The 268,839-nt window shown below is 37.3% G+C and overlaps 1 protein-coding gene across 1 annotated transcript; it reads right to left on the reverse strand.

The window, feature by feature from the left end:
- Positions 1–48,107: 48,107 nt before the first annotated feature.
- Positions 48,108–242,053, reverse strand: LOC116911503 (contactin-associated protein like 5-2-like). Its single transcript, XM_032915490.1, has 3 exons — positions 241,556–242,053; positions 79,344–79,448; positions 48,108–48,354 (listed from the first exon to the last, which is right to left on the reverse strand). The coding sequence occupies exons 1-3, from the start codon at positions 241,635–241,637 to the stop codon at positions 48,134–48,136; spliced, it is 408 nt and encodes a 135-aa protein (XP_032771381.1). The 5' UTR covers positions 241,638–242,053; the 3' UTR covers positions 48,108–48,133.
- Between the last annotated feature and the right edge of the window lie 26,786 nt (positions 242,054–268,839).

Genomic DNA, 268,839 nt, shown 5'->3' on the forward strand with positions numbered 1-268,839 from the left:
CAGCCTTAGTCCCTGGTGATATGATAGGATGCATCAGATTTTTTCTATTGTCTTGCATCTGTTGTGGCCTGTTTTGTGGTAGATTATATAGTCAATTTAGAGAAGGTAATATGAGGTGCTGAGAAGAAGGTATATTTTTTGTTTTAGGATAAAATGTTCTATAAATGTCTGTTGAATCCATTTAGTTCATAACTTCTTTTAGTTTCTCAATGTCTCTCTTTAGTTTCTCTTTCCATGATCTCTCCTATGATGAGAGTGAGGTGTTGAAATCTACTACTATTATTGTATGAGGTCCAATGGGTTCTTTGAGCTTTAGTAAGGTTACTTTTATGAATGTAGGTGTTATTGAATTTGGAGCATAGATATTTAGGACTGAGAGTTCATATTGGTATCTTTTCCTTTGTCGAATATGAAGTGTCTTTCTTTAACTTTTTTGATAACATTTGGTTGAAAGTTGATTTTATTTGATATTAAAATGACTACTCCAGATTGTTTCTTCGGACCATTTGCATGGAAAAAATTTTTTTTCTTGACTTTTACTCTGAGGTAATGGGTGGGTTTTCTGTATGCAGTAAAAAGGTGGGTTTTCTTTATGTATTCAGTATCTTAGTCAAAGTCTTTTTATTGGGGAATTGATTCCATTGATGTTAAAAAATATTAAGAAACAGTTATTGTTGTTTTCTGTTATTTTTGTTGTTAGAGGTGTTATTATATTTGTGTGTCTCTCTTCTTTCAGTAATCTCTTTGCAAGGAGATTACTTTATTGCTTTTTCTAGGGTGTCTTGGAGTTTTCATCTATTATCTTTTGTAGGGCTGGATTTATAGAAAGATATTTTGTAAATTTGTTCTTGTCATGGAATAGCTTGGTTTCCTCATCTATGTTAATTGAGAGTTTTGCTGGATATAGTAGCTTAGGTTGGCACTTGTGTTCTCCTATGGTCTGTATGATATCTGCCCAGGATCTTCTGGCTTTTATGGACTCTGGTGAGATGCCTGGTGCAATTCTCATAGGTCTGCCTTTGTATTTTACTTGACTTTTTCCCTTAATGCTTTTAATATTCTTTCTTTCTTTTGTGCATTTGGTGTTTTGTCTGTTATGTGATGGGAGGAATTTCATTTCTTGTCCAATCTATTTTTAGTTCTGTAGGCTTCTTGTACGTTTATGGGCATCTCTTCTTTAGGTTAGGGAAGTTTTCTTCTATAATTTTGTTGAAGATATTTACTGGCCCTTTATGTTGGGAGTCTTCACTCTTTTAGATACCTATTATCCTTAGGTTTCATCTTCTCACTTTGTCCTGGATTTCCTGGATGTTTTGGGCTAGGAGTTTTTGTGTTTTACACTTTCTTTGACAGTTGTGTCAATGTTTTCTATGGAATCTTATGCCCCTGAGATTCTGACTTCTATCTCTTGTATTCTGTTGGTGATGCTTACATCTATGACTCCTGATCTCTTTCCTTGGTTTTCTATCTCCAGGGTCATCTCCCTTTGTGCTTTCTTTATTGTTTCTATTTCCATTTCTAAATCTTGGATGGTTTTGTTCAATTCCTTAACCTGTTTGGTTTTCATATAATTCATGCAATTCTTTAAGTAATTTTTGTGTTTCCTCTTTAAGGGCTTCTATTTGTTTGTGTGTGTTGTCCTGTATTTATGTCCTTCTTAAAGTCCCCCATTATCATCTTAATAAGATGTGATTTTAAAATCAAATTTTGTTTTTACCGGTTTGTTTGGATATCTAGTAATTGCTTTGGTTGGAGAATTAGGCTCTGATAATGCAAATTAGTGTTGGGTTCTATTGCTTAGATTCCCAAGTTTGCCTCTTGCTAAGAAGTTGTCTCTGGTGTTAGCTTGTCTTGTTGTTTCTGACAGTGGCTTGACTCTCCTGTAGCCCTCTGTGTCAGCACTCCTGTAGACCTGTTTTCTTCCAGCCTGATCTGGGAAGAGAGAGCTCCTCCTAGTTTTGTGTGACCTCAAGCTTCCAGGAGGCTCTCTTGGCACAGAAGATTTGGTCTTATCTCTGCTCTCAGGTGGGTAGGTGCTCCTGGTTAAAGGCTTTCAGCTCTCAGTGAAGGCAGAAACATGAAGGGTCCTGCCCCTAACTGCTCCTTGAGTCCGTTGCCCAGAGGGTACAAATGGCACTAGGGGGTTTCCTCTTGTATCTGGAATGTGGACAGAAAGTAGTTGTCTCCTCTGTGTTTTCAGGATTGTTTGTACTTCTGAGGATCCGGCTCTCTCTCCCAAGAGATTTGGGTGCAGGGAACTGTTGGACAGGTTTAGTACAGTTCTGGGTGCACACAGAAACCAGCAGGTTCCTGCTGCTGACTGCTTCTATATTCCTGTATCCAGAGGCACTATGCAGTTTCCTCTTGGGCCAGGAATGTGAGCTGAAGTAGGCAAAAATGGTCGTTTCCTCTGAGGTCTCAGGATTGTCTGCACTTCTAGGAACCCTTCCCTTTATAACTTTAAAAGTGTGGCGCATGAAAAGGGGAGGGAAGTAGGTGTGGTAGAAAGCTGTCAACATTTCACTTTTCCCTGTTTGATCACTTTGCAGAAATTTTTCTGGCCTCAATTCACATGAAACCTCTGAAATGATACCTTTGTTGTGTGGCTGTGGATCTTTTTTTTTTCTTTTCCATCTTTATTAAATTGGGTATTTCTTATTTACATTTCAAATGTTATTCCCTTCCTGGTTTCCAGACCAACATCCCCCTAACCTCTCTCTCTCCCCTTCTACATGGCTGTTCCCCTCGCCCTCATCCCCCTCGTTATCACCCTTCCACCAAGAACCCAGTTGCTGTGGATCTTGTGATGCCCACATAGTGCTAAATTACACAGGAGCTCAACAACTGTGCTTCTAGTTATTAAGTGTTTCATTCCTGGTGTTAAAATAAAAGTGCTGTTCTAAAAGCTGTTTTTAACCTTTCCTTAGCCTATAGTTTCAGTTAGATAAATAGCTTAATGACTAGCTGCAAAGTGGTCATAGAAAGGTCTAGACAAAGACAGAGAAAGGCCAGGGGACAGCAAGTCTGTCTTTATATTAAGCAGTTGTTCTGTGGCAAAGAGGGCCTCAGTTTCATTCTTTAAAAATTGTTAAATAACTATGTGAAATTGTTATGTTTCTTTTAAATAATGAAGATTTTAAATTTAAAAATATTTTTATTCATGCTAATTGCAAACAATACTAGCTTTTATATTACATTCTCACAAATGTATTTAATGTATTTCAAGTACCTGATTACTGTCTCATCTTTTCCCCACTTCCAATTTCTCAGAAGTATATTATCAATTTTTTACGAATATATAAGTTACAAGTATTGAATCCAATAACACTGTTCTGAAATAAGGAACATAGTCCTTTACTTTGTCTCCTCCTCTTTCCCTTTCTCCTCTCCCTCTTCCTCTTCTTTGTCATTCTGGCATTATATGAAGGATGACAAATGCTAGACAAGTGACCATTAGGTCATATCCTTTATCCCATGCTCCTTTTAGAATTCTAGAAGCAGAATAAAAAGGGGAAGATGAATCAAAGGCAAAGCATTTCCACAGGGTTGGAGTCTCCAAAGAGAAGTCATCCAATATCCAGAGAACAACATCTGAATACAATAGAAAAAGCAACCAGAATCTGATATTCTCTTCTCCTTTTGGAATTATGATCATACATTTCACCAGAACTTCAGCAAATATTCTCTAAAAAATAAAAAGCTGTACAAATTCTATGGAACTTCTAACAGTGGTCACAAAGAAAGAGGTTTAGACATGTGAGACAAACTGGGAGATTAAGGTTGAAACTAGGACTTAAGACAACATAAAATAATAAATATATCCACAGGAGCCATTGTATTTTCAGTAATATTATACATGAATGTTTAAACTGTACATTTGGATATCTTAAAGAAAATGCTAATAAGCTTTAAAAGTGTAGGATGCTGATTAATACACATTTTCATCTGGTAAGCAATAAGTAATGTTTATGTAAAGGGATGAATGAAGGTAAGAATACATATGTAGGGAGGAAGAGATTATGGTAGGTAAATTCCTAAGTCCATCATATTCCACTTGTATGGTGGCATTACACCAGTCCTCCAAAGTAAGGATGTAGATCCCTCTATCCACCCTATGAAATGTTTTTTTGATAGCCCTAGGAAACTTCTGATCTTTCTGAGATTCACAAGCTTCTTTCCCAAAGTTATTTGAACAGTAACAATTGCTAGGGAAACAAGACTCTTCAAGATTGCAGCAGGTAAATGTAAGGATGCATCTTTTGTGGGTTGGCACTCATGTTTGGTTGCCTGTACAGTGCTTCATCTGTTTGTGAGTTAGTCAAGATCCTGCAATTTCTCTCATTCATACTCCTCTAGAAAACAACAATAATGTCACTAGTTCATTAACTTCAAATTGGGTAGAATAGTTTTGTTTCTTTGTTCTTTTTGTTGTTATTGGTTTTTTTTTTTTTGTATTGTTTAATTTTTGATCTGTTACTGATGCCCTACCTGCAGTAAGGAGATGGTGTTTACATTTTCTCGGGAAACACAACATAGTACCCACTATTCTTGCATACTCTCACTGCCCTATCCGTAGCCAAGTATGAATAGACTAATCTATGAATAGCACATTAAGAATTCAATAGTCTTGCAGGCATAATCCCCTAACTCACTTTCACTAAGGCAATGAGGAATTCATTTCTCTTGTATTTAATACAAAAGGAGAAGTAAATGTGCCCATACAACGAGGTTCTTGATAAGCATCAAATTATTGTCCCTGACCCTTAACATTAGGTTCAGAACGTTATTTCTAGCCAATGACCCCTCCATTTATTACATGAGATGAAAGCATTGTAACTAGCTGCTCTGTTTTCGGGAACATTGATGAATTTCGCACAAGAATGCATGGTGCTTCCTTGAAAAACTATGTGACTGGAACTTTTCTAGTTTATTTAAGACTTTCTAAGACTTGGCCACCCAATTAAGAAAACAACACATTTCTTATGGTTTTGTTTTTGTTTCTTGTTTGTTTGTTTAGGCAATGGGCAGTTATGGACAGGCTCAGAGAGGAAAAGTTGACATTCCTGGACTAGAAATCACATCTGGAGTTGAACTATCACCTATCAAATTGAAATATTCCATATTAAAGTTTCATCAAGACTCAGGAAGGAAATGAAATTTACAAGATTCATGAAATTAATAAAGATTACAATGCTCATGCACTCCTGAAATGGGGTTAAAAGGACCAAGATTATGTGAACAGCAAACAGTTGCTGAAGGAAGAAAGTCTCAGGTCATCACAAGGTGTGCACCAACACAGTATGTTCAAGTCATGCATACAACTACACAACTTTGGCTTCTGTGGGTCATCACTAAGAGTTAGATGGACTTTGCAGTGATTGAGTTTCCATTGAGTCATCCCTGCTGCTATACTTGTCTTCAGTAAGTTTCTTGGAAAACAGTCAAAATTACTAAGTTCATAAATCCAGATGACAGCAGATGCTGGTGAGGATGTGCAGAAAGAGGAATACTCCCCCATTGTTAGTGGGATTACAGACAAGTACAACCAGTCTGGAAACCAGTCTGGAGGTTTCTCAGAAAATTGAACGTAGTACTACCTGAGGACCCAGCTATACCACTCCTGTACATATACACAAAAGATGCTCCAACATAAAACAAGGACACATACTCCACTATGTTCATAGTGGCCTTATTTATAAAAGTCAGAAGCTGGAAAGAACCCAGATGTCTTTCAACCAAGAAATGGATACAGAAAATATGGTACATTTACACAATGGATATATTAAAAACTTAGCTATTAAAAACAATGACCACATGAAGCTCTTAGGCAGATGGATGGAACTAGAAAATATCATCCTCCGTGAGGTAACACAATTACAAATGGACAGACAGGATATGCACTTATTTATAAGTGTCTATAAGCCCAAAATCTTAGAATACCCAATACACAGTTTGCAGACTACATGAAGCTCAAGAAGAAGGAAGACCAAAGTGTGGATGCTTCAGTCTTTCTTTGAAAGGGGGAACAAAATACTCACAGGAGAAAATGCATAGACCAAGTGTAGAGCAGAGATTTAAGGAAAGGCCATCTAGAGACTGCCCCACCTGAAAATCCATCCCACATACTATTGTGGATGCTAAGAAATGCATGATGACAGGAGCCTGATTTTGCCTGTCTCTTAAGAAGCTCTGCCAGAGCTTTACTGACACAGACAACAATGCTCACAATTAACCATTTGACTGAGAACAGGGTCTCCAATGGAGGAGTTAGAAAAGGACTTAAGTAGCTATAGGGGTTTGCAATCGCCTAGAAGGAAGAACAATATGAATCAACCAGACACTCCAGAGCTCCCAGGGACTAAACCACCAACCAAAAGGTACATAGGAGTAGCCCATGGCTCCAGTCACATATGTAGCAAAGGATGGCTGTGTTGGCCAAAAATGGGATGAGAGGCCCGTGTTCCTGTGAAGGTTCGATGCTCCAGTTTAAGGAAGCCATAGAGGGGAGCTGGGAGGAAGTTGGTGGGTGGTTAGAAGAGCACCCTCATAGAAGCTGGGTGAGGGAGAATGGGATAGGTTGTTTCTGGAGGAAAAATCAAGAAAGTGGATAACATTTGAAATATAAATAAAGAAAATACCCAATTTAAAAAAAGGGGGGATGGCTTCCTGTTCTCCCTGCCACAACAACCACCAAAACCTGCTACTGTCAAGCTAAGGACAACCTCCCTGCTGGGACAATCCGGAGCTGCTTCCTTTTCTCTACTCCAGGGCTAGATGCTTTCTTCAGCAGCAGCAGACCCCCAAACCAGCTCCAGGGTTCCAAACCTATCAGACTGCACTTCTTATGAGCTAGTCTGGCATAAGTATCAGAAAGCAACTTGAAATTCTTTCTTAAATAAGGTGTTAGGAAAAGATTGATTCTCATGATTACTGAGGTTATGTCTGGCCTCCTCATGTGTACTATGACAGGCAAATGAACCATATATCCGTACAATATACAATATATTACATTCAATTTAAAAGTCCATTATGCACAATCTCTCCCACTGAGGACAGACAAAGCAGTCCAATTTGAAAGAGATCCAAAGGCAGGCAACAGAGTCTGAGTCAGAGACAACCCGGATTGCAGTTGGTAAACAAATATAAAATCCGAGCTGCAATCTGGTTCATATATGTAGGGGGCCTAGGTCCAGTGCATGCACGCTGTTTTTTGTTTGTTTGTTTGTTTGTTTGTTGTTTTGTTTTGTTTTTGTTTTTGTTTTTCCTGGTCAGTTTCTGGGAGTTAGTACGGACCCAGGTGGTTAGTTTGCTCCGTATGCCTTCTTGTGCTGTCCTTGACCCTCAACACATGCAACCAACCCCTGAGTGTGTGAGCTCACATGCACACACAAACACAAACACAAACACACACACACACATACACACACACACACACACACACACACACACACACTTCACAAAACTCCAGAGTTCCATATATTGTTTAGCAGTGTGTCTCTACATCTGTTTATATCAGCTGCTACTTAATCCTGATGAGACTTGATGTATCAGAGTGATTTGTTATTGGGGGTGAGGGGTTGGGGTGAGTCCATTTCTGTGAATAGGAGTGAAAACTGGAATGGGAGCAGGATGGTGGGAGGGTGGGTATGGGAGGAAAGGAGGGAGTGCTACCATCAGGATATAAAGTAAATTAATAAATTAATATTTAAAAAAATCACTATTAGTTAACCAAAATGATGAAATGACTTAAGACTGTACTAGTAGTGTGCACAGTTCGGTAGTAGAATTTGCAACCTGACCTTGTAAGAAAAAAAAATGAGAAATAGATAATGAGGGAGGAATTTTTTCTTTCACCTCTTATTCATTTCAAGTTCCTGCTATATCATTTACCTATCATTTAATAAAATAACCTTTGAAATTAGGAGACTATAGTAACATTCTAATACTATATGTGAGGCACTAAGGATAACAAGTCAATACTCACTGAGCAATCACTGTGCGATTGGCATTGCTTTGCTTCTATTGAGCACTAGCTCTTATTAATAAAGATCTAGTGTAGATCTAATACTCCTACATCATTCCTTTTTCTTTCTCTTTAGCTAGAAAATTTAAATGACTATTTTATGGCTAAAGAACTAGCAAGTATTATAGCAGACATAATTACTATTCTGAGTTAGTACTGCCATTTGAAGAACAAATTCAAGAGCTAAGATTTTGAGGGAAATTAAAGAACTGAATAGTCTTTGTTGTCATGTTCCAAATTCATGTTTATAATAACATTAATCATAACAATAAAATAGTATATGGTGTTGATTTCACAAATCCGTTAAGGTTTTTAGATACTATGTGTGAAGTACTGAATGTTGTAACAAAACACTTGACAAAAGCACCTTAAAGAAAAAATAGGGTTCATTTTGGCTGACAGTTTGAGGTTACAGTCCATCATGATGTAGAAGCCATGGCAGCAGGAGCATGAACAGCAGCTGACTAAAATGTGTTCATACTCTGAAAGCAATGAGTGGTAGGATTGATGGGAATCTTACTGTCTCACTTTTGTTAGGTCAAGACCCAGCCCATGGGATGTGTCAATCACATTTAGAATAGGTCTTTACCTCATTTATCCAGGTCTTCAAGGTTCTTGTAGACATATTCAGAGGTTTGTCTCTTAGATTATTGTAGATTCTATTGAGTTGACTACTATTGTTATACACATCCTACAGTACATTATTTAAGAATTACAAAATTTCATTAAGGTATATAGCTATATGTAATTTTACAGACAATGGAACAGACTCAGGCACTTGAAGAAATTAATTAACACACAGCCAAATAATTTTCTGGAAACTATTAAAATTTAACTGAATTTACTAACCCATTTTACTATGTTTGCATTGGTGAAGCTAGACTCACATTACTTTGACTCTATAATTCTAAAGTGAAGTATTCTCTCTGTGTCTTCCATGCCTTCCTCCAAGAAGATGGGGGAGAGACCGGATGGCTTCTGTATTTCCTTTTCTCTACACATACACTGGGTGAGTGTCTGGGTGTGTATATACATATAAATATATGTATGTACCCCAGTTCCTATAAAAAGAGCACTTCAATCCACTTTCATAAAATAGTTAAGAGTAGAGTTGAGTACCAAAAAATAGCTTTTTCATAAGCCAAAAACAACCCATTATATCTGAATTAAAGAAGATAAATGAAAACAGGAAGTGCAAATCAGAGATTGGGAAAACTAAAATGTTTCAGAAATAAGCTTTGTGGCTGCTTAATTTTTGATGATGACTATCAATAATGATATCTAAAATGTAAAGGACAAGAAAATTGTATATGTGGCAGAGAGCCATAGTTAAAACCTACAAATAGTCATTTCTGAAGTATAAAACTATTACTTAAAAACATGTATAAAATCAATTGTAAAAAAAAAACAATGAAAAGTAAATGGTTCTACTTTTTGTATGTGGTGTGTGTGTGTGTGTGTGTGTCTGTGTGTTTTGTGTGTGTGTGTGCGTATGTATGTATGTATGTATGTATGTACATGTCTGTGCATGTGGCATGTGGATGCAGACATGTGTACTGTGACTATGTGCATCACTGTGCAAATAATTTTTTTTTTTTTCCGGAGCTGGGGACCGAACCCAGGGCCTTGCGCTTCCTAGGCAAGCGCTCTACCACTGAGCTAAATCCCCAACCCCCACTGTGCAAATAATTATGAATGTAGGCATATGTTCAGATGACTATTTGGGGATGTGTGTGTGAAGGTGACTATGTGCATGTGTGTGCAGGTGACTGTATATATAGGTAACTATGTGTAGAGGCCAACCATTGTTCTCTACCTTATGTTATGAGTTGAAGTATCTCACAGAACCTGAAGCTCACCTTTTTACTGAGGTAAGCTTCAGAGATCCTGTTCTATCCACTTACTCAGAACTGGGATTACATAAAGCTGTTGTACCTGGAGCTTCATTCATTCGTTCATTCTAATATGGATAATTGAGAACTAACATTAGCTTCTCAGGTTTAACAGAGAAGGACTTTTGAACTGAACCCTCTCTCTTGCCCTTAAACCTTGACTTCCAATGCTATTTTAAAGTTCAAAACATATTTTCAGGCAGGTCACTGTTAGAATTCTCTGACTATACCTCCTTTGAATTCTATAAGTTGTGCATGCAGTTAAGTGATGTGTTTTATAAACCCTGCCTTCACCATGTACTATAGCAAATCTTGATTGTGAAGTTGACAATTGGGAAGAGACAATCTCTACTGAGGGATTGCCTCCATCACAGTGGCCTGTGTCATATATGTGGGGCATTTTCTTAATTGATAACTGATATAAGAACAAATAACCAAATATGGGTGTTGCCATGCTCTGAGCAAATGGGCCTGGGATGTATAAGGAAAATGGCAGAGCAGAAGTTAGAGCAAGCAAGCCAAGAAGCAACTTTCCTCCATGATCTCTACTTTAGCCCCTACTTCCAGATATCCTGCCATAAATTTCTCAGCTTCATTCAAAGATGTATAGTTGCCTGGACAACAAATAAATACTTTCTCTTCTCATGTTGATTTTGGTCAGTGCTTTACCATAGCAACAGAAAGTAAACTGCAATACCATGTCACATCTCTGTCTTTGACCTTCTCTTTCTAGTTGCTGAGTTATCACATTCACAGGTCCCTTGGCAAGTGTCTGACATTCTTAATTTGGTTTGCAGAAGGTGAGATGTGTTCTTTCCTATGATATAAGTCTTTCTTCTCTTGTGAAATCTACTATATTTCTATTCTAATTTTGTTGTGTGCTTCTATTAGACACACATGTAAATAGTACTTGCTCAGAATACTGTCTTGTTTCATTGAATCTATTCCCATTTTCATCTTACCTATACTTTCTATGGTAGTGATTTTGAACTGTTCTGGGAACCTAATACTCAATAATTATATGTGGGCAATAGCATAGGTGCAAGGTCACTGGTCATAGGAACAATACCTTTGTTAGACATAAAAATACAACTTTTACTATCCAGAGCTGAGATATTTGAAGACTCTAAAAATAATACCTGTACCTCTGCTCAGAAATAAAAGGGGGCAGTTTCTGGGTCAAAATTCCTAAGCAGGAACCTGATTTGAAATGTAGATATTGTGTCACTTATGCCCATATTCTAATAGTGAGAAAATTGCTCTTCTCACAGACATTTTTGTTTCAATAACAATGCTTTGTTTATAAAACATTTTATGTGCAGAACTTCATCAAATTTACAAATACAATTGTTTCCCAATCATACATACACAAGCATTCATATCCTCTCCTTTAATGTTTGGACAGACAAGACGTGCCCTTGAGAGCTTGGTATTTCCAGTGTATGTGAAGTTAGGCATAAGATATTTAATTTTCTGGTCAAGTTAACTGGATCTAGATAAACCTTCTGACCTGCCTCTCAGTTTCTTGATTGTGTTAATCAAGATGGAAAGACTCTCCCTAAGTGTGGGTGACACCATGCAACAGAGTTCACCTTTTCCTACTACCTGACTACACGTAAAATGAGACAACCCAGTTCATGATCCTGATTCCATGCACTCTCCACCAAGAAAAACTACATTAACAAACTGTAAACCACAGAAAACTTTTTTTCTTTATTTGACTCTGTCTAATATTTTCTTGGAGTAATAAGAACATTGAAGAATATAGAATATACATAGTCAGCTGCACTGTCTCTTCCAAGGAACTTGAGAATATAGTCTGAGGTGGTGTTACTATAATGTTACTATAGGATGATCTAATATTGGATTTTGAAAAATTATTTACAGGTAGATTACTTATACTTCTAGATCATTTGTAAGCATGAGAACTCTTCTAATTCTTATCCTAGTCTTTCTTTGGTAGCACCAATAAAAAGGGACTCAGTAGGCTCCCAAACCCCGTGGGAGAGAGAGCTCACCACAGAGACAGGTGGGCACTCCTGAGACTGCAGAGCAGAAGAGACCACCAACATTGCCCACACCTGCCCACATCCCTGGCCCAAGAGGAAACTGTATACGGCCTCTGGGTTCCCTTGGATAAGGGCACAGGTGCAGGAAATCCGCTGCATCTGAGACACCCCCAGAACCTGAAGGGACCAACCGGATAAACAGTTCTCTGCACCCAAATCCCGTGGGAGGGAGAGCTAAACCTTCAGAGAGGCAGACACGCCTGGGAAACCAGAAAAGTCCACACTCGGCCCAAATCTATAACTCCGGAGGAAAACACAAAACGCCATCTGGAACCCTGGTACACGGAAGCTCCCGGAAAGGGCGGTGCAGATCTTCCTTGTGGCCGCCACTGAGAGCTCTAAGCAACACCCCATGAGCAAACTTGAGCCTCGGGACAGCAGGTAAGACCAACTTTTCTGCTCCAAGCGACCTGCCTGGTGAACTCAACACACAGGCCCACAGGAACAGCTGAAGACTGTAGATAAGAAAAACTACACGCCCGAAAGCAGAACACTCTGTCCCCATAACTGATTGAAAGAAAACAGGAAAACAGGTCTAGAGCACTCCTGACTCACAGGCTTATAGTACAGTCTAGCCACTGTCAGAAATAGCAAAACAAAGTAACACTAGAGATAATCTGATGGCGAGAGGCAAGTGCAAGAACCCAAGCAACAGAAACCAAGACTACATGGAATCATTGGAGCCCAATTCTCCCACAAAAGCAAACACGGAATATCCAAACACACCAGAAAAGCAAGATCTAGTTTCAAAATCATATTTGATCATGATGCTGGAGGACTTCAAGAAAGACATGAAGAACTCCCTTAGAGAAACACAGAAAAACATAAATAAGCAAGTAGAAGCCTATAGAGAGGAAACACAAAAATCCCAGAAAGAATTCCAGGAAAACACAATCAAACAACTGAAGGAATTAAAAATGGAAATAGAAGCAATCAAGAAAGAACACATGGAAACAACCCTGGATATAGAAAACCAAAGGAAGAGACAAGGAGCCGTAGATACAAGCATCACCAACAGAATACAAGAGATAGAAGAGAGAATCTCAAGAGCAGAAGATTCCAAAGAAATCATCGACTCAACAGTCAAAGATAATGTGAAGCGGAAAAAGCTACTTGTCCAAAACATACAGGAAATCCAGGACTCAATGAGAAGATCAAACCTAAGGATAATAGGTATAGAAGAGAGTGAAGACTCCCAGCTCAAAGGACCAGTAAATATCTTCAACAAAATCATAGAAGAAAACTTCCCTAACCTAAAAAAAGAGATACCCATAGGCATACAAGAAGCCTACAGAACTCCAAATAGATTGGACCAGAAAAGAAACACCTCCCATCACATAATAGTCAAAACAGAAAACGCACAAAATAAAGAAAGAATATTAAAAGCAGTAAGGGAAAAAGGTCAAGTAACATATAAAGGCAGACCTATCAGAATCACACCAGACTTTTGCCAGAGACTATGAAAGCCAGAAGATCCTGGACAGATGTCATACAAACCCTAAGAGAACACAAATGCCAGACCAGGTTACTCTATCCTCCAAAACTCTCAATTAACATAGATGGAGAAACCAAGATATTCCATGACAAAACCAAATTTACACAATATCGTTCTACAAATCCAGCACTACAAAGGATAATAAATGGTAAAGCCGAACATAAGGAGGCAAGCTATACCCTAGAAAAAGCAAGAAACTAATCGTCTTGGCAACAAAACAAAGAGAAGAAAAGCACACAAACATAACCTCACATCCAAATATAAATATAACAGGAAGCAATAATCACTATTCCTTAATATCTCTCAACATCAATGGTCTCAACTCCCCAAGAAAAAGACATAGATTAACAAACTCGATACGCAATGATGACCCTGCATTCTGCTGCCTACAGGAAACATACCTCAGAGACAAAGAGACACTAAAGAGGCTGGAAATCAACTTTCCAAGCAAATGGTCAGAAGAAGCAAGCTGGAGTAGCCATTCTAATATCAGATAAAATCAATTTTCAACTAAAAGTCATCAAAAAAGATAAGGAAGGTCACTTCATATTCATCAAAGGAAAAATCCACCAAGATGAACTCTCAATCCTAAATATCTATGCCCCAAATACAAGGGCACCTACATACGTAAAAGAAACCTTACTAAAGCTCAAAACACACACTGCACCTCACACAATAGTAGTAGGAGATTTCACCACCCCACTCTCATCAATGGACAGATCATGGAAACAGAAATTAAACAGAGATGTAGACAAACTAAGAGAAGTCATGAACCAAATGGACTTAACAGATATTTATAGAACATTCTTTCCTAAAGCAAAAGGATATACCTTCTTCTCAGCTCCTCATTGTACTTTCTCCAAAATTGACCATATAATTGGTCAAAAACGGGCCACAACAGGTACAGAAAGATAGAAATAATCTCATGTGTGCTATGAGATGACCATGGCCTAAAACTGGTCTTCAATAACAATAAGGGAAGAACGCCCACATATATGTGGATGTTGAACAATGCTCTACTCAATGATAACCTGGTCAAGGAAGAAATAAAGAAATCAATTAAAGACTTCTTAGAATTTAATGAAAATGAAGGTACAACATACCCAAACTAATGGGACACAATGAAAGCTGTGCTAAGAGGAAAACTCATAGCTCTGAGTGCCTGTAGAAAGAAAGAGTGGAGAGCATATGTCACCAGCTAGACAGCACACCTAAAAGCTCTAGAACAAAAAGAAGCAAATACACCCAGGAGGAGTAGAAGACAGGAAATAATCAAACTCAGAGCTGCAATCAGCCAAGTAAAAACAAAAAGGACCATAGAAAGAATCAACACAACAAAAAGTTGGTTCTTGGAGAAAATCAACAAGATAGATAAACCCTTAGCCAGACAAACGAGGGGACACAGAGAGTGTTTCCAAATTAACAAAATCAGAAATGAAAAGGGAGACATAACTACAGATTCAAAGGTAATTCAAAAAATCATCAGATCTTACTACAAAAGCCTATATTCAACAAAACTTGAAAATCTGCAGGAAATGGACAAATTCCTAGACAGGTACCAGGTACCGAAGTTAAATCAGGAACAGATAAACCAGTTAAACAACCCCATAATTCCTAAGGAAATAGAAGCAGTCATTGAAGGTCTCCCAACCAAAAGGAGCCCAGGTCCAGACAGGATTAGTGCAGAATTTATCAGACCTTCATAGAAGACCCTCATACCAATACTATCCAAACTATTCCACAAAATTGAAACAGATGGAGCACTACCCGATTCCTTCTATGAAGCCACAATTACTCTTATACCTAAAACCACAAAAGACCCAACAAAGAAAGAGAACTTCAGACCAATTTCCCCTATGAACATCGACGCAAAAATACTCAATAAAATTCTTGCAAACCGAATCCAAGAGCACATCAAAACAATCATCCACCATGATCAAGTAGGCTTCATCCCAGGCATGCAGGGAAGGTTTAATATATGGAAAACCATCAATGTGATCCATTATATAAACAAACTGAAAGAACAAAACCACATGATCATTTTACTAGATACTGAGAACGCATTTGACAAAATTCAACACCCCTTCATGATAAAAGTCCTGGAAAGAAAAGGAATTCAAGGCCCATACCTAAACATAGTAAAAGTCATATACAGCAAACCAGTTGCTAACATTAAACTAAATGGAGAGAGACTTGAAGCAATCCCACTAAAATCAGGGACTAAACAAGGCTGCCCACTCTCCCCTACTTATTCAATATAGTTCTTGAAGTTCTAGCCAGAGCAATCAGACAACAAAAAGGAAATCAAGGGATACAGATTGGTAAAGAAGTCAAAATATCACTATTTGCAGATGATCTGATAGTATATTTAAGTGATCCCAAAAGTTCCACCAGAGAACTACTAAAGCTGATAAACAACTTCAGCAAAGTGGCTGGGTATAAAATTAACTCAAATAAATCAGTAGCCTTCCTCTACACAAAAGAGAAACAAGCCGAGAAAGAAACTAGGGAAACGACACCCTTCATAATAGACCCAAATAATATAAAGTGCCTCGGTGTGACTTTAACTAAGCAAGTAAAAGATCTGTACAATAAGAACTTCAAGACTCTGAAGAAAGAAATTGAAGAAGACCTCAGAAGATGGAAAGATCTCCCATGCTCATGGATTGGCAGGATCAATATAGTAAACATGGCCATTTTACCAAAAGCGATCTACAGATTCAATGCAATCCCCATCAAAATACCAATCCAATTCCTCAAAGAGTTAGACAGAACAATTTGCAAATTCATCTGGAATAACAAAAAACCTAGGATAGCTAAAGCTATTCTCAACAATAAAAGGACTTCAGGGGGAATCACTATCCCTGAACTCAAGCAGTATTACAGAGCAATAGTGATAAAAATTGCATGGTATTGGTACAGAGACAGACAGATAGACCAATGGAACAGAATTGAAGACCCAGAAATGAACCCACACACCTATGGGCACCTGATTTTTGACAAAGGAACCAAAACCATTCAATGGAAAAAAGATAGCATTTTCAGCAAATGGTGCTGGTTCAACTGGAGGTCAACATGTAGAAGAATGCAGATCAATCCATGCTTATCACCCTGTACAAAGCTTAAGTCCAAGTGGATATAGGACCTCCACATCAAACCAGATACACTCAAACTAATAGAAGAAAAACTAGGGCAGCATCTTGAACACATGGGCAAACACCAATGGCTTATGCTCTAAGATCAAGAATCGACAAATGGGATCTCATAAAACTGCAAAGCTTCTGTAAGGCAAAGGACACTGTGGTTAGGACAAAACGGCAACCTACAGATTGGGAAAAGATCTTTACAAATCCTACAACAGATAGAGGCCTTATATCCAAAATATACAAAGAACTCAAGAAGTTAGACTGGAGGGAGACAAATAACCCTATTAAAAAATGGGGTTCAGAAGTAAACAAAAATTCACAGCTGAGGAATGCCAAATGGCTGAGAAACTCCTAAAGAAATGTTCAACATCTTTAGTCATAGGGAAATGCAAATCAAAACAACCCCGAGATTTCACCTCACACCAGTGAGAATGGATAAGATCAAAAACTCAGGTGACAACAAATGCTGGCGAGGATGTGGAGAAAGAGGAACACTCCTCCATTGTTTTGGGATTGCAGACTATTAAAACCATTCTGGAAATCAGTCTGGAGGTTCCTCAGAAAATTGGTCATTGAACTACCTGAGGATCCAGCTATACCTCTCTTGGGCATATACCCACAAGATGCCCCAACATATAAAAAAGACACGTGCTCCACTATGTTCATAGCAGCCTTATTTATAATAGCCAGAAGCTGGAAAGAACCCAGATGCCCTTCAAGAGAGGAATGGATACAGAAAATGTGGTACATCTATACAATGGAATATTACTCAGCTATCAAAAACAATGACTTTATGAAATTCGTAGGCAAATGGTTGGAACTGGAAAATATTATCCTGAGTGAGGTAACCCAATCACAGAAAAACACATGTGGTATGCACTCACTGATAAGTGACTATTAGCCCAAATGCTTGAATTACCCTAGATGCATACAACACATGAAACTCAAGACAGATGATCAAAATGTGAATGCTTCACTCCTTTAAAAGGGGGAACATGAATATTCTTGGCAGGGAATAGAGAGGCAAAGATTAAAACAGAGACAGAAGGAACACCCATTCTGATCCTGCCCCACATGTGGCCCATACCTATACAGCCACCCAATTAGACAAGATGGATGAAGCAAAGAAGTGCAGGCTGACAGGAGCCGGATGTAAATCTCTCCTGAGAGACAGAGCCAGAATACAGCAAATACAGAGGCGAATGCCAGCAGCAAACCACTGAACTGAGAATAGGACCCCCGTTGAAGGAATCAGAGAAAGAACTGGAAGAGCTTGAAGGGGCTCGAGACCCATTATGAACAACAATGCCAAGCAACTAGAGCTTCCAGGGACTAAGCCACTACCTAAAGACTATACATGGACTGACCCTGGACTCTGATCTCATAGGTAGCAATGAATATCCTAGTAAGATCACCAGTGGAAGGGGAAGCCCTTGGTCCTGCTAAGTCTGAACCCCCAGTGAATGTGATCGTTGGGGGGAGGACGGCAATGGGGGGAGGATGGGGAGGGGAACACCCATAAAGAAGGGGAGGGGGAGGGGTTAGGGGGATGTTTGCCTGGAAACCGGGAAAGGGAATAACATTCGAAATGTAAATAAAAAATAGTCAAGTTAATAAAAAAATAAAATAAAATAAAATAAAAAGGGACTCAGTAGCCAGAAAATGTGTCCTCAATAATGTGCATGTTTCAAGCTTTGGATAGTGCCTGATCAGGTAAAGTGCTTGCCATAGAGGTATAGAAATCAGTTTGGATTCAAAAAGCATGGATAAAAGCAGGATGGATGAGGCAGTCTATCTTTAATCCCTATATCCAAGAGACAGAAATAATGGATCACCACACCAAGTTTGCTCTTAAAATTAGCTACAGACAGAAACTCTGTAACTTAGAGTGATAAAAGAAGATATCTTATGCCAACTACACATATGTGACTGTGCATATACAAACACACCACAAACACATACACACACACACACACACACACACACACACACACACACACACACACACCTGTATTTCCAATGAGATAAAGTGTTTTTGCTCTCACCTTTCTCTAACTTGCAGGCTTGAGCTGCTAAATATAATTACTTCTGTTCCTGTGCGTGTTGTCAGTTTGAGTTTTGCCTAGAATAAACAGGTAACCTCCAGCCAGGTTCAATTTTCCAACCAACTCATCTTCTGGCAGCCACATCTCTCTTTTGTTCAACTTACATTTACTTTCTCAGTCAGTGTACAAGACCTCCCTCTCTTACCACATTCTGCACTCAGAGGACAGGCAAGAAAAATCTCTCTCACAGGAGCTTACCTTGACCTCTATTTCCTGTTGACTGAGAAGCAAAGAAGCCCAGAGCTCATATCACTCACTGTGATATTTCTAGAGGGGAATCAGCAGGGTTCTACATGTTTTATCTTAACCTCAACTATCAGATAAATTATTCAGGATGCTCCGAAGTCCCAATTCATGGAGATCCCAAAGAAATAAGCCAGGCTCAGTTCACAGGGTTTTCATGATGGCAGCAGGACCCCCAAAGGATCCGTCTCTAGAAATCTTTTATTACGTACCTTTGAAAAGATTCCTTAACAGACTAGTCATCCACTATAGTGAATTAATTTTTCTTATGTTTTTGCTTAAAACACTAAGAATTCAGCCAGAAACAGTGGATGGGGCAGTAAGTTTCAAATTCAAGGTCTTAGTTAGCATTCCATTCCCTTTAGCTCTCTTCTGATGGTGGTATGCCTCCTCCAGTCCTTCAGATTCCAAGAGAATATGTTATGTACTCTTTTTCTTGATCATCTTCCTCACATCCTAATATGTTGTGCTTTACAGGTGATGAGACTACTTGTGACATATCCTCACCATTTCTCCATTCTACCTGTTACATGAGTATTTTTCTTTCTTCTGTATATGACATGGTCACCATATTAGAGCAGACAATGCCTTGGTCAAATAATCCAGACAACCAATGTAATTGCCATGTCTACAATCATCGATCTACTGGTATTCCTTTATTAAAAGAGGACATGACAAGAGCACACTGTTTGGTGCCCAACAATTATTCTTTCTGCCTTCACTCAACTGCAAGTAATTTTGAGAAATGCTAGAGAATAAAAGAATTTAAAGTTTAACTGAAATGCAACTTCATGATGCTACTTCTTAGAGATCATCATTCATGATTAGGGGAGCTTGAACCTGTAAGTAACTTCTACGTACTCTTAGTAAGCCCAAAGCTAAGTTAAAGTTTGATGGAATCATACTTTGTCTGTCATTGGTTCCTCATCTGATTTAAACTCTTATTTGTGTTTCCCAGGAAAAAAATTAAGACATCTTTAGTCTGCATCATTTTTAAATGTCTAGACCTGAGTGTTGCATGATGAATATTCCTGACCATCTCCTAAGGACTATGCCTGAAAAGCATAAACATCATGGGCACTTATGGGATAAATGCAGGAGCAACAGGCGGGGTATTTGGAAATGTGTGTCAGGTACTGGAAGAAGAGTATCAATACACAAACAAAATGTGTTCTGATTGGGTCCCGAACCCCTGTGGTATGAAAGCATACTTGTGAACAAGGAAGGAAAGATAAAAAAAATTATACATATTATTTCAGTTTTTAAAATATAATTTACAACTTTTACATAAATTAGCATATGGTATATGGACCTTTATTTATAATTTCATCTTTCATGTGTATGTGTTATGTGTTTTGTATGTGTATGTGTATGTGAATGTGTGTGCTTATGTTTATGTACCATGTAAATTCATATGTGGAAGCTAAAGGCGACTAACATTTGGTTCCTTGATCGCTGATTGCTCTAAACATTAGTTTTAGGACATGACCTCTATGGTGGTTAAATATGAATGGCCAACGGAGTGGCACTGTTAGGAGATGTGAATTTGTTGGAGAAGGATTGTCATTGTAAGGGTGAAATTTGAGGCCCTCCTCCTTAACTATCTGGAAGTCAGTCTTCTGTTTGTTTTCAAGACAAGATGTTAAACTCTCAGATCTTTCTCCAGCACCATGTCTTCCTGGACACTGCCATGCTTTCTGCCTTGATGACAATGGATGGAACTCTGAACTTCTAAGTTAGCCCTCATTAATTGTTGTCCTGAACATGAGTTGCCTTTGTCCTGGTCTTTTCATGGGAACCCTTTCTAAAACAGGACTTTATTGAATATGTAACTCATTGACTCTACTAGACTGGATGTCAATGAACTCCAGGTGTCTGCTTTTCACTGCCTCCCACCCCTGGTGTTAGAGATGCATACTGTCATGCCCAATTTCATGAGCTATAGGAAAGATATCTCCATGCCCTAATAATGTCATTCCTTTTTGTAACATGTGATAGCAGCCTACTTACAACACTGTGGTGACTGGACACATGAATACATTATGTAAACATCAATTGTGTCTACTTAACACACCTATCATTTCAAATGTTCATGGTAAAATCATTTAACAAATTTTATGTGCTGGCCATGTTGGAGTATACTAAATTATTATTAACTTCAATTGCCTTGGAATATACTAGATCACCAAAACTTATTCCTCTCTGTTCCAGTTTCATACCTGTTAATCCATATTAACAGGCCACCCTAATTCTTCCCAGCCTCTGTTGAGTACTCTTCTACTGTACATGTAGAAAAGACTTTTATTGCCTTCCATAGACATAGACATTACAGTATTTGTCTTTCTATGTCTAACTTAGTTCTCATAAAACAGTGCCTTCCAAGTTGATTCCAGTTGTCCTCTAATAAAAATTGTGACAATGCCCTGTCTCCATGATGCTAGGAGAATATGACCACCCTATGTCCACTGGATCATACTTCTTAGTCAATGTCAAACACATCCTTAAAATCACATCTACAATGTGAAGATAGTAATACAAGTCAATTTGGGGCTGGGATGACACCTAAGTCAGCAAAGTGCTTCCCACATATGAAAGAGGACTTGAGTTTTATCCTAAGGCCCTTGAAGATTTTTTGAATTCTACCATAGGAAAGTTGAGATATGCATATCTCTGGAGCTCACTAATCAGCCTCCTTGGTAAGTCCCTGGTGAGATCTCACTAGACAGGATGGATGGAAGGGTACCTGAGTGTACTAGTAACCTACATATTCACAAGCATGCACACACACACACACACACACACACACACACACACACACACAGATCCTCACACTGATATGAACCTAAGAGAGAGTACACAGAAATCTACACACACATACCTATGCTCACATCCATACACATACACAAAAACACTGTTCAATAGCTATTTCAGGCACTTAATTCCATACAATCTGCATCAAGATCATAAGAAAAATCAGTCATAAAGTTCACAATCATTCATTATATTCATAGTTGATCTTAGAAGGTAGAAAAGATATTATTATTATTATTATTATTATTATTATTATTATTATTATTATCTCACAACAGTTGAGTTTAATAATGCTGATGATTCTGTATACTTCTTCCAGGTTGTTTCCTATGTCTTGGGGATATAAGAGGCAAAGGAAGGTAGGGAGTATGTGTGACACTAACATCTATGAATGATATGGCCATTGCATTTTTCAACTCGTGGTAGCTATGATTACCTGCAAAAAATTTATGAAATATCTGGGCCTCAATATCCTCTCATAGAGGAAAATCTAACTCAGCTGTACTACCTTTTAGGAACTATAGGCAGCTAGTAGTTAAAGGGGAGTAAAAGACATTTTCTTTAGTGAAATAGCCACTGGCAAGGTTCACATGTTCCTGTAATAACCCCTCGTCCATGCTCCAGTAAGTAACTCTCATGATACTCTTTGGGTCATTCTCTAGAAACAAAGGACATGAAAATGTTCATGGTATCATTTGGGACATGAAAGGAGATCGGCTGAAGTGAGTGTAATTAGGAAGGCTAAGAGGCGCATGAATATGGTCTAAATATACATAAATTTATGAAAATTAAACCCACAATTTCAACCTTTCACACATAACTATATGGATGTGTGTGTGTGTGTGTGTGTGTGTGTGTGTGTGTATGTATGTGTGTGTCCCTATTGCAAATGTGGATGTGGATGCCAAAGCAGGACACCAAGTATCCTGTTCTGTCATTCTATCCCTTATTTCATTGAAACTGGTTCTCTCACAGAACATGGGACTGGTCTGGCAGTAAACAAGAAGAACTCTAACCATCCTGTTGTTTTCACCTGCAACAGCTCTGTGTGGCCATATCCGGATGTTATGAATTCTAGTATTTGAACTCAGATAAACATATACAGTGCACACTTGCTTCCCGAGCCAGCTTAGCAGATATGCATGTAATTTTATGTTCTTCTAAATAAGAGTCATTTTCCTAATGTTTCAAAGCAAAACCAGTGTGGATGGTTACAAAACACCATCATGTTCTTGACTTTGCCAGTATATATTTATCTAAAGACAGAGAACTTAGGCTTATATGGGAGTCACATCCCAATGTCCTGCATGAATGCTCAGGACTTTACACTTCTGAGTGTGTTTAACACTGCTGGAACCCTACTCTGAAGACCTGACTTTGAGACACATGGCAGATTATTATCCATGCTACATACCTCTCCGTGTGCACCAAGCAAACACCCTGAAGAAAGGGTTTTCAGAGTGTGAGTCAGCCCTTTAAACCACGTATTTTAAAGTATGAGAAGCAAGGTTATGTTGTTTTCTCTCTATTCATAGGCTTTCTGCTTTTTCTTCTTTAAAACAGTCTGCTTGATAGAAACATTCTCCCTCAAATTCTCCCAAGCTGTTTTCTTATATTCAGGACATTTTATATTTATCCAAAGATGCATATTTGAAAAATATAAATTCCTCATTAGATATTTATGATGTATAAAAATGCAAGTATTTTTCCTAGAAAAACATGCCATGAATTTTATTTATTACTGTGTCAAAAGCATTTCCCTTAATTTAATTCAAATTGTTAACAGAAATAGAAATTGAATCCCTAAAGTCTGACATATGTGGCCATCTTGTGCAATGTGCATATTTATACCTTAAAATTAAATGGCATACAAGCAGAAGCGTTATGCCCCCCAGAGCCTTCGAAGCTTTAATAATTCTGCCACCATCCATGGGATTGTTAGTCACAGGAGACTGTTTACTTGATTACTTGTCTATAAGGAGAACTACTTTTAGAGTAAGAATTAATCACCGTGGCCCCAAATATGAGAATTTGGCTGTTTTAGTTTTTAAATGTCCATACTACAAATTCTTGTCAGTCTTTACCCAAAGCTCAGTGAAGTGCCCACTTTATTCAGGACTCAGTTTTCCCCTTACCTAATATGCTTCTGGGATAGTGTTGTGGATCATCTTGACTAGCAGTTAAGAGAAATGCCTCTGGGTGAGTCTGTGAAAGTAAGTGCAGGAAGAAATAACTGAAGAGGGCAAGTCCTTTTTCCATAGTAGGCAGCAACTTCGTGGAAACAAATATATGGAGTAGGGAAAAGCTGCAGCTTCTGTCTCTGTAGCTTCATAGTTTGCAGGGAAGTGCAGCCACCACATGCTGTGGTATCTGCTGCTCTGCTCCACTAACATAGAAGTCTATCACTTGTAGTTTTCTCCTGAGGATCAAAGACTGTCTAGGAGTCCTCCAGACCCCCAGCAGGAGACTAGGAATGCTGCAGTATCTAGCCTTGCAGAGTAGCAGATATTTGGTTCTCAACCTTTCCAGCCTGTCTCAGGTTATTTTTAAAAGGCTTGGCTGTTAGCAGGCAAGGCAATCGAATGAATTCCCTATGTTTTAGATATTCAATCTTTAGGTATTGCTCCTCTAGAGAATCTTAACAAGTGAGCATTAATCAGTCCTCACTCTTCCCCCTGTTGCATGCATCTTCCATGCAGGAACAAAAGATGCATTAAACTTATGAATCTTAAAATAGAGTTTTATCATAAAAACTCTGTATCTCTGTGAGAGAGATACAGAGACAGAGAGACAGAGACAGAGAGACAGACAGAGATAAACAAAGACAGAGAGAGAGAGAGAGAGAATATGCCTACTTCCTAATGCTAATGAGGACAGTAAACAATTTTAAAGCATTCACGTCATGTCATGAATCTACCTTTGGTGTTATGAATCAATTTCATGCTTAAACTGGCAAATATGCATGAGGTTTCTATTCTAGAGAGGGGTGTTGTTTTGTAAAAAGAACAGGACACTATCTCTCCACTGTCCAGGAAGCAGCACACCAAAGACAAATCTATGCTTGTCAGCAGAATCCTAAATGCCTGGAGAGTCTGAGTTTGATGGCTTCCCATTATCTGGCCATGAATACCCAGGTATTAATATACAGAGAGTAAAAGAGGATATAAACTTCACAGTGCAGGAATTAAAGAAGAACAGACCATCAATCAAAGGCAACAGGAACAGGTCGTGTCAAGAGAAACTTTCACTAAAAATTCTCCTCTTCTGCTGAGGTGTCTACGGGACATCAATTTGTCCTACAGAAAGCTAGGGTCAAATGCAGTAAAGAAAATGAGATTTTTATGCATCAGAATGCCATGCATAAATCATTCTAAGGAGCTGCCAGACCTTTTTTTATAATACATAAGGTAAAATTTAACTTCTTCCAGAGACCTAGGCTTTGAACACCAGACTGAGATTTCTGAGATATCCATCCTTGAAGACTAATCATTTAGCAACTTCTCAGTCTTTATGCTATAAAACAGCTAGTGTTGGACAACTCACTTGCAACCCTTAAAGCAATCTAATAATCCTTCTTGCAATACACATTCCCTTGGAGGCTGTAGACTCCTCCTGGGATAAGTGGAAATAAAATAATCCCACTTTAAGGTTTTCGTGTTTCTCTGCCCCAGCAATACCCAGTGCATCATCATTTCTTCATGACTTTTTGCCCCATAGCTTTAAGCTTCTATCTTTATGAAGCATGCAGTATTTCCTTGCACTTTCTGTGAGTCTCTGTGTCTGATATACCCCAAAGAGGAGAAGTTGGGAATCCTATTCTTACTCAAGCCAACCAACAAGTCAGTTATTCCATGCTTATCAGTGGGGGGAGATACAGAACCCCTGCTATAGAAGGGATATAGAGACACTTTCAAACCAATGAAGATAGGAAGGGGAGGTCACTAAGTAGGGCACCACAATAGCACCAAAGAAACACAACCCCTGTTAAAGTGTGTGGTCTCCTCAGGTCTACCAATAGTCTATTGAATTGCCAATAAGTTTAGTTTTGGTTATACTATGTTATTCTACCTTTTAGTCTGTAGATTATGGCAGCAAGGAATCCATCTGTGAGCTGTTATCAATTCTGTCAGTTCTGTTCCTTTAGGAAACCCTGACTCTGACAGGCAAAGTTAAGCAGGTTGCTCAAAATTATACAGCTATGAATGCTGGGTACTTGATTGAGGCCCAGAGTGGTGTCTCATATATATCAGCTATGTGGTAGGAGTGGCAAGATAGCTAGCTATATAGCACAAAGCTGAAGTTACACATTTTGCCTCATCGTTTCATTGACCCAAAAATCCCCCAAAGCAACAATTCTTTCTAGGATTCTCATGATACAAATGTAAAAGTGAATGCTTATTAATTGTGTTTAGTCTTGCTAGGGCTATAGAAGCAGAAGTCAAGATCCCAGGCACCCAGTCCAACCAACTACCACCTAGATAATCCAGGGTGGCCACACACCCTGTTCAAATACCAGTGTCCTGTAATGCTTCCTTTACCATGAGCTTGTTGCATAGACTGTATCACAAAACCTTGCCAGAAGGTCTCTTTTTCTTTCTTTCTAATTTGCAATCATCTTTCTCAGGTATGTTTTTCCCTGTACATTCATTCTTGCCTCTCACAATGCTTTCACAAGACACTGGGCAAAGATTCTTGTTCATTAAATTTTTCATCTTTTCAATAAATTATTAGTGGTGGAAGAATGGTATTCAAGTGGCAGTTTAACTAGGTGAGCTCAAGGGATGGTTATATCATTAATTAAGCCAGTGAGAGAGTCAGGACCACCATCATCACAATGTGCAGAAAAGTTTTGCCATTCACTCAGACTTTAATAGAAGCAGAAGATGAAAAGCATTGATGAACTTCATTGAAAAGACAATATTCTTACGTAAGACATTCCATATGCCAAAGGCATACACAGTAGGGGCTTTAGTAAAGAACACTTTATTAAATGTGTCCTTTTGTACCTAAGAGATAGGAAAATACTTTTTTTTGGACCTATGTGGGATGCTCTAAGGTGTTTATTATAGTCTTTAAGCAAATTTTACCTTTTCCAAAAAGTAATGATTCATGCCTCTGACTAAAAATTCTTAAAGAAAAGTTTCTATCTTTAGGAAAAACACTGGGCAGGAGGTTTGGGGGTATTAGAAGAGTCATCTTATGTTGTGGTCCTGACAAGAATGAGGATATTTTAGAGCTGTTGTACCTTTCCTTAGTCTATCATACTATTGAAGTGATGGAACCCTAATAATTGACATTTGCCCTGAAATGTCGTGTTGGTACAGGAAAAAGGCTGGAATTCTTATCTTCCAAGGCAGAAAAGACAAAAATGGATCAGTAATAGTTGTGACATTTTATCCAGGAATCATTTCTTTTGCTCTTTTTAAAAACCTGAACCCCATCTCAAAACCTACAGATAGAATTTGAGGAAAACATAAGAGGATTCATGTCCAGTGTTTGCACACTGAATAAATCATGTCTTTTTTCAATAAATAGTAAAGGGATGCTGAAACTCCTGGCTGTGCAAGGTGCTGAGAATAAGTGATGGATTAGTCCTTCATCCTATTTTGATTTAAGCAAGGTACTTATTAAATCCCTCTCCAAAGCTCAAGGAGCATTTCTGAGGACATATCAGAAAGAATCTAAGAACGTGCAAAACTCAGGATGTCCTCCTTCTTAATACCTGAGTGGCATTCCTGTGTTTAAATGAACCACATTTTCTGTATCCATTCTTCTTTCATGGGACCTCTGGGTTGTTTCCAGCTTCTGTCTATCACAAATAAGGCCATGATGAACTTAGTGGAACACATGCTCCTGTGGTATGATGGGGCATCTTTTGGGTATATTCCCAAGAGTGGTATTGCTGGGTCTTTAGGTAGATTTATTTCAATTTTCTGTGAAAACTCCAAATTAATTTCCAGAGTGTTTGTACCATTTTACATTCCCACTAACAATGGAGGACTGTTCCTTTTTCCACATCCTGGCCAATATGTGTTGTCATCAGAGGTTTTGGTCTTTACCATTCTGATTGCTATTTTGTCCGCAAATGGATGGAACTAGAAAATCTCATCCTGAGCGAGGTAGTTAGATCCAAAAGGACATGCATGGTATGTACTTATTAATAGGTGGATATTAGCCAAAAATACCCAAGAATACCCAAGTTATGGTCCACAGAATTATAAAAGGTCAACAAGCTAAATGGCCAACAGTCCCATTTGGGAGGGAGAAAAAAGCAACCATAGGGGGTAGGAAGGGACCTGGGAGGACAATGGGAAGGGGCAGGGGGGCATGATTTAGTATTGGGTGGAGTAAAAGAACTGAAGTCATGAGGGCCAGCAGAAAGAATGGAAACAAGAAACGTCAGGAGAAAGGACGTTGGGAGGACAGTCCAGAATATACCAGAGATCAGGGAGGTGAGAGACTTTCAGAACTCAAAGAGAAGAACCCTGGATCAAATACCCTACAGTGGGGAGAGGGAACTTATAGAGCCTAACTTCAGCAGAAAGACAGTGTATCAAGTGAGGGATGGGGTTGCTATCCTAAGGTCAAAACTCTGACACATAATATTCCTGTCTGAAAGAACAACAGAGATGAAAATGGAGAAGAGTTAGAGGAACAGAAGGTTCAGCAACAGGCTCAAACTGCAATCCAGCTCAAGGGGAGGACCAAGGCCTGACACTATTACTGAGAGAGCACTCACTAAATGGGATCTATCATGATTGCCCTCTGAAAGACCCAACAAGTAGCTGAAAGAGTCAGATGTAGATATTTGCACCGGACCAATGAACAAAAGCTGCTGACCCCTGGAGTTGAATTAGGGAAAAGCTGGAGGAAGCTGAGGAGGAGGATGACCCCATCAGTATCAATTATCCTGGATTCCCCAAGATCTCTCAGACTACTGGATCACCAACCAAATAGCATATATCAGCTGATATGAGGCACCCAACACATATACAGCAGAGAACTGCAGGGTCTGGGTTCAGTCAGAGACATTGTACCTAACCCTCAAGAGACTGGAGGCCCCAGGAAGTTTAGAGGTCTGGTGGGGTGGGTGGGATGAGGACATCCTTGTAGAGACATTGATGCCGGGGAGGAGTTATAGGATATGGGTGAACTGGGAGGAAAATAAAATCCAGACTATAAAAATAATTAATTTATATAATAATAATAATAATAATAATAATAATAATAATAATAATAATAATAGAATATAAGGGTCACATATCTTTTGGACAAGACATAGCAATTGCAATCATGAACTCAACAGTTGTGGATGTCTATACTTTTTTCCCTAAAGTGCCTCTAAACTCAGGCATGGAGGAAGTAGGGACCTATGGGACTCTACTCCTCACAGATGAACTATGTACAACTTATAGATTCAGGAAGTTGGAAAATTTTTGCCTTTAGTTATGTATATACCAAGACCACACCAGGCTCCAATGGACATATCCAGTTCAGTGGTAATATAGAGAATCCTGGTTAAATTACATCATTCACAAAACACTACCAAAAGTTATAACTGTGGAGAAGTTGAATGTAATATAGTGGATTCCTTTGAAGTTTGCATTGTGATTGTAGACTTAGAAACCCATATCATCATGGAGTTTTGCATAGCAACCAGAGACTAAACTTTGCTATTGCCCAATATGTAGATACTCCAGTATGATTATTTACTTTGGAAGTACTTCATATTCATTCAGTGTTGAGAGGAGACAGGTATCCTGTAACTAAGAGAGCCAATGACTGATGAGAGTATTCTCTTACATGTACCCAATGTCTCTGCCGAACTACTGCATTGTAATGTGCAGACACCAACACTCATAATCAGGATTTCACAAGTAATATTTCCAACCTAAACATTACTGTTTCTGAAACTCTGTCTCTTTGTTTATTTTAAAGAGCATATTCCATTATCAATATATGATTTTGCTAATCCTTGCAAATTGTTTTCTATGTACTAATTAATGAAGGCTTCTCTCTTCTTTCCCTTAGCATCTAGAGGCTGCCTTTTCTACTCTAGCTCATTCATCATCCATACCTCATAACTGTAGCCACCCAGCAGAGCTGTCATATGATCCTCATTGATGTAGGTATTTCCTTCATGTCAGGCTAATTACTTAGGTCACTCCTGACATTTTGCTGTTCCTATGAATACTGTGGTATGTGAGGACAGACTTAATGAGCTCTGTGGCAAAGATAAGCCCCAGCAAATTAATCAACTGAATAGCTTTCAAGTCAAATTTATAGTGATGTCAATGTCATTTTAGAAAACATTTCAGCTATTTCACTGAAGAATAAGGAAACCAGGGAAAATATTCAGCAAATATTTATCAGTCACTTCTGAGATACACATGTAGAGATGTAGAGATAGAGGTGCGCTCAGGCTGGTCTATCTTTACCAAAATCACCCTGTTCAATTTCATGGACAAGAACTACCCACCCATGAAACAGTAGAAGAGATTGTAGAAAAATATTAGAAGTAATCTTTCAGCCCTACAAGGTGACCCAAAAGAAAGAAGCACACATGGGTAAGAAGACAATTCTACTTTAAGTAACTGAATCATGACAAGTATGGCTGACTACATTTGAACAACACCTGTAAAACAAAATTTTCCAGGGATGGGGATGAGTGTCGAGGACCACATAGGAGCTGATGATGTGTTCTAGAGATGGTGTTATCATGGCATCACTAAAGAGGGAGGAGAAGCATGATTGATAGCAATTTTGCAGTAACAAGAGCATCACACTTCATGACCTGGAGGACCTGTGATGTCACTGAGTTAGACAAGTTAATTTTGAAGCAAATGCATGCATATTTGAGGCTGTGTACGTGCGTGCCAGGGATCAGTTGTTGTACTTGAGCACAGTTTTAATTGACATTGCTTTGTCATGTAGACTGGACTTGCTGGTCAGTGGTTAGTTACCTGTCTTCTGTAGAAGTCCAAGTTATATGAGGTTTATAGCAAAGAACAAGAGCTACAGAAGTATATTAGATTTTTGAGGTGTCAAAGCAAACTCTCCCTAACTAGGTTGTTTATAAAACCAAGAATATGTCATAATTCTGGAGATCAGAACTTCACAAATTAGATTGATATAGGACTTTATGTTTTCTAATAGTCCCAGGGGGGCATTTTTCCTAGTTTTCTCCCAGCTTTGTTTGCCTCCAAATATATCAAATCAGCCCCATTCTCTTTTTGTCTATGACTCACTGCATCTACATATTTCCTATCCTTTTCTTTGTAAGTATCAAAACTGCCAAATGTGTGGACCCTAGAGATCAAACTTGGCTGTGATTCTTTAAGTGCTGTCTACCTTGACATTGTTTGTTGAGACAAAGTCTCTTCCTTTGTCAGGTATTCACTGTGTTGGCTAACCTGGGTGGCCAGTGAGCTATAGGGATCCACGTGTTATATCCCCATCCCCGGGTTTTAAAGGCATAGCACCAAAAAAAAAAAAAAAAAAAAAAAAAAAAAAAAGAAAGAAAGAAAGAAAAAAAAACATCATTTGCTTGTGTTATGAGGATTGAACTCAGATCTTCAAAGCACTTATCTACACAGCATCTACCAGCCCAACCTCTACTTTTGATAATGACAGCAGTCTCCTAATTTAGAGACTCTTGTTATTCTAGAAAGAGTTTACATGAAGATACAACAGCAAATAAGCTGTTTACAAAAAGGTCATATTTTGAGAGTCTAGGGGCCCATGAGTTTGTGGGGAAAATTTCCAGCTAATCACAATAAGCTTATTTATATCTAAGATAATTAGTGACCAAAAACCATGATTTAACTTATAGTATCCACTACTAACTCCACTGCATGGAAGAGTTTATTTCTGTCTTTTAAAACCTTTTTCTCATGTGTGTTTGTGTGTGTTTGTGTGTGTCTCTGTGTGTATATGCATGCATATCTGTACATATACATTCATGTGTATACTTGTATATGTGTGGTATGTGTGGGTATATTTATCTGTATATGAATATTTATATGTGTGTATGTGTATATGTATTTATGCAATCATTTGTGTTTATGTGCATGTAATCGTATGACTGTGAAAGTCAGAGCACATCCTTCAGTGCTGATTTTCTCCTTCTATGCAGTTTATCACAGGGTCTCCCTGTGTATGTCAGAATAAGTGGTTCACAAACTTCTGGAAATCCCTGTTTCTCTGACCACCACTGTAGGATGGCTAGGATTAAGATGTTTATATAGGTTCTGTCCTCAAACACAGGACCTGAAATTCTTCTGTTAAGTAACTAACTATGATGTTACTATCTCCCTAGCTCATTGTTCTCAAACTCTTACACTTGAGTAAACTCTTATTTCCTTGATAGTTTTGTCATACATACGTACTGAGATAGGTAAGAACTCTGTTTTCTTATGTTTATAAAACACCTGTAAAAATGCCTGAGAAAATAGGGTTGACATGGTTATAACATATCTAACTCTGAGACCACATAAATACCCAAAGATCTGAAACATACACTAACATGGATAACACATAAGCAAAGTTTTTTTTTAACATATTAAATCAGTATTTATTGCTCTTGCAAAGACATTATTGAACATCAAAACGGTTATTGACTGGAGGAAAATATTCATAACATAAGCAAAGAGCTGAAATGAGAAAGAGGGGGGGATAGTAGGACTGAAATGTTATAAAGAATAAAACTGGAAAAGCTGGACAGGGTGTTTGGGGGGGTTGTAAAGGGAATGTACTACTAAGGGAAATGCAAGAAAGATAAAATAAATCTTCTCTTGCATGCATAAGCAAAGTTTTAACCATGAGTACCACTTTCCTTTATCTGAAAGTTTAAATTTTGAAATCTGAGCAATAATCTCTTGAATTACTATAAAGATGAGGACCAATATCAACTAATATCATCAAATTTTCTCTAGTCATGAACATTCCAAGAGAGCTGCTTTCCTTAATTTATCTTCTTTGTTCACTGTACTTTATAACATCTATACCGGCACTGTTCACATAACCTATTACCAAGACTTTATAAGTGAATACAGTTGTGTGTGTGTGTGTGTGTGTGTGTGTGTGTGTGTGTGTGTGTGTGTGTGTGTGTAGGGAACCTTCCTCAGTAGCTGTCTACATTAGTTTATGGGACAGTGTCACTCTGCACCTAGAGCTTACTCGCTTGCCTAGACTGGTTAGCTAGTAAGCACCAGGGATTCCCCTCTCTAGGCTTCCTTGGTGCTTGCATTACAGAGATAGACCCTAAGGTAGAGCCCTTTTATTTAGCTGATGGGAATTCAAACTCACATCCTCATTTTGTGTGATAAATATTTTGCTGACTGAGCTATCTGGCCATCCCTTAAAGCTTTTATTGTTTTTGTTTTTCTTTTGCTTTGTTTTGTTTGTTTTTATGATGATAATGACAAGTGGATCTCCTTTCATAAGAATTGGTACCTAGCTCTTATTTTATTTAGAAAATACACCAAACTGTAATCCTATTCAGACAAATCATTAAGGTCTTCAATGCAATTTCTTGTTTTCACCAAACTGATGACATTGTTTACTTCTAGGCAGTTAACAGGAAGTAAATATATTTCTCACTAGTAAATTCTGTGATTTTTTTTATAATATTTAGCTGCTCATTATTAAAATGATAGGTTTTCTTGCTGAACAAATGAGCTAACACAGCCAAATTAAAAGTAAAAGGCAGGTTTACTTGGGAGCAGGTTCCTGGGCAAATTCACCAGTTTCAGGGTGTGAAATTAGAATTAGTTGTAAACAGACTGTTGTGTGGGAGTGTCTTATAGACTGTGGTGGTGGGTGAGGGAAGGGGGATGTGACTTCCTGTGAGGGCAATGTGTCTTGGAATGTGAGGCCTGCTGGACTGGGCCCTTTTCTGCTCCTGGGGCTCAGAGTGGGTGGGGTTGGAGGGAGAGGGAGAAAATTGAACATACTGGGCCATGTGGGAGAGTGAGGAAGGCAAGCTAGGGACTCCAAGTGAACAGAATATAAATGGCATATCATTAATTTTTCAAATTCATCAACCATTGCAAAACTGCTGTGAATTTGCCTAATGTTCAACCTGAAAGACTCAAAGTGGGCTAGAAAATGTATAAGCCAATAAGGAACAAGATCAACCAGAGAATATAGATGACTTACTTCACTTCCCATGTAATAGTTTTTTCCTAACTGTCTGAAGAGATTGTTTCCAGTCTCAGCTAATTGAGCCAATATTCTTGTTAATTCCTTAAGGTCTCCTTCCCCATGTGCATGGTGTTCCCTTTTTTAGGGTCCTCGATTTGCTGAATATGAGTCCTTGATTTTCATTTGAAGAATGATATCTCAGACTCAAATAGTATGCAAAAGCAAAAAGCAATTTATTCTACAGCATGGTGGGGGTTTGACCATTTACCAAGATGTTGACACCCATCCAAGCCCAAAGACCTAATTTAAAACACATTAGGGGAATTCTAGGGAGGATTAGGTGACTTTTTTCTTAATTAGTTGGCTAGATCTCTAAGGACATACCAGAACCATTGCTAGTTGCAGTGGGATTAGAAAATGTTGCTGGGGAAGCCTAAAACTGTTGCTGACTCATTGCACTTGCCTCAGCTTCTGATTTGCTGCCTGAGGCTTGGGAAACAGAGATTTAGGCCTAGGCTCCTGAACTGTCTGTTTGAATCCTGTCATGGAGTCAGCCTGTCTCAAACCTGTCACCATGAATAACACTGTATTTTCTTAAAACATTTCTTCTAGATAGTGTTTTCATTTTCTGAGAGGAGTTTAGAGAATTTCTGTTAGGAGACTGAGAGTGTAGCTCAGTTGGCAGCATGTACTAAATACTGCGCTTAAACCCATCACTGTACAAGCTCAGTGTTATGGTACATGACTAAAATACTAACGTTGTAGAAGGCAGAATCAGAATTTCAATGTCATTCTAGACCATATAGCAACTTTGAGGTCAACTTGAGAGATGAGAATCAATTTTATATTCTGTTTAGAATTTATCTAAGCAGAGAATCAAATTGCAAAACAAGCTTACACCTATCGAAAGCAGTCAAAAAGTGACCATTTTGAGGTTTTGAACAGCTACTTAAGCAGCTGGAAAATGAATGCACAGTATCTGTTGTTAATTACCTTATAAGTAGAGGAAAGAAACTTGTATGTGATTCTTCTGGTTCTATGCCTCCAAGAGAGATTAACAGTTTAGCTTCAGCGAAGGCCCAGCTGTTATATTAAAGGTACATTGGGTTGTTTTTTTACCTTGGAGCCAATTTAAACAAAATACCAGTAGCTTGCAATCAGATGCTAAATTTCTGTTTTACCTGAGCTGCATTATTTTGCTTCTAGACCCACTTGCATCTGCTAAGAGATAATTTACTAACTTTTTGTATCCATTCCTCAGAATAGGAGGTAATTTCTCCTTTCTGAAACAAACTGAGGAGGGGTTTAGTCAACAATCCATGGGCTATGGGACCTCAGTTCCTTCTCATACGACCAAGTAGTTCCTTTTTCTTGAGAATCTACAAACACTACTGTCCTCTGAGAATATACCCAGGGATGTCAACTTGTGATTGTATGGTTGTTTGGGTGTGCCTGTAAGGAAAAGGGACAACTTCAGATGCCACATCTCAGACATTATCTACCTGGTTTATCCAGGCACAGCTCTCACTGCCCTGGGAATCTGAAAGGACACCATCATTGTGCCTCAGGGATCCACTGGGCTTTCTCTCTAGTGCTGTGATTACCAGTAAGCAATACCACACACGAGGTCTTTTTAATGTGGTTTCTAAGGACAGAGCAGAGATCCACATGCTTCAAAGCCAGCACTTCACTGACTTCATCACCCTGGTTAAGCACTGAGATTTTCAAGGCACTCTTAGCATTTTAAATTCGAGGGAAGAAAGGTGACTTTAGGGATTCAAACAATGTTAAAATACTAGTACTTAAATATTGCTGATTTGAACATTTTCATAAGGGGTGATGGGAAACCTATTAAGAACAGCCCAGTGAGTCTGATGTGGGCTTCATAAATGTCTGTCAGATGAAGGCTCTATCACCCAAGTCATGAAGTTCTGCTCAAAATGACGAGATTTCCACATAGCAATCAGTGTTCAAATACAGATTTGCCTAAATCCAGAGCTCAGGTCCTAAATTGGAGCACAAAGAGGAGCTCTGCTAAGCACTTCCAAATTTCCACACAAAATGATGCAAATGAAACAGTGTCATTTTGCTCTAGTCTCAGGGTTCAATCCTCCTCTCAGTCTTATCTGAATCCCAGGGCCAGATACAGGCTACAGAGGCACTTCATCTACTGTTGGAGAACCAAAGACAACTCAAGTGGTACACAATGAATTCAGAGTCTGTGGACCATCCTTATCAGTATCCATTCTAACAAACATCCTGATAAGTACTGCCTAGTAATTTCTAAAACATGCCCATTTATTTTCTGTTTCCCTTGTCTTGTGTAATTCAGGAAGGCATACAAGTCTTTAAACAAGAAAATTATGACAAAGTCCTCTGTATGTCCCTTCACCTGGGGTCAGAAAGTTTAGATACAGAGAAAGGGTTAGACCTATCTCCAAGAACTGGAATTGTTGCATTTTCTTCTGAAGCGAAGAAACTGGATGGTGAGCAGGCGCCGCTTGGGTTAACCAATTGCCTGTGTAGTGGCAGAGCCAAGGTGTGAAACTGGGTATCTCTTCTGTAAGTTTTAGCCCTGTTGGCCACTCTCCAGTTAAGCTTGTGACTGACACCAGGAGCTTATTGCCTTGCTTTTCTTTTTCCCTCTTCCCTTTTGGCAATGGAGAACCCACAGTCCCATACATCCTGAACAAGTTCTCTACAATTGTAAGGGTCTCTGGTTCACCGAAGAATGATACCTAGTTCTCAAATAGTATGTAAATGCAGAGTATTATATTCTGCAGAAGTTCAGCATGCTGGGGTCCCTCATTATCAAGATAGAGAAATCCACGTGATCTTGCAGGCCTGATTTAAAGCACATCAGAATTAGGGAATTCTTGGGTAGGTGACCTCTATGTTAATCTGTTTGGTCCAGCTCTATGGACACATTCCACTACTGGAGTGTGGGTGCTGGGAATTTGCTCAGGAGGTCTGGGAATTATTACTGGGTAAGTAGCTAAGGAAGTCTGGAAACTGCTGCTGACCCATTCATTGTCCTTGCTTCTGGCCAGGTGGCTGGGACATTCTGTTACCTAGGTTTGAAGGCTAGACCCTGAGGCTTTTTCTATGCATAATTGACTTGCCTGGGATTGCCTAGACTTGCTCTGTATTTAAGCCTAGTATCCTTACCTGCCAATTTGAAGTCTGTCATAGAAGCAGGCTAGACTCCTCACAACTATAACTGAGCTACAGCCCATTCTTTACTGCCTGTTCTCTACATGGGGACCATCTGTCTCCCCTGTGCTTTCAGATGAGTTTACAAGAACACTCAGCACAAACATCACTCGGGAAGGTACCTAGTACATATTGCTAATATACTTGATTCTAAATGGCTTGAACAGAAGAAATGGGGAGAGGGAAATGGCCAATCAAAACCAAATGAACAAAGCCTACTTGTATGTGGGGTAAAAGTTTGGTTGGTAAACTGTTTCCCTAAAGGCATAAGGACCTGAATTCATTCCCCAGAATCCATTTTACAAAATCAGGATATTAGTGGTGCATGCTTGAAAAGGCTGATTTCTAGGGCTTACTTTCAAATTGACCCAGTTTAATGAGCACCAGACCCATAAAAGATCTATCCTCAAAATAATTAAGATGGGAAACACCTGAAAGAGAATAGTGAAGTTGTCCTCTGCCCTGCCTACTTCCATGCATCAGCACACAGACATTTGTTGGATGGCGGGCTGTCCATCCTGGTTCCTGGTATCCTGGTTCCTGGTCTGGATAAGATTGAAGCTCCAGTGGCCCTAAGGGATGGTAGGTGGTTCCCTAAACTCCCAGAAGTTCAGGCTCCTCTCTTGTAGCTACAGACCTCTACAGGTTTAGTCACAGAGAAGCAGGGCCACTCCCTCCCATATGTAGGTGAGGTATTCGCAAACTCTCAGACCAAAGCAATAGGAAACACCTGCTGTCAGACCCTGACCCACCTCAAAACTGTATATACAAAATCTATCCAGAGGATTAAAGGCGTGCAAGAATTATTCCATCACCTGAGAGCTTCTGTCATAAGAGCTGTAACACTGCTGCTTGGAGAAGAGATCTTCTCTCCTGAAACCGCTGGCAGATGCTCCCATGCACCGCTTGCCAACTGGCCAGCCTCCTACTGGCTCAGCCCAGCCTGACATCTTGGAGCAACTGAAGCAGTAGCAACAGCAGTGGAGGTGGAGATGGAGGTAGAGCAGCACCAGCAGTGGAGATGGCAGAGGCAGTTCTCCCTCCCTGCCAGAGAGTTCTGTCTACTTCACCTGAACCCGCACACCTAGCTGGGCCAGAGATCTGCACCTACCTGGACCAGATATCTCTGTGGAAAGCCTCCAATACACAGGCCCACAGGCATGTATCCACAGTTACAGGAAATTAAATTTAAAGACTTGCAGCCTGTCATGTATTTTCTGTGATTCATTCACAGACTAGCCAGGATACAAACTTATTACCATATGTTTCATCTGGAAAAGAATTAATTCAGGAAGCTTTCAAATCTTTTGCTGACTGTTGTAGTCATTTTTAAGAACTTATTTATTATGCATACAGAGTTCTGCCTGCACGTATGCCTGCACACCAGAAGAGAGCACCAGATGTAATTATAGATGAGCCACCATGTATTTTTCTGGGAACTGAACAGGAAACATATAGGACAGCAGACATTGTTCTTAACCTCTGAGCCATCTCTTAGTTTTAATATTTATGTCTTCTGAAGAGTCATATGATTGGGCTCTTGGATCCTAGCTGGTGGTGCTGTTTGGGAAGATTGAGAACTGGGAAGATTGAGAAATAGTATGATTGAGAAATAGTGTGATTCAGAATTGAGGTGATTAAGAATTGTGAAGATTCCTCATCACTTCCTGGGAGGAAGTGATGTGTGTGTGTGTGTGTGTGTGTGTGTGTGTGTGTGTGTGTGTGTGTGTGTGTGTTGAGAGAATCTATCAACTCTTGCTTAAATACTAGGGTCACACTCTGAAAGAAGAATATTTTCACTCATATCTGTACATTTAAATATAGCCATCTGGAAGACTTCAAGTTACTGAAGGAATGGTCTATAAACAGTCGCATGGATTTTACAAGTTTTAAAGAACTTCAAGCTTTCAGTTCTGTGACTCTATTTATAAAATCTCTACAGTGTCACTTGAAGTAAGATTTTGCATGTTCTTCCAAGATAATTTTGCTTTTTCATTACACAGAACTGACAAAGCCTTTTATTGAGCTGTCATCTAATTGTTTAAGAAATTATTAAGTGACAAATCAATCCCAAAAGAAAACACTGACAAGCTGGCATATTAGTTGGATGAAAGAGGTGCATATAAGAATATGCCTGAACTGTGACTAGAATATACAGCAGGGAAAGAAAAGCAAAACACAAGAACACTGAGACTTATTGATCAAGTGTTTTCTGGTTTGGGGAAAAGGAAGCACTAATTGGCAGAGTGCTTGGTCTTCACACAAGTATTCCTGGAGGTACAGTCACTTGTATGTGTACAACCGCATTAGCGATGCAGTCTTAGTGTTTGCAGTTGTGGAAGGGGCACCCAGATCTGACCTTTAAGTTTATCAAGTACAGAGTCCTTGTTATCTCGTCATTAAGCTGGTTTGGGCTAAAATTCTTATACACTATATGCATTTCCCCCGTACATGTACAAACATCTTTGTTTCTTGGCTTGGAAGTATGTGTGAACATGTATGTGTGGGCACATATACCCTAGTACATATTTGCAAAGTCCAGAAAAAGGCAAAAGATACTCTGCTCTGACAGTCTCTGACTTATTCTATTGAGAAGGGTTTCTGACTAGTCCTTGAGCTACCTGGCAGCCTGAAAGTTCAGTGGTCTTTTCATCTCAGTCCTTCATAGCTTTGGGTGTACAAATGTATGGAGCCACACCTGGTATTTGAACTCAGATCTTAATGCTAGTGCAGCAAGTACTCTTGCACTTTTTACATCATGTAGCCATGTGATGCTTATGTGTGTACCTTCTGTTCTCATAAGCATACAGCACTCACAGAGATGCAATGCACATCACAGAATCAGCTACTTTAGAGTAAGTGCATGCCTAGGAGCTTATGCACTCAATACTTCCATGTCCATCTCAGGTAGATCTTCAGTCAGCACAGATGATTAGCCTGCTAAGTCCTTATCCCTTCTAGATACTCAGTTTACCATTCTTTTAATAGACATTTGGCCCTCTGTCATTGCAACTTGTAATAAAAGAAGAAAAATGACGAAAAATGTAACTAAATATTTATTAAGTCAAAATTGGCCCTCTGTCATTGCAACTTGTAATAAAAGAAGAAAAATGACGAAAAATGTAACTAAATATTTATTAAGTCAAAATTGCTCCTAGGGAAAAGGTACCATAGGCTTGAACTACTGATAAACCTAAAACATGAATCTCCCCAGCATCACGCAGAGCTTTTCAGTGCCCTTCCCATGCATTTTTCTGCCGCTCATGGAAGAAAGCCACATCCTCCTTTTCAAATAAGCTAATCTATTGTGTCACACATGCTTGATACCCTAAAATATAATCAAACAAAAAGAGAGAGAGAGAAAGAGAGAGAGAGAGAGAGAGAGAGAGAGAGAGAGAGAGAGAGAGAGATATCCAGGGTTCTTTGATAACTCTAGCACAGTTCTAAAAGGCCATTATGATGTGTGTATAAAAAGATAAAGAGAGGGGGGATTATGTTCTATGGAGTTGTTGTGAGGTATGGGAAAAGGGGTGCCTTGGGGGGCTCATGATGAGATATCCCTTCCCCCTGAGGGATCAGCTAAAAAACTGTATATTATAGAATAGAATAGAGTTTATTCAGTGCATGGGGAGGAGGGCAGAGAGAGACAGACAGAGAGAGAGAGAGAGAGAGAGAGAGAGAGAGAGAGAGAGAGAATAAGGAGGAGGAGGAGGAGGAGGAGGAGGAGGAGGGAGCAAAGGGAAGGGACTGCAGGGAAGGGAAGGGAAGGGAAGGGAAGGGAGGAGAAAAGAAGAGAGAAGGGAAGGGAAGGGAAGAGAAGGGAAGGGAAGGGAGAGGAAAAGATTAGAGGGGCAAAAGCCAGCCATGAGTATGTGAAGAGAGAGGGAGGAAGGTAATGGGAAGACAGAAAACAAGAGAGTGAGGAGGGGATAAGCAGATCCTTTTATAGTGTCAGGCATACTTGACTGTTTCCAGCTAACTGTCAGGGTGGAGCATAGACAGAATGCTAACTCCTTGTTTTAAACTTTTGTTGTATTCATGTTTTGTCTCTATGCTTGTGTGTGTGTCATGTGTGTGTGTGTGTGTGTGTGTGTGTGTGTGTGTGTGTGTGTGTGTGTGTGTGTGTGTGTGTGTGTAATTAAGTGCAATGTCTCTAAAGGCCATAGATATGAGATCCACCAGAGCTTGACTTATAGGTAGATGTGACCCTACATACATGCATGAGGAGAACTGAATTGAACTCAGGTCTGTGGGTTGTTAACTGATGAGCTTTCTTTTCATCTTTGGGGACTTCTCTGTGATACCTTCAAAGGAAATAAATTAGCTATTACCTTCGTCTGTAGGCTATAGTTCAGTTTCTAATACACTCTTGGGTTACAAATGAAATAATTATTTTCAATGAAAGTTGGGAATGCTAAACACATGTTGTGGGCCTATTTGGTGTTTTCCTGTAATTTGAACAGTGTTCAAAGTATTTTGATACTCTCAGAAAGAGGGAAATATTTTCTCCCGGTGATCCAGTACAACTGAGCATAGACAAGAAACAAATCAGCTCTGTACTCTGCATATAGCCTATTGGGTGAATCCTCATGTATTCTTACTCTATATCCATCAACTTTGCATTATCCCTCTTTGCTTGCAGCTCACACTGAGTCAACAACAACAAAACTCTCTTTAACAGTTCATGCCTTCTGGTTTTTATATTACATTCTCTCCTTAGCACAGACTGCTATTGTGATAATGAGCTTAATAATCTTATTGAGATAAATTTCCTTTGAAGTTCTTTTCTTTTCTTAAAAGCCAGGGAGAGTCTTTGTTTCCAGGAGCCCTTTGCAGGCCTGGAAACTTTCCATTTGACTACAGGCCAAGTAGACACCTGGGGCTTTGCATTTTGGCCTAGTGTTCTTTTCTTTAGGAGTCAGCAACTCCCCCAGGTTCTGCTATAGCACCTCTGTCTGCTGAAAGGCTTTTGAACCAATTGTCTTTAATGAGCTTGCTTGGGTAACAGCCCATAACCCAAGGAGAGATTACCTGTCTCACTGTGCTTTCAGTTTCAAAAGGTGCTGACATCTTGTTCATTCTTTTAAATACAAAGCTCAAATTAAAGAAACTGACAGTCTGTGTCAACTGGGTACCCTATCCAAGTGATTGCCAAACACTGGCTTTAGCTCTGGTCAAAGCTCATCAAGTACATGAATCCACTTACGGTTTATACAGAGCTTCATAAAGTGAGGGCTTGACCAGCTGCCTTACATTTTTCTTTTCAGAAATGTAAATTCTTAACCACATCTGACCTATTAGATCAGATATTCTTCAAGCAGGGCTTAGTACACTGTGCCTTAACAAGCCCTGTGGGGCATTTTGAGGCATGCTCAGTTTTGAAAATCCATTTTACAGGTCATATGAGGTCAGCATCCTCATTACACTTGCTTTGCAAGGGAGAGAGCTAACCTTCCTAGAGATTTAGTTATCTACCAAAGCCACAGATTATTTTAAACTTCAAAACAGAGACAAAATATATAGAGAAAACAACAGTTTAAAGATGAAATACAAATTACATATATAGCAGTAAATTCTCAGTAATGTTGGTAGAGATTGCTTGATTTGTAAAGTGCTTAGTATACAAAATAAGGATCTGAATCCAAGAAAAAATTTGGTTGCAAGAGTGTGCCTTTATAATCCAAGCACTGGACAGGTTGAGACAAGTGGATTCCTAGGGTCTGCCTGTTAACCAGCAGAGCCTAATTCAAGGGATCCAGGCTACTGACAAAATCTGTCTCCAAAAATTTGAAGTTTGGTCTCCACATCAACATACACACACACACACACACACACACACACAGAGAGAGAGAGAGAGAGAGAGAGAGAGAGAGAGAGAGAGAGAGAGAGAACTCAGTAAAGAAGAGGCAATTAAAAAGAACTCACTCTCTCAGACACTATACTTAATACAATTCAGAAAATGTAAAGAGGCAGAAAAATGTTAAAATTGTAATATTAACTCTGACTTCTATTCCAAGAAGGAAGTCTTCAGAACATAATTGATTTATATATATTAAAAATGCTATTATGATTTGAACTTCCTAGTAAACTTGGAGTACTTTGACAGAAAGATTAGTTTCAGAGCAGTAGATTTAGAAGAATTAATTTTAAACAGATCATCCTGATCCTTTGATATCAACTACTGGATCATATTCAACTATAAATGCAAATATGGTAGGGACTACAGTTATGTGCTCTTTCAAAGACAATGTCCATAGGAATATTTTGAAGACTACTTGCTGACTCCCTGTTCAAGGAATGTGTTTAAATACCACCTTTTTACACAGGAAGATGTGGGAAAGCAGTAGAATCCCAAATGGCTAGAACCAATGCAGGCAAGTACCCTGAAACAACACAGTAATTTCTCACATTAAGAAAATTAAACACATGGACAATAATCAGGAAGTTTTAGGGCTAACTATAAAGCCAGAGGGCTAGAGAGAAACCTTCTGAGGTTAGGGTAATCACCAGCTGTTGAATTGGCCACTTATTTCTCCCTTTGCAGCATTGTTCCTTCTCTATATGGCCATGAAGGCCTATGACTGTGGATGCATGCTTTAGACTTTCATAAGCAAACTACAAGATTTTGCAGTGTGTCTACTTGTATACCCAGGGCGGTCAGTGACTAAGGCAAGGGGATCACTGGGACTTGATGGCTGCAAATCTAGGTCCAGTTTTACTGAGAGGATCTATCTCAAAGGACTAAGTCAGAAAGTGACAGAACAGAACACAAAACATCTGCCTTTATTTTCAGAATACACAGATGTGTGTATCATATACACACATCCAAATAACAATACAGGTCATGATACAGAGGAGCTGTGCTTTTAGGCTCTTATTGAGTCTGTGCATACAAGAAAGGAAGAGATTGTATTTTTAAGCCTTGATCAAGTAGCCTAGTACTAGGAATCTAATGAGATTTTAAAAGATATATGTTGGTAGTAATAAGCTTCTTTCTCTCAAATTGTTTTCTAAAATTGGTGAACTTAAAATAGTATATCAAACAATGATCAATACTCTGAATATGCTAGGGAAAATTGGCAGAATAAATGTGTATAAATCAAGAAGGTAGGGGAGCATCTCCCAGAAAATATCGTAGCTGCTCAAGTATGAAATTGGGAAACTGATGACTGAAAATGCAAAGTATTGTTTCAATTAACCTCTGAGTAACAAAGTGCTGTATAACCAATGTAAGCCCCATGTGTACAAATGGATTTCAGAAAAGGACAGAAATCTCTGAGAATCAGACGACACTGGTTGATGGATGTGTTGGTAAAAGCCAGTATGATCTTTGTGAAAGCAAAATACAAAATGAGTCTGAAGAAGATGCAAGATAGAGGAAAGTGAGAGGCTTGTGTATCTGTGAATTTCCTGGCAGCCATGACAAATTACCAGAGAGGAAGTAATGTAAAGGAAGAACATTTACTTTGGGTCACACTGAAATTCCCCATGGGTACATGAATAGGAGGCCATTCTTCACTCTGTATCTGCTGTCAGAAAGCAGAGTGGGAACACAGATTAAGCATCTCTGTGTCCTCCACATCTTTACAAAAAAAACATAAAACACTTAATTCCAGAATTTTCCAAGGAGGCTTGAGTTTTCACTTTGATTTAGCTGAGCATTGTATTATGAAAATATTGGTGGAATGTACATTATTTGGTATATCTGTTATTTAAAAACCATTACACACAGAAACACATCAAACTTCACCCCTCTGCAAATGACCAAGTGAGTCATAGGTTCTAACTGTTAGGAGAGATTTTGCCTGCTATGCCTCAGGCCTTGTTTTTCATCTCCAGCAATACAAAAAGCAGGGTTAAAGAGAAGGGTCAGCATGGCCAGTGCTTGCTTCACAAGCATGAAGATCAAAGGTTTAATCCTTAGAACAACAACAAAAAAATTGAGAGGGTATGGCATTCTGTCTGTAAGCTCATTGCTCAAGATAAAGAAACTCCTTAGAGCAAGCTGACTAGCTACTATAATTTAAGGATGAGCTCTGAGAGCAGTGATAGAGTATGCCTCAAAGTATAAGGCAGAGAACAGAAACATCAAAAAAGATAGCTCAACACCAACTGTGGGACTCTGTACATAAGAGTATACATGTACATATATAGGAATGAGAAGGGGGAATTTGAACTCATGCGTTAGTCCACATTCATGTTAATAGTCATGTACACACATTCTTATGTGTTACACATATAATAAAAAAAGAATTTGTTAAAAGACCAAGGCAAAATATGTTCAAGAATTTCTATGCTGCTGTTAGGCATCATCCTGCATATATTTAAAGGAAGAGTAAATCAAGAAAAGAAAGAAGAGAAGAGAAGAGAAGAGAAGAGAAGAGAAGAGAAGAGGAGAGGAGAGGAGAGGAGAGGAGAGGAGAGGAGAGGAGAGGAGAGGAGAAGTGAAGAGAAGAGAAGAGAAGAGAAGAGAAGAGAAGAGAAGAGAAGAGAAGAGAAGAGATGGTGCTATACAATTTTAACACTCTTTCTGTGTAATCAAAAACAGGTGACCTCGTGGGCTCTATGTCTAGCAGTCTAGCCAAATCAGTAAGTTCCAGGTTTAATTAGAATACTTTACTCGGAAAAGAAAATGTATAGACTTAGTGAAACAAACCATAATTCACAATCAAGTGTGCTTAGAAGGAAACCTAATTTTAAGTAATGTGCTAATGGTCCCTGGTCAACTTTAGTGTGGTTGAGGTTTGATGGGCTAGCCTTGCAACAGACCCTGCCTATCCTGCAATAATAGGAACCTTGGTGATGCCACAGATTTTTTTCTAAAGACCTGAAAATTAGTACAGTATGTGGAGGCTATGTTTGTTCTACATAGATGTAAAGTTCTGTTTTGTTCCTACCTTGAATGAACAAAAAAAAAGTGTGGGGGGGACTCAAATATACTACCTCAGCAAGATTTAGAGTTTTTGTGCACTGTCCCCAAACATAGAGAGAGTTAGCCTGAGGCCTAGGGTAGGCTGAGAGAAGGCCACTTTGATCTGAAGATTATGAAACTTGGATCTTTTTTTTAAACATAAGTCAAGACTGCAACTCAGTCTGAAAACAACCACTTGTGAGGGAAAACTTCAGAGAAAGTAAATAACCCCACATCCATTTTTGCCTTTAAAGTCAACATAAAAATTTTATATCATTCCCTAGGCAGAGGACTACTTATTTTTCACTACACACTCAACAGCAAAGCAAGCACCAATTCTGTAAATATTAATGTGGACTTCAATATTGAGAAACAAAGTAGAAGAGCCTTCAAAGAGTATTTTGAAAATGAAAGACCATGCCTAGTGAGAATATTGCCGCTGACATCGTAAGTGTCCCAACTGAAGATGACAACACTCATATTCAGTATTCCCTGTTTGCTAACTAACTGGAATGCTTAGCTTACTCCTGATCCCAATTAGAGATCTTCAGCAAATATCACTGCAGCTAAAACATATTCTTTTCAGCAAGGTTGGGCTAATACTGAAAGGTGTTGTATCTGAAGTTAAAGCTGCATCAAAGGAAGTTGTGAGAGATAAATACTGCTATGCATCTCAGTGTATTCACATTTTTATGTTTAGAGATGTTTATGATTTTTTTCCTAAACTAAAAACAGTATTTGTTTACATGTTATTTTATCAAAGCATTAACATTCTTTCTTTCTTTCTTTCTTTTTTGGGGGGAGCGATATATACATATACGTTCTTGTATGTATGCATGTTCACACAGGTGTGTCCTGATGCATGGATGCCCGTGATTGACATGAGGAGTGTTTTTCCTCTATCACTCATTATCAACGTAGGCAGTGTCTATTGTCTTTTTGTCTAATCTTGCTAGCCTAATTGCTGTGGGAAACTTTAAGAATGTCATCACATCTTCCTGGCTTTTTGACTGGTTCCTAGGATCTGTTCTCCAGTTTTTGTTCTTTGAGGGTTATCACTGTACCTGCTGAGCCATCTTACCAAGCCCAAAGCTCCTAACAACATTTGCTTACACAAGGTTCACAAATGTGGGGCTGAAACAGGGAAGAAATTTCTGTTTTATAACTTAGAGTAGCTATATTACTTGAAAAGTGACAATTACGCCAGCCAGTGCCAAGAGCCAGGATAAATCTAAGTATTGTCATATATATTTGAATGTTTTTAGAACTTTGAATGTGGCTATTTAGCACACTCAGACTAAAGTAGATTCCTTAGGCATAATCCTTATACCTAGCAATTTTGGACAAGTGACATAGTTGAATTATTTAGGCAAGTTATGCAAAGTGCCTGATACACACACACACACACACACACACACACACACACACAAACACACACACACACACACACACACACACACATCTTCAGCCAACATGATGGTGAATGTTGTCAATTTGACAAAATCTAGAGTCAGCTGAGAGATGAGTATCTGAGCATGTCTGCAGAGAACTTTCTTGATTGTGCTAGTTTAAATGGGAACACTTGTCCACTGTTGATGACAGCATTCCCTGGCTAAGATCTTGGACTAGGTAATAGTGAAGAGAGTGAGTTGAACACTAGCATAACAGTCATTGCTCTTTCCGATTATGGATGGCCTGTGATCAGCCACTTCAATCTCCCACAGATGTGAATTCCCTGCCTTTGTTGGCAGAATTTTACCACAGAACAATGGGCAAAAGAAAGAGAGCCAATGACACAATCTTATTGGAAAGCATATTTTTGTTACCATGCTTTGTATTTTTATAGATGACATAACCTATTCTGTGTGTAAAACCATTGAAATTTCAAGAAAGGCAGTAACACACCAAACTCTCTACAGCTGTTAGTCCAATTCCCCTTGAAATAGAGCAACAAATGAAACTGCCTAGATGTGATCTCATTATTTCTGAATAGGTACAAGAGAGTGATTAGGCCCCAAAGTCTGGTTACAGTAAGATGGCAGAGACACGCACTGGTTAGAATTAGCAAATTTCATTTTTCTTCATTGGAAGAGAAAGGTGTTGCCTACCCATATGCTGTTTTCTTGCTTGTACTGTTGCCAGTTGTGCCCTGTGTCACTAAACATCAGGTGATAGCTTGTCACCCAGTCAGCGCTTCCATATCTCCCCTGTGTAGCCACTGCTGTAATCTCTACTCTGCTTCCCAGGTCCAACTGTAGCCACTGATGGGCACTGGAATCTGCTGGGGACCAACCGCCAGTTCCTGCAATAAAAGAGAGACTTGTAATAATGCCATAGGAAGTCACTATTTCTTATGTAGAAGATAAATGGAACTATGTTCAATTAAGGCATAGTTTCTGCTTCTGAATTTAAACTTTTAATATTTTCTGATCCAATTTTCTAACTTGTATCCAGAGTACCAGGTCAGGGAAAGGACAGAGTTAATGGAGCCAACTTCCTTCTCCCTTCTGCCCTTCTGTCATTCTTCTCTCTTTAGCTCTGGTTTTTCTTTTTCTGTCCAATTCTATACTATGAACCTACTAGGAGACTCATATCTCAGTGTGGATACAAAGCTGAAAGAAGGCATTCATTGAGCCTTCCATGGATATCATTAATTATTTTAAACTTTATTCTTCATGAGGGGAACACTTGGTAAAAGTGGGGGGAGTTTCAAAGAAAGCCTGTAAGGAGCCTTCATAGGAGAAAGACAGAAGTTACAGTGCTGGCACAGGAGACAGAATGTACTAGAAGGTACTCAGCAAGGCCTTTCTAAGACAGAAACAGTAAAGCTGAAACCTAAGGTCAGGGTAGCCATGCCTAGAAAGGTGGGAAGCAGAGAGTTCAGTAATCATCCATGTGCAGGGAACAGAAGAAATACATATATATATTTGTGTGTGTGTGTGTGTGTGTGTGTGTGTGTGTGTGTGTGTATAGCTGCAATAATGAGGAAGTCTGGCACATTTAATGTATATTCCAGTATACTCACAAGGACTTTGCAGCAGCTGCTTGGCTCCTAGATTATTTATAAAATTTGAACTTTGTAAATAATCAATATTCATTCTCTTGGAATTGGAAAACCCATGCCTTATGTTTTTGTCTCCAGTATATACTTTTTTAAATCAATATATACTTTTAATGACTGCTTAATGCTTAAATATGCTGAAACCTAGGGTGAGAGATGTTGCACTATCTTATGAGACACACTGATGTGTGGTGAAAATCAACCATCTTGCTGACCCCATTGCTGAGAACTGGAGGGAAAAGTGCTACTAAATATAGAGTTTTACCATTTTCTTAAACTTGTATGTTCATTCTCTGATGCTCTAGTTTACCTCTCACCAAATGGAAGAGAATTTACTCAGACCTCAGTTTGGTAACTCAAGGACTTTCTATTTCTGGTCTCCACTGAACATTCACTCAGACCCAGCTTAGTAGGTCAGGGACACTCTACATTCTCGTTCCCACTGCAAAGTCTCTCAGTGTATTGGACTACATATATTGATACCAGAACTGGGAAAAAGAAGGCAGAAATTATTCTGATCATAAAACTTGTAAGATATGGGGATTCTCTTCCAGCATCAATTTGCCTGTAGTATTATTGCTTGATAAGATCTTTTTTATTTCCCACAACAAAATAAGATTTGAAGCAGAGACAGAGAAAGGCCTATGAATGCAATCTACTTTGAATTATGTTCTGCTTAGTGGTCAGTGTGCCATAAACAAGCTAGGGGCTATGTTATGCTGATACTCTTGACTCTTGTTCTAGTATGAGGTATGCACATGTATATGTGTAGGTAGTATTTGTGTGGGGAGGGGTAATGAATTTTCTTTTCTTTCTTGCTTGCTTTCTTTTTCCTTTTATAGTATTACAGTTATAACTACAGGACCAAGTTCTCAAGAATAAAGCTATAAGTAAACTTCTAGTTATGTCTTTCCCCCCTGATTTCCCATTCCTATGACATATACAGGAAACAAGGTCTAGATCATGCTGCAAGGATTGCTGGGGAAAACATTGGATGTTTGCACTATCACTTGGAGGAAAGCTCCTGTATCCTTGTTAGGCTGAACCAATCCAGAGTGGGGATAAGAATCAATACTTTTTGTGATTCAGCTATTGTATACTGGAATTTACTGTGTTCATTCTGTTTTTACTCTCTGCACAATTGCCTATGAAAAAAATAACATCCATCTCTTGGTTTAGTGAAAAGAAGAAATGCAGAAAGTTTAAAAAACTATACAACCAGGATTCAAATACAGTTAAGAAAAATGTAGCTCCTTGAGATTATTTTGAAACAGGAAATATTGTGGATAATCCCCAGAAGATCTTAGGCTGAGGAGATATCTCAGTGAAAATGATTTGTTCCCAAGCCTGACTCCCTGACTCAAATCCCCAGAACCACATGGCAGAAAGAGGGGACTAATTTCAGTAAGTTGTTTCACATGCAACACACACACAAACACCACCACCACCCACAACAACAGAAACAAAAACAAAAAATGTAAAAACAAAGAATGTTGAAGGAATAAATAGTAGAAGCCATAGAAAAGGAATTGGAGGGGAGGGAAAATGAGGAGGCTTGATCAAAATACATTATATGCACCCATGTATTTCTCAAGAAATAATTGCGAGAAACCAATTTAATAAACGTTAATAGTCATGGGAGAAAGCATTCGAGTCTCCTGACACATTAGCCTCAGAAATACATACTTGCTGTTACTACTATCGCTACTACTCACCACGCCTAAAAGTCCCAACAACTACTCCTGCCTCTCTGATAATTCCTTAGAACTGAAAGAGGTACAGATACTACTTTCCTAGGAAAATGCAAGCTAATTCTAGAAGCATCCATCATGCACAATCTCTATTATAGCTCATTTCAGAGCCTTCACTGATTTTAAAAAGTAAAAAATGCAAAGTGGTTTTGAACACTGTCACCTCAACAATACTAAAACTTGATAGGAAATGGACATATGTATTGTGGATATAGTTTATTGCTTATATTATGTTAATCAGGTTCCTGAAATTACATGGATATTTGCAACATCTGAATATAGGATGCTGAGTATCTCTGGGCCCAGTTTGGTTTGACTAATAAATAAATTTGCCAGCTGCTAATGACTGGGCAGAGAGACAGAGAGGGGACTTTTAGGATTCCTTGGCAAGAAATGCAGAAGGAGAAGACAGAATACTGGGGAAGGAGAATCACCAGTCTGAGAATTATAAGACAGAGAGACAGAGAGACTGCCATCATGTACAAGTCTGGGATAAGGCTCCAGGGTGGTTGCAGGCTTGAGTATGGGGTGGCTAAGATGGAATATAGGTTTTAATAAGTAATAATTCAGGAATATCAGAGGCGAGAGTATGTTAGTTGTGGGGATGATTGGGAGTAGCCCTGCCATTGAACTGCTTAGGGAATATTAAAAGTAAGGCCGTGTGTGTGTGTGTGTGTGTGTGTGTGTGTGTGTGTGTGTGTGTGTGAGTCAAGTATCCACAACATTAGTGTGATAATGAGGAAGATGTGCTGCGTGCTGCTGCCAACAGGCTGGTAGAGTGGATTAATCTACTTCAGCTACATGTATGATGGTATTTTTTTTTTCTGAATAGATTAAAAACAGGTTGATTTGTAGGCTTGTGTTTCTTCCATGGAGTCCTTTAGTATATCTGTGTAATAAATGGCCATATAAAATAAATAATACACTTTTATAGACAGAATATTATAGGACTTTGGCCTTTTTAAGTGAAGTTCACTAGTTTTAAAAATTCCTCATAATTTGATTTTATTTGCCAGTAGTACCCATGGACACTTGTTAATGTTTTAGAATGTTTCTTTTTTACAGTTTTTTTTTCTTAGCTTTTAAGTGCTTACCATGAAGAGCCAGTCCCTGCCTGATTATTTCCTAGGCTTCTTCCCCTGCTGTTGAAGATGCCTTTTGTCACATATTACATCTAATAGAAAGACATTCATAGTTTACATGATTGGCGTGGCAAATATATTTTTTTATTAGCTAGACATAAATATGCTTTGGAAAATGATGAGGACAACCTGAAGATATGTACAGTCTTTTTATGACAAACTGTATGCTTACCCAGTCCTGCTTAATAATGTCAAAATTTATCATAAACACATGGAGGCATAAAGTCAAAAGTACCAACTGAGGCTGTGTTGTCCATAGCCATGACTGATGTCTCCATGATTTCTAAAAATAAAGGACTATCATCAATCCTACAGATTATGCATAAAAGAATTTTAAAAAATTTAAATGCTAAAAAAGTTTGTTTTTCTGACATTTATTCATTTATCTATTTATTTGGTGTGTGTGTGTGTGTGTGTGTGTGTGTGTGTGTTTGTGTTTGTGTTTGAGTCTGTCTGTCCATCTTTGGACATTTATGTGCCAATAAGTGCATGTAAATATCGGGAAGCAATTTGTGAAATTTGATTTTCTTCTTCTGTAGTATGATTCCTAGGATTTAAATCAAGGAATTAGCCTTGAAAAAAGGTACTTTTACCTGCTGACCCATCTTGCAAATGAAAAAAAAAAAGATATTACCTTAGGTATGTAACAACATCAGAATTCAGCCATAGTTTTTCATAAGACCAGGGACGATTTTAAAATTATGTCAGATATGGTTTCTAACACCCTATAACCCTGTTAACAGCACACTGCGGGGTTGACATTATTTATTCTTTCTTTTAGACGAGATCCCAAGTAGTCCAGGCTGACCTCAAATTCCTTATGTAGCAAAAGATGATATTGAACTATTAATCCCCTATTTACATCTCCATAGTGTTTGGATCACAGGTTAGTGCCACGCTGCCTGATTTTACATAATGTTGGGAATCTAACCAGGGTCTTGTGCATATTAGCTAATTACAAATTAGCAATATATGAGTACCATCTCTACTAGACAGCTAACTTCAGGTTTTTGGTTTTTTTGTTTGTTTGTTTGTTTTTTTGTTTTGTTTTTGTTTTGTTTTTGATTTCAGAAAATTTGGTGCATAGAGGTCAGGTTCAGTACCAAGTTCTGGTCCCAAGGTTAGATTAGTAGAGGGTCTACGAATTGTGCTGAGATCCAGTGCCAGGGACATCATGTAGCTTATCCAGCCACATGTGTCCTATAGTTGACCAATCAGAGGATTCTAGTCCAGACAACCTTAATCCAGAGCCAGAGTTCTATACTCCGAACCACTCTCAGTCACCCTCTTTCACTCATCATTCTTGTTCCCATCTTAATCATAACTCCACATTCTCTGCTGTATTTCTGTAAATTTTAGGGAAATTAGCAATTGCATTTCATTTAAAAACATTACGTATAATATTCGCATGTGCATGTTTTTGTATGTGGGTAGTTGGGAGTATCCCATGGTAGCAATGTGTAGGTCAGAAGCCTGTTATGAGAGTTGATTCTATTCCCCCACCATGTAGATCATGTGGATTGCACTTAGGTGCTCCAGCTTGGCAGCAAGTACCTTTACCTACTGATTTATCCACAAATTCCTAGAAAGGCTATCAATACACCAAAGAATAAGCTGAGCCTAGAACCAATGTAGAGGATGTAACTAGAGATCTTAAATCTGCTTTTCTGACTTAAGGATTATAACCAGATTCCTTGTAGCCCATGTAGGTTTTAGCAGTGAGCAAAAATCTTCAGCATGTACAAACCTATTGCCTATAATATTTAAATAAAACAGACTTTGTCTTCCCACCTTGATAAACCTCTCTCTTAGCCTTCTTTGCCATCATGCTGATAGCTAGCCTGAATGAATGCTGGGGTAGATTCTGATTTCAAACCAGAATAACTCAGGGGAATGCCTTTTGTTCCTTGTGTTAGATTTTTCCTTCTATTATCCTCTGCAGGGCTGAATTACTGGAAAGTTATTGTTTAAATTTGGTTTTGTCTTACAATACATTGATTTCTCCATCTAGGGTAATTGCGCACTTTGCTGGGTGTAGTAGCTTGAGCTGGCATTTTTCTTCTCTTAGGCTCTATATGGCATCTGCCAAAGATCTTCTGGCTTTCAGAGTCTCTGTTAAGAAGTCTAGTGTAATTCTGATAGGTCTGCCTTTACATGTTTCTTGACCCCTTTTCCCTTACTGCTTTCAATATTCTTTGAAAGAATACTGGTGTTTAAATTATTTTATGATGGCAGGAATTTCTTTTCTGCTCCCATCTGTTTGGTATTCTGTAGGCTTCTTGTAGGTTTATGTGCATCTTTTTCTTTAAGTTAAGGAAGTTTTCTTCCATAACTTTGTAGAAGTTGTTTGTTAGACCTTGAGTTGGGAATCTTCCCTCTCTTCTATACCTATTGTTCTTAAGTTCAGTCTTTCATTTTGTCCTGGATTTCTTGAATATTTAGAGTTAAGAGCATTTGGAGATTTTATTTCCTTAACTGCTGTGTTGGTGTCTTCTATGGTAGCTTCTGTGGCTGATAATCTCTCTTCTATCTCTTCTAATATGTTCTGTGACTCCTTTTCTGTTTTCTAGGTTCTCCTTCTCCAAGGCTGTCTCCCCTTGTGTTTTCTGTAAGATTTTTATTCCCATATTTAGATCTTGGATGGCTTTGTTCAATTTTTTCACCTGTTTGAATCATTCAAATATTTCACTAATTCTTCCAATGTGGACCCTCTTCTCAGTTCGATGGTTGGCTACAAGCAAGCATTCACCTCTGTATTTGCTATGCTCTTGAAGTTGCTCTCAGGAGACAGCTATATCAGGCTCCTGTCAGCATGCACTTATTGGCATCAGCAATATTGTCTGGGTTTGGTGGCTTATGTATATGGGTTAGATCCCCAGGTGGAACAAACTCTGAATGGCAATTCTTCCAGATCCAAATTTTTCTCCATATTTCCTCCTATGAATATTTTTGTTTCCCCTTTATAAGACATATTGAAGCATCAACAATTTGTTCATCCTGCTTCTTCAGCTTCATGTAGTCTATGTATTGTATCTTGGGTAATCTGAGCTTTTAGAATAAGACCAACTTATCAGTGAGTGCATATCATGTGTACTTTTTTGTGATTGTGTTACCTCAGAATAATATTTTCTAGTTCCATCCATTTGCCTATGAATTTCATGAAATCATTATTTTTGATAACTGAGTAGTACAACATTGTGTAGCTGTAACACATTATCTGTATCCATTCCTCTTTTGAAGGGCATCTGGGTTCTTTCCAGCTTCTGGCTATTATAAATAAGGCTGCTATGAACATGGTGAAGCATGTGTCTTTCTTATACATAGAAGCATTATTTGGGTATATCCCTAGGAGTGGTATAGCTGGGTTCTCAAGTAGTACTATGTTGAATTGTCTGAGGAACCTCTAGACTGGTTTCCAGAGTGGTCATAGCAGCTTGCAATCCCACCAACAATGGAAGAGTATTCCTCTTTCTCCACATTCTTGCCAGCATCTCTTGTTACCTCAGTTTTTGATCTTAGACATTCTGACTGGTTTGAGGTGATATCTCAGGGTTGTTTAGACTTACATTTCCCTAATGACTAAGGATGTTGAACATTTCTTTAGGTAATTCTCAGCCATCCAATATTCCTCAATTGAGAATTCTTTGTATAGTTCTGTACTCCAATTTTTAATAGGGTGTTTGAGTCTCTGGAGTTTAACTTGTTGATTCTTTGTATATATTAAATATTAGCACTCTATTGGATGTAGGATTGGTAAAGATCCTTCCCCAATATGTTGGTTGCCATTTTGCACTAATGACAGTGTCCTTTGCCTTACAGAAGCTTTGCAATTTTATGAGGTCTCCTTTGTCACTTCTTTATCTTAGAGCATAAGCCTTTGATTTTCTGTTCAGGAAATTTTCCCCAGTGCCCATGTGTTCAAGGCTCTTCCCCACTGTTTCTTCTATTACTTTGAGTGTATCCGGTTTTATGTTGAGGTACTTGATCCACTTGGACTTGAGTTTTGTACAGGGCAATAAGAATGGATCAAATTGCATTCTTCTACATAATTACCTCCAGTTGAACCAGCACCATTTGTTAAAAAATGGTATCTTTTTTCCCCTTGGAGGTTTTAGCCTCTTAGTCAAAATTCAAGTGAACATAGGTGTGTGAGTTAATTTCTGTGTCTTCAGTTGTATTCCATTTGTCTACTTGGCAGTCTCTGTATCTATACCATATAGTTTTTTTTTTCACTATTGCTCTGTATAATACAGCTTGACATCAGGGATGGTGGTTCTCCCTGATGTTCTTTTATTGCTGAGGATAGTTTTTGCTATTCTGGGTTTTTTGTATTCCAAATGATTTTACAAGTTGTTCTTTCTAACTCTATGAAATATTGAGATGGAATTTTGATGGGGATTGCATTGAATCTGTAGATTGCTCTTGGCAAGATGGCCTTTTTACATTAATCATGCCAATCCATGAGCATGGAAGATCTTTCCATCTTTTAAGATCTTCCTCAATTTCTTTCTTCAGAGACTTGAAATTCTTATCACTTGCTTGGTTACAGTCACAACAAATTATTTTACTTTATTTTTGACTATTGTGAAGGGTGTCCTTTCCCTAATTTCTTTTTTAGACTGCTTATCCTTTGAGTATAGGATGGCTACTTATTTGTTTGAGTTAATTTTATATCCAGCCACTTTGCTGAGGTTGTTTCTCAGGCTTAGTAGTCCTCTGGTGGAACTTTGGTTGTCACTTGAGTATATTACCATATCATCTGCAAATAGTCATATTTTAACTTTTTCCTTTCCAACTTGTATCCCTATGACCTCCTTTTGTTGTCTGATTGCTCTAACTAGGAGTGCAAGTACTATATTGAATAGGTGGAGAGAGAGTGGGCAGCCTTGTTTAGTCCTTGACTTTAGTGGGTTTCTCTCCATTTAGTTTAATGTTGGCTACTGGTTTGCTGTATATTGCTTTCACTAAGTATAGGTATGGGCTTTGATTTCCTGATCTTTCCATGAGTTTTAACATGAAGGGGTGTTGAATTTAGTCAAATGCTTTCTCAAGATCTAATGAGATAAACATGTGGGTTATTTTTTCCTTTGAGTTTATTTATACAGTAGGTTACGTTGGTGGATTTCTGTATATAGAACCATCCCTTCATCCCTGGGATGAACCCTACTTGATCAGGAGGGGTCATCATTTTGATGTGTTCTTGGATTTGGTATGTGAGAATCAGATTGAGTATTTTTACATAAATACTCGTAAGGGAAATTGTCTGATGTTCTCTTTTTTTTGTTGGGTCTTTGTGAGGTTTAGGGGCAAGTGTAATTGTGGCTTCAAAGAATGAATTAGGTAAGGTTAATTCTGTTGCTGTTTTGAGGAATAATTTGGACAATATTGATAATAGGCTTTTTAAGAAGGTCTGATAGAATTCTTTTTTTTTAAAGTTTTTTTTTCCTTTTTTCTTTTTTTCCAGAGCTGGGGACTGAACCCAGGGGGTCTGATAGAATTCTGCACTAAACCCATCTGGTCATGGGATTTTTTTGATTGGGAAACTTTTAATAACTAATTCTATTTCTTTAGAAGTCATGGGATTATTCAGATGGTTTATCTGATCCTGATTTAACTTTGGTATCTGGTATCTGATTAGACAATTGTCAATTTCCTCAAGATTTTACAGTTTTGTTGAATATGGGCTTGTGAAGTAGGATTTGATGATTTTTTTAATTTCCTGAGATTCTGTTGTTATGTCCCCCTTTTTATTTATGATTTTGTTTATTTGGATACTCTCTCTGTTCACTCTGGCTAAGGGTTTATCTATTTTGTTGATTTTCTCAAAGAACCTCCAGGTTCCTGCTTGAATCCCTGCCCTAAATTCCCTCAAAGATAAAAGTGACTTAAAAGTGTAAGACAAAGAAAAATTTTCTGCTCTAAGTTGCTTCTGATAAGTGTTTTATCAAAGCATCAGAAAACACACCTAAACATTAAGACTATCTGATTCAGCTACATTGGCCATGTAACAGCTCAATACAACTTTTCTCTACCTTCACAGTACTGGAATTTCAGACATATACATTTAGGCCTTGGTTTAGAAATATTTAATGCCAATCCAGGGTATCTACCACATCATTTTCTCATTGCTTATCAAATAAAAGTCACATGCAGTCTTCATATTTACAGTAAGCCTTCATCAACACAAGAGATTGGCAGATATCTATCTTCTATATTATTATGCCTATCTCCTAGCCAACAATTCCACTATATAATTTTCCATATTTTGTTTGTGGTACTCTTAACTCCAGTTAGCCAACCCTTCTGGCCATATTAGTCACCTAACCCATGGTAGCTTTCTCCTTTCTACACCTTCTTCTTCCTGTGGCTGTTTTCCTCTGACCACAAGTCCTGGAACCCTAAACCCAACCTATGTCTCTTCTGCCTTGATATTGGCTGTTAGCATCATTATTTACCTACCTGAAAGAACTTGGGGCAAGGTCATTTAGTGTCACTTGAGTCTACATGTGGACTCTCTCATCTCTGGGCCAGCCAACTCTAGCTCTTGCATGATGCCAAGCATCCTAACAGAAGTATCCACGGTTCTACAATAAGCACTTTAAAACTTAGCTATTCTACCAACTCTTGAGTATTTTTTAATCCCTAAAATGAATCTTATAATTAATAGGTTTTAAGGACCCATGTCTCTCTACATATCACACAGAAGTCTATGAAAAGCAAACACTTTTCCAAGAATGAAGGAGGGGCTAGCCGGGAGAAAAGATGTAGCCAGAGTTATGACACAATTGGTGGCCCTGTAAGCCAAGATTCAAAATTGTTTTATCGACAGATCTACTAAGTTATTAAAACACAGTAATATGTAAACAGAGAGAACTAAGAACTGGTAAGATGACTCATTCAGTACAGATATCATTTGCCTTGCAAACATAAAACCAAAGTTCAAACACACGCACCCATATTAACATGCAGAGAATAATGGTGCATAGCTGCTTTCCTAGTTATGGGAAGGAGAAGTAAAGTAGATCACTGGGGCTGAGACTCACTGGCAAGCCACATTGGCAAGTTTCAGAAATTTCAGACCATTGCGTAAGCTGTAACCAAATATTATTATTATTGTTGCTGTTGATCTTATTCTTGTTCCTGTACTTGTTGTTGCTTTTATTGTTGCAACTACTACTAATAATAACAACAATAACAATAATAATAATTAGGGGTAGTAGTAAGGTGGATAGAGTCTGAAAATTATACATGATATTTTTCTTTCACACACACACATACACACAAACACACATACTTTATATTCATGAGAGACTCCTCTATGAATATTATACTGCATCAAATGTTTAAGAGCAGTAACATGTTCACATATACCTGCATATAAAACATTCATCAGGGCACTAGATACTAGCTCTTCTTTGTCAAACACTCTCACCTATAAGAAACAGCGTCTGTGCTGAGCAGTGACCTTAGAGGCTGGAACACAGTTGGATGAAACATACAAACACTTCTTGTGGTGCCAGGCTGGATAGTATAATAGAATGCTACAGGTGAATGTCATTCATTTACCACAGTTCCAGTTTAAGGGCTAACAAGGTCCAAGAGAAAAACTAAATAGTAACTTCAACAAATATTCAATGCGATTTTTAAAAAAGACTAGAATTCTAAAGGATAGGGCTAGACAGATGTCTCAGTTACTGCTCTTCTGGAGGATTCAAGGTTCCTAGAACCTATATCAGGCAGCTAACAACTGTCTGTAAATCCAGGATCATGGTATCTTATTTCCTATTCTGGCTTCTGAAAATAAATGGAACAGACACACACTGATATATGTATATAATTTTAAAACATTTTTAGGGAATCCTGGGGTGGTGATGAATGAGACCAATTTGCAAAGATAAGCAAAGGAATTCATCATAGGAGACTCTTGGAGAGGAGGGACATCTTCATGTCTGAATCAGACCCAGTTGTATTCAGGAAATATGTGACACTGGAGCAATATCAGTAGAATACTTTTGGGTATATTCTGATAAGTTCTCATCTATGAAACAAAGTCCTCAGTGCTAATAATTAATTTGTACATGACACCAAGAGACTAGTGAAGGTGAATAAAAGTGAGGAAAGGCATCCCTTTCTTATGGAGTCCTGGATCTGAGAATAAAAATGAGAGGTCACTTCTGCCATCACAGGGGCTCTGCATCCACAGTCATCACTGCATAGTGGAAAGAAGCTGAGGGTTTTGAGGACTGATGCTGACATGAAATAATTAAGGGGTAGATGAGGGTGACAAAAGAGGAAAATACGTAACCTTGGTATGGAGGTTTCCTGTTCTTTGACTCTGGGTATTCCCTGAATAATGGTAGGGTTGTTTCCAAGCTGTAAGTATATCAAATCTGTGTACTGTTTGTTGTCTTAGCTATGATGTCCTTCACTGAATACTTTCTGTCGAGTTTTGACTAGTCAGCTATTGCCACCAACAGCAGCCTCTTTCCTGTAGCTGCTGGCAAGAAACATATTTCAAGTCTATATGTGATTCTTTAACCCTTTAACAGCATCTCCAGGTATCAGGACTCAGAAGCTTGGCCAGCATTCAAATTCAAGTCTCAGTTCCAGCAGAGTATTTATACGGTCAAGTTACTGGACCTTGGGACATCAGAGAGCTGATGGTAATTAATGAGTACCTTTAATATCTGACCCTCCAGCCCACTTCTACAACATACTAAGAGCTGTGTGTTTATTACCTATAATGCAAGAACCTTCACTCCTGTTGCATAGGAAGCTTTAACATCATGGCTGCAGACTGTGCTGTGGAATATGGAGGAACCACATCATCAGAACTTTCCTCTTTCAACTGAAATCTGTAAGAAAGGTGTCTGGTTTGCACATGGGCCTGGAGAACAATGACATATGTTCAAGTTTGCAAAGAAAACACCTTACCAAAGTAGCTATTTACTAAACACAATACTCAAGAGCTGTATTATAAGTCACAATAAGACATTTCTGAACTTACAGAAGTTTCTGTCAAAAGCACTTGTATCCTGACCAGATACTTAGCTTGGTTTTAATTTGATAAATGAACATGCTAATTGAAATCTATTGCTCAGGCTTGGGGAATCTTTCAGTGGATTCTAGTTAATTCATTATTTCTTATTTGCTTTATTTATAATTATTAACTTCTGTATATAAGTAAAATAGTTTAGCCAATTTAACATTAGAGTAAGACAGTATTTCTTGTTTCGGGCATATACAATAAAAATAATTCAAGCAATAACTATCTTTGGAAGGAAAATGGAGATGTTAAATCTTATTCATTTGAAAGGACATCTTGTTGATATTACAATATAAATCTTTTAGTTCATTATCAACATGTTTTTAACTTGGTTTTACATAGCACATAGAAACTGGTTTCTTGTGTGATTTATTTAAAAAGACAGTGCCCAATGTAAGTCTTCTTTTTTACTTAAAAGGGATACATTTTACTTTTGGTACTTGGAAAAAATAATTTCTCTTCTGCTATGTAGATACGATGTTGAGGAATTTGAAGTAAGCCCACTGAGTAGAGCATTTACTGTACATGTTTCTTTAATTTACTTTGATTCCCACAATACTCTTTTAATGAGCAGGGAGTGTTGATGCAAATTTTAATCTCAGAGCAGGAGAGGTAGAGATAGGGGAAAAAAAAGTTATGATTTGAGTTTTAGTCTAGTAAGAGACCCTACCTTAAATAATAAGGTGTCCAATTAGGAGTAAATTCAAAGTTGTTTTGTGGCCTGCAAATGCATATACATGTATTTCAATATACACACAAACACATAGAGGAAGACACACACCATGGAAAGATCTGTAAACTTTGTTATGAACTAAGGGCTTCAATGGACATTTTAGCTTTGTAAAGTTAGTGGCAAGAAGACAGGGGTGCTGATCTCATCTATTTGCCTACTTGGCCTCATTGCTTTGAGTACTTGGTTTGATATACTGGAAAAACTAAAACCAAAACAAAAAAAAAATCTCTCACAGACATAAATATCACTCATGACCAAAACCACAGCTACCTGTACCCAAATCCTGTGGGAGAAAGAGCTGAACTCCCAGAAGTGTATACAATCCTGAAACCTCAGGGGAGAACACCACTTCTGCTTACATTCCTGACGCAAGAGGAGCCTGCATGGTGGCCTTTGGATACAGGAATACAGGAACAGTCTGCTGCCGGTTTCTGTCTGTGGCTGGAACTGAACTGAACCTGTCCCACAGCTCCCTGCACTCAAATCCCATGGGGGAAAGAACTGAACTCCCAGAAGTACAGACATTCCTGAGACCTCAAAGGAGACCACCAGTTCTGCCCACTTCTGCTCACCTTCCTGGCAGAAGAGGAAACTGCATAGTGCCTCTAGATTCAGGAATATAGGATCAGTCAGCATCAGGAACCTGCTGGTTTTTTGGCTGCACCTGGAACTGAACTGAATAAGTCTAACAGCTCCCTGCACCCAAATCCCATGGGAGAGAGAGCTGAACCCTCAGAAGTGCAAACCCTCCTGAGGACTTAGAGGAGACTTTCTGCCCACATTCCTGACCCAAGGGAAAACCCTGTAGTGTCATCTGTGCCCTCTGAGCACAGGGAATTAGGAGCAGTCAGGGGCAGTAGCTTTTGGGTTTCTACCTGCTCATAGAGCTAAAAGCCAGTCAACAGAAGCACCTACACACCTAAGAGCAGAAATAAGACCAAATCTTTTGTTCCAGCAACCCATCTGGAACTTTAGGTCACACAAACCTAGGAGCAGCTCTCTGTTTCCAGATTCGACTGAAAGAAGACATGTCTATAGGAGTGATGACACACAGGCAACAGGAGGGTCAAGACAGTGTCAGAGACAGCAAGACAAGTTAACACCAGAGGCAACTTGATGGTGAGAAACAAGTACAGGAACTTAAGCAAGAGAAACCAAGTCTACTTGGCATCATCAGAGTCCAGTTCTCCCACTAAAGCAAATACTGGATATCCAAACACAATGGAAAAGCATGATTTGGATTTAAAATCACATCTTATAATGATGATAGAAGACTTTTAAGAAGGATATAAATAACTCCCTTAAAGCAATACATGAGAAAACAAGTAAATAAGTAGAAGCCCTTAAAGAGGAAAGGCAAAAATCCTTTAAATAATTACAGGAAATCAAAACCAAACAAGGAAAGGAATTGAAAAAAACATCCAAAATTTAAAAATGAAAATAGAAAAAGTAAAAATAAAAGCACAAAGGGAGACGACTCTGGCTATAGAAAACCTAGGAAAGAGATAACGATTCATAGACTCAAGCATCACCAACAGAATATGTGAGATAGCAGAGAGAATCTTAGGGGCACAAGATATCATGGAAAATATCAATGCAACCATCAAAGATATTGTAAATCGCAAAAAGCCCCTAACTCAAAACATCCAGGAAATCCAGGACACAATAAGAAGATCAAGCCTAATGATAATAGGTATAGAAGAGTGAAGACTCCCAAATTAAAGGGCCACTAAATATCTTCAACAAAATTATAGAAGAAAACTTCCCTAACCTAAAGAAAGAGATGCCCATAGAAATACAAGAAGTCTACAGAATTCCAAACAGATTGGGATAGAAGAGAAATTCCTCCCGTCACATAATAGTCAACACTCCAAATGCACAAAACAAAGAAAGAATATTAAAAGTAGTAAGGGAAAAAGGTAAAGTAACATATAAATGCAGACCTATCAGAATTACATGAGACTTCTCACCAGAGACAATGAAAGCCAGAAATTCCTGTGCAGATGTCATACAGACCCTATGAGAACACAAAAGACATCCCAGGCTACTATATCCAGAAAAACTCTCAATTAACATACATTGAAAAACCAAGATATCCCATGACAAAACACAACTTACACAACATCTTTCTACAAAACCAGCCCTACAAAAGATAATAAATGGAAAACTCTAACACAGGGTGGAAACTACAACCGTGGAAAAGCAAGAAAGTAATATCCTTGGAGCAAAACCAAGAGAAGGGAAACACACATACATAATATCACCTCTAATGACAACAACAAGAACAACAACAAGGAAACAACAATCACTTTTCCTTAATATCTCTTAACATTAATAGACTTAATTCCCCAATAAAAAGACATAGACTAACAGACTGGATATGTAAAGAGGACCCAGCATTTTGCTGCATTCAAGAAACACACCTCAGAGACAAAGACAGATACTACCTCAGAGTAAAAGGCTGGAAAACTATTTTCCAAACAAATGGCCCGAAGAAACAAGCTGGAGTAAACACTCTAATATCGATGAACTTTCAATCCTAAATATCTATCCTCCAAATACCACGGCACCTACGTTCATAAAAGAAACATTATTAATTTCAAAGTACATGTTGACCTCACACAATAATGGTAGGAGATTTCAACACCCCACTCTCATCAACGGACAGATAATAGAAACAGAAACTAAACTGAGACATAGAGAAACTAACAGAAGTTATGAACCAAATAGAGTTAACAGATATTTATAGATCATTTTATCCTAAAACAAAAGAATATACCTTCTCAGCACCTCATGGTACCTTCTGCAAAATTGAACATATAATTATTAACAAAGCAGGCCTCAACGGATACAATAAGAATGAAATAATCCCATGCATCCTATCAGACTGCTGGTCTTCAATAACATCAAAAATGTCAGAAAGCACCCAAAATACATGGAAGTTGAACAATGCTCTACTCAATGATAACTTGGTCAAGTAAGAAATAAAGTGAAGACTTTTTAGATTGTAATGAAAATGAAGGCACAGCATAACCAAACTTATGGGACACAATTAAAGCAGTTCTAAGGAAAAACAAAAACAAAAACAAAAACTCATAGCTGTGAGTGCCTCCAAAAGAAACAGGATAAAGCATAACTTAGCAGTTTCATAGCACACCTAAAAGCTCTAGAACAAAAAGAAGCAAATACACCCAAGAGGAGTAGAAGGCAGGAAATAATCAAGTTTATGGCTGAAACCAACTAAGTATAAAACAGAAAGGACTATACAAAAAAGTCAAGAAAACTAGGAGTTGACTCTTTGAGAAAATCAACAAGACAGAAAAACCCTTAGCCAGACTAACCAGAGAGCACAGAGAGTATATTCAAATTAACAAAATCAGAAATGAAAGGGAAACATAAAAACAGAATCAGAGGAAATTCAAAAATTCATCAGATCCTGCTACAAAAGCCCATATTCAACAAAAGTTAATCAAAGTTAAATCAGGAAAAAGTAAACCATCTAAATAATCCCATACTTCCTAAAGAAATATGAGCAGTTATTAAAAGCCTCCCAACCAAAAACATTCAAGGACCAGATGGGTTTAGTGCAGAATTCTATTAGACCTTCATAGAAGACCTCATGCCAATTCTGTCCAAACTATTCCACAAAACAGAAACAGTAGGTGCACTACCCAATTCCTTCTATGAAGCCACAAGTATGCTTATATCTATACCACACAAAGACCCAACAAAGAAGGAGAACATCAGACCAATTTTCCTCATGAATATCGAAGCAAAAATATTCAATAAAATTCTCACAAGCCAAATCCAAGAAGGCATCAAAATGATCATCCATCATGACCTAGTAGGCTTCATCCTAGGGTTGCAGAGATGCTTTAATGTATGGAAATCATTAACATAATGCACTTTATAAACAAACCAAAAGGAAAAAAGAAACACATAATCATCCATTATATACTAAGAAAGCATTTGACAATATTCAATACCCCTTCCTGATAAAAGTCCTGGAAAGATCAAAAATTCAAGGCCTTTATCTAAAAATATTAAAACCAATATTCAGCAAACCAGTAGCCAACTTTAAACTAAATGGAGAGAAACTTGAAACAATCCCACTAAAAGTAGGAACTAGAAAAGGCTGTCCATTTTCTCCCTACTTATTCAGTTTAGTACTCAAAGTCCTACACAGAGCAATCAGAAAAAAAAAAGGAGATCAAAGGGATACAAATTAGAAAGGAAGAAATCAAAATATCATAATTTGCAGATGGTAGGATAGTGTACTTAAGTGACTCCAAAAATACCACCAGAGAACTACTCAGCCTGATAAACAACTTTAGCAATGTGGCTGGGTAAAAAATTAACTCAAGGAAATCAGTAGCCTTCCTCTACTCAAAGTATAAACAGGCCGAGAAAGAAATTAGGGAAATCACTTTCTTCACAATAGTACCAGATATCATAAAATACCTCAGTGTGACTCTAACCAAGCAAGTGAAAGATCTGTACGACAAGAACTTCAAGTCTCTGAAGAAAGAAACTGAAGCAGATCTCAGAAGATGGAAAAAAGCTTCCATGCTCGTGGATTGGAAGAATTAATATTGTAAAAATGGCCATTTTGCTAAAAGCAATCTACAGATTCAATGTAATCCCCATCAAAACTCCAACTCAATTCTTCATAGAGATAGAAAAAACAATTTGCAAATTCATTTGGAATAGCAAAAAACCCAGAATAGTAAAAACTATCCTCAACAATAAAAGAAGGTCTGGGGGAATAACCGTCCTTGACCTCAAGCAGTATTACAGAGCAAGAGTGATAAAAATTGTATGGTGCTGGTACAGAGACTGTCAGGTAGAGCAGTGGACTAGAAATGAAGACCCAGAAATGAACCCATACACTTATAGTCACTTGAAGTTTGACAAAGGAGCTATTACCATCCAATGGAAAAAAAGATAGCATTTTCAACAAATGATGCTAGTTCATTTGGCTGTCACGGTGTAGAAGAATGTAAATCGATCCATTCTAATAGTTCTGCACAAAGCTTAAGTCCAAGTGAATCAAGAACCTCTACATCAAACCAGATACACTCAAACTAATTGAAGAAGAAGTGGTGAAGAGTCTCAATCACATGGGCACAGGAGAAAATTTCCTGAACAAAACACCAGTGCCTTATGCTCTAAAATCAAGAATAGATAAATGGGATCTCTTAAAACTCCAATGCATATGTAAGGCAAAGAACACTGTCATTAGGACAAAAGGGCAACCAACAACTTGGGAAAAGATCTTTACCAATCCTACTTCTGATAGAGGGCTTATATCCAAAATTTACAATGAACTCAGTAATTTAGACTCCAGAGAGCCAGATAACCCTATTAAAAATGGGATACCCCATCAAAACAACAATGCCAACCAACCAGAGCTCCCAGAGACTAATCCACTACCCAAATTTTATTCATGGACTGACCCGTGGCTCCAGCTGCATATGTAGTAGAAGAGGTCCCTGTCGGGCACCAATGAATGGAGAAGCCCTTGGTCCTACCAAGACTGGACCTCCGCCCCCCCCCGGGTATAGAGGAATGTCTGATGTGGCAAGAACAGGGGATTTTTTGGCACGGGTACACCCTTATAAAAAAAGGGGAAGGTGATAGGATAGAGGATTTATGTCCAGGAAAATGTGAAAGGCAATAACATTTGAAATGAAAATCTTAAAAAATCCAATAAAAAAGAAAAAAGAAAAAATAGCATTCAAATAGGTTTAAGGTATATCTCAGCCTAGAATAATTGACTAGCATGCATGAAACCCTAGGTTCTTGTCCCTGGATGATAAACACACACACACACACAGAGTGGTGTGGGTGCAGGTACATATATGACAATATCGCCAAAGCAATGCTTATTATAACAAATTATTCAGTTCCAACTGTGAGGTACATGACTAATACTAATACAAGGTGTTCTGTGCTCTCCAGTAGAGGGAAGTAAGGACTTATTTTACAGTGCAGAGTGTTTAAGAGGCACAAGGCTCGTTGTTTTCTTTCTGATCATGACAAATATTAAACCACAGACCTCTAAGAAAACAAAAGTGTTTAGTAATCGTGTTCTTTTCTTTCTTTTAATCAACATAAGTAGCCCTAACTGCTTACAAACCTCAGACTGTTGACATACTGTATATATATATATATATATGACTGCTTAAAAATTTTCTCAGATCTGGGGATTCTGTTTTGGTCTGTAATCCTGGCTCTCAGAGACCGATACAGGAGAATAGTCATGAAATCAAGGCTAGCCTGAGCTATAGAGTAAAAACATGTGTCAAAGTGACAAAGAAAGGAAGAAAAGGAGGAGTTAGGAAAAGAAAAGAAAAGAAAAGAGAAAAAGAGTAAGAAAATAGAAATTGAGAGGAGAAACAACAGTAAGAATTATTTAAGAATACTGATTTTATTCTAAAAAAGAGAGGGCTAAAGTTCCTTGATCAGAAAATCTCAGTCAATTTCAAAATTTCCCAAGCTCATTTATCACTTAAATCTATGGTGAATAACACATAGCAGTAAAATTTGAAGACACAGATATTTCAGAAGTATTCTAGAATAGTGTATCCCTCTCTGGAATAAATAAAAGCATTATGAATCTATTGATCCAGCAGATCAGGAGAATGTAAGAACATGATGTATGAATCTAGCTGCTGCTTGAGTCACAGTATCTTTAGCTGCCTTCTTTTCTCTCAGATACCCACAAGCATACTACTAAAACATTGCATGTGAGTTCCTAGGTAACTGACATCCAGATGCTGAGATCTCTCCTCTGCAGAAGTGAGTTTATGTGTAAAGTGGGTATTGGTGACCACACATTGTGATTCTACCTTGGAACTGGAGATCCTGTCTGCATGCAGGTTTGGGCTGTGAAATCTCTTTCTTCCTAAGAGAGTTAGGAGAGACCTCCATGTCACTATATAGGTCTCAGTTATTCTTCAGAGTCTTTCCATTGCTGATGTCTATTTGTCTATCTGTCCACATTAATAACCTCTAATTGTGACAAAGATTCATCCCACTATTCCTCTTGAAGCCCCATTCCTCAAGGGGTGCACTTGTTTCCACTGATGAGAACAACAATATGAGGCCACAAAAGGAAGAAAAAAAAATATATAATGTGCCTGTTCTACTTTGGGGAAGCTAGAAGAGAAAAACAGTAAGGTACTGATGAAAGTAAACCCTAGAGAGATGAATGTTAGAAGAGGAAATGGGTTGGCGAATTTCTACTAATATGATTTACATCATTGTTTTTTGTTTGTACGTTTTTGAGACAGGATCTTTAGCTATCCTCAAATTGTCTGTGTTACTGGTCATGACTTAGAACTTCTGATCCTCTAATTTCTACCTCCATTTTATGTGCTAGAATTATAGTCATAGTAACATATTTCATTTATTCATTGCTGGGAAATGGATCCTACCCTGTCTGCATGTTATGAGCCTTTTACCAACTGAACTACATCCCCAGGTCTGAAACTATTTAAAACACATTAAATAGAAATCACATAGCAGCAATCAGTTTATATGGGAGCCTGGAGCTTTCATTTAGCAAGCAGACCATTATAGGGTCCTCAGTACTCTTACTTCACATATGAGGCAACCACAATAATTTACTCTGATTCACAAATTCTTTCCAATCCCATCCCTTCACAGTAAAATGGTTCAAAATTAAAAGCAACTTCTAAAGTCCTCCATGGGTGACTAGTATTGCCTGAGAAAAACGGTGTGTGTGTGTGTGTGTGTGTGTGTGTGTGTGTGTGTGTGTGTGTGTGTGTGTGTGTATGTGTCTGTGTGTGTGGTGATATGTGTGAGCTATATTGTAATCTGGTTTTGTGTGGGTGGTATAATGTGTGTATATGCGTGTGTATGGTCTGTGTGGAATTTCTGGTGTGTGTGAGTGAGTGTGGGGTAGTATGGTCTATTATTTATCCAGTGTCTGGTGTGTATGTGTTTCATAATATGTGGTGTATAGTATTGTGTGTTTGTGTGTGTATGTGTGTGCATGTGTGTATGTTTGTGTATTCTGTGCCAAAAAAAAGATTCAAGAACTCTCTAATACATTCATATAAAATAATCAAAATCTTCATTTAAACAAAATTGTCACAGCACAGGTATATGATCTGAAATTCTAAATATCCACATCTTAATAATATGTATTTAAGTGAGGAAGAAGACTTAAAACTTCAAGTGATAATCTTAAGGATTATTACTTATAAACTGTTTCATTAGAAAGAGAGCCATGAATATTCTTCCTCTTATGGATAGTAAGAGCTGTATGATCACCTTGTTTCTAATTGCACAGGGAAACTTAAATTCTTCCCCTAATTGTCAAGATCTAAGCCACATATGGACAGTTTAATCTTTGCCCAGCAGCTCCTGAATTTCCTATTGCCAGTGTTTGTGAAAGCCCAGATGAATTAATCTTTCCATTTAAATCTTTCTTGTCACAATCACATCACATCTGACACACAGTGATCCTTCCTAAGCCTTAATTACATAAAATGACTTGGCTGTCTAAGTTAATGGCCACTGGCATCTGCTTAGTGTAGTTTCCAGGTAATTTCAGAAGGGATTAATGCTCTTTCTTGCTTTTCATTTTCCTTGTGTGAAATTAAACAGAGGTTTGAGGGGCAATGGAAGAGAAGGAACATAATCCATTTGCTAAATCCCCTTCACTGATGAGATAGCAATACTGAGAGCTTAAGGGAGACTTTAACAACCTAGTCCTCAATTCCTGGACTGGAATTCTGGGTCTTGATTTACACAACAGCTGCAGTAGTGGTACTGTTTTTACTTTACTTTACTTTTATGCTTTAAGAAATGATTTTGTCACCAATGGAACACATTACACTTATATTGCTTGGGTTTTGATCACAGCCTTCCTGGATTTTCCCTCTCATTTTGGACAAACATTGTATGCTAGTATACATTTATATATTTACCTGCTGTATACCTTCTTCCTGCATGTAGTCAGACTTGAATATATTCAATGGTGCTGTTATATGTTGGAAGAAAAATATTTTACACCTGTTCAGTACCTAGTAAATTTTATGTGGTTCCAAGGAGATTCAAGTATTTTAAATTAATGCCCAAAATTTACATAAAAATTACTCCTCCATTTACAATGGTTTAGCAGGTTGAGTGCAAGAATATACCTTGTTGAATACAACACTGAATTAAAATTTCCTTCTTTAATATAAGAGGAAGGCTTAGGATTCTCAAGAAGTAAGCAAAACTCACATGTCTCTAAAGTTCCAGAAAACTCCAATATTTACAAGGCCCCTCTCAGATGTTATACCAAAATAATCATTTGGAGAGAGAAGACTTTGAAATCAGCTGAGCTGTCTGGGGGATAAAGCTGGACTTTTCAGTGCTTCACTGCTAATGAATCATCCATGTTGCTGTATGTAGCTTCTTAGTCACAGTTCTGAAAGTTACCTGAATACACTCAATGGTTAATTGCATTAGACTTGAGTGGAGTCCTTGATTGGGATGTCATAAGTGCAAAGTCTGGAATTAACAGATTTTTTACATATAATTCCAGAAAATGCCAGTGACCAGTAACCACTGAGCGCCTCTATGACTACAGAACAGAATTTCATTGAAAGGAGACTTTTCCAACTTGGACTTCGTCTTTCTTGAAAATAAAATAACAATCCCTAACACTCATGTGGAAAGCTGGATGGCATAACACAGAAGGAATTTGTTAATTACTGCAACTGTAGCACAAATAACTAAGTAGGTCATGTTAAGAAAACCTAAACAAATCTCAGACATCAAGATAAAAACACTATGTCCTTTCCCTGGCATCCAGGGCTCCTTTTTATTTTATTTTATTTTTATTTTATTTTATTCCATCTTTATTAACCTAAGTATTACTTATTGACATTTTGATTGTTATTCCCCTTCCCAGTTTCCCGGCCAATATTCCCCTAACCCCTCCCCTCCCCTTCTGTATGGCTGTTCCCTTCCCCATCCTCCCCTCATTACCACCCTCCCCCACTAACAATCACGTTCACTGGGGGTTCAGTCTTGGCAGGACCAAGGGCTTCCCCTTCCACTGGTGCTCTTACTAGGCTATTCATTGCTACCCAGGTTGGAGCCCAGGGTCAATCCATGTATAGTCTTTGGATAGTGGCTTAGTCCTAGAAGCTCTGGTTGGTTGGCATTGTTGTTACTATGGGGTCTCGAGCCCCTTCAAGCTCTTCCAGTCCTTTCTCTGATTCCTTCAACAGGAGTCCCGTTCTCAGTTCAGTGGTTTGCTGCTGGCATTCCTATGTATTTGCTGTATTCTGCCTGTGTCTCTCAGGAGAGATCTATAACCGGTTCCTATCAGCCTGCACTTCTTTGCCTCATCCATCTCATCTAATTGGGTGGCTGTAGGTGTATGGGCCACATTTTGGGCAGGCTCTGAATGGGTGTTCCTCCTGCCTCTGTTTTAATCTTTGCCTCCCTAGTCCCTGCAAAGGGTATTCTTGTTCCCCTTTTAAAGAAGGAGTGAAGCAATCACATTTTGGTCATCCTTCTTGAGTTTCATGTGTTCTGTGCATCTAGGGTAATTCAAGCATTTGGGCTAGTAGCCACTTATCAATGAGTGCATACCATGTGTGTTTTCCTGTGATTGGGTTACCTCACTCAGGATGATATTTTCCAATTCCTTCCATTTGCCTATGAATTTCATGAAATCATTGTTTTTGATAGCTGTGTAATATTCCATTGTGTAGATGTAACACATTTTCTGTATCCAATCCTCTGTTGAAGGGCATCGGGGTTCTTTCTAGCTTCTGGCTATTATAAATAAGGCTGCTATGAACATAGTGGAGCACGTGTCTTTGTTATATGTTGGGGCATCTTGTGGGTATATGCCCAAGAGAGGTATAGCTGGGTCCTCAGGTATTTCAATGTCCAATTTTCTGAGGAACCTCCACACTGATTTCCAGAATTGTTGTACCAGTCTGCAATCCCACCAACAATGGAGGAGTGTTCCTCTTTCTCCACATCCTCACCAGCATTTGCTGTCACTGAGTTTTTGAACTTAGCCATTCTCACTGGTGTGAGGTGAAATCTCAGGGTTGTTTTGATTTGCATTTCCCTTATGACTAAAGATGTTGAACATTTCTTTAGGTGTTTCTCAACCATACTCTGCTGTGAATTCTTTGTTTAGCTCTGAACCTCATTTTTAATAGGGTTATTTGTCTCCCTGCGGTCTAACTTCCTGAGTTCTTTGTATATTTTGGATATTAGCCCTCTATCATTTGTAGGATTGATAAAGATCTGTTCCCAATCTGTTCGTTGCCATTCTGTCCTAACAATAGTGCCTTACAGAAGCTTTGCAGTTTTATGAGATCCCATTTGTTGATTCTTGATCTTAGAGCATAAGCCATTGGTGTTTTGTTCAGGAAATTTTCTCCAGTGCCCATGTGTTCGAGATGCTTCCCCACTTTTTCTTCTATTAGTTTGAGTGCATCTGGTTTGATGTGGAGGTCCTTGATCCACTTGGACTTAAGCTTTGTACAGGGTGATAAGCATGGATCGATCTGCATTCTTTTACATGCTGACCTCCAGTTAAACCAGCACCGTTTGCTGAAAATGCTATCTTTTTTCCATTGGATGATTTTGGCACCTTTGTTAAAAATCAAGTGACCATACGTGTGTGTATTCATTCTGGGTCTTCAATTCTATTCCACTGTTCTGTCTGTCTCTCTCTGTACCAATACCATGCAGTTTTTATCACTATTGCTCTGTAATACTGCTTGAGTTCAGGTATAGCGATCCCCTCAGAAGTTCTTTTTTTGTTGAGGATAGTTTTAGCTATCCTGGGTTTTTTGTTATTTCAGATTAATTTGTAAATTTTTCTGTCTAACTCTCTGATGAATTGGATGGGTATTTTCATGGGGATTGCACTGAATCTGTAGATCTCTTTTGGTAAAATGGCCATTTTTACTATATGTATCCTGCCAATCCATGAGCATGGGAGATCTTTCCATCTTCTGAGGTCTTCTTCAGTATCTTTCTTCAGAGGCTTGACGTTCTTATCATACAGATTTCACTTGCTTGGTTAAAGTCATACTGAGGTATTTTATATTATTTGGGACTATTATGAAGGTTGTTGTTTCCCTTATAACATGCCTCCTTCCTTATTATTCAGTTGTCCGGACCAAATCAGCTGTCCTTGCAAACCATAAGGTTTTTCTTTTCTATTTTTTTTTTTTGAGGACAGATTAAATATCTGATACCAGTAAACTACATGCTAGCTAATAAAGTCTGCCTTGTAGAGTTTTGACATCAATTAAGATAATGATGATAGGTAGTTACAAGTGTTAGTCTGACTTGGTTAAAGGACACTAAGATAGCTGGTAAAATATTGTCTCTAGTTCTGTCTGCAAGGATGTCTCTGAGAGAGACTGGTGTTTTAATTACTGGACTTAGTGGGGCAGAATAATACTCATCCCTGTAAGAAGATGCCATGAAATCCCTGGAAAAATAAGACAAAATAAGAGCAGAGTAGAAGTGTACTTGCTCTGTCACCTATAGCCGAGATATCTGTTCTCTCTTCTTTTTAGTTAACAGGAATCTAGGCTCAAACACCTTGGAGCTTGGAGAGTTACAGAGGCAGTTGCCCATTCTCAAGTTATCTGTGATTGGTGAATAAAAAGACAGAGTTCTTGGGTTCTCAGTCTTGGAGTTAGAGGAGACCACTAGGGAGAGAGAAGGGTAAAAGAAGAGGAAGCCAGCGTCAGGCCATAAGGGCTAGCCAGTTGGAGTTATGAGCAGCCTAAATGGATCATAGCAAGTTATAATCCAAGGGTTCTTGATGTGAAAATAGATTCTAATAACAAAGTGGGTAGACACCTGCCTAGGTCAAGTGCTGATTAGAGTTTATTATAAGAATAAAAGTGTGTTTTTTCTCTGGGAACTGAATAATCAATGGTGGGTAGAAACCTGAATTTGAGATTAAATAATTATTACAAGAAGATACAAGCTAATTATTAAAGTGTTTATTTTATTATTATTTAAATTTTGTTTATTTCATTATTATTTAAATTTTATGTGTATGTGTCTATATGTGTCTATTCACATGTGTGTGACATGCCTGTGTAGGACAAAAGATGGCACACATCCACTAAAGCTGAAGTTATAGGTGTTTGTGATCCACAGGTTATGACTGCTGGCATCTTCAGGAAGAGTAAATAAGTAGACTTAACCATCTTTTCATCACCTCTATCATGCTTTTATGTCTTCTGAAGCAAGTTTCTCATCAAAATAGTAGTCCTCTGGTTTCGTTAGACTATATGACCAATAAGGCCCAGGAATCCTCCTGGTTCCATTTACACTTCATGAAGCTTGGGTTACTGTAAATGCTACCTGTCCAGGATTTTTATATGGATAATGGACTCAGATCATCATGCTGTGAAGCAGGCGCTTAGCCAAATGAGTCATCTCCTCAAATCATCAACTTTTTATAAATAGCATTCCTATTTGTTTTGAGCAATCATGTGTGAAGGTTCTAGTGCAATGCCTAACACATAAGAGGTGCTCTTGAATAATCACAGAGGCACTGACTATTCATTACTTGTCATAAACTATTGGCTTGTACCTCTGGTTGCATTTTGAAAACTTGCAGAAATATTTTGTATATGCACTTGCTCAATAGTGTCACAAAACGTCAGTGCTATGATTAGGGCAATGTCACTGGCAGAAGTGGCCAGGTGATTCAGACATACACTCATGTGGCATGCACACACACACACACACACACAAACACACACACAAACACACAAACACACACACATGGGTGGGAGGGAGGGAGGAAAGAAGGGAGGGAGGGAGGGAGAGAGAGAGACAGAGAGAGAAAGAGAGAGAGAGAGAGGACTTCTGTTTTTCCTAGAGCTCTTGTTTGCTCTTCTCTAAGGAAAGATGAGGCACTGTGAACAGAAAGTCTTGACAGTACATTGTACACTGGTCTAGAAGAGTAGTTCTAGTCTCTGTATCCAGATTTCATGACTTAGCTTCTGTTCAGTCTTCTCTATTTAGAGGCTAACAAAGAGAAACTAGGAGTCAAACTCCTCTTTCACATGCACTAGTTGGAGGTGGAGAACTCTGATTCTTCACCAAGCCAGAAAAGGGCAAGTATATTTAATCATTACAGAAGTACTGTCTAGTAGAGAGGTAAGTGCCCTAAAATTAGACTCTCAGTCTCCCCAGAAATGAATACAGAGTTCTCAGACACTGTTGATCTGGTATCTCAGAATTTGAGAAAAAATGAGACTAATTGTCTTGTGAAGCACATTTAGAACGGTATTAAAATGTCTCAGCATGTGTTTATTTCCTGAAATCAAAATGGGACCTCCCTGCCTGACTCTCAAGTTTCAGTCCTGCAGTGGGAAGCTCTTTTCAAGATGGCTTTCCAGTCTGGTTCTCCAGGTGATATTGCAAGACAGGTATCATCCAGAGATGCAAAGATATAAATCTGAGCTTAACAAGTGGTCTGTTGATGCCCATGGAATACCACAGTTTCACAGATGGCGTGTGAGTTCTGGGTGGTTAGTTTCTCAGTCATTTTGTGTGATGCTCCATTTCCCTTGCAGCTTTCTTAACGAATCAAGCTACGGTTATAACAGTAGTGAGCATTCTAAATTTTGAATTCATTTCAGTTGTGTTTAGGCCCAAGTATGTTCCTTTTCCTACTGTATGTTGTTGGGAAAGTTCAGCAACTCTTTGATGTTCAGCAACTCTATTTATTGGGAAAATGTTATTATTCATATCTTACTATAGTTTTGTTATGGAATAATAAGATAATCTGCCTAAAACAATACAATTTGGAACTATGGTTTATCAAATACCAATATTAGAGTAAAAATTACATCAGTAATTTCTCTACTGTGCTATGATGAGATATTTTTCCCCTTTCAGTGTAGTACAATCTGTTGGCATCTCAAGGGCTCAATCCAGAAAGTTCTGCTTCACACCTACAGATGTTCAAGATTTTGGTATAAAAATAATGGAAAAGTGATTCTCTCTACCATCTAATATGTTGTAAATTCTAAATAAATAACTGCTGTACAGTATTGTTTGGGAACAGTTGAAAGAAACACTCATGTTCAGTGCATAAGCAATTCTTTACCTGTTTCCTCCAAATAAATAGGGAGAAAAATCTGTATTCTTAGATGAACTTTCAAAAAAATTATGACTCTGATTTTTGATTATAGATACCATTATGACAACAATCTTGTAACATATATCATGAAATAAACTACAATAGTAAAAACAAATCTATAAATCAGAATTGATGGAGACTCAAAAATCATAATGTATAAATGAATTAAATCCATTGAAGGGCAACATAACAATAGCAATAGTCAATAATTGACTACAATGCATTTTAGAATGCAAATGTACATCAATATAGAAAAATACAAGATAGTTATCCTGATAAACATATGTGACATACAGTTGAAAAGCACAAATGGGAAAAGACCAATGGATATAGTATATTTCCCTATAAAATTATACATACACACACACACACACACACACACACACACACACTTGTGTATATGGTGTGTTTATATGTGAGCACAGGAGAGCTCGTTTGTGTTTGTGTGTGTGTGTGTGTGTGTGTGTGTGTGTGTGTGTATGAATGTTTGCAGATGTACATATACTCATTTATGTGTAAAGAGGCCCAGAGTTGCTATCTGTGTTACCCTAGATAGCTTTAACCATCAATCTGACATAGTCAGGAGTCACCAAAGAAAGGCTCCTTGAGTAATTGACTAGCTTGTGCCTAAGGGCATGTCTAAGTGGGTATTTTTGTTAATGTAAGTAGGAAGAGTAGCACACTCCCAGACAGGGTTACTCTATTAAAAAGTTTGTTAAGGAAGTAAACATCAGGGATCATTCTACAACTCCATGGTTTCTGCTATACATTCTTGGCAGTGAGTGAGATATTTGGTTAGAGGTAATGCAATAGCAAGCAGCCTATCTTCAGATTCTGTTTTGAATTCCTGTCCAGGATGATGAATTGGAATCTGGAAGCTTGAATAAACACTTCCTCCACTAAGTTGTTTTTGGTCAGAGTGTTTTTAATCAAAGGAACAAAGGGGGAAACTTTAAAGGTACTTTTCGGTTGCTCTTCACTTGATATGTTGCAGCAAGTTCTCTTGTAGGTGAGGAACTTACTATTTGACTAGTCTGGCTGGTTACCTTGCTCTAGGCATGGCTTGTCTCTGTCTCCTGAATGTGCAACTGCAGGCAACTACCACACCCTCCTGGAATTTACATGAAAATTAAGGTTCTGAACCTCTGCCCTTATGCTTATGAGACTAGTACTTTTTCCCCCTGAACCATATTCCTAGCCAGGGCACTCAAGTATTTTTCATCAAGAAAAAGCTTATAATAGTAATCAGATTTAAAAATTGTATAGGTTAAATTGTTCACAAAAAGAGATAATTTAGTTCTCTATATTAATCTCTATACATCACAAAAATCAATATAGCTAAATATCTAACATTATATTGGTTGAGTTTACTTTGCATAACAGACTAGTCAAGTGTAAGTACTCTAGTTTTACCAGATGGAGTACTGACCCTTCATATTTTCTATGTTTTATGATTATATTTTTGTGTTCTTATTTAAATTAAGTATATTCAATATATGCTTTAAATAGTAATATTAGTCTAACAGTAAAATTAAATGTATTGAAGTATTTTAATGAACAGTTTATTAATTTATCACAAAGCATGTTTTGGTAGCTATTTATTCTGACATATAAAATGTACATAATAAAACAAATATTTAAAAAATAACATCCTCTAATACTTCTTACTATAACCAAAAAGGAAATTTATAGTGTTGGCGATGGTTCTATGGATGGAGTACTTCTATACAAACAATGAGAGCCTGAGTTTGATCCCACAGAACCCATATTAAAAATCAAACAGCCATAGTTGTACATGCTTGTAGTCCCAGCTCTGGAGGACAGTCAGGCAGCCTAATCTTCAAGCTCCAAAGTAATGAGACACCATTCCTCATAAGGGTGTATGACACATAAAAATATCATTCAAGGTTGTTCTCAATCCCTTCCACAACCTACAGTTGCATACATGCAGGCATGTTTATACACTCACATGTTGTCTGTACACAAAGAAGTTCATATACACAAAGAATTTCACAGGATGACTATTAGCTCCTATGAGAGAGCATGCTCCTAATATTCATGAAGCTTTGGATTCCAAAGTTGGTACCTCAAACAATAACAACAGCAGCAGCAGCAGCAACAATAACAACAATAATAACAACAAAAACAATAACAACAACAAAAACTACACAAGGAATTCCTTAGAGGTTTATATTATTGGGGGAACACATTGACTATTTACTACATGATGGGAAGCATTTTGCTATAGACTTAACCTCTCAGATTTATTTCTGGACTGTGACATTGGAAGAGACCCTGTATAGACAGAACAAGAAATTTTCTCCTTAGCACACACCTTGTCCACATCTAATACTTGGATTTCAGAAAGAGTCACTATACTTACCCATTCTCCAATTCAGTTGAGCTGAGCTGGTACTTCCAGTGATATCTGAGGAACTGGAGTAAGCAACTGGTGAGAGGAAGGAGGCCAATGGGTCATCACAGTTGTCTGAAAAGATGGCAAGAGCAATAAAGTTCAGATTACATGCGGAAGAAAATTTTTACAAAGTGGGAACTTAAAATGTAAACACTCTCTTTTATCAAGTATCTTGCCTGGAAAAGGTTGGGAACTATGTTTTCAGTGTGTGTTTTTGGAATTATTTCTCATAACCCTATAACGTGCTATGACTTCCTTTCATTCACGGGGAAATTAAGGTTGCAGGGGTTAAAGCTCACAGCACCAGTAAATAGCATAAGCAAAACTCTCAGGAAGATTTTTTGGGTTAAAAGACCAGCTACCTATCCTTTTCTTTAGTTGAGTATTTGAGCAAAGCCTCACAGCGTGTCTGTGTTTAGTCTATGAGAAGGGAGACTCTTACAGAGCATCATTTATTGTCATATCTTCATCTTTCAATTAGTGTGTCTATTAAAATATGATACTTTTGAATATTGTATTCCAACTTGTGTGTGATTAAGTAGGAAATGTGCTACTTACACATGTGCTCATTATGTTAAAGGAAATAAAAGAAAACAGTCTCATAGATTGTACTATCTTGAGCTGGATAGGAACTTCAATAGCTAACTTTCTAGCCTTCCCTAGTGAAGTACATTCTAAGACTTATTTGATAATACTTAACAAGATAAGACCATGGACAAAAGCATGTCTTGACAACAGGGTTATAGCCCTCCAAATTCACACTTATCCTTGGCAATAGGATTTCAGATGGAGGGACATGCTGGCCAGACTTAGCACATATAACATACATAACTGGTTTGAACATTTCTGCTCATCAAAACTATCATTAAGATTTAATTGCCATGAAACCAATTTAAGAGGCAGATCTTTGAACTCTCATTGTGGGTTAAGTGTTTCAGAAGTTCAGTTTCTCATTCTTTTTCCTTTGTTCACATAATGTCTCATCATGTTGGCCTTGTTACATACTGTCACCTTGATATCAGACTTCTCATCCTCCAGAAATGTCAGACAACAGCCTTTAACTATAAGTTACTCTGTCTCAGATATTGTCATAATAGCACAAAACAGGTTAGGGAATGGAGTAATCAATGAGTTGTAGTGATTCCATGAGGTAGTCTGTGGGGTTCTTTCGATGGCGATGGTGGGGGAGTTATATTTAACAATAAATCTACTGCATACTAGAACTTAAGTAAAGCTGTGTGGAAAGAGTGGGATAGTGAATGATAAAGGAATTATGGACCAGTCAAACAATTAGCAACCCCACCAAGCTAACGTTCTTTTTCAGTTTTTATTTTGTACACGATTAATTTTCTGGGACATTGAAAAATGACTGAATAACATCTAAACAGATCTTATTCAGAGCATATTTGAAATGTACCACTCAAGGTAAATTTTCTGTTTTACAGACACTTTGGGGGAACTTATCTGACATTTGAAAAGAACATTTAAATAAGATCTTTATTTTTTATCCAGTCAATTCCTCCAAAGCTGTGTTATAGGTAACTTTAGGAAAAATAATTAAAAATGTGAGGCTTAAATTCTTGTTTGGGAAGTGTGCTTAAAAATCATCTAGTGCCGGGGTTGGGGATTTAGCTCAGTGGTAGAGTGCTTGCCTAGAAAGCACAAGGCCCTGGGTTTGGTCCCCAGCTTCGGAAAAAAAAAAAAATCATCTGGTAAACTAGGTTTCAGGTTTCTCCCAGGCTAGGGACCATAGTAATCAATGAGTTGTAGTGATTCCATGACATAGGCTATGTTTTTCTGTTTTTTGTTTGTTTGTTTGTTTGTTTTAGGGTGTGGGGGTCTTTAATGATGAATCTACTGCATAATAGAACTCAAGCAAACCTTTGTGGAAAGAGTGGGATGGTGAATGATGAAAGAATTATGGACTAGTCAATCAAACAATTAGCAACCCCACCAAGCTAACAGTCTAATGCAAACATCTAAAAATGTTTGACAAGGATGAAATAGAGGCATATGTCAGCTAGCGCAGGAAATCATAAGAATCACATTAATGGCACTTGGGGTCTCTGAGGATGGGACATGACAACAGGAAAACATGGATCATGTGGCTGCTTTACTCCTACCACAGGATAGTGGTAGGGAGTTTCATGTGCATCACACAACATGTGTTTAATCCCTACCTCTATCTAATCTAATCTATCTATCTATCTATCTATCTATCTATCTATCTATCTATCTATCTATCTATCTATATGTTTTTCTTTCTCATACACACAAATTTGATACAAAGCAGACCTTGCATTTCCTTATTAATCTTTTGACATTGAGAAACATCAGAACAACAGATCCAGCTGTAGATACAGCAGCTTAATTTGCTAAGTGCATGCTCTGTGACTATAAGGCCATGAGTTCAACCACTCAGGTAGAGCCCTGGGTACTATGTTCCATTCTTTAAATCACAGCACTGGGAAGAGAGAGACAGTGAATCTCAATAACTGAATAACTGAATAACAAATTTTGTGTGAACCAGCCCAGCACAATGAAGATTCTAATTTGAAAACCAAGGTGGACAATGTCTTGAGGAACGATGCTCAAGATTGACCTCTGACCTCCACTAACAGAGACAGATACCAGAATGAATATGTTGTTGCAAATCTGTACACATCCACAGTAGATCATAAATATACATGAAAACAAATGCACACACACACACACACACACAAACTCATACACAGACAATGTATTTTCTGTCTCTGATATTATTTCCATATGACCTTTATAAGTATTGTGCACCTGGCTCTGACCATCCTTGAAGCCTATGTTATCAGCTTTTTTAGTCTCATTACCCCTTCATCTTTCCACATATTGGTATTTTGTATTCTTTTTTTTTATAGCAAAACAGTATTCTATTTTTTTCATCTTTATTAACTTGGATATTTCTTATTTACATTTCGATTGTTATTCCCTTTCCTGGTTTCCGGACCAATATCCCCCTAACCCCACCCCTCCCCTTTTCTATGGGTGTTCCCCTCCTCCACAGAACTGAATATACTTCCTTAACAAAATCTGAAGTCAGGTTAAGTCACCTGCTACTCAGAAACAAATCTGTTGTTAATTTTTTTCCTGTACTTCTTAAAATGCCTACAATGTAAAAATGTTGGTGTGACCTAATTGTTTTGCTTTGCCCATCCTTAGATGGGCACTGCGGATAGATCTGAGCAAAACAGAGCAATACACCATAGGTTTTTCACAGATCACTCACAGATATAGGTGTATTAATAGATATACTGCAGGACAAGCTTCAATAAGAGTCTAGCACTGCACAAAATACTCCCATATTTGTCCAGCCTTCTGTGCTTCTCTCACAACAGCTTTAGGAGGGCCTGATCTCCATGAATAAATTGCCCTCACAGCAATAACAGCCAAGTTTCTGACTGGCTATTTCCACCTACGACATTTCTGAGAACACTGTTTCCACATTATTTATCAGCAAATCTGTGAACAATGGCCCCTGTGAAGGGGCAGATGCAGAGGAAAACTTTAAGTGTCTTGTCTTCACAGACCTGGTGTGCTTTAAGAATGGGTTTTGAAGAACCCAATAGAATTAAGATTTCATGTCCCAAAACAATGATAAACATGGGGAAACTTCAAATCATAAAGATGAGAGGTCATCTTGCTTTCCACCTTGAGTAAGAAGATGGTTCACACTGGTATCTCCATGTTTACCCAATAATACTGACAGAGAGAACACCAGGCATGGCAGCTCGGAGTTCCCAATTCCTAGATCTATTGCTTCTTCTGACAGTGTCAGAAGGCAATCTAGGTGAGTAGAGGAAGCTGTGTTTTATGTCTGCCAAATAGAGAGTCATCTGACCCATATCGTACCATAAACTATGTGATAATATAATAAAAAGGAAGAAATGCAGTTAGAATGAGGTCCACATAAGAACAGTCAGTGGCACAGCTTTTAGGGATAGCTGCTGCCTTCTACAAGGAGAACTAACAGTTTTATTCTTAGGATCTTGATACTGTGCTATAGAAACCTTCCAAAGAGCAGACATTGCTGACAGCTTTTCTGTGCTAAGGGCTCAAAGTGAGCTAAGGACACAGGAGAAGTACAGAGAGAGGAAAGTGAAGACAAGTAAGGAAGAGATTACAAGATATACTCAACACAGCTGTGCATCCTGGTAGAGGTGGGCTTGAGTTCACGCCCAACAGGTCTGGAAAGGAAGGAGAAGAAACACTATCTGGTCTGTCACTCCTATGGGCTTCCAGAAATCCTGCTACACTGTCTTTCAAATTTAGGTATCTCTGCTTCCTCAGGTTTCTAGTGTTTTCACCAATGTTGAATCCCCCTCTCTTATTATGTTTCGTGTGTGTGTGTGTGTGTGTGTTTCTGTCTGTCTATCTGTCTTTCTGTCTGTCTCTCTGCCTACCTTTGCCTTAAGAATGTAAAATAGTGAAGAGTACTGATCTGGCGGAAATTTCTCTTTGTGACATGATGTCTATGTAGTCCATAATCTCTGATTTGCAATCCTTTGCCCTCCATGTCCAGAGGACTAGACTTTCTAGTGTGGAAGGAAATTTTCTTTGTCCATATCACAAACAAATTTTTGAGGAGCTTTGATGATTAATCTTAGTTGTAAACTTGGCTAAATCTAGAATCAATAAAAGTAGAACCTCTTGGCACAAGTATCAGACAATCTCTTACTTGGGTTAGTTAAAGCAGGAAAGCTCACCCAGAATGCAGGCAGAAATTTTTGCCTAGATATAAGGTCTGACAGAAGAGCTTTTGCTCCCCCCACCTCCCACCTTTCTATGCATCTTACTGACACTTTCATCTACCTTGTCAAGATTTTGTGTACTCCATTGTTGGTGAAACTATTTATGCCATCCTTCACAGATACCATGATGCAATGTCTTTTGTCATCAAGTGTGGAGTGAAGGACAATGTTTCTTCAACAATCATTTAGGCCGTTGATAAAAGATTTCAGATGCTGATCATCAGTGTACTGTACCATGTGGGGTATGATGAAAAATCGACCTCCTGTACCAGATAGTGGTGCTTTCTGTCTAAAAAGATACCTGTACTAAACTTCTGTTGTGCAAAAAGTGCCATTGTTTCCCACCCAGGTGATGTGTAAATCAATCTACAAATCCCACTTTAATGTAAATGCATTCAACATTCTCTTTCTACAGAGTCTCCTGAACAGTACAGGAAGTAAACATCAGGCTTTTCTCATGTCCAGTTTCAATGCATTGCTCTGAGCTAAAGCATAGAGAGTCTTCAAAACCTGTGAAGCAAATAAAACAATATTCAACAAACTATTTGCAGAATGAGCTTGCAACCTCCCTTCCTGTGGCATTCCTTTCAAATCTCAGCTGCAATTAAAATTCTTAGAATAAATTTTCCTTAGAAAATGGCTGGTCATCTTTGCTGTTTTTTCTCTTTTTAAAGTGAATTTGATTTTTATTTAGGTATGTATGTGTCTGTATGTGGATATGTACATATCTTGGTGGGTGTCGGTGGAAAGCAAAACAGACTACGTGAAACAGGAGTAGCAGTCTGTTGTGAGCTGCCTATCTTGAGTTCCAGGTCCTATTCAAATGTAGCAAGCATATTAAATTGCTGAACCTTTTCTCCAATCCTCTCCTGTTTTCTTTTGTTACTTAAAAACAAAATGCCAGCTATCTTCCATCCCTATATCAATGAAAATTCAAGACTGTATAGTGAGACCAAAATCACATCTGCTTTTATAGATCAGAAGCTGTTGACACATTTGAGACATCTACCAACAACATATGCTAATAATCAAAAATTGGTGGGTCTATGGAACCAGAAATATATTTGAATTCAGCTTATATCTGAAGAAATTTGGGCTAAAAAAGACAAAAAAAAATAATAATCCATCCATGAATGTTACTGAACCAGCCTGGAGCAAGATCAAGGTAGATAACAGTGCACTGGTGACTGCTGGGTGAGTACAACTTCTGTGTGATATGCTGCCATTATTTACATTATTCATAACTATTAATGTGGATTGTGTTTGGAATGAGAAATGTGTTCAGAGAATCATGGTGTTGTTGGTGTCTGGAAAGCTGTTGAACCCTCAGATGTTGGAGCCTCCTAGCAAGGAATTGAGCATTGAAGGTACATCTCGAGGTGTCACACACCATCCCCACTTCCTGGTCATCCCCCTTGACATGGTTACCATTGTATTATGTTACAATGATAAGGAAAGTAACTAAGAAAGTAAATATGTCTTATGGCTAAAAGAAAGCTGTTTTCTTGATAATGAAAATCCTTGACATGGATCAATGCATTTTCACAGTTTTCTACAAATACATTGCTTTCTGATTTCTCAAATGCAGGAAAAACACAGCATGGACAAACAGGTAAGAACAGAATAATGGTAGAAATTTGTCTTTTGATTTCAGAGTATTTGTATGTACACTATAGAATGTTGACTCTTCACATTGCAGGGGTGGGGATTATTTGTTCTTAACAAGTAAGAACACTGCATTTCAAGGATCTTTCATAACATGGAGCTGCACACAGAGAATACAGTGCAGATGCACATTTAGCACAGTGTTTAGAAGTTACTGTTCAATGTTAAAGATGCTGCTGCTTTAAGTAACATTTATTTTCTGTTGTCAACATATATTTTTGTTATTATTAAAGCATCAGTAGAGTTATAGATGGGAGTAAAGTGAAATTGAGTGTATGATCTTTATTATTACAGTAAATAGTCTGCATATGGGGATTTGGAGCTTAAGATATTCACTTGCATTTATTGGTAAGATAAAATTCCTCTTTAGATTGAATATGTACCTACTTTGTTTAAAAGATATAAAGTATAAATTCTCTTATATGTCTTTATTGGTACTTAGTGGTGATAACTCAGGATATTGCCTTCATTTATTTTTCACACTGTAACCTATAATATCACTTAGAGAGCAATGAGAATAAATAGTGTGGTTTTATTGTTAAATATGTCTCTGTCTCCTTATTCAAACACAAAATCCAAGACTTCAAAGACAAAACAAATGAATTCAAAATGAGTAGACCAAAATACAGCATTTCTTCAATGTACAGCAATATAGCATAGAGAAGCTAATCCTCTTTGTCTACCATTTATCTTCACATTTTAACAATATGCAAATATGTGACTTTGTATTACCCACTGGGCAGTCAGAGTCAAATGGTTTAGTACAAAAAGATAGAGGGCTCAAACACAAACCTGAGATCAGCTAGCAGCAGATCTTCCTACATATTAACAACAGGTGCTGGCATGTGTCTCAGTGGTAAACAGTTGATTAGCCAGAATAAAGCACGCAGGTTATTCCTAACAGCAATACCAAAATTTGCTTCAAATTAAAAATTAAGTTAGAAAAGTTGTGCTATTAAATAATTGCATGTAAGATTGAAAATGACAGGCACTCAAGCTGCAGCTGGCCAATGGTCCAGACGGCACCCAGATCTGAAGGGACACAGTCAAACAGCTCCCTACACCCAAATCCTGTGGGAGGGAGAGCTAGACCTTCAGAGGGACAGACATGCCTGGAAAGCCAGAGGAGATTACTCTCTGCCCACATTTATATCTCTAGAGGAAAATGCCTAGCGAAATCTGGGCCCACTGTGCACAGGGACCCGAGAGAAGGCAGGGCGGGCCATTCTGGTTGCTGCCCTCATGGACAGCTGAAACCCAGCACTGAGGAATGACTTCAGGGCCGAGACTAGAGATATGACCAACTTTTCTGCTCCAAGTGACCTGCCTGGTGGACTCAGGACACATGGTCACAGGAACAGCTGAAGCCCAGTAGACAGGATAGACTACTTTCCTGAAAAGCAGAACACTCTGGTCCCATAACTGACTGAAAAAAAAAAAACATGAAAACAGGTCTACAGCACTCCTGACACACAGGCCTATAGGACAGCCTAACTACTGTCAGAAATAGCAGAACAAGGTAATGCCAGAGACAACCTGATGGCGAGAGGCAAGTGCAGGAACCTAAGCGACAGAAACCAAGTCTACATGGCATCATCGGAGCCCAATTCTCCCACCAAAGCAAACAACGAATACCAAAACAGACCAGAAAAGCTAGATCTAGATTGTAAATCACATTTCATCATGATGATGGAGGACTTCAAGAAAGACATAAAGAACTCCCTTAGAAAAATAGAGGAAAACACAAATAAATAAGTAGAAGCCTATAGAGAGGAATCACAAAAGTCCCTGAAAGAATTATAGGAAAACACAATCAAACAGGTCAAGGAACTAAAAATGGAAATAGAAGCAATAAAGAAAGCACAAAGGGAGGCAGCCATGGATAAAGAAAAACAAATGAAGAGACAAGGAGCTGTAGATATGAGCATCACCAACAGAATACAAGAGATAGAAGAGATAATCTCAAAAGCAGAAGATTCCATGAAATCATTGACACAACTGTCAAAGATATTGTAACACAGAAAAAAAAAACCAAAAAACAAAAAAACAAAAAAACGACTGGCCCAAAATATACAGGAAATCTAGGACACAATGAGATGATCAAATCTAAGGATAATAGGTATAGAAGAGAGGGAAGACTCCCAGGTCAAAGGACCAGTAAATATCTTCAACAAAATCATAGAAGAAAACTTCCCTAAACTGAAGAAAGAGATGTCCATAAACATACAAGAAGCCTACAGAACTCCAAATAGATTGGACCATAAAAGAAAGTCCTCCCTTCACATAAGAGTCAAAACACCAAATGCAAAATACAAAGAAAAAATATTAAAAGCAGTAAGGGAAAAGGGTCAAGTAACAGAATGGCAGACCTATCAGAATTACACCAGACTTTTCGCCAGAAACAATGAAAGCCAGAAGATCCTGGACTGATGTCATACAGACCCTAAGAGAACACAAATGCCAGCCCAGGTTACTGTGTTCAGCAAAACTCCCAATTAACATAGATGGAGAAACCAAGATATTCCATGACAAAACCAAATTTACACAATATCTTTCTACAAATCCAGTCCTAAACACAGGGAGGCAAGCTACACACTAGAAAAAGCAAGAAACTAATCATTTTGCAAGAAAACAAAGAGAAGAAAAGCACACAACATAATCTTACATCCAAATATGAATATAACAGGAAACAACAATCACTATTCCTTAATATCTCTAACCATCAGTGGACTCAATTCCCCAATAAAAAGACACAGATTAAAAAACTGGATATGCAATGAGGACCCAGCATTTTGCTGTGTACTGGAAACACACCTCAGAGACAAAGGCTGGAAAACAACTTTCCAAGCAAATGGTCTGAAGAAGAAAGCTGGAGTAGCCATTCTAATATCAAATAAAATAGATTTTCAACCAAAAGTTATCAAAAAAGATAAGGAAGGACACTTCATATTCATCAAAGGAAAAATCCACCAATATGAACTCTCAATCCTAAATATCTATGCTCCAAATACAAGGGCACCTACATACACTAAAGAAACCTTACTAAAGCTCAAAGCACACATTGCGCCTCACAATAATAGTAGGAGATTTCAACACCCCACTCTCATCAATGGTCAGATCACAGAAACAGAAATTAAACAGAGACATAGACAGACTAAGAGACGTCTTGAACCAAATGGACTTAACAGATATTTATAGAACATTCCTATTGCTTAAGATTGACTTGTTTGAATAGAATAGGAAGAGTAATAGAAAAATGTACGATATGGAAGTGGAAGGGGACACCATACTAGTGGCTTTATGGTGCAATCAGAGATGGGGCCCAGGAGAGAGGGGAGAGCAATAGACATTAGAGGGATGATCAATTTATGCATGAAAACACCATAAAGAAACCTGTCACTTTGTATGCCAAATAAAAATTAAATTACACTGAATTAAATAAAAAAAATAGAGTGATCTATATAGGGCATCTAATAGCAAGGTACAATCATCAACATGACGTGTCTCCAGAATGGAATACTATTAAGATAGTTAGTTGTGAAAGAAGAAATGAGAGGATTCCACATTACAAAATGAGGAGAAATGGGCATTGTCTTTAACTGTGTAGGCTAACTGTGAGCACACTAGGATCCAGTGAAAGGTTTCAAACTCATGGTTCCACAGACAGTCCTGTATCAAATATCAGTATGTCACAAAAGAAATAAAACAGACAAAATGTAAAAAAAAAAGAAAGAACCTCTAAAAAAGGACCTCTAAGGAGGAAGGAGATGACAGCAGTAGAAGAGAAGTGTAAATGGAGGATGAGAGTAAACACTGTGTGTTTGTGTTTGTGTGTGTGTGTGTGTGTGTGTGTGTGTGTGTATGCTTATGCAAGAGTGCCAAAGGACAAATGTGATTAGTTGAAAATATTCAATTACTTAAACTTTGATAACAAGCACACTATAAATTAGTTTAGCTGACAGAAGGTTTAGTATGGGTAGAGACAAGCATGATGAATGGGGATCTCACCCTCATTTCATTGGAGCTCACCCTATTACTTATGTATGGTTTAGATTTGAATAGTTCTCAGAGTAAAGTCAGCTTTTGTTGAGACTTCTGGAGCCATCTGTCACAAAGATTATTACTAGTACCACTGAGAACTCAAAGCTCTAGCTGAGTGCCTAACTCCTACAGTTTCATTTCATCATGATGATTAATCTACTTTTATGCATCTCAGGCCTGGTGACTTCTCAGTCCCAGATTACATGGGAGCCATCTTTTAACTAGAACATTATCTGTTCTAACATGCATAATTCAAGAATTAGATAAGCATGAGAGAACATGTTTAGCTCAGGGAGTGCAAAGCTAAGTGTGGGCAGTAGAGGGTTATGGTACACAAAGAAGAGCTACTACTAACAGAATGACAACTCAGTTGAATACCTGACATTTATCCAGAAACAGATTAAATACATCAGAAAGCAGGTCTATGCACCCCAGGACTCCTCTTGTCTCCACCATACTCACTCGTTAGAGGAAACAGAAAGAAGCTGCACCAATGCCGGTTTTTCCCAACCTTTTGTCCCATCAGTTGTATTTCTTCCTTTTGTTTTTATTATAAATTTCACTAAATTTTAATTTTAGCTTTAAAAAAAAGATGTGCGGAGGAGACAGGAGGGAGGAAAGAAGCCTTGGCAGGACAATGGAGGCTGATGTTAAGATTCTGCTCTGTATATTTACAGGTTGTTATCAATGTTCTTAAGGGATGGATGGCACCAGGCTTTGTATGATTAAGTGGGCAATTATATCTTATCAATTGGGTCAAAGATTATTGTGTCATGTGTTCTTTTATGTGAAGGTTTGAATGTAGGAAAGTGTGTGGCGGCAGGAGACACTCTGTGGGATGTGTTTCTGCCAAGATATCTAGCAGATATCTTGGGGCACTGCGGTGCTGGACCTAGCAAGGTAAAGGACAACCCGATGTTTTTAATTTTTTATATTTTTACAACAAGAGATGGCTAAACAACATGATGGGCAAGAATCCGCTAGTAATCCTAAGAGTTGAGAGAAAGTTTTTATTTTCTAAGTAAGAGGAGGCCAGTGCCATGTTAAGTCATGTGATATCTCAAGCAGGGGAATTTAACAAAGAAACAGGGAAGCCACCTGGGCTGGCAGCCTGTAGGTCCCAGGCTGTGTGATAAGTAATGGCAGCTCAGAGAGTTAGAGATTAAAAGCTACTTTTTAAAGAAAGTTGTTTAGAAAGTCTTTTTAACGTGGGTTCCACAGGAATTTTGGGTTGAAATCCTGGTTAGACAAGCTACTTCTTAATTACAGGCATTATTTAAAGGTGATTAAGTTTGTTTTTAGAAAGAAAAGAGTAAAGATATTACCTGAATCAGGTGGGGATTTTCATCCATGGTTCAGAACTTAGATAGGGAAAAATTACTCACTACCCCCAAGTAGAGAGTTGTGATGAATGTCTGTAACATCAGGCAGAGTGAATGCAGACATGCCACTGGACAAAACTGCCTGTTTCATCTGCAGACTAATACTGTCCGGAAAAGGACAAATTATGCAGAATAGTTGACTGATAAATTCTGCCAAGACTGGGTGATCAGCCCTTCAAAATCTGCATTTCAAGGGTCTGTCAGTTGATTTTGGGCCAGAAGGCTATAGACTTGGGCTCACATGTTGCTAACAGGGGACTGTGCTAGTGGAGATTGGTCTCTACAACCTCTCAGTTCTAGAAGCCATGTTAGGCTTCCTATGTTTATAGATATTTGGTCGTTCTCAGATTTCTGATGGTGTCGAAGAGTGATTATAGTTTCATAGACTATCAGTCTGTTTAACTCTGAATATACATATTTTATTGGATAGTTATCAGATAGTATACAAGCTAGCCAAGATATAATATAGATTTTAAGCCTTCCATAAACTAGAATGGATAATTAAATGTTCTGTTGAACTGATATAGTGATGGACTGGGTGTTGAGTATATCATATGCTTTATAAATTATAGAATGATAATAATTGTACTCAATTTATATATAAGTGAAAAGGCTTTTTAACTGGACAAAAAAGGGGAAATGTTGTTTGCCCTGGAGTTATCTGTATTTTGATGCTAATTCCAGTGCCCCAAGAACCAGCTGCCAAGTCACGTACTCAGGAATCAGGTGACTTCACCAGAACCTTCTCCCCATTGAATTTGTAAAATACAGATGAGGGGCAGTTACAGGATAGAATGAGGCCTGTCATTGGAGGAGAAGGAAGGGTGTGTGGGAGAGAAATTTGAAGGAAGGGGAAGAGACTGGAAAGGAAGGAAGAGACAGGAGGGAGAAGGACAGAAGCCGTGGCAGGACAATGGAGGATGACGTTAAGATTACGCTCTGTGTACTTAAAGGTTGTTATCAATATTCTTAAGGGATGGATGACACCGGGCTTTGTACTATTAAGTGGGCAATTATATCTTATCAATTAGGTCAAAGAAAAAAAAGATGTGTCAAATTACACTTCCTATATTTCTGTAGTTCTCTTTACATGGTTTCTTTACCTGTCCATTGACTACTTTTATTTTTCTCTTGATCCTTTCTCTCCTTGTTCAAAAATTCTACTCAATTATTCTCATTTCCTTTTTTAAACTTAATCTCATTGTTTCCTCCTTTGCTTTCCATCATTTGTACCCTTGTTTTGTTCCATTCATTTACTATTTTCATGTTTAACTCCAATACATTGTAACTTCACCATACAACCTAATTTTTTTTAACCAATTTCTGATCCAATGCACCTACAGGAAAATCTTTTGGGTTTTAATTTATTCTGGTGTGTTTCAGGATTGTGTTCTACTTGGCATTATTGTTGAAAACTAGTGTTTTCCATTCTGAATATCACTAGGTACTTAATACTTAAAAAAATATTGATCATCAAGAAGGTCCTTAAATAAAACAAGAGAGTTTCTCTCCAACAACAGGAACAAGCCTCAATAAAGAATGACACATGATATGGCAAAGCAAAGTAAAATTACATCCTCAAGATGTCATGCTTTCTCAGTTACAGTCCAAAGATACTAAAGACAGTGAATTCAAATGCCCACTTCAAACTTATCAATGACTGTAATAGAAAAATAAACATGCAGATGAATAGAGAAAAGAAAATCAAATCAGAACATGTATAAGAAATTTGGGAAAGTAGAATACAGAAAGGAGAAACCAAAATAATAAAAGAAATTACTACAAAATATCACAAATAGATATGATAAAGTAAAAAGAAGGCTATTATGGAGAGAAAGTAAAGTCAAGGAAACATTACATTCTGGCACCAATAGAGACAAATAAGCACAACAACAAATGACTAAACATGACAGCAGAGAACAATGGGACAGGACCAAAAAATTAATACCTAAAAGCCCATGGAGTATAGGAAGGGCATAAATAAAAATAAAAGAATAGAAATCTATTCTGTAAATTGTGACCACACAATTTAAACAATTCCAGAAATTATCACACAAACACAGGAAGCATTACAACCCTAAATGGTCATGAACATAAAAGGACCTCTCCATGACACACTAAACTTTAAAACAAACAAACAAACAAACAACACTAAAAGCTCTAAGAGTAAACCTGTGAATCAGCAAATCAGGTAGCGGGGTTGGGGATTTAGCTCAGCGGTAGAGCGCTTGCCTAGGGAGCGCAAGGCCCTGGGTTCGGTCCCCAGCTTCGAAAGAAAAACAAAAACAAACAAGCAAATCAGGTAGCTTAGAATGGTGCCACAGTTTCCAGAATCTTCACTGATGCCACTGGTGCTTCATTGTGTTTTTGTTAAAGTGGCTGTAGAGATGGCATCATGATTACAAGGTATTCTGCTCTTTCACAGGACCTGAGTTCAGTTTTCTGCATCCATGTCAAGTCACACACACACACACACACACACACACACACACACACACACAAATTTGAATTCAGGAATATTATTTATAAGGAAGCTCATTAAATTAATAGGTGGTATAGTTCGAGATGATAAGGTACAGAACAATAAGGAAAATAAATAGTTTCAAGTAGAAATAGTGTCATTCTACTTTAGAAAGTACACTGTTCAAATAAATTTAAATAGGCTACAAATGTGAGAGAGAAGAAGCATTTTCAGGACACCATTTCTTTCAATTCAGTTCTAATCAGAGTTGGAATTTTCTTTTCAGGAGCTGCATATTTTGCAGTGGATAGCTGTTTTTTTTCAAATACAATAGGGTTAAATTTCCAATATCTAATCATGATCTCCTATTGAGTAGTTGCAAATTACACTGAGAATATTGGTAATTCAGGGAACCATAATCTGAAAGTGCTGCTCAATCAATCCGTGCACAGTCCTAAAGCCATTTCAGTTAACATGTATGAGGCAGAAGTGATAGAAAATGCCTGATTATAATCAGGTAACAAATAATAGACTACTGAATTTGACCCCCGTTTCCTGTAGATGCAGGCAGCCTATTTTGGGAGTTTGAGCATATATTGATCTTCATTTTTCTTTAAAGATGAGTCCAACTACAATAGATGCTACCCTTCCAGGTCTTAATTTAGCTTTATTTCGTGTGTGTGTGTGTGTGTGTGTGTGTGTGTGTGTGTGTGTGTGTATGTTTGTGTTAAATTGAATATATTTGCAAAGAAACTGACCTGTTGGTTCTATATCTAATTGAGTACAAATTTATTTTCTAGCTTTTCAGTTACTATCTAACTTATGGGAAATTATTTAAACAGTTGTAGTAGTTTAAAAGAAAATGGCTCCCATAAGCTCATAGGAAGTTGCCCTGTTAGAGGTTGTGCTCTTGTTGGAGGACGTGTGTCACTGAGGCAATGTCATGTTTTCTACCATGACAGTAATGGACTAAACCTCTAATCTGAAAGCCAGCCTTAATTAAATGTTTGACTTTATACTATTTGCTATGGTTATAGTGTATCTTCACAGCAATGAAAATGTAATTAAGACAAAAGTTAGTACCAGAAGTGGGGTAGGATCTCTGCACTCTAGATCTGTCTACATGTATCTCCCAGGTGTGGGTATTATAGTAATATTCTACTACAGCAGGTCGATCTGATTATTTATCTCAGGGCAAGTCTCTACCCAGCTTAGTTTAAAACTTGTAAAAAGGAATAAAAGAAAAAGTCAGAGTTTGATATGCTGGTGCATACTTTTAATCTCATAATTCCAGAGGCAAAGGCAGGCAGCTCTTTGAGAATGAGTTTAGTTTGGTCTACAGATGGAGTTTCAGGGAATCCAAGCTAAAACGATAATGGAAATCATTGAAGACAGAAAGCTGGTGAAGCTTTAATGATGTAGAGTTTGAAGTTTGCCCAGCTGGTTTATGCTTGATTTGGTTCAGAATTTCTTCATTATGTTCCCTTTTCTCCCTTTTAGAATACTACTATATATCCTGTCCCATTGTATGTTGGAAGTATGTGATCTGAACTTTCATTTTAATTTTACTTGGGATTACTGTTAAGAGATGGCATAAGTCTCAGAAGTGACTTTTAACCTTGGACTTTTAAATGAGTTTGAGACTGTTTTACACTATAGGGACCTTTAAAATTTGACTAAATGCACTTTGCTTTATGGTGTGGCCATAAACCTATAGGGACAGGTAGAGGAATGTGTGGTTTGAATAAAAGTTCCCCCCATAGAGGGTTGCATTATTAGAAGGAAAAGTCTTGTTACTGTAGATTTGGCCTTGTTGAAGGAAGTATGTTACATGGGGGCAGATTTGAGTGCTCATATGGACTCAAGCCAAGCCCAGTATGGTAGTCTCTTCTTTAGGCCTGTTGATCCAGATGTATAATTCTCAGCTTCTTTTCCAGCACCCTGATTGCCTACATCACATCATTCTTCACTCCATAATGACAGTGGACTAAACCTCTGAAACTGTAAGCAAGCCCAGATTGTTTTATTTTAAACGAACTGCAGCAGACATGCTATCTCTGCATAGTAATAGAAAATAATTAAGACAACAGTGTATAATGGGATTGGAGACTATGCTTTGCCATGTAAGACAACTAAGAACCAATTATTTAAAATGTCCAGCTCATTGATTGTTACGTTATTATAGTCACATAAACTCCTTTTATATTTTAAACACACACACTTGCACATATTCAAAGAAGTAACTGTAAGTATTGCTAGTACTAACATATAATTTACTTAAAATGTAGCTATTACAATGAGATCTGTCATATTTGTGTTTCAAATACTAAACTTTAGAGCTTAAAACACTGCACTGGAGATGAAAGACACTGATTTATAGTTTCAAATCTTTGCTTTTTAAAACATGACCATTATCAGAACCTTCAACAGATTCTAAAGCATATTCTTCCAAGCTGAGTTTGCAATACCAGGTATGATGCTGTCCCATGGAAGAGGCTTTAAAACCAGTAAAAAAGAGCAGTGGGTTTCATCCATAAACAACCTTCCCATATTTGTTTGGCTGGTGGGTGTAGTTGTTGTTATAAAAAAGATACAATTGTATCCTTGTGTGAAACTTTCTAAGAATAATAAAAAAAAAAGAAATAATGAGAAAGTTTATTATGACCTCAGTTTGAAAAGTGTAGCATGGATCTCTCTCTCTCTCTCTCTCTCTCTCTCTCTCTCTCTCTCTCTCTCTCTCTCTCTGTCTGTCTGTCTGTGTGTGTGTGTGTGTGTGTGTGTGTGTGTGTGTGTGTAGAGGTGTATGCATGTAGTATTAGAATGATGGTAGGGCAATGAGCACAGGTTCCTAGTAGAAGACATAGAGAGTATATAGAAGCAGCAGTAAAGCCTGAAGAAAACAATGGTATTTGGATTCAGAGACTGTTAAGAGAATGAGCCCAAGTGTATCCAAACTAAACAACTGGGACACAGGACACAGAGGCCAAATAAGGAGGTCATAATGAAGATTTCTGGACAAGTTGATGATCCGCTTTGCTGTCTAGGGATCATTTTTTCAAACTAATAAATCTTTATATCAAGTGAAAGAAAAGGGACCAATGGTCATACATTTAACAACTATCAAATCATAAAGTGATCATCTCTGCAAATAAAGAAAAACAATGTAGCATAATTGATAAGTAATGCTTATGTTGCTGTGGTAAACACCATTGAAAGAGCAATTTACCTAGGAGTTTACTCTAGCTTAATGTTCCAAAGGGATGAGTGAGTCAATGAAGGGTTAGACATGGTCTTGGGAGCAGGAAGCTCAGAGATCACATCTAAACTCCAAGCATAAAGGTGTGTGCTGGAGCCAGGAGTATGTGTGTGGGGGTGTTAAAATTGGAACAAGAATACCCTTAGGAGGGGATAGGGAGGCAAAGTTTAGAACAGAGACTGAAGGAACACCCATTCAGAGCCTGCCCCACATATGGTCCATACATATACAGCCACCAAACTAGATAAGATGGATGAAGCAAGGAAATGCAGGCTGACAGCAACCAGATGTAGATTTCTCCTGAGAGACACAGCCAGAATATGGCAAATACACAGGCGAATGCCAGCAGCAAACCACTGAACTGAGAATGGGACCCCCGTTGAAGGAATCAGAGAAAGGACTGAAAGAGCTGAAGGGGCTTGAGACCCCTTGTGAACAACAATGCCAACCAACCAGAGCTTCCAGGGACTAAGCCATTATCCAAAGACTATACATGGACTGACCCTGGGCTCCAATTGCATAGGTAGCAATGAATAGCCTAGTAAGGGCACCAGTGGAAGAGGAAGCCCTTGGTCCTGACAAGGCTGGACCCCCAGTGAGTGAGATTCTTGGGGGGGGGTCAGCATTGGTGGAAGGATTGGGAGGGGACCATATAGAAGGGGAAGAGGAGGGGTTAGAGGGATGTTGGCATGGAAACTGGGAAAGGGAATAACATTTGAAATGTAAATAAAAAAATACCCCAATTTAATAAAGATGGAAAAAAATGGTAGTATTTTGAGGCATTAAGCTCTCAAAGCCTATTCTCAGGGATGTGATTCATCCAGCAAGATTACTCCTAAAGTTCCACAAACAGTACTAACGACTAGGGAACAAGTGATGAAATGCCTGGGACTATGGGAACATTTCATTCATATTCAAACACCACAGCCAGGGACTGAATGACAACACACATCTGATTCTCTGTAAATATTCAAGAGGTAAGTCAGAAGATGAGATAATGTACTATAATCCTAACAGTCCAAAGACAGAGACTGATGGACTCTGTGTTCAGAGAAAGGAAAGATGGTATGTGTCTGTGATTGTGAGTCCCCACACCTTCAAAACGTAGTGTAGTTCTTTGTTTCTGCATATGCATTTTCGGTTAAATTATTGATCATTTATTTTTTGGCTATTTCCCAGTTTACTAGAAGTTTTTGGATAGGCTACACTCCTCAGTATTGAATCTAATTACTTGTACATTTATTTGGTTGATATTTCACTGTGACATCTCTTTTAGCATGCAGACACCATGTCAGTCTCTTTTTACACTGAGGATCACCAAACATTTCATTAATAATGACAAAAAGAATTTAGATATGCTGATGGAAGCCTTATAATGGAACCAAAATCTAGATACTGAGAAGCAGTTTCTGGGTGTATGCACATGTGTTTATGCATGTACTTATGTGCACATTCAAGTGTACTTCTGAATAGGCCTATTCATGTATACACACACACACACACACACACACACACACACACACACACACACACACACACACACACACAGGTACATGTGTATGTAGGTATGCCACATGTGTGCCTGTCTATATCATAACCAAAGGACAACCTCTGGGGTTGTTCTCAGCCCCTAGTAGGCATTTTCTGAGATAGAGGATCTCACTATAGCTCACTGATTACATTAGGCTGCCAGATCAGAAAGCACCCAGGGATTTGTTTTTCTTCCTTTCCCACCCGGTTTGGGAATTACAATTGTGCACCATTACATGGGCATGTATTTTTCAATGTGAAATTTGTTGATCTAATTTAGATCTGAGAGTATATAAGGAAAGAACTTTAACTTCTCAAATACAAAAGCAACACTAAATGTCAGTAAAATATCCTATTTACCAATTCAATTAGGGTTAGCGTGTGGGCTCTTAAGGTGGATATGAAGTAGATAAATATTATGTCCATAACATGTGTGATTTATAAATCCTTCCTTATTCGATTTAAATGTATGAGGCATGTAGAACCAAGAATGGTGCTCACTCTCTGACAGAAATTGATGCATAAGATCCAAAGTTATGTGAGATCTTCTGGGAAGCAAGACACTTATTCCAGGAACACTTATATTTTCCTAGAAAACATACATAAACTGTATCTGAAATGAAGAGAGTTTGATTACATAGAGTTCAGAAGTTTTAATAATGTACAAGTCATGCAAATTAAATTTCATAGCTATTACTATCATTTTCCTACTAAGAAGATGCCACTCAATCAACTGTCTTTGGTAATTCAAGCAAATGCCTCTTCTTTCTGTGCTTCATTGTCTGCTCAGGACAGAAAGAAGGAAGTCTCCTCAGCACACGGGATCTTCAAACAAAGATAGGAGCAGGCACAGTCAGAGAACAATGCTTGCCCACAACAAGGGCAGTAAGCAATAGTTAGCAGTAACTACAGAATTGTAATGGTAATATCTTTTGAAGACTGCTGAATAAAGAAGTGACGTGTAAATTGTGCAGACATTTGATTTAGAAAGCTGTCACCTAATAGTACTTCCTTCTTACCACCAGGCCCTTTGTTTGCTTGATAGTCTGTATTTTATGTACATGATAGAGCTGTTTATTTCCTAGGAATGGACACTACTGACATAATTGGGCTTCACAAACACTCCTATACCATTTTTTATGTGGTTGTAAGACATTATATTACTATTTTTACATGTGTGTGCTTGTTAGTTTGGTGTATGTGAGTGTGTGCACCAATGCCAGGAGAAGTATAGGGCTCCTTGAAAATGCTCCTCAGCTTCTTTTTTTGAGAGAGACTCACTAACCCTCAAACTTGCTATTTGACTCTGATTTTTGGTCAGGTCTGTTATGATTTAAAATCTTGGTTCGAGACTGAACAAAGCACACCAAGCCAGCACGTTTCCACGTGGAGAGGTTTAATGGGGGAATGAGACAAGGGCGAGGATGAGAGAAAGAAGAAAAAGAGAGAGAGGGCAGAAAATGTCTGCCCTTTATTTGGAATATGAAGTAACAGCTCCCAGGTGAACTTGAGAACTAAGCCAAAGATATATTGGGAATGTATGGCCGTTGCCATGGCAACAATGACCAGGTGGTGTTGCTGCTAGAGGTTAAAGCAATTCCTGATATCAACATACCTCCCTTTTTCTGATAATAAAAACAAGGATAAAAAGGGAGGGGAAAGCTGATGGTGAAAGGGGGATAGGAACTCTGTGTCTCTTAGGCTACTTCCTGCTGACTTTGGGTATCATCAATGTCAGGATATAGTTGACTTTGACATCAGGGCCCACTTGGTTAACATTCCCATCATGCTCCTCAGTGGACTGCAGCTGGTAATCCTGTAACAGGAACTGATGAATAGTTTGGCTAGACATTTTTTTGTATCTGTCATTGAAGGAATGTAGAGACAAGATTTGTGAGGCAGAGAGTGAATAATAAAGCCAGAAAGATGACTAGAAAGTGTGTTATGAGAGGGAGTATCCATTTCCTTATAGGGTTTTCAAAAACCCAGGAACTGGAGGCCTCACATTCCTTAAAATTCTGCATGTCTGATTGAAGCTCCTGAATTTTATTTTTCACTATCCCAGACTGGTTGACATAGAAACAGCGTTCTTCTTGGAGGAACAGGCAAAAACCACCTTCCTTAGCTGTCAGGACATCCAGCCCCTGTCGGTTCGGAAGCACCACAGCTGCCAAAGAATTGATCTGCCTCTGGATGGTTAGCATGGTTTCAGACATTTTTTGAAAACCATTGTCAATCTCGTAAGTGAACTTATTATATTGGGTCATGGAAGTAGTTATCCCTGCAATCCCAGTGCAAGCACCTATAGCTATCCCTGTAGCGAGTGGCATGACCTGAATTGCCCTCTTATGTTGGGCAGCTATCTTATCTACAGCTAGGATTGGCAGGGGCTCATTTCCCTAGATTACCCCTAGTTCAAGGAAAAGGAGTACCAACATACAAACTCCTGACCACCTGGCAGGCAAACTATGAAATACCTGGGTGCCACAGAGGATTGACATATTGTGGACTGTGGAACATTTTAGCAGAGATGGGGTATTAAGCGTTGTGATTCTATAGAAGTCTAGGGAGCCTAGCATTCTTACAGTATATGTCCTGGAGGTTTTAAAACAGTTTGCCACAGCAAAAAGGAAAATAGAGGAAAGGTCTGGAGTAATGGTGACATCAGTGTCAGGGCAGCTGACAAAGGGTGAGGTAAGATTATTGGGTTGTATCACTGTAGAAGCCATAAGTGGCAGCTGTGAGTTAGTTCTCAGGGGTATGCATAGCCAACAATCTTTGAAGCAACCATGTCGGGTGACAATACAGAGTTGGTATGCTGAGGTCAAGGTCTGGAGCAAAAGGTAGAAAAACAGATTGGTGTCATTTATGAGGGGGGATGTCAAAGAATTAAGGACCTTGGAGGAGTGTTTGATTATGTCCCCTACTTTTCTGATATCTAGAGGTTGGTCAATTGGGACATATTTTCTCTCAATGTAGATAGTACTTATTGGAGTCCCTGCTTGATTTTTCCTGTACCAACAACTCCTATCTCCTACCTGGAATTCCATGGATCTTCTATGTAGAAAAAGAGCGTCTAGCACTATTGATAGAAGTGATTTGTCTGTGATCCTATGTATCCTGTGATATGTATCTGACAAGACCAATATGGTAGCCCCCATACATATCTGGCCATCTTTTACTATCATCTTTTGTCTGGTCAAAGAGAAAACAAGTAAAGAGATTATAATATTTAGATGGGATAACTGATACAGGGATGACAGCAATTTGGATCAATTCCTGGGACCCAGCCATGGAGCAGTTTCCAGACTCTATTGGAGAAGATTTTTCAATATCTGTGGGAGTTTCTTGAGCCTTGAATTTCCAGATGTATGGGCTACCCTGGATAGAAACAAGCAGCAAGGGGAGGATGAGAAGCCCATGTCTAGACTAGTGGTGTTGAATGTAGCTAGTAAAGTGTTAGAGTCTCATTTTCTGGAACTGGAGACAAGGTGGGTGATCCCAATGTTTTCTGGAGCTTAATAGAGTATGGTCCTATTAGCATCCAGGTGTATGAAGAATGTTTAGGAGGAGGGAGTAAAAGATTTGAGTTGGGAAAGGTGGACCCAATGAGGGAGTCCCTCCAATTTGGAAGCTGTAGGTGTCATGAAAATCACCTTAAAAGGGCCCTGCCATTTAGGGGAGAGGATTGAGGACCAATGGTTGGTGGAGGGGGGATAACAGAATTTAGTCTCCAATGCTGATAGGCAACAGACAAGGAACAGTTTCTGGCCAAGGTAGATGGTGGTCAGCAAAGTTAAATGACCAGGTGGTATTGCTGCTGGAGGTGAAAGCAATTCCTGATACCAACAAGTTCAACCGTCCCTAGGCATCGTCCATGGTCTAACCCTCAGCTGGGAAGTTATTGGACCACACTGCCAGATAGAGATTTTAGGTACACATTAATGATACTAACTCATGTCCTTATGTTTATAGTTCCTGGAGCCATCCTTCAAGTCCTAGAAAGTCATTGCCTTATTGAAAAAGGAGACAGAACAGAGTTTACAGCTGAATTCCCACTCCACCATTGTTGATGCTAATATGGTATTATTTTAAAAGTGTTATCTATGCCACAGAGAAGAACCAGATTTCACACATGGAATTATTAATTTTAAAACAAAATAGTCAAAACCCTAGGTGAATCCACTGGGTCAGAATATGCACTGTGCTGTGTTACGGCAGTATTCATGGAACCATTTGGCATGCTGAAGGACAGAGGAAAACTGGTCCCAGAAGTGCCCAGCCTTGCAAAGAATGTTTTTTTGTATGCAAAATACAGCCATCTGACAGCTATGTCCTACAGGTTCTGTGGAATGACTGGCTGCTTCTCTTATGTAGTGCTTTTTGAGACATTTCCATACTCTAGACAATGATTATTTTGGGGAGAGACTAAAAATAAAAAGCTAGCAAAGTATTTCAGCATGTTCTACTTTTCCTTGTAAAATTTTCTCCTTACTTTTCTTAAATCACAACTGTGATATTCTCGCCATAGCTGTGAGAAAATAAAATGCTATAATTGTTAATGTCACATAGACAGGTCCACAGATTCTCTTTTAAAATTAGAAACTATCAATAAATTTTAAGTTAGTCACAATTAAGTTCAGATGAATTCAACCTTGTTTTTCTACCATCCACTAATCTTTTCAATTATGAATGATTAGATTAAAAACAAGAAAACACACTCTTTTGTGTTCACTCAATATCTTTCATTTTACATAAGTTCGTTAGCAATTAAATAACATGTAGAGGGGGAAATACACACTGGAATGCAATTATAAACCTGGGAAAATTACATGTCATTGCTCAGTACAAAGGCTTACATGTTTCAAAATGGTGCACAGATATTTGTGGATGAGGAGGAAGCATCTGACAGCCAGAGCATTTCACTGTGATAGCCTTGAAACCCATGACACGTTGATGCACCAATCCTCAGTAAGGTCAATTTTAACTGCATTTATTGCTGTTTTTTTTTCTTTCCTTTTTCTTAACATTTCCAGCATTTTAGTTTATACATTGAATGGTCCTGGCAATGACTTGGTTTGAAATTAAGAATTTTTCTCTCATTTTTTAATGTGTGTGTATAGGCTGCATGTACATGTATGTTTGTATGCTCACATGTTTGTGTGCACTTGTGTATAAATATGAAGGTTCAAATGTGCTGTTAGATTTTACTGTAGTTATTGAGCTGAGGTCTCTGAATTAAACTCAGAGATTACTGATTTGTTCTTTTAACTGCCCAGTGTGGACCCAGGGAACCTCTTTTCTGCAGTTCTGCAAAGCTTAAATTACAGGGGTCTACAATACCTGCTCAGCTTTTCACAGACTCTAGAGAGCTGAACTCCTGTCCTCTAATGTTCACATGGCAGTGCTTTATCCACTGAGTCATCTTTTTGGCTCAGCTAAGTGTTCCCTCACTCCTCCCCACACAAGATTAAGTTTAGCTTAGATGGCACAATAGTTTAAAAATCTCCTACGATGCACTTCCCCCAGAATAGAAGACAAGATATTTTCTACATGAGCTCTAGCTCTACCTCAGGTGGTTAAAGTCAAGGGTTTGGAAGAGAAAACAAAGAAAAATAGCTTTGGTTCTTAACCAAAGGATTTCAGACATAGTTGTTCAAGTACTAACTATGACACAGTGTACTTACTTTACTTAAGGTCCAGAAATTTGTTCAGAATTGAAGGACCTTAGGAACTTTCACCAGTCTTAAACCCACCACCTCTGGTCAAGGCTAGGCCAAGTTCCTTTCTCCAACCTCAGTGCTTGTAAGGAGCCAGATCTTTCTTGAAAAAACATAAAATGTACTGACTAATAGTTGCATGATCCTATGGAAAGTCCCAGATAGAGATCAAATGTTTGTCCTGATCTGCCTATACTTGCTAGCAAATAGAGTTACAGGTCATTATGCTTAGCCAATGAGCTTGAACAGTAAACTTGCTGATGTAACCTGTACCCCTAAAAAGTATAAACCTGCTTTGTAATAGCCATTCAAAACCCCCTTCTAGTCACTAGACTTAAGGGACTAATTGACAAATAAACCTCTTGCTATTTTAGTAATATGCATCTCAGTATCTCACCTGGGGGCATCTTGAAGTAAGTATTACTGTCTCAGGGTCGGGGTCTTACAGAATGAAATCTAACGTTTTCATTTATGTATCCTTGTGTTTGTATGTAGGATGATATTATTATGCAGCAAGGCAGGTCCAAGATAAGGCAAAGCCTATCATTGGATGAGAAGAAAGCATAGATGGGAAAAGTCTGGAAAGGAGAGAGGAGAAGGAAGAACGAGGAAAGGAAGAACGAGGAAAGGAAGATGGAGACAGAGGATGAGGAGGATTGCAATCCAGGTTGCCTAGGTCAATTTTTTTAATCTTGTCTAGGCAGGTGGTTTCTATATTTATTAATTGACAGTGAATTTATTCTGTGGATGTTTTATAGATTGAGAATTTAACACATAAATCTAGTTGTTAAACTACAAGTTTCTAGAGCTTTGATTTTACCAGGCTACAGATGATGTGAGCAAAGTTCCCGGTGGGTAGAGAGACAACCTGTCTCAGTTTTAGATGCCCTGCTACGCTACAGAATGCCTGGGGATAATGTGATGACATGCTAGAATGGCCCAGGTAACTCGATGTGTCTGTCAGGCATGGTAACAACCCACCAAGGGGACAGTGTGAGAAAGGGGCTGGCAGAGAAACAGCCGGAGCTGGAGATTCATGGGGAGTGACAAGGCATGGGAACCAGTTCTACTACTTGTTTTTATTTTTACACAACATTTGTGTATGTTGGTGTTATGTGTGTGCACATGTGCACTTTGAGGCCATAGGTCAGGATCAGGTGTCTTCCTGAATTGCTTCCCACCTTAGTTTTTGAGATGAGGGTCTCTCACTGAGCCTGGAGTCTGCCATGTCCCTCCTACCCCACAGCTGCCTAGCACTTGGTTCCTAGTATCTTTTATTTAAGTAAAATTTTAATTTAGTGGTAAGTACAGTGTACAAAAGCAATTAAGATGGAGGTGACTTCTAATTGACAGGTAATATATTTGTCATGAAGGCTGTCACAGTAATATAGAGATTCTGACCCATATTTGAATTTCCAACTGTCTGTGATAAAGCTGTTCCCAGAATTGAACTTGGGAACTTGGATCTACAAGGCCCAAGAATATTGGTGCTCTCTCGCTCTCTCTCTCTCTCTCTCTCTCTCTCTCTCTCTCTCTCTCTCTCTCTCGTTTAAACTCCATTTTCTTCTGAGCTATATTTTCAAGGAAGGACCCTTCCTATTCAGACCTCTAGCTTCTGCCAACCCCTTGGGATAACACTCAGAGAGATGGGAAAATTCATTTCATCCCTGTATTAGAGAGAAGATGAGTGGGTCAAAAAAAGGAGTTGGGAATCACATTTTCCTTAGGGACTGGCTAACTTATCCCTTTCCATCTCAAAATGATCATTGACATCTGACTTACTCATTTATGTTCACTTCCCTTATTGTGACAGCAATAAGCCACAATGGTCCACTGGGACCATTGACTGGGATCACCACTGAATGCAGCCTGATTGTCCTTGTTTTAAAAACGAATTTATTACTCAAATTATTAATGTATTCAAGTTACCAGCTCAAATTCACAAAGCTAAGATCTTCCCTAGATATTTCCAAAGCCATTAGTTACCTTTAATTTTCTTGTTTATCATCTTAAAGAATTTAATGTATACACCATATTAGTCCCTTCAAAGTATCTGTTCTCAATATGAAAACAATCTTGAAGTGCTGAGAAATTGAAAAGTAATTTCTATTATGAATATTTTTGTTCCCTCTTCTAAGAAGGACTGAAACTTTGCCCATTACTCCAGCTGCATGTGCAGCAGAGGATGACCTTGTTGTTTACCAATGGGAGGAGAAGACCTTGGTCCTGCCAAGGCTAGATCCCCCAGTGTAGGAAGATGTAAAGGTGGGTATGCAGGAAGGGGTGGGTGAATGGGTCAGGAAGTACACGCTTAGAAGAAGGGGGAGTGTGAAGGGAGTTCATGGACGGAAAACCTGGGAAAGGCCATAACATTTGAAATGTAAATTAAAAATTATAGAATAAAAAAGTAATTTCTACACATATTTTCCTCAGGATTGTTACACTATCAACTATGTATGAATGTATACATGTATGTATGTTATCCAGAGAGATCTACAGGTTCAAGGGAAAGACTTCCAGTGTAAGAACCTGCTCAAAAGCCATTCATGATGATTTTTGTTCTCAGGTTTGAGAACAACATAAGAGCACATATAGCAGTATCTTCACAGACACTACAGTTGTGGATACTAAACCACACCAGAGTTACAGTAGCTCCCAGCTCTTAGATTCCCAGTTTTCAACATGGCACAAAGCACTGATCACCTCAGGAACTTTCTGTGAGTCTCAAGTCAGCTGCAGCCTACATCTTCCCAATCCTCACCAACTGCACCTAGGTATGTTTAATTCTCTTTTCTGTATTTGTGGAAAATTCTATGACTGATGGAAAATTCAAGTATATTCCAAGACTTCAGTGATTAACTAAACAATTTGTGGGACTACTTCATAGCTTTGTTTAATCACATGGGGGAAAATAATTTAAAAGTGTACAAAGCAATGTGTGACTGAATTTAGGCCTCCAGCCTTAGGACTGGAGTGTGCTTCCTGGCTTAGCTTTGTGTCTCACTTTTCTTGTTTTCATCTATAACCCAGGCAGGAAGACTTACTACAGCAGTAAAAAGAAAACCATCTATCTGTAAGTTAGGTTTAGGTCTTAATTGGAGAGCACTTTTCTTTCAATGGAAAAATAAGGGAGACATATGTGAATAGAGATGTAGTCAAATGTCACACAACTAAAAAGTGTGAGAAAAATTCACTAGGGTGCAGGTTGAAAACACAAGAAACATCTGCTGGAAGGGGAGACTGTCCAGCCGATCCACTGAGAGGAGTCACAGACATGATGACCTGCTTGCAAATGGTGTAAAGAATCATCATATGCTGGAATGGGTTTCTGGTGATGCAGCTTCTTTTGAGCCATCCTGCTGTTGTGTGTACCCTTTACCACCCTCTGACAATTAACCCCAATACACCCATGGGCTAACTTAGTTGAACTCTCTTAGAAATGTCATTTTGGTCTGTCCTTGGTTTCCCAACTGTGGTGAACCGATATTATGCACAATTTATACTACAGTTCATGCCATGGACCTACATATGGTTGTGTTCTCCTTATTAAAAAATGTGAAACTTTGTGACATAGACACAAAAATGTGGCTTGTACAGTGACTCTTACTGGATTAACTGGCCTAAAAAAATTTCTTTGGATTCTAAAGATTATCCTAGAAGACAAGCCCCTGGATCCTGAGGTTGACATGATGTACACTCTATAAACATTATTCCTGTATTATTCAAATGATGATTTCTCTGCTCTCATATATGGTTGCTATCTGGATGTGGCATTGTAATGGTTATTCTAAGAATCTCCTGACTCAACTTTTTGTAAATATTGCTCCTCATTTATTCTCTTATTTGTCAATATAACCTGATCAGCCAGTAACTGAGGGGAGAAGTGAATAGAGCTTAATATCCACCAGTTTGGGGTTCAGGGGTGGGTGTGGGGGCCAGTAAGATTTACCACAGGGAGGTGGAATCTCATAGTTGTTTTGATTTCGCTGATGACTAAGGATGTTGAGCATGATATGAACTCACTGATAAGTGGATATTAGCCAAAAAGAAGCTAGGAATATCCACTATATAACTCACAGACCATATGAAACTCAAGAAGAAAGAAGATCACACCAAAATATGGATGCTACTGTACTACTCAGTAGGGGGAAAAGAATAATCTCTGGAAGATGGAGGGAGAGAGGGATCTGACAGGCTTAGAGGAGGTGGAGTCAGTTCAGGTATGGGAGGAGATGTGAGAGAAGCACAGAGGGTCAGCAAATTGTGCAACAGTGGGGAAGTGGGAACTAGGAATAGCTATTAGAAAGTCCCAGATGCCAGGCACCCAAGAGGTTCCCCAGGACACAAACTATGTAAGCTAGGGGAAATAGAACCTGTAGAAACCATACACAGTGGATAGGCACAGCCCCCAGTTGAGGAATGGGACCAGTCACCCACCTCAAAAATACTAATCCAGAATTTCTTCTATCTAAAGGAAATACAGGGACAAAGAATGGAGCAGAAATGGAGGAAAGGATATTCAGAGATTACCCACCTAGAGATCCATTCCATCTGTTGATATCAAACACAGACACTATTGCTGAGGCCAAGAAGTGCTGTACAGGAGCCTGGTATTACTATCCCCTGAGAGGTCCTTCCGGAGCCAAACCAATATACAGATGTGGATGTACACAGCCAAATTTTGGAATGAGAGCAGTGACCTCAATGGGGAAGTTAGGGCAAGGACTGTAAGACTTGGAGAGGTTTGCAACCTCATAGGAAGAACAACAATATCAAACAACCAGATCCTTCAATGCTCCCAGGCTCTAAACCACGAACCAAACAGTACACAATGGGTACCCATGGCTCCAGCTAGATATGTAGCAGAGGGTTGCCTTATCTGGCATCATTGGGAGGGGATGTCTGCCTAGGTCTGATTGGTCTGTGAGTATGTATGAGTTTATTGTTGATTGTTAATTGATGCTGAGAGTGTATCTCACCAAGAGTGACACATTTCTGTGCAGATGTCCTGGGTAATGAAAGAAAGCTAGCTAAACCCAAACCTGTGATCTAGTCAGAAAGTAGTGATGTTCCTATGTGTTTTCTGTGTCAGTTCCTGCCTTGGCTGTCTTTAAAAACAGACCATTACTTGGAAGGGTGAGACAATAAGTCTTTTCCTTTTTTATGTGGCTTTCTGTTCAAGTGTTTCATTACAGTAACAGAAAAGGAAAGCAGAGCACTGCACTATGTCAAGTCAAGCATTCCATTTTTTTTTTCTTTTACCTCACCTGCCTGATTGTGGTTTCATCCCTTACAGCTTCAGGTAATCCTTGTTGTCTGTATGTCCCATACAGACAGGCAAGGTCTTGATAGATGACATAAACATTGCTCTATGCTCCAAATGCCAAGTCCCATGAGGAGGCTATTGACATGTACTAGGAGTAAAGTTTTACATGAAGACTCCTGAGTAATCTATTTATCCTCTTTGAACTTTGTTCTCTTTGGCAAAAATGAGGGCATCAGCCTTTCATAGCAACACTGTTTCTAAGAAGATAAAATGTGAGGATACTGAAAGGATTCAGCCAATTATCGAAGGCCTGTAAATGATCCTTCATTTTCTATTTACTAGAGAGACAGATATGAGTTCTGTAATCTTCAGAAATTATCATTTTAAAATATTGTTTTCTCTTTAGAAGTGATGGGCGCACCTAAATGTGTTCCCGTCTATAAGGATGGAGTAAACCACACATAATGCAGTTATTATAAGTTCTGACCTAGTATCAGACACTTGAGTTAGCTTTGAAAATGAGGGATGCCTGGGTTAATTCTTTACTCACAATACTAGTCAACTCTGGAACTCTGGTAGGGGGATGGAAGCAAAGGAAACTGTTCACCATTGTTCTCTTATACAGGTACTGACTTTAAAATATTTTGGGGCAAGCAAAAGAGAGAGGGGAGGGAGAGAGAGAGAGAGAGAGAGAGAGAGAGAGAGAGAGAGAGAGAGAGAGAGAGAGAGAGAGAGGGAGAGGGAGAGGGAGAGGGAGGGGAGAGGGAGAGAGAGAGAGAGAGAGAGAGAGAGAGAGAGAGAGAGAGAGAGAGAGAGAGAGAGAGAGCTGAGGGAATCCAAATTGTAGTCTGAATGCAGATGTCAGACAATCAAATCAAAATTAGATAACCTTGTGAGTAAATCTGCCCCTCTCCTGTGTTTCACAATTCATTTAAGTGTTAAAATATGTGGGAAGGTGCTAACAGAGATATTTCAATTAGGAAAGTGCTTGTCTCACAGCCATGAGGACCTGCATTTGATTTCCTTGAATCCACATGGAAAGCCAAGTATTGTTTCTCAAAGCTGTAATCATAGCTCTCATGGTAAAGATGGAAACAGACACATTCCTAGATCACTTGACACCCATAATGAATTGCTGAATTTAAGGTAAATACGAAATATTTTGTATGACATACCAAGGAAGATGGCGTTAGATTAATGTTACCTAAAGTGGTCCCCTAATGCCCACACCTATGCAGACACGTGGTTATACAGCTGCATCCATGCTCCCATCTGCACACACATGAACAAACTCAGGAACATCAAAAAAAAAAAGAAAGAACATAAGCAGAAAGAGAAGGCACAGAACCTTTTTAGTTAGGCTAGAGACTGAAAATTGCGATGGTTTAGAATATTATCAGTGGTTTTTCCTGCTGCCAATTACATATTTACAGATCCATTTACAATCTCACATCTTTGACAACAGCATATTGTGTGTAAACTTCTAATAACTAAATCACAGATTGTTTTCTAAAATTTGACAAAAGAGAAAAATAAAATGTGATATGAATCAAGATAGAGAATTAAACTAATTAAGAGTTCAAGTAGGTTTATGTAAATAGTAACAAAGTGTTTTGAGAAACATTTTAAAAATGATTAGTACCTAGAGAACTATATAAAAAATAAACTTGTGCCAGAGAGGAGAAAGAAATCTAGAAGAACTTAGCACCAGTCAACATGAAAAGAAAAGTTTTTACTTAAAATGTTGTATAATATCATTTTCAAACTTAAAAGCAAAGAAGAAAATATGATTAATTTGATAGATAAAAATTATATATCCAATAAAATGTCTAAATATCTATTATTGGCAAATAGCTCTAGCAAATTAAAAGCAGAACACTGTATTAGTTTCTTGTCCTGCTGCTGTGATCAGATACCTAACAGACAGCAACTTAAAGACAAACAGGTTTATTTGTTTCCAGTTGTTAGTACAGATCATTTTAGCAGAGGACACACATGGATAGGAGGATGCTATGTCAATCACATGACATTTATCAGAAAGCAGAGGTAGAAAAGTGCCAGTTGTTAGCAAGCTGTCTTCTTTTTATTCATTTTAGAACCTCACTTTGTGAGATAGTGCAAGCCACACTCAAAGGGGTCTTCTCTACTAAGTTAAACATTTTGGAAATATCCTTACAAATACACCCAAAGATGGGTTTCCTTGCTGATTGTAACTCTACTCAAGCTGAAAACGAACTTGAATCATCAGAGATGTGTATGACATCATTATATTTTTAATGATTACATGCACAAAGGAATTTCTTAAAATCCAGACTTTTTAACAGACTCAAAATATTAAACACAGACACCTAGCAGATCATCCAATTAATAGATGTATCATGGATGATAGCCAAAAAGAAATACACATTGTCATGGAACCTGTCATGGAACCTTGAAAAATGTTTAGCACCCTCTAACATCAGGGAAATACAAAAGGAAACTTAATTAAATTTCCACATCACTGAAGTAAGAGTCATCATGAAGAAAGCCAAAGTGCTAATGAGAATGTTGGGAATTTGCCCTTATACAATGCTAGCCTCTTTGTTGTTCTAAGCTATTTAACATTTGAGAATTTGTAGTGTGATAGCTAATGTGCTCTGTAAACTCATAAACCTAGTCTCATTTTTTTGAGAGACATTTGAGGACATGGATATGCCTTCTCACATTTGCTATAAATTCATGTAGGTAAGCTACATTATTTGAGCTCAGTACACTGGTCCTGTGCCTTACAGTCACTCAAGATCCTCTCCAACGAATGACAAATGCTGAATTGGCATCCTGTTACCTCACAACTATCTCACCTTTTAGTTCACATTAATAATCATAATTGCATTACCCCATTCACCAAGTCTCTGGAAAAGTGAAAGATGAGAAGTAGCTCCTCTTCTCCCAGCAACAGCTTCTTAAGGATTTTCAATGAAAATTTTCTTCAACAACAATAAACCCTAGAAAATCATCCACTGTGGACAGATCTCTATCTCTTGTTTAGAGTTTTAACTTCCCTTTTATTATTAATATAACAACTACAGTTTGATTCCAAATGGGAAATTTAATTGTCTGAACATAGAATATGTCACATTTGTTCTGCCTATTTCAAATAACTCATTTAAATTTTAAACCACTGCCCTGCCATCCCAAAAATAAACCAAGCAAGGCAAATACATTTGTGTCTATAAATAAAAGATGTGTAAAATATCAACAGTGCTTCCATGGTACAATGTCTGAAGGATTGTTTCTTCATAAAACATTGCAGTTACTAATTAAAAATATCTAGACATTATAAGGAATAAGGGGGAGGAAGATATCTCAGTTGATAAAGTACATTCACATGAACATCAGGAACTGAGGTAAGAGAACACACCTAAAATGTGAAGGGCAAAATGAGCTAATGGGTAAATTCACTTGCTTCTAAACCTGAGGAATTGATTGTGATCCCTTGGACACACATGGAGAAGAAGAGAATTGAATATTATAGGTTGTCCTTTGATTTCCACATGCATGATATCATACATGCACAAACATATACATAGTAATAAATACAACATTAAAAAATAAAGTCTAATGTTAGTGGCAGAGGAGTATAATCTTAGCACCAATAAGGTGCCAACATAGAGGCTCCTGGATCTTCCTGGCTGGCCAGTCCGATCAAACTGAGACACCCTGAGTACTTTATCCAAGGTTGACTTCTACCTTCTTGTGTGTGTGTGTGTGTGTGTGTGTGTGTGTGTGTGCACACTTATGCAAACACATGAGCCCACACACATAGACATACACACATACCGAAAATAAGTGAAATAAGTCTGAGCCTAATTCTGATTTCCTAACAATATGTTGACTTTAAAATCATGTCCTATCTTATGCTACTGGATGTTTTACAATGTGTGATTCTGAATACATTATTTAGTATATTCTGTTAAGTTAAATATTAATTAAAATTTTTCTTTAATCATTTTGTTTAATTATATAAATTTAAAGGTTTTCATTAGATAATTAGATAAAAGAAAACATGATAAGCTTGCTTTGTGTCTATATAGAAATAATTTTGAATAAACGATTTTTTTCATCTATAACTTTAAACAAATATTCAGGTAGAATTATTGCTTTTCAGAGTCATATTTAACATTAAGGACAGTGTTGTTCGTGAGATGGCAGAGAAAGGAGCTTACCATGTGATTCTGAAGACTTGAGCAATACCCAGGATACACATGAAGCTTCAAAGACAGAATCAACTCCATAGTGACATTATACTTGTGACCCAGGTGCCATGGTGTTTGCAACTCCTCCAGTAATAATAAACAAAGGAAAATAATAGTGTCTTGAACTATCTAGGTTTTAGCAAAGCAAGGTTTAAGTAACTGACTTCAAAAGCCAAATACCAGACATGCAACATACCAAAGGAAGCATCCTGTCTTTTCAGTTAAATGAAATCACATCAACATTAAGAATTTGACAAGATAGCTATTTCAGTCACTATCCATATTCATGCCCATTATATCTTCTGAAGGATTTTGCCACATTTAAAGTGAAATAATAAAAAATAAAATAATCTGTAGTACTGTTTTTAAGGAAACAATTAAATGTCTGAATTGAATGGTAGTAGGAAATACTACAAGAAGAGTCCTCACCTTGTCCATATGCCTAAATTATCAGTCATACTTCCTCTTTCTTGGTGTATTTCATTAGATAAAAAATGAAGGCTGACTATAAGATACTTCCCTATATTTTTATTCTTTGACTTTTTAAATTATAGAAGAGACTGATTTGAATGATTGATCTGGTGTGAATTCAATGATCTCACTTGAAAAATATTCACATAATTTGATTTACTACTCATTTTAAGAACATAAATCATGTCATAGTCTGTTAACGCTTCGGTTGTCTAATCTTTAACTTGGACTGATGATTATGTGATGTGAATAATAGGAATTTGGTAAACTCTTGACTAGGAATTACTGACATAAGATATATTTCAACTCTTCTTAGCTTTTGCTGGACTGGTATGACAGTTCAGGCATTGATGTAAATAGTTGAGGAATTTTTTAAAATTTCAAGGTTTAATAGTAATTTAATAAAGTTTGTTTTACAAATAAGTAAAACTTTTTAAAGAAACATGTGTGGAGGTGACTCAGCTGGGGAAATGCTTGTGCTGCCCAAGTGAAGACACGCATTCCATCTCTCTAGCATCCATGAAAGGGTTGGGTATAGAGCAGGCAATTTTGTCCTCGATGCCAGGGAGCCAGAGAGAAGTAGATCCCTCAATTTCCTATCCAATCATTCTAATCTACTTAGCCAGTGTCAGGCCAATGAGATCCCTCATCTCAAGAAACAAATTGGATGACTCCTGAAGAATGAGAGCCATGTGGTCCTCTGGCAACATAGGTGCACATGCTTGTTGACTGTGAAAAAGGATAGATTGCTCAAATATTTTATGAGAGTTTAGTCAGAAAATAGAGATACATATTGGGATCTGCTTTTAAAGACATTAGAAAACATCAGCCATATTATGACACAGGCAACTAAAATATACAAGTGTGTATTCAACTACCATAGTTTCCAATAAAATCTGTGACAGAATTTTGGGCTAGCAGCCTGCTGTAGTTCAGTAAGGAGTCTAATTTGCAGGATGGATGCTAACACAGCTACAATAATCTCTTGATGACCAACTGTCAAGCTGACAGGATCTAAAAGCTCCTTCACATCTAGTTGAGGGAGATTCTAGATGAGCTTAGTTGAGGTGGGAAGACTTACTCTAAATGTGGGCAGCATCTCATGTGGACTAAAATTCTGGATTGAGTACAAAGAACAAAGTGAGCCAAGCCCCACCATTCATCTCTCTCTACTTCCTGACTGTGGATGCCCTTTGAGCAACTGCAACATGTACCTATTATAATGCCTTTCCCTGACACGATGGGCAGTGCCCTCAAATTATGAGCCAAAATAAATGCTTCATCCTTATGTGCTTTTGTTAGATATTTTCACACAGCAATGAGAAAGGCACGGAGTTATTTTCATTATTATTTATTATTAATTTTGGTTTTCTCAATTAAGCATTGGCTATCTTGGAACTCACTCAATGAAGCAGACTGACATGGAGATTTGCCTGCTTCTACCTCCTGAGAGCTAGGATTAAAGGCATGTACCACCATTCCCAGCTAAGCACAAAATATTATAATAGAAGACATGGTATCAGAAACTATGAGAAAAGTGCCAGTAGTCTAAAAAAATGATGTTAGTTGAAGATAATACTTTGCATAAGATGCCTACAGATATATGTATATACGAAACATAATGATAATTTCTGTTGGTGGTGGATTATAAATTAGAAATGGCCATGCTATTATCTGTATCACATAAGCATGTATAGTACTGTAAATGTAAGCATACAGGTACAGGTTGAGAGAAGTAAATACCAGGAGCAAGTTCCATTAGGATGTCTCTTTGCTAGGATCATGACGCTGTTGACTGATCTGTTTTATCCTCATGCCCAAATAGTTTGTATGAATACTACATTTTATTACAGTTTATACGAATACTGTGGATAATCATAGAATGAATTATTTGTAGGGTTGTGGGATATTTGATTTTAAAGTGGGACACTTGATGCAGTAAGCATTCTGTATGGCTATGCTGGTAAATTTCCCAGCTGTATCCTCAAGTTGTATGTGATGGTAACCATTACTAGACACTGTTCATTTTTGCACCTCTCATAAGACTTATGTGTATATGTGTATGTGTGAATAGCTATGGTGTACATTTGAAGATGAGTTCATGTGTGTGAATATACAATAGTGAGGATGAATTTGGAGGTCAGGAGCCAACATCTAATGTCTTACTTAATAGTTTTCCACCTTATTTTTCTGAAACAGAATTTCTCCCTGAACATGGGAGCTTGTGAGTTTGCCTAGGCTCCTGTCAGCAAACTCTAGAGACCTTATTGTCTTCACATCATCAGCACTCAAGATATAAATGTATACTGCCATGTCAGTTTTATGTTTATGTTTTATTTAATTTTCAGTTTTTCTTCATGAGATCTAACTTTCATCCTTTTTCTCTGTGACAGCCACATTAGTGACTATAGCATCTTTTCACACAACTCTCTTACAGAACATTAAACCACAATAATTATTATATTTGACTCATGAAACAGTTTGTTGCTACTATACTTCTTTTCTGACTACCCTAGAAATTTGCTCATATAGACCATTCTTAGCTGTTATGCTAATAATGGTTCATATTATATACCTCTTCAGACCACCATTCACTCCTCAAAGCAATGGAGTCTTTGCTTTTTAATAACATATGCATTATGCAGCAAAGTGAGATAAATCCCACCCAGAAGAGTACTTAGGGAAACAAGTGAATACTCTAACTTGTAGTGTAGTCATGAAGATTTAGTATCTTCTTTTTTACCTGGAGAGAAAATTCACTTTCACTCTCTATAGTTAGACATAGAAGTTTTGATTTCCCCTCAGTTTTTCAGAGGTGAAGTTCAATTGAGCTGAAAGCCTTACCTGAAAGGGTTATGAAAGATATATGAGAACCAGTTTCATAGACACCACCAACATTTCTTTGTGATACAGATAATAAGCACAGACCTGGAAGGCAGACCCATTTCCATAATGCATTCACTTGTAATTGACAGGTAAAACTTACATTCTATATCTTCAGAACAGCAATCCCTACACACTGCAAATTACTTTGAAATATTTCAGCAATACATTGGCAGTGACCTTAAAAATTCTAAACTGAAGATCATTGAATGCTCTATTTTACAAATTATGTAAAACAAAAGTCTCCCTAAATCAAAGACACTTATTTTCTTTTATAATCATGGCATTAGTTGAATTGATGCAAGTACAGTAGTGGAGTATCCATAGACTTTGTTGGCATTATTAAAATTATATATTTAATATAATATCCAAATATCTCCACTCTATGATGTCCTCTGAAACTCCCATCTCTAACAGCCATGAAAGTACATGCCTATAATGCCAGATATTTGGGAGTCCAACTGTTTGGATTGTGAATTCAAGGTTTGCCTAGTCCTCCATAAAATTACTCCAAATATAAACAAATAATTACAATTACTTATTCTCAATAAACTAAAGTATACCTGATAATCAGAAAGTCAAAGGTAAAATCAAAACAAGTCAGTGTTTCACTAGAAGACAGGGGAATGAATCGTCCACACAGTTTCATGCAGACCATTCAATGATATATGGATTTTTATAAAAAAGAATCAGAATTGGTCCCTGGAGACACTTAAACAAATAAACCCTATATTTAGATTGCTGTGTGTGTGTGTGTGTGTGTGTGTGTGTGTGTGTGTGTGTGTGTGTGTGTGTCTGGTTTCTGTTATGATATAAACTCTATAAGTCTTTTGCATTACTTCCTGTATATCTCTAACCTGAAAAAGGTGTAAGTCTCTGGACAAATATTTACTTCCTGAAAAGGAAGAATCAAAATTAAGAATGATTTCCAAGGAGATGGCTCAATGGTAAAATGTTACATGCACATACCCACAATCCAATATTCCCTGCCATGTGCGAACTCACAATAAGGAATATATAATACACACACACAGACACACAGACACATACACAAGAACTTTGTGTTAATGATGCGGTCCTGTAGGAGAGTATTTCCCTAACCTGTATGAAGCTCTGATTTAGACTCCTGCACAGATAGATAGAAAGATAGATAGATAGATAGATAGATAGATAGATAGATAGATAGATAGACAGACAGACAGACAGACAGACATACAGACAGAAGATAGATAAATTGTCAGAAAGGTTTCTATGTCCTGAGTCACAAGCTCCTGAAGCCCCTATTTATATTTTCTCATTTTAATGTCTGGACATTTGAAGTGAGTGGGGTGGCCAGTTCCATGTATGTGTCTCTACTTGTTTCTCCTCTCTGTGCTCATCCACAGCCATTGATTGCATATCTGTGACATTGTATGTTCTCTAAGATGCCGTCACCTTTATGGATGGCCTTCTATTCATTTTATATTCTTCCATGAGCTGAGAACATGTTCCTAGCTTCCTACACTATGCATTTACCCTTATCTCAGATTGTAAATAAAAATAATTCCCTTTCTTCAAATAATTTTAGTTTCTAGCAAATTAGAAACAGGGTATCTTCCAGGAAGTAAAGGTTACTAGTGTTGTGATAAAAAACTTTGACCAAGGCAATTTATGAAGAAAAGGGTTATTTCAATTATGCGTACATGTCTCTGTTTATCATTGAAAGGAATCAGGACAGGAAATTAGACACAGGAGCTTACACAGGGGCCCTAGAGAAGTGATGCTTATTTACTTTTTCCTTGTGGCTTGTGCAGTCTTTCTTAAAGAATACAGGACCACCAGTCAGGTTTGATGGGGCCTCCTACCATCAATCACTAATTAAGAAAAGTCCTACAACCCTGTCTACACCAAAATGTTATGAAGACATTTTCTCAGTTGGGGTGACCTCTTTTCCTGATATATTTAGCTTCTGTCAAGCTGACAAAAACTAGCCAGCACACAGAATTAACTCTAACTGAGGAATTAATTCTCAGAGGGTCGGCTGTTAAGTTACTGTAGGTCAGATAACTTGATAGAAACTATGGGCATGGATAAATGTGTAAGAACCTTAGATACTCATAGAAGTTGCTGTGAGATCTGGTCTCCAGTCTGTGTTTGAGACATATTGAAGTAGATGGCTTACTATAATGATCTCCTATCATTCTGCACACCAAGTTTGTCATACTGGTACTTAGCAGGCTGCCTCTTGCTGTTCACTTCACTGTGATTGTGACACATAAGTCCTAGTGAATTCCCAGCGATTTTGATTTACTATTGTAAATACCTTAACAGCTTCTCTTGAAATAGCTGTCTTTTTCTCAGCCTGTGTTTCCTAAAATGGAAATGCTAATCCAATATCCTGGAAACAGAGAAATGATGTTCATGTATACACACTAAACTTCAATACCACTAAAAAATATAATTATAACTCCCACTTCAGGTGAAATGTGGCTCAAGGACTGGGAAAATGACTGAAGTGTCAATAATAGAGAATGCATTGGTCTGTGCTAGGTCCTGTGCATATCTTATGATTATTTAGCTTTGCAATATTGTAGGATTCTTAGCAGTGGGAGTGGGGGTATCTCATAAACACACTTGTGACTCCTTTCCTCTTACTGGGTTGCCTAGGGCCACATTAATATGAAGATTTGTGTGCACTCTTACTGCATCTTGTTATGCTGTATTTTGTTGATATCTTTGGGAGGACTGTTCTTTTATGAAGGGAAATATTTAAGCAGTATATCTGGAGAGAGTGGAGGTAGAGATGGAACTGGAAAATGTGGAGGAAAGAAAACCTGCTGTTGAGATGTATCATATGAGAAAAGAATCAACAAAAAGATACATGTATTTATATTTTCTGTGTGCGTGTGCATGCGTGTGTGTGTATGCGTGTGTGTATGTGTGTGTGTGTGTGGTGTGTGTGTGTGTGTGTGTGTGTGTGTGTGTGTGTGTGTGTGTGTGTGCGTGTGTGTGTGTGTGTTTGAAGGCATGTCCTCTCAGAAGCCATAAGAGATCACCAAATCCTCTGGGGCCTCACATAACAGCCTCGGGTTGTGAGTACTCATGGGTCTTAGGATATGAATTTGGGTGCTTTGCAAGAGCAGGAAATGCTCTTAAACTTCTGAGACAGCTCTTTGAAAACTTGTATCTGAGAACCTAGAGAATCCACTAAGACCTTCTGTCTAATGTATTCTTAAAACAGTATCTGATTTATTATTAGCTGTTCCACTTTGATCAATTATTGATAAGATTCTGTCTTTTAGTGAGGTTTATGGTTCATTCACCCCTTTCTATATTATGACGAGAACATCCTCTAAATAATCCTGTGACTACAGTTTTGTGTTTGCTTTGCTTATGTAAATTCACTTCCACACAGTTCCTCAAGGTATGAACTAGAAACAGCCTTAGGGGGAATCCAAAGTGTATAAGGTACCATAAGATTCTATATTCTTGTGTTTTCCTGGCTGACAAAGCTGTTCTACTTATCAAATATTTTTGGGCCTTCAGTATGCTCAAGGCCCAATAAATTCTTTCTAGAGAACTCGTAGAGCAAGATAGATATTTATCTCCCTGCTCTGGTAACTTTCAGATACATATATTATTCATCCATCCACGTATTCTTTTCAATAATAATTCATATTTATTACACAAAGATGTAATATTTCTATTTAATGTATCTCGATCATTTCTACCCCTCAATCCCATGTAGAAATCTCCTCTAGCACACCAAATATATCTTCCTCCAAACTTCATGCCTACCGCAAACATGTGTTTAACACAGAATACAATTAGTGCTGCCCATCTGCTTCACTTGAATGTGAGATTATCCATTGCAACACAGGGGATCTTTCAGGTGCCACAACTCTAAAAAAAATGACTCTCCTCACCAAGCAGCCATCACTTACCAGTATCTCTTAAGTGTAGGTGGAGTTTCTTTAGTTTCTTCCCACTATATGCTCGGATTTTAATTTCTTTGATGCTGTGTGAGTGTTATAGCTACTGAGAGTTTATGTGTGCAGCAGTTAAGTCATGTCTAGAGGGCAGTATTTCAAACCATTAATCTCCATCTTCTAGCTTTAGATTCTTTTTAAACTTCTTCTGGTATAATCAGTCTCTGAGCCTCAGAGAAAGAGGATGCTAGAGATGTTTGCTCTACAACTGATAACTCACAGTCATTATCAGCCTTGTACCCATTTATAATCTCTTTTTTAGTGGAAAATTTGCTGTGTGCCAATAATTGTGGTAGTAGATAGAATTTGCCAGCCAAACAGAATAAGTTAGTATATACCATCCCAATGTACCAGGCAGACGGAAATAATGTGTTTCTATCACCAAATAGTGAAGCAGTGGGACAAACTACAGAAAATGTAGACTATATTCTATTTGAGAGACATAGTTCTTATTCTTTTCAATTGAGGAATAAATGTTATATGCAGAAATCTTAAGAGAGTAAAATGTAAAAATGAAAAATTTGTGAATGTCAAAGTAGAATAAATTGCCTGTGATGGAAAAGTAGAATAAATGTATTTCTGATTCAAAGGAGTGTGGATGGGGAAGTGAAGGTGTCTTAATATGGACTAAAGATAGGTGTGCAGGGCTGAAGAGATAATTTCTGTCACGAAACTGCTAGCCTTGCAAGCCGAAACTCTTAAGTATAATTCTCAAAATCTATGGAAAGACATCAATACATGGGGGTGTGCAATTATAATCCCAGCGTTTGGTAATTAGGGTGATGTAGTAGTTGGGCCTTGCTGGTCAACTAGTCCAGACTGCTGGGCAAGTGCTAGGCCAACAAAAGAGCATGTCTTTAAAAAACAAGGAAACCAGATACTTTCTGAGTCAAAGTATCCAAGGTGACCCTCTGACACACCCACATGCACACACACACACACACACACACACACACACACACACACACACACGCACATGCACACACTCACCCACATATACTTTCTTCTTCATTTTGTTGAGACTGTCACGAAGACATATTCCATTTGATAAACAGCACTGCTATGGAAAACAGGAAAGGGGCACAAAATTATCTATATGTTTAGAAATTTCTCATTTTATACCCAACATATGTAGATACACATTTTATTTCCTTCCTACTTATACTTTGGATAGAAGCAGGTCTGAAACAGTTCATAAAATGTAAACTTTGATATCACCAATGATAATCGCAACATGCAAATTAATGGAGTTAGGGTGAAAGTATCTATTTCAAATTTTTAGTCAGTACTCCCAGAACACAAACAGAATATAAATTCTCCACAATTATATCTGATGTTTGCCACAAAATTTTTGCCTCTTTACTGTTTACAGGAAATTAGTTTTCTGTGCTTGGAATCATTTCAGCCCCGCGGGTCTTTTGAAGTCTTGTCCAGAACCATCACATATTTTTATGCATTGCTTGTAAGGTTCCAAAATATTCTTTCATGAAGTTACTTGTTGAAAGATACCAAAAGCCAAATGCTTAATTTATTCAGATTCAAAACCATTCAAACAACCCAAGGCATGTTGGTACAAAGAAAATAATGGTCTCAGAGGTTTATTTTTTAAACAAGCCCTCCCTTGCATTTTTCTGGAAATAGAGAATGAATATTCTGAAATATATTTGTCCTCAGGGAGCAGAAATAAGCGGATGAATGGCCACCAGCACAGGCATGGGGCCAGCTTTGGGAATCTAAATGTCAAAGCTATCAAAAAAAGAATCAAAATCCTATTGATCTTGCGAAAGCCACAGGCATTGGATTTTAATTATTGGAAATAGTAAGTGCATTTGCCTTCAGTTGAAATAGAATCCCTGCTTCTAAACTGTTCAACTTTCAAAACAGCATTTCATGTATTTAAAGTAAAGAATTTCAAGGATGATCACTTTTGGCCTGTGGAATTCAACAATAATGTGTAGACTCTAAAAAGTGTTTTAGGTTTATTCTTTCTCCTTTTTCTCCCTTCTCTCTGTGTATGTGTTTGTGTATATGTGTCTGTGAGTGCATGTGGAAGGGGGGGGTGCTGGTTTTTCATGGTGCATATATATAGAGATAAGTACACATAACAGTGTAGAATTGGTTATGTTGGTTTCTTTAGTTAGTTCAGGTTATAAATGTCAGGGATTAATTGTTATACCAACTTGGAGCTACCATTTTATTCCTCCTTCACCTTATTTGAGAAAGATCTATCAGACTTATAACTCAAATAAAAACCTGAAAAGGGCTACTAGAGAGAACCTAGGTTCATCCTGGTTCTGCCTCACCAGTGTTGGGATTCATGTGCATGTCAGTATGGCTGGCTTTTCCATGTGGGTTCTGTTGACAAGTGCAAGTGCTTGAAATGCAAGTATTTATTCAAAGATTCACCCCTTCAGCTCTAAGTCCAGAATACTTTCCAGCAGGAACTCTGACAGATACAAAATACACAGGAGTCTGTATCTTTTCTTTACTTTTCTTCTTCTTCTTTTTTTTTTTTTACAAGAACAGTTGTTGGCATCTATTACAATCACATCAATCTTAATAATAAACAAACTGAATAAACAACCCAAAACTAGGAAATATAAGAATCTTAAAATTTCCACACAGCATCAGTGAAAACAAACTGAAAGAACAAAAGCCCCAGGGCTATAAACTTAAACCAAAGAAAGTCACACACATACACACACACACACACACAGACACACACAGACACACACATACACACACACACACACACACACACAAAGTTAAATACAGACTTACTGTCAGAACATTTACTGTAGCACATAATTCACATTCCAAGGCATAACTACAGATTCAGAGGAAATTCAAAAAATCATCAGATCTTACTATAAAAGCCTATACTCAACAAAACTTGAAAATCTGCAGGAAATGGACAATTTCCTAGACAGATACCAGGTACCGAAGTTAAATCAGAACAGATAAAACCAGTTAAACAACCCCATAACTCCTAAGGAAATAGAAGCAGTCATTAAAGGTCTCCCAACCAAAAAAGAGCCCAGGTCCAGACGGGTTTAGTGCAGAATTTATCAGACCTTCATAGAAGACCCTCATACCAATATTATCCAAACTATTCCACAAATTGAAACAGATGGAGCACCACCAACTCCTTCTATGAAGCCACAATTACTTTATACCTAAACCACACAAAGACCCAACAAAGAAAGAGAACTTCAGACCAATTTCCTTTATGAACATCGACTTAAAAATACTCAACAAAATTCTGGCAAACCTAATCCAAGAGCACATCAAAACAATCATCCACCATGATCAAGTAGGCTTCATCCCAGGCATGCAGGGATGGTTTAATATACGGAAAACCATCAACGTGATCCATTATATAAACAAACTGAAAGAACAAAACCACATGATCATTTCATTAGATGCTGAGAAAGCATTTGACAAAATTCAACACCCCTTCATGATAAAAGTCCTGGAAAGAATAGGAATCCAAGGCCCATACCTAAACATAGTAAAGCTATATACAGCAAACCAGTGGCTAACATTAAACTAAATGGAGAGAAACTTGAAGCAATCCCACTAAAATCAGGGACTAGACAAGGCTGCCCACTCTCTCCCTACTTATTCAATATAGTTCTTAAAGTTCTAGCCAGAGCAATCAGACAACAAAAGGAGGTCAAGGGGATAGATCGGAAAAGAAGAAGTCAAAATATCACTATTTGCAGATGATATGATAGTATATTTATGATCCCAAAAGTTCCAATTAGAGAACTACTAAAGCTGATAAACAACTTCAGCAAAGTGGCTGGGTATAAAATTAACTCAAATAAATCAGTAGCCTTCCTCACACAAAAGAGAAAACAAGCCGAGAAAGAAATTAGGGAAATGACACCCTTCATAATAGACCCAAATAATATAAAGTACCTCGGTGTGACTTTAACCAAGCAAGTAAAAGATTTGTACAACAAGAACTTCAAGACTCTGAAGAAAGAAATTGAAGAAGACCTCAGAAGATGGAAAGATTTCCCATACTCATGGATTGGCAGGATTAATATAGTAAAAATGTCCATTTTACCAAAAGCGATCCACAGATTCAATGCAATCCCCATCAAAATACCAATCCAATTCTTCAAAGAGTTAGACAGAACAATTTGCAAATTCATCTGGAATAACAAAAAACCCAGGATAGCTAAAACTATCCTCAACAATAAAAAGACTTCAGGGGGAATCACTATCCCAGAACTCAAGCAGTATTACAGAGCAATAGTGATAAAAACTGCATGGTATTGGTACAGAGACAGACAGATAGACCAATGGAACAGAATTGAAGACCCAGAAATGAACCCACACACCTATGGGCACTTGATTTTTGACAAAGGAGCCCAAACCATCCAATGGAAAAAAAGATAGCATTTTCAGCAAATGGTGCTGGTTCAACTGGAGGTCAACATGTAGAAGAATGCAGATCGATCCATGCTTATCACCCTGTACAAAGCTTAAGTCCAAAGGATCAAGGACCTCCACATCAAACCAGACACACTCAAACTAATAGAAGAAAAAAACTAGGGAAGCATCTGGAACACATGGGCACTGGAAAAATTTCCTGAACAAAACACCAATGGCTTATGCTCTAAGATCAAGAATCACAAATGGGATCTCATAAAACTACAAAGCTTCTGTAAGGCAAAGGACACTGTGGTTAGGACAAAACGGCAACCAACAGATTGGGAAAAGATCTTTACCAATCCTACAACAGATAGAGGCCTTATATCCAAAATATACAAAGAACTCAAAAAGTTAGACCGTAGGGAGACAAAGTAACCCTATTAAAAATGGGGTTCAGAGCTAAACAAAGAATTACAGCTGAGGAATGCTTAATGGTTGAGAAACACCTAAAGAAATGTTCAACATCTTTAGTCATCAGGGAAATGCAAATCAAAACAACCCTGAGATTTCACCTCACACCAGTGAGAATGGCTAAGATCAAAAACTCAGGTGACAGCAAATGCTGGCGAGGATGTGGAGAAAGAGGAACACTCCTCCATTGTTGGTGGGGTTGCAGACTGGTACAACCATTCTGGAAATCAGTCTGGAGGTTTCTCAGAAAATTGGACATTGAACTGCCTGAGGATCCAGCTATACCTCTCTTGGGCATATACCCAAAAGATGCCCCAACATATAAAAAAGACACGTGCTCCACTATGTTCATCGCAGCCTTATTTATAATAGCCAGAAGCTGGAAAGAACCCAGATGCCCTTCAACAGAGGAATGGATACAGAAAATGTGGGTACATCTACACAATGGAATATTACTCAGCTATCAAAAAACAACGACTTTTACATTAGAAATTGTAGGCAAATGGTTGGACCTGGGTACATCATCCTGAGTGAGCTAACCCAATCACAGAAAGACATACATGGTATGCACTCACCGATAAGTGGCTATTAGACCATAAATGTTTGAATTACCCTAGCTGCTAGAACAAATGAAACTCAAGACGATGATCAAAATGTGAAGGCTTACCTTCTTTAAAAGGGGAACAAGAATACCCCTTTGCAGGGAAGAGAGAGGCAAAGATTAAAACAGAGACTGAAGGAACACCCATTCAGAGCCTGCCCCACATGTGGCCCATACATATACAGCCACCCAATTAGACAAGATGGATGAAGCAAAGAAGTGCAGACCGACAGGAGCAGGATGTAGATCGATCCTGAGAGACACAGCCAGAATACACAGCAAATACAGAGGCGATCGCCAGCAGCAAACCACTGAACTGAGAACGGGGACCCCTGTTGAAAGAATCAGAGAATGAACTGGAAGAGCTTGAAGGGGCTTGAGACCCCATATGTACAACAATGCCAAGCAACCAGAGCTTCCAGGGACTAAGCCACTACCTAAAGACTATACATGGACTGACCCTGGACTCTGACCTCGTAGGTAGCAATGAATATCTTAGTAAGAGCACCAGTGAAGGGGGAAGCCCTGGGTCCTGCTAAGACTGAACCCCCAGTGAACTAGACTGTCGGGGGGGGCGGCAATGGGGGAGGGTGGGAGGAACACCCATAAGGAAGGGGGGGGAGGGAAGGATGTTTGCCCGGAAACCGGAAAGGGAGTAACACTTTTCAAAATGTACATAAGAAATACTCAAGTTAATAAAAAAAAAAATCACATTCCAAATTGAGTCTGAATCCTGCCTCTAAGACACTGAGATTATAGAGGACTTAATAAAATGAGATTACAAGCAAATATCTACTGACCATACTTTTTAAGACTCTGAGGCCAATGGATCACGAAAATTACGAGGCAGATAAACTTTGCAAGTAGGAACCGCCAATCATTCCCAATATCCCAAATTAGAAAAACGTGGGTGGAGCTAGAGAGATGGCCCAGTGGTTAAGGTTAAGATTACTCTTCCAGAGGTCCTGAGTTCAATTTCTAGCAAGCACATGGTGGCTCATGACTACCTGTAAAGGGATCAGAAGCCTGCTTCTTGTGTGGCTGATGACAGTTCACTAATATTCATAAAATAAAAAATGAAATGTTATAAAAAGAAAGAAAGAAAGGAAAGAATGAAGAAAGAAATGGGAAATCTGAGGGCCATACAAGGAAAGCATATGAGATGAGACAAGATTGTTGAGACCCATTGTTCCACTAGAGGATCTAGCTTTCATGTACTGTTGACCAAGTCAAGAAACCCTGGAGAGCTCCAATGAAGCCAACATTACTGAGATGGTCCATATTTTGCTAAAGACATCACCAATAAAGCTGTTAAGATCAAGTAACAATACCTATTTATTCCCCAAATAGTCTATAACCATGAACACTCTACCCTTTCTACTAAACCTACACAATTCTCCTCATAAATCCATGTTACAACTTTAGTTCCTAAACTCCTCCATTTTTGTCTTCTTCATATGTTTACATATGTAGGTGTGAATGCTTGCTTGAGCACATGCACAAATGGATGAACATGTATGATGGCATATGTAGATCTGGAGGTTGAAGTTGAGAATCTTCTTTCCTTTCTCTTCTCTCTTAGTCTTTGAGACAGTTCTTTCAGTTGAACCCAGAGCTCATCAATACTGCTGGACTTACTAGCCAGCTTATGCCAGAAAGCTTTTCAATCTTACAGGTAGGTCACCATACCTGACCACCATTTACATGGGTTCTTGTCGTTCGTGCTACAAGTAATATATAATAATATATAGTATATAATAGTATAGTATATAATAAGTGCTTAACGGTTATTGTGTCTTCAGCACAAGATTTTTTTAACTTTAATATTGTTTTAAATTACACTCAGAGAAATGTTCAGGTATTTATGTGTGAATCTTGACCTTGATATATAGCTTGTGAGACACCAAAATCCTGTATATATATATATATATATATATATATATATATATATATATGCTCCCAAAAGCCAAATCCCACCTATCTGCCTCTTCTACTAATCCATATGCTGAAGATCCACGCTAATGATGCCTCTCAAGAAGTCTCCAATTTCTTCATAGTAGATTTCCCTGAAATTCTCTTTCTCACTGAAGGTCTGACTGAAGATCTGTAAGGTGAAGGAAATTCTTCAAGCTGCTAGTGCAAGGCAGAGAACAGTCCTAATTTGGGCTATGCCTTTACTGCCATAGGCAGTATTGGCTAAACTATCATTAGCATGCCCATTCCAATTGTAGCCATAGTAAATTAATTATATCAAGAATAGGATAAGATCCTGTATAACACAGTACTCAAATTCACCGAAAAAGGGAGGGGACTTGAGGTAGCTCAACAGGTATGAATACTGCCTTGAACTTGACAGTAAGATACACTAAAAATTGATTTGGTGGCCTTCTAGATGTCTTGGAATGTGTGTTGGTATTAAATTTCACACATACACACACACACACACACACATACACACACACAACGTGTTAAGTGGAAAGAGAAGCAGCAATAAAGAAGACTAGCTGCTTAGCATCTTCAGCTAGTGAAAGGAATTGATCCGGAAGAAGATACATAGAAAGAAAAATACCAGCCCTAACCACAGCAAAACAAAGAGAGCAAAACAAAAGAAGCAAAACAAAAGCATTGAAATAAACCTACAAGTAGCACAGAAAGCAGGAACAGCTTGAGACTGAAGATGGCAGCGCTCATCTCTTGTATCTATCTTCTGAGAAATTCTGTGGACACAAAGACATGGTGGACGTGGGGAGGAAGGGAAGGAAGGAGAGGAAGAAGGAGGAGAACAGGGAGAGGGAGGTGAAGAGAGAGAAAGAAAGACAGAAAGAGGAAAGAGATAGAGATGGCATGTGTCTCTTGTGGGCATCTCTTGGAGTCTCTACATGGTACAGAATTAGCATTAATTAAAAGCATCAACTGCTCTGGATGATGGGGACACACTGGATAAAGTATATGCCATATACACAGAAGAATCAGAGTTCAATTCCCCAGAATTCACTGAAAATAAGAAAGGGCACAGAACATCTGTAATCCTAGGACTTCTGGAGAGAGATGGGAAGTGAAGACAAGAAGATTTGTAGAAACTCAACAGCAGGCTAACCTAGCAAACGATGCAGAGATCAAGAGACCCTGACATGAGTAAGGTAGAAGGTATTAAATAGCATTGAAATGGTCTTCTCCATGCATTCTGTGGTATGTGCATGTGTACATCTGTACCCACTTCATGAGCATGCACATGAGCACACACACACTCATACCCCCACCCCACCCCCTCTCACACACACACACTGCACACTCTTGTACTCTCCAGTACAAGTCAATAACTGTCGATAGATTTGTATATCTATCCTTCTCTAATACCAGGTTAATTATCAACTTCCCCAATTTTAACCTAAAAAGTAAAACCACGAAGGAATAACATGTCATTCAGGTACATGAGGCAGAATTGATTCCCAGCTCTCCTTGATTTTCTGAACATACTTTCTAACAGACATCTTGGCAGTTGATTTTAAGAAGAAAAAAAGAGCTTAGAGTCGCTTGTTGTGTAGCACTGAACATCCTACTCTAGGAGTCATTTCACCATAGATATCAAAGCAGAATTTCTTTCACTCCACAAGTTAATTCATTTCTCCTCCTAGGTATGTGGAGAAGTGCACTGTTTTGTGGTTGTTATTGATTGCTACCCTTTACGGTTACTAGCCTAGCACATATCAGTATGTGCAATTCTGTCTACATGCCAGGGATGTGGTACTGAGTGGGAAGTGATGGTCTGGCATGAAATGATTGAGGAGAAACAGACCAGAAAGTAGAGGATTAAAGGATGTGGCAAGTTTTCTTTCTGGCATATAATTTCCAATATCTGGGTTTGTCAAACAAGGGAGAAGATTTTTACTATTATAAATTTTAGAAAGTAAAATTAATCGATAAGAAAAGTTTCTTGAGACACAGCCTTTCTGTGTGGCCCAGGCTGGTCTCAGACTTCAGGGCTCATGTGATTCTCATATCTCAGTGAACAAATTACTTGATGATGCATTTGCCTCTTAACTCAGCTGCGCAAATACTTTGAGCGTAGTTAAGACATTGGGAAATATTGCAATAAAAGTTGAAAATTTCAGTTGAAAATTATCAATATACATAATTGTAAATTTAAAAACCTTACTCACATATATATGTGATGAATCTAGTTGTGTGCTAAATGAACACATATATACATATATAGTAAATGTAAAGAAGCACATATACATATTTATATACATACATTTATGACCATGGCATATTTATATGAAACATATATGAACATATACCAAGAAAAATAAATTTAAGACCAAATTAAGGTATCTGATATAAATGAGAATTAAATTGATCTTATTCATAAACAAGTAAAATATAAAGTTGAATATATTTAACTAAGTAATTTATGCAGTTCTAAAATGAGCCTTGTTAGTTCTACAAGTAAACAAATATACAAGCATTAGAGAGTTTCTTAATAATTAATAACTTACTCAAAACTAGTAGGGGAGGAGTGAGAAACAGTAGTAATATCCAAATTACTACCACTTATCCTCACAAATGTGGGTCTTCTCTATATACTCTCTAAAAGTATATGTTTTAACTTTTGAATGTAAATCTAATGAGAATATATTTATCAAATTCTGGTAGAGAAGTGAAAAAGTTGCAAGTAGAATCTAAGATTTGAAGTATAGTGCAATTGAAAGGCATGGGCCATGGGCAGGTTTCTCCAAAAGCAAATGTGAATATAGTGTGCATTCTTTTACACATGTGTAGTCACAATTGTTAGGAGGAACGTCTCTCTCTCTCTCTCTCTCTCTCTCTCTCTCTCTCTCTCTCTCTCTCTCTCTCTCTCTCTCTCTCTCTCTGTGTGTGTGTGTGTGTGTGTGTGTGTGTGTGTGTGTGTGTGAATGTGGAAGCCCAAGGTTAACATCAAGATTCTTCATCTGTCTACATCTTATTCACTGGAGGGGTGTATAATAGTTTCATTTTCATTCTGTAATGAAATACCCTAAAAATAGCAACTTAGGGGAGACAGGCTTATTTCATCTTACTATTCCAGGTTTCAGTCTCTCATTGTGGGGGAGTTAAGGCAGAAACTTCCAAAAGTCATATCCCATCTGCAGAAGAGAGAGATGAACACATGCATGCTCAAATTTGTACTGTGCTTAGTTCATCCACTCATAGTTCATGGCCTCAGGCCAGAAGAGTGATGGCAGCACAGTGACAAGTCTTCTCACATGATTTATCTGACTGTCTCCTATAAACATGACTAAAGAATAAACAGAGGCAGATGATAATCTTAACACTTGCCTGAGGTAAGGGTCGGCTGTGCCCTGCTGTTCTCTGAAGCGAGCCTTCATGGAGAGTTTCTCAGCTTAATTCTAAGCTTGCTGGTACACCTGGGGCTTCTTCCTCATGAAAATTTGAATTCCAATGGACTGCCATATCAGTTTTATACTAATATATATCCTGATTATCAATCATTTGTTACTTGTGTGTTAGAGCACTCAAAACACTGATACACTTCATAGCCATGGTTTTGACAGCACAAGAACAAATGGGCACAGCTTGACACTGTAAAGCCAAAAGAGACTTTGTCTTTGTCTTAAGTAAGGGAGGGAGTAACGATGTTGCTATTGTTGAGAAGAAATGTGGTGCTGCTATTGTTGAGAAGAAATGTAAAGCATGGCCAAATTTGGCTGACAGAAGACCTTTCTGGTTCATTTGCTCGGAGAACCCTGTCTCAGTATTTACTATCCATTCTACAAAAGCTTGATCTTCACTTTAAGAGCAATGTGGAAAAGAGACTAGGCCCTTAACTCTTAAAGACATGTCTCCTGGGATACAATCCATTTCTATCATCTGAGCTAAGAAAAATAGAATGTCAGAGACAAAGACACAAACACGTTGTTAAAAGGCTACATAGTTCACTCTGCTCCAGTATTAATCTTTTTCTGGACCCCTCAATGAGCTTAAAGCATTTCATCAGGGCAAAACTTCACCCAACAGACTTCAGAGAACTTCACAGTATAACTGGCAATGGTTATTCAGAGATACAGAACTGTAACTTGTTTTTCCCACAATGAGAGGGGACACTGTTGTGTGATTTAATGGCATCATCTCACTGACATCCTCAGTTGTCATTCATTTGAGGAGTGTCTGGACACAGTGCTAATATTGGCAAGACTAGTATTGGATGGCTCTCTCAGGTACTAAATTATGCAAAATTAACAAGTCAAAACATATTTGCCTTCTCCCAAGGCAATAACCTCAGAGGAAAACCAAGGTCATGTCAGTGCCTGAAACAGAAATCAACCTTGGCTCTTCTGGGAGAAGGCAATAGAGAACTGAAGAAATGTAAGACAAGCTCTGAAAGTGGATTTATTTAAAATTTTCCCCATCTGCTGCATGCCTGAAACTACTCCTGTACTTCCTATCCTCAGATTGCAGTTTTCTTCAATCATATATCTCTATTTTTTCTTTATGCAAAGTGTAGCATACAATCCATTGCTCTATACATATTTGCTATAGTCATTTGCTAGACATGAAAACATAGATGCTTCCTGTTTAGGGTTTGTCTACTAGGTTTTCAATAGGTACAACAGCAGAAAGCAACTCTGGACACTATGGAAAGAGTTGGAGCTTGGCTCCAGTGCTCGCAGTTCCTAGAATGAGGCCCGCACTGTAGTCCTTTCACATTAGCTGTCCAGTCACTTGCAGCCTAAGTCCAGGCTTGCAATGCCACCACTCTCCAATGCTCCTTACATGAAAAATAGAAAAACAAGGAGTGGTACTCAGGTGTTTTTTTTTTTAATTAGAAAAAATTAATTTTAGTTTAATAGAAGCATCATAGGTCTTACAGCCTTGGATACTTGGTACTAAAAATTAGAGTTTCCTAGGTGGGTATTGTTAGAGGCTTATAATAATATCATCACTTAGTATTTTATTGCATAAAAGAGATCATGAATTAGAAAGAGAAGAGGAGAATGTGGAATAATTTGGAGGGAGAAAAAGTAGCATAAATGATGAAATTTTACTAGAATCTCAAAAATAAAGGAAATAATTAAAATAAAATCAAAGAAGGAAGTAAATAAATACAATGAGAGATTCTAATAATGAAAATTACAATTACTGTATTTTTATATAATTTTTTGACATTTCAAAGCAAATGCTAAGCCTCTCTCATGTCTATTCTCCTATTCATAATTCAAGAGACTTTATATCAATCCTTCCCACCATGTAGGAATTGTTCTTGGTTTTGGAGTTAGTGGTCATGATGGTGATAATTTATTTATTCACTTTACATCTGAGGGCAGTCTCCCTCTCTCCTTCAAGATGCACCCTCTCCAACCTCCCATCCTACAGTTCCCTCTCCTGATGATTTTTTCTTCATTGTTCTTTCTGTTCACCTTGAGACTAACTACATCTTATGGATGGGCTAAATATTTTGCTTTACATCTTGCCCTCTGTGCTGTATGTAAAAATGTTCATAGGAATATCTACATTGGTATTTTACCAACTATCACTAGGTTAGTCCTATATTTAGTTAAAAAAGAACCCTGGTGTACCACAATCCATATAGAAGGAAGGGAAAGTGGCCATGTGATGTTTGTTCATGCATATAGACAAACTACTTTATTTTCTGTCATTGCGATATGTACCATAAACAAAAGTTACCAAAAATACCTTGAAAAAGATAAAGAGTATATTTTACCTTATACTGTCCAGTCATAGTTCATTACTAAATAAAGACAAGATAGGAGCTGAAGCAGAAACCATGAAGTAATTGTGATTACTGGCCTGCTCCCTGGTTCATACTCAGCTTATTTGTTTGTTTGTTTGTTTATTTATTTATTTATTTATTTATTAAATGTGCCTTAGGCCTATCTGACTAGGTAATGTATCACCCACTTTGGGTGGACTGGGCCCTACCACATCAATTATCAATCAAGACAATTTGACATAGCCATAGGTCAGTATGATTGAAGCAATTCCTTCAATTAAGCTCCTCCTTCCCAGTGAGTCAACATTGTGTCAAGTTGACAATAAAAACTAACAAACACAATGGGTGACCTGTGCCTTTAATTTTTCTTGTCCAATACAAAAGGCTCTATGTTTGTGAGACAACCTACAGCACTGTTGTGAAAGAACTGAACAAGAGAGGATGTAGTTCTCATGTAAGATCTAAAGGAAGGGCACTTATAGATTCTGTGGTAACAGTATTTTTTTCAATAAGGAAAGGCTGCATGGAAATAGCCAGTCTTGCCACTTTCTCATATAATTGCAGAATATTCAGACTTTTACCAGTAATATTCAGATTTCAAAGTTTAAAACAAGAGAAACACATTTCCTCTTAATGATTATCCATAAGCTACAAATAGGCCATAATTTCAGAACTTTAGCTCTGAGCCTTAAATATTTCCAGATTAATTTTCAGAATCCTTCTGACATATAGAGAAGCAGATAGATCAGGCATGAATGATAGATTGGTAGATAGATAAATATGAAATAAAACTGTTGTCCATGCATACTGCATTTTAACACAAATAAGATTTATCTGTGGTGTAAATTAAAGTTTGATAGCCATGGTTGTCATAGAACAAACACAACAAGGCTGTGCATAAGCTGTAGCTAAGAGATAGGACTTTCCACTCAGATTGTGTCCTGTCACTTCTCTAGGTTTGGTGACATAAAGAGATGGAAAGACAAGTTTTCAAAAGTACATACTTCATGCCACGCAGAAATGACATCCTCAATAGATACATATTTCAGGCAAGTGGAAGGAGACAGAGGTACAGTATTAATTAGTTGGTTGCATTGTTATTTTTAACACTGAGTGAATGCAAGACATTTTATTTAATACATAACTTTTGATAATATTCAAAAGCATATACATTTATATTATGAAAAAGAAATTGTTATCTGGGGAGATGGATCAATGGATGAAGCACTTTCTATAACAGGATGAAAACTAGACTTTAAATTCCCAGAACAGGAATTATATGTGGCAGGTGTGGCAGTAGGCTGGAAAACCTACCTCTTAGAATTGCTAGAGCAAGATGGATGGCTAGACTGGAGGCATTGGCCTGGAACTGCAGGACCCTGCCTCGGTGAAGAAAGTGAGGAGCAATTGAGAAAGATTCTTGATACCAATTTCAGGACGCTATAAGCTCGTGTACAATGCATATTTACATGTAAACTGTTATGTACACGTGTACATCACAAACACCCAGATAGAAAAAGAAACATTATTAAAAATAAATTATCGCAGAGATTACTTGTTTCAGTCCAAATTCCTCAACTACTTAATCACATCCTCTATGTCTTTGATGCCTTTACACATAATTTAATTCTCACCACATCTTATGAGCTATTCAACATTGCACACACTTTTATTTCAGAGTAGAAAATGGTGCCCAGGGGCTTTAGTAATAGGACAAGATTGGAGACCAAAAATCTGACTATGCAAACTTGGATTTAAATTGATGCATATAATAATACATTTAATAATAAAATCTGACTCAAATCACAGTATGTCTTTCCTAGAAAAACAATGGCTGCTCTGTTAATCTCATAATATAATGGCTCTGTATTTCTTTGCAGAATGTCCATAGGTCAGAGTTAAAGGCCAGCCCCTCATGAACATCCTACAGATGTCAACCAGGTGGAGAAAGATTACAATATGAGAATCACCTTCCTCCTTGCGTGACACCACATTCCTGTTGTATGTGTCAAGACATTGTGATCCTTCTTCTGGTGTTCCACCTACTGCTATCCACACACATGCCCTATTCACTTATGTAGAAGCTGAGAGGAATCATTAGCTTTTTTCCCTTAGCTAAGACCTGTGTTTACAGAGTTTCCAAGCTGACCTGAAAGTCATCTAAATAGCATTGTTAAACCATACTTGAAAGCTCGCAATAGCCCTTTATTACATTTAAAATGAAATCTACATTTCTTTATGTGATTCCTTTGCCCTACTGTGGTGTCTTTGTCTAACCTTCCAGGTTGGGTTGCTCATTCTCTAGTTCCTCTCACCTTTTCGTTTTTGAAGATACTCTGAGAATTGAAGGGCAAATTGCTGGGGTGGATATTCTTCTCTACTTAAAAATTCTGTTTTTCTAGACTTTCTTTTCACTTTATTTAGATGTCTGTTCAATTTTTTTTTGTTCAAAAGGCCTTAATTTAAAAAGAACAGAAATACAAAATGACGTAAAATTAAATTCTCTGTATTCCCAAGTGTTTTTTAAATACATTTTTTTATGATTCTTATTTTATATGCATGGATATTTGCCTGCCTGTGTGAATTAGTACCATATGACTTCCTAATGTTGAGAGAGGCCAGAACAGTATACAAGACCCCCAGGAACTGAAATTAAAGGTAACTGTGAGATACCATGAAGGTGATGAGAACCAAACTGCTCTCGAAGAGAAGACAGTTTTCTTTCTTAACTGCTGAGCCATCTCTACACTTCCTTGCATTAGAAAATTATTGCTTTATAGTTTCATACATTTATAAAATGACTTCCTCTAATTCCCATGTTATTTCTTCTCTATCTGGCATCATTCTTTTCATGAAATCTCCTTCCTACAATCATGTATTCTTTTGTGTAAGATTCACTGAGTTAATTTGTCATTTGCATCCACTTGGATGAAAACATATTCAGCCTAGCAATGGTGACATTTTTTGTCTAAACCACTGAAACAAATATTCCCCCACTCAACAACCATTGATTTTCAATAGTTCCTATTGGAAAGACCTTCTGGATATGATATCTTTTTTTTTCCATTTAAGGATATCAAATATATATCACAGTATAATCTATGTGTTTTGTTATTTCCTCTTTCCTTTCCTTGGTTGAAATACCATTCAGGTTTAGGGTCGGGATATGCACAACTCTGTCAGAATGACATCCAAGTGTGATCAGTGTAGTTCTCTTCATGGGCACGTAATGTTTACAAGCATTAACAGAAGGCAAAAATATTAGAACTGCCATGATTTGAAGTCCACAACATGTAGTAGCACTAAGTATAGCTTTAAGGAGAGAGTACCTTGAGGAAGATTCCAGCTAACCAACAGAATTCATGGATCTTGGAAGAAATATTGAAAACAATAAAGCTTTATTTACTGGTAAGAGGGGTATTTAGTTTAGGAAAATACACACAGAGATGACAATTTGAAGTTAAAAGAAAGAAGAGGTATTTTTCATGAAAGGAAATTAAATATTATCTGTTATCATGGGACTGGGGAGATGTTTCAGTCAATAAAATATCTTCCACATAAATCTAACATGTGAGTTCAGACCCAAGACACATGTGTAAGCCAACATCATGTAATCTAATGAAGGGGAAGCAGACAAGATCTCTGAAGTTTGATGTCTAGCTTAGCAAGAAAAATCTGTAAGCTTCAGGGTCAGTGAAAGACTTTGATTCAAAAACATACAGTGACAGGCCACTGAGAAAGATAACCAATGTTGACCTATGGCTTTCATATGCACATGTATCCAAGGACACATATGGCTAAATACATGCACAAGACTAGGCGCAAACACATAAGGAACCTGGAGAAAGGGATTAGAAGGTAGAGAAAACATGTCAGAGTGGCATGGAGGAGGTTATAATGCCCTTCAACAGAGGAATGGATACAGAAAATGTGGTACATCTACACAATGGAATATTACTCAGCTATCAAAAACAACGAGTTTATGAAATTTGTAGGCAAATGGTTGGAACTGGAAAATATCATCCTGAGTGAGCTAACCTAATCACAGAAAGACATACATGGTATGCACTCATTGATAAGTGGCTATTAGCCCAAATGCCTGAATTACCCTAGATGCCTAGAACAAATGAAACTCAAGACGGATGATCAAAATGTGAATGCTTCACTCCTTCTTTAAAAGGGGAACAAGAATACCCTTGGCAGGGAAGAGAGAGGCAAAGATTAAAACAGAGACTGAAGGAACACCCATTCAGAGCCTGCCCCACATGTGGCCCATACATATACAGCCACCCAATTAGACAAGATGGATGAAGCAAAGAAGTGCAGAAGTGTAGATCGCTCCTGAGAGACACAGCCAGAATACAGCAAATACAGAGGCGAATGTCAGCAGCAAACCACTGAACTGAGAATAGGACCCCCGTTGAAGGAATCAGAGAAAGAACTGGAAGAGTTTGAAGGGGCTCGAGACCCCATATGTACAACAATGCCAAGCAACCAGAGCTTCCAGGGACTAAGCCACTACCCAAAGACTATACATGGACTGACCCTGGACTCTGACCTCATAGGTAGCAATGAATATCCCAGTAAGAGCACCAGTGGAAGGGGAAGCCCTGGGTCCTGCTAATACTGAACCCCAGTGAACTAGACTGTTGGGGGAGGGCCGAATGGGGGGAGGGTGAGGAGGGAACACCCATTAGGAAGGGGAGGGGAGGGGATGTTTGCCGGAAACCGGAAAGGGAATAACACTCAAATGTATATAAGAAATATTCAAGTTAATAAAAAAAAAAATAATCTCAATGGTTGTCCCAGAGTGTTGTAGCTTTCCTGTAGTACTAGACATAAAAAAAATTCCACTTGCCTTCAAAATGGTATTCTTCAATAAATTCATTTTTTGTACTAAAAATAATGGTTAATACAAGTACCCTTTACTTCCTTAATTCATACAAAATGGTCTCAATAGCCAATTTTATTTCCCGAAGTATCTTCATGAAAATTAGACTAGGTACTGATGCTTAATCCTCAAAGCATGCTGATGTTATCCTGGAATCTCTAGTAAATTAAAACTACATTCTTTCTGAAGATCCCTAGCTACGGTAACTTGTAATGAAAAATGTGATCCTACCACTACTGTGCATCCTTGGTGGGATGCAGAAGCTCAGCAGTCGTGGCCTGAGACTAGTTTGAGTATCATGGGAATTGACTTCTGGTCCAGCCGTACCTTTAGTGACTGTGTTCACATGTCTGACTTTCAGTTTTTCTTCTAGGGGAAGGAAAGGATGGTAGGGATTAAGACCAGTCCTAATTATAAAGTTCTGTTATTGCAAATCATTAATCACCATAGTAGAATAACTGAAGAATGTATCAGAAGTATACTTTCAATGGTACCATCAGGGTGCATTTTAGTCAACTTTGAGAATAACATTTACTTTTAAGAAAATTTGGTTTCAGAATGCTAAACCTTTTATGAGATTCTTAACTCTTTCAGTGATATTTGCTTGTATGAAGTGAGAAAGAGGAGCAAGAACTAAAAAGAAAACCAAAGAAAGTTTGCTTAGAGTTGTAGCAAGATGCCTTAAGAGGTAAGGGTACTTGCTGCCAAGACTGATTACCTGAGTTTGATCCCTGGAGTCCACATAACAGGAGAGCTCTGACTCCCAAATGACATCCTATAACTGCCTCATTTAAGTATACATATATGTGCATACACACTAATATTTTTAAAGAAATGTAGGCAGGCTGCTATAGGCTCAATGATCTTAGGTTTATAAGTCTTACAGAACACTGGTAGCTAAGTAATTCCTAGCTTCTATTTCCTTAAAGAAGCAATGTTTTCTATTTTTGATCATTTTTGATAACATTTCTGGTTAAAAAGTTACTCTCTTTTACTTAGTTGTGATTTCCACATATCAAGTTTTATTATACACTATGGATAGAACATGGTGGTAATAAACAGGGGGAATGCTGTTTCTTCAATTTGAGTCCCAAATGACTTTATTTTCAAAGCAGTGATAGTTGAATCTGCATTGCCATGACAACTGTAGAAATACTGAATGGTAATCAGAATTCTTTCCAGGTTGTGAGTGTTAAGTCCAGCTCTGGACCTTGATCTAAGCAGCGTCAAGGGAAAGATTTGACAGGTTTATGTCTTGACTAATTTTGAAATGAGGATAATGAAATAGATGGCTTCATAATTGTTATCACAACTATCAAATAAAGCAAGATCAATGGAATATTTGATTTAATGCTGAGCATAAGTTACATTTGAAATATGGGCTCCTTATTCCTCATGACATTCACCTTTCTCCCTCTTGTGTTAAATTATCCTGAATGAAGCAACATGAGAGAGAAAAGTTTTATTTTGACTCACAGTATGAGGTTACAGTTCATCATATCTGGGAAGTCACAACAGTAGAAAAGTGATTTAGCTATTCATATTGCATAGAGAACCAGAAAATAATTTATACTTGAATAGAGTAATTCATCCAGCATAGAAAATATTGTAACCCATATCAAGCATATTTACCCATGTGGGTTGACCTTAAAAAGATAGTTACTCACAGGCATATCCAGAAATGAGACTCAAGTGAGACTAGATCTAATTGAATTGACAATTGGGATTAAGTATCACAAGGGTTTAAACACTTTTATTTGAAGTTTCATTAAAACATACTTTCTTTATAAGAAATACAAGTAATATCAAGTAAAAGTACCTATATAAAATCACTATGTTAATGAAATAATTACAGGTCTCAACACTGACGTGCTAATTTTAACAGTTTCTTAGAGATAGTTATGCATAAAAAGATGATTTACCCTCACATTTATCAAATCAGGAACACAGGATCTATGTCAGTGGCCTTCTCTGTCACAGCACCAATGTCAACAGCTAAACATTTCTTTTATCATTTGTTTATTTTAATTTTTAAACTCCTGTAATCTTAAGTTGAAATTCCCTTTTCTTCTTTTCTCTCCCTTTTTCCTTCTCCTCTCTCTCTCTCTCTCTCTCTCTCTCTCTCTCTCTCTCTCTCTCTCTCTCTCTCTCTCTCCCCTTTGCTTTCTTTTTCTCTCTTCCTATCTTCATTACTCTCTCTCTTTCTTCTTTTATTTTTGCCTTCCCCTAGGATGAACAGAGAGATGATATTATTTCTAGATTCTGATTCTTTAAACAATGGATGTTATTTAAAGGATTCTACACACAAAGAAAAAAACAGCACTGCCTTTAAAATAGCTGCATTAACACCTAAATGCTTGAGACATTTTGAAGTATTTCATCATTGCAAAGTCATTGAATAAGTGCCAATCAAATATTAATTGCTGGTAGTCATTATGATTGATAGTCATGTGGTATTTGACAGAGTACTTGTGTGTATAAACACTTGAACTGTTTTCTTCCTAATCCTTACAGTCCTAAATGATATACATTCAAGGTTTATTTCCCTAGATTATTGACTTGTCGTTTTCTTATCACCATGTTATTCCAGATTCTATACTTTTCTGTAGCATGAAACATTTGATTGACCATGGAGATAAAGTTTTAATCAGCTTTTCTCATTTACTACTTTACTACTTGATATAAATATATATATATATATTTATATATAGACATAGATATAGATATAGATGTGTGTGTTTGTGTGTGTATGTGTGTGTGTGTGTGTGTGTGTTTTCCTGGCTCTGTTTTTGCAATGGGTATTAGATAGATAACTTCAGAACAATGGAAAAATCATAAATGAATTGATGTATTAAGAATTTATTGTACAAATGTTATCATGTAACCATGGTTGGAAGGAGCCCAAAGGGTCTATCATTTATGCATTCTTTCCTAATTGGTGTTTCCTCTGATCTTGGTCATTTGCTTGTAATCAGTTACGCTTTTATTGTAGCATCACCAATTGTTTTTGCACTTGATCTACAAAAGCCTTTTGGAAAACTGATAAGATTTATTCAGACACTCTCAACAAACATGTACATATAAAAAATAAATATAGTACCTTGTTCACAAATTTCCAAAAACTTGGGGTCTCTAGTTCTAAAATCTGTCAACAATGATCATTATTTATTAATCCCAACTATAGAAAAACTTTAAGAAATGTACAACTTGGTAGAGGGCCTGCTTGTGCAGGAGCAATGCTAATTGTAATCATTTGTGTCAACAGCTTAACATTCCTAATTACGATGCTTCAAAACTACATCATATATTTTACTAGTTCTGTGTCAAATTAATTCTGTTGTAAGTTTTATTTATTGTATCAGTATTCCACATGCCACCATGTTCACTTTTTGTATTTTGTTGCTTTTGTGTCATGATGAACTGATCTTAACCTAAAACATACACACACACACACACACACACATACACACACACACACACAGAGAGAGAGAGAGAGAGAGAGAGAGAGAGAGAGAGAGAGAGAGAGAGAGAGAGAGAGACAAACACATAACAAAATGTGGAACTAATAAACAACAGGCAAAATAGAACTATATTATCAAAGAGTTGTTGAGGAAGGAGAGGTAGGTCACTCATCAAAACTCAAACCTGTCAAGCAAGCATGAGTTTCTCCAGTGCAGATCCCAGAAAAATCTAAAAGCCTAGTGAGTTTGTGTGTATGTGAAACACTGGTACAAGAAAGACAGGGGCAGGAGACCTGCTGGAACCAGGATAATTGAAAAAGGCACTGAGCATTAATTATTGACCTGTATATTCAGGTACATGTATATTCATATCCAATAATACCTACACACGGACAGACAGACATACACACACAAATCACACACACACACACACACACACACACACACACACACACACACACACACACACACGCACGCACACATATTTGCAGTGAGGATCATTTTTGTCCTCTTTATTCACTTTTAGTTAAATCCTTATCTTTGAAATATCAGTGACACCACAATTACAATTGTGAGCTGTGAAAGAAAAACAATGAATCCCTTTGTCCAACCCTTCTGTTTCCTAATGGAAGGAAAGTAGAATGCAATGATGATAAATAATTTGGTAAATGGCCAAGCAGTTGGTCAGGGAGAAAACTGACACAAAATTTCCGTTGATATGTCCTCTGAGTAAGACCAGGAGCTGGAAACTATGAACTAGAGTCAAAATTTCAAGTACTGACTATGTTTGCAAGGAGAGTTTGACTGTGGTAGTTTTGCACTTATGCATTTACATACTGTCTAGTTTGCTGATCTAACAGAAGAATTGAGTAACTGTGACAGAAACCATGTGGCCCGAATAGCCAAGTGTGTTTACAATCTGGCCCTTTGCAGAGCTTTCCTAACCTCTCCTTGGGAAAAATGCATACCTCCTAACTCCAACTCACAAACAGTGCTAACTGTGACTTTTCTATTATCACTTTTTAGGTTGTGTGAAAAAATAAATCTAGAGAGAAAATGTTAAACCAAGGAAATAGAATTTTTTCTAAAAATCACGTCAAGTAAATTTTCACCCTTAAGTTTTCTATGATTGTTACAAAGTTGTTTTATAAGGAAGAAATATTTGAAGTTTACAACATAATGTATTTCATAAAATGCTTGCATGAAGACCTGAGTTTGAAATCTGTAGCCTGGCACTACATGCCCATAATCAAGTGCTACAAAGAAAGATGAAGACAGATCTTTGGGGATGGTTGGTCATCTAGACCTGCTGAATTGGCAAGCTCCAAGTTCAGAGGAAGACCAAGCTTCAAAGAATAAAGTACAGAAGGATAGCAGAATGCCTGTGATGTTGTCATTTGGAATCCATGAACCCATGGGGATATGTATTAATACATACAAACCACACATACATAAAGATGAGGTAGCATTGAATTATAAGAATTCCCTGAGTCAGAAGATCTTATTATTCCATTCACAATGCATAACAGTCTGTTATTCACATATTTAGCATGTCATTGCTGAATATACTGGTCATATTTTTCTAAACAATGAGGGATGCATCATGTGTTGTCCACAGTAAGCTCCCTTGGTAAGAAGAATTATACCTGGATATTGGAGAGATTAAAAAGCTACAACTGTAACATGTGTTTTTAATTATTAAAATTAAACAAATGTAAAGAATTCTTTAAACATAATAAATAACTGTCTTAAAATTACCAAAATTTTAAACATGGAAACATGACTGTCACAAAAATGCTAATAATACACATTCTGCGTTATGTACAATGTCTATTTATTCTATGTTCTTTGGGAAGATGATGCTCTCCAAAGGAGACATGAAGTCATAAGAAAGAGAAAAAGTCAAACCAGTTAATCACAAGTGGAAAAGAAAACTCTCATCTCATGCAATATAAAAGGAACAACATCTATTAAGCTCTTCAGCCCAATGCTCAGCAACAAATTATTTGAAGTAGAAACACATTCTTTCTTCAAAAAGAAACTGTAGTGTATAATTTACCTGTAATATAACAATATAAAAATAAACATCCATATAAGCACATAGTTAGTCAAAGCAGTAAGTGGATGGACCTTTAAAAGGGAAGGAAAATTAAAATGGGGATATTAGGAAACAAAAGAGAGATTAAAGATTCTCAGAGTTTTACTTTAAGGGTCCAATATACAACCTCCTCAGCAGAAAACCTAAAAATCAAGCTGTGATGTCACAGAAGACCTGTGATAGCATAATTTCACTCGTTAATATAAAAAAAATTATAGACTAGGGCTCAGTGGATAAAATACTTTCCATAGAAACATGAAGAACTGAATTCGAGTCCGTACAACATATATAGCTGAATATGATAGGACATCTGTAAACCCAGGATTTCTACAGAGAGAAAGGAGATGGAGATATGAGAAGTCTTTTAAATATTCCCATCACACAGCATGATCTCCAAAGACAAGAGACACTGTGTTAGTCAAGATGAAAAGTAAAGACCTTGATGTCCTTTGATGTCTACACATGAACAGTGTATGTTGACCTTTATATAAATAGATAGCACGTGTAGGGGGGATTGAGAGGGAAAGGGAAAGAGAGAGAGAACAATAACACCAATAACATTGAGGAAGATATTATGTGACAGTTAAATTATTACAGTTACAATATGAATGCCAACTGCTGAGAAATCCAGTTGCCATATATAGGAAGCAAGACAGTGTGCCCCAAGAGACAGTGTGTCTTACAAGACACTGAGAAGATGAAGCAAGGATTAGAAAATTACTGAGAATGAAAGCTAATGTCTTCACTGAAAAATCCACTATTTGTACATAAATTGTGTGCGTTTGATTAACCCTGTGGGATTTATGACTATTGAGAATCAGATTAGGAAAAAAAAGCTTCAAATACTCACTCATTTTCTTTGTGTTTATGAATTACCAGGCCCTATTCCATGAAATTTCTGAATGCTTTCTATCCACAAAATCTCCCAACATGAATATTCTTTGTCCTGTGGTGTGTGTGTGTGTGTGTGTGTGTATACATGTATGTATGTATGTATGTATGTATGTATGTATGTATGTATGTATGTTTTTGTATGATAGGAAAGACAATGAGGCAGCCATGGCTGCTGGTTATAGCCTTCTACCTTGTTTGATAAAGTGTCTCCTGCTTTTTTTTAATAGTTTTATGCTTTAGGCTAGGTGCTTCTAGAACTTCTGGGATTATTTAGTCTCTGTCTCCTATCTTACTAAAGGTATGCTTAGATTAGAGACACTCACTACCACTTTTGGCTATATGTGAATTCTAGGTGTCCAAAGCTTCATTCTCAGGCTTGTGTTGAAAGTCAATTGCCAATTAAGCCATCTATGCAACACTCAAAGTAGGTATTATCAGTAACATTTTCTCTCATTTATAGAAGATAAAAGTGAGCTACAGGGACATTAAATGACTTTTAAAAGTCAGGTGACTACATGCATGGTAGAGCTGAGTGATCCTAATCTGGCCTCAGAAGCTAATAGTAAGTAGATATAATACGCATGTTCATTGGGCTCTCCATATAGACCCAGCATAGGCATCAATTGGTGCTATTCATTCAGTGTTCAGTTTGTCGTTGACTTATTGTTGATAGCACTTTTATCTATAGGTATGTAACTGAAGGTCTTCCAGAAAATCTCATTCTCTAAAGGATAGCCCAGTGATCAGAACTGAAGCCCTATGGAACTTCCTTTGGTTCCAATTCCTCCTTTTCTTCTTGTCTTTTTTTATTTTATTTATTTATTTATCTATTTATTTATTTTACATTTTAAATGTTATCGCCTTTCCTGGTTTCCCCTTCAGAATCTCAATATCCTACCCACCATCTCACCCTCCCTGCTTCTATAAAGGTGCTCCCTTGCCCACCCACACACTTCCTTCTATCTCCCCACCCTGACATTCCCCTTCACTGGGGCATTGAAGAGGCCATTGAGGTCAAGGGCCTCTTCTCCCAGTGATGCCCAACAAGGCCTCCTCTGCTACATATGCAGATGGAGACATAGGTACATCCTTGTGTTCTCTTGAGATATTGGTTGCTCTTGTTTTAAGCTATCTCCTTCTAACATTCCTTATACACCCTACATGGTCCCACATCTTTGTAGAAGCCAAACTATCCTTTTAGAGACCTTTCAGATTTAACCATGTTGTTTCTTCTCAGTGATTTATGTCTCAGAATAATCTCTATTTTATTTAAATTTCAGTTATTTTTGTTTTATTTTTGTTAAATTCCAAATATAATTCCTTTTTAACATTTAATATTTTATAGAATCAATAGGTCAGATGAATTATGTAAGTCATATTATTATGCTGCAGAGGAATTAAGGTTCTTATAAATCATCTGGCAGTAATCTTGACTTCCAATCTGAAACTTAAGCCTAAAGTAATTTCAGTTGTTTAATCACTCCCAGAATATTCTAAGTAGCATTTACCCTAGATGTCTGGAATTAAACCTTTCTAGTAGTTTCTATAGAAACCAGCATTATTGAATAAAATTGAATTATTTCTGTCTGACACTGGTGCATGTATAGGCCAAAAATCAACCTTGAACACTGTTCTTCAAGTGCACTTTATCTTGGTTTTTGTTTGTTGTCTGTTTTGGTTTGCTGACCAGATCGTCTACTGATCTAATTGACTGTTGAGGCTAGGCTGTCTGCAGTCCTCGAGGTTTTATCAGTTTTGGTCTTCTGCACAGTAGAATTATAAGACATGCTACCACATCTAATCTTTAACATGGGTTTTAGAAACTTAACTCAGGTCCTCATGCTCACAATTCAAGGACATAACTAGCTGAGCTATTTTTCTAGCCACTGAAATGTTATTTTATGAGGAATCTGGGAATGAATGAGCATTGCTGAGCAAGCAAATCCACATTGATATAATAAGGCATATTTACCTGCTCTATATTTACATACTGAAATCTATACTCCTGCCTGTATGTTATTTTAATAATCCCTCAAAGTACTGTCACTCTTTCTGTGAACATTATTTGTCTTGTTTCCTTTTTTGTGAATCTTTCTTTTCTCCTCACTACCTTAATGAATTACCTCTGGATTTACTCCTATATTACTTTCTGTCTCTCTCTCTCCAAATATTTTTTACTTCCTCACTAACTAATCTCAGCTCTAAATAAAAACCAAGTATTTAATATTATTTTATATATTATCATATATATGTACCTGTATCTATCTGTCTGTCTATGTGTGTGAATACATATACATATATATCAATAGGAATTAACATAAATATATGATCACATCGTTTTGTGTAAATGGACTAATTTTAATCTGCTGTCAGATATATTGGCAAAGGCCAAAGGCAACAAAATGACTCAACATATGGTCCATGTTTACTCAGAGGCATTGACCTTGAACTATGTCTTAACTTTTATTAATTGCTGTGTTTTTATACGTAAACTCTGGATAATTACTATACACTAAAACCTCAGGTTCATTTTAATGATCACTGAATGCAAAGTACTTGTCAATAGGATTTCTTAAAGTTGTCAACCATAAAGCTGATCTTATTTCACTGATTTTCTCCTTTGCCTTTTAAGAACTTGCAATTTCCTCAGCAACTCTGGTGTCTGTTCTTCACCAGATAATTAATGCATTGTTAAGTGCCTGAAGACAAATGCACATTTTATACAAAGACATGTAGTACAGAAGTAAGCTAAATTAATAGTAGTTATTTTTGAATCCTTGGCATTAGATTTGTTGACACCTAGAACCATGTATTGATAGAGACTACTTAGCTAAGTAGAAAAGAATGTGTTGTAGTCAGTGCAAGGCAATGCCATAACTTGGTTGTATGTTATGTACTGTGATATAGCAGGCCAGAGTCAAAATGTGTGAGTGTGTGTGTGTGTGTGTGTGTGTGTGTGTGTGTGTGTGTGTGTATGTATGTATGTATGTATATATATATATATATATATATATATATATATGAATTTTACTGAAATGGTTGTATCCAGTGAGTCAGAGTACGTGATTGAAATTCACATTGTTATAATAATAAATTACATTGCTAAATGTTGAAATATAGACTTAATTAATATTCTATTGGGGAACGAACAAAGATTACCTCAGCAAAAATGGGCCTTAAATGGAAGGCACTGATTTCAACTTGGAACCTCAGTCTCAAAAGTCGTTTCATTAGACTAGCACTGATCACCAAGACTTAGACTTTTTTTTCTGCCTTTTGCCAGAGTCTAAGATATGCTTGGTCCTTTTCATAAAAATCTCATGTGCATCTCCTTCAAGTATTTCCTGCATCCAATTATTTACTATTGACGTGGAGTTTGATAACTGGGCAGGAATTTGATAAATATTTGAAAATATTTACTTACATGAAAGGAATAACATGCTGCACTTCAGAAAATAGGGTGGCTGTGAAATAATCTCTCCCCTCCTCCCTCCCTCCTCCCTCCCTCCCCTCCTCTCTCTCTCTCTCTCTCTCTCTCTCTATATATATATATATATATATATATATATATATATTGAGTCTATGAATCACTCACATCTGATAAAAATCCATATATGTGTGCGTGTGTGTGTGTGTGTGTGTGTGTGTGTGTGTGTATGCTCCTTGAAGTCGCATGCTGAGATTCTCATCACCAAGATAAACTTTTAATAGTTAATATGTTGATGGAAAAAAGCACATGTAGATTCTCATGCAAAATAATTAAATATTCTCTGATTTTTCCTCTCTTTCTTTCCAGTCTATGAATCTAAAGATTGATGACAGCAATCTGAAACCAGAAAGAATGTCCCTCATCAGTCTGAAAATCAGGTGACAATTTGGACTCATAATTCTAGTTCTGAGAGGCAAGAAATAAATATCTGTTGATTTATTAGTCTCCCTTGTAATATTTTTGTAACAGCAGTAAGAAACAAGAAATGCAATTTCTTTCCATTGATGGTTACAATTATACATACTTAAGATCAATTTATATGCTGCCCATTAAAATTTAGTTTGTAACTATAACTTCCAAAAGACAAAATAAATGACTTCAAGAAATGAATAAAAAGAAGTTGTAACATTCCTTGGTCACAGCTAGGGCTATGTTTATTGGAATTTCAAATCTGAGTTAAATAGCTCATCCTCTTGATGTAGTTGATACAAAGTAATTAGAAAAACTACATACAAGCATATGTACACACACACACACACACACACACACACACACACACACACACACACACAAACCAAACCTAGGACACAAGACTAGTCCTTTAACACTGAATTATAACCCAGCTTGTGAATGCAGATATAACATGTAGAGGTCAGAAAACAAACTCATGTGCCATCCTCACCTTCTGTCTTGTTTGAGACACTGTCTTTTCTTCTTCACCATCACATATACATATCTACCAAGAGACTGATCTGAAAGTGAAAAAGGCATCCACACAATCTGCAATGGTGTAGAGGGAAGAGAAACTGCATTTAGCATTCTCAGTTATGCCAAGGGAGCTTTTTTACATAGCTTTTTGGCATCAGAAAATGATGCACAGGTAATCTGCCCAGATGTAACTCGTCTGTGTTTGTTAAGTTCAGGAAACTATATCCTTCAGAGGGGTCAGAGCACTTGGGCCTAGATGGTCTTGCAGAAATGAGTTTGGTTCTCACAGCTCACTTCTTGCTTGCTCTCAAAACTCCATGATGTTCATTAATATGAAGCTTTAGATTCTTCTTAACTTTGGTAGGAAGACATTTCTTATTCAGCAAAAAGAATTATGATGAGGACGACAGACAAGTCTTAGGTGGCAGAGCAAGATTTTCCTGGCATTCGTGAAGCTAATTGTTCCAGTCTCAAAAATTGCGTAAATATGGCACGGTGACACACATGTTTAATCCTCAGTTGGGATGAAAAGGAAAGAGGGTGAAAAGTTCAACATTATCCTTTGTTACGTAGTATATGTGTTGTTAGCTTGAGGTACATGAGAAACTGTCTCAGAGGAAAAAAAAAGTAAGAATGGCAAATGAATGAATGAAGGAAGGAAACCCAGAAGAGAGAGACCAGAGGAGAAATGAGATTTCCTTGGTAAAAGTAAAATTATAATTTTTGGCTTTGGCTTGTTTATTTCTTATGAAGAACTAAAACAGATAAAATGAGTTAGGTACTTAAAACACAAGTTCATTTCCAGGATGAAATAAAATATGAGTAGCTGTAGAGATGTAAAGGAGAAGTTCTCTAGTTTTATGTCAAAATAAGAGCATCCGAATAAAGACCTACAAACCATGATAACAGAGGTAAAAAAAATGCTGATATGTAGGTGTGTGTGTGTGTGTGTGTGTGTGTGTGTGTGTTTGTGTGTGTAAATTGTTTCATCTGGAACTGTAAGCAACTCTACAGAGAGAATACATAGTGGGGTGACCTCTCTCTCTTCTCTCTTCTCTCTCTCTCTCTCTCTCTCTCTCTCTCTCTCTCTGTCTCTCTCTCTCTCTCCCTCTCTCTCTCTGTGTATGTGTGTTTGTGTTTGTGTGTATCTGTTTCTGTGTGTGTCTGCATATCTGTCTATCAGTTTTTCCTGTGAGTTTTTGTTTAAAGTGGGAGTAGGAGCTAGGATTTCCATAGCATGTGCTCTTATTTCCAACATTAAGGACATCAAACTAAAATTACTGGGCCACATTTTTTGTCAATAAGCAAATTGATTAGGCTTTCTCTGAAATTTAGGGTCTAAATATCAGCATTGGTTCTCAGTCCTCAGCCGATTTGACTAGGATCCAGATTATCTTACAGTGGAAGTCTCAGCCCAGGGTGGCTGAGAGATAAAATGGGGAAGTGTAAAGAACCTCTCAGATAGAAAAAACAAGGAAGCCATCTTATTTCTTTAAGAAAAGTCCTACATGCCTATCTCTCAAAGCTGATGCATTGGCATTTGTCAAATGACCATTTAACCATAACTTCACACACTTTTCTGAAGAAGAATAGAACCTCCATTGCAAGACCAAAGCAAGAATCGTCCCTCAATAGCTATGAGGGAGAGGACTGGAGAGATCATGAGACACTGCTCCTCCTTTTAAAGGTATTTAATCATTTCCTATGAGGAGAGAGAGTAGTGTCATGTGGTAGAATAGGGTAGGTTAGTAATGTAACTACTGACAAGGTATCCATGTTCTGAGAAGCAGTACTAGCTAAATTTATTGGATTATAATATTGGGAATATAATAGAAACATATTTGTGTAAGCACACTATAAATATATACTACAAAATTGGAATCTTTCGTTTTTGATTATAAGTATATATTTATATGTGTTTATATATAATCAAAGTTAAAAAAACTAATGAAGTAACTTATAGTATATATTCAAATATATGCATATAAATATACAAGTATATATATATGTATGTATGTATGTATGTATGTATGTATAATAGAAAAGATAGTAACTAAACAGGGAAAGGGAATCATCAACAGTGGGAGCAGAATCAGAGATGATAACAAGGCTTGACTATGAAAAAAGTAAAATATATTAAAGGGACATATGATAAAAATATAAAGTGTTGAATACTGCTATATTGAAGCTAGAGAATAATACTTTATGAAATCATACAATTTTTGAAAAGATGTATTCTCCTTTTCATTGTCTGTATGTTGTTTTACAGTAGAGGCTACAAAATTACTAAAGGGAAAAGAAGCTGCCGACTGTCATTGTGAATCTGTGTGTCTCTCAGCTCTGATAAACACATAAACAAACAAACAAAAACTGACAAACATACAAAAAATATTTCTGAGATGTCAACATAGAAAGTGTCAGAGAGACTGGCTTCACATACAACTGCATTTTGTCTTCCACTCCCCATCTACCAAGAACTATTTGGACTTGTAAATCTACTGCTCAGCAGATAATGCCACTTGCCCACAAGCCTGACTACTTATATTTAATCCCCAGAAGCCACATCATAGAAAGTGAGAACAAATCCAATTCCTACAAATTGTCCTCTGATTTCTACAGGTTAAAGAAGTTATGTAACAACACCCATACACACATATACAACTCATAAATACAAATAACTTTCTGCTTTCCTCATTAAAATATATGTTCTTTGGATATTGTGTTTAAAAATAAAATGTGTGTACTGTGGAAGTAATTCATTATTAATAGTAGAACTTGATTGTTCTTTTATATGTTTCCTGAGGGGTAGGGAAGTCATGAGAAGGTCATCTCCTTGGCTTGCTTTCTACATTTATACTCCAATGCCCTCCTCTAGCAATAATTTACTTGATCTATCCTGAGTTTGCAGCCCCTATACACTACTATCTTCTGTAATCACTGATTTTCCATATGTTAAGATAATGTACATCCTCAATGATATATGCAAAATCATGCTTTCCAGTACAGGTTCTGTTTCTCCTTCTATACTTCATGAAAATATTTATACGTATCATAAAAAGCCTTTAAAACCACAATTTTTCCCTCTTGTTTTCTCTACCTGTCTTGTTGCCTCCCCATCATTTTTCATTGTAGGACCCAATATTACATTCCTTGTTAGCTGTTCTCTCTTGGTCTCTCTGTATTTTTCTCTTATTGTTTCTCTTTATGTACCTCTTTATCTGTCTCTGTCTCTTTCTCTCCTTTGTTTTTGTATTAGTATTTGTGGGCTGTGTGGATGAACTCTGGGGTCAATTTCAGATGGTATTGCTTAGTCGACTTCCAACAAAAGAGGGTTTGTAATTGACCTGGAAATTCTTAATGTAAGATAGGATAGCTGACCAGAAATTTCAGGAGATCTGCCTGTCTGTGAGTCCCATCTATTCATTACTGAGATTCTATTCCTGCCACACTACACCAGACATTTTACATTGGCTCTGATGATATAAAATCTGGTCAAATGGTGCATCTTTCCAGTTCCTAGTGCAACAATGTTTTTACATTCTTATGTGATCTGATCCTTAGGACAGCCCAAGCTCATTAAAATTAGAAAGTCATAACCATGTATGCTTTTCTATTATAGCCCCAAGGCAACAGTGTCTTTTATGTGTTAAGTACATAAGCTTGGATTAATGACAATTGTGCGGACATTAAACTTCTTCCTGAAATTTGTTTCAAAACTCTTAAATCGGGGTTGGGGATTTAGCTCAGTGGTAGAGCGCTTGCCTAGGAAGCGCAAGGCCCTGGGTTCCGTCCCCAGCTCCGAAAAAAAGAACAAAAAAAAAAAAAAAAAAAAAGAAAAGAAAAACTCTTAAATCTCTGCAAATATATTCAAAATCTATTTCAGCCTCACAGGGACAGTTGAAACTTTGGGGAATCCACCTCCAGTTGTATCTAATGGGCAATGGTATTTTTGTCGTGACAACTTCCTCATGAGTGAATTAATGCCATCAACATGAGATTAGAGTCCCATTGCAAGATGCTGTTTCACTGAATAATGTGAATAGCATCTAATAAATGATAACTAGTGCCAATTTTATCCCCTGCCTTCACATGTATGTACACTTATGTGATTTTCTACCAGTACACAGGTGAAACATGAGCAAACACTCATACTTAAGAGAGGGAGAGAAAAACCTTGTTGCTTACAAAAGATTGATTAATCTTAATGAAGGGACATTTCCTAGGTAACACACAAGTAATCCCATAGTGGTTAGAGATGTTTAGGCCAGCAAGTTACAGTATAAACCTTGTATGTTACAGTCTTTTTCACATTTAAACTCAAGTTGAGATAATTACAGATTTCTCATTCTTCCCCACTATTGTGACATCTTCTTTTAATTTCTCTATCGTTTAGCTGCAGAAACATGTGAGAACCATAATTCAGCTTCCTCTGATTCAGCTAGAGTTCTGGGATAATATAATGGAAAAAGCATGACCCCCAGTCTTTGATAGAGTCAGATAACCACACAACAAGTTTACGCTCTGAGAGGAAAAAAGGGAAATATATTTAGTCAAAAATTGGGCATCTCTGTCTGTAGGAATGAAAACAACATACCCAAAATTGCCTGCTTGGTACAGCTTTAAAACTTGTCATTGTACTCTACTGTTGCAGAGTTTGTGAGATTTAGGGATTCACTGTTACTGCAATAATACATTGTGTAAGAGGTCAGGAACTAGCATGTTAAATAAAGATCAAGGGATCTTATGTCTTTATGAAGAATAATGCTATGTAGTTTGTAGGAAATGGATGATAATGAATATCAGCTTGCTAAATAAAAATGCCAGACACATTTGGTCTCATACCCAGGGTCTCTATCATCTACCACTCATGTATGCATTATCTACATATCATATATTCATCTATCTTTATCTGTCTTTCTATCTTTATCTCTCTCTATCATTTATCTGATGTGGAGAATAAGATGAAATCCTTTAGAACTACTTTAACAAAGGAAAATATGTGTAAACAGTAAATACTGGTAAAGTAGAAAATACGAATGTATGAAAATGTCACAAAGAAATTCAGTATTAAAAATTTAAAGATTGACATTTTGATAACAAATTTATACTTAAAATGAAAAGCATTTTTGGAAGATTCTGTATTTGTCATGGCAATAAAAATGGTTAAATGATAACTGGCAGTGTAAGTAGGAAGTAAAATCAGTACCTCAGTCTGTACAAACACAACAGAAAACAAAGAATTAAAAAAAAAGGTGAATAAATCTAACTGAAGTTTCTGTTTACTATTGCTGGAAGAAGAGGTCGTGGCTGGATGAGGGTGAGCATGTAGGTTTTGCCAATGGAGATGTAAGGTTAACTATGATAAATAGAAGATCATGTGAGACAAGATAATAAAGGGATTCAACTTGAGGTGTGTTTGGCATCCTTTTGATAAGTTAAGTTCCTACCAGCATCATAGAGGCACAATGGTGTTTATGCCTGTATTCAATCAAAACAAGAAGACAAAGAGAGACTCAAGCTACATTTCTTTTTGTAAGAATGAAGCACAAAGTAATATGAGAAGAAAGAGATGTATTTCCAAAGTAAAGCTTATTGTTCAGTCTCCAGCACAGAAATAAAATAAAGTATGAGACAGACATGGTCCCAGTTACTCTGAGTTCAAGGTATGAGGGGCATCTAAGATTCAAGATCACATTGATTTCTGAAAATAAAGCAGGCCCAGGCCCTCCTTTTGAGATGGGTTGGGAGAATTCTTCAGCAAATACAAATTCTCAGAAGGATTGCCAGTCATAGGACTTTATAAGAAATGAAAATCTTGGCCAGCTCTTAAATTGTGCAAAGGAGTAGGGGTGTTTTCAGACTGGCCTACCCTTTTCTTTCTGTCAGTGTCTCAATACTGGGGAATGGATGGGAAATATTGTAGAGCAGGGTGACAACTTCTGTTGTTTTCCTTTTAATCCTAAAAGAAATCTTTATAGTAGATACATTTATTCTAATTAAACAAATTACATCTGCCAAAATACTGATATAAAGTGTGCCATACAACCAGGAATTAGTAAAAATCACTTTATTAATCCTAGATTGTCTGATTCTGGAGTTCACTGGCATTTCCTTTATTCTAAGTGTGTGTGCATGTGTGTGTGTGTGTGTGTGTGTGTGTGTGTGTGTGTGTGTGTGTACATGCTCAATTGAGTTTGTTAGCTGGCTAGGGCTAGCATATTCTAATGTGTAAGTGTTGATATCAGTGGGCAATCTTGGCTATTGGTCCTACCTTCCCTCATCCTTGGAACAGGGGCTTTGCTGTTTCCCTATGTAGTACATATGCCTGGTTTGTTGGCCTTAGAGATTCTGGGGAAGCTTCTGTCACCACCACAGTCTTAACAAAAACTGTGTGATTATAGAACTGTGCTACTGTGTATATTTTAGTGTGGGTTATAGGAACCCAAACTCAAGTCCTTATACTTATATGCAACATACTTTTTTCACTGAGCTATCTCTCCAGTCTCAGGACACTATTTCTCAGGAAAGCATACAGTTTAGGATGGATTAAATCTAGGGCTTAATGCAGACTTGGGCTTTCATTGACATAGAAGTGTGCTTATAAATGCAGGGATATCTTAAGACTAACAGTACATGATTGCTAGCACTATTGAGTAGAGTCAATATTGACATTAGCCAATTATTTATACTTTTGGATTTTTTATTTCAGTTACCTCAGGACCATACACAATTGTGCTTCAATTAGGCAGTGTGGACTAAAAGCAAACTCTATGGATTTTTATGAGATAAGTATAAATCATGTCAACTACTTGCTGTGGTTATTTCACTAAGAGCATTTCTGAAAAAGAAATTGCCATATAATAGGACCGACAGTGCTGCTCTTTCTAAACTACTTTTTTAAAGAACACATTATTTCCATTTGGAATTTAAGCTCACTAGTATGAAGAGAAGCATGATTTCACCTTTATTCTTGCTTTTCCATGTGCTAATTAGTCTTGAGAGCAAAATCATAACACCCATCCTTTCCTTTACTGGAAGCAGTCTAGTAATTTCTATAGCTTTTCTGCTTTTTTTGAAAGAATATGGGAAGGGTAAAACGAGGCCACTAATAGTCTGGGAAATGAACCCTTGAGAAGCTTGCTGCTACAAGAGAGTCAGGGGTTGTCACTGTGTCAACTTCTACAAATGATTACAACCAGAATTAGGTGCTATGCACATCTCCAAAGTGTGTCAGGGTGACACATAGGAAGAACCAACACATTACAACAGTAATATTGCAGAAAAAAGCAATTGATGACCAATGGATGAGCCAGCTACTTCTGCTCCATTAGTACCCATCATATGCCAACTAATTCACAGAGATTGTAGAATCTCTGTCCCTTAATAGGTATAGTGAACTTCTGCATTACAAATCTATTTGCTCCCAAATGTGGCAAGTGTTTGTTGTGTGCCACATATGGTGTTAGTATATGCATTCAGTGATATAGACAGGATGTCCTTTCGATTTATAATTACAGGGAGTAGACAGCAATTCTGGTATTAATGGAGAGTGGGTGGTGATTTCAGAAGAAGCACAAAGACAGCAGAGATCCCAAAAGAATGTGGGCAAAGATTTCTCAGAAGACTGTAGCATGGAATCTTCTAGTATTTCAGAAAGATAAGCATAAAATGTTCTTGCTTAGAACATGCAGCTCTGGCCCTTGGCACCCAGGATATTGTCAGGTTCTCTAAAGTAGACTAGAGCTTAGAATGATCACCATAGGGAACAGGGTCACTTATGGTTAGATAGAACCTTGCCAGATATGATGATGTGAATCATATATGTGAATCACTGAAGAAGATAAACACATTTCTAAATAAAATTTTTATCTTTTATGATAAAGACAGGGACAGAAACATTAGTCAAGACATCTCCTTGGAGGATGAAAGACTTGCATGCATTTTTATTTTTCTTTGGAATGAGATAGAACCATTAAGTTTAATTCTCAATTACTTTCTCTAGAAAAAATGAAACCTGGTTTACTCTGTACACAAGGGGGACTTTGTTGAGCAAATATATAATCTGTGTAAGTTAGTTAGGCTTTTAAAATGGAAAAGGATATATTCTGTTATTACCACTGGCATCAGTACTGCATACTCATATTGTTAATGGAAAAATAGACATGTGAGATGCAGTTGCAAAGAGCTGTGTTGAGTGTCGATACTGGATAATTTACTTCGTGTTAGAGTAGTATTATTCTTCACCATCAGTTATTGTGCAAATGAAAACTTGCTCGGGAATAGAACACACATTACTTCACATGTTTCTATAGCTCATGTAGGCATATGCCAGATTCTATCTTCAACTTATGGAGAAAATTTAGATGGTCCTTAGCTGGGTGCCTAACACAAAAAGAAGAATAATTAATTTGAGCTTTTTATAGCACTTTCTATTAGCACAAGTATAATTGTATTGAACTTTTTGAATGCCCATATAGCATTCACATTCATATAGGAGTAGTCCTAGAATCAATATAATCATTACCAGTTATTTACCAACTTGATTATCTGGAAAGTGTGGTTTAGGTGTATAAACTTTCTGTCAAATCTTAGTGTAGGTATCTTTCTCATTATCTGCCAGGATGCCATTTTTTTCTTCAAATACCTTATATTCTGAGCTACAAGTATGGTTAGAAATATCTTGGTCCTGGAGGGTTCTTTCTCAGAACATGAACTCTGGGAAATCTTTTATTTTATTTTTTAGTATAGCCTTTAAGAGCATCATTTCATAGGTACTGCCCCAGGACGGTTGTGATGTAAAAGTTTCCTGTGTTTACTCAAGGTACAAATAAGAAGTGTGAGGTTTCATTAACCAATTTGATCACTCTCTTTGTTCTCTTGTAGGCTGATAAACATTACCTCTATTCAATCTTCTCTTAACCAACAGAGTGGATATCCCACTATCAGGAAGTAATAGATGAAGATACCATTGGGCGAGGAACTTATGGTCATCTGACTTACTCTGGGGCCACAGACAGCCCTGACTTCAAGCCCACAGTTCTTTTCATTGTTCAGTGTCTACCTACATTTAGTCATATTGCAGTTGCAGTGGGTTATTTTTTAAGAGAGAATTTTCAAGAAGACAACAGTAAGAAGAAATAACTTCACTCAATCACTCATCACTATGACTTTGGTTCATCAACTAATTCCACCTATACTAAATCCACAGTTGATTAGCTTTTCCCTTTTTACCTTCATGAATTGGCTGACATGGAACCTCTAGCAGAAAGCACATCAAAGAGCTGAGAAGAAAATAAATGAACACAAAAAGAGACACTTAATCTAATTAATGGCAGTAATAGAGCCATGCATCTGTTTAGTACTGTTTAAAGCAGGCACTTTTGTAGAAGTGATTTTATTTAAATTTATTTAATTAGCTATAAGTGTTAACTTGTTTAGTATACACTATAAAACCCAGATGATGTTCCCAGAAGAGAGATCAGATGGGTTGCTTTGTGGGAAAGTTTTCATGTTTTCAAGCACTGTTTAAAAGTGGATACAATGACGACCTCAAGGATAGAGATAGGGGAAGCAGTAAGTACCTTAACTCTTTTACTATGGCACTGCCCATAAGTCAAAATAGCTCATCATTTTCCCATTTGTTAAATCTAATTCAGCGTTTGACCACAAAATCATATGTATTTAACAGTTTAACTCTCATCAATGATGATAAAGTCCTAGAAGTCAGAACTAAGCAATGATTGTGTTGATTGTGGAAATGTACCAATCACAGGCTGCTTTTCCTCTATAGCTCAATTGCCTTGGATGCACTGATTTTGATGAAACCAAAATACTGGAAAAGGAGAATGTTTCTGAAATGTTTAAGAAAAAATCCCAACATAGAATGCAAGCAAGGAAAGGCACAAAAGCATGTTAAGTAGTGGGTTTTTCAGTCAAGGGTTTTGCAGTCTCGAGATTGATTTAAAATGTCACTTTCTAGCTAATGGATAAGTTAAGACTTACAGGGCCAATTAATTACTGCCATTAATTAGATTAAGAAGGCCATTGGTTTGTGTGTGTGTGTGTGTGTGTGTGTGTGTGTGTGTGTGTGTGTGTGTGTGTGTGTGTGTTGGAGGTATGGGTGTGGAAACAATACCAAAGCTTATATACTTCCAATATAGAAAAATTTTGCCAGAAAGTTATGAGTAGCTTTTAATGTTAATTTTGAGTTGCTGTGAGAAAACATCATGATTGAGGTAATTTATGAAATAAAGCATTTAATTTGGGCTTGAAGGTTTTAAAGAGTTATAGTCCATGATACCAATGCTAGGAACATGGCAGCAGACAAGCGGAAATGATGCTGGAGTAGTAGCTGAGAGCTGACATCTTGATCCACATGCACAAGGCAGAAAATCCTAACTAACAAGAGTATGGAGTTTTAAAACCTCAAAAAACCACCCCAAGTGAAACACCTCCTCCAACAAGGCCACTCCACCTAATTCTTCATAAATAGTGCTACCAACTTGGGACTAAAAATAAATATATGAACAAGTGATCATTGAGAGCCATTCTTATTCAAATAATCAGTCAAAACCAGGACAACAGTGAACTTCCTGAGTGATCAATTCATCAAACAGAGGAATTGTTTTACTGTATTATTTTCCTTACTGTTAATGTGATAAAACTCTAAAATCAAATGCAATTTGGAGGAGGAAGGATGTACTTTGGATTCCAGATTCAGTCCATGACCAGAGGAAGACTGAGCATCAGGAAAATGTACTTGTCAGGAAGCAGTATTATGATATTTTGTCCATAAGCAGAAATAAGAGAGAGGAATAAGGACATAGGGCCAAGCTATAAAACCTCAAAGCACTTACTCCTGGTAGCATACTATCTTCAGTGAGGTTCTGAGGAAAACAAAGTTAGTGGTGGTAATGATAAGGTGTCTCATAAAGTGTGAGGTCATGTATGTATATGATTATGTCCAAAGAGGACAGGTGCCTTTTTTGTTGATGTTGTTTTTCACATTGCTTTCTGAGACAAGATTTGTCACTAAACATATGCCTCAATCTTGCAAGACCAGCTGCCCAATGTGCTCCACATATCTGCCAATGTCTACACATTGAGGTCTGGGATTACCACTCTGCCCAACTTTTCTTCATGGATTGCTCCTTCTTCAATGGCAGGGACATTTTCAGGAGAGCTATCTATTCTAAGAGCTATTCTAGCTATTCTAAGAGCTATCATCTTATAAAAGATGAACATTTTTGGAAAACTGTCTGATGTAAGAGTAATTGAATAGCCAGGAATATTTTCAGGTCATAGAATATGACAGATAGCATGTGTGTCTACATTCTGTAGGTATTTATATTTCTCCATGTCAAAATAACTTAAACGTAAGCTAAATCTCAGACACTCTCACACAGAAGTCTCTAGGCTTGTATAATCCAGACTGTGCTTTCACCAAAATCTGGTTGTTTGTTTGGGGACAGAGTGACTACAAATATTGTATCACTGGTTTCTTAGTGGTAAAATTAGCTAGAATTAACTATTTTATATACACATATTTCCCCATTTCCTTTCTTTTCCATTTATCTCTTCCACATGCTCTTTTCTTTCACATTCTCCCTCCCTCCCTTCCAGCCCTCCTCTTTCCTTCTTTCCTTTCCTCCTTCTCTCCATCCATATTGTTTCTTCTTTTGGGATAGGATCTTCTTCTGTAGCTCAGGGTGGGATTGAACTTTCACATTCCTGTGATAAATCTTCCAACAACTTGTAATCAGACACTTGCCATCACTCTTAACTATGAATATTATTATAATTAATGTTGTTTATGATGTTTACTTTTATTTTATCTATCATTTAAGCTCATATCTTGAGTCCTCCAAAACTCGTTTAGACATAGCTTTATCTTTATCGCACCCATATTCATTGACCACCACAAAATGGCAAAAGTTTTCATTTTTCTTTACTGTCCTTTACTCTTTCCTCTTGAATTTTTCTCACACTTTACCCAAGATAGCCTATTTCAGGCTTTGTTATTATTCCTGTCCTTCACGTATCTGCTGAGGATCTGACAAGTCATCATGGATTGCTTATGGAAGACAAGGTCTGTGCTTCTATATCAAGTCCTAGGCAGAATTATATTTGTCCTTCATGTCTAGTCTACTCCTACATTGTGATAATTTGGTCTCTTACTTTCCTTAGACACTGAAACCTGTAGCAGGCATGGCTTTGCATTCATGCCTGTTTTTTTACATGACACTATAGAAGACCTAGAAAATTTCTGTTTGAAGAGAGAAGTAGAAACAAGAATTCACAGAAGACATAAACACTGCTCCATACTGAGCTTGTAAGGACCCAGAAAACAATGTGACAAGGTGAGTATCTCAGAGTGAGCACAGAAGTTCCCTGTACTTAGTGATCAGGAATAGTTTGCATAGCTTCCACTATCTCAAGGGCTCAATAATCCTCCGATGATAAATCTTGGTCCTGTGAGGGTGGGAGCCTCATGTTTCTTCCAATGTTCTAATAAACTCCCATATTACTTTCTTTGCACTGTTAATGTGCATACATCATGAAATTATTATTGTCTTGGAACATGGTCATTGAAACAATCTAAATCTGTCTCAAAGATCTTCATTCATATTTGACTATATAACAAATAATAACTTACTTCCTTCGAGGGCAAAGCTATGCTTTCAGTGTCAAAGTTCATATGTGAGTTTCAATAGAGGCAGGGTACTCCATATGCATTCCAAAGGCATAATGAGTTTTTTAAAAATATTGCTTTTTCTTCATAACTGTGCCACTCAACCATTCCTTAGCAACACTACAAGTTTTATATCTAGCAGTGTGCATTAGAAACCATGTGCTGCTATGTCTCATTGACCTTCCAGTAAACTCAGCTCTATATTGGCTTTCTATCAATGCTCTCTCTGAAGCTCCAGATTCTCACAGCTGATTGAGTTATGATTCTTTGCAAATAAATCAGTTTACCGTCATAGCCCATTCTAAGAGAAAACAAACTCAATATATTCAAGTCCACTTTGATGACCCTCCATTCTACTCAGTGACGGATGTCTTCTCCAGGATTTATAAGTCTGGGGTTACCTTGTCATCTCTTTCAGGTGGAACACCTGCTGTGTTGCCTAGATAAGCCTCAGTCCAAAACAAGCCTTATATTGTGTAGCTCTGAAGTTTCAAACATTTATTCAAGTGAATTTGTATATATACATATACATGTACATGTGCTATACAAATGTATGCAGTGAAATACATGGTTGTGCTCTCATCTCTTGGTTATCACCATTTTCACTTTTGTCATTTTTCTTAAAAGGATTAGAAAATAATTGAGATAGGATTTCCTGTATCCAACATTGGCTTCTAACTTTCCATATATCAAGTAATGGCCTTGGACATCTAATACTACTGCCTGTCTGTCCTGAATGGGAGAAATATATGGATGTAGAATGATGCTCAGTTTATGTGGATCTGGGAAGTGAACTTGAGATTGTGTACTTGCTAGGCCAGCAATCTACCAACAGAGTTCTATCCTCTGATCTGAGCACAACAATTTAATAAAAATACAAATTCATTACAATCATCAACAACAAAATCATATAGACAAACAAGTATGACAATGCATCAAAATCTACCCACTCTTGAACTGTCAGATTTAATAATCTTGTATCTGTCTTGAATTTCGAATTTACTATGCATTGCTTTTTAGTGAGTTTCATGCTTGAATGCAGAATGGGAGAGATCGACAAGAGTATGTGATTAGCAGAGATTTGCTCCTGACCAAAGTCTTTTTTATTTGAAATAGTAGAAAACTCAGTTCTCATTAAAATTAGTACTTCATATTAATGGGAATATTCTTTTTTTCTTTTGTTAAAATATTTTTACTTACATTTCAAATGATATTCACTTTCCAGGTTTCCTGGACATAAGCCCCGTATCCCCTCCCCTCCCCTTCTTCTATAAGGGTGTTCCCCTCCTTATCCAGCCCTTCTAACTGTCCACCCCCCCCGACATTCCCTTACACTGAGGAGTCCAGGTTTGAAAGGACAAAGGGCTCTCCTTCCATAGGTTCCCAACAAGGCCATCGTCTGCTACATATGCAGCTGGAGTCATGCATGCATCAGTCCTTGTATAGTCTTTGGTTAGTGATTTAGTCCCTGGAGCTCTGGTTGGTTGACATTGTTGTTCTTATGGGGTTGCAAGTCCTTTCAGCTCTTTCTATGAATATTCTTGTCCTTCATCTTGCAAACTAACTTCCTAACCCAAACCATCTTGAGTGTTTAGACTTCATCATATTTTGATATAAATTGAAATAAGGACTATCTTAACAAATTGTACAGAGAAATATTTCTTCTTCACTGGGGACTCACAGCATCTGATTTTCTCCTTTGTGAGATGTTATGAAAGGAGGCAAATTAAAAAATAAATAACAGTATTACATGTCAAATTGCTACATAAGAAAAACAAAAACATGAAATTTGGAGGACAAAGTGATAATATGTGAAAATTAAATAAGGTGGTCCAAGAATGAACCCACAGGAAAGAATCCTTCTCTACTCTCACAGCTTTCAAGTGCACCAAATTAGTTAATTTTGTCAGGGGCTGCAATGAATTCAGACATATCAAAGTTGTGAGAACACGTGACTTCTAAGTGCTCAGCTGTAAACAGGGTATCTATGTCACCCCTTCATAGAAGTGAAGAACTGCTATGAAATGCTGTCTTTTGTACATGGCATGACCTCTACAGCAATGGGCTCATAGCAGTTGTGACTGTCAATACAAGATCAAGTCAGTTAGAATCTTAACCTGATTAGTGACAGTCCATAAGACCCACCCCTCTCTCTACAGATATCATTGTTAATAGATTCTGGGAAATGGAACTAAATTCTTCAGTGGTGTAACCTTTGGTAAATTTGTCTTGCTAGTTACACAATATCCCATATCCATGCTGATATAGGCAAGCCAAACTAAGTACAGTGGGATAATAAACAAGAAAGATGTAAAAGGAGAGATACTTTAGGAAGAAGACAAGGTTCAGTAATAGTAAGAGAGGGATGAAATGATAAAAGGAATATGATCAAAGCATGTTACATAAGTGGATAAGGTTGTAAGAGAGTACAGTGTTTAAAATATAAATATATTGACAAAACATGACAGAAAACAACTGAAGATCTATGGTATAAATTAGCCAGTTATATTGTCTAGCCTTCCTTTCTTTCTTCCTTCCATCTGTCCTTCCTTCTTCTCTTTGACTCGTAGGTCTTATGTTGTATTGATTACTTCCAAACTTACTTTGTATCCAAGTAAGTTTTGACTTTCTGTTTGGCTTTGACTTTCTGTTACACCTCTTCAATCTCCCATGTGGTAGGATGCATTACAAGTATGTACCACATCATTCAGCAACAAGTTTTCTTTTTATTTATTTTTAATTAACTCAGACTCAGAAAGACAAATAACTAAATTTTCTCCCACTTTTTTGGATGTTAGCTTTAGATGTTTAAATATGTGTGTTCCACTTAGAATATCCATAATAATCAGAAAATTTTTATTGGTTCATATATGGAGGAGTACTTCAAGTCATCAAGAAATTATAAAAAGCTCATATGGAAAGGAGTACTTCTAGACAAGAGTGAGTAGAATGAATGGGTATAAAGAATTAAAGGGGAATAATGTTCCAGGAAGCAGTACATGGTTTGGCAGTTTAGAAGGCAGAGTAAAGAAAGAACTACGGGGAAAGTTAACTAAAGTTAACATGCTTTTATGAAAGCAATGTGGATACCTACTGCTGTGGAAGCTTCTTAAAATATGCACATATATTTACATTTAAATAAATACACATCTCTGTGTGTGTGTATGTTTGTGTTTGTGTGTGTGTGTGTGTGTGAATGTCAATGAAATTACTCTGTAACAAGGCAACAAAATCCCTACTAGACAATGCACAGTAACAGATAAAACCCAGTACCAAGAATGATTTACTTCATTAGAAGTTGTTAGCTAGTGGAGTTCCACAGATTCCCCAAAGGAGTTCAGTTTATTTTCAAAGCTCTTGTTTCTTCTCAGGAATATGATAATGATATTGATGAAGAAACAGCACACTCAAGTCATAGAACATCATAAAATCATGCTGGTACTCACCTGGATAACTTATTCTTATTATATAGATTAGTATATCTAAGGGTGGCTTTATGCTTTTCCTGATGTTGGAGCAAAAAGTCAATCATCAATTTTACCTAGTTATAAACTTTGAGAAATATGATTAGCTTGACAAGACAGGTCTATCAGTGCAAGAGTGGCACAAATATAGAAATAACTAACCAATTACTGGTTAGATTTAAGTCCAGACCCATTAGTTACAATACATACTTGACACTGTTTTAAGGGTCATGAATGGTTGTGGCTAGACAGGACATAGGTCATAGAATCATTATTATTAATTAGCTAAATGACTATATGTGTTACACAGATTACTAGTATATTATTATTATAACCATAGATTAGTACTGGATTTATATGTAAAACAATAGACTGGGCTTTTGATCTGCAGGGGATGATTTATCCAGAGAAAAGTTTTTAGAATAGCAAGAAAAAACTGCTTGGAGGACTCTTACAAACAGAACCTAGAGAGAGACAAATGGAGATCTCCAGAGAAAGCAGATCACAAAAAAAAAAAAAGAAAAAAAAAAGAAAAAAAAAAGATAGCAGAAAAAGGAAAAAGCAAATGGGAAAGTATCGCCAGCAGAACATTGGTTGCCATCTTGGACCTACAATTTGAGTTTGAGTCCTTTGTTTTCACCACACACAGACACCTCTTATCTCAGAAGCCCTCTACAAGACAAGGCTGGTCTTTGCCTTGGCAGGAAGGAGAGTCAGTCGCCCCCACCCTCGCTTATATGTGTGTGTACAGGTGTGTGTGTGTGTGTGTGTGTGTGTGTGTGTGTGTATGAGATTTTGTGTGTGTGTATCGTTGTTCATTCATGTTTCAGTAAATGACACACATTTAATAGTAGAGAGACAGCTCAACTTGCTAATGATTGCTTTTAAATTAAAAGAAAGAGAATGGGAGCAGAGAGGGAGAGAGAGGGAGAATACAATGAAAAATTGGTTGAGTAAGGAAAAATGGATCCAGTAAAATGAAGGAAAGGGAAATGAATAAATGTGATGAAAATTTATTGGAGAAAATTCTCAAAGAGCTAGCTAAAATGGGTGATAATTATACTTTGCCTTACTTTACTCTGGGTCAAAAAAAAAACAAATATTGGCAATGAGAACCACATTTGTCTGTGAAACTTATATAGCCCTGAAATATTCATAACCCAGAATAAAATAAGCCTAGTTCAATCTCCAGCAAGTATGTATAGTAATCTATGGGCGTTGATACACATTTTCAATCCCCACATTGGGGCTCACCGGCTCCAGTCAGTTTAGCCTCATTGGCTTGGCTAGGCAAAGTCACCATTGTGAACCCTTCTGCATCAGAGGTGTCTCCTGGGAAATGGAGGGAGATACTGGTACTGCAGTGCATGTGTTAAATTATGCAGCGATGAAATATTCAAAATAGACACAGTCTAGTGACTCAGAACTTACAGTTTGGAGAAACTGCAAAATCAGAAGTGAAAACTACTACTTGGAAGGAGGAACTGGTGTATGATAAATATGCGGAGGGCCTGGAAAGAAGATGAATTGCTATCACAGAAATGCTTATTTCAGCACCATCGAGTCATTAATGTTGTTCCTTGGAGTTTAGAGTGTCAACTATTTCTCCTCACAGATGTCCTTCTGGTTTTGTGTCAATATCATTGTGGCTTCTCCACTCTTTTCAGTAAATCACATCAATTTTGGAGCTTGGACTGATAATATTATTGGGAAATGCAAGGAGAGAACAATACCATCATATCTCTTGGTAATCAGATGGATATTCTAACAGACACAAGTATATTGAAGTTAAAATAAGATTAGGCCCAGTAGTAACCTCCACTGTTATAGACAATAAATTTGAACAGAAGTGCTGTAGGAGAATATGAATGTAACAGCATCAACATTAACAAACAAAATTAACAAAAAAGCCAGTTAATATTGTTCTACAGTTGGTGGCTCTTGATACAAAATCTGGAGACTTCACGTGGATCCCCAGGGCCTGTGAAGGCACTGTGGCATATATCTCTCCCTCTCCCTTCATCACCTTCTCTTTTTCTCAACTCTGTTTCTCTCTGGCATGCATGTATTTATGCATGTATACATCCATATGAGCATACACACACACACACACACACACACATGCAGAAACACGTAGATAACACACTTAGTAAATAAAACATGATACAAAAGAAACAAAGTAAAAAGCTAGAAATTCTTCATCACCTAAGATACATTAAAGAAAAATCAAAAAGAGGATGCATAAGATAAATCTCATGAGAGACAGGGTATCCATCAGGGGTAGGTGTTATGAAAATGATCACTGAAGGGACATGAGCCTCATGCCTAGAGGTTTAGGAAGAGATGTTTTGCTAGATCCATGGCACTCTCACTTTTTCAGAATGCTTTCTCTTTTAAAATAAAATGTTCTTATTTCTATATATAATTGTATACTACCACCATAATTATTTGTCATGAGACACACAGACCTGAAAATGTCATTGGGTGCTGTCCAGATTCACACCTGAATCTATACCTCAACCCAGGCTGAAAACTTATGAAACAACCCACCTGCCATACCTATCATTATCCTATCAAGAAAGGAAACTTTTGATTATTTGCAGTCAAAGATATTGCATATATTCTCAGTTTTCATTTTAAGATATGCAGTGCATGCAGGCCTTTTCCATAATGGGTCACCAAATGTATTAGACATCCAAATGTACCCTGAACTCTCAAGTGATCTCGCCTTTTGTGTTCTCTTGCTCCCTATGGCTTTTCTGAAGCTCTGTATGAAATTTGCTCAAATGTCATTGCATATTTGATTGTCTGAGAGCCAGATAATAAGAGGCATTTGATCATCGAGGGATTGCTTAAGTGCTGCATCCAGTGCTGTTGATGCTGCATGAATTATTCATGTAGCACCACCCAGACATACCACACTTTGATTATGCATTCAATTTTTCTGTCCTTTCTTTTACCAGACAAGCTAGAGATCCCGGAGATCAGAAGAGACACTCTTATGAATCGATAAGGAACTTTGACTCTTCATCCTCTTTGTGTCCTTGGCTCCCCTTTCTGATGAGAGTGATCTCCAGCAAGGGCCTTTATGAAGATGAAATTAAGGAATAGTTGGAAAAGTTCTATGAATGTTCAATACACCAAATAAACTGAGACTGTTGTCCTTTAAAGGCACAATCTTTGAGTAAAATGTTTTTTAATGAGAGAGACCAACTTCTGAATGCCAAAGTATGTGGGTGATATCTAAGAACAATCTAAACTATTAAAGGCCTAGTTTCACTGACTTCAAACTGAGCAAAATAGGGGTTCAGTAGCTGAAGTGTATAATGTACAACTACAAAGACTGCCATTACCCCATGTAAATTGGGAAACCTGGTAGCACATGCCTATCTTCCTGAATGGGTAATGAGGAGAGTGATTGAAAAGGTGATCCTTGAAGTTCATTTGTCAGGGAACCAAGCTTAATTGATATTTCAAGTTTACTAAGAGACTGTTTTAAAGGTGAGGTGCAAATCACTGAAGGAAGACAACCATGCTCAAATTCTGACCTCCACATATATAAACACACACACACACACACACACACAAATAAGTACATAAAACATACATATACAACACACACTCATGCATGCCTGTGACTTCACACAAAGCAAAAGGGAAGGACTCTACTATTAGGATGCTAACCTCATCCAGGCCTCACCTGTGACAGGCTTCAGTAATCTCTTCTTTCCTTTCACTCTTTGTTGCCTTGCTCATTGACTCCCTTGTGAACCCCATCATTCTATTTACCTTTCTAGAGCTCTGCTGCCAGCTTAAGTCTAAAATCCTGAGATAGAGATCTGCTTTATTGTTCTACTTTACCTATGATAAGAAACAGTCAAGTATATGCTTATGAAACTGGCTCCTTCATATCTATAAGCCTGATACTACAATCTCTATACAGTCACAGTGCTTTAATAAATGTTGTATATAATCCCTTACTGCTAAAAGAGATCATTGTGTTTGATACAGGAGACTGCACCTGCATATGTACTGATAATTTTCTGGGAACTCAAGAAGACAAATGCTTCCTAAGAGCTCACAGCAAATGTGTAAACCATGATTTGCATTTTGAAAGGGTGTATATCTGATGATCTAATAAAAGAGAGAAGTTTATTGTGAGACTTTTAGCACATTTAGTTCACTAAGAAAAAAACTGTGCTTTTATGTAGGTATTATGGTTTAATTAATGAAGACTCTCTAGTTGGAGCATCATTAAACTGTTCTAGTATCTATATAACCTCTAGAACTGAATGCATATATTATAGAGAAGGCTAAATAGAAATATGGGTTCAAAAACAAGGAAACATGAGTCATCAAGATGGCTCAGCAGTCAAAAAGCACTTCTTATGCATGCCTGATAACTTGGGTTCCATGACAACAGGAAGCCACAGTGGTAAGATACAACTAACCAACAAAGTACTGAAAGTCTTTGTATACACACACACACACACACACACACACACACACACACACACACGCACACACTCACACAAATTTGCTGTTTACTAATTAATGTTCACATCCTGTGATAAAGGATAAGGTCAGTAAAGACACCGGTAGGTAGCTGTACTTTGACAATTTGACACATGTAGTTCAACAAACATCAGATTGACTTCTTTCCAAGTTCTCAATGTTGAGTCATGTTTAAGTAAAAAAGTTACAGTCTTCTTCCACAAGTCCTCTCTCTATTCTAAGAGTCTTTAACTACTGCCTCAGGACATGTTGCACAAATGAAGAGTTGATGAAAACTTGCCTCTCGTGAGCTACTTGCCTACACTGCTATGATACTGACAGGTTAGGGAAGCATATTACTTTGTGTCTTGTCTCAAGGTAATGTAACTGAAATGTGTGACCAGCCTTAAATATCTCTCTTTCTCCCTTTCTCTCTTCTCTCTCTCTCTCTCTCTCTCTCTCTCTCTCTCTCTCTCTCTCTTCTCTCTCTCTCAGTGCGTGCACGTGTGTGTGTGTGTGTGTGTGTGTGTGTGTGTGTCTGTGTTATATGTGGGTAGGTGTTCTATGTCTGCACCATCTACACACTATTTGAGTCATTAGTAGGTGGGACATTAAAGCTTCATTGACTTCAAAGAACTATAATGACACCAGGACATGTTCTATCTCAAGGAAATTCATTTCCAAAATAAAAATTCAAAGATAACACAAGACATAATTTGAAAGTATTTCTAGATAAGAAGCACTCTAAATTTTGGAACCTATGTGACTGCATTGATCAAGGCTTCTGAAGTAGCCACTTTTTATTTCTATTATGTTATCAGCGAGCTTCTGGTATGCAGACAGAATGACTGTGAGTTGTCACTCTACTCAAAGTTCCACTTTCATCATTTCAGTACATGTGACCTTGGCAAAAATCAGGTTCAAGGCTGGTCGTTTGGCTGAGTGGCTAAAGTGCTTGCTGTACAACCCAATGACCAAAGTTCGGTCTCTGGAAATTTTGTAAAAGTAAAGCCAAAAAGTTGTCTTTTGACTTTCATACTCAAATTGTTGCACTTGTAAACTCAAAACAACACACAGTCCCAACATCATATAAATAACAATAATAATAACAACAATATTGATAATGATAATAATAAACTGATTTTATAGAAATTTATAAGATATAGTTAAAGCAGCCTTTTATGCAGTCACCTGTTGCAAGTCATACTCATTTGATGTGAGGGAGGTGGTGGTTCTGAAATACATTAAAGGATACTGTTATTCTATCTGTCCAGAGATGTGGCCTTCCACTGTATGGCAGGCAGAAATTGGGCATGTGACTGAACATAGCCAGTTGAGTGCAGGAAAAAGCTGTAGCCATCTTCTAATGAGCTAAAAAGCATAATTTATCTGAACTAAAAAAATTGCATGTCTAAAATATGCACGTAGTTGGGTAAAGTGAGCAGGAACTCAGAACATAACAAGAGGATCATGATGCTAATTAGACTGCAAACACTAAAAATGTGGAGGACATGAAAATGACATAGGTAGGGTTAAGGAGTGGTCTGAGGATATATGTCTCAATCAGTAAGAAGTTGGCCTTGAAAGTATGAGTTACATCCTTAGAACCCTTGTAAAGAACCTGAGCGTGGCTACACAGACTTTTAATCCCACCATTTGGGAGGCAGAAACAGGAAGACTCCTTATGCTTGATGGCCAACCTTCATAATTAGTGAACCCGTGATCCTGTTGAGAAACCCTTTTTCCATAAATAAATAAACATATCCATCAATTAAAAAATTAAAGGCTGTGAGTTCTGAGTGAGGATATCGAAGGCTGATTTGACCTCTACAGCTATAAATATTCATGTGCAATACATACATTTAAACTTACAAAAACATTCAGACATAAATAAAGATAAAAGGTAGATGAAGTAATTAGATGATAGGGAATGTGCTATGAGTTACCGGTCTTCTATATGATAACATCAAACACTAAGAGCTGAAGTAGCAAAGGATGTGTATGTTTAAACATTAAAAAATACTTAAACTGTCAGACATAGAGAATGTAAGAAGATAGAGTAAGGAGTAAGTGTAAATAACAGTAAAGCAGCTAATGTGTCAAGCCAACCAATGCAACAGGGTCAAGAAAATAAATTGCTTCATTCCTTGTTGAACCCTGCAGAAAAGACATCAAGAAAGCAAATGATCCATGTTCTAGGTAAAGCTCATCTGATTATGGAGTGTGTAGAAACGACTTAACATATTTTCCAAAAAGAATTGGGGCATGAGCCAAAGTTTATTGGCATGGAAATCCCAGAATTTGCTGGGAGGAAAAGTCAAAATCTCTATGAATAGTATGAAACAATGTTTTTGAATAAGAGATAAAATCAACTTTGTAATCTATGAAAAATTCCTAATGTTAATTTAAATGCATTTGAAAAGCTAACATATAGGATTGCCTTAATGATGCACATAGATTCCCAGCACACACACACACACACACACACACACACACACACACACACACACACACTCACACACTCACACACTCACATACTCACACATTCACACACACATACCATACACACATATACTATTCTAGACATTCTCTTTTACCTAAAGGCACTAGTTTTATAACATGAATAAGTGCCCTGTGACACCAAGGGAAATTACCTTCTCCTAGGCATAAGAGGAATAGAGTTTGATGTTTGTTAATAGTACTTGTAGTAGTGAGTCTACCTCACAGTGATAAACTGTATTTTCCTTTCATTAAGTACATTCCTCCACCACTAGCTTGACAATTAATGAGTCATTCCTTCTCTGGAAATATTCCACTAGGACCAAGAAGCATGGCTCTGTCTGTGTAGTAGTAATGAGCTGGTGAAAATACTACAGACAGATACTTACAGGATTGTGTCCTCAAATACTCAAGAAGGTTGGGAAGGTTGGCTTCCAAGAGAGATGGGAAAGAAACTCTGATGGTGATCGCCACTCCAGGTCTTCTCAGGAGATTACATTATGCCTCTTGCAGCCAAAAAAGATTCACATTCAAGAAACTACTGCACAGAAAAAGAGCTGCCACAAATCCACCTTATTAGGACCAGGGAAACAGTTAAAGAACAGAAGACCGGGGTTGGGGATTTAGCTCAGTGGTAGATTGCTTGCCTAGGAAGCACAAGGCCCTGGGTTCTGCCCAGCTCCGAAAAAAAAAAAAAAAAAAAAAAAAAAAAAAAAAAGAACAGAAGACACCTTGTGTTAGTGCACAGGAACTGTATTTCACAGGCCAGGTAAGACATAAGCCAGGACATATCTACTGTCTTTGCCTCCCTGCTGCAGGATGTAGGTGACCTGTTACTACCTGACAAGCATCCTTACACTTACATGAAGAAGACTAGGGGATTTTTTCAAATGAAACAATGCAGTCGGGTTTCAAGGTGCTAGCATTCTGCATTGCCCTTCAGTCTGCCTACTTCTCCTACCATGCAACTGCTGCAGGGAATGCACATGCTTTGTCTCTGCTCCTTTTTGCTTTTAAGTTTCCAGATTCTCTGTCCACTGCCTTGACATGAGGCTGGTTAGCCTTCTATTATGTCTGTACCTCTGCCTTTCCTCACAAATCAATCTACAGTTACTAGTTCACTTTCTGTGGCAGTCCATTCTGAGATTTTGCTCTTTAAGTCCCCTCTTACATGAGAGAGTCTCTCACTGCAATTCCAAAGGTCTGACTTAAGGCAAATGAAGATTCATTTTGCCACTGATGAAGCTCTTCTTATCTCTCCTATCCCTTGAACTGACCTTAACTCTTTCAATCTCCCTTCTGCAGGACAAAATCTTCTCCACCAATGTGAGTAGATTTCTCTCCTCTTTCCCCCACCACCCTCTAGCTCTTTCCCAGGAGCTGTCCCCAGCCTTTTCTAGCTCAACAACATTGCTTCAGACTCTATGATCTGCCAGTCTTTCTCACACCCATGATGATGGAAATAAATTCTGCTTGCCCTTCAGAGTCTATTGTGGTAAAATTTCCCCAGGTAATGCCTTGCAATGCTCCTACTGCAGCCTGCAGTGAGAAACCTATAGACAAAGCTTCTCCATGGATGAGGTGAACACCCACTCCCTGCTTTCCTCAGTACCACCAGGCAGCAGAATGTCAGATGAGGACTGAAAGCTACTGAGGAAAAGTATTCTGCTGTGTTCTCCCCCATTGTGAACAGGCCTGCTCTCATAGTATTCTGGCGGGTAGGTAGATGTAGGGATATTCACAGACTTCTTGGCTTTACTATTTTTGCCCTCTGCAAATAAGTGACTAGCTGGCATTCCATGATTTAGTAAATGTGTTTTCAATTCTAGGTATGTAAGGAACGTATACAATATTGAGGGTTTTTGTTTGAATCATATCTTTTACTAATCATAATCATGCTGTTATAATTTGTATTATTCCATTATTGCAAATTCTGTATTTTATGTATTAGTGGTTTGTGTATACTTTGTTTTGCTGTGGTGTATGCTATTTCTACTAACATTAGATCATTCATGCTATCTTGGCAGTTTTATTTTTAATTTGTTTTAATACATATTTACTCTTAAATGAAACTAAAGTAACTTAACACACAGTATCAAATTCTTAATGGAATTATGAAGAACTATTTTGTTTATTTAATGTGACAAGCTATATAATATAATGTCAGATACATATGTAAGACTTTTTCTCCTTTTCTTCTGTTTTAGCTGTGTGTCTTGGGCTAAATGCTCAAATGTCTCATTTATATGCAGTAAAATATGAAATAGGAAGGTATATTTTGACAAACTCCATAATCAAACACAAAATATGTATCAAAATCCAATATTAATAAGAATATATATGAAACATAGTTTATAAACAATTTAGGAGATAAACATGAAATTGTAATTGTTACATGAGTAACCAAATTTTAATATGAAAGCTACTGTTATGTCTTAGGTCACACATACAGGAAGGAAACACCTAGCTATGAAAATCAGAAGGGTTTTGGCTTTGCACAAGACCAGCCCAGGTAGCAATCATGTGTCATTGTCATCTTTTCTACCTTGAGTTAGGCACTGACCTTGAATGGGTGGTTCTTATAGGTCATGATGAATGGTCTTCATTCTGGTTTGAACCTGGGTCATACTAGCCCAGTTCCTTGTCTAATATTCATATTTTTCAACACTGAATTTCTTTATTTGTACTAGTGGGTCTCTGCCTGAACAGGGTGTTTCTAGGATGAGGGAAAGTATTTATGTAGTTTTCTGTTTTGATTGACAGGCTTGGGGTATGTATCCACACTGGAATGCTGTGCCTCTTGTTCTGGATATGGTCTCAGATTTGTTTTACCACAAAACAAACTGGTTAGGGTCTGCTAAGGTATTATTCAAAGATGCTGGATGACTTGTTTGAGAGCAATATACATAGAGCTCAATATAGTCTGTGGTCACTGGTCTCTAAGCTACCCATGAAAACTATGTACGTCAATATTGTTATAAGATTATTGATAGAATATTGAAGACTGGTGACTCATTGAGATGTTTAGAGCATTGGAAGCACTGCCTTACAAAAGGATTTAAGAATCTCTATGTTACCTCTGTTAGTTTGTAAGATTGAATGCCTATTATTGAGCAGTGCTGGTTACCCTTCCCTCTGGTGCCAGATTCTAGATCTATCATTCTTCTACATTTCCTACATTATGCCAGGATGCCTTCATGAGGCCCTTATAAGAGTCAAACCCAATGAAGCTAACTGAATGTGAAGTTCCTGACTATGACGTAATAAATAATCCACTATATACGTCTGTCCTTTTGTAGGAAGGTGGAATGGGTTGGATGTGGTACCTGGCTTTGTGGTACTTGAGTATTGATTATTGATCTCCCTATGGCTTCAAATGACATTGAAGGTATGACTTGGAAAATATACAGAGAAATAGACAAAAAGAGAGTTCTCAATCACAGCAGTAATTCTTCTCCATGTTTCATTTTCTTAGCATGGTGCTCAACAGACAATGATAGAAGCCTGGATTCCCTGAATTTGCACTCAGCATAAACATTCTGTAGAAGCCTATATGCTACAGTCTAGTTATACAAAACACTCTCTCAGTGTCAAATGTACTCTATATAGGTGTGTGCAGATGTGGATCTCTCTCTCTCTCTCTTTCACTCTCTCTCTCTCTCTTTCTCTCTCTCTGTGAGTGTGTGTGTGAGTGTGTGTGTGTGAGTGTGTGTGTGTCTGTGTGTGTGTGTATGTGTGTGATACATCCGTGCTTATGTGGTTTACTGTAACTGAACTATTGTACTTGTGTTGAGATTAAAGAATACTTAGGTGTCAGTCCTTGCCTATCTTCCAAAATGGTTGTGGTACATTCTCATTTTGTGTATATGAGGCTAACTGGCCTATGAATTTCCAGGAATCCCTGCCTCACTTTGTTTTCAGAATAACTCTGAGGTTAGAAAAATGTGCTACAATATCCCAGCTTTTGGGGGTTCTAGGCATTCACACTCCTGTACCCCAGCTTAAATGGCCAGGAATGTACTCTCTGAGTCATGTCCATATACTTCTTCTTGGACAAAGCATTTTCCATATCGTTTGAAGGCACAGTTCTCAGAGCTTTTCCCAAGTTACCTTGTTTATCTTCCAAACGGCCTTGTGAGGTGAATAACATTTGGTAGTGAAAATATTATATGTCGATTGAAACTCCTGGAAAGTGAATGTATTTCTCAGAAGAGATCATCTCTAGGAGTAGGAGCACATCTCAGGGTACATATAGAAAGCATATTTGCTCAGAGGCAGATCTTAAAACAGGAATGAAAGCATTGCTCCTTGTTCTCTTTTGAATTAATACAAAAAGGATAGAAAGAGAGGCTGGACATAGCCTTCTCATTGTATCTTGCTCTACCTCTGCTGCTTCATTTGTTTTTATTTCTCTGTACTAAAAAATCAGTATGGACCCGAAACCAACTGCCTGAAATCAAACTGCTTTGTAATGCCTAAGGAGAGGAAAGAAAGCCAGTTTATGGGCCACTTAGTTTCTAGCCTGATGCTCTTTTGCTCTTTTCATCTACAAAGTCACCCAGAGTCCAGGGTATAATTGTCCCCTGAGGATAATTTACATTCCTTTACTGCATTATTCCACAATTTGAGTTGGAAGTTTCTTCATCTATTTCAAAGAGCAGTTCACTTATATTTTTAAAATGTCTTTGAAAGTGGCCCAAGGGATTGGATTTTTCCTCTGCTTGTAGAGTGTCTTTAATATCTACAAAGAAAAACTAAAGGTCACTTTCTTTTTTCATATTTTCTGTTTCTTCAGTATTTAATTCTGATACAGTAGTAATAGAGAGATTTGAAAGTGCAGTGTTTAGAAAAAGTCAACTCACAAAGAGGTCATTGTTCTATATAATATTTGCAATGGACATTAAAAGCTTCTAGGCTTCCAGGTCTGAGCAGTGAATACACATTAATGTATATCATGTGACATGAGTGTCAGGCAGGACACAGTTGTTGACACATGTCTAACCTGATAGTCCACATTAATTAAAATGCAAATCTCAGAAAAAGGAGCATCCTAGGAGACAGCACTTATGTAAATGACTAGCAAGGTGTAGACATTAATACAGACAGTGGTGCCAATACCACCTGGTAATTCTGTGTGTGTACAAACATCTGGACCATGGCTATGTTGACAGAACCTGTAGACATTTGGATGTACGAGTTAAAAACAGTATACAGAGGAATTACAGAACAATTTGCCTAATCTTGGGGATCTAGTCAACAAGTCAGATTTCTTAAAATGGTTTGACTCTTATCTACGGTGTCACCTATTTGTTCTAACATATTCTTTTTTTATTACTTGATGCCCCTAGGACAAGATCTATTTGGTTCCTACTGCATCTCTCTCTTGTACTCTTCTACTCACCTACTCTTCTAGGTATGAGGCATCCATTTGCAAGTCTTGATGAGCCTACATTGCTCCTCTTACTGCATCAGAACCTAAAGAGATTCTGCTTTCTACTCCTTCTTTTTTTCCTTTCAAATCTTGAGACTTGTATTTATTAAACTCATAGTGGCTGTTGAGATCAACAAGCTTAATTTATTTGACAAAAACTGGGTTGGTTTCTCAAACTCTGCTTGACTCCAGTTTTTCCCCATTCTTAGGCACACTGTGCATGCTGTTCAATCTCTCAAAGTCTTGAATTTCTCCTGAGTATAAATCTGAGTAGAGATTGTATATTTTGAAAGCTTTCATGTAAAAGATTACATGAAAGAATCTTGACCATTGTGTAGTCTATAGTCAATTTATATTGCCTTGCCCTCTTTTCTTTTCTACAATAATACATTTTAAAATTTTATTTTTAAAATATGTGTCTAAAAGTGTGTGCACAAGCATGGTATAGTGATTTGAATAGTTTGGCTCCATAGACCCATGTGTTGGAATATGTTTGACCTAGGGAGTGTACTACTAGGAGGTTTGGCCTTGTTCTAAAAAGAGAGTCAATATGGGTGTGGGCTTTGAAAGACCATCATTAAAGCTTTCTCACAGCAAGTCTTTTTCTGTTTAGTTTTAGAATAAGATGTAGAACGACTAGTTTGTCCAGTAAAATCCCTGCCTGGATGCTGACATGTTTCCAGCCTTGAGGGTAATGGACTGACTTTTTGAACCTGTAAGGAATCCCCAATTAAATGGTGCCATTTATAAGAGTTGCCTCTGCTATGGTGTCTATTCACAGAAATAAAAACCCTAACTAAGATACATGGAGAGTGGGCAACTATACAGCCATGTTCATGCAGAGGCCAGAAGAGTGTGAGGGAATATTGAATCCTGCATAGTAGTCAGGAATAGGTAGATAAGGCATGCACAGCTTGTTAAATCACTTTTAGGATGTTAATATTTCTGTCCTGATGATACCACAAAAAGAACTCTTAGAGAACAAAAAGAACACTGTTCTGCCTTTCTAGTTTCTTCCCATTTTCTATCCCACTATTGTGATTAAAAAATATACCAGAAATATTATCCTGTAGCCTCCTTAATGGACTTGATTGGCCCTGACCCTCCTGGCTCACTGCTCATGCTCACAAGAATCTCTTCTACTCTATCCTTGTGCCTTAAGGAAGGAAGATCCCCTCCCACAGAATAGCAGGGTTGGTTGTTCTGTATTGTGGGATTTTTCGTTTGTTTTATTTTGTTCTGAAATAAAAATATACAAAATAAAGAAGATGTAGTTTTATACCAAAAAAATACACTACAGACAGAGATTAGGGCTCCACTTAAGAGCCTGGCATTGACAGCATCATTTCATGTATTTCATATACATAACTGAAGAGCTATTGATAGCTGATTACTCTGGAGAGTCAATTTTATTTATGGTTATGACTCCAGGTAGGCTGAGAATGCTCTACTGAGTGGCCTCACAACCATGATTATGGGCAGCACCAATTGGAGTCCACAGGTTATTATCAAAATAAAAGGTCAGGAAGTTGAAAATGGAGATCTGAGAATTGGGTTTTGAAAGAGTTCATGGAAAAAAAGTGGTGAATATGTTCAAGAAACATTGCAATAAAATCTAAAATTATTATTCAAAATTGTGATAATAAGAAATATATATATATATGTATATATATATATTGTATGAAATTACCAAGGATAGATTAAAATAATATATATCTAAAAAACAGTAGCAATATCATAAAATGAAGGGATATGTTTTTGTTATGTATCTTTAAATGTTATTAAACCTATAGAAACTTATCGGAAAATATTTAATTCCCTGGGGATAATGGCCAAAAATTATAGCAATATAAATGGATTTTGTGGAAAGAAAACTTCTTAAGCAGTTCCTCAAGTTTTCTATACTCACATATCTTTTTTTATTGGTTATTTTTATATTTACATTTAAAATGTTATCCCCTTTTCTGGTTTCCAATCCATTATCACCTTATCCCATAACTGAAACCTCTTGTTCTAAGAGGTTGTTCTCTCACCTATCCACCCACCTCTTCCTGACACCCTGTTCTGGCATTCCATTTCACTGGGGTATCGAGGACCAAGGGCTTCTCCTCCCATTGGTACCTAACAAGGCCACCACCTTCTGCTTTATATGCAGCTGGAGCCATGGGTTGATCCATGTAAGCTCTTCCGATGGTGGTTTAGTCCCTTGGAGCTCTGGTTGGCTGGTATTGTTGTCACATTTCTTCAGTTAAAGAAAAATAAAGAGCTTTTTAAAAGTATGTGGTTATGTTCCTTCCATCCTTCCTTCCTTCCTTCCTTCCTTCCTTCCTTCCTTCCTTCTTCCTTTATTTCATTTCTTTTCATTAAGTTCATAAGAAAAATCAGATTGTGACTGACAATTTGTGAGCTTTTCATAATCACTTCCAAATCTTTTCCAGTTTAAGGGCAAGTTGTTTTGTTATTGTTGTTTTGTTCTTTTACATTGTTTTTTTTGGGGGGAGGGGTTCTTTATTTTCAGAAAAAGAACTAATTCAAATTGGAAATGATGTCTTTCAAGTATGCATGATTGTTTTGTTGATTGTATTTTCTTTATCTTATCCACACATCATTTCAATGTTTCTGAAAGAAATTTATGTAAGGGACAGAACATGCCAAAGGAACATAAGGATCAAAGAATAATGTGGAGATGGAGATATGGCTCAGTAGTTAAGAATGAGCACTTTTCTTCTAGAAGACTGAGTTCAGTTCCTAATACCAACATTATGAAGGTCACAACTATCTGGAAGTTAAACTCCTGGAGATTTAGTGTCCTCTATTTGTCCCAGAAGACATCTACACTCATAAGGACATACTATGCAAACACATAATCCAATATTCATATAATAAAACCTAAGTAAATCTTTAACAAATAAAGATTAGATGCCTTTTATCAATGATTCTCCCTTTGTATGTAAGGAAGATTTACAGAGAAGCCATTTCAATAGGAGGTGATGGCTACTGTTAAAAGCTTGACACTGTAATGGATGGAGAAACATAAAGAAGACTGGAGTTGTGGTATACCAGGACTTCTTAGGTTTTCTTCAAGACATTTTTATCACTTATAAACTCTACTGGAGTAAGCTAGGTTCACCTAGTCATAAATCAAATAATTAATTTCTCTTCTATTTAAGAAGAAAATATCATGTAGAGCAAAGGGTTCTGGATTAAGAGATTTCCATTTTGAGGCTAATCAGTCATCATTTGAGAGTGATCAAATAATTTTGTTAATTCTTCTCAATTTTATAGCTTTAACAAAGTATTTCCCCACATAGATCAGATGCTGTTATTCTTTTTTTATATTTTATTCTTCTTTAATTGGATATATTTCTTTATTTACATTTCAAATGTTATTCTCTTTCCCAGTTTCCTGTACATAAGCCCCCTATCCCTTCCTCCTCCCCCATAAGTACATTCCTCCCATGCACTTCCCCTTACCACCCTCTGACATTCCCCCTGCACTGGGGATCCAATCTTTGCGGGACCAAGTGCTTCCCCTTCCACTGGTGCCCCAACAAGTCTATTCTCTGCTACATATGCAGTTGGAGTCCTGGGTCAGTCTATGTATAGTCTTTGGGTAGTGGTTTAGTCCCTAGAAGCTCTGGTTGGTTGGCATTGTTGTTCTCATGGGGTTGCAAGCCCCTTCAGCTCTTTCAATCCTTCCTCTTGTTATTCTAACATGAAAATTTCACTCCCATTATACTACTTTAGAATGTTTAGGCTGCTCTGTTATATTACCACCATTGCAAGCACAGGGCTGTTCTCCAGACAAGATTTGAAAAACATAAATAGCATACATCAGCTAAACTTACAGAAATTTGCTCCTTTGTTTGATCATGTATCACATAAAATTCTATCCATAAATACAGAACAAATTCAGAATTTGACTCCTACCTGCAGAAACTGTAAGGAAGAAGTTGAATGGTGAGAACAAAGGTCAAGCACATAGTTAGGGGTTGAAGGTCACCCGAGTACTGAGAACTTACCCACAGAAAGAGTCTTGTACACCTCCCAGGGATAGTGGCTCTTATCTGGCTCAACAGTCATAAGAAACCAGACAATCAAATAATAATAAAGCCTTAATAAGAGACTTAAATTTCAACATTTGCCTAATGTAACAACTATGTCACACACACACACACACACACACACACACACACACACACAGAGGATGGGGGGAGAGAAAACCATTTTCATAAAGAGTTACATAATCTTTATACAACTTTTAGCCTTATAAACATTAATTCAATATTGTTTGTAAAGGGAATGAACTCCTCCTTTTTAGATATGTTCATTGATTAAATATTAAATATTTGAAAGTCACTTAAGATAAACTGGCACATTATCAAGATAAAGGGGAAAATCTGCCATCAATGTAATAAAAGACTTTGATAAAATTCAACACCCATTTCTGAACAAAGTTCTTGGAGGATAGGGATTAGTTTTAGATTTCGGACCTGGATTTATTTTTTTCAAACTGTCCATATCCCATCCCTGGAAAACCCACTCAAAATACTAAAAACAGAAGGTGTTTTTAATCTAAATGAAAACTATCCATAGAATACTATGATTAGAGCCAATTGCATAGCTTAGTGGATAAAGAATTATTCCTTCTGCCCCCGAAGACTTGAATGTCATCACTAGAACCCACATGAATGAGAAAGGAGAGAAGTGATATCACAAAATTTTCCTTTGACCTCAAAATGGGCACCATGGTATGCATATCCCACCACATGCATTGTGCATACACAATAATGACAAGTTAAAAATATTTTTAAAGTATTGTGGCTGACACAACATTTATTGGTAAAACACTGATTTAACTCATAATGATCTCTTTCAGAGGGAAGCAAAGACTATTCTAAATTATTGCCTGAAAAATAAGATAAGAGTCTTCAAAGGACAGTAAGAGAACTGGTAAATGAGTTATAGATTGTAAAAATAACATAAAAATATTAATTTATTTTATATACTCAGGATGAGATTATATGAAACAAAAGATTACATATATTTCTAAACATTCCAATAATTAATAGTTATGTCTAAATATAGACCAAGTGCTGACATGTCTGTATATGCTGGAAACTAGCAGCTGATGATAAAAAAATTAAACTGTCTACAAAAATGAAGAAAGAAGAATGTCTATACCACAAAACTCTGCTGGGGAGAGGCTCCACTCCTCCTAGACAAGCACATATGAACAATGTTTCTCAGTTCCAAGAAGACATTCTGTTTCACAAAAGTCTTCCATATGTGTATATTTAAACGCTAAAGAATCAGAGTGATTTAAATTTTTAAAGAATGATGAGAAAAGAAGAAAGGAAGGCATGAGTAGGAGAATCAATTCACCTTCTCTAACTTTTCTTGCAGCCTTTTTAGGAAACTTGTATGCTGTTTGTGGGACAGCAGATGCATAGTTCAATTCAACAGAATGGAAATTTACAGTAATCAATTTTAGAAAAATGCTTAAAAGCAGTTTCATGGAGAAAAATAACCTTTTGAAACCATTAAAGTTTAATAAGCAAACCTGGGGCAAAAATCTTTGGCACCTAAGACTTGGCATACTGTTCCAGATCCATAAAGATAAAGCTGTCTTCATTCTAATCCAAAACTCTTTCCTGAAAAGAGACTGTAATACTGAAGAAAAATCGCTAATTCTTACACAAACTATCTTCTCAACAGAGGAGCCATATCTAGTGTTTGAATTATCTCTGAAACCTCAACAGTAATTAAACAGTTATCATCAGGAAAGAAATGGAGAGTGAATTTCCACCCACAGGAACTTCAGATGGCAAATCACCAGCTGAAAGATGTTCAACCTCATTAGCCAGTGGAGAAATGGAAATTAAAATGCAGGGAGAGATCCGTACATAGCTATAGAAATGCACAAAGTAAAAAACAGAACTGCCACCAAGTACTTCTTGGATTTGGGGAAATCCGATCGCTTGCAAGACACAGACATCTGGAACACACATTTTCTGCTTGCTTCAAAGTATTTATGCCATTATCATATGCCTTGATTATTATATGCGGATATTTACTTAGGAGAGTAAAATATAAAGTATTCATACAAAACCTTGGTGAAAATTTTACATCAGCTTCATATCCAATAACAATGAACAGTAGGTAATTCAATAATTCTTCAAGAAAGGATCAGTAAATGAAGTGCTCATTATGGAAAACTACTGGGGAACAATTGAAAATGGATCAAGGATGAATACTTGGGTGCATGCCACTCTGAATCTGCAGAGAACTAAGTTAAAAAAATAAAGACCAAACCATATTATTTACAGTGTAATTACATTTGCAATATTCATGATGATTAGATTATTGGATGAAAAAATCTTGGTGACTTCCTAGAATTAACATGATTTTGAAGTCACATGTCTATTGACTTTAACAGGCAAATATAGGTCACTATAATGACATATTTTCTGTATTTTGAATATTTATGGCTGTATCATGATTGGCATGCTGAACAATTCTGTGAGCTGTTGGTACCAAGGAAGTCTGGGAACAGATGCACAGAATCTTTCTGTATTGGTTGTGTCTCTATGCCTCCTTTTTTCTTTATGTTTTGCAATCTTTATGTGTGGGCATGTATATGAAAGGGGGGTAGTGCCACTAGAACCTCATTGTCTTCAGTCAAAGGTCAGTTCTCAATAATCAGTCCAATGTAAGTGAAGTACTATTCATACAGTATGCTAAGAAATGTTCTGTCTCGTGCATGATTCATTTTATTTTTTACAGAAGTCAGAGATTCAGGCCTACAGCTCGGGAAAAGGAAGCATTGGAGGTGGATGCTTATGTGTCATGGGAATAAATAAGAAGTTAACACCATTGTAAGGCTTCCTTCCACTTTCTAAAAGTGACTCTCATACACCAGAGAGCATTTAGGGAAAGAATGTTAGGAAGATTATTAGGGGCAGATCAGTTATGAAAACACTTAATGCAGGAAGTGGTTAAGGTAGATTTGGAGATTTAGCACAGAGAAGAGAAATGTTATCTAGAGGCTTCATGTACTTGAAGGACTATTAGCTGAGGCAAATAAGAGGTTATTTCCAGTTCAAACTGAAAAATTGCAAAAGGGAATGTTCTAATAGATGATATTAGGTACTGTAAGAAGTGATATATTTGTTTATATTGTGATGTTGTAACAAATATGTATTAGGAAAAATTCTAATAAGACAGTAACACATGTAGTAATAGAAAATCATTACATATAGAAGGATTTATGCATTTCTCAGTTATAGTATAGTACATACTTTTTAACACAGATGTTTTGTTGCTTAGGTGATTTTTATGCAAATGTACAATATACTTGGATTATTTTCCCTTGTTTTCCTCTTCTCCCTTTCTTTTCCCCTTAATCTTTCTCCTTTGTCCCAGTGTTTCACTACTACTTCTGTGTTTTTAGTATGTGCATACTTTTATGTGCATAAGACTAAGCATTTATAGTTTAGTGTAATTTAATTCACTTAATGTGATTCTTTCTAGTTGTATACATTTATCTGCAAGTAAAAAAGCTTTAGTCTTCTTGGGTATGAAACATTTTCTATAGTGGATTTGAATAGAAAGGTGGCTTAGAAAATAATAATACAAGTGAGGGGTCAGAAAGAATACTTGTTTTGAAGCTAAGAAAGCCCAGAAACAATGTCAAGCCAGACAACTTAATTCATGTTGACTTTTAGTGAAATGAGAGGCTGAGATTGAAGAATCCATGGAGGATTGAGTGTCAGACATCCTGGTGTACACACTGGCCAATAAATAAACCCTTTCTCAAACATGGTGGGAAGCAAAGAAAAACGTGAGTTTATTCTCAGACTTCCAACAGTTTCATGCTGGCACACATATCCCTGTACTCATGCACATGAACATGCAAACATAACACAAAATTTGTTACATTGCTAAAAGAACACAAATAAAAATATATGTAAGCAGTTCCTTGCCAGGCCTCTGAAGGATATTTATGAGCATGGCTGTAGATCCTCAGTAGAGGCATTTGCTGATTATCACAATATTTCTCCAGCGGAAGTCAATAAAATACATGAATGATGCGAGAAAGTTTTGTTCATGGGAATCAGGGAAAATTGCTCTCATACAATCTTTTTTAACACTTTAGGTTTTAACTACTCATGATTTTTAGGCTGACTGCAATGAAGCAGAGAGTATAAATTTATGGAATAATTGCTGCAGATCTGCAAAAAAAACCATCACAACAGCATTGTTCCATCCTAGGAATGTAGTCAGCAAACTGTGTAATCCAGGACTTCTAAAATTTGCTGATCTCTGGATCCAGTGTCACTTTTTACTTCTATTTCATCCTGAATGAGTTTGGCAAATATCTGTGTTTACTATCTACCAAACTCAATGAGACAGAAAATTCTGCTCAAAGTCACACTGCAGTTTTTGGCGCACAATCAATTCAGAAGTGACTCTTTCAGATTACATAAAGGAAAATGCCACAATCAGACAGTGACAGTTCAAAGTCACTGCCTACACCCCAAAGACTAGACTACTGTGATCACTCTAAGCTTGAAGGTGTGTGATGTAGGGTAGAATTACCTCTAATTCGAAACATTCCATCCTTGAAAGAGTCTGTTTAATAATTAACAAGTAAATAAAATTTAACAGTCCCAGGAAGAAAATAAAACAAAAAGGCATCAGAAAATTCCTGAAACTTGTATGATTCATGGAGCCTTTCCCACAGTTATAAAAACAGTAGCAACTCCAAGGAGAAGACTTTGGCTAGACTAGGTGAGATGCCTTCCAGTGATACAGGGAAGTCCAAGGATACAGCTTTTGTCAGTCATTACCAATATTGACAAAACCTTTTGAGTAAACCATCCATCCTCCTTTGAGTAACCACAGTATAGTTACTGGTTCACTCAGCTTTATTTTGGGTCGAATTTCTGTGGTCTGTCCTTGGTGTCTCATCTAGGGTGAGCAACAGTATGAAAATTGTGTATTAGCTTATGGAAACTTGAGAATAATTTGCCAAGATGACAAAACTATTTGAGGCATTAGAAAATTTTACTCAGATCATCTATTCTGAAGAAACTGTTTACACTACATACTTCAGAATGGAGTGTGGTTCATAAATATATGCACGTTACTTTAATTTTCTTATGATAATCATGGCTTAAATTGAGAAATATTGTGCTTACATAATCAGAACATTAGCTAGTGATGGGTGTTTTGAAAGAGAATGTACAGACAGTTTCAGAAATTTTAGATTTAAATCAATTCTCAAAATATAACCTTTTAGGAAGTTGAAAGTGTGGATGATTTTCATCTCATTTGTTCAATGGTAAACAAAGATTGCTTACAAAATTTATGCTTCACATTTGATTGCACTTGTTCAATGGAGAAAATTGTTATTGTGCAATATTTACATGTAGGTAACATTCTTGGATTTTTGTTTATACTCAGTAGTTTATTGCATACAGCAGCCCTTCAAAGTTAATGGTATTTTATGGACAAAATATAAAATCCAAATAGTGGGTGATGATGCTAGGAGTTGTCACCTAAGTATTTAAACGTTACTGATTCCCACATTTTGAAACTATGAGATAGCAAATGTCTTTGGTTATATTCTTTCTAAATTTTGTTTTCATGATTTATTAAATTTATTAAATGAAAGTATTTCCTTCATAGGCTCAAAGGATGTACAAACATATATGTTTATACTCTCTCTCTCTCTCTCTCTCTCTCGCTCTCTCTCTCTCTCTCTCTCTCTCTCTCTTTTGAAAAGGAAAGACTGTTTTTTCCTTCCTTTGGTAAGGTGACATAAATCATGCCCTTAGACACTTCTATTTTCTCAGTTGTTTAATTCTAAAAATGCAGTCAAAAGGTACTTAAAGTGCTCTTGCAATTCAATATATTCCAATCAACAAACTACAAATGAACAGTTCTTATGAAATTTTGGAAAGTTAGAACCTGAACCCCAATCCTAAAGTCAAAGATCCCCAAACAAAGCATTTACTTCATGAAGAACTATACTGAGTAAGTTTGTCTAAGGTTTTGCTGGGTTGGCATAAAAAGCTAGACAAGCTCATGCACCTGAGAGGAATAGCAGATGTTCAGGAGCTCCTGTGCAGGAGTTGAATTTCCTGGAGTCAGTGCTATGGAATGTAAGGGATGTTGGCTGTTACCAGAAGAACACAGCCTCAAGCACGGGCCTGACAGCAGGCTGTGTTTTTATGCAAATAAATTAATCTTTGTAAGAGAAACTTTGTACATATTATAGTGAAATTATGAAGCAGGTGTTTCAGCTGTCCTGAATCATAAACCCACTGTAATTTATTATTTCTTCCACTTTTTCAGCGCCCAGACTGGCACAAGTAGAATTAGTGATGATGCTCTGAACAGATAGTTGAAGTGCTTGGAACTGTAATATACAGTCACATACATTCTGAAGATCTGTTGATCTCAGGGGTCAAACTTTACACAGGTAGAAAATCTCACAATTCTCTGCTCTTAGGCAGACAAATCCAGAGATTATTCTCTGACTCTCCCAGCATCCCAGCCCAATCAAATACTTCAGCTTTCAGTGTCTGTTGTGTTATTGCTGAATTTTTCTCCCTTTGAAAACATCTCCCTAACACAACTTCAGCTTTCCAGGTTCTTTTACACCTCCTTGAATGGTCAAAGCATAATTGCTAATATCAGAGAAGTCAATCACATTTCTTTAATTAATTACTCAGATGCAAAGCATTAGGAGAACCAATTTTATTCAAAAGTAGGGTGACATTGAATGAAGATAAACAAAACTGGAGAGCTCAGAAATAAGAGATGGAGGTACAATGCTTAGTCTATGTAAGAGCAAGTTGAGATTCCAATAGGGAACAATGCTTAAGGCAAGAGCTAGCCTGTTTCCTTCCCTGTGTACTTAGTCACAAATACGTGAAATGTTCTGAGGTGCATGACGTCTCAATAACCTGTAACAACATAAATTCCTGGGAAATAGTGCAGGCTATCTAGTTCAAGGGATTATCTTAGATTTCTTTCAAGGGTTAATTTTAAGGAGAGCTCTCTACTGCCAATGATCTCCTAAAGAAACATGTTAATTTTGGTTTTACTCTTGACTACATCTGTCAAATAGAATGAACAATATAGAGAAACATTTGGAAATATATCATCCGAGGTGCAGTTAATAAATTATTCTCTGACATATCACTGATGTTCAATGCACAGATACTGGAAAGTATAAGAAAGGTATTAAGGATGTTGTAAGTAAACACAAGAATAAACAAAATAACTTGTTTATACATTCACAGATCACAGAGTCCTGGTACTAGGAATTACTTTTGCAAGACTTTCTGTGTGGCCACAACTTTACAATAATTGCCTTTACAACTTCAATGGCTACCCAGATAGATTCTGTGTTTTATTTCACAAAGGAACCTGTGGTTCTGAGTGTTCATTCTTAATTCAAGTCATTATCACCATAAATTGCAGCTGGCCTTTAAAGACAGGACTAAGTGGGCTAGACCTGAGACACCAAGTCAACATTGCCATTCTGGAACAGTCAATAATTCTGTTTTAGGTCTGATGATTCCAGTGTCCAATTTCTTCTGAAAAATGATCATGAGAAACAAATCAGTGGTCCGTATGGTTGTGAGAAGAGTAGATGATTACTTCCCGGAAAGAAATATATTTTTTCATTTATTTTATGCATTCTTAGTCTCTTCAGATTATGTTTTTTATGAAGAGAATGAGAATTGTCACATTCTCCTGAAATTGCAAAGGAACTGCCTAAAAGAGATAGCATACTATCTCAGTCTATGTGTATGAACCTGAGTTCTGTCCCTCAGAAGCCATGTAAAAACTTATTGGCTGTAATGTATAGTTGTGTAATCCCATAGTTTAGTAGGCAGAGATTGATGGATCTCTAGGCTTTCTTGGTAAGCTTTAGACCAATCAGAAACTGATTCAATAAAACAAGACAGACAGCACCTCAACACAGGTCATTCCCTTTCCTTCATATACAAGGGTGCAGATTCACACAAATATACACACAAGCATTCATGTAGATCATTGCCTGAGAAATAAAGGTTTATGCAAAGAGATCTCATCTGGGACATATTAGAAAGGAAAGATTTCAAAGACACTACTAGGACATTTCTGGAAAGGGGGGGGACAGACAACAAAACAAAAGAACTGACATGAAAGTGGGAGAGAAAGTCATAATACATTATATACATGTATTAAGTTGTCAACAATAATATTTTCAATTGGTTTGATGAAAATATTATACAATTTACAATGGCAGTGTTGATGTCCATAAACTTGAGGGTCCACAGATGTTTCATGGCATTGGAAATACAAATGACTACAGCTAGAGACTTGAGCAGACTAAGAGAATATGACGATTCACCAAAACTTATAAAAAATGTGTCTGTAAGTCACCTCACAGAAAAAAAAAAACTTCAGGGAACTGTAGGTAATGTCTTTAAAAGAAATAACATATTTTAGTTCTCTGTGTTTCAAATGAGATTGAACTAAAGTGCTCAAAGTCATATTAATGTCTATAATTATTACATTTCCTTATATATTCATCATCGACTATAAGAATATTTGGGAGAATTCACTCATACTTGGCATAACTTTTGTACTTGAGAGTCTATTGTGCCTAGGAGAGGCATATTGTCCCCCATTGTAACCTAATTCTATGTAAGCTTTTTCGATGTGTGTCTGTGTATATATATATATATATATATATATATATATATTAAGAAACTACTGCAATAGTAGGTTTGTATATGACTTTTACTATAGGTTTCAGTGTTATTTATCCTCCTGATATACAATTGTTGACTACTCCCTCACTTCTCCACTTTTTGTAACCCTTATTCCACTATTCCAAATTCTTCCTACATACACTGTATTCTATTTCCCTTACATTGAAAGTCCTCATGAGACTGAAGGAAGAGTAATTCAGAGCCTGCCCCACATGTGACCCGTGTATATACAGCCACCAAAACTAGACAAGTTTGATGAAGCTAAAAGGTGCATGCTGAAAGGGACCACAATAGATCTCTCCTGAGAGATACAACCAGAACATGTCAAGTACAGAAGTGAGTGCTAGCAGCAAACCACTGAACTGAGAACATGACCCTCTTTGGGGGAATTAGAGGAAGGATTGAAAGAGCTAAAGGGGCTTGCAACAACAAGGCCAATCAACCAGAGCTTCCAGGAGCTAAACCACTACCCAAGACTATAACTGAACTGACCCAGGGCTCCAACTGCATATGTAGCTTTGTTGGAGCACCAGTGGAAGACAAAGCCCTTGATCCTGCCAAGGTTGGACCCCCAGTGCAGGGGAATGTCTGTCGGGGGGGTGGTAAGCAGGAGTGGATGGGGGCAACATGCTTATGCAGGAAGGGGAGGGGATAGTAGTCTTTGGACAGGAAACCAGGCAAGGGAATAACATTTGAAATGTAAATAAAGAAATATATCCAATAAAAAAAATGAAGGAAAAAAAAAAAAGAAAGTCCTCATGATACCTTCCTGATTGCTAAGCTCCCTGACTTCTAACATACTCCAATGAAAGCACACACATCAGAATATTCAAAACTAACTTCCAAAATTGAGAGAAAATGTGGTATTTTTACTGTTTGAGTCTGGGATATACCACACTGAATAACTATTTCCAGCTTTATCCATTTACTTTAAAATTTTATAATTTCATTTTCTGAATAACTGATGAAAAATCCACTGTGTACAAATACCACATTTGCATTATCCATTCTCAAGTTGATTAACATCTAAGCTTTATCCCATTGAAAATGGATGAAGAAGCATAACTGAATTAAGATACAGAGTAATTTGGATATACATTCAAGAGTTGTATAGCTGGATATTGTGGTAAATCTGCTTATTATTTTTGAGTGACAAATAGTTTCCAAAGTTTCCCATTTTTTTACAGGCAGTTAGTGTTGCTGTTTGTTACCATCCAGAATTGGTGATGAGGTACTACTGATTAAGGCAACATATATTTGAATCATAGGATATTGTCAAATCAACCTAGAGGTGAGGCATTCACCAGAATTGAATAATTTTCATAGTACTGAAAGGTGATGTTCATGCTATCATAACTGAAAATTAACAATTTTCTTACTCAACTCTGAACCTTGAGAGCCCCAAGAGTCAGTGACTTGGCAAGGCACAGCCACTGGTACAATATTGGGATTAATGTTGTGATAACACTGACCTTTTTTTTTTATTTGATTTGAAGCTCATTCCACAAGATAGAACCCTGAACATTTAGTAGTGCCAAGATCTATGCCTGGCTATGGAACAGGCCCTAAGGAAAAATCTACTACGTTGTTTTGTTAAAAGAACATAAACAGAGTAATAAATATTAGTACTTAATTTTAGTGCATACATTAATGTATCTTCCAAACCTCACCAAAGAAGCTTCATCTTTGAGTAGATGATGATTATCATAGAGATCCCACACCTGGCAACATGTAGAGACCAAAAGACCATGCATGTAGGTTCAGCCTTAAACGAGGCAACTATATCACCACCTTTCTCCTCTTCTTTAAAGATTCAGGCATCATCTCAGAATATTGGGCAGAACTATTGTAAGATTGAGAGGCAGTGGGAGAATGTAGCATAACAGTATTTGTGGGTCACAACAAAGATGTTGCACATTTGAGGTAAAAGGAGCTGCATCATTGCATTCAATGCTTGCAAGAGTTCAAGCTGGCAAAAAACCCAGCATAACTTAGGGAGTAGGAACAAAATGTCATCTATGACTCAGGAGCTACTAGTAATTGCTTGCTGCCAGGAGAGGCAGAGTTCTTTGTCTTCAGGTATTTAGCCCCCAGAAGCCTACCTACTCTCCAGTGAGTTTTCTACACCCAGGAAGTGCTTTACCAGCTAAGCCTTCTGCCCAGAGGTCATATGTCCTTGCTGCCATGTCAGATGAGTTTGATCCCTTTAACTCACATTATGGAAGGAGAGAACTGATCCATGTGAAATGTTCTCTGACTTCCACATGAATTCTATGAAATGTTTCCTCTCCTCTCTCATACAAACAAATACATTTAAAACTGAGTAATTCTCTTAAGTCTTAACATTGGAGAGTCTTCTAGGAAAACTTATTTGTGTGTTAGTCTCTATTCGACCTCCTCTTTTTGACTTGCTGTAGGATGAAGGCATTATGTATGTGAAGCCAGGTACAAGATAGAATGAGGCTTGTCATTAGATGAGAAGGATGGATGGGTGAGAGAAAAGGTTTAGAGGGTAGGAGGAGACCAGAGGGTGAGAGAATGGACCGAGAGAACATGGAGGCAGATGCTAAGATACCTCTCTGCACATTTCCAGGTTGCTATGGAGATTCTTAAGGGATAGATGTGTACAGGACTTTGTATGTCTAGATAGCCATTTATATCTTATCAATTGGACCAGAGGTTATTGTGTTTTGTGTTCTTTCATGTGACGATTTAATTAACTCCAAGACAATGTGTGGTGACTGGACACACTGGGGCTGCAAGAGAATTGGGATGTTTATTTCTGGCATGGTGGCAACCTGCCTTGGGAACTGGATGGGTAGAGAGATTGTTGCCAGACTCAGAGAGTAGCCATCAGCAGTGTAATATGGGTTGAAGCTAAGTGCGTGATATGCTTTGTTGACTGAGATGAAAATAACAGATGCCTTTGGGCACAATGGTGATGGCACATAGTGCAGGGTAAAATAATTCTTTTATTTTAATTTTATAGCAACAATATGCTGCATTTTTCTATATTTAGTCCTATAACCAAAGCAGTATGTTTTTAGTGTTTGGATTGACAGCATCTCTGCCATGCACCCAAATAGACATTTTCTACTGAAACATTTACATTCACATAGTGTGGTACAAGGGGACTTTGCAGATAGCATTACTGTTCAGATGAAGAGATTTGATTATTATGAAATGGCCACTGGAGTCTAAATGCAATCACATGCTTCCTCATACGCTGAAGGCACAGAGAGGATTTATTTGGAAGTGATAAAGTGATCACTGGAAATGGTGATGGAGTAATGTGTCCAGAGCACAAAGAATGCTGCCCATCTCCTAAAGCTGAAATAAGCAAAGAGTGTTTGCCTCTGGAGCTTCTCCTGTGAAGATATATTTACTAACATCTTAATTCTGGCAAAATAACTAATTTAATCTTCTCAGATCTAGAATCAGAGAATCTAGTTTTTCCTGGCATTGACTTTTCAACAATTCCTAACAAAAATTTCAAGGCACAAGTGTAATTTACCTGTATTTTTTGAATATTTCTCCCAAGTATGTTTTCACTTAATGGGCTAAATCAAACCCTCAAATAGTTCCTGAGAAATCACAAAGTATGTGAGGCTAAAGATCTGTATAGGTTGAATGGGAAAAAAGCTTTGAGTTCTAGGTGCTCTTTCAATAATTAAATATGTGAACTGTACATTTCAAACACTGCACAATACTTTTAAATCCTACGACTGCTGAGCAAACAGGATAACATCATATGCTGTAATTTTACTTCCATTTTAAAAATAAGGTTATAAGCAAATGTACTAAGAAACACATTCATTCATAGATATGTTAAAGATGGCCATCAAATGATTACACTACAATGATCACAGAACATAACATGTTATATGAGACATCATTCAGAGTTTAATGAGGTTAATTTTAATCTTCATTTTGATCTATTTACCAATGTCCTAATTTTATTAATAAGAAAACAAGCAAAATGTTTTGTGGTAAAAGCTTTTCTCTGACCTGTTCCAGGTAGAAGTACACTCTAGGAGTAAATATGACACAGATCAGAAATCAAAGAAATCTGATCAGCTAACAAGCCTCCCTGGGGAAAATGATGAACACAAGAGCTGCACTTGAGTGCATCAATCAAAGGACATGTCATGGCTTTAATTATGATTGTCAGATAGGATAAAACTGATCACTAGATTAACAATGCAAACTCTGTTTTCCACATATTACACTGTGGAAACTGCCCTAGACCTGAACAAAGATGAATATTTTTAAAAACTAATTCTGGTTTTGGCTTTGATCCAGGATAAAGTAGAATCCTGAGTTAAAGGAAAGCATTCCAAAGAATGAGTGAGGTTCCTTGTAATTCTCTGTACATTTGAGTAGAACAAACTGTTCTTCTCCTATATGAATTCTTGTGCCATCCATATACAAAAATATGTGCAACCAAACTCCTAGGTGCGAACCACTCATAAGCACACACCCAACCCTAAACGCAGCACACATGTGTATATACCAGGTGTATACACACACATGTATAGACATGCATGTTCATATACATTCAGATATCTATAAGCATGGTCCCACCTGCAGGGATGTGTACATATACATATAAACAAAAAGACATATTCAGATTCATTCACATATATGCATAAACACATTCACAGACAGACAGACAGACAGACACACACACACACACACACACACACACAAATGAGAAACCTCCACACCACTCTCCTACGACATCCCTGTACAGAGAAGCAGGAAGAATGATATTCTTTGTCTGATTATGTGTGCAACATTTTGAAATTCTACCTGCGAGCTTATCTACTTACTGCTAATAGCTTTAAAGGTATTTCTTATATTTGAAATCCAGACCAGACTGCAAATACATTGTTCTATTTAAGTTTTATAAAGGAGATGGAGTTTAAGCAGATAAGTTTATAGTCAGGGACGAACTTAGTATCAACACTGTAAAACCAATTTGCTTTTTAAAACATTATACTCTGAATCATTTTGAAATTAGACTCTGAAGCCTGCTTGGCAAAAAGAAAAGTGAGCACTGAGAGAACGTTATTACTGCTTGGCACTCATGTGCCTGCTTGCTTGTCAGTACTACCTTACCACCAGTGAATATAATTGAGATCCTTTCTGTTATTATAACAGGCATTGTGCATGTGTGTGAGTGCATGTGTGCACGTGTAAGTATGTGTGTGTATGTTGCATGCACTGGTGGGTGTGTTCCTGTGAAGGAGGATGCACATTTCTGTACAGGCCAATACACAAATAAACCCATGTACATTTCCGAAGACTCGGTGTGGAACAGGTAGGCCCTTTGAAAAGCACAGGATGTAGGATGTGACTATTGTAGGTAGCACTTGTTGAGTGCCCTAAGAAGTGAATTTTTGTGGTTGCATGACTCTCATTTGTCTCTTAAACTTCCCACTTCTCTTCACTACTCATCTACTCAATAGAACAATGACTAACTCATCAAGTTCTGTGGCTGGAATTGTTCCTCCTGAAAAGATATAGGATAGACAACCCAGGTAGTGAGAAATCTTAGACAAGGTCTCAGTGCCTCTTCCCTTGATATAGGGACATGGAGTAGTCATGAAGCAGCATATATTAACAAAATTTCTGGGATGTGTTTTTGTGCCTGTGGACTGTCCAGACACATCATGATCTGCTGAAGTAAGGTATGTGAATTCTATCGTTAGAGAATATCAAATCAAGCAAAGACAGACATTTTATAATTACAAACACTTGAAGATGCTTGTTAGCGCAAAAGATCAAGCCAAGGACAGAACCACGGGAACCCTGTATCAGAGCATGGGTGAGACATGTGTCATTTGCTTTGTTTTAAGGTAATATTCTCTTGCATTTTGGTCCTGGTATTTGGATATGTTGTTTCTGAAGTCTTGATTAAACAAGATAGAGGTAAAATCTAGTAATTTGAGTAGTTGAAAAATGTTTATAGATTGTGTCATTCTTTATTTTGTATTCAGGAGAATGACAATGGAGAATAATACTGGGTTACTAAATCTATTATCTCTTTTCTAATGGTATCATAGTTCTATCCTTAGCCTTTATATCTGCTACCATTGCTCTGAGTCTGACATCCCTGTGACTGCAAAAAGGAAACCCTACAATAATCTTCCTGCACCTCTACTCTTCCTGTTTTGCTGAATCCTATTGGATTAGAAGTACACATTTCCCACCCCATATTTGCCAGTCTCATATCTTGTGTTCTGTGCTACATTTTCTTTTGCTTTAGAGTCAAAAATGAAAATCACTTCTTCGTTTTAGTACTTTACTTACTGAATATGAGAACATCAAAATTTCACTCACTTGACCTTCCAGGGTGGCTAGTAGTGACACTGAAGGTGCAGCCTTCCTGACCAGGTACATGTCAATGTGAAACCAAACTTTGCAGAGTAGATATACATAATATGGCAATCTATCTATCTTATTACTCACATATTGTTCTGTAAGACTGGATGTCTGTTGTTGTAATGTGTTCATGCTGGAACTATAAAATGAATAGTACCATGTATCATGTAGGCCACTGTTGCCCAACGGCTTTCTTTGGGTGTTAATCTGTAATCTGTAGTCTTATGGATCATGAACATTACTGACATGTCCCATCTTGAAATTTACTTTGTTCTTGCTTTCAAGAATGTTTCCAATTTTCCTCTTCTATCTTACTGTGGTTAGATATTTGCATGTCTTTAGTTCCTATTAAAGATTCTATAACTTTTGTCACCTATCTCTATCTATATACCCACTCCTATAACTCATCCTGCTTACCCACACCTTGTCTCTGTATCTTATCATCTATCATCTCTCACTTGTCATTTTATATGTCTCTTCTTCCTTCCCCTCCCTCTCTTTTATTTTTTCAGTTTTCTTTATTTCAATGTTCATATTAACTACATGATAATTTATTAATTCTCATGTATAATTGTGTACATAGATTCCATTCTGCAAACTATCATCCCATTTTGAAGAATTGCCGACACACATGTTCATCTGACCATCTCTCCCTAAGCCAAGCGTACACTTTGTTCCCATGCCAACTTGCACAGCAGCACCATTCCTACAAGTTGCTCTTGACATTTTTTCAGTTATTTTCTTCCTATATTCATGAAATTAGTACATTCATATAAGTTATTTTATATATCACCATTTATACTATTATAGCAATGGCCTACCAAGGAGCTACTTTGTAATTTTTTGTGTGTTCAATTTACAATTTGTTCAACTAGAATTATGAGAATAAACGTGTAAATGGGTAAAAGTTAGCAGCTTTTCTAAGTGAAAGACCCCAAAAAGAAAGCTGAAAAGACCGACTTTTCAATATCCACTTAAGACATTTTCTGTCTCAACTGGGGATATATCCCAAATAGAGACCAAACCTAGACACTATTGCCCATGCCAAGAAGTGCTTGCTGACAGGAGCCTGATATACTATCTCTGGAGAGGCTATGCCAGAGCATGACAAATAGAGACTCAGATGCTGGCAGTAACCTTTGGACTGAGCATGGGGACCCCAATGGAGGAGTTAGGGGAAGCACAGAAAGAGCTGAAAGGGTTTGCATGGATCCAGCTGCATATGTCACAGAGGATGGTCTTATCTGGCATCAATGGGAGGAGAGGTTCTTGGTCCTGTGAAATCTCAATTCTCCAGTGTGGGGAAATGTCAGGGAAGTGAGGGGGGAGTGAGTGGGTGTGGGAGCACCCTTATACAAGCATGGGTTTGGGGGATGGGATATAGGGTTTGTGAAGGGAAACTGGAAAAGGGGATTACATTTGAAATGTAAATAAATAAAATGTCAAATAAAAAAGAAGACACTCTGAAAATACTTAGGAGACTGAGGTTATTTTTAACCCCAAGTAGATACATAATTTTAGAATAAAGGCCAAATTCCATAAACTACCTTCAGCAAATTATTCACCTAACTGACTCCCTTTCTGGTGATAGTCAGTTATTTTCTTGCTGAGACCACACACCTGACGAATGGGAATAATAGGCAGAAGAGTTAATCTTGATGGGCAAATCATGGTGGTAGGAATATGAGTGTGGTGGTTTGTAAATGCTTGGATGTCAGTATTCTACTAGTGGCCTTCAGATGATGATGTAGAAGTCTCAGCTTTGCCTGCATCATGCCTGCTTAGATGCTGCCACACTCCTGCCTTGATAATAATGGACTGATCTCTGAATCTGTAATCCAGCACCAATTAAAGTTTTTCCTTATAAGAGTTTCCTAGGTCATGGTGCCTGTTCACAGCAATAAACACTAACTAAGACAATGAGGAAGTTTGTCCCATCCACTCATAGTCAGGTAGCAGAAATAAGTGATGCATCTCACTCAGCCCAGTTTCACCTTTTTATTCATAGGAGGATCCTGTCCCATGGGATGTTTTAATTCACTTTGAGGGTTAGTCTTCCCACCTCAATAAACTGAATTTAGAAATTCTCTCATAGGCATTTAGAGGTTTTTGTTTTTCATGATTCTGCATTCTGTCAAGTTGACAATCAGTCTTGGCTTTCATTCTGAGCATCTTGCCAAATGATCTCTTGATATCCTTCCACTTTTCTTTCCTCCACCTATGTTTCTAAGAATGGTGGGGCCGATCTCTTCCCTAGTGAGACACTGACACTGGTACTCTCACCTTGCAAGCCCTCCACTCTGAGCTATATCTGTCCCCACATGCTTGCTTTAGTTCAAGGTCACTGGACCTCTTTTCTCTATTTTCTATACAATCGATGAATGCATCCGTCTACTTGAACATCTGTTGTTCATCCTCATGTCCTAGTTGCTGCCTAAAAGTAGACAGTGAAACACATGAAATGCTCAAATATTATTTCACTACTTTCTTTTTCTTAGATTGATATGTGTGTCACCTGTGTATTATCAGCTATGTGGCCATATCCTGCCAATCACTATCCTTCTGAATGTGGAAATACACAGATCTCTATACATGAGTTTGCCATTTTCATGTTTATGTCTTCTCTCTTATTGCTTAAATTTTTAGTTATTTACTGATTGTGTGTCTTCATGTCTGTGTGTGTGTTTGTAGGTACATAAACAACCACCACTGTCATGTGGAGGTTAGAAAACACCTAGTGTGAATCCCAGAGAGTTGACCACATGACTTCATGATGGTTGACTAGGGCTTTTATCTACTGATCTGTTGTACCAGTTCTAGTTCTGTTACTAGAAATCATAAGCAAATGATTTTTCAGTTATTTTCTGTTGTTCTGATATCACAAAGGTGTTTAACTGACTTTGTACCTGTTTCCAGACTGTAAGGTAACTTATCTCCACCTCCCCTGGTGAAAAAATTATCTTTTTGTGTGGGCTTCACTTAAGTTATAGAACTGAACTCACTAGAAGTAATATAATTGGCAGTGCAATTTAAGTTTTGGCTTTTGTTGTAATTTTATCTTTATTTTATGTTTGCTATTAAAATATATTCTTCATAAAATTAATGAATGTATAATTTATTATATTTATTCTTCTCTCCTATCTTAAGGAATGAGACCTGTTTTTAGCAGCATTAATATATTATGCAAAAATGAATGAACTCATGAGATTTATAGTATAAATCTATAACTATCCATAATTTCACTGTGTGGTCAAATGAAATAAACAGAGCAATGGAAATGTCTAAGGACATGAATGTCCTTAGAGATGTAGGCTTTAGCTATTGTCTCAAAAAATTCTATGCTTTATTAAAAGGATTGTAGACTTCTGGTGCCTAGTGTATAAACTATTAGATAAGATAATGTTTCTAATCCTCAGGCTTTCCTTCATTAAAGTGGAGAGAAGGATGAAGAAAAGGCATAGAGGTTAAGCAATGCTTGATATTTCTGCAGGGGACTTAGTAAGTACTTGGTACCTCTGGTCCTAGCAACCATACTAAGCTTCTTGCAATTGCCTCACCTCAGTCATGAGAGGAAATCCCACACCTTTGTCCATGGGCCCCTACAGCACATAGCTCACTTTCACATGACAATTTACACACACACAAACACACACACACACACACACACACAAACACACACACAATTTAAAACAATAAAACAAATCTTTTAAAAACAAATAAATACTTTTACTTATTCTCGATCTTTTGTTTTTTAATATGAAATTGTGACTTCCCCCGTGATGATCTGTGCCTTATTCTATCACCATCAGTGAGGTTTATTTCTGCAGAAAGTAGGCACAGGCAAAGAGACCCCCCAGTCAGACATTACACGGAAACAAAGTCTAATTGGAAGGTCTCAATCAGATCTCTTCTCGAAGATCTCAAGTAATCTCACTGAAGAGGAGGAAAAATTTTGAGAGCCAGACTGATGAAGGATACAAGGAGAACAAGGCATTCCAATTCAACCTAGCAATGCATATAAGGTCTCATAGAGACTGATGCTTCAAGTCTAGAACTTTCATGGGTCTGCATCAAGACCTCTGCCTACATATTATTGTTAATATGTAGTATTTTTATGGAAATCCTGACCACATGAAAAAGTGAGTCTCTGACGTGTGCTCCTGCACTTGGGATGATTGTCTACCTGTTGAGTTGCTGGTTACTACTTTTGATATAGTAGTATTTGATTTATCTTATTATATTTATTTTGTCATGTTTGACTGGTATCTCTTGGAAAACTGTTCGCTTCTAATAAGAAACAGAAAGGGAGGTGAATGCAGAGAGGAAGGGAAGTGAGGAGGAACTGAGAGAAGTGGAGCAGAGAAATTATAAGAAAGATATATTGTATAAAAAAGAATATATTTTATTCAATGGAAGAAAAATGAAATTAATAAGAACATAAAATGGATATAATTTTATGAGCACTGTAGTGGTGGCATATAAAATAGAAATGATCTATATCATCTGTTGTGACAGGTGCCTTTATCAGGCACTCTGAATACATTTTCTGGTTGTTTTCTTGTTTGATAAATCTTCTTTTATAGTGAGGAGTTTTATTTTATTATAGCTCTATTAAGAAGGAATTGAGAAAACTGTATTTTCTGGAAACTTTTTGTCACCTTTCTTGTTTTCTGTCTGTTCCTCCCTCCACCCCTATTAAGCTGGTTAATAAGTGTGACGCTGGTGTTCCCAACAGACTGCCAAGTTCCCTAAGAGCAAGAAAATTATGAATGTGTGCTCTTTACATAAAAATGTCTGATGGTTACAAAAAGGAAAATATTGACATTGCACTATGAATGGGAGGCATATTCTGTTTGAAAATGTAATTTAACTCTCAAGAATAAATGCTTCTTAAAATGACAAAGTTATAAGTGGCTTGAATCTTGTCTGACACTAACATTAAAACTTCAGCTGTAGTTGATTGCTTAGAGAGAATTTTATATTATTTTGACCATGCAGGTACCTTTTACATTTCCTGGCCTTGTTGACTTTGGATTAATGAGTCCACAGAGCTTAGCACAGTTTCTAGCTCAGAGTAAGCTACTACAACAGAAATCCATACACAGTAAAGACATATGTCATAATTGATCATGCTAAGCTGACCCAGTCAGAAAAGCATAAGTGAGTTTGTTTGCTGCAAATGTGTTCCAAGGTCATATTAATTTGTAAGGCAGCTGAAGGTGGTCAATGTACCTGGTAAAAACAAGTTGGATTAGGGTATGAAATTAATCAGACAATCAGAAGCAGATCCTCTTTAATCCACAGAAAAGCCTCAGGCTACATCTGAGAGAAGAAATTATTGAAGAGGTCTCTCAGAAACTTCAGTCTCAAGAACTTGAAAATTTGACCCTTAAGCAGGGTATTATGGGCACACTTGTGCACATATGCTCTGTACAGGTATGCAAGGCTCTATCTGGCAGACAAAAAGCAGAGTTTGACACTAGGTAGACTTTAGTTTAGATCATGTATTTGCTGCTAATTGCTTCCAATTTCTACAACTAAAAATTTAAAATGATAAGTCACAATTCAGACATACAGTATAAGTCACACCTGCATTTGTTAAGAAATTATCAACCTCACATATTTAGATGCAAATATAATCTGAGACATATTTTAAATTTTCCTTATAATTATAGCTTCTAATCGTATACGATATTGCAAATACTTATCACAGGTGTTTGGTTCCTATAGTAAAAGTATATATATATATATAATTTCTTGAGGAGGGAATCTAGACGTGATTCAGTAAATATGACTAGATCCCACGAAGCCAATTATCTGAGAGGTCACAGCCTCCACTACCATTATTTTTATAAATAGGAATCATGGCACCTCCTAAATACCCGTGATTATGTTCATGATTAGCACTACACTCAGCATTCAGCAAAGAAAGTTCCTTTGCTCTAGAAACTCAGAAAAGGTATTTAGAATAAATGAGTGTTAATGGTCAGCCATAAGTAGAAGATTTATATATATAACCTTTTCTCCTCCCACAAGAGTCAGAAAATATCACAAAAAAAAGAAAATGAAAAAAATGCAAGAGATAGAGATGGGGGAAGAGTGATCTGAATGGTTTCTTCTAGACAGATACACTCATCAACTCATTTCAGCAGGAATTGTCTGCACAATATTAGACCCATGGTAAGTTCATCATGTCTCCTACCTGCCAACCCCTCAACAAGAGACTATGGGCAGTGAATGAATTCAAGTGGGGTGTTATTTCTTTTGGTAGCCAAGGACAAGTTGCCCTTGTTCCAGTAAGTATCGCCCAACTCAAGATCATACAGCTGTCATTAAACATTGTGAGTCACAGAAAGGCATTAGTGAAGGCACATGGGAGGGTCCTTGTTAGGAAGGAAACCTCAATGTCATAGACAAGAAAATGAGAATCGTTGGTAGTGTGTGATAATTGCAAAAATTCCATTTATAAACATATGAAATACAAAATAATTTTGAAAGGAAGAAAAATACTGCTCACTTACCAGAAAACTGTGTTATACTTTCAAATATTAATTTCGGGGCTGGGGATTTAGCTCAGTGGTAGAGCGCTTACCTAGGAAGCGCAAGGCCCTGGGTTCGGTCCCCAGCTCCGAAAAAAAAAAAAAGAATCAAATATTAATTTCTCAGGTCATAAATTGTGTCTTATGGTTGTGTGAGTGATCATCTTGTATTCTATTGGTGCACTTTTTTGGAATGCTAGACATCAGAATCCAAATCAATATGGTGTATAAAGACATAATGGAGAATCATTAGATAAAGACATCTCTGGGTATGTCCACAAAATCTGAGCCTTAAATGCCTAGTAGATGTTGCCTTGACTTTTCTAGCTTGCACTGTGTTGCTTTGCTCGACACTATTCTCCAACCTCAGGAAAGCTATACTGGACTGTACCTTCTACTTCTTTACATTAATAAGCGATCCATTGTGTGTCAATGTGAAATATACCTGGCAGCTCCTATGCTCCAGAACTTGGGCAGCAGCACTAGATTTTCTTTGTGGGGTAGAATCTTGCCGAAAGAAGTAGGTCACTGGAAATGTGCCATTAGGCTTTTAGTCCACCTGACCTTCAGGTCACTCTGGCTACCAGACTTTATGTACAAACTGAATATAGCTCCCTGGAACTGCTCCCACCATTCCTCAAATTATGAAGGGAAACACCTGGAATATTCAGCCAAAATAAATTCTTTCTCCTCAAATATCCTTTCCTGTGCACTTTGTCCTAAGACAGAAAAGAAAGTAAATACCTCATAAACTTTCAGTTATATTGGACCGTGTACATAACCTACTTATCTCCTGTCTGAATAGTAATTTTACTTATAATCATCCACATTCCCTATTTGTGGATAGTACATTTTTTTTTCTGTCTGCTACTTAGAGAAACTGAAAAATATATTAGATTCAAGCATTAAATAATGAAATTTATAGCCTGGAGGTGGTGCCTTTAATCCCAGCACTCTGGAGGTAGAATTGGGAGAATCTTTGAGTTTGAGACCAACCTAGTCTATAGAGAGAGTTCTAGATGAGCTTGGGCCACACAGAAAAACCTTGTTTCATACAAACAAAAAACAAACCAACAAAAAAAACCCAAGAAAATATTATAAAAGTCTTAATATAGTGTGCAATACATTTTAAATACTCTCTAAATAATTATATGTATATAATTATATCAATTATAAAATAGTTCTATCACAAGAAGGCAAGCAAACAATAAAAACAGCTGAATACAGTCACAATTTATAAGGCATTAGGCAATAGTTAGTTAGCTCTACAGATTCAATGCAATCCTCATCAAAATTCCCACTCAATTCTTCATAGAGTTTGAAAGAGCAATTTGCAAATTCACTGGAATAACAAAAAACCCAGGATAGCATAAGCTATTCTCAACAATAAAAGAAATGCTGGTATAATCACTATTCCTGACCTCAAGCTGTATTATAGAGCAATCATGATAAAAACTGTATGGTATTGGTATAGAGACAGACAGGCAGAACAATGGAATAGAATTGAAAACCCAGAAATGAACCCACACATCTATGGTCACTTGATCATTGATAAAGAAGCTAAAGCCATTCAGTGCAAAAAAGAGACAGCATTTTCAACAAATGGTGCTGGTTCAACTGGAGGTCAGCATGTAGAATAATGCAAAGTGATCCATTTTTATCTCCCTGTACAAAGCTCAAGTCCAAGTGAATCACAGACCTCCATATTAAACTAGACACATTCAAACTAATACAAGAGAACATGGGGAAAATTCTAGAACACATGAGCACAGGGGAAATTTTCCTGAATGGAACACTCATGGTTTATGCTCTAAGATCAAGAACTGACAAATGGAAACTCGTAAAATTTCAAAGCTTTTGTAAGGCAAGGGTACCTGTCAACAGCACAAATGGCAACATACAAATGGGGAAAAGATCTTTACCAATCCTATAGCCGACAGAGCACTAATATCCAAAATATACAAAGAATTCAAGAATTTAGACTCCAGAGAATCAAATAATCTTATTAAAAAATGGGGTACTGAGCTAAACAAAGAATTCTCAACAGAGGAATATTGAATGGCTGAGAAGCACCTAAAGTATTTCCCAACATTCTTAGTCATCAGGGACATGCAAATCAACCTTAAGATTTCACCTCATACCAGTCAGAATGGCTAAGATAAAAATCTCAGGTTACATCAGATGCTGGCAAAGATGTGAAGAAAGAGGAACATTCTTCCACTATTACTGAGATTGCAAGCTGGTACAATCACTATGGAAATCAGTCTGGAGTTTCCTCAGAAAATTGGACATAGTACTAACTGAGGACCTAGCTATTCCATTCCTGAGCATATACCCAAAATTTGCTCTAACATATAACAAGGACATATGCTCCACTATGTTCACAGCAGCTTTATTTATAATAGTCAGAAGCTGGAAAGAACCCAGATGCCCCACAACAGAGCAATGGATACAGAAAGTGTGGTACATTTACACAATGCAGTACTACTCAGCTATTAAAAACAATGTCTTCATTAAATTCATAATCAAATGGATGGAACTACGGAGTCAAATGAAGTAAAATGTAGTCAAACGTCATCCTGAGTGAGGTAACCCCATCACAAAAGAACATACATGGTATGCACTCACTGATAAGTGAATATTAGCATAAAATCTTGGAATATCCAAGATACAATTTACAGACCACATGGAGTTCAAGAAGAAGGGAGACTAATGTGTAGATCCTTCTGTCCTTCCTAAAATGGGGAACAAAATACTCATAGGAGGAAATTATGGAGACAAAATGTATACCGGCGAATTACGGAAAGGCCATCCAGAAACTGCCTCACCTTGGGATCCATCCCAGATACAGACTCCAAACCTAGACTCTATCATGGATGCCAAGTAGTGCATGCTGGCAGGAGCCTGCTACAGCTCTCACCTGAGAGTCTCTGCCAGAGCCTGAAAAATACTGAGGCAGATGCTAGCAACCAACCATTGGATTCAACATGGTGTCCCCAATGAAAGGTTTAGAGAAAGGAGTGAAGGAGTTGAAGGGCTCCCAGTGACTAAACCACCAAACATAGTACACATGGAGTGGCTGATTGCTCTAGCTGCAGATGTAGCAGAGGATGGCCTTATCGGACATCAAAAGGAGAGGCCCTGGGTTCTGTGAAGGCATGATGCCCCAGTGTAGGGGAATGTCAGGTCAGGGAGGTAACAGGGAGTGCATGGGTGGGTGGGGTAGCACACTCAAAAACAAGAGAAGGGGGTATGGGATGGGGTTTTCTGGAGGAGAAATTGAAAATGTGAAAATATTTGAAATGTAAATAAAGAAAATATCCAATGAAAGGAGAAGAGAGAGCCAGAGCGAGAGAGAGAGAGAGAGAGAGAGAGAGAGAGAGAGAGAGAGAGAGAGAGAGAGAGGAGGGGAGGGGAAGGATAGGAGAGAAGAGGAGAGGAGAGGAGAGGAGAGAATGTTTTCTAGCACTGAGCATGTATTATCTGATTCATCTTTCCATCAGTCCATGGAGCAGGCATTATCAGTGTCCTAACAGCCTACAACAGAGCAGAAATAGAGAGAGGGTGAATATTTCACCAATTCTCATGTTTCAATACCCATCAACACAGATTATCCTTTAAGTGTAACTTAGTAAATGAATGTGTGCATGTATAAAATAGTGAATGATAGACTTATTTAACAAAATTTTTATAAGTATTCATGCAAAAGAATATAGTATTTTATGTAGGAGCAGAGGGTGAATGTAAACCTGGGCTTCTAAGAATATTTGCAATATTTGAGAATGAAGGCAGAGGGACAGTACTCTTTTTGATGTAATATTGCTTTTTTCTCCTCCTTCTCTTGCTGTTATTGTTGTTGTTGTCATCATAATCATGTCGTCATAGTCATCGTCCTCCTGATCCCCCCCCCACTTTCCCTTTCCTTGTCTTCCTCCTTGGCTTCATTTCTCACTCTTCTTTCTTTCTTTTTTTTCTTTTTCTTTCTTTCTTTCTTTCTTTCTTTCTTTTTCTTTCTTTCTTTCTTTCTTTCTCTCTCCCTCCCTCCCTCCCTCCCTCCCTCCCTCCCTCCCTCCCTCCCTTCCTTCCTTCCTTCCTTCCTTCCTTCCTTCCTTCTACAAACTAGGGTTTCAGGTATCTCAGCATTTCTTTAAGCTTACTATGTAGTCAAGAATAACCTTGAACTCCTGATCTTTCTGTCTCTCTCTCCCCCTAAGAGATAAGGATTATAGGATTCACCAATGCTAGTTGATGCAGTGCTGGGTACAAAACCCAGAATAAACTAAATGCAAGGCAATCATTCTACCAGTTGAACTGTATTCCCCAAATTTTTTCGTAAGTTTTTGGTGAATCATCTACCAAAATCCATGCTTGACTTGAAATGTGCAGCTCTGGACCTCCTGGCAACTTAGAGGTTGTTGACTGAGCAGCCCCATCTTAACTTAGGCATAAATGTAGTTAAGGATAGCCAATAAGAAATTGCTCTTCTTTTTAAAGAAGTGAAGTGAAGTGTAGTATAGTGCTTAAGTCTATACAATTCCAGAAGCAATGAAATAGTGGCTGCAGTTCTTTCCTTAAAAGAGGAGAATTACTTTTACTAATCAGATAAGCCTCTCTCATTTGCTACAGGTTGTGCCTCTGTGTGTGTGTGTGTGTGTGTGTGTGTGTGTGTGTGTGTGTGTGTACCTGGATCATTCACAATTTTCCAGCAGTCTTCTGTATTTCACAACAGGCATTTATTATTTTACATTTCCTCAATATGTTTCTATTGATACTATAAATGCTCTTTTCCTCGAACAGAGACATCCAAAGACACCTACTTAACCATGCTTTGTTGCACACTCTGTGAAAATGCCTTCATTCTTCCTGGCATTGCATTAATCTATACCTCCCTGAAAGCTAGAACATATCACACACAAGTCCTGACTGAAGGAACTATGAAGTCTTCTAACATGGGCTTTACTGAGCTAAACCATCATGGAATTTGCACAGCTTTTCTTGTCAGAGGAGATAATAAGAAGACAATTAATGATGTTGTTAAAATGACTATTGTAGCTTGAATATGAATTGTACTGTAGAATCTCACATGCTTGAACACTTGGTCCTCAGTGGATTGCACTGTTCAGCAATGTAGTGGACCCTTAGAGAGATGGAATCTCAGTGGGGAAAATGAGTCAAAAAAGGTAGGACTTCAATGTAATTATCCCAATCCTACTTCATCTTCTCTCTCTGCTTAACTACAAATTACATGACTTGGCACTACACTAAGATCATGCCATCTAATCTCAAATTACAAAGTGGCATAAGCTATTGAATATTGTATTTTTCACATTCGAGGAAAGAGAAACTCAGAAAGGCCAATAACCATTTTAGTGTATAATCAGTGCAGCAGAAGTTGCAATGTCAGTTTGGTTATGACTGTACTTCTAGAGTCTTTCTCAACTCTCTTAAGCTCGTTTCCTAGATCGAAGGAACTTTGTGTCCTGATGCTGTTGGCTTCACTGGCTGTTCCTAACATGCATGTGTAAATATTCAATTTATATTAAGGGAGCTAGAACCAAGAATAGTACATAAAGAGATTATCTTATTCTTTGTTTCAGTCAACTTCTTGCTTTACTGGTAAATTTTAGTAGTGCTTTACCTCAAGCAAATATGTACATTGAAATTTACATTTCACTGTTCAGTATGCAGGGCTATCCTTCAGTGTCTCAATTCAGCCTTGTCGGATGATTCAGTTATGGTCTGTTCTCCAACTTCCGATTCTGATGAATCATTCACGAGGACAAAAAGAGTTAGAGCAATATAGTTGGTTCAGTGGCCAAGGTTTTCTGAGGAAGGTATGATCACACAGATGAGGAATATTTATACCAGTCTAGAAGTGTAACTAGAAGTATTTCAGGCAAAACATCATTGACAATGGACTAAGGACGTTAAAAGATGGCACAGAGATCTGAAAACATGAAGAAGGGTCAGGAACTGCCAAAAATCAGGTCTCATGTAATACCTGAGCATGGTGACTACAGCTTTATTCTTAACACTAGAGGACATATATAAATGATTTACAGAAGCTCAGTGGACAACTAATCTAGTGGAAATGATTGAATTTAGTGAGAGGTTCTGTCCCCCAAATGAGGTAGATCCTGCATACCCATGATATGTATACACTCACTGAGACCCATATATGCCCATAATTGGTAAATAATTAAGTCAACCTATCAATCAGGACATAAAGTAAATAGATTTATTAATTGACAAAGGAAAAAGTAAGTCTTTAAAAATAAAAAAGCTGTAAAAGCGATTGAGGAAGGAATGCTGAAGGTAACCTCTGAGTTCCACAGATTCATTCAGCAGTAATATACCTTTATACAGATGTCTAACACACACACACACACACACACACACACACACACACACACATACACACACACACACACACACACACACACTGAGTCCATAGAAGTCAGCTAGAATTAAGGCTGTGAGGTTGTAGCACGCAGCCATATTTTACAATGTTCTCTGCCTCAAGGTGGGAGGTACAATGAAAAGTAGGAGGTGAATATTCCCACAAGTCTAGGGATCTCCAGACCATTAAGAGGGCCAAAGAATTATTAATAATTACTCAGGAATGCAAATCTATAAAATACTAAAAATTTTGCTCTATAAAAATAGTTGCATTTATTTCCACATCCTGTCTGCTATGAATATCAAGACCTTTGCTTAAGAGACAATAAAATCAATGCCCTGGCTGTCTCTGATTCCTTCATCATGGGTGCTGGGTCTCAGGGAGTCTTTTATTAATATTCTCCTATCTATGGACTTGAGGTCTGTTTACATATCATAGTTTCAGGTTAAATTTTATCAACAGTGTGAAATTGGTATTTTTTTCTAAAAAGACTTGTTTCATCTTATTTGTGTGTATGTGTGTGTGTGCTTGGGACTGTGTATATGGGCCTGTGTAATTGTTTGCACACATACTATGTGCAAGTATCCCACAGAGGCCAGACAAAAATGTTGATCGTTTGTAGCTGGAGTTCCAGGTGGTTCAGAGTTACCTGCTGTGGGTGCTAAGAGCTGAATACATTCCCCATGATTATGCAGAAGTCTTGACTATGAAGTCATCTCTCCAGATTCAAATGTTGTTTTCTCTATTAATACTTGCTTTGGGTAAAGTATCCCAGTGGGCTCTTTTATTGAGAGCATCTTTCCCTCATAGTCCATGTGAATGAGCTGTGATAACAAGGATGGGTCTATGTCATCTTCATCACCAATCCAAGGTAAGACATATATAGGATTTTAATACAAACACCCAGACATCCCTATCAATCTAGACTTTGTTTCTATTGAATAGAACCATTAAACTTTTTCTTTTACAGTTTTTCAATTCTTGGAAATTCCTTATTCTGCTTATTATTTCATAAATTTTGTATTTTATTACAGTATTAGTCTAGAATAGATGTAGAATGTAAGAGAAAGAGATACTTCATCCTAGACTGTTTGAGAAATATTGTTCTATCTCTTGTAGCAAGGGAAGATTTAAGATAGAGTCTGTATTACTATGGAGACCAAGGTAACACTAAATTAGTGATCCTCCTCCTATCTAATTGGCATCACAGAAGTGCAAGTTTATCTTTATGCTTTTGGATATTTATCTAGCAGTCAAATTGTCTTTATTCAAAGTTAACATAAGCTGTATATGGTGGCTATTAAGTTACTTAGAAAATGAAGTACTTGGCAAGTAGAGTGCATGTAGATGGTTTGTTCTTGAATCCTGGAATCTCAGACCTGATGCATATAATAACTATAATATGTTCCTTTTAACCCTTTAATGTCATTTAGTATTAGATTTAGATTCCTGAGCACAAAAAAGGACATCAAGATATTCTAAGGTTTCATGGTTTGTAAGGTCCAAGTCCAATGCCACTTTAAGTTTCATAATCCATTTCAGGCTCTGTTACGGGCATTCCCATCAGTGAATTGGTTGGTAAGACGCTGGAGGCATAGAAGTAAACAGTAGAGCCAAGGACCTGGGTGTGATGATTGACTTTGGTTGTCAGTTATGAGACTTGCTCCTGGGTGGACCTGGGAGGGTAATTACTGGAAAGACTAACTGATGTAGGAGGATCCTTTCCCCAGATAATGACTAGCTCCTTCCCATGGTAATCGATATTTGAGGAAGTCTGAGGGAAAGCAGTGCAAACCATTCTTACCTGCATTATCTGCAAAAAAAGTGCATCACTGTCACTGATGCTGCTCTTTTTCCTGACTCAGAACCCAACAATTTTCCCTTCCCATTACCAGAGTCCGTAGGAATCTTCCAGGCCTTTAGCACTAGATTGGGATTATTAAGGCATCTGGCCTCATTTAATGAGCAGCTGATGGGTTGGGAGTTTCACTAGCATGCAGACAGCAATTGTAAACTACCCAGAAAAGATAATGTAAGATCTAATTAGTCTCTTTGACTTTTGTGGTGTTTCTGTCTCTGTGAATCATCTCAATGTCTCTCTTTTTCCATCTGACTCCTCGTCATGTGTGTGTGTGTGTGTGTGTGTGTGTGTGTGTGTGTGTGTGTGTGTGTGTGTACACATTCATTCATTCTATTAGCACATTTCTTTTGCAGAACCCCAGCAAGTCAAATGCATGTGTGAAAAGCATCTGGAAACTCTTATTATACTCTAGACATCTACTAGGGAGGGATTATTAGCTAGAGAAAACAAAAGAACTTTATTTCAAAGCGTACATTTGAGGGGATTGTTTTACTTCATTTCTGAGAGTTCTGTATGCTTTTGAGAAGAGACAGAAAGTATGTGTTGTATTACTATTGCACCTCACAATATGCCAGGTCACCACATGAGCTTGAATAATAAAGTAACCACCCGATTACAGGTCATTCTCTCTGGTCCCAACCACCGCAACTACTAGTACCACTAGATTGCATATATAGTTTGTGTGTCCTGTTAGATTTCAGCATGGATGTTTACTGCACCAGTAAGCATGTCTTGCCTGGTGAGTTGACATGGAAATGTTTACAACTGGATAAGATTGGTGATTCCTTTTCCTTCCAAGAGGGTACACAGCACCTTGCAACACAAGCCAGCAAAGATGAACTTTCCAGGTTAGTACTGGCTTTCTTGCACATTGAAACACTCAAGAATTATGATATATTCAAGAGGATCTTCTTGCCATCAAGGTCTGGGGGGGACCAGTATTTCCTAAACATAAGAGGTCAGTTGTTGCACATGTGAATTCATAGTTGCTGTTATAGCACACACAAAACCTGTATAAGCTCAAGTCATACAAATTCCTAGCATGTAGATAGAAGGTGGTCATGAAACCTCACACCTAGTTGATGAGCACTTTAATAGCTGTGTGTGTGGAGAGAGAGAGAGAGAGAGAGAGAGAGAGAGAGAGAGAGAGAGAGAGAGAGACGAAGTGTTTATATGTGTGTGAACCCTGATACTTCTATCAAATTCCAGTGAGTGACTAAACACTGAAAAGTGTATAGATGATACAAATTGAAATTTTAATTTAATGTCATATTTTGTTTTTTAATAAAGATATAAAGTTGAATTGGTATAGAATAGAGGCATGATCTTGAAGGAATAGGTAGGGAGATAGATATGACTAAAATTCAACACATGAATTTCTGAATGGTGTGTGTGTGTGTGTTTATGGAGAACATTGTGATATGGGATATGTGTGGAAATCAGAGGACAATGTGCAGGTTCTTTTCATCCCTGGGATTTAACTCTAACCCTTGAAATTGAGGGTAAGCATCTTAACCTGTGGAGCTATTTTATATATTCTTTGACACACAGTGTGAAAGCACAAGGCATTATACAAGCTCCTTTATCTTACATCTAAGGTTTATCAAGAATATCACCTTCTTAATGGGAATCTCTATGGAAGTTTACCCAATTCTGTTCTAGGAATGTGAAGTCATGATAACCCAGCTAATTTACTTTCTATTAAACTTCCCCTTCAGCAAACTGCTAATCTCAGCTTTTATTAAACTGCTAATCTCAGCTTTTATTAAACTGCTTGCTTACACAAAATCTCCACCTGCAGCTCTTGAGCAAGACACCAAAGTGTGGATTTGGCTTTAAAAACCTCTTACTTCAAACACTTGGCTGTATACTGGATTCCTGAACACCTGATTATAATCCCAGCCAGCTGGAATAAAGATGCAATTGGCTGTATACTAAGGTGAGTGATCTACTTAGTGGATTCCTGTTGAAAATAAATCTGCTGACAATTCCAGTCTTGTCACATGCACAGAAGCCTATGTTCCTTATAGAATCTGAACCTTATTTGTCTCCAAAAAACAGAGAAGCCACATGAGATTTTCTTGAGGGCTTCGTGTCTTTCCCTCTGTTGTCATTGCAGGACAGGCAAAATATGAGGAAACACAGAAACTGCAAAGCATGCAGTTTGGCCAGGTAGAAGGGGTCTTAGGAACTAAAACTAGCAAAACAAACCTATGTGGGTCAGTATTTTTCAGCAGGAATTACACAGAAGAGCTTTTTTAACAGATGAGGTATATGGAAAAACTAACAGGGGATACATTACTTCTCCTCAGGCTTTGGCCATTATTGATATTGGTATTGGTAGACAACCTCCTTCTTGTTGCAATATCCTCTACATCTAGCCAAAGAATATAATTCTGGCTGCATGTCCCTAGTATGAAAAACCCTTCTTCTAGGGGAAGAGGGGAGGACCCTTATACTTCAGAGCTCTAGCCACGCTCTTGTCTTTCTGGCTATAGTATTAAAAAGTCTTCAAATAAACTTCTTAACCATCAATGATCCAACTCCATTGCCCCTGATTTACACACACACACAGCTTTCAATAACTTTTTCAACATATTAACACAACAGGACCACAATGCATTTCAGCAAACCACTTGAGGAAGGTGGAGTTAATCTTTAGACATTCACAGACTCCTCCTATAACCTAGCTAATGAATCCACAGAGAAAACAATATATAAGTTTCAGTACTTTAATTCTCAATGGTTTTATGAGTAAGAAACAATAATGGTTTCTTCAAGTCTTTACTGAATATAAAAACAATGAAAAGGATGGGCATAAAACAACACACATATGTATTCATTTACCATGAATACCCACAAAAATACAAGACTAATAATGTGCATTGCTCTATAGAGAAATATCCAGTAAAGAGGTTTCTCATCATTTATTCCTAAAAGAGAACTGGTCATTTTCCCACTTATTCTGGAATATTCACCTCTACTGTAATATGGTACCAATTTAAGAAAGCATTGAAGCTGAAAAAGAGTAGATTGTGTCTCTAAGGGATAATCTAATTGAGACAAAGTAAAGATAGGTATATGAAAAGAAAATTAATAATAAACAGAAGTATGTACTAGAGTGATAGAAAAACATTAAATAAGAGAAATGTATTTCACTGTTGGTTAAGAATGATGAGGATTGTAGAGCTTGGTTGACTGTATAGGAAGACTTTCTTTAAGTACATGGAACCTAAAGCCAATCTGTAGTCCTATTAAGAAAAGACAGAAGTGTATCTGGATTTCAGCTACTCTGTGGGTTATTTTTTTTTTTTTTGGTTCTTTTTTTTGGAGCTGGGGACCGAACCCGGGACCTTGCGCTTCCTAGGCAAGCGCTCTACCGCTGAGCTAAATCCCCAACCCCTATTTTTTTTTATACCTGTTGCAAACCTTTTCTCTCCCTTTCAAACACATAACAAAATATAGGAGATTAAAAAAAAAAAAAACAGAGAGGGGAAAGGGCTCAACATTTTCATTAGACAAGTTCCTGCTGATTAGGTTCATAGGGTTCCTTGGGAGAAGGTTAATCTTTGTTTAGAGGATAGCTAACTTCTGGTTGTTGTTGGTTCTTCTAAACTACTTAGCACACTGCAAAAAACAGTGACCAACAACAGCCAACCAACAATCAACAACCCACTTTGCCTCTCAGAGTCTAGCATTTACATACCTTTGTAAAGTCCCCAGATTTCCAAAAGTCACACCACTGCTGAAAATTGCAGCTGACAAATCACACCTCTGCTAGAATACAAGGCAAATCATAGCTGTTGTGAACAAGCTGAAACACCCCCATATCCCATACCTGGGAGTAAAAAAAAAAATCTATTCTTATAATATTTCTGTGTTTGTTAAAGAAATGAAAATGCCAATTTTGTCACTGTATAAGGATAGACCTGCAAAGGACTTAATGACTTAGTGTCCCATTACTGTGAGGGTTAAACAGTGAAAGACCTAGTTCCAGGTTCATTGAGAGACCCTGCTTTGATAGAATGAAACAGAAAGTGATGGAGAAGGACACTTGGCCTCAAAATAACCTCTTCAGTTCTTGCTTCTAAACACTCTCCAAATGTTGATAGTTTATTGATATACAATAGGAATATCACCATCACATGGATACATGGAAATAAAAGTCTAAAAAGGAAGAGAGGACCTAGTTGGATGAATAATTCATGTTTATTAAGACTTATGCCTTATACGTTTTAGAATTGGGTTTGCACATTAACATAGTGTAAAGGTGAAACTGGAAAGCATGAGATGTGAAATACACACACACCTGCAGTTACATACACACACAGAACAAGAGAAAGAGAGAGAGAGAGAGAGAGAGAGAGAGAGAGAGAGAGAGAGAGAGAAATATGAATATTGCTTCTTGTCTTTCCTCAAACATAAAATGTCTGCTGAGGTGAATTGTAGCATAATAACCACCTAGACACAGGCTATGTGAATTAAAATCTTATTAAATTGAAAGGAGCATAAGATAGAAAAACATAGATTGAAGCCTAATTTTGTGTAGCTCAATAACAACCTTATTGACATGGTCGACCTGTGTCAGCTGCTATTTCTCCAGTATTGTATTAGTTACTGTATTAATTGCTGTAATAAAAGTGTGAACAAAAGAAATTTGAAGAATGAAGAATTTCTTTCAGTTCACTGTTCAAGAGTAGAGTGCCATCTCTGTGGATTGGTCACATTGCATCAGCGTTCAGGAAAAAAGAAAGAGATGAATAGTAATGATCGATTCACTTAATCTTGATTACTATTTTTGTTATTATTAATTATTATTATTTTATTTAATGAACCAAAGCACATATAATGATGCCCAGATGTCTTAATTAAATTTCAATTGCTGAAGAAACATACATATATGGCCAAGCCACCTTAGAAAAAAATCAACCTTTATTTGGAGGCTCACAGTTTCAAGGGGTTGGGTACATAAGCATTTTGATGTGGATTGTGACATTGGGTAGGTAAGTATGATGGTAAAGCAATAGCTTAGAGCTTATATCTGATTCACAGGCAGGAGGGAAAGAGAGTGTGTGAAGAAGAGAGTCTAGGGAGAAAGAGAAGGAGTGGTAGGAGGAGGGAAGAAGGAGAGAGAGAAGAGGAAGACAGAGAGAGAGAGAGAGAGAGAGAGAGAGAGAGAGAGAGAGAGAGAGAGAGAGAGAGAGAGCAAGCGCAGTGAGGATTGTGTGGGTCTCAGTGACATACCTCCAACGAGGCCACATTTCTAAACAGTTTCATCAAGTGAGAAAAGAATATTCAAATATATGAGGCCATGGGGGCTCATTCTTATTAAAACCACCACACCAGATTTAGGATGGGTCTTTTCATCTTACTTAACCCAGTCTAGAAACCCCCATAAAGTTATGTCCAATGGAAGCTTTCTTTGGTGATTTTGTATCGCATCAAGTGGTTAACTATTATCAGTCACTACAGCTATCAAATAAGAATGCTAGCACCAACTTAAATGTGCAAAACTGTAAACCACAGGGCCATACACCTTGAGATAGCTTTTCCCATTATCAATTTCAATACTCTAAGCAAACAGCTTCATGTATCTCTGCCCTGTTTCTTTTCTGAAAAGTGGAAGTCAGCATGTACTTCACTGTATTTACTTTGAAGATTAGTGTGCTAAAAGCGAAACAGGTAACTTTAAGTGATTTAGACTACTACATGTCACAGGCATGATGGCTCACTATTGGCATTTTCTCATGGCCATGCTGTTGCTTTCATGTTAGAAAGTCAGCTCTTTTGCCATTGTAGAGGCTTAGGATAAAGGAAATAAGCAAGCTGGTCCCTCAAAGCTCAGGTTAAGAATTAATAAATTTTGCTGCACCTAAATCCCATGTGGGAAAGAGCTGGACCCTCAAAAGTGCGAACAATCCTGAGATCTCAGAGAAGACTGCCACTTCTGCTCACATTCCTGACCCAAGAGGAACATGCCTAGTGCCCTCTGTGTCCTCTGGGCACAAGGAAGTAGGATCAGTCAGGGGCAGGACCCTTTGGGTTTCTGCATGCATTTAGAGATGAAAATTAGTCAAGAGGAGCACCTAAAGACCTGAGGGCAGAGGAACAACCACCTCTTTTGTGCCAAGCAACCCAAATGGAGCTTCAGGTCACACAAACCCAGGAGAAGCTCTAGGCTCCCAGATTCGGCTCAAAGAAAACATGTCAAGAGGAGTGTTGACACACTTGACCCTACAAGAGGGTCAAGCCACTGTCAAAGACAGCAAGGCAAGCTAACACCAGAGACAATCTGATGGCAAGAGGCAAACACAGGAACCTAAGGAACAGAAAACAAGACTACTTGGCATCATCAGTGCCTAGTTCTCCCACCAAAGCAAATGCTGGATATCCAAACTCACTGGAAAAGCAAGGTTTGGACTTAAAATCACATCGCATGATGATGATAGAGGACTTTCAGAAGGATATAAATGACTCCCTTAAAAAAATACAGGACAACACAGTTAAATAAGTAGAAGCCCTTAAAGTAGAAACTAACACACATACTAACACACACACACACACACACACACACACACACACACACACACACACACACACCACATGCAAGCAAGCTCTTTTACTTCCCTGGAATTTGTCAAGTAGGTATGAATCTACTATTCTGTTAGAGCTTCAGTAGCAGATTTGTTTTACCATGCTCTGCCTTTCCTTTCTTTTTCTTTATATAGATTTTGGCTATTGGGTTCAAGCAAGTTTTGTTTTTATTTGGTTTGGTTTGATTTTTTTTTCAACTGATCTCGGTTTACTGTATCTTCTTTTTGACTATCACACTATGTCCTCTTAATGTTGATGAGGACCAATGATGTTGCAGTATATTTTATGCATTATATTTCATATCTGTAACTTTGACAAAATGAAATGAGATAATATGTTTATAGAAAACTTAAGAGGAATAATGTATGTAAAACAAAGACAACCAAAAACCAAGATTGAGATAGGTATGTTGGCTAACTAGTCATAAGCATTTGATAATGAGTCATGATAAGGAGCCAGGTAGGAGGTTTGGAGATCTGGGGTGGAATCTGGTAGAAAGAAATTTTCTTAATACTCTGGGGAAGTGGGATATTGTAAAGCAAATGTTCACTTAAGAAGCTGAGTGAAGTGGAGTGATCAATCACCTACAATCTGTGAAAGTAAAGAAAATATACATAGGTGATGAAGACATCCACTCTGCTCTTTGACATCAAAGACCTTGTCCAAATGATGTAGTCTCTGGTATTAGAGCTTCCTTTTGTTTAAATGCAGACATCTGGTAAAGGAAAGGAAAAATCTTCTATTCACATTCAAAATGGCAAATTAGAAACTGTACTTAAGATTTAATTTCATTACAAATTAAAGAATAAAGGAAAGTAGGTAAGTATAGAATGCACAAGTTCTTAACTATCTGATTTTTCAGCTTCTATTGAGACAAAGAGCTTTGACATCTGAAAAGCTAATATTAACTTACCACTTTGAGCCTTTATCCCTGGATTTTCTTTAGCTGATAGTGTTTTCACTTGTGTTAGAGGATTCTATAAACAGCAGAAGATGCTTTCCTTTCAGCACACTTGAGTTTTCACATGGCAGCATATGTCAATATTCCAGTAACATTTAAACTAGAGAGTGTTAGGAAGAAGTTGAAAGATGAGCCACATGGTGCCAAGAGATTCGGAAAATAGTTTTACTTTGGCCATTATAATTCTGAGCTTATTACACACTGAGTCTCTGACACATGAAGCTCCCATATTCTAGGTGGTTTCTTATCTTTCCAGAAGGAGGGAAGGAGAAAAGTGGAGGTCTACTGCTCCTCCAAATAACAACTCTAACATCTATCATTACAAATTAATATATATTTAGAAAGATTCAAAAACTACCCTTCATATAGTTTATTTGTCAAAATCACAAATAGGTAGCAAACATCATTGTCACCACAGTCACTGGAATTGTGATAATGGTGTTGGTGTCAATACCAGTCTCCATCTGCAACCAGAGCTGAGGCTGCCTCGTAACCTTCCAGACACAAAACGTGTCCAGAAAGAGCTGATCTCCTAGAAGTGCTTTCACTCCTAAGCCCACAGGTAAGAACACACTTTCACTCCACTAACTGTCCAAAGAAGCAGTCAACAGGAGAACATGGGACACAGGAACCACTGAGCACCCTGGGACAGGAACCTTCTGATATCCATCTGCTACTAGACTGTGATTGTCCCACAGCCCACCTCACCCAAAACCTGCAGAGAGAGAGAGAGAGAGAGAGAGAGAGAGAGAGAGAGAGAGAGAGAGAGAGAGCTGCTCTCCCAGCAGTGCTCTAACCCCTAAGATCACAGACTCACAGGCTCACAGGATGGACAAGCTCCAGTCAGAGAAAGCAAGACCAATTGTCATCAGAGAAAACCAGATGGCAAGGGACAATCTCAAGAACCTTAGCAACAGAAAACAAAAATACCTAGGATCATCAAAACCCAGTTCTCTCACCAGAGCAAGTGCTGGATACACTAATACCACAGAAAAGCAAGGTTTAGATTTAAAATTACATTTCATGGGTTGGGGATTTTTTGGTAGAGCCCTTGCCTTGCAAGCACAAGGCCCTGGGTTCATCGTCAGCTCTGAAAAAATAAAAATAAAATAAAATTACATTTCATGATGATAATAGAGAATGTTAAGGAGAACATAAATAACTCCCTAAAAAAGTACAAAAGAGCACAGGTAAATGAGTAGAAGTCTTTAAAGGGGAAACAAAATATTACCTTTAAGAATTTTAGAAAAACACAAACAAAGAGGTGAATGAATTGAACAAAACCATTCTGGATATAAAACTTGAAATAGAAACAATAAAGTAATCACAGAAAGAGACAACCCTAGCGATAAGAAACCTAGGAAAGAGATCAGGAGTAATAGATGCAAGCATAACCAACAAAATAAAAGAGAATGAAAAGAAAATTTAAGGGGCAGAAGATACCATAGAAAACATTGACAAAATAATCTAAGAAAATGCAAAATGCAAAAAAACTCTTGAATTCAAATATCAAGGAAATCCAGGGCACAATAAGAAGATCAAACCGCTGGATAATAGGTATAGAAGAGAGCAAAGATTTCCCACTTAAATGGCCTGTAAATATCTTCAATACAACTATTGAAGAAAACTTTCCTAACATGAAGAAAGAGATGCTAATGAACTTATAAGAAGCCTCCAAATAGACTAGACCAGAAAAGAACCTCCTTCTGTCACATAATAACTAAAATACCAAATGCCCAAAACAAAGAAAGGCTATTAAAAGCAATATGGGAAATGGTCAAGTAACATATAAAGGTTGACTTATCAGAATCAAAACAAACTTCTCAACAGAGGCTACGAGAGCCAGAAGATCCTGATCAGATGTCATACAGACTCTAGGAGAACAAATATGCAAGCCAAGACTACCATACCCAGCAAAACTCTCAATTACCATAAGTGGAGAAACCAAGATATTCCATGACAAAACCAAATTTACACAATATATTTTCTCAAATCCATTCCTACAAAGGATCATAAATGGAAAACTCCAACATAAAAAAGGAAACTACAACATATAAAAAGCAAGAAATCAATCTTCTTTCAATAAAAAACAAAAGAAGACAGCCACACATACATAATTCCACTGCTTACAAAAGAAAAAAAACCTATAACTCCTATTTCTTAATATATCTTAAGATCAATGGGCTCAATTCCCCAATAAAAAGACATAGACTAAGAATTTGGATTTGTAAAAAGGGGTCAGACTTTTATATCATACAGGAAATGTACCACAATGACAAGGACAGACACTAGGTCAGAGTAAAAGGCTGAAAAATAATTATCAAGAAAAATGCTGGAGTAGCCATTCTAATATGAAATAAAACAGAATTTCAGACAAAGGTTATCAAAAAAAGATAAAAAAAAGGACACTTCATACTCATCAAAGGAAAAATCTACTAAGATGAAATCTCAATTATGAACATCTATGCTGCAAACGCAAGAGCACCTACATTCATAAAAGAAACTTCACTAAAGACCAAAGTATACATTTTACAATCCACAATAATAGTGGAAGATTTAGACACCCCACTCTCAACAATGGACAGATCATGGAAAGGGAAACTTAGCAGAGACACAGTAAAACTAATAGAAGATATAAACCAAATGAATTTAACCTATATCTATACAAGATTCATCCCATAACAAAGTAAAATAACTTCTTCTCCACACCTCATTGTGCCTTCTCCAAAATTTACCATATAATTGGTGACAAAACCTCAACAAATACAAAAGAATTGAAATATTTCCATGCATCCTGTCAGATCAGCATGAACTAATGTTGGTCTTCAATAAGAACAAAAACAACAGAAAGCCCACATGTTCATGAAAGCTGAACAAGGTTCTACTCAATGATAACTTGGTCAAGGACAACATAACCAAAGAAATTATAGACTCTATAGAATTTAATAAAAAGGCATAATATACACAATATATGCAACTTATGCTATACAATGAAAGCAGTGATAAGAGGAAAACTCATAGCTCTGCATGCCTCCAAAAAGAAAGTGGAAAGAGCATACACTAACAGCTTGACAGTACACCTGAATGCTGGAGAACAAAAAGAAACAAATACACCCAAGAGGAGTTGACTGCATGAAGTAATCAATCTCAAAGCTAAAATCAACCAAGTAGAAACAAAAAGCACTATACAAAGAACAAATCCAGGAGCTGGTTCTTAAAGAATATCCACAAGATAGATAAACCCTTAGGCAGAATACGCAGAGGGCACAGAGACAGTATCCAAATTAAAAAAAAAGTCAGAAAAGAAAAGGGGCACATAACAACAGAAACTGAGGAAATTAAAAAAAATTATCAGATCCAACTACAAAAGTCTATGTTCCACAAAGCTGGAATAAATACAGGAAATAGACACGTTTCTAGAGAGATACTAGAAAACTTTGGTTAAAACAGTATCACATAAAGAGTCCAATAACACCTAATGAAATAGAAGCAGTCACTAAAAGTCTCCCAACCACAAAAAGTTCAGGACCAGGTGGGTTTTAGTGCCGAATTCTATCAGCCCTTCAAAGAAAATCTAATAACACTCTTCAAATATTCCACAAATTAGAAACAGAAGGAACACTACCCAATTCGTTCTTTGAAGCTACAGTTATGCTTATACCTAAACCACAAAAAGGTCTAACAAATAAGAACTTCAGCCCAATTTCCCTCATAATACTGATGCAAAAATACTCAATATGAGCATTTGCATTCTTGAAAACCAAATAAAAGAACACATCAAAACAATCATTCAATGTGATCATGTAGGCTTCATCCCAGGCATGCAGGGATGATGTAATATACAGAAATCCCTCAATAAAATCTACTATATAAACAAAATCAAGGAAAAAAAAACACATGATCATCTCATTGAATGCTGAGAAAACATTTGACAAAATTAAACACCCCTTCATGCTAAAAGTCTTGGAATTATCAAGAATCCTATGCACATATTTAAGCATAATAAATGAAATAGACAGCAAACTAGTAGTCAACATCAAACTAAATGAAAGGAAATTGAAGTAATCTCATGAAAATCAGGAACTAAACAAGGCTGCCTCCACTCTCCCTGCCAATTCAAAATACTACTTGAATTCCTATCCTGAGTAATTAGACAAAAAAGCTTGTCATAGGATTCAAATTGGAATGGAAGAAGTCAAAATATCACTCTTAGAAGATAATATAATAATATAGTAAAGTGACCACCAAATTCTGCTATAGAACTAAACCTGATAAACAACTTCAATTAAGTGGCTGGATATGAAATTAATTCAAACAAATCAGTAGTCTTCCTTTACTCAAAGGATAAACAGGGTGAGAAAGAAATTAGGGAAATGTCAGCCATCATAAAATCACAAATAATATAAAACACATGGTTGTGACTCTAAACAAGCAAGTGAATGATCTGTATGACAAGGACTTCAAGTCTTTTAAGAAAGAAATCAAAGGTGATCTCAGAAAATGAAAGGATAACCCTTGGTCATAGACTGACAGGGCTAATACAGTAAAAACCTATCTTGCTGAAAGCAATCTACAGATTCAATGCAATGCCCATTAAAAATTTCCAACTCAATTCTTCATACAGTTTGAAAGAGAAATTTTCAAATTCATTTGGAATAACAAAAACCCAGGAAAGTAAAAACTATCTTCAATCATAACACAAAACTTCCAGGGGAAGCACCATCTCTGATCTCAAGCACTATTACAGAGCAATAATGATAGAAACTTTATGGTATTTGTACAGAAACATGGAGGTAGATCAATGGAATAGATTTGAAGACCCAGAAATGAACCTACAAACCCAATGTCATTTTATCTTTGACAACACAGCTCAAAACATGTAGTGGAAAAGAGACAGCATTTTAACAAATGGTACTGGTTCAACTGGAGATCAGCAATATAGAAGAATACAAATTAATCTCCATGTACAAAGAACAAATCAAAGTGTATAAAAAACCTCCAGATCAAACCAGGTATACTGAAACTAATAGGAGAGAAAGTGTAGAAGAGCCTTGAACACATAGACTGAGGGGAAATTTCCTGAACAGATCACCAATGACTTATGTTCTAAGATCAAGAATGGACAAATGGAACCTCATTAAATTGCAAAGCTGCTGTAAGACAAAGGACACTGTCATTAGAACAAAATATTAACCAATGAGTAGGGAAAGGATCTTAATCAATCCTATATCTGATAGAATGTTAATGTCTAATATATACAAAGAATTAAAGACATTAGACTTCAGAGAACCAAATCATCCTATTAGAAATGTGATAGAGAGCCAAACAAACAATTCTCAATTGAGGAATATTGAATTGCCGCAAAGCATCTAAAAAATGTTCAACATCCTTATCCATCAGGGAAATGTAAATCAAAACTACTCTACATTTCCACTTCATACCAGTGGTAAGGATGTGTAGAAAGAGGAATACTCCTCCACTGTTCGTAGCACTGAAACATGGTACAACCACTGTGGAAATCATTCTGGTGGTTTGTCAGAAAATTGGACATTGTGCTACCTGAGGACCCAGCTATACCACCCCTGGGAATATACCCAAAAGATGTTCCAATATATAACGGGACACATGTTCCACTATGTTCATAGCAGCCTTATTTAAAATAGCCAGAAATTGGAAAGAACCCAGATGTCCTTCAAAAGAAGCATGGATACAGAAAATGTGGTACATTTACACATTGGAGTACTACTCATCAATTAAAATCAATGACCACATGAAATTCTTCAGCAGATTGATAGCACTAGAAAATATCATCTTGAGTTAGGTAACCCAGTCAGAAAAGAACACACATGGTATGCACTCACTGATAAGTAGTTATTATCCCCAAATCCAGGAATACCCAGTAAATAATTCACAGACTATGTGAAGCTTAACAAGAAGGAAAACCAAAATGTGGATGCTTCAATTATTTTTAGAATGCAGAACAAAATACTCCTGGGAGAAAATATAGGGAGAAAGAGTGGGACTAAAGGAAATGTCATTCTGAGACTGTCCCACCAGGGGATCCATCCCATATTCATCCACCAAACCCAGTCACTATTACTGATACCAAGAAGTGCTTGCAGACAGGAACCTGATTTGAACATCTTACTGATACAGATGAGGATGCTTGTAGCTAACCATCAGTCTAAGCACCTAGACCATAATGGAGGAGTTAGAGAAAGGATTGAAGGAGCTAAAGGGGTTTGCAATCCCATAGGAAGAACAACAAAATCAACTAACCAGACCTTTCCCCTCCAGATCTCCTGAGTCTAAACCACCAACCAAAGAGTACACATGGATGCACCCATGGCTCCAGTTGCATATGTAGCACAGGTTGGCATTGTCTAGCATCAACAGGAGGAAAAGCTCTTTATCCTGTGAAGGCTTGTTTTTCCAGTGTAGTTGAATGCCAGGGTGTTGAGGTGGGAGTGGATGGGTGGGCATGGGTGTATATTCATAGAAACAGGGAGAGGAGAGGTTTATGGTAGAGGGGGAAATGGGATTATATTTGACATGTAAATATGTAGATTGAAGTCAAGGTGATGCATGATTGGATAGTAGAGAGTGGGACTGGGACAAAGTATTTGTAAGTCAGAGAAAGGAGGAAGGAGATCAAGATGCTTAGGTTCACTTAATGTGAGCACCACAGGAATTTTGGGTTAATTTCCTGGTATGACAGATAAGAAATCCTAAACAGGCTCATTCACTATTGTTTAGCTTACTTCTTCTTTTAAGGATAGTTTTAATTTTCACAATGGGTGTGATTTTGAGTCTTGTTATATTATTCCTCTGGGAGAGAATACAAGGTACAAGCTTTTCTGGTTACAGACAAAAGCAAACAATATTTTGGGAGAACGGTTTTGTCTTTGTGTTTTTAAAAAAGATGATTAGGCTCCAGATGTCTTTTAGAGTTATATGGGTCACATGTGATAAAGGGAGGCCTCCTGAAATACTAGATTCAAGAGAATAAAACAAAAAGTTATCTTGATGATGCTAAAATTTGGTTTTGAGATTTATATATTGCAGAATGTATAGCTGTGGTGAAGCTTGTCATCAGAATGCCGAAACTGGCCAGCTTGGATTCCTGATCTCAGGAAGATTCAACCAGATCCAATCAAGACAGTCATCAGAGGTCACAACAATTATTATGTGGACTTCCTAAGGCCTTTCACTTCCCCATTTTTCCTACCCCCTATAACCTCAAATATATCTCAATGCCCATGTACAGCTTGAAGAAGTCATTGAAGAGTTTTGCCCTGATTCCCTGGACTTTGGTGTGCTGAAAGTGGTTATTCTAAGGTTGGTTTTATGCGGAATTTAGAAATGATCATAATTTAACATGGAGGAATTAGGTAGATTGATTTATATAGCCATAATATCATTTGGTAACTAAGTTACTGTCATATCTTTACTTTAGTATAAAACTTACTTGTTACAAAGTTTTTAAAAGTACAAGGCTTAGACCCAATCCTATAAATATGATTATAAACTGCTTTTAGATGATTAACAATACAAGTTAAGAGCCAGATAACAAACTCATGGTTCTGAGTAATTAAAAGAGTGTTTTAAGATAATTAAATTAGAAATGGCAGAGACAGTAGTCAAGGCCTAACAGTTCAGAAACCTTTGCATAGATAGATGGTCTTCAAAGCATCAGAAGTCCACAGAATATGATGTTTATGGATGTTTGTTTATTAAAGATTATTTGACTAGGGACCTGTCTGCTCCTGACAATACCCCTCCTTGAATTCTACAAAGAAATTGATCATCAATGGAGTTCTTCCAATTGTGGTGAGACAGCCTCTAGGCAAGCAGCTATGTTTTGTATTTCTCATAATTTCAGGTAACATTAGTCATTCTCGGATTTCTGTCAGAGTTGAAGACTAATTTATTGACTTTGAGAAAACATAGTCATTTTGATGCTTTTCAATGGTAATAGTTGTGCACAGCTTTCATTTGAGATAAAAGGTTTTTTTTTAATTAAACAGAAAGGGTGAGGTGTAGGTTGATGTCAAGGCGATACATGACTAGACAGTAGAGAGTAAGGTAGGGACCATGTTTTTGTAAGGCAGAGAGAGAAGAAAGGAGTAAATCAAAATGGAGTCTAGAGAAAAAAGGCTCAGATTTAAGTGAACTAGATTGATTTTATCTTGTCTAGGTGGGCAGTTTATATTTTTGTCAATTGGCAGTGAATTTATTGTGTGGATGAATTGTGACATTTAAATGTAACTGCTAAATTAAAAGTTTTTGAAGCTTTGATTTTACTGGGCCAAAGGACAGTGTATGAAAGAAATGACTGAGAGGCAGTTGGAGTGTGCGGATCTGGTTTTGTTGTCCGAGCAGAGTGAGAACTCGAAATTCCCGCAGAATGAGATTTGCGTGTGTGTGTGTGTGTCTGTGTATGTGTGTGTGTGTGTGTGTGTGTGTGTGTCTGTGTGTGTGTGTGTGTGTCTGTGTATGTGTGTGTGTGTGTGTGTGTGTGTGTGTGTGTGTGTATGTGTGTGTTTGTGTGTGCACCAAGCCTGGTAATTACAACCTAGGGGACCACGCAGAGAGGGCAGCTAAAATGGAGACATACAGGAGAGAGTGTGGATTGCGGACTGGATGGTAGTGTAGCAGCTAAAGTGAGCAGATCTGGCTTGTGGGAACTGGTAACAAATGATCCTCTTTAATTTTTACCACAACATAAATACATAAAAGTGAAATAAAAAGTATATAACAAAATTATTCCTTCAATTTGCCATTTTAATACTCTTTATATGAAGCTAGATGTTGCAAACAAACATCTTTTGATTTTTCACCCAATATAGGATAATACAGAGAAAAATGTGAACTTATATTTTAACACTTTTTTTTTAAGGTGAGGTAATCTCTGATAACTTCTGTACTATAAGATTTCACTATTAACCCTGAGCTAGTTACTCACTTGCTTCAAGGATCAAGTCCCTGACTGTGACAACCATAGATGCTAACATGTACCGTGAATTGTTAGTTTATTGAGAACTCTAAATATTTATATCATATCTGTAGCAGCTTTAGCTTTTCATACTTTCCACAAGCATGGATACAAAGTTCTCTTCCATCTACATCCTCACCAGCATTTGCCATTTTTGTTCTTGGTGACAGCCATTCAGACTGGAGTTACACAGAATCTCAATGCATATTTGATTTGCATTTCTTGATTGGCTATCAAAGTTGATGGTTTTCTTTTCACATGTTTATTCCCTTTGAGAGAAATGTTTTTTCATTTGACAACTTATTGATTGGGTTTTTCGAGCTTCTCTTTGGCCAACCTATACAATAAGTGGATATTCAGAAATCAACCTATTACAAGAGTATATGCACAGTAATATTGATTAGCTCTATTCCAAATAGGTAAATTATAAAACCAATCTCATTAACTAAAAATGAAGATGTGATAAAAATGTTATATACATGAACAGTAGAATTTTTTGGAATCATAAAGATGATGAAGTTATGTCACTTGCAGGCAAAAATGACTTACCGGGACATAGTCATGTCAAATCAATTAAGTAAGACTCAGAAAAAAAATGAGTACCTCACCTTTCTGACTCCAGATGTATAAAGCCCCACATGTATAAATGACATAAAATTAAAGTAAAATTTTGTAGAGGGGTATGAGGGAGGGGCAAAGAGGAACACATTGTATAAGAGAGCATGGGAGAAATGTACACAACATAGAAAATATAATGTGTGAAAACATAAGTAAATTAATTTAATAAATGTTTCTAAATATTCCTATTCATTTATTAGAAGAAAATTATTTCTAATTGAACATAATAGCTTTATATCTGATGACTTGAGTTTCCTTTTTAAATTTAAATATTTTCAGTGAATACAGTGTCATTCTGGACTCAGAATTGATAAACAAGATGATGTCAAGAATAATACAAAACAATCAAAATCTATATCACATATATACATGCATACACATATATATACACATATAATTGTCTAAAATAAAGCATGCAATAATGTATGGCTTGAGTATCAAATACTAGGCAAGAGAAAAGCACTTTCCACTCAGTCCTGATGTCCAGAATTCAATATTTCTAAATAGCAAGAGTTGATGAAACATATCTGTTATCCTAATGTTACCACAGATGTGGGCATGGAGACATGATATTCACCTAGAGGCTTGTGAACTGGTAAATTGGAATAAGTAGTGCAATGTCAAAGCAGCAAGAAAACCTCTGCTAAGGAAAATAGATACATAGATAGGTAGATAGGTAGATAGATAGATAGATAGATAGATAGATAGATAGATAGATAGATAGATAGATAGACAGACAGATGGATGATAGATAGATAGATAGATAGATAGATAGATAGATTAGATAGATCAAAAGAGAAAATCAGCTTCTGAAAAGTCATTTTATGCTCTCCACACGCGCAAAATATCCCAACATGCTTTCTTATGCACATATAAAATGATAAGCTAGTGACTGCTGGCATTTTGGGAAAGCATTGAAGCCTTTAGAATACAGATTTTTGGTGGAGAAGTGCCTTTTAATGATCTGATTTTATTCTTGTCCATTATCTACTCCTGTCTCACTAGAATGTGAAGATAAGAGGTCACAGACACATACTTCTGCCATCATGCAAATAGCTTTTGCCACATCTGGTTCATTTTGTTGGGGTGATACTCTAAGCAAAGTCCTCTCTTCTTTAATTTGCTTCTTGTAGGCATCTTGTCACCACAGCAAAGAAAGCAGGTGACGCAAGTACTTCTTTTTAAATTGATTATTTTATTTTTATGTATATGCTCACATGCCACTGCATGTGTGTGAAAGGTCAGAGGAAAATTAGAAGGAATTGTTTTTTACTTTCCATAGTGTGGGTTTCAGGGATAGAACTCAGGTTGTCAGCTTGGCAGAAACTGCTTTTACTTCTGAGTCCACAAGTTTTGACTTCTCAAATTAAAGAAATGAACACTGTTTAACATACTTACGCACATAGAGATATGTGCATATACATGCACATACAATGATAAAATCCCCCCACATACACACACAAACACACACCATACAGTCACACAGACATACAAACATAAATACATACACTCCAACTCATATAACCATAAAACATTTTATGAGACTGTATGATAAAACAAATAAGTGTCATAAACCAATGGGACTCATTAGGTGACCGTATTCACTGTGTCATTATTGGATTTGTCCAATGTTTTCCTGAAAACTAACTTTATCCAAAATAAAGACCAATGCCACAGTATTCAGGAACCAAGGCTAGATTTATTTTCCACATATTTAAGCAATATCACCTTTCTGTATTATTACTAAAATGTTAAGTTTAGTATATTCAAAATTTACATTCTGTTGTTAGAAATATAACTGTAATAAATCAGGATATAAGGCAGGCTCTAAGTCAGAGCACAAGCCATGATTCCACGCCTTCCATCCTCTTGGTAAAACACTTTCAGAAAATTAATAGACATTAATTTCACCAAATGCCCATTTCAATTATTTATCTGAAGAGGTAAATATTCACAAAAGTGATACTTGAGTCAATGTTGACTTTGAGGAATAATAAACCTTGGCAGTCACCAGAACATGTGGTTTATGAAAAAAAGCCCATGTGCATACTAGGTATATTTACCATTTTATAAAACTAATATTGCATCGAAAAATAAGACACATATGGTGCAGAGATGGCTAATCTTGTAAGTTATTGCCACCAAAGCATGAGGACTTGTGTTTGAATCTACTACACATAAAACCTAGGTGCAAAAGTCCATGTCCATAACCCAGCACCAGGAGTATGGACATTCAGCATAACCAAATCATTGAGCTCCAGGTTTATTTAAGGAATCAATGTAACAAAAATAAAATGGAAAAAGTTTGAAGAAAATATTAATGTCCATATTGTCCTCTACACCTTGTGGTGAATTATGAGCATAAAACTTCATACTCCTGTACCCACATGGAAAAGTATATACCCTACACACATATCTCACCACCTTCACAAAATTACATACATGTGTTCCTATATCACATTAAGTTGAATAACATATCAAAAACATATACTATATTAAACTATAATAGATATACTAGATTCAGACAAATTATAACATAAGGCCTTGGGAGTTCCCTAAAGAGAAGAGTAAGGACAATAAAGATCTAATTGGATAGGTGTTCTGAAGGATATTACTTAGAGTGAGCACTAAGTATGTGATAAAAAACAGCACTTAAATCAGAAACAATGACCACAGCCAAATCCAGATTTGCAACAATTTTATTTAATTTGCTTTTCACTTCTTCTAATCCCATTGGCCAATGGAAGGCAGCACTGGGGCATTCTTGCTTTTTTACACCAAATATAAAGAGGTGTGTGACAAAAAGGGGTGTGCCCTATGTACTGGATGAGGACTTGCTGCTTTGCCTAGAGATTCCTTAAATTTGTCTGTGCTTCAGTTTTATCAAGTAGTTATTTTGATATTCACTGTGCTAAATATGGACAATTTAATCATAGCTCTCATGAGACCTTTTCTTTTGAAGAGGTCCCAAGGGGAGGCCTGGGATGTAGGTGGATGATTCAACGGCCTTTACAAGATAATTCCTTCTCATAAAAATAGTTCCTGACTACAAACTAAAGAGAAAAAGGTGAGGAGGCATTTTTTTTTTGACAAACTGCTATTTTTACAGATCAGTAAATGCCAATAAGATGACACATATAGATAGCAACAAGAGAAAATCAGATTTCCTGTTCAGTAAAATTAAAAATAGGAGCTTCACTTCTGGATATATGAAATATAAAATACTTTATTGCTCGCTAGAGGATCCTACTGTATAGATGAGAGTGCCAGAATTTATTGTTATTAGGCAACTATTATAAAGGGCTATTATGCAAGGCAATATGCTGAATATCCTTGCATGATCAGAATACAATGCACATAGCATGATAAAATATTATTCCTCTCCACATAAACATACATGACCTCAGAAAATGGTACCTAATTATTCAACATGACTTCAGGCAGAGATCATATTAGTAACCATACCAGACTCTCACTACTATTGCCAATAGGTACTGTCTTGTGATACCATAGTGGACTTAGTGCTCCAACCCAGTCAGGAAATAGCTGTTTGAATAGTATCAGCTTCTATCCTCCTTTTTATAACTTGAAAATATGATTATTTAGCATGTAATTATGAAATTGAATAAGAATTATATAGGGCTAGGGAAATTGCACACATTGGCCAACACTTGTTAAGGAAGTCTGATAACTTATTTAAGTTCCCATAAACCAACTAAGGTTAGAGATCATAGCACATGTACAGTCCCATATTAACTATAGAAAGATAGGATAAAAAGACTGGAGAATCCTGTAATCACACAGATCAGTGACCCTGGTATAGGCAATGGTGATATAATCTGTCTCACACATGGCAGAAGATGAGGACTGACATCAGTATTATCTTCTGCTCTCCATGAGTTCACACTAAAACACACACAAGCACAAAAAGAAAGAGGAAGAAGCGGGAGAGATTTTATTAAAAAGTGATGAACATCACAAGACTCCTCCTTGAAGAATCAGAAGAGAAAGGACATGCTGTAACATAAAATTCTGAGCAGTCTTGCTCCATTTTCTCCAAAGTAGCGCTTTGTAATTTATTTTAAATGATGAAATTCTATATAAATTTCCTCTAGAAAATGAAAATACTCTACTTTTGAAATACATGTAATTATTTATGGAATTACTCATTTACATGATGTTATTAAAGAACAAAACAAATATTTGTTTATTGCTTTGTTGTTAACAGTCAGGATAATCAAAGACCTTTCTTGTCTGTAAGAATTTAAAAAGAACTGAGGGATGGCCCCAAGGAAAAGACACTGAACATTGGACAATGTTTTTCTTAGATTCCCTAGGCCAGAGGAAGCATATGCAAAACAGTCAAGGCAGAAACAGAAAAAATAAGATACAAGCAATAAATCTCATGGGAACTTGAAATTTTAGCAGAGAATTTATTGGTCTAATGCTCACTAAGTTAATGGTGAGAGCAAGCTGCTATAAGGGCGATTTCTCATTATCAGATGAATGTTTTGTGGCATCAGACATGAACGTCCAGTGTACTTGGCCCAGGATAAACAAACATGAAATTGGATAGAAGTTTTTAATTTTTACCCTCCCATATAATCATAATCAGTATTCATCAGCAGATAAACACTTGCCTTATTCTATGGCATGGGTTTGTGAAGAGTGCTCCATGTTTAAGAGTAAAGGATTTGCATGTCAATGAATGAGTTCTCCACACAGTACACATCCTACAGCTCTTGAAACTCTAGTTAGAAGACTTTTCCATGAGCCTAAAATAGGTGAGACAAACTATTTCACTTTATATTCTGTGGCTGTAATCTAAACCTGACAAATGCAACTTGAGAAGGAAGGAATTATTTGAACCCATAGTTTCATGTCACAGTTCATCATGGTAGGAAAGACATGGAGATGGTGAGGCAGCTGGTCACATGGGATCCTTAATTAGGAAGCAGGGCAGTGATCACTGAGGCTTAGTGCACTTTCTCCTTTTTACTCAGTCTAGGAATCTAGTTGATGAGAAGATGTCATGCATATTTGAAGTGAGTCTTACCATCTCAATTAACATAGTCTAGTAATTCTTCAAAGGTATGACTGGAAGTTTGTTTCCATGATGATTATAAATCTTATCAAGTTAATAATCAGAATTAAATTCATCACAGATGGATAGTAGACACTGAGAGTGCAAGCTAGAGTGTCATTTTTGACAGGTTCGTCCTGATCAGGAAGAGGTGGTAGAAAGATTAAATCAGTGGTTTGGGTAACTTTTTTGAGTAGATAATGCTACATAACAATGTTATCCTTTAGAAATGTGGGAGAGGTTCTTTACAATTTAGCATAAGTTGTTTTATACAGTTGTGGGCAAAATATAATATATATAATATATAATATATATTATGATATTTATATCATTATATTAATATATATTAATGATATGTATCATTCTATAATTATATATATATATATATATATATATGATTTAAACCATGGAAAGTGGGTTGACATCTCATGGCAATCCATATATAAGATGTAATCTTGATTCAGTTTCCTATCTAGCCAAGCTAGCACATACCCAGCAAAAGGACAATACCACTTTTCTATATGGCTGTCATAGGGAACAAAGTAAAACCTCATCAACTGTTAACGTTGGGGTGCATGTTTGAAATCCTTATAAAGACACATTGGTTAATACTACTTCTCTCTCTAGTGATCCGCCAATCTAATCTATTGACATAGTTGTAATTGGCAATGACTGTAAAATGAGGAGTGCTAATTTCTCTCAATTGCCTCCTTATTAGAAAGAACTTAGTCTTGTGGATCCCAGACTAGGCTGCCTCCAAGGCTCAGTGTGAAAAAAGTCAGTGGAGAGGAAGTGGTAATCTGCTCTTCCAGATGACTATAGTGGAGGCATCACACATCTAGGTGCAGTGGGAAAGCATTCTTAGGAATAGCACCTTCTTAAAGCTCCTTTTCTCTACATTGCAATGTTGGTGGGTCTTCATGTATTTTGAATTACATCTTTTTTCTTTCAAACTTTATTTGACCATAATCCATAGGTTAAAGAAAGTAACAGTGGATAATGAAAAATGAAGCAAGGTATTGTTCTGAGATAAAGACACTGGCCTTCTCTCTAATACAGTAATCTTGGAAGGCACAAACACAGAGAGAGACAAAAAGGAGAGCATGTGCCCTGACACTCTCCTATTCACTTAAGAATACACTTGGCTCTTCAATTTTAATTAAAGATTTAAGGAAAATATTTTAATCATGAACAATGATATAACATCAAGCTAAATTCAAATTTGTCTGAGTGTTTAAGATAAAATTTCTACACTTTTTGCACATCACTGGTCACTTGTTGCTGAGCTACTCGAATTCCTACTGATCTCCTGAGACTCTGCTCCTCTAGGTGTAACTGTAAAATCATTAGCTTAGGCCACAACATGTAAACTGTTTCTCAGTAAAAGGCAAATGAATCAAGCAGAGGAGGGGAGGAAGAACAGGAGGAGAGAACATTGAGAAGAAAGCAAGGAAAGGAGGGAGGAAATAAGAAAAGAAAGAAGGTACAGTGAAAGGACAGCTGAAGGCAGGAGGTGGTGAGAGTAAACCCAAAGAAGGAAAAAAAGTAAATCACAATTGTGATTGTCAGGCACTCAGACATTATACAGAGAAGAGAGTTATTTCTGATAACCTTAACATGCTTGATTTCTCTCTTACTTCCACTCAGAATATCCTGCTCTTCTTTTTTTTTTTTTTCCGGAGCTGGGGACCGAACCCAGCTTCCTAGGCAAGCGCTCTACCACTGAGCTAAATCCCCAACCCCAATCCTGCTCTTCTTCATATGTACTATTTCTACCTGGACAGTCTGTCCTCCGCTGGGTTCTGTCAGAGTCTCTTTAGTGTCTCTCCTAATGAACTCTGTATGACCAATTTCCATGAACTGGAAAATATTCCCCATAAGTATAGATTTTGTGAATTGGTGGAATCAAAGAATAGTAATTTAGAGACAGAGGGTAGGGCGCAATGAAACTAGGTAATTATCCTGAAGTATCCTATAGGGGGATGATCGAGCCTGTGGTGCAACAGTTTTTGCTGGAAAACATCATCTTATTTGGTGACAGTGCAAACAGTATAACAAATCAGAGCTGAAATCCACAAGACACTCAAATTGTCTACACCTTCTGTGCACCAATGAGCTCAGGAAAATACATCCACAATGCATAAGCTATATTACCTCACAGAAATAGAAAGAATGAAGGCCAGGGATATTTGCAGGGGAGTATAAAGAAAGATACTCAGGCACAGTGGCAAAAGAACACTTATTAAATATTTTTCTATAAACTGATTTATTTCTTTCGGTGTTGTATGATATGTATGCATGTATGTATGTATGTATGTATGTATGTATGTATGTATGTATCTGTATATTTGTGTCTGTGTGTGATATTTGTGTGATAGGTGTATATTCATATGAAATGTGTATAGATATGAATTTGTAGATATGTATATGATTCTTGGGTATGTTCCTTTGTTGGGCAGAGTCATACACATAACTCTGTGCATGTGTGGAGGTTACATGCATTAAGGACATTATGGTTACATACGTATAATACCACTTCTTGCTTTTTGTCAGTTCTAGAGATTCAAACTCAGGCCCTCACTGTTACATGACATACATTTTAGTCACTGACCTACCTTATGAGCCCTGTATAGTTCTCTAAACTGTCATGAACTTTGGAATTTCTTAAGGTTGATATTTCTGCCTCAAGAGTAAGCTGTTAAAATGATATGCACACAATGTGTTGGCATTTTTCCCTGTCTTCACCATTGTTGGAATCACCTTGAAAAGCCCAATCACTTAAGCTGGTACAGGAAACAGGTAGAATTAACACACTCCCATGAATATGCAGAAAGTCAAGTAGACAACATACAGACATTCAAATTGATGATGGAAGATCAATTACTAGTTATAAACATCAAACCACTGCACCCAACTCTAGAAGTTCTACTTCCACATAGCAGACAATAGAGGAAGTTAGGTCGCCAAATCAATCCCCAATTTAGGGTTCCAGAATTCATGGTGTCCAACGTTAATTATAAACTCCTTAATAACTGTTTCTTATTTTGCTGATACGAACCAATATAATTTACACACTTGTAGACTGTGTCAGCATGATGTATATAGCCAGTGTGTGCTACATGATGTAATGTATAAATTAATTGTGCTGTATGTAGAATATGGACATACTGTGTCTCCAGAAAAGAACTTTATTTCAAAGTACTGAATACCTTTTGTGTACCAATACAACTGAGAAGGCCTTAAAATGAGAACATCAGTGAGTGCACACTTGTACCACTAGATTTTAATCCCCTAAGTCTGTTCCTTTACTATAAAAATCTCTACTCTAGTTCTTAATTTATATTTTATAGATGCAAAATGTTAATCTGTTTCATATATAGGACTTAAGTGAAAGAAATGGAAAGTGATTTCTTGTCAATCACTAAAGGTCAAAATGAACTAGTTTAATAACGGGGAGTGTTTCCAGACTCTGCCAACTGTAGAGTAGTGTGCCTTCATTTCTGATCATTGTAGATGACACCGAAAACATGGCACAGCTATTCTCCAGCCTGTAAGAGCACCAAAATTGTTGTTCATATAGCTCTTCCATTTGCTTTGTTAACACCTTCAGGTAATTCAAAATCTTATATAACATTCCTATCATGATGAACATCTCACAGATCTTTTGAAATTCAGCATGTGAGAAAAATTTAGAATAGAGTGTTTCACAGTAACATGTCTCTGAGACTCTAATTATAAGCAGCAATAAACTTCTCGGAGGTACTTAGTTCTTTTCAAAATAATTTCAGGTAAATTAAAGCTTTTTTAAAATTAAAAATTGCATCATATAATGTGTTACTTTTAAAAAAGAAATTAACAATATGTTTGTGTGTGTGTGTGTCATATGCAGTCCTCCTTTTTTCTGGACACCTTACTATGTCATGGTAAAAATGTAACTTGTCTAATCTTACAATAATAGCATTAGTAAGAGACTTAGCTGCTGTTAATTTTGGAGTAAACATATCTTAATTGCTGGCTACATTTTACTGGCAGGCTGGAAAGAAAAATTCTTAACCTCTCTGGTCTAAGGCATCATAAGGTTAAGAACTTCTTAGATACTGATTATGATCTCATTTAACCAGATTCCCAAGTTATACCATAGCTTCTTGTGTCAAAGGAGTTGGATATATATATATATATATATATATATATATATATATATATATATATATATATTCAAACTTAAATAATCCTCTCAGGATCTATCCAAAGGAAACACTCTAGTTCTTTAATATCCTGAAAATCTAGAGAGAGTTGCCATAGGATTTTATTACTGGTAGATAATTGCATTCTCACCACAGAATTGTATTGTCTATATTATGCTGGCATCCTTCTAGTCTGACTTTACTTTCATAGTGCTTAATTAGAAACTTATATAATTTGTAATTGGTTAAGTAGAATGCCTGTGTTTGAAGCAGAGTATGAGAAAACCAAACATATACCAATAAACACACTACAGAGTAATAACAGCAACAGCAAGTGCTTACAGAAAAGAGCAGACAAGTAAAAGTTACTTTTTAAGAAACCTCACACCTACAAATTAATATCCATTACTGTCTACCATGGAAGAACTTGGTCGCACAATCTCTTTTCAAGTCTGATGTTACTCCTTAAAATGTATGAAAATAATCTTTAAAATGACTTTCTCAAATTAAAAGGAATCTTTTGTATACAAGTGGGAGCAGTTTCTCAGCAAATCCAAGGTATACACAACAACTGTATGCAGCATCCTAGAGAAACTGGGAAATATTCATAATTGCATTGAGGAGTTTTGCCTTATAGGCTCTGAAAACCACTAATATGCATATGTTTCATAATCAATCATGGCTGTATGTTTGGTGAATGTTTCTAGTTTTCACAGTACACTAAACACAGCTATTTCTTAAGAAAATCAACTCTAGGATACTTCGCAAGCAGCACTCAACTACTCTTTTATTTGAAAATGGGGAATGCAATGGTCACTTGGGAAATGCTCATGATCATTATCACCAACTTTCTTTTTAAATGCCCAGAGCAGGCTTTATAACTACTGTGGCTATGACAGACTGAAATCTTAAACTCATGCCATTTAGTTTACTGTACATAATTAAAATACATTGACTATAGTCTAATTAATTTACAGAAAAATATGGCTGCAAGAAGGAATCTTTCAAGAAGGGTGATACTTCAAGAAGTCCAAGTCATGCACTTGCACTGTATTCCTCACTCTCACCTATAAGGTCTTCAAAGTATTCATTCTCTTTAGATAATGGAATGTACTTAGAGGAAAGAACAGTTTAGAGCCACACCTTTGCATTAATTGGAGAGCACTGACCTCTAGTGTTCCAGAAGGTAGAGAAACTAGCTCAGTAGCAAAGTTCACTTCCTGTCTAAAGCTCTTGGGTCATTCTCTTGGGCACCATGGGAAAAATATCAAGGAGAAAGGGGCAAAAACTGGAGGAGGAAAAGGGAAGCAGAAAGGAAGTACAAGAAGGTAGAAAAGAAAATTCTATTTACCTGAATATAACTTTCCTCAATATTTCCTATAAAATAATTTATTTGTTTAACCCAAACCAAGGACAGGGAAACCTACTTTGTCTTTCTTTAAAACACAAACTTTGAGAAAATATTACAACAAATATTATGGATTGTGAGCTTTCCAATCTTTGGATCACAGAAACGCTGACTCTACTTTGAGCATATATCAACCTTTCTGCCCTCTACAGTGCAAATTCTGGGACAAGGTCCTCTAAGGAAAAAGTTAGCAGGACCTTCTATAATTAGTCTCCTAACATTTTTCCTCTTAAAAATGATAATACAAATTACAGTAGTAAGATAATGTTGCTCAAATTGGGATAATATTTCTGAGCTTCAAATGTAGGAAGAAAAAAATGAAGGAACAAATCCAGAAACTTGAGAGACTGTGGTAAGTCACCCTTGCAAGGAACACAGATGGCTTAATTGCATCTTTTCTCATTTGGGAGTTCCCAAAGAAGGCAAATTTTCCTTTTCTCTGCCTAGAGAAGCAGCTGAGCAATGCAGCTTGAACATCTCACAGGTTTAGCTATTTGTTCAAGTTTCACAAACAGATACATCAGATTCAAAAATTCCTGCTTATTAAGTGTTGCTGGAGACAAAACATGGATAATGCAATGCATATTCCTTATTCCTTCGCAGCTACCAGAATTTTGAGGGTGGAGTGTGTTGTAAAGCTCTCACTCCTCTCAGCTGTAATAGGGAGCCGTTGATCTCTTGGAGTAAGTACCTTTGAGCTATAATTCTTAGTCTCAACTCCCAAAACCCATTACTTGGGTGCCCATTGGTTACAACATGCCCCAGCTGAGACCTTATGACAAAGGCATTGGAGAGCTATGTACTTAGGGTGGAGGTGGAGGTAGAGTTGTTTGGGGGCACTTTCCAATTGGTGGGAGCTGTAGTTGCTGCTAGCACAGATCTTAGTGGCTCACTCTGAAGCTCCTCTGCAACATCCTTGACTGAGGTTAAGAACCATGGAACTAGCACTAGGCTAAGGGATCTTTAAAATTCCAAAGAAGGGCAAGGTAATGTAGCAGATCAAGCTCATTACAGTTCTGCTAACTTTTGAGATGATTGGAATGGTCAGACCAAACTGGTTACGCTTTTCCCCTCTGATCTTTCCTTTTAACCAGATCATATACAGCCGGAAAGTGGTTCCTTATTCGGAGGAGCGCCAATCCCACCTCATCTTTTTGCCCCCAGCTCTGAGTACTCACAATTTGTCGCTGTTAATCCAACGTGCCACAAGCCAGAGAGCAACCAAGTCAAAATGCTGGTCAGTCGTAGAATAGAATCCATTTCTCCCAATGAGAGATTTCTTCCAATTTATTCCCAAAATTCGTAGGCACAACCTTGCCTTTTGTTTCCTCTCCTTTCTCACACTCTGTCCTCTCCTTCACACAGTCTTATGCCCTCCCACCTACCCTTGAACCGACTCTTCTTCACTGCATCTTGTTTCTCAGATCCTCCACTGAAGCCCTGGCAGAGCTTCCTCGGAGCTCAGAGCTGAAATCGGCAGTTCCTGCAACTGTCCCTTTCTGGGTTTGCCGTTCTTGTCTGCCTGCTCTTACTAGCGATTCCCTTTCTGAAAGGTTCAGATCTTGGCGACCAGCTCCACCAAATCCTAAAGCACTTTGCTCCGTCACTAGAGCGGGATTCAGCACCAGGGTGACGGACAGCTCCTTTTCTGCAAGGTTTAGCAGCCACTGTTCCCGATATGGGACTGTGCTCGCTTTAAGAGTAGCCTGGGCGGTCCTTGGTCGCTTGCGCGCGCCTCCCCAGAACAGGCTCGCTGTTACAGGCTTAGTCTACTTGCTGGAAAAGTAAAGAGAAAAGATCCTCTTCCCCGCCATCCACCCCCGCCCTACCCTCTTTTCTCCTATCCATTCACCCCAGCATCCATAAGCACTTACCACTTCTCTTTCTTTTCCTCCCAAAGTAGGGGTCAGTGTTGGCGTTTAAATCAGATTTTCGAACAATGCTGCTGAAGTGAAGACTAAAGGCCTTACGAAGAGGGATTTTCTCATAGAGAGCTTGGCAATGACCTAGTGCCCAATACCTTTTAACACACTTCACAGGGGAGAGTCAAAGAAAGCTTGAATTGTGGGATTCAATTTCTTCAGCAGGGATGAGTTATTGACTGGTATTTATCTTTGGAATTTCTGGTTTAGCTGTTTAGAGATAGCATCTTTCTCCACTTTTCTGATCTCCCACATCTGCATCTCTCCTTTGTTGCTGTAGGCACAGTGCTTCGGCAAGTACTGCAAGCTAATTGCTGCTGTGGATTCTAAATGAGCTGCGGTGCTTCGCTGGGATAAAAGAAAAAAAATTAGAAATGATTTTTAAAAGGCAGGGACTAGAGGATGAGTAGAGACAAATAGGCGTCAGGGCCATGTGTGAGCCCATGGTTGGTTCTTAAAAGCTTTACATCTATTTACATTTAAATAGAAAAGAAGGCTTTGGATACTTCCTCAGGGCTCTGTATTAGAGGTGGTGTTTCTTCAGCTTCTAGTATGAATCTGGGGACTTGCTTGCTTTGCTGTAGATCAACTTGTGTGTTTAGTGTGATACTCCTTGAAACCTGCCAAATGTTAATGAGATGAGGAACCAGTAATGATATGAAGTACACAATCAAGTTAGAGTCTAGCATCTTTCCGCATCAGAGGAATTTGATGCCTCTCTCTCTTACCTGTTTCTCTTCCCCAGCATTACTGAGCACACAGATTTATTTTACACTACAAATTCCTGACAGCCTTTGGTCTCAGCTGCCAGCTATGCTGCTACTCCACACTGGACTGAGTTTTAAGCAGCCTTTGCATAAATCCCAACCTTAAACCTTGTAGTCTTGGAGCTCCAGCTTCTAACACTAGAATACTGAAAGACAGTTCAATGAAACCAAAACAGCAGCCCATTATTTTATTAAAGAAAGAACCCTGAAGTTCCTATTAGCTGTAAGCAAATAGCCATCTATCTATACTTTAATTGAAAAAAAAATCTCAGTAGATTCCTAGTTCACAGGAAACTTAACACAAGATGTTGAGCTACAGCCATAAACAGGAACTTTGACTCAAAAATATTAATGCTATGGGACACATCTTTTTCTGTACTGTTGGTGGGGACTGTAGAAAGAAAAAGGGTAAGGGTACTCTAAATCCCTTTATTTTGGGTGGTTTTTCCCTTAGAGCCTTTCTAAGTTAGTCCCACAGATGTTCCCATCCCTTTCCATGGTCTTTGAGAGTCTGGGTTTATGGTTCCTCCTGTGGCTAGTTTATTCACACTCATAAGGTGTTGCACATATATACTGATGATTCTTATTTATTTTGTGTGTTTTAAGTTTGTGTAATAGACTTCTTCTATTTTTTAAAATATTTAATTTTTCTTTTATATGTGTTTATGTGTGGGGGCCTGGTGTATGTATGTGGACCTGCATGGATGTACTTGTATCACATGCATTCAATTCCCACAATGGTCAGAAAATGATGTCAGGTCTTCCAGAAATGGAGTTAGAGATGTTTGTATGCTTCCTGTTGTGGTAAACTTCTAAGTTTTATGAGAGCAACAGAGTGCTCTTAACCACTGAGATTTCTCTCCAGCTTCATTTCTTAGGCAGTTTATAAAGGAATAAAATATTATAGTTGTAATTTTGGTTTAAAGCATTCATACCACTTATGACTACAAAAATATTAACTTTTAAATGTATTAGCCCCATACATATTGCTTTTGTCAGTTTTATCATGTCTTTAAACATCGTATTGTATTATTCTGATTACCTTTCACCAATGTAGAAATGGTGAGGCTGGAAATAGAGTAGAGTTGATGAAGTGCTTGTCTAGGATGCAGGAAGCTTTGGGTTCAACCTGTAATACTACAAAACAGGTTGTTGGGCATGGTGCTGCATATGCATAATAAATCAGTACAAAAGGTAAAGGCAAGAAGATTATGATTTCAAGGTTATCCTAGGCAACAAACCCCCTATGGCTTCTCTGTCTGTCTGTCTGTCTGTCTGTCTATCTATCTATCTATCTATCACCACTTACCTATTATTGATCTCATATGTATAGAAATGGTATCAAAGTTTTTGATATTCTCCTATTCAACCTATTTAATATCATTGTTGAAATTAAGTGTTTTGATACATGAATCCCTGTTTCTTTTATCTTACATACTATACCGTTTTGCATGTTTTCAATATGTCATCATATATGCATTAATCATTCTTATGTAGACCTGAGATGTTTTCAGTTTTCTCCTTCAATTTAAACTATACAATTCTTTAGCCACCTTGTATTTTTGTCTTATATTTATTAGTGAAAGTTCTGTGTTCTTTGGTAATATTTTCCCTTAGTGTTTTGTGTCTCTTCAGTATTATGTAATAAGATGGCATCAACTCATGCTTCTTTCTTTGCTAAAAGGGAGTGATAATCTCCAGAAAGAATCATCTTGGCTGTTTTGGAGAGAAAAATCATGGCTAGGAATCAAGGACAGTGTTCCTCAATATTATCACAGCTACTAAGTAGCTATAAAATACAGTTTAACTAGTTAAATGTTTTAAAAATGAAAGATTTCATAATTCTGCCAATTCTAGTAAAGTCCCTTAACATGAACCATCAACACCACAGAAATGTTCTGGTTGTTTGTGTTCAGAAAATGTAGAAATATGTCACTGTTGAGTCTACAATTGTAATTTATCTTTTAATTGATAAATACCATGACTACCTCTTTTTAGATACCCATATATGGACACAGTGTATATTTTATAAGGTATACCTAGTATAGAACCGTATTTACAGCTATGGCTTTTAATTTTTTGTCTCAAACATACCTGCTCTTTAACAAGTTTGAGCTTTAACCAGTGTATGTTTGTGCATCTGACTGTGGTGAGAGGGAAACAGCTGTTCTCAACAGACAGTAGTGTAAACAATGCCATTTTCTGAGGGTATTTAGGCTGCAAGAAGATTTTTAGGCACAGTAGAATATCAATCACTATTTAATATGTTTTCAGTCAGATTATTTGCCTACTGAAATCTTTTTATTAGTATTTTTTAGTATGATTGATGCAGCTGCTACATGATAGAGAGGATGAGTAATTACTTTTCAAGTTGCTACATATAGAATAATTCATACATGTATATCATATGAGTTTGAAAAGGTTCACTGTTTTGGCTTAGTATTAACACAGCAGGAGGAAAAATGAACAAGGAAGATTTGGAATCGCAACATTTTACAGAACTTCATCTAAACAAGTTCCCAAGTCAAAACCTTATTTAAATAAAAGTAAAAGGAAAAGGGATTGATATCAATTTGGAAAGTGCATGTAAGCTTGAGGACCTAATGTCACATAATTAAAAATCATGATGTTATTTGATATATCTGCAACCTTAGGCATGGTGGAGCAAGGTTGATTTCCAGCATTCATGGCACCTAACTTCTGGCCTCCATAAGTACATTCACATATGTACACATATATGTACATGCACATGAATACCCCTTTTATATGCACATGCATAAATGCTATATATACACATTTTCACATATATTATACATTAATACTCAAAAAAGAAGAGAAAAAAGAGGTGAAGTGAGTTGCATTGTATTTCACTCTTTTTTCATTTTCTCTGAAACACTTCTGTTTCATCGATAATGTAACAAAGAAAAGAAATCATTCATCACACAGAGTCCTTGTTATTGAGTATTCAAGCAAGTGGTCCATCTACTAATTCATAATACTCATAAAATGCATGGTTGGGAGATATGTTTTGTCATCTTTATTTTATTGATAGGATTCTAGCAGGAGAAATGGCAACACATTAAGCAGGATAAAAATCAATGGCTTCTAATCATAGGCTACTGACCAATGAACATGCCTCCCCATCTATTTTGCTGTAATTTTAAGATCCTGTAGGATAAAATCTCTGTAATGTGGATGCCAGGGTGTACAGAAAGAGAGCCTACCTATGTCCACACAAGCTATTTTGTATTGAAAAGCACTATTTTTGAATGATTTTGACTCCACATGCCATGGTTAGTTTTATTGACTGAAGGATAATTCCTGTTACTGCCACATTTCCGGGTCTTTGTTTGGTTGTTTGTTTTGTGTTGTGGTTGTTGTGTTTCTGTAAAATATTGATGCAATAGAAGGTAATGTTTTCCTTTACATTACTTTCTTTGTAGTATAATTTTCCTGTTTTACATTTTGATTTTTCTTTTTATAGAAATGACCTCTACAATGGATCTAAATGCATCTAAATACATGCTAGTCATACTTAAAATTTCTGAAAGGTGAAAAAATGCTTACTAACTGTCAACCATCATTTGCCCTTCTTTACTTGAGTTAAAATATGGCTGAAAATTTTTTTATATTTAATAAAACTTTTCTTTAGTGTTTCTCCCCTAGAAAACAGTTAGGGAACCAGTTCTCTATTGCTAAATTTTCTGAATTTACTGAAGAAAAACAGATGCCTGTCCCATCTGAAGTCCCTGCCTGATTTTACATAATCCAGATCAATATCTAAAGAGAAGATTTTGACAGATTCTAGTAGTAAGAGTCTAATAATCTCATAATGATCTCTAAAATAATTTTTTTTTCAAAAAAATAATACATAATAGAAAGAATTGATTTCCTGGGTTTATTTTAAGTAGCATTTTCCTTACTATGCTTTTATTCCTTATGAATTTAAAGTAGGATGGAAAACACTCTGGGGATCATCTCTAATATGCTTTCTATTGACATTGTCAATAACATTTTAGCCTAGAGACAGCAGAGTGTGTGTTCCCTAGTAAGAATATGAAATCCACGTCACATGTCCGCACATACACATGCATCCACACAGTGAGAGAGAGAGAGAGAGAGAGAGAGAGAAAGAGAGAGAGAAGACATGATGTTTCTGAGAAACTTTGTAAGTTACAAAATTGCTGCTCATTGCAGGAAGCAGAAGAAAGGTTAGAAGGTATCAGAAGAGAAAGAAAAATTCATTGATGACTTACTTTAAGTAATTTTCTAATGTCTTTTGAGTTTATGTCTGAGAAGTAAAATACACAATTCCTAAATTTATTATTTGCAAGCCAATATAGAGAATAGCATTGATTATCTTAAAAATTCTGCCTTTTTTTCTGTTTTTTCTTAATTGGTTATTTTATTTCTTTACATTTCAAATGTTGTCCCACTTCCCATTTACCCTCCCCTTTACCTCTCTTAGAGTGCTCTCCAATCCACCCACTCATTCCCACCATACCAGCATCCCCTTACTATGAATTATAAAACCTACATTCAATCAAGGGCCTCCCTTCCCACTGATTTCAGATAAGGCATTCCTCTGCCAAATATGTAGCTGGAGCCATGGTCCCGTCCATGTTACCTCTTTTGTTGGTGGTTTAGTCCCTGGGAGCTCTGGGTGGTCTGGTTAGTTGATAAGGTTGTTCTTCCTAAGGGGTTGCAATCTCATTAAAATAAATATGCTACTTGCTCCTTCCAATTGAAAATTTATGTTACTGAAATCATATAAAGATATATACAATGTAAATTATGTATGTTCATGCTTAGCATTATATAATCATGACTGTATATTTTTAAAAAGTATACATGAGTTTTATTTTCATGATAATTTCAATCACTTCCTATTAAGTAATTTTTCTGTGTTAATCTCATTAAAATGATGTGAATTGTGGAATAACTAGATTTACTCTGAATTTCAGTGATACATGACATAGCACTGTTACCAAATATGTCCAATAGGAGAATATACTAGGTGACAAATGTTGGTAGGCATCTGTATACATGTGGCTACCACAGCAGAGCATCCTGCAGGCTCAAGTAAAAACTATCAGGAAAAGTGCATATGTGCTGTATATGCACATATTTTCTCTTTTAATTATCTTCTCAGTAACATATTATAAGGATTTAAATGGCGTTTGAATTATTTTGGGTATCATGACTAGCTAGAGGTACTTCTAGGAGGCATGATGCACATACCACTTTACTTATTACAAATAACTTGAGTATCTTCAACTTTTCATATCCACAGAGCTATTCTGGAGCCATGCCCTTGATATTAAAGTGAAGCTATCTCCGAAAATAACTCCATCCACAAGTATATAAACTGAGAAATTTTCCGTTTGTATTACTGGTATAAATGTGTTTCAGTGCAATATACATTAAGAAAGAAGATTGGTGTCCAAGTAAAATAAAGAACAAAAAGGAAAAATAATGGACAAGTTTGGTTTAGAGGTCAAGAGAGCTCTGTGCTTTGCTTTGAAAAAAAATAATAGCCATGAACTGCTTTTATGTTTATAATATCTTGACATAAATAATACCTTACAACATATGAAGAGTGCATATTATATTCCAGTGTGCCTGAATATGATTGTTGTCTCTGTGTAGCCAGCTGTCTTTACACTCTGTTGAGGAGCTGGGCAATTTTTGGAGAAGTTACAGGAAGCCACAGCTGTGCCTTAGGTTACCCATTGTCTTCCTAGCATGATCCATCCTGAAAAAACCAAAGGTATAAAGAATATATATTAAAATCTGAGTATGGTGGTGTCTGCCAGTAATGTTAGTCCTGAGCAGGAAAACAAAAGTAGGTCCCTGTGGCTCTCTGGCCAGGCAATCTATCAAATTATGTGATAGTCAGATTCAGAGACACCCTCTCTCCAAAGCCAAGGTGGACTCGAACAGAAGGAGCAGTGGATAAACCACTTTTCATACAAATATGAAGATTGGGACTCGAATTTTCAGGATCCATGTAATACCCTGATGAGTATGTTAGGAGCCTGTAATCCTAATACCAAGAAGACAGAGTCAGGGCATCCTTGGGTCAAGCTCACTACCAAGCTTCCAGTCAAAAATCACGTCTCAGTGAATAAACTGGCGAACCATTACGGGAGAAGCCCCAGCTTCACCACCCCACCTCACACACACACTCCATATTCACACGTTAAAAGCAAAATGAAAAGAAATTAAAGCAAAACAAACAAATCAAAAACCAAGCAAACAACAAAGTGGACAGATCCTAAAGAGCAACACCTAAGGTTGATCTCTGCCTTTTACCACATGCAAAATGTAGGTGTGGGTGCGTGCCCACATGTAGAAGTGAGTTAGCAAGTCCCTGCCCCCACAGAAAAGCTTGCAGAAATAGAGGGTGAGAGAAATGCGAAGAGAATGGTGTGGGTACATGATATATAGGGGAAATAGGAGCAAAAATTTCAGGAATAGGTTCTGTCCTCCTGGCTCTCTTGTTAAATTATTTCCTGTGTGCTCCAGCCTAGGTGGCTTGAGGGCGGTTGCATTTCTTGCTTATAGAAGTGTTGGGATTACACAATGTCTGACTTTTGACACAAGACCTGAGATTTTATTTAACTCAGGTCATCAGGATTGTAGCAAGTGCCTTTACCACTATTACTCACTGATATCTCTCCAGCCCAGTTCCCAAGTTTTAACAAATGTCATATGCTGTATGATAAAATACAATAACAAACCAATATCTGACAGTCAAAAACTACACCTGCATATATGGATTTGGATATAGTAAGCTGCATTAATATTTCAAACTATTGTCCATTTCAGTCCTTTAAAAACAGAATGTCTTAGAGAGGTTTCCACTTTCTGAGCATGTTTTTTGATTACTGGGAGTTTCCCTCTTCTGAGTGTATTTCATAATTACTTGGCTTGCATTTCTGGGTCCTTGACTATGGCTTGGTGTATTGTGTGTTGTTGTGATATAGATACAACTTACATAATGAATTCTCATATACATCTTTAGTGTGTGCAAAAATGCATGTATATGTTCTGGTGTATACATGCTTGCATGAGGATTCATGATGAGGCTGGGTTTAATCGTCAGCTGTTTTCCCCAGTCATTCTTCACTTTATTATCTGAAGCATATTTTCACTAAACCTGGACCTTGCCAACACAACTACCATTACTGGCACAGCATCAGTAATTCTCTTGCCTCCGTTCCCTACTACTGGGATTATAGGTACATGCCACAGTCTGGAATGATTAGATGTTAAACTTCAAAAGTTGCTACTAAATTTTGGAGGCAAACACGTACAGGAGAAATTTTGAACCTATCCCCCTTCTATTCTTCGTTGCTTATAATTTGAAGCCTAGAGATTGTCACCTTGCTTTTAGCAGTTGGGAAATATTGTTCCACACCAACAGGAAGTAGAGGGGAAAACTTGGTTTCTTACACGTATTTGGAATTCCAGAAAAATTATACTTCCATTTTCCTTTCAGAAAATCTGTACAATAAATTTTCAACTTTATTTGCTTGTTTTCTAGTAGTTTTTCATTGAGCAAAGATTAAAGGATTAGACATAAGTCTGTGAATACCAAATATGCACTTTCATATTCATGAGACGAGTGTTTATAGGAAGATGCTGTGCATCAGGGAATTATAGGTTCAACCCCGTCTTAAGGAGATATTCCTTATGGGAAGGTTACTTAATGCAGCTATTTCTATACTCCTTGCTAGCATTTACTTTTAAAAATAAAATATGGTAATTGCAAAGCAGATGGTTTAAGGACACATCACAAGGTTGCAGCATCACAATGTGTGGTAGTGGAGAATATGGTACAGACAGGCTTATTTGGCTGTCTTGTGAGATTCATTTCTCTGTGTGTTAGTTGACTTAGGCAGAGAGATTATTTGAGGACCACCAGGAACTCTTAGGAGCAGGGCATTGATGGTTTCTAGTTCCTCCTGCATTTGTTTATTTTTTCGAAGAAGTAGTTCAGAGACATATTAATGAAAGCATTCTATTTATTCTTTTTCTTTTGGCAGTATCTACTGATACGAGCTCTTTCCAGTATTGAGAATATTATTATTGATAGAGTTTTACACATTTTTTTTGCTGTGTGGATATGAATATTTTCACAATTTGGGGTTTAAATGGCCAAAGTGAGTAGGTAATGGATAAGGTTTTAGCTAAAGATGCTTCTAAATGTGAATAACGTTATACATGGAAACAAATCATTTACCAAGTGGGGAATTAACTAAAGGATTGAGACAAAAATGATCTCTGCCCATTTGAAACTCAGTAATAATGAAATTTGCCCAGTCCAGAGCTGACAAATATCTATTTTCATGAAAGAACATCATTCCAGAGCAAACCAAAGACTCAGAATCCTGTGCCTATGTTCAACATTCTAAGAGAACTGGAAATTTCTGGTAGCCAGGTATGATCTTCATAAAGAGGCAGTGAAAATTGTTAGTAAGTGTGCCTATGTTGTCTATATTTTAGGCTTGACCAAAATAAGAAGCTTTGAAAATAAGTAATGTTCATCTGCTATAGGTTAATGGTCATATTTGGGTTTAGAAGTTTTTGCAGATGTTAGCAATAAAAGTACAGTGATAGAGGCTGTAGAAAGTTTTAGATATATTCACTTTAGATTATTTGTGGATATATTTGATTTTTTATTTTAAATTTTACACATAGTTTCTCAACCTACAAAATGTCCAAAGAACTCAGAGCCTATTGATATTGATATAAGCTGCATCTTAGACTGAACGAATTGTCCTGTAATAATCCATCTTTATCTGATATTCATATCCAGCCTGTGTATGCACCTGGGAGCTCACTGGGGTCCAGAACAGTTAACACTGTTGGTTTTCCAATGGGGTTACCATCTCCTTATGTTCCTTTTATCATTCCCCTAACTTTTCCAAAGGTGTCTCACACAGATCTAGTTCACACTTCTCTTGCTCCATCTTCCTTTTTTTCTCCTCTCCCTCCTATCTCTCCTGCCTCTCAAAAGCTCTCAGTGCAACCTCCCTTTCTACTGTCCAGTCACAGGCTCTAGCCTTGTCTTTCACTTACCCCAACCTGATTATAGACAGCAATCTACATTTTTATATCCCGCTATATTTTTAAACAGAATTATAACATTTTTAATCAGAGCCTAATTTTTCAATGAATGTGAAAGGGCAATTTTATCCTATTACAAAAAACAAGACAAACAAACAAAAAACCAAAAAAACAGCCTCAGTATTCAACATAAATGAAACCATTGTTATAATAATTTGTTTATTCATGTTAAAATCGTAACACGTAAATGCTATATTAAAAAGATTGTTTGAAGCATTGACTTGTCATCCTTTTATTTTTATTTGAATTGTTTTTTTAAAACATGAGGGATTAGAATCCATAAGACAAGTTTTTATACAAAGATCTAGGACATGGAATTCCATTAATGAAAGTATATATTCTAAAATGTGTGTGTAATTGAGTGCTTAGAAAATAATATTGCTTTTCAGGCTGGAAAAAGGTTAATTTGAAAAGTGTTCAATTGCCTTAAAAATGTGAAGACCTGAATTCTCTACTCAGCAGTTGCATAAAAATTTATGGCTTGCCAACTGCATTCTAACTTCTGAGGCTTTTCAGGTGGCCTCCAGTTACTCACTGTACAGTGAACGTAGGCTATTGGTGTACACTGGGTCCAGTGTGCCAACATTTCTCATAAATTAAGTTGGAGAGTAAGTAAGAAACATGACATTGACCTCTGGCTTCCATGTACATATATTTGCATATGTACCTGTACATGCATAAGGGAGCTTTCAAAATTCATACACACACATAAAACACACACTAATCAACAACTAATTAATGAAATAAAGTTTGTTACTGTCACAGGGTCAATTAAAAAGCAAAATGGAATATTAAATATATCTGTGATTTAAAAAAGCAAGACAACAGCAAAACCAAACGTCTATGTCAAAAAAGTATGATCTTTACAAAATTATTTCAATTAGTTTTCCTTATATTGCTACCAGAGTATAGTTTACTGCGTGTTTTCTTTACTCTTCCCCTCTCAATTCACCTGTACTTATGCCTTACATAGTTTTATTAAGAAAATTTAAAATACAGGAAAAATAAATCAAAAACCCTCTTTAATTTGATGTTCTACATATATCTAAAAGATATGAGAAATCACAGTTATTTCTAAAAGTATCAAGGTGCCTATAAGTTACATAATTTAGTTTAAAAAATCTTTAGCTGCAAAATATGAAATCTGAATCCTTTACAAGTCCTCAGCTGGCTTAATTGCTTTGGGTTTAAAGATTCTGCTTATTATTTTGACTTCTTTACAGGTAAGACTGCAAAGACATGAGAAGTAATGACTTTGAATGAAGAAGGATATATTTCTGATGGATATTGCTTTCTCAGATGGAAGGCAAGTATGTGTATGACATTTTTTATGAGTTGAGTGACTTGATGATCTGTAACACTGCTGAGTAGATCACATGCGAAACCATTTCTGACATGGAATGTGCACCTAGTCATAAGAGCTCTTTTTGTTTTATGTGAAGATAGTTTTAAAAATAAAACACATTGTAGGGGTATGAATCAGTAGGTGAAATGTTTTCTGTGCAAGCCTAGAAAAAGAAATTGGTTCTTAGCATCCATGTTTTAAAATGGCAGGACATGTTGAGCATCCCACTTCTGAAAACAGAAGCACAACTGTTAGTCTAGCTGTACTGGGGAGCTACAGGTTCAGTGATATACCCTGTCTCAAGAACTAAGATGAAGATATTGAAAAGATGACTAAGTGTTTGAGATTACTTGCTGATCTTTCAGTGGGACCTAAGTTCATTCTTCAGCACCCAAATATGGCAACTCATAACTCATCCTAATTTCAGTTCCAGTGAATCCAATAATTTGGATTGTGGTCAGCATAGGCACCTGTACACAAGTGGCATACATTCATGCATGGACAAGAGCATGCACGTGCACACACACACACACACACACACACACATACACACTCACAAACACACACACAACATATAGAAAACACAGAAAAAATAATAACTAAAAGTAACATTTTTATATTTTAATATATTTAATTCACATCATAACATACTTTAAAATTCGAATTCATAAATGCTAGAGGTATTCAGAATGGGGCTGTAAAGAAGAAACCTTTCCATAGCCTGGTGGTGGAGGCATAAGCCTTAAATCCCAGCACTCAGGAGGTAGAGTAGGAGAATCTCTAAGTTCCAGGGCAGCCGGGTCTACATAGTAAATTCCAGGACAGCTAAGGTTACAGAGTAACACTGTCTCAAAACCAACCAACAAACAAACAAGTCAAAACAAAACAAACAAACAAAAAAAACTTTAACAGATGTGTTTACAGATACATTTTCCCCAAGTTTAAATTTTGCACCTCCATTCCTCTCTTTGTTGACTTTACTGGATATATGAGATGTGATTTTCTCTTTTATAAAGAGCAAAACCTGTCTTTTAGATTTTAAATCACTCATTTACATTTTTAGAAATTTCTATTTATTTGATGTAAATGAGTGATTATTTCCCTGTTGAGAAGTAAATCTGCCAGAGACCATGGCTCTGACACTCTTAAAACCAAATAGAAAGTTCTTATTGCTGGCCAGAAGCTGCACAGAGAATTTGCCCAAATTGTGCAGCTACAAGTCTACAGAAATTATCTTCGTGTTGTATGGATGTATCATCTGTCAATTAAAAAAATGTATGGGCTATGGCCTAGGGAGGCAAGAGAAAGTGGGACATGCAAGAGAAGAAAAAATTCTGAAATAAAGTGAAGAAGGGGATATTCAAGGAAGAGTTATTGAGAGGGACACATGATACCTGAGCACAGGTTACCAGCCACATGCCAGAATGTAGGCTATAATAAATAGGATATTTTAAGATATATCTAGTCAGAGGAGAGCATAGCTAAATGGCCACAGTATGTGTAAATATGTTTTTGAATCTGAGTGTTATTTCTGGGAGCAGGGGACTGGGAGAAAGAACCAGAGCATAACTTATACATCCAAGTCTTACAGTTCTTAACCCTCTGTACACAAAAAACATATCCCAGTTGGCACATTTCAGTTAGCACGTAGCAGAAATACAAAGGCAAAATGCAGTTAGAACATATAGGAACTTTTCACTGGAACACTTTCAGAACAACATCCCGGAATTTTGACTTAGACTTTGTTTATGTTTGGGCAGGGGGCTAGGTCTTTGTTCCTGTTTGGGCAGACATTATTGCCTCCTTGCGAGATTTCAAGGCCTGCATTTTGATTTTTATAATGATAGTTGTGCTAAGGTTGTAAGTGCTCTTAACCACAAAATCATTGATCAAGCTCCCCATCTTTTAAATTTTTAAACATGTTATCTAGACCACAGTTTCTTAAAAAAAATTATTGTAGTCTTTCGCTATCTTACATAGAAGAGAAAAGCATCTCCAACATTACTGTTGGGCTGATTGATTGATTGATTGTCTAATCAATTGTTTGATTGGTTGGTTGGTTGATTGATTGTCTAATTGATTGATTTCCTGTGTGCCCACAGAAGGGAAATTATCTTCATTCAAAAGTGTTCAAGTATATTGAGATCAGAAGACAATCTAGGATTTTTTTCAGGTGCCTTCCAGATTAATTTTGAGACACAGACTTTTTATTTTGCTGGAGCTCAGCAAGACTAGGCTGGCTGTCTGGCCAAGTCTCAAGATCTCACTGTCTTTGTCTTTTTAGGGTACGGATAACAGGTGGCTGTCTCCATGTTGACCTCCTTTTATTTCCTTTCTTAGAATTTGGATGGTTAAATTCTGGTCCACAAACTTGAAGGCAAGAGTTTTACTGACTGACCCACCTCCCTAGAGATCCCTACCCATCTAGTCTATATTCCTAGATTTTTTTATATGTCAACATAAAGCAGACCATCAAAGGAGATAAATGTAGTCTGTAATATTAACCACCAAACACTCATTAGTCAGTGTTTCTGTCTCTCATACGCTTACCAGTATTAAGACTTGCCTGTTTTTTCTCTCACTGTAGCTATTCTACACCATTTTCTCCAGGTTTTTGGGCATTCTTCATTCCTCACGTTTTTGTTGATAAGCCCTTTGCAAATTTCATTCTCTGGATTTGAATCGTCATAATTTGTAGATCCTCAAGGATCAATTACAGGTTGTCTTATTTTTTATCTGTATTTGTTGTCTAGGTAAAGTCCACTATTTCCATGATTTCAATGATGAAAATTGCACCTCAAACCAAACTTTATCCAAGATGAAGACTCTATACTCATTGATCTTTCTGATAAAACCACAGTAATGTCTGTGGAGGAAGTTCAGTGAGCAAAACTCTAAAAAGTCTGTTGATCTTGGTTGAGACTCACAGAATCTAAGTAAAAACAAAATCAAAAGCAGGACATAGTTGCATGAATGTCTGAATTCCATGTTTTCAAAATGATATGTAGGATATGGGAAACACAACAGGATAATGGGAAACTCACAAGCTAGCTAGGCTGGATGGTATATACAATTGATGACAAGAGAGACCTTTTCATAAAGGTGGTAATAGATAAAGGCCAACACCTGACCTACATAGATGTTTACCTGAGCTCAGACACCTATACATCACATATACACCATACACTCAAGCACACAGATGCACATGTAAAACAATGTTTTTAATGCTGCATATGCTGTTTTCCAAATATGGTAATTTGGTATTTTAGTGTTGCCACCTTCAGACTGTCAGCTGAGTTTTAAAATCCAAAATCTCTATTTTTCTTAACTCTTTCCAAACCATAGTACCAAGTCCTATGTGTTTCCAAAAACATTCACTAACTGTTCATTTTCTCACATCCTTTGTGTTACTTTTCAATTTCTATTATAACAAAATACTGTGACCAAGGCAACTATTAAAGAAAAGCATTTAAACTGAACTTAACAGTTCCAAAGGGTTAGAGTTCTTGATGATCATGTTGGAGAACATGCCATTAGTCTGGTAAGCATGTTACTGATCAGAAGCAGAGAGGTCATATTAAGATCCACAAGCACAAAGCAAAGAGAGCTAATGGAATTATTGGAGTTTTTTAAATCTCTAAGCCCACCCCAACCAACACACCTTCTCCACAAGGTCACACTTCCTACTCTTTCCCAAACATTTTCACCAACTGAAAAACAACTATTCAAACATATGAATCTATGAGGAACAATTTCATTTTAACCACAACATATATATATTAGTTCCACACACCATTGTAACTTCCAATAGACTCACTTCCTCTTTGCTAAATATGCCTGTATACAGTAGCCAAGAGATCGTTGAAAACACAATTTTCAAGGTTAATCACCCTTCCATGGCTATCAAGGAAATAGAGATTTTAGTATGCCATTCTAGATGAAAAATTAACTTAACTCTCATTTCTCATTGATCTTCTCATGGCACTCAGACCTCTTTCAACACCACAATAGTGGTCATTATATGTGTCTTGAGATATATATGATCTTCTTACAGTGTCTTCTATATACAATCATTTTCTGTCAACTTGAGTTTTTTAATTAAACTTACCTCTCACATGTCTCACTTATGTATTCCTTTCATAAGTCTTTGATTGTTTTGGAACACTTGTAATTGTTTAATCATTTGTGTTTTATTTATATATTAATTTATGATATTTGTGTGTGTACATGTTGTTGGTCTGATATATATCCACATGTATGTGTAAAAACATAGAAGTTCCAGGAGAACATGGTATACTATTCTCACCCATTCTCCACCTGTGGTAGTTTGAATGAAAATGGCCTCCATAAGCTCATAAAGAGTAGAACTATCAGCAAATGAGGTCTTGTTGGAGTAGGGTAGCTCTGTTAAAGAAGTTGTGTCACTGGAGGAAGGCTTTATAAGGTTACAGTTGTTCAAGTCAGGCCCACTATCACTCTTTTCCTGTTGCCTTGGGTTTTGGATACAAAATTCTCAGCCACTTCTTCAGTACCATGTCTGCTTGCATCCTTCCCACCATAACAACAATGGGCTAAAACTCTGAACTCTAAACCAAGCCTCGAGTAAATAATTTCCTTTATGAGTGTTGTCATGGTAATGATACCTATTCACAGCAATAGAAATCCTAATAATAACACTGTTTTATGCCCTTGAGACAGGGTCTCCCAGTGCACCAGCAGAGAGACTTGTAGCCAGCAAGCTCTAGTGATCCTTATATCTTTTCTCCTGCCTTACCTGTGGTGTTGTAACATCTCAATGTTTTACATGTGTGATAGAATTTAAACTCATGTCCTGATGTTTGTGCGGGAGGTGTGCTCACCTACTAATTCAAGACACTGGTTGGACTTTCAAGTTTCCTGAATAAAACCGGGCATAAATATTTCTCTTTCTATTTGCTTCCATGTAGCACCATTCCTCATTTATTCCCTATGCACATACAAGAAAATCCTCAGCATCAGCTTTTAATGTTATAAACATAATTGCAAAATATTAAATGTGTTCATTCAGCTTTATAAAATAATAATAAAAACTACACTGCATTGTTGTGGAACCTGAATACTCATAGTTTCAACACAATCTTGTTTCCCCTCTAAACCCTTCCCAGATGCAAATATTTCATTTATTCTTACATTTGCATTGAGAGGGATCAGCTTCATTGTCAGTGAAAGCTAAGATGCAGAAATCTCTCCTAACTGAGAGATAAGAGTAACTTCACAGGAAATATCAAAAAGGACTAAATGGATTTTTGATTAAATTTTAAAGTGTTTGTTTGTGCAGATATAGCAGAAGGATTTTTTTGCCTGGAAGGTAAATCTCCAGTCATCAAAAGTTTAAAAGTAAAGAGCTATTAATGAGTTTTCCTCCAAAGCGTCAGGATGTGATTAAAGGTGTCTGAAGCAAGACAATGGACAAAATATCTCCACATTTATTTCATGTGCTGTTCAAGGATGCAATGTCTTGAATAGAGTTGTTTTTGGGCTTTAGAGAATATTATTAGTTAAAATCCATTTCAAGATATATTTGTGACCAAATAGATCATTAATACCTTGTTCCATATTTGTTGTCAGATACTTTCCAGCTCTGCAGAGTTAAGAATAAGTGTGTATATGTGTGTGTGTGTGTGTGTGTTCATACATAAAGGAGCATTGTGTAGTACATGTGTACAACTATATTTGTGTGGGTAGTAACCACAGGTCTGTCTTAGGTGTCCCTCTTCGTCCAACTACATTTTGTCTTTGGAGAAAGGTATCTCCCTGCATCCAGGCCTCACCAATGGTGCTGACTGCCAAGGTCAGAGCATCCCTGTCTCTTCATCTCCTTTGCTCTAGGACTGAATGGATGTGTCACCACATCCAACTTTGTTTTATTTTTAAGTTGGTCTGGGGAACCAATCTCATATCTTCCTGCTTTGTATACCCAGTGCTTTAGAACAGAACAATCTTCAAGTCTGTAAGTGGATTGGAAAGGAGAGACGCACAGACATAAAACTTTAAGTATACCATATGGACAGTGTAAATAAGGGAAAGGCCACACTGGAACAATGAATATCTGATGGATGGAAGAATAAAACTGACAGAGAAATATTTTGATAATACATAAAATGGGCTCATCTTATTTTAGTTTCCTAGAACTAATCAGGTCATGTTTCAGCATCTTGTTATACAACTGGATTTTCATGGAAATGGTGGGAAAAGCCCTGAAGGCCAGCTTACTGCTACCCTTATTGAGACATGTTTATACTTTATCATAATCAGTGAATACAGACAGCTTTCTTGGATCCAGACAACTAGGAAATTTACTGGCAGAGATCAAACACTAGAAACTTTCCATGCTCTCTTTGAAATTTAGAGCATCTATTTTAACTAAGTCCTGGAGTTCAGGTTTTTTTTATCCCTTTCATAATTCTCATAAATTGCCAAGTTTATAAAACCAGGTCATTAAAAAATCAGAAAAGAGCAGAAGGGACTTCCCAAAATAACAAGGTGGTGAGATTCGTGCTGGGTGAGGAATCCAACTTCGCTTCAACTCCGCATTTATGTTCCATTCACTATACTCAGCCCTTCCCCAGCTGTGCTTTGGTTGATCTGGCTGTAAAATCGGTCCAAACTCTTTCTCTCTTTCCTATTATGTGAATGGTAACTCAAGCTACATTCCAGGCTAAATCAGGTGAGACATGGAGATTAGATTGTACTGCTGTTAACCTTTTAACTATATCAATGATTTGAGATTCTAACAAAAAGAATGTTCAGAGAAAAAGCAGGTGGAATAACTTTAAATATCCTCATTTGCTGGATGCCTGGAAGTTGGCATTCTTCCATCTGAACAGAGGAGTCCTCTGAGGTTAAAGTCTGCAGAGCTCTGATTGTTGGACAATCCTTTAGGCCCACAGATACTCAGCCATGGCTCCACTCTGCCTGGAAGGAGGTTAAGGCTGCCCTCAAGAGAACACCTATTAGCAGGTTGGAGCAAGCCCAGGAACACAGACTGCCTTGTTATTAATGGCAAATGAGCTGTGGCTGATGTTATCAGAGAGTTTCTTTCCACTCTGGTCAATCCCTGAATCCTGCTACTTTAGGAATTCTGCCCAGGACAGTCTTAAGTTTGCTTTCCTGCCCTCTCTGAAAGGCAGGTAGCCAAAGTATTTTATGTATGGAGAACTAAATGGTCATGAGGCAAGTTGGTGTGGTAAGTTCCTGGAGCTAAAGCCAAGAAAAATGTCTATAAACCCTGTATTTAGTAACAATGGTGCCTAAATTGGCCTCTCAGATAAATGGAGACTATGCATGGTCACAAAGTAGGTACCTAAATGTCTCTCCCCTGATCCCAAATTGTTTGCTCCTGAGCACTTAATGTAGGAAGGGCATATTGTTTGCATGGTATGGTTTGGAACTCTCAACATACTCTGCTCCTTTTGGACTTGAGTGCAAAAGTCCAGAACAACACTGAAGAAATAATGACCAACCTTCTGTGGAATCAACTTGGGCTTGAATACCAGTGTATCTCCTTTCCATATAGATATTTTGTTGTCTACATTCCATGGGCTTCAGTGTTCCCATCTATCAATTGAGGATAATATTTTTTCTAGTCAAGACATTTATTTGTAAGAATTAAGTTAAAACAAAATGTCATTATTTAATAGATGGAATTGTTTGAATATACATTACCTAAGGATCCCTCTTCCCAATATCCACTTTAATGTTTTGCTGTGGTTTCAGAATTGAATGATTGACTTAATGATTCAAATTGGCACCATTGGGCAGGGTGAATGGCTCAATTTTTAAAAGACTTGAAAGGCAAGTAAACAGATCTGAATTTTATCCTCAGAACCTACATAAAAAGACAGACATGCTGTTCTTATAACTGTAATAACAGCATAATGAAGATAGCGTCAGAAGGATACCTGGACCTCATGAGTAATGGAGTTGAGACAAATTAGGGAGCTACAGGCTTATTGGAAGACCCATCTACCCCTAAAAAAAGGTTATAGGTGATTGGGGAAGAATTTGAAATTAACTTCGGGCTTCTACTTGCAAACATGCATGTGCTGCACGTGCACATACACACACACACACACACACACACACACACACACACACAGAGTCAAAATTTGAAATTCTGTACATATAAGAGTTTATTTTCACCTTCTCTGTATAGTCTTACTAGTATCAACCCATATTCATTCCGTGTCTTTAGAAGGTCAAGAGCAATTACTATATCTGACAAAATGCAGCTTTGAGTTAATTTTATACTTATGATTTTTGTGTCCAACCTGTATCATATCTGGTATTTTGCCCTAAGGTGAAATCAGATATATGAAATATAGTTTGTACTTTCAAAATGTGAGAATAAGAAACACAGTAAAATGATACATAATGACATTTCAGCCAACTGTAGATCAAGTTCATAAATGGGGAACCTTGTGATTTATGTCCCATGCTACCACTGTAGTTGTCTTCCTTTGTTTCATCACACTTTAAAGTTGCATGGTGGTAAAAGCTGGCAATTTACTTCTCAGACCATGGCCACAGTGGTTAAATGATGTGCCACTGTAATGATTTCAAAAGGATACATTTTAACAGAGAAAGGAGTAAACACCAGGAAAATACTAGAGTAGATGTAGCTATCCTTATGAGTGATCCTTTGTGGCCTCTAGAGTGAATCCAGCTCTGCTCTACTATGCCAGTTTTTAGATCTATAAGTATATTTTTAGCTGAGTATATGAGATCATGTCTGTGTACATATGTATGTAGGACTATATCAAGGACTGGTCACTTGACAGATATTTTACATTTTCATAGGTCCTCAGCTAATTTAAGTAGTGTATCCCAATGACATATTATACTGTTTCATCTGGTAAAAAGAAATTTTGTTTCTTTCTTTGCTTTACAGCATATCTAGTCCTGGCTTTCCCTGGATACACTGAATCAAAAATGATCTAGAACTTCTGATCCTTCTGCTCCCCTTTCCCGAGTGCTCAAATTATAGCTATGAGCCACAGGCTTTGTTTATGTGTTTTCCCACCCAAGAGAGATCCAGGATTCCATGTATTCTGAGTGAGTAATTTGCCAACTGATCTATATCTAAGCCTTCAAGAAATCCTAGATTATCAAAAATTGACCCCTCCCTCCTGCATCTTTATTAATTCTTATAACTATATTTCTGTAAAGGCAACGCCAAGAAAAACACTGAGGATTTAAAAATTCATGATATTGCTTGAAAGAACAACAGAGTTGCTGACAGAAAGAATGCATATGTACTATTGCATAGCTACCACATAGAAGTAGAAACTCAGGAAGACATACACTTTCCTATAAGCTGGTCTTATATAAATGAAGTGCATGGAGTTCCTTTTATAGTTGTACTGGGAAAAGGGAGGCAGTTGGGAGAGACTGTTGATTTAACTGCATCTGCACTGGGTCTCCCTAAGAATTAAATGTGCAAGGTCAAATAATTTTTGATAGACTGATATTTAATACTGATGTGTAACAGATATTCTGAGTTCAAGCTCAGGCCAAACTAAACTCAATGAGCTAAATTCTTACCAATAAAATTGAGAGGCCTCTCTACTGTTCTTCACTTCTTACAACATGACTTGGTATTCAGGGAGGACTCTTCCTGCCAGCTGGTTTCAGTGTAAGAATCTGGAGAAGGGTTTTACTGTGGTCAAAGTTTAAGCCAACCAGGTGAAACTGGCTGCTTGTGAGTTTCATCTCACTCAGTTTCCCTTTTGGTGATGATTAATCACAAGACAGGTTTGGGTCAAGTTTATAGAATATGCTAACTTATAAAACAGAGAAAGCTTCATGAACATATTTCCCTAAAAGAATTGGTGTGAAGTATGTGTAGTATGTGCTTGGTTGCATGCACCTATGTACATACACATATAAAAGGTTGGTGTCAGGTGACTTCTTCAATCTCTTTCCACAGAATTCTTTTGAGATAGGGATAGATGACTAACTGGCAGCAGTAGGTGTGTATGAAACTCTAGGGACACTTCTGGCTTCTGTTTGCAGCCCCAGGACTGCAGATGTGGGCCACCACTCATCTGGAGTTCCTGGGTTTCAGATGGGTGCCAATCTCATTCTGAAAACTAGGACTATAGGTGTGTGCCAATCCTCTATCTGAGGGTCAGTGTTGTAGGTGTGTGCTAATCCTTACCCTGAGCTCCAGGATTGCTGATGAGTGCCAACCCTAATTCCAAGCACCATTTTTCTCATGTGTATGACACAAGCCCTAAGGCTTACATGATCCTAAGAATCAAACTCATATCATCACGTTTATGTGCCAGGTAGTTTGCTAGTAGAACCAAATTCTCTGTCACACATGAATCCATTTTACACATCTACTTTAGGAAGGAAGCAATGTAATTTCTAAAGCCCAGAAAATATATAAATGTTCATATTTTCTGCCTTAAAATGCCAGGAAAACCACAAAAGCTGCATCTTTTATAAAATCTGTCCACAATGTCTGTTATTCAGGGAGACTTGGAAGGATTTGCCCATAACCTTTGACTGAAAAATGTTTAGTGTTGCATTGGACGCATGCATGAAGTACACATAGGAAACAGATGCTAGAATCTGCTGCTATTGCCAAACTCAGAGAATAATATATCTTGCTATAAGATCACAGACAGACTGAACGCAGTGCAGGAAGTACTACTCTGAGTCTAGCATGGTGTAGGTGCAGCAACACCATAAATACCCCTAAAATGTTCAAGGTATATCTCTATTTCTTCACCAGGAAAATGATGTTCAGTTCAAAAACCTAAATAAATTTCTTAATAATTATGTTATAAAATGGTAAAACTTGGATTTATGTTCAGATATGAATGAATTGATGTGTACATTTTCAGAGACCCAACTGTTCTCTGAAACAAGGGCACAGCTCTTTGTGATGTATCATTTCTAGGCATGTAGTCCAAGGTTGTATAAAAAAGATGAATGAACATGAGTCTGGGAGCAAGCCAATAAGCCACACTCCTCCATGGCCTCTATTTCAGTTCCTTCTCCAGGTTCTTGCCTTGGCTTTCTTCAGTGACAGAGTCTACCAGAAAGCTTAATAAACCCTCTGCTTTAAATAAGTAAGATTTTCAGTGTTTTCACTCTATATTATTGCTTTTTACATGTATCTCTATATCTGAACCACTGAAGGGAGATGCTGACCAAATTTGAGGGATCATCTTCTTCCCTAGAGACCTGCCTTTTAGTTGATTCTAGATCCAGTCAAATAAAGGTAAAGAATAATGGGTCAGATAGATAGACCAATGGTAAAGGCACTTGCTGATGAGAGTGAGGACCTAGGTTTAATCCCAAAAACCCACATTGTGAGAAGAGAGAACTAACTTCCAAATGTTGTTCTATGGCATCCATTGCCATAAAACTATCCCCCAACCCACTCTTCACACAAACAAATATAAGAAAAATATTTTAAAAGATTAATCATCACACACTGATAGATCATGAAACCACATGAAGTGTTTGGTGATGTTCAATTCCAATGTTGACTGAACTTTATGACTCAATTTTAGGAGTAATTTCCCATTTCTTAAGCTGTCTTTGAATTGTCTTCCTTAAATTCATTTAATTTTTGTCTAGTGTCCACAAAATTTTCTTTTTCTGTGGTACATACAATGCATACCTATTCTCATCAGTTGGTCTAAGTGGTCCTTTCCAAGTCTTTCTTCCATCATTATTGTCACCAAATCTCTGTCTTGTGCTTTGTCTGGCCATATACTTCACCACTTTATATTTAGCCTTCATACTGAGTGTATCTACCGTGCTGCTGGGGGTGCTGCTACTGCCTTCTTGCTAACATTCAAACCCAGCTTCATGCACTTAGCAATTACCAGGTTACTATCTCCTTGGCTTGCAAATTGCCATTGTTGGACTACCAAGCCCTAAGTGTCAAAACCAATTTAATAAATTCTCTTTTATAGTAATATTCATTATATCAATTTTGTTCCTCTAGAAAGTCCTGTCTATTAAACCAGGGGAATTTACTCAGGATGCTATGCAGAAAGGACTGCTGTGCAATATTGTAAACTCCAGCTACAGTAGCTCATGAATGTTAATATTTGAATAAAAATACTAAAAGCTAAAACTTTAAGTTGATTGAATTGTATCATAAGAAGAGCTGTCTTCTCAAAAAATGAAAGCTTAGCATCTAAGCTATCTATTTGTTAAGTTAAACTTTCTCTTAGCCTGCAAATTAATTATGGAAAGGCATTGGAGTGAATAAATTAATATTTGAAGAAATGGTCACTCCAGGAAGAAAAGCTCTGCAGTAGAAAGAAAGCATAGGAAACTAGGGCTCACATGAACTTGCAGCCATGTCAATCATATTGCTATCACAAGATGCCTGAGGCCAAGATGTTTACTAAACACAAGATGGCAATGACAAAGTCAAGTTACTTGTTGATTTGGATCTAGATGACAGAGCGCTTAGAGAAGAGAAAGTGGAGGAAAAAATAAGCATTCTTTTGGATGTCCTTTCCAAGGGTGCTACGTCCATCAGGAATGCTTAATCACCTCTGTCACAGAGGACCATCTGCATATGCCATCATATTCACGATTGGAGTTTCAACAAATAACTTTGGAAGAACAAACTATGTCTCATTCAAATAATGTTAATTGGTGCTACACACCTAGAGTGAAACTGCGTGCAAACTATAGTGAGGAAATGATCAGAGAAGGGTTCAGAGACAGAAAGGGAAGTGAGGTCAGGTAGCCGTGGAGATTAAGAAGACATATATGTTGATTGTTAAGGCTGTAGCACAACTGGTAGATATGAAAAAACCCTGAAAGAATTCCACAGGTAACATTTCTCTTTAAATCTTCCTGCCCCCCAAAAAGCATAGGGAACAACTCAGAAATGGGAGGAGGAGGGTAAAAAATATAGGAGCCAGAAGATTGGGAGGAGTGCATTGTAATGCTGTTCTCTGAGCATGTACATGTGACAGAATAGCTGGAGTTACCTGCACAAGACTGTCACAAAACCAAATCACTGAAAAATTGCAGAAGGGAGTAGAAATGGCTACAAAGTTCTACCATTTTCAGTAGCTTTTGACAGTTCAGGGTTGCGAAGGGACTGAAAGTCTTTTTTCTTAGGAGTATGGCCACTGGTAGGTGGTCAATGATCCAGCAAATGACTTCACACTCATCTGAGCATTGGATTGTCACTAATTGGAATCAGTGGGCTGAATGAATAAATATAAATAAAGAGAATGAGGTTGAGAACAAATGGTTCTAGAGGGAGGTAGAGAGAGAGAGAAAAAAAGACAAGCAGGTATTGTCAAAAGACACACTGTATACAAGTGTAAAATTTTCAAAGAATTAAGAATAATAAAAAAGAAACAGGTTACATAAGAGTAATCCATAGAGTAGTAATTAAGGCATGTTTTTGAGAACACTTCAAACAACTGCTAAATAGCTAAATGAATACATATTTTGTTTTCTAAGTAGGCATAACTTCGAATATTTATAGGTTTCAGTCTCTCACTCCAGGCTTAGGACTTGATGCCTTGGCAGAAAATACCATCAAGGAGCTGGCTTTATTAATCAGAGCCACTTTGAGATGGTTTGCAGTTAGAGACCCTGCCCACCTGCTGGCAAAGAGCAGTGTGTCTGGTCACAAGAACCACCTTATTCTAACTCAATCCAAGCATCTTTAGAGCAAACAACGATAGAAACACTATTTGGTACCTGGAGAGTATTGAGTTCTCCTATTCTTGTCTTGAAGAAAACAAGGAAAAATTTTGTTATGTCAATGTGAGTGAGTGAGTGAGTGAGTGAGTGAGTGAGTGAGTGAGTGAGGAAGGGAGGAAGGGAGGGAATGGGTGAGAGAGTAAGAGAGTGAGAAAGTGAGAGAGTGAATGTGAGCACATGCTCACATGCTTGTGTTTGTTTAAAGAGTGCTTGGAATTAGGATGGCAGTATTGTAGATTGAAATATAATTCAGAAGAATGTCCTTATTTAAAGCATTGTATTTGTTTATGTGCTAAGAAATAAATCATCACAACTTGTTTTTAGCAACATGTGTGCATGCCTGTGTATATGCGTGTGTGTATGCGTGTCTGTCTGTGTGCATTGCCCATTAACTAGACTCGGTGGCTGGAAAACTTAATCATCATCCTGTCTCCATCTCCCTAATCCTGAGATGATTATAGGCAAGTGTCATATCACTGGCTATTTTTTCTGTTTCTTTTTTAATATGGGTTGTAGGGACCAAACTCAGGTCTTCAAGAATGTGTGGCAAGCACTTCACTGCCTGAGCCATCTCTCTAGCCCTACACATGTTTTGTTTTACTTTGTTTTATCTTAAATCAAGACAGACCTGTTATTTGAAAGTTCTGATGTTCAGAAGTCTAAAATGGTTATAGTAGGCAAAGCCAGGGGAACAATGTTGCTACCTTTCTAAGTGCCCTATAGACAGTGCTCACTTCCCTGGTTCTCAACACTCAATCTTTGCTTCCCTGACAATCCTCTCTTTATCTTACACATTACTTGCATGGTATTTCCAAAGCTTTTTGAAGTTCTTGTCTCCCTTTTTTATATATGTAATGTGTCCATCAGAATAAGTCATGATGAACTCAAAATCTTAAGTAACTGAGAAACTTATTTTGTTACAACAATTAGCATATGCAAAGGTAGTGGAATGGAGAATGAATGCTCTTACCTGTCAACCCATTACACTAGTTTTTTCCTATTGATCCCAGCACATGTTGAGTTGCTACTGTCTCTGGTGTTCTACAAAGATCAAGTTTTCTATTCCCAGAGCAGTATAGGGGTATTTGACTCCAGAACTTACAACAATAACTCGAAATCATCATCTATTATATAGTTCTTTCTTTCCTCCAGATCCCTAAAATTATTTTTATACATAACAGAGTCCCTGTAGTAAAAACTTCATTGCCTTGAAATCATTCTTTTTTGTGCATGTTTATCTGTTTGTTTTCTGGTGTCCACAAAACCGGAAGCATCTTTGTCAGATGTTGGAGACATAGGCTGTAAACTAACTGACTTGGCTCCTGGGAACAGACACCTCTGCAGTAAGCCCACATAACAACTGAGCCACTGCTCCAGAACAATGAGTACACTAGATGTGATCTGATCATTATGGTCAACCTCATTATTGTCAACCTCATTATGTTCAATAAACTATTGGCCTTCTGACTATTATTATTACCAGTTTAATTATATCATTGGTATCCTTCACCTTAGTGATGTCTAGTAGGTTGATCCTTTTGCCACAGTTG

This window comes from Rattus rattus, chromosome 10 (genome assembly GCF_011064425.1).
Source record: "Rattus rattus isolate New Zealand chromosome 10, Rrattus_CSIRO_v1, whole genome shotgun sequence".
Taxonomy (NCBI): Eukaryota; Metazoa; Chordata; class Mammalia; order Rodentia; family Muridae; genus Rattus; species Rattus rattus.

What these genes read in the sequence shown, in the direction of transcription:
- LOC116911503 (XM_032915490.1), bottom strand. Translation starts at nt 241,637, where the DNA reads ATGGATTCTATTCTACGACTGACCAGCATTTTGACTTGGTTGCTCTCT. An exon ending in TGGATTAACAGCGACAAATT is followed by an intron (nt 79,449 to 241,555) that starts GTGAGTACTCAG and finishes CCATCTTTTCAG; the next exon opens with ACAACTGTGATGACCCATTG. An exon ending in TCAACTGAATTGGAGAATGG is followed by an intron (nt 48,355 to 79,343) that starts GTAAGTATAGTG and finishes CTTTTATTGCAG; the next exon opens with GAACTGGCGGTTGGTCCCCA.